This window comes from Antennarius striatus, chromosome 5 (genome assembly GCF_040054535.1).
Source record: "Antennarius striatus isolate MH-2024 chromosome 5, ASM4005453v1, whole genome shotgun sequence".
Taxonomy (NCBI): Eukaryota; Metazoa; Chordata; class Actinopteri; order Lophiiformes; family Antennariidae; genus Antennarius; species Antennarius striatus.
Genome location: NC_090780.1, coordinates 1,504,067 through 1,748,214, shown reverse-complemented (window position 1 = coordinate 1,748,214; position 244,148 = coordinate 1,504,067). Strand labels below are relative to the sequence as shown.

The 244,148-nt window shown below is 41.5% G+C and overlaps 7 protein-coding genes and 2 long non-coding RNA genes across 17 annotated transcripts in view; 6 read left to right on the top strand and 3 right to left on the bottom strand.

Annotated features, from left to right (window-relative positions):
* Positions 1-4,349: 4,349 nt before the first annotated feature.
* Positions 4,350-27,017, top strand: ippk (inositol 1,3,4,5,6-pentakisphosphate 2-kinase). The gene is made up of 14 exons (XM_068314811.1): positions 4,350-4,575; positions 9,245-9,304; positions 15,616-15,711; positions 17,878-17,944; positions 18,273-18,391; positions 19,028-19,117; positions 19,863-19,921; positions 20,042-20,114; positions 21,962-22,114; positions 22,367-22,487; positions 23,444-23,579; positions 23,650-23,752; positions 24,419-24,510; positions 24,678-27,017. Exons 1-14 carry the CDS (start codon positions 4,495-4,497, stop codon positions 24,883-24,885), a joined length of 1,458 nt encoding a protein of 485 aa, XP_068170912.1. The 5' UTR covers positions 4,350-4,494; the 3' UTR covers positions 24,886-27,017.
* Positions 25,085-115,714, bottom strand: cenpp (centromere protein P). Of its 2 annotated transcripts, none has more exons than XM_068314813.1 (9): positions 115,637-115,714; positions 114,080-114,230; positions 113,796-113,950; positions 113,319-113,407; positions 110,874-110,962; positions 103,011-103,107; positions 27,871-27,950; positions 27,705-27,796; positions 25,085-27,180 (listed from the first exon to the last, which is right to left on the bottom strand). In XM_068314813.1, the coding sequence occupies exons 2-9, from the start codon at positions 114,211-114,213 to the stop codon at positions 27,050-27,052; spliced, it is 867 nt and encodes a 288-aa protein (XP_068170914.1). In that variant the 5' UTR covers positions 114,214-114,230; positions 115,637-115,714; the 3' UTR covers positions 25,085-27,049. The 2 variants fall into 2 exon arrangements, with proteins under 2 accessions (XP_068170914.1, XP_068170915.1); XM_068314814.1 differs by having other exon boundaries at positions 114,080-114,227; positions 115,637-115,657.
* ecm2 (extracellular matrix protein 2, female organ and adipocyte specific) lies at positions 30,303-51,621 on the top strand. 3 transcript variants are annotated; one of them, XM_068314805.1, is made up of 12 exons: positions 30,303-30,526; positions 33,086-33,220; positions 34,000-34,152; positions 41,119-41,307; positions 42,895-43,653; positions 44,926-45,041; positions 45,477-45,612; positions 45,758-45,915; positions 46,310-46,449; positions 46,909-47,021; positions 47,359-47,572; positions 51,196-51,621. In XM_068314805.1, exons 2-12 carry the CDS (start codon positions 33,088-33,090, stop codon positions 51,362-51,364), a joined length of 2,280 nt encoding a protein of 759 aa, XP_068170906.1. In that variant the 5' UTR covers positions 30,303-30,526; positions 33,086-33,087; the 3' UTR covers positions 51,365-51,621. The 3 variants fall into 3 exon arrangements, with proteins under 3 accessions (XP_068170906.1, XP_068170908.1, XP_068170909.1); XM_068314807.1 differs by having other exon boundaries at positions 30,303-30,531; XM_068314808.1 differs by lacking the exon at positions 41,119-41,307.
* aspn (asporin (LRR class 1)) lies at positions 59,976-70,621 on the top strand. The gene is made up of 8 exons (XM_068314812.1): positions 59,976-60,137; positions 63,571-63,834; positions 64,466-64,578; positions 65,658-65,871; positions 66,245-66,355; positions 66,508-66,601; positions 69,302-69,440; positions 69,627-70,621. The coding sequence occupies exons 2-8, from the start codon at positions 63,615-63,617 to the stop codon at positions 69,822-69,824; spliced, it is 1,089 nt and encodes a 362-aa protein (XP_068170913.1). The 5' UTR covers positions 59,976-60,137; positions 63,571-63,614; the 3' UTR covers positions 69,825-70,621.
* Positions 92,657-100,819, top strand: ogna (osteoglycin, paralog a). Its single transcript, XM_068314993.1, has 6 exons — positions 92,657-92,943; positions 94,457-94,520; positions 96,255-96,419; positions 97,917-98,119; positions 98,782-98,874; positions 99,029-100,819. The coding sequence occupies exons 1-6, from the start codon at positions 92,779-92,781 to the stop codon at positions 99,197-99,199; spliced, it is 861 nt and encodes a 286-aa protein (XP_068171094.1). The 5' UTR covers positions 92,657-92,778; the 3' UTR covers positions 99,200-100,819.
* A 348-nt stretch (positions 115,715-116,062) lies between the features above and the next one.
* nol8 (nucleolar protein 8) lies at positions 116,063-127,487 on the top strand. The gene is made up of 18 exons (XM_068315198.1): positions 116,063-116,263; positions 116,674-116,804; positions 117,006-117,068; positions 117,341-117,419; positions 117,708-117,864; positions 119,475-119,773; positions 120,421-120,635; positions 120,751-121,907; positions 122,363-122,536; positions 122,636-122,746; positions 123,382-123,490; positions 123,572-123,707; positions 123,781-123,861; positions 124,885-125,189; positions 125,264-125,402; positions 125,568-125,629; positions 125,834-125,916; positions 127,099-127,487. Exons 2-18 carry the CDS (start codon positions 116,684-116,686, stop codon positions 127,168-127,170), a joined length of 3,363 nt encoding a protein of 1,120 aa, XP_068171299.1. The 5' UTR covers positions 116,063-116,263; positions 116,674-116,683; the 3' UTR covers positions 127,171-127,487.
* Positions 127,488-183,050: 55,563 nt separating this feature from the next.
* Positions 183,051-244,148, top strand: part of LOC137595230 (plasma membrane calcium-transporting ATPase 1-like) — a 74,857-nt gene continuing 13,759 nt past the window's right edge. The window contains exons 1-17 of one of the 3 annotated variants that reach the window (XM_068315179.1): positions 183,051-184,013; positions 209,074-209,495; positions 218,645-218,842; positions 219,094-219,351; positions 221,703-221,828; positions 222,528-222,653; positions 224,650-224,685; positions 230,791-230,964; positions 233,028-233,242; positions 233,400-233,642; positions 234,169-234,410; positions 235,876-236,113; positions 239,069-239,248; positions 239,529-239,616; positions 239,713-239,819; positions 241,752-241,943; positions 244,084-244,148. The exon at positions 244,084-244,148 is cut by the window's right edge and continues 149 nt beyond it. In XM_068315179.1, the coding sequence (XP_068171280.1) occupies positions 209,300-209,495; positions 218,645-218,842; positions 219,094-219,351; positions 221,703-221,828; positions 222,528-222,653; positions 224,650-224,685; positions 230,791-230,964; positions 233,028-233,242; positions 233,400-233,642; positions 234,169-234,410; positions 235,876-236,113; positions 239,069-239,248; positions 239,529-239,616; positions 239,713-239,819; positions 241,752-241,943; positions 244,084-244,148 (2,684 nt within the window). In that variant the 5' untranslated portion in view covers positions 183,051-184,013; positions 209,074-209,299. The remainder of the gene's footprint in view (positions 184,014-209,073; positions 209,496-218,644; positions 218,843-219,093; positions 219,352-221,702; positions 221,829-222,527; positions 222,654-224,649; positions 224,686-230,790; positions 230,965-233,027; positions 233,243-233,399; positions 233,643-234,168; positions 234,411-235,875; positions 236,114-239,068; positions 239,249-239,528; positions 239,617-239,712; positions 239,820-241,751; positions 241,944-244,083) is intronic. The other 2 variants (XM_068315177.1, XM_068315178.1) reach the window with 2 other exon arrangements.
* On the bottom strand, positions 194,668-213,197 carry LOC137595232 (uncharacterized). Of its 4 annotated transcripts, none has more exons than XR_011035399.1 (9): positions 213,072-213,197; positions 207,911-208,088; positions 206,138-206,642; positions 205,490-205,672; positions 205,084-205,265; positions 204,613-204,744; positions 199,711-200,304; positions 199,178-199,628; positions 194,668-195,054 (listed from the first exon to the last, which is right to left on the bottom strand). It is a non-coding gene; the product is annotated as an uncharacterized lncRNA (long non-coding RNA). The 4 variants fall into 4 exon arrangements; XR_011035400.1 differs by lacking the exon at positions 213,072-213,197 and adding an exon at positions 210,118-211,330; XR_011035398.1 differs by lacking the exon at positions 213,072-213,197 and having other exon boundaries at positions 207,911-208,424.
* The window catches only part of LOC137595233 (uncharacterized), a 25,860-nt gene continuing 5,229 nt past the window's right edge, over positions 223,518-244,148 (bottom strand). Inside the window, exons 3-4 of the long non-coding RNA XR_011035404.1 lie at positions 230,774-230,961; positions 223,518-223,977 (exon numbers count right to left, since the gene is read on the bottom strand). This is a non-coding gene — a long non-coding RNA (uncharacterized lncRNA). The remainder of the gene's footprint in view (positions 223,978-230,773; positions 230,962-244,148) is intronic.

Genomic DNA, 244,148 nt, shown 5'->3' with positions numbered 1-244,148 from the left:
GCGCATAGAATAAAAACTACTGTAGTGTCTGGTTGTGTTATGCATTCACTAGATTGAGCTACGCTAAAGGGATTACATTCACGAGTCTGGCCTATTTCAAAACTTTTTCATATATAAGGCGCACTGGATTAGAAGGCACAACCTTTAATTAACCATCAAAAATAAGTAAAATATTTCACTGTTTAATGTATTTAAAAAAATTGACGATTCAATTTGCTTTTAGAATGGAGTTATTGAAACAACTTTTCCATCTCATTCTTTATTTTATAGAGATGCACCTGTAGAAATGTTTTCATATACGGTATTCAAGTGAACTTAAATTCGGGCTGTTTTGGGCAACATGAAAAAGCCATTTTGTTCTGCTGCCGTAGGTTTAGGCTTTAAGGACTCCCCTTACACACAAAGCACTCACTCTTTCTTTGCCGTCTCTCTCCCTCTTTTATTTGGCCATTGTTCTACAATGTAGTAGCAGTGACAAACTCCTCTGTCCACTCCTGAGCATCAGCAACCCTCTCAGGAAGTATGAAGTGCTGTTTTACTGCATCTTTTCTTCCTGCTGTCACTGCTTATATTAGCCAGCGATTAGCACAACGTCTGCATTTTTTACACGAGTTGCTTGAATTCTCCACTAATTATTCCAACATGAATGTCATCGTTTGTGCAGTAAACAAATTAAATCAAGAGCAACAAACATGAAATGTGAAAAGTGAGGTTACTTTTTGATTCTTGAATGAACCCGTTAGTACTTTTCCACAGGGTCAATACATTTATTAAATGCTTAATATTGTTGGGTCTACATATACTGTATGTAACACTGTGGCGCTTTGTTTACTTCCAACCTAGTTTTATTGACATGTTGGCAATTCGTTATCACCCATGTGTCTATTTATAACTTTTTATGTTTTTATTAATGAATAAAATAGGTACTTTGTTTTTAAACCCATGTGCTTGATATACATGTTACCTTCTCTAAAGTTTACCGAGTCAATTTTAAAATATGTCAGTTTTCAATAAAGTATAAAAACTATTAGGTTGTAGATTGTAAAAGGTGTTGCGGTAATGAGGAAAAAGGTCAAAATCAAATAGAAATGTGCCAGCTTTTTAGAAACATGTTGCATCAAATTCCAAATGAGCTAATATTTGCAGAAAATAACAAAGTTTACCAGTTTGAACATTAAGTATCTTGTCTTTGCCGTGTGTTCAACTGAATATAGGTTGAAAGGGATTTGCAAATCATTGTATTCTGTTTTTATTTACGATTTGCATATCGTTCCAACTTCACTGGTTTTAGGTTTTGTAAATTATTACCTCGAGATACGAACTGCTCAACATACGAGGTTTTTTTTTGCGATATGAACGATTGGGCTGTATATATTTTTGATCAATATATGAGCAAAATCTATTGTTACTTATTCATATTTTTCTTTAGATATATCTGTTGTATTTTTTTCTTCATTAAAGTGAAATTTTAGGAGCAGGGTTCAAGTTGTTCTATCATGGTGTAGATAGGAAGAGAAATGGAGTAGGAGGTATCTTGAAGGAGGAGTTTGTTAGGAATGTCCTGGAGGTAAAAAGAGTGTCAGATAGAGTGATGAGTCTGAAGCTAGAAATCAAAGGTGTGATGTTCAATGTTGTTAGCGGGTATGCTCCACAGGTAGGATGTGAGCTGGAGGAGAAGGAGAAATTCTGGTCGGACTTTGATGAAGTGATGCAGAGCATGCCTAGAAGTGAGAGAGTTGTCATTGGAGCAGACTTCAATGGACATGTTGGTGCAGGAAACAGAGGTGATGAGGAGGTGATGGGCAGGTTTGGTATCCGGGAGAGGAACGCAGAAGGAAAGATGGTAGTTGACTTTGCAAAAAGGATGGAAATGGCTGTAGTGAATACTTTCTTCCAGAAGAGGCAGGAACATAGGGTGACCTATAAGAGTGGCGGTAGGAGCACACAGGTAGACTACATCTTGTGTAGACGGTGTAACCTGAAGGAGATCAGTGACTGTAAAGTAGTGGTAGGCGACAGTGTAGCCAAACAGCATAGGATGGTGGTGTGTAGGATGACTCTGGTGGTGAGGAAGATGAAGAGGGCAAAGGCAGAGCAGAAGACGAAATGGTGGAAGCTAAAAAAGGAAGAGTGTTGCATGACTTTTAGGAAGGAGTTAAGACAGGCTCTGGGTGGTCAGGAGGTGCTTCCAGATGACTGGACAACTACAGCTAAAGTGATCAGGGAGACAGGTAGGAGAGAACTTGGTGTGTCATCTGGAAGGAGAGTAGATAAGGAGACTTGGTGGTGGAATGAGGAGGTACAGGAGTGCATACAGAGAAAGAGGTTAGCTAAGAAGAAGTGGGACACTGAGAGGACTGAGGAGAGTAGACAGGAGTACAGGGAGATGCAGCGTAAGGTGAAGGTAGAGGTAGCAAAGGCCAAACAAGAAGCTTATGATGACTTGTATGCTAGGTTGGACAGTAAGGACGGAGAGACTGATCTATACAGGTTAGCAAGACAGAGAGACAGAGATGGGAAGGATGTGCAGCAGGTTAGGGTGATTAAGGATAGGGATGGAAGTCTATTGACAGGTGCCAGTAGTGTGATGGGAAGATGGAAAGAGTACTTTGAAGAGTTGATGAACGTGGAAAATGAGAGAGAACAAAGACTAGAAGAGGTGACTGTTGTGGACCAGGATGTAGCAAAGATTAGTCAGGATGAAGTGAGGAGGGCATTGAAGAGGATGAAGAGTGGAAAGGCAGTCGGTCCTGATGATATACCTGTAGAGGTTTGGAAGTGTCTAGGAGAGGTGGCAGTAGAGTTTCTGACTGGGTTGTTCAACAGGATCGTAGATAGTGAGAAGATGACTGAGGAATGGAGGAGAAGTGTTCTGGTGCCCATTTTTAAGAACAAGGGAGATGTGCAGAGTTGTGGCAACTACAGAGGAATAAAGCTGATGAGCCATACAATGAAGTAATGGGAGAGAGTAGTGGAAGCTAGACTAAGGGCAGAAGTGAGCATTTGTGAGCAGCAGTATGGTTTCATGCCAAAAAAGAGTACTACAGATGCAGTATTTGCTCTGAGGATGTTGATAGAGAAGTACAGAGAAGGCCAGAGGGAGCTGCATTGTGTTTTTGTAGATCTGGAGAAAGCTGATGACAGGGTGTCCAGAGAGGAACTGTGGTATTGTATGAGGAAGTCTGGAGTGGCAGAGAAGTATGTTAGAGTGGTGCAGGATATGTATGAGGACTGTAAGACAGTGGTGAGGTGTGCTGTAGGTGTGACAGAGGAGTTCAAGGTGGAGGTGGGACTGCATCAGGAATCAGCTCTGAGCCCCTTCTTGTTGCTATGGTGATGGACAGGCTGACAGACGAGGTTAGACAGGAATCACCATGGACTATGATGTTTGCAGATGACATTGTGATCTGTAGTGAGAGCAGGGAACAGGTGGAGGAGAAGCTAGAGAGGTGGGGGTTTGTCCTGGAAAGGAGAGGAATGAAGGTTAGCCGCAGTAAGACAGAGTACATGTGTGTGAATGAGAGGGACCCAAGTGGAAGAGTGAGGTTACAGGGAGAAGAGATCAAGAAGGTGGAGGATTTGAAGTACTTAGGGTCAACAGTCCAGAGCAATGGAGAGTGTGGAAAAGAGGTGAAGAAGCGTGTCCAGGCAGGATGGAACGGGTGGAGGAAAGTGTTAGGTGTGATGTGTGATAGAAGAGTTTCAGCTAAAATGAAGGGAAAGGTGTACAAAACTGTGGTGAGACCAGCGATGTTGTTTGGTCTAGAGACAGTGTCACTGAGGAAAAGACAGGAGACAGAGCTGGAGGTAGCAGAGATGAAGATGCTGAGGTTCTCTCTGGGAGTGACCAGGATGGATAGGATCAGGAATGAGTACATCAGAGGGACAGCACATGTTAGAGGTTCTGGAGATAAAGTCAGAGAGGCCAGACTGAGATGGTTTGGACATGTCCAGAGGAGAGATAGTGAATATATTGGTAGAAGGATGCTGAGTTCTGAACTGCCAGGCAGGAGGCCTAGAGGAAGACCAAAGAGGAGGTTTATGGTTGTAGTGAAAGAGGACATGAAGGTAGTTGGTGTGAGAGAAGAGGATGCAGAAGACAGGGTTAGATGGAGGCAATTGATTCGCTTTGGCGACCCCTGAAGGGAAAAGCCCAAAGGAAAAGAAGAAGAAAGTAAGTAAAATTTTACACTCATTAAAATGTTTTTCAAAATGTCATTTTTCCGCAGCAGAGGTCAGGTTTTCCTTCAACTCACCGTGTTTGAACTGCGCATGTCTCATAAGACTTTTGTTGTGAAGGGTCACCGGAAGTAGTATTCTGCACGCTAACTTGACGGCCCTCCGCCGGCCAATAGCAGCCAGGTAGTCTCAATGGTTGATCCTGTTGCGCGTCTGAATTACAGCTAGCAGTCGGTCCCAGCGCCCCGCGTCTACGCTGGCGTGTCGCTGCGTGTAGCTTTCTGGACGGGGCTTCACGTCGTCCTCATCGGTGTGATGGAGCTGGATAAGATGGACGAGAACGAGTGGCAGTATCACGGAGAGGGCAACAAGAACCTGGTGGTCGCTCACGTACAGGTGACTGGACGAGGCTAACGCGGAGCTACAGTCGGGCTAATGTGGGGCTTGTTGTGAGGACGACACTTCATTCCGTTCCGTTTCTTCTCGTCACGTTTTTATTGATAGAATCTGTGGAAACGACCCGGAACCGGTTCGATTCGTGGGGAAACCACGTCTGTCACGAGTGTCCAGCCGCCGCGGGCTGCTCGGTACCCGGCTTGCAGCGCCTGACTTTATGCTAACCCAGCTGTCCCAACACGTCCCTTCTGGGGTTCGGTTTGTGACCTGGGTCGGGCTGTCGGGGGTCCGGCCGGACCGGCAGCTGGAGGACGCTCGTTCCTTTAAATCTGATCCAAACGCTGCTTGGAGGCTAATGTAGCTGTTAGCATCCTCCCGGTTCGTCCTCCAGCCGCTGGGCGGATCAGCCCTCCTGTCTGCCCCCTCCAGACAGCTGGTCTCTCCAGCAGAACTCCATGAAACGTTGTTCGTGTCGGCAGAACCGTGGACTGACCCACGCCGGGCCCTGTGTCCGCTGCCGGGCCCCGTGTCGCCCGTGGGGAAGTCACCCACGACACTCCTCTTGGAGTTATTGAGCAACTGGTGACTTTTCGTGACGCAGAACTTCACATTCCGCCATGTCTCCATCCACCAAGGAGCTCCGGAGTTTCTCTGGCTCTGCTGGGCTGCAGTGGAAGAGGGGCTGGGTTGTAGGGTGTGGGTTGTAGGGTGTGGGTTGTAGGGTGTGGGTTGTAGGGTGTGGGTTGTAGGGTGTGGGTTGTAGGGTGTGGGTTGTAGGGTGTGGGTTGTAGGGTCTGGGTTGTAGGGTCTGGGTTGTAGGGTCTGGGTTGTAGGGTCTGGGTTGTAGGGTCTGGGTTGTAGGGTGTGGGTTGTAGGGTGTGGGTTGTAGGGTCTGGGTTGTAGGGTCTGGGTTGTAGGGTCTGGGTTGTAGGGGCTGGGTTGTAGGGGCTGGGTTGTAGGGTCTGGGTTGTAGGGTGTGGGTTGTAGGGTCTGGGTTGTAGGGTGTGGGTTGTAGGGTGTGGGTTGTAGGGTCTGGGTTGTAGGGTCTGGGTTGTAGGGTCTGGGTTGTAGGGTCTGGGTTGTAGGGTGTGGGGTGTGGGTTGTAGGGTGTGGGTTGTAGGGTGTGGGTTGTAGGGTTCGGGTTGTAGGGTTCGGGTTGTAGTGTTGGCGTTGTAGGGTTTGGGTTGTAGGGTTTGGGTTGTAGGGTTGGGGTTGTCGGGTGTGGGTTGTAGGGTCTGGGTTGTAGGGTTGGGGTTGTCGGGTTGGGGTTGTAGGGTTCAGGTTGTAGGGTTTGGGTTGTAGTGTTGGCGTTGTAGGGTTTGGGTTGGGTTGTAGGGTTTGGGTTGTAGTGTTCAGGTTGTAGGGTTTGGGTTGTAGTGTTCAGGTTGTAGTGTTCAGGTTGTAGGGTTTGGGTTGGGTTGTAGTGTTCAGGTTGTAGTGTTCAGGTTGTAGTGTTTGGGTTGGGTTGTAGTGTTCAGGTTGTAGTGTTCAGGTTGTAGGGTTTGGGTTGTAGTGTTGGCGTTGTAGGGTTTAGGTTGTAGTGTTGGCGTTGTAGGGTTTGGGTTGGGTTGTAGGGTTTGGGTTGTAGCGTTCAGGTTGTAGGGTTTGGGTTGTAGGGTTTGGGTAGTGTTTGTGCTTCATGACTCCACAAGGATTTTTGATCAGTTTGGAGCTCCAGATGTTGATATCAGTGAAATAAAAATGAAAGTGAACGTAGGTTAACGCTGCTTCATTGATTCACTTTGTCTTTGGCCTCATACCAGATTGTTCTTTTGTCATGGCTCAACATTGACCATAAAACATGTCATCTAAACACATCATCCAAAGAAGTGTCAATGTCAGAATAATGAGTTATAATAGTAATAATAATAATAACAATAGATTCAGAATAATTTAATCATGGGACATGTGAGAAATGTCTGAGGGTGTGAAATGAAGAAAGGGGATCTACATATAATATTCATTTTGTTATCTTCCAAAGAACTAGGTTGGACTGTATTGGAGCTTTCCACTAAAGGAGGGGCAGTCGACGTTACTATTGATGGCTCAGTGCTGCTGCGTTTGAGCAGAACAACAGGAACTAGTCAGATGCCAACATTTTCTGTTATTGCCTAATCCTAACTCCTTGAATCTCATTCACATCCCTCAACAAGTGGGATTATGCAATCAGGGACTAGAACCTACTTGTTATACTGTAATAGTTTGTCTATTGTCATATATGTATCTATGTATTTGCAAACCTGTACTTTGGTTACTTGGAGCATTTGTATAGACGTCATAGTTCAAAAAATCCATGTGAACAAAATTTTTGTCTTTTGTAATGAAAGTGTCATGAATCTAAATTATGATTCCCTGACTTTATATGTTTTACTGCCAGCGTGTTTTAGCAAGAAAGGACAAATGCCTAAGGGAAGATATCGCATAATTATATGTGTGAATATGTCCTTATTCAGTGTCCTAAATTTGCAGTCTGACTAAGGCTGATGCTGCAATACCTGGACTAAAGGGTGGTTTCCATTTGGCTCTAGAGATAACGTATTCTTTAGTTGTAGTAACAGATGTGACATTTTTCTCAACCTTGTGTTAGAAAACATGTGTCATCCAATTTATAAATAAAGATGACCTAATTCAAATACAGTAATCCCTCGCTTACTCGTGTTTCATGATGCAGGGCTTCACTAAATCGAGGATTTTTAGTAGGTTGTCAGGTAGGACCTGATTTGTGTTGACTTCACAACCATATTACCACAGTTGGTGAATGATGACACGCGCTGCTAAAACTTCCTGTTGTCTGGTTGGTTTGTCAACATATTCTAAAGTGTGTGGATGCTTTTCATGTCTTCACAACAACATATTATCACTACTAGTCTGAGGTGTCTCGCGCCCACCAGCAGTCACAAGAATGGTGAGGCTTGTAATAAGTAATAATCAAATCTCTTCCTGTAGGGGAAATTATTTTTCCATTCTGGTTAGTACATCAGACTTGTATACATGTGGGGTACAGGCCCAAACACACACGCGTGCGGGAGATGGGGGGGCGTTCAAACGGGTAGCGTGGTGGGTGCCCCAATGAGCAGCTTGTAAGAGGATGGTACCTTGCTCAAAGGCTGCCAGTTCACACTTCAAACATTTTGGTCCACATGGGTCTTGAGCCGGCAACCCTCTGGTCCCCAGCCCAAGACCCAGTGGACTGAGCTGCTGCAACCAGAGAGTAGTCTTAATTGTAATCCAACCAATTTTGCCATGTGTCAAACTCAAGGCCTGGGGGTCAAGTGTGGCCCGCCACATCATTTAATGTGGCCCACGAGAGAAAAAAAAGTCAAGAGTTTCAAAAAATAAATAGGGCAACATGCGTGCTCTGACCAAAAACCACATTCCCCAAAATGCAGTAATTAGGACTATTTTAACTTTGACAAAAAAGAAAGCTAACATCCTAACTTGCGTTGTTATTTTTCTTTATTCGTTGATAGTTTGATCCTTGATTGATGGAGTTCTGTGGGTTTCATAACCTGACAAAAGAATTTATTCCAGAGAAACAAACATGCCTGTAATGTTTAACTTGAATAGTTAATAAATTCAGTGTTATTTAACATGAAGGATTAGTTAAATTTATGTTACATTACCTTGACTTACATTTAGAAGTTACATCTGGTCCTTTGAGGACAGCCATGATACTGATGTGGCCCTCAGTGAAAATAAGTTGGACATCCCTGCCTAGATAGACGGTAGACTACCTGTCAGAAAACTCTGTCATAACTTGCCCATTATTTTATATTTATTCAGGGGTTGTCCTCCTGTAGGAACTAAATGATGTAGGAACCAATGTTGTCCTCCTGTAGGAACTAAATGATGTAGGAACCAATGTTGTCCTCCTGTAGGAACTAAATGATGTAGGAACCAATGTTGTCCTCCTGTAGGAACTAAGTGATGTAGGAACCAATGTTGTCCTCCTGTAGGAACTAAATGATGTAGGAACCAATGTTGTCCTCCAGTAGGAACTAAATGATGTAGGAACCAATGTTGGCTGGTCAGGTTTCTGCTGGAAGCATTAACTGACGCTAACGCTGAACTCTGAATGTTTTACTAGTTGATGTTAACTGTTGGTGGATTAACTGAGAAACTTCATGAAATCAAACAGACAACAAACATAAAGGGGCGTGTCTGACTTTTGATGAGCAGGAAGTGACATCAGCGCGTCATTCACCTCAGTGAATTAAAGCTGGGCTTAGCCTCTACACCCCCCAGGAGAAAATACATTCAGCAGAAGTAGAGATGTTAAAGTTACATTACGGTGCTACAGGATTTTATTATTATGGGATGTTTTAATGTCCTGTTAGTGTTTCTGGTCATTCTTAGGGAATAGAACTTTAGTATTTACAGTAGTAATGACATTAGTATTTAGGGTAGTAATGGCATTACTTTAGTATTTAGGGTAGTAATGACATTTGACTGACTTTAGATGGAGATTATAGATTGAACTTTAATAAGTCATGACTTACAACAATTCATTTTACAAACAGCCTCCCAGAACCAGTTGTGTTCATATGTTGAGGACTACCTGTACTTTCTTTGGGGTTTGTCTTTGCTCAGTGGTTAAGCTGTGACTTCAGAGCTCTTCTGTGTTTAGAGTCCACTAACCCTGCCATCATTTCTCTTTTGTTATATGCAGCTTTCCAAAGTTCTGCGCCTCCTCAAGTATCCTGCAGAGGACTCTGAAAACCCACCACAGGTGAATATGTGTGTGAAAAAAAATGTCACTTAACAGAATACATCTACTTTGTTCCTTAAACTTATTACAGTTGGATAATATCTATTACACAATGCCATGGTGATAGAGAATCCAAAACTATCCATATTGATATTTATTTCTTGTAAGTGTTGCTTTCACATTGCTGTTAGAGCTTATTCACACTGGATTTCTTCACCAGGAATATTTAGGCTCTGATGAAGTGATGAACGTCTGTCATTGTGCACCAAAAACAGAAACAGGATTTACTTTTTTCTCTGCAGCTATTCCATAGGCGATGTGGAACATCAATCAACTTGATGTTCAACAGTTAAATAATAATGAAATCAAAGGTTTAGTTTCTAGCCACGAGGTGGAGGGTGGGGGATGGTAGAAGACAGATGAACAGCCGTGGGTTCGTCTCTTGACTCGTCACTGTTTAGAACTGATCGGTTCTTAGTTGATCTTCGGTGTGAGCGTCAATGACACGGCTGCTTGATGATCTGAGATAGGTATTGTGAGTTAATGAAATGTTAAGCAGCTCCTGGCCGTCCCAAGGGACCAGCCATGCACTCGTATAAGTAAGAAAACATGAGCTTTTTAGTAAACAAAGAGAAAACAACAAAAAGAAACACAACAATGATTCTTGTCAGAATTCAAGGCACTGAGCCACACAGTCCTGACATTGAAATAATGTGTGACAAAATAACTTTGACACCTCAGAACCAGACCTGCAACATTTTGATGGATATTATTACAAAGCACTGAAAGCAAGTGCAGACAGTCACAGGGGAGAAGCCGGTCACCACAGGACTGTCTTTCTCTTTAATCCCCTTCAGATACGCAGTCCTTATCCCGCATTCTAGTGACAATCCACAGCTCGCTGGTCTGCATCACTTCAAAGTGTTTTTGTCTGCCATTCATGCTTCTAGTCAGTGTACTTATGAAGCTACGTCCATTTAAACTTGAGTATGTCAACCAGCCCAATTAGATGAACTAAATGGTTCACACAGAAACTCTGATCTATAGGATTAGTGAACAGGAAACTGTCTCTGTTCACTAATCCTATCAAAATATCCTCGCTAGCAATCCAGTCAAAAAAAGACAAAACTTGGATTAAATCAAAGAGTACATTTAGCTGAAAACTACATGCTCATACCTGCTGTAGCTGATTGATGCACCCGCAGGCACAGATTGATGTTCAACTGGTTTTTACTTTGCATCCTAGCTGTGTATTTTTAATGGTGGCCAACAGGAGAGCAGTTAACCTGATTAGATTTGATGAATTCTACACATATCATTCAGAAATGGCTGCTTGTCCAAAGTCGGGCATTACACTGGGAAATGTCGGATTTAGTATTTTTGTTAATGAGAACATCAAAGACTGACTTTGACGGTCACATTTATCTGTATTGTCCTCTGATGCCACATAAACCCATGTGAAGTGTTTGGACTGAGGGAGATGAAGGACATGGACAGAACCCTCACAGGATGTGTTTCAGGGTAAACTGTGCTTGAGCATCACATCTGTTCGCCTGCTACGGCTAACAGATTGAGATTAGTTCCTTCACTACTGACGACATTCTACCCAGCCTTACATATCAGGTTTTATCGCAGCAGTCCACTGCATAATCACATCTCCTGTCATTGTGTTTTGAAAGGGTTTTCTAGTTCTCTGTACGTTGATCACATAATGTATCGTGTCAAATGTGAACAAATTTGCCTTTCAAAGGAGCCTTTGATTTAACTCCACTGCTAATCAGTGCAAATGTTTCGTACTCAAGCTATGTTTCATCAAACTAGTTGTCAGGGGTGGATTCTAATGGTGAATGCAGTGGAATGCACACTGAGTGAAGTCATTGATCGCGAAATGAAGGAAGTGACAGAGAGAGATTGCTCGTTGAGATAGTTTTCTGAAGAATGTACCCTCATTAAAGCTCTGCATAATGAGTAGTTACTGCAGGAATGAGAGTCGTTTTGGCTACGACGTCTGTAAGGTAGCATACTTGTTCATATATTTGAACAAGTGACAAAACCGGATGACACGGAAGTTCATGAAGCGTTTAACATTTTTGTTTTAGGGCGGTAGTGGCTCAGCGGTAGAGCGGGTCGTCCAATGTCCCCAAGATCGGCCGTTTGATTCCCTTTTTTAGCGCGTGTAGCCACGGTGGCGTTCTTATTTTTAGGGAAAAAAGGCTAAAACTTACAACTTTTTTGGACTCGCGAAAATCCCCCGAGCGATAACAAACTTTTTCTCTAGCTAGCGCCGGTATTTCCATCGGCATAGTACAGTTGTGCTTGATGCAGTACTGTTCATTCTGAACTTTGTCATTGTGATTTTTCTATTTAGTGAAAATTATCAGTTTTCTGTCTTTATTGATTTGTAGTGATCAATTTCTGAGATGCAGGAGTGAGGCGACAGTAATTTAGAAAAATTCAAATAAGGGAAGTCTCTAATTTGTTTAACTGCTCATCCTGCGTAGGGTTGTGGGGGCTGGGTTAAACCTACTCCAGCTGACTTTGCATGTGAGATGTTGTACATCCTGGATAGGTAGTGATGCCTGACCTGGGCCAGTCGTAAGCCTTTTCTTGTCCTCTGCACTCGATGCTTTGGACACACTGAGGATGCCTACCACCTCCGCAGCAGACTTTGTTCTTCAGGCTTTTGATGAGCAGCATTTTGGTCTCTGGTGGAGTCTTTGTTGTGTCATGAGTTCAGGTTGTGCTCAACACGGTTGTCTGGTCTGTTGGGATTATATTCTACAAAGTATTTGTCACAGGCGAAGCTCTTTTCTATGATTGAAATCATTGGAATCTTTTAAAGACACTTCAAGACTTTTGTCCTAATTAAATGATAAATCTCAATGAATGATTCAACACTATTTTGGTATAAGAAGCATAATCTAGAGGCTCATATAAACCATTTCTGATCCCAGTCAATCATACTGTAGGTGTGAAGTCATTTTTTGTTTCTACATTCTGAATGAGCAACAAGACCTTTGTCAGGGACTGTAGAAAAGGAAATTTAAAGTGTTTCCTCATAATGTTACTCAAGGGAATCACATCAAGTGTAAATCAAATAGGTCAGAGCACCAAACTCTACGGAATCCCATTTTTAAGATTTGTGTCCATAGATTTATTATGAAGTCGCACAAGTTCTAACTAAATGTGATGATCAATAGATGAACTCTGAATACTGACTGGAAAGCCTTAAATAAGTGCCTTGTAAAAATTCACACAGCTGACTGGCGCCGACATTATCTGCAATCTTGGACAGAAATGGAAGTTCAAAATTGGCTGATAGTTAGTTAACACTCCAGAAATCATTGTTATTGTTTTAGAAAAGGTTTAATAACTGTTTTAAAGGAAGAAAAGTACAAGAAGGCTGCCTTTCCTGATAATATTAGTACTGAATATATTTAGTAATGGGATATTAATTGATAGATATATATTAATCCCGGAGGAAATTGCACATATCCACTGCTCAGGCATTACAAATTGGGGAAAGTCTTCTTAAACTGGGTCAAGAGAATGTTTTAGACGAAGCAATCGATGAATGTAGTTGTTGCAGGTTGATGGGGGAGAAGCTATCCAGAATAACCGGAGCATCTACAGTTCCTTTTCTCAGGGATTAGTCAGTGTTTCTCGAGGACAGAAGGTGATGAATGTCATCTTTAATAGATTCAATTTTGTACATAAAGAAGCTCATGAAATCTTAACTTCTGAACCTCTGGAAAGATAAGGGTCAGCAGAGCTGGAACTCTGTGTTAGCCCAGCTACACTATCTAAAAGAGAAATCTTGAATTGTGCATGTTTTCCTCTATTAGTGATAAGTAATATGTAGCTCTGGTTCTGCAGAGGACTTCCTCTGTACTTTGAGACTTTCTTGCCAGACAAACAAGACTCCTCCTAGCCGTCTTCATTTACTCAGTCAGGTTGGGTAACGTACCCGATTGGCCCAATCCACTGTTAACCAAGTGAAATTATAGCAGGTGAATGGATGATGATGGGATACTGAAGGAACATCCTTTAAACATTCAGTTGTTCCCTCTTTATATAACATGATTGCACAAAGGATATTGCTACATGGGCTTACCAACACCACCCACAGCAGTAAGTAAAACACAGTTTCTGAGTGACTGCTTTCTGATTTTACTTGTTTTATATAGAGTCCCGGAGTTGTACCAAAGACAATTCTACATACAACTGAGTGCATTAAGAGCCTGAAGGCCTGCAGAGCTAAGCAAATTGTAATAACTGTTGTCATAGCCACACAAGGGAAGTATCTTTCTGCACCTGAAGGCACACAGAGGCGTCCAACTGGTTTTATGTTCATATCCACATCATGCTGGGATATGTTTGCATGATAAGAGGAGCTGACATTCCAACCAGACCCAGTCATTTTGAGAACTGTCATGTTGATTGATTTAAAACTGTGAGCAGAATGACAACCCCATTTGAACATGGTTGTCCTGGTCCATTGTACCCACCTGTGTGTGTGAAGGGGTGTAGTCTGTCCACACCGCCTCAGAAACCACCAGGCAGAATTCAGTGACATTTCACAGACAACTAAAGATGTGCATCTCATTTTGAACTTTTGAAGTTGGGCAATTTTCATGTTGACTTATTTAAATGATGTTGTTTGATAATTTGTGATACTTTGTCTTCTGTCCACATCAGCATATCCTGTAAAAGACGTGGATGTTTTTCGCTTTGCAGGTACATCATTACTGAAATAACATGTAGTCGTCTTTCATGTGTTGGTGTAAATAATGAAATCAGTTGAACTGGTGTATTCGAACAGCCATTAAGGAACTGAAAAGGCGGCACAGACAGGCGGATGCAATGACATGACTGCAAACTGAAGCATTCCTGAAGGGATCAAACAAGTGTGCCTGATGAAAGCTGGCATTTCATCCTGTTCTGACAAATACTCTAATGTACAAACCGACACGCTCCCAACAGTTTACAATGTCACAAAAAACAGATCTTTTACTAGTTTTTAACTATCGTAGAAATTTGATTTCAAACATGTGGCAATGTTATCATGTCTGAGCAATTTCTGCATTTGCGCTCCCTCACTGAATTCAGTTGGTAAGAACAGAGCTGAAAAACTCACTGTCAGGCTGAAACTCCTGAAAAGACCAGTTAACAATAGCTGTAATCAGTAATTACTTATTAAAAATTAGTTAGAGAAATAAGTGGGCTCTTGAACAGTGTTCCGACGTGGTCGCTTTTGAGATTTGGTCAATCACAAATGTCATGAAAAGTTCGAATCTGGCCACTGGTTGAAAGACGCGAAATGACCAAGTAAGCAGATTGTTCTATTGAATACTATTATACCCCAACGTACCCATTCAGACAAGGAAATCAGAAACTAAAAATAAGTCAGATCTGACACCTTTCCGATTGGCAGATGTACTGGTTAGCAACACATTCGTGTCCCATCTTGGGAACAGTTTTGCAGGGGTATTGACCACACAACCAGTCAACCAAGAGTCCAGAGATAGATCCCGTCTCAATTTTGGCTTGTCCTTACGCAGATTTGTGCTGACAACATTCTGGCACATTAAACATTACCGTACTCTTTTCACGATCTCATCATGCTCATTTAAGAAGGTGTCACAGAAAGCTAGAGCCAGCAGTCATACAAGACGTTGTAATTAAAGAGAAGAGGCAAAACCCAGACAAATGTGTGTAAATGAACTCCCGGTGTGTTTATATAACTAGGTTGGAAGTAGACACTGACAAAACAACAACACAACACAATTTTTTCTACTGGTTCTATGAAAATTTTGTCTCTATCTCTTATTTTGAAGAAGTTGAGTAGTCATCAAAAATCTCGTAATGATACACCAATAGCAATACTACATGTTCACAAACTGGCATACAGGCATCAGTTGAAGGCAATAGCAGATCAATAAGTCAAAGTTCAATGAAAAAGTAATAGAAGTAATCTGCCCATTTGTTAAATCATGTCTGGGCAAGATTTAACAAATGAGTTCAACTACAAGTAAATCAAAAGTATAACATATCAATTTGATGGTGCTTCAGGTCAAATGGGTTTAAAGCTGCCTTTGATTCACACCAGTGGAACAGGAGCTGGAGGGAACGTGGAGTTCAGTGTTATGCTGTAGGATACTTTGACATTGAGTGTGGGGGCTGGGGATTGAACTACTGGTGAGGATCAATAAGGTGAGGCTGGATATCCAGAATCACATTTGGGTGCTGAGTTTAGACCGAGCTAAGAGAGAACACACACCTGACTGGATTTAGAAGAACAGGATGTGACTGTGCGCCTGTGTCTTTTTCAGACGGTGGAACAAACCTTCAGGCAGCTCCAGAACTGCGTTGACTTCAGCTCCAACGTGATGACCAGCCTGCTGGGAGAGAAGTTCATCCACACCGGGGTGAGATGCTGTTTCCTGTTATTTAGGGCTTTTATTTGACAGTTTTTACATTTATTGATTTCACTTTGTATTTCCACCAGTATGACACTACACACATTTCACACTGCAGACAGGTCGTACAAAACTACTGTTCTGATTGGTGATAGAAGAGTACCGATTTTCTGAACCCCCAAGCCTCACTTTCTGACCGCTACTCCCATTCAGAAAGAGTTGAGTGTTTCAACTAGAAGTGTTTTAGGTCTGATGATGTGTGTGTGTGTGTGTGTGTGCGTGCATCATGTAAAAGACCTGCAGCAAAGCGATGACGAGGAGATGAATAATACATTTTGTGCAGATGTTCTTTGGTTCACTGAGGCTACTTTGAAAATGAGTTCAAAACTTTGTTAAAAAAAAAAAGGCAATTCTAAATAGAGTAAAAGCTTCAGTTGGTCAAAGTACACTATTAGAATAACAATGAAAAGAGAGAAATTAAAATAGACCACACTTATAAGTTATTAACGTGATTTTTCTTTTCTGTGGGGTGGGTCTTGGCCCAGAGAAGAAAACACTTGAATGTTGATGTAGATCCAGTTCATTGGGAGTTTTGACCAGCTTCTTTGTGACAGCTTTTCAACACATTCTTTACATTTCCCAGACAATAACTCATGGACCTCGTGCATTTAGGATTTGGTTTGTATGCCACACTTTTCTAAATGCTGTGAAAATCATGTACAACTGTATATATTGACCCCTTTATACCCACATCACATCCTCCTTTCACCCACATTTGACTGTAAATAAAATAACGTACGTCGATGATCAGTTGTTTTTTCTCCTGAATTTCGGCAACAGTCAAGAGTAAGATAAACTTTTTCTCATTAAAATTCTATCAACCAAAAATTTATAACAGCGATTTTTAGGTACGAAGTATCTCTGCCTGTATGGTGTGTAAACTTAGAAGGCTATTTTGCTGAATTGCAACATAAAAAACACTTGACACATGAATGAAGTGATGCATGGAGGAGAATGAGTGACTGATTAATTATAAGGAAGGCAGTGTGTGGTAATTTCTTTGGTAAATACCAGAGCTTTGAAATAGTTCGTGGAACAAAACCAAAACAAGACACTTTTGGTATTTTTCCAGGAAGGAAAATAAAACCAAAAACTAAAACTTTTTTTTTTTAATGTTCCGCAACAGAATCGGAACTGAAAGCAATTGTAACTGGTTAATACCTGACTGCACAGTTGTTATTCTTTCCGACATAAAAAAAAACTAAAATTGTACTTGGTTATAGAAAGAAACCAGTTGCTGTGTTCGCAGCCCTGCCGCATTGATTTGGATCAGGACAATCCATTGATTACCACACAGACTGTGTTGGAGAATGTGACTTTGAAATCGACCAGATTATATCATTGAACGCTGCTCATGGAATCGTTCTGACGTATTCCAGGTATGGACAGCCCCGTTGGTTAGAATGTTAATAACAGGGATCTGGGATTAATGTTTGACATGAAGTGAAATTACATGTCTGAAATGCATCAATCTAGCTTAAATTCACCGTGTCACTTCCTGCAAAGCCAGTTTCCCCTGTTTTAACCCGTGGGAACTGTTGGGGCCCAAAAGTGACATTTTTGTTGCTTTCTCCCAATAAATCAGTTAAAAGGCTAAATATGACATTTTGCCAGTAATTTTCTTTCATCTTTATTTTCTAAATTCCTTAATGCCTGTCATTGGAAGTGTATAGAAGGACAGATTTTCAATGTGTACACACAAAACCTAAAATGGTCAAAAATGGTCCAATTGACTCACATTAGTGAGTCAGAGACAATCTCGAGGTGCACGTGTTCTTCATTCAACTTTGATCGTAAAGATGGAATCCTGGCATTGAATTTAGACAACAGTAATAAATGAGATATAAGGACTGATGCTGTTTGTACATGTCTGAATATCAATCAAACATCTTTGACTAATAACTGTGAAGCCTTGGATGAAAGAGTGAAATCTGAAGGGTTTTTTGGCTGCCAAACATTTGGGAGTGTTGGTAAAAGAATGTGATGGTGAGAATGTTGCAATCAGAAGGAAATGATCAGGCTGAAAGCACACTGCACACGCTTTACAGAAAAGTACCAAAGACCACACTTTGTTCACCAACTGGACCAACGCCACTGTTTTCATTTTCTCCACAGGAAGTGGTCAAACTGCCGCTTGAGTTTGTGCGACAGCTTTCAATCAAAGTTCAGCATCAGAGACCAGGTAAACCTGGAAGTCAACCATTTCTGTTCTTTCTCCATCTTCCAGTCTAGAACTCTAACAATAATGGGACATCTTCATGCTTTTCCTCATACAACATCTGAGAACTCATACACAATGGAGTGAGAAGAGATTGTTAACTGCCACTCACCTCACAAACTAAATGAGTGAGGTACTTGTGTTCAAGTCCAATAAGTCAGGATAATTCCAAAACTTAAGATTTTAAGAAAAAAGCTGGAAGGTAGTCTACAAGATATTGTCAAAGCCATGAACGTATATTGGGTTTTAAAACGTGTGTGTGTGTGTGTTTGTGTGTGTGTGTGTGTGACAGCCTGGCGTTGTGACAAAGTGATGGACATCTACAGTGGCTGTGCTCTGTGTCTGCCCAACCTGACGTCTCCAAACATCTACCAGCCAACACACACTCCTACACTCTGCATTGAGATTAAGGTACACACACACACTGACGTCTTCAGCTGGTGGTGACCTTCAACATAGAGGTCGACCATGACCTCAATGCTGTTCTCAGTTTCCTTCAACTGTGTGTTGAGCACCAAAGGGAAAGCATCACAATCAAAAATGTAACGAGAGCGTTTTTCTCTTCCTGCTCTTTCACGTGTCACATCTAATCTGTTATTGATATCGGATGTTTAAATGAAGCTATTGGATTGATTCTGTATAACTGATCCTGTAATTGGTTCTCAAAGGCTTATTTATAGATTGTGGCCATCATACTTGCCATTTTTACTTTTGTGTTGTGATGAAAAACACAATTGCTGTCTATAGACGTCAATGGCAGCCGGTGAGTTAGAAGGTAGTTGACTAATTTAAACTGAACTGCATGTCTTTATAAATTAAATAAAACTTAACAATGTGTAGTTTCATTCTTTCATTTGTTGCAGTAATGGCATTTATGGATAACATCTTAAAAGGTTTTACATTTGTACTTATAAATGTGACTAATATGCCTACAGTTAGTGTGAGACAACCTGTAGTTTTTTATTTAGTTTTTTAAAGAAATGTATCCGGTGTTTCATCGTGGAGCCATTTCTGTAATCGGGTGTGGTTTTTTTCTGCTGTTTTCAGCCTAAATGGGGTTTCCTGCCATCCTCCAAACATGTCAGCAAAGACATTAAGACCAGAGTGTGTCGCTTCTGCATGTACCAACACTACAAGGTAACTTCAGCTGCTGACACTGAAGGCGTTTCACCTTTAGGATGTCAACTCTTTGCCAGTTTTTGTTTGATGACTTGTTTTTCGGAGGTAGAAACATTTAGAGTGTGTTGATCTGGATCATCATCTGGATCCAGAATGAAGCTAAAGGATCAGTTCCTGTTTCTGTCAGGATTTAGGTGCCTCTGTTCTGGATCGGTAAAATAAAGAGTTGAAGTCTTCACCAGCAGTGATCCACATTCATCACACATGCTCCACATCTGATAACTGTGGTTCAGTTATCATGTGCTTCACATCTGATAAGGGCTTCTCATCTGTGGTGCCCTTATCAGAAATATTAGTTTAAGATTCTCAGAAAAGTTTAATCTTCAAGCATTTCTTAGTTTTATTCAGGACATTTTTGCAATTTTTTTGAACATTTATATTTCTTGACTTTCTGAAAAGTATAATATTCAATGACTTTAAAAAAAATACTTTTCTTGCTTTTAAATAGAATGCAAAGTGTCCCTAATACAGTTGTGTGCTTTCAAATAAAAATTATTGGAAGAATTTTGAGGTTCACTCACATGTTTAGACACACTGCTATTATTATGAACATAACTGCATTATGTGCTCTGGTTTTTCTCTGTAACTCTGTCATGATGGATTCCAAATTCTAAGGGAATCTGAGGGTAAGGGTGTAAAAACTCTAGTATCTTGAGGTTTTCTGACCAGATGTCTGTTGCTCTGTGATGTTCGTATCTTCCAGGTTGCCATTGGCAGGTGGAAAAGACGCAGTCTGTACTGTCCTCTAGATCTGTTCTCAGGGTGAGATCACGCTGCTGCTGTTCCGTGCGACATTTCCTGTCTCCGGTACCTCTAGTGAACAGCAGGTGAAGCTGCTCTTCTGTATCGTAACACATCGTCTCTGACTTCTCTTGTGTTCAGGAACAGACAAAGAATGCACTTTGCCATCAGACAGCTGATAGAAGAACCTCAGAACAACTTCAAAATCTTTGAGGTGAGACACGACCACACCCGTTCCCCCTGCGTTTGGGCACCTCTGACAATTTCAGTGATTTCCATTTATAAATCGATATATTCAGTATTTTCCGCACTATAAGGCGCACCTAAAAGCCGATAATTTTCTCATAATCCCGTAGTGCGCTTTATAATCCGATGCGCCTTGTATATGGATTAATATTAATATTAGTATTGGTTAAAAACAAGATCGCTGAAATAACCCACTTTAAAGTTAATTGGTCTAAAAAATGCTATTTGAGTGTCAGTACTGGAATCTAGTGACGGTCCATTCTATTAGTCTGTGGAAACACACGGAGAAACTGGACTAAAGGTGAATAAAGACCCTCAAAAATGAACTTACAGCCTTTTCTGAAATTTCACGAGCAGAGTCAGTGCTAGACAAAGGTGTCAGGTGTGCTGCATTGATTTACAAATGTAGCTGATAGCTCTGGGGGGGCGGAGGGGCGCATTCAGGCTTGTGTATTCTGTCTGCAGCGACGTGCTGTGAGATTCACGGCGGTGAGACACCGACGTTAAAGTCAGTTCTAGGAGTAAAACAGCGTCACGTTTGACAGTAAATTATCAGCCTGACATTAAAAACTAGTTAAAAAATTGTTTAGGACACACAGCAGCAAATAGCTGCACCTCACCTCCGACCGGACTACCCATCGATCGAAACGATATTTAATAAACGAAGACGAACCTCGATGTTTCAAAGTTCAGATCATGAAATAATCCGCTCTGTTCGCACTGACTGCACTCGTAATGAATTTAACCAGTTATTAATGTCAGGTTTTTTAATATGCGTGTTGACTTCTTTCTAAGATGGCAAAGTGATCAAGTGATCAGGTTTCCTTGATGAGGCTCAGAATGGCTTCATTGACTTAACAATAGCCTTTCACAGCTGACTAAAGGTACTCACAGCCATGAATGCTCAATCTAGTGGACGGATGGCGCAACTACAGCCACGAGTTTTTTAAATCTATTATTTTTTTATTATATGCGCCTTATAATCCGGTGCGCCTTACATATGAAATAAATTATAAACAATTCATTAAAGCTGTGCCTTATAATCCAGTGCGCCTTATAGTACAGAAAATACTGTAGTTGGATCAGTCACTTCATTTTGATCTATCAAAAAACTGAAGTCAAACTGGATTAACTGGATTAACAGAAGATGTGAAATATGCATCAAAACAAAATTAGACAGGTGCAAATATTTGGACACCTTTGTCACTGTGTCGATTTGAATTCCTGTAACTTCTTAGCTCTGGTTTATTGGAACACAATTAATCCTCAAACACAGGTCTATCCAACCATGAGAAAAGCTACCCATAGTCAAATTTGGTGGAGGATCCATCATGCTGTGGGAATCCTGTTCAAGATGAGGGTCACACCGATTCCACTCAATATCAGCAGATTCTTCAGAATAATGTTCAACAATCAGTCTCAAGGTTGAAGTTACACCGGGGCTAAATATTTCAACAAGACAATGACCCAAAACACTGCTCAAAATCTGTGTTCTACATACAATGTTCTGTCCCCAGACTGATCCACAAACTCATTGGAAGTTATTGGATGCATCTAGAACCTGTTATTTTTACAAAACAAGGCTCTACTAAATGTTAGTCCAATAAACCTACTTTGATTGCTGACATATTACCGTGTTCATCAGTTTTCTGATCAATCACAATGATTTATAAATGAAATTAATGGAACTTCTCAGGGGCGCCCAAACCTTTTCATACCGCTGTTTGTTGTCCAGACATTTATACTACCAGGAGGTAATATGTACCAAATGTGTGAAAATGACTTAACGTGTGTGTGTGTGTGTGTGTGTGTCAGGGTGGTCGCTGCATCTACAGCAGTGCGGAGGGCAACAAGGACTCGTCGGACCTGAGCTCTCTCCTGCATCATCTTAGAACTTACTTCCAGTATGGAAACAATCACATCAACGGTCACATGACCAACAAAGCTGTCCTGAACGACTTCATTCAGGTAACCGACAACACACACCAACACACACCAACACACACCAACACACACCAACACACACCAACACACACCAACACACACTGCAGGTGTTGCTGAAACAAGATTCCTGTTATGGAATGGGAAGACGTAAAGTGTGTTGTAAGAAAAAATTAAACTGCTTTAGTATCGGCAGCCGCTATTGGCCGGAGTTGGTCATGTGACGTTTGTTTTGAACACGACTGGTGATTTAAGTGTGAACTGGCGGTCTGTCTGCAGCTGCTGGTGAACGCCCTCCTGAGTGGGGAGGCGGGGGACAGAGAGATGGTGACTGAGAGACGACAAGAGGGGCGGAGCTTCTGTGAAGCCAGTCTGTTCAACAAGGAGCGGATTCGCCACGGTCAGAAACGTCACGTGTTTCCTGTCTGTCCTTCTATGTCCCACCAGGTTCCCATGATGCACTGCAGAGATCTGACTACGTGAACGTCGTTCGTCATCCTGATCGGAGCTGAAACCATTTTTCATCGTCGTAGTTAAATTAATCTGCAGCTAAAATACAATTTGAATTATTATTGTGTTAATATATTAAAGAAAAAAAAAACATTGTAAACTCTTTCTGTGACATTATCTGATTGTTTTCTTTAAAAATGTGTGTTTTTAATAAATTTTTTAACTTTAATGGACATTTTTTAAATTGTGCAAATAATTGAGAAAGTAACAGGTTCATCAAAACTAAAACTGATTTTTACTGTTTACATTCTTTTATTACAAACTATGGACACCCCCATCACGCCAAACATAGAGAACTGGTCTATTGTGGTCTTACTGGTTCATCGCAGCACTGTTGCTTGTGACCACTAGGGGGTGCTGTGAAGCTGCTGAGTCGCTGCATACACACATTTTCCACCTGCATGTTACCTCAGAAAATATCTTCGTCACAAATTTCCAGTTTGTCTAGTCTGTAAACAAGTCTCAAGGGGAAGGGACTAAACTTATCCAGTTAGAACTGGATGGGCTCAAACTAACTCTTCCTTTTTCACAATAAAAGTCTGCAGCGAACACAAACCTGGTATTTTTTTCAGGTGATTGGGCGTCGGCTGCGTGGAAACCTTCAGGGTTTCCACGAGACACAAGTTCAAAACATGTCGTCTTTGCTGTTTTGTCGTTTTATAAACCGATGATGATGTAACTGTTGTCCTGATGGATCATGATGCTTCTAAACAATCACTTACAAAAAGTCAGATTTGATGTAACAATCTGCTTTGATCCCGTTTGAAATCTTTTGTGTCTGCAGTATACTCTGAGCTGAGATGGTTGTTGGTTTGAAGCCCGTCTGTTCTCTCTGTTTGTGTGAAGGCTCTCTGGGTTTACCAAGTGACTGTGCATTGTTCAGGATTCTTCAGACTCAGTTGTTGGACACGCTGGACATCGAGGGACTGTACCCGCTCTATCGCAGAGTGGAGCAGCACCTGCAGACCTTCCCCAAGCAGAGGTACGTCTCCTAGCTAACCGTCATTCATCAGTCGTTTCCCTGAGGCTCTGAACCTTGTCCCTTCTGTCAGAGCTCATCTCCAGGTTGACGGTCCGTACAACAAGGCCTTTCTGGAGAAGCTGAAGAAATGTCCCAACGAGGACGACGGCTCTGTGGAGTACGCCGTCACGAAGGTCAGTGGGTACTCAGTACGGACGTGAAGATCTGACATCAGCGCCTAGTGATGTTCTGTCTGCTTTCAGCAGCTTGAAAAGAGAGCAGAATCTAGATTCCCTTATGGCACATGTGTCAAACTCAAGGCCCGGGGGCCAAATGTGGCCCGCCACATAAAATGATGTGGCGGGCGAGACCAAAAAAGGTCAGCATGTCTAAAACTAAATAGGTCAAAAGTGTGCTTTGAACAAAAACTACATTTCCCACAAGGCAGTAATTTAACCCATTTCAACTTCGATAAAAAACATTTTGAACAAAGTTAATGTCCTAACTTGTGTCCGATGTTATTTTTCTTTATTCATTGATAGTTTGATCCTTGATTGATGGAGTTCTGTGGGTTTGATAACCTGAGAAATTAAAGGATTTATCTTAGAACAGAGAAACATATTTTTTCTGTCTAATCATAATGTTTAACTTGAATAACTACTCCTTATATAACAGTAAGGAGTTGTTACATTTAGTTACATTACATTGAGTTACATTGAGTTACATTTATTAGTTACATCTGGCCCTTTGAGGACAGCCGTGATGCTGATGATGTGACTCTCGGTGAAAATGAGTTTGACCCCCCTGCCTTCCTGGAACAGGAATAAACCCGGGCCAGTCTAACCTCTGTGTGTTTGCAGATCCATCAGCACCGCGTTGCCATGACGGTCAAGGACTGCTCAATCATGATCACCCTGGTGCCCAGCAGTGAGGAAGAGGGGGATGAAGACGGGTAAGGTTTCATTTTTGGAAGTCATGTTGACACGTTTACGGAGTCTTTGGCCTTTAAAACAGAACCGTGAGTCATGGTAAAGACTCTCTGGTTGTTTGACATGTTGTATTTTTTGTTGGGGTTCAGGGTCTGCTCACATTAACCTCACGCTCCTCTTCCTCCCCCAGTCCAAGGTGGCGCAACGACTTCCTGGTCTCAATCTTGGATCTGGACCCCAAGCCGTTTGATAACATCCCCTTCCAGCTGCGCCTGGACCAAGAGATCGTTTCCTGCTACCTGAGGACTGCCTTGCCCAAAGATTCTCTGCCTCCGCTTCCTGACATCTTCACAGCTGCGGAGCGAGACGACTGCACGCTGCTCTTTCACCCCATGTGACGGCCGTCACGTCCGGATCTCGAGCCGAGGAGGAAGTCGCCACTCAGCCGGAAGACTTTTCAGAGACGTTGCGGTTACTGATGTCGTTTATTTTCTTTCTTTTAGAGCCTGAATGCTGTGGTGGGTTTCTCTTTGTGGTGCGTTTGTATTGAAAACCTTCAGAATTGTGACAGTGAGTGATGATTTGCCTTGTTTCCTGTTTTTATTTTTTTTTAAACTCTTAAGTTGGTGTCAGGATATTAATACTTTGTCTCATATTTGTGCCAAAATTTTGGCGGTTCGGAGTCGTCATGAGGTCAGTCCCCCCCAACCAGAAGACAGTTTTCTTCTCCCTCCAGTTTGGATTAAGCATTTTTTACCTGTGATTTTTGACATCTGTGTGACGTGGCCTCTAATTAGTGAAGGTTTTAATCCCAACAGCTAATTAAAAACAGTTTAGCAGCGAAGGGAGTCAATGTTTGGATAATGAACTGGAAAAACGACTCGGATAAGGAAAATTAAGATTCCACTCCCAAAATTATGTCAAGATTTTAAATCCTGACAAACCAAACTCCTTTAATCCCTGATATAACAGAGTTGTACAAGTTACAAAAACAAAACGCTGTTAGAAATGATCAAGTTTGTATTTACGGTATTTTCCACACTATAAGGCGCAACTATAAGCCTTTAATTTTCTCAAAAACCAACAGTGCGCCTTATAATCTGGTGCGCCTTAGATATGAAAAACGTTTTAAAATAGGTCATTCAAGGAGCGCCTTATAATCACGTGTGCCTTATAATGCGGAAATTACTGTATATTAAGTCATATTAAGTAACAAGAAAAAGTTGTATTTTCTTTAGCAGTAACATGTAAAACAATGTGAAAATAATCAAACTTCCTGTAGCCAAACCCACTGCACCTGATTCTAAAGCACCGTTAGGACCGGGAGAGGATTTGTAGTCCATTAGCCACTCCCCTCAGCTCTGATTGGTAGTTTAGATTCAGGTATGGAGCACTGGGGTCTGATTTACTCACATATTACCCGTTTGTTATACGAAATAGAGCGAAGGTTATTTTATAAAAATAACTAATGAACAGATGGTTCTAATGAGGGAAACACTCCAGAATTCAAGATGTGTGTCTGATTACATACTTATATACATGTACTGAATGAGTACTTCATTGCATAGTACCTTAAATCTGACAGTGTGTTTATAGTGTGGACACTGCAGCAGGATTGACAACCTTTAACCTCTGGTGTGGGACGTGACACACGGGCACAAACCGTGTGGGTGGCGTTGGATTTATTACAGGCTCTTGCTTTTCACCTGGGCCTCACTTGTGTTGGTAAAAACTTTAAACGTTAACTAACTCAAACTGTCGTAAGTCAAGATTCATTCTGTTTGTCGAACGGAAACGGACCTGGTGTCTGAGTTTGTCGGGTCCTGTCTGACCCACTGGAGCAAGGGCTGCTGGGTAACCTCCGGCAGTCCACTTCAGATAGGCTTCATGTTGCTGCTCCACGAGCTCGTGTGCCATAAGTGGCCTGTAGTGTGTTTGTTGTGTGTTTTGGTTCAGATGTGTAAATGTGTGTTATGTTACCGGCTGTTCACAGCAGACCTGATCCAGACTGGAGTCCAGTTGTCTTATCAGCTTATCAGTCAAGCTTTGTTAAAAGGAGGCAGGAAAGGATTTTATGTTCTAATTTGATTCATTTTGAAACAACAAATTACATTTTTAGAGAAAAGTCGTGGTTCACAATCGTAGTTGTGTTGCGTGGAACCGATGATGCAAGGACAAACACGATGTGTCCTTGCAGAACAAAACATCTTTTTCAAATCCCTGAAGACACAAAACCAGCTGGAAGGACGAGACATTAAAATAAAATAGACGTGAGCAGGGCTGTGATTGGTCAGTTGCCTCTGCCTCATGCGTCAAATCATCACAACACTGTGATACAGACTTGTAATGTGTGTGTGTGTGTGTGTGTGTGTGTGAATAGCTGAAAGAAGAGAACTATTTGAAAATACAAAAGCGAAACTGCTGTCTTGCATTTTGTATTTAAATTATTTATTTTTGTAGATTTTGACCAATGAGCTCTGCTGTCACAGTCGTGCTCTTTCTATCGAATAAAGATTTCTATGAGTGTAAACCGTTGTTTGTCGGCTGACGTGATTTAGAGATTTACACATCCTGAGTCGGGCTGATGGCTCTGATCACGGCCTCTAAGGTACCTTCAGGTCCCAGAATCCTCAGCAAGCTCTGAAAGGCCTCGGCAGCGCCACCCACAGCCAGAGAGGGGAACAGCTGTAGCGCTGCAACGACAGGAACACACCTGAGTACCTACAAGTCTAATCCCAGCTAATCCCACCGAAATGTCAGGAGTGTTAGATTACGAAACGATTATTTTATTTATTATGTGTAGTTTTTATTTCCCATAATTGTTTCTGGTCAGTCTGACGGAATAGAGCTTTAGTATTTAGAGCAGTAATGATATTTAAATGAACTCAAATGGAGATTATAGACGACGACTTTCAAACAATTCAGCTACGATTAACCACTTGGAACCATTTGTGTTCTTATGTTGAGGACTACCTGTATTTGATTGTTGTTGGTTAAGACAAATTTTTAAAAATTACAATATTTTTATGGTATTTACACAAAATAATAATATAGCTGACTGACTAATTATTACTATATATTTTTATTTTGTAAATTTTTCACACATGAAAGTAAAAAAGAAAAATTTTGAGTCAGATATATTCTGTTTTTTATCTGATCATCCTTAATGCGTTGTTGCTATAAAGTGTGTAGGTCCACTATTGGTTGGACTGCTCACCTTCCAAAGGGATCTTTGTCAGCAGGTTGATGTTTGGCGTGACTTCCCCCCCTCTGGAGACCTGAACTGACCACTGAATGGACAGAACACATCTACAAACCAAAGACAGGCAGAAGCTGACGGGGATGAACCACAAACTGTTGTTGGTTTGTTTGTGCATATTTACCCAGGAAGCTCAGGATGATTCAGGGTCATGACCTCTGACCTGCAGCCTCCAGGAAGAGACACAACAGATGGATACTTGTTCTGCAGAAAGAAGACAACAATGACCAGATTTATTGGTGATTTTCCAATAAACTAGGAATTGGAGGAATATGTTATGATGTTCTGTACGTACTTGAAAAACTGTGAACAAATAAAGCTAAAAAGCTATAGGTTTCAATGACGATCCTTGGAATGTGAATAGTACTGACCACACCCCACAGGGTTAATAAGCTGGGACAAGACCAGCCACCTTCTGAACTGAAGAACTCTCTTGGATGAGAGACGAAACATCTTCAAGAACTTTCTCAAAGTCCAGTGGATTGACTTAAACAGCTCTGGATATCGAATTTACATTTAAAAAAAAAATCTCAAACAGGACTTCTGAAAAGATTGTCTGTACATTTTTAACTTGAGCCAATCTTTCAGGTTAGTATTTGTTATTTAATTACGTACATAAAACCACTCAATTCTAGGACCGCTGTTTTCAGCCATTTCCAAAGCTACCTCCATCGACCTACAGGGGGCGCTACAACATCAGTTAACCTGAACATGAGCTACAAACCTACAGGTACATCTGTCCATGAAGACAGCACAAGGCTAAGGCAAGAGGCAACAGAAGAAGACAAATGTATTTCATCCTCACTGAACACACACACACACACACACACACACACACACACACACACACACACACACACACACACACACACACACACACACACACACACACACACACACACACACACACACACACACACATTTTGAGGAAACAGATCGTTAGGGTTGTGTCCAAAAGGAGAGGATGTTTCCAAGTCATTCACCTGAGACATTGGCAACATTGAGTCGATAGATGTTACTGTGGTGGTCTAGGTAATTAGTAATCTGGAGGTGTAGTCTACAGTAATCTGGAGTTGTAGGCCACATTATTCTGGAAGTATAGACTACAGTAATCTGGAATTGTAGGCCACAGTAATCTGGAGGTGTAGGCTACAGTAATCTGGGGGTGTGGGTAACAGTAATCCGGGGGTGCAGGCTATAGTAATCTGGAGGTGTAGGCCACAATAATCTGGAGGTATAGGCTACAGTAATCTGGAGGTGTAGGCTACAGAAGTGAAGTTGGACGTCTACATGATGTTATTAATATGGAGGTCTACACACAAAGGAAGAAAAAAAAGTGTAATTACATTAATAACTTTTTTTAAGTGCACAGACATTCAAAATCAATATGTGCGTCTGATTTGTTCATCCGTTCTCCACCTGAGATAACAAAATTACGAATAAAATACAAGACTATCAAAGTATTTAATATGATTAACCTTTTTTAAATGATTTATACGGAGACGTTTGTTGACGTATAAACAGGCGTATGAACAGGTTGAGTGAGGTCATAGCTTTAATCCAGGTAAAACATGACATCAGCCATATCAGATGAACGTGAGGGGTCATGTTCTACTGTTTTCTTTCCTCAGGGGAGGTTCTGCCTACTTAGCAGGTACAGGAAGTCACGTCTTTGACCGTGTGCAGGTCACGGGCCTCCTGAAGCCTCTCCCAGCTGGCTACAGATGAGAGGTGGGGTACACTCTGGATGAGACACCAGCTCATCGTGGGGTCACAGGAAGGACAAACAATCACGCATAACTATGGTCAATTTTGAATGACCAATTCATGTAAACTGCATGTTTCTGGAAGTGGGAAGACGTGGGACAAACCAGAGAGAACCCACGGAGACAGAACATGCTAACTCCACACGGGAGTGTCGCTCCAGTAATTAATAAATAAACAATTGTTAACTATACTTTTAATAACAGTAAAAGTATAGTTAACACACCACTGTCCTAAACAGGACAGTGGTCAAAATAACTACATGATCAACAGAAAACTATTTTTGATATTTAGAAATTCTATAATTTTTTCAACTTCATACAAAATGGACAGTAAAGATAAACAGTTTTCAAATAAGAATCTTTCAAGTCATTTCAACGTCACTCGACGGTTTGTGTTGAAGGATATAGACGATATCACAAGTTCAAATGCGATTAAAATGTGATGTTTAATAAAATTATCACATGCACAATTTAAGAGTATGTTTAAAATTTCACTGAAATCTGTTTTTTTGAGATGTGGACAGAATTGACTTGTATCAAATGTATGGAAGCTCATGTTTGGACATTTGGTCTTGTGTGACCTCTGCCCTTTAATGTAAACTTCGGCTTTCTGACCACAAAGCAGAATTGTTTGTTTTAAATATTGTTTCAATAAACCTCCTGATTTTGTCTTTTTTATAATCCAACATTGAGATTTCAGGTCTTTGTGTTGACTTTGCTGTCTTCGTCCTGCGGTATGTTGTGTCATACAGGAAGTCAGAAGTTGGACCTGTCTCCCTCTCTCGCTTCATTTCTGTCTCGGCTGCAGAACAAATCCTGACTTTCCTCACAGCTCTATTAGCCGACTCAGCTGTAGTTGACGGCATCTCGCTCTGAAAAACTCTGAGAACAACACACACACATTTCAAGTTCCATCACAGCGACACACAAACCTGTGTGGGGGTTCCTGTGTTACCAGGAGAGGAAAAGAGGGGGTGACGAGTTCAGCCTCAAGTCCTGCAACCACCTTCAAAGGTCTGGTAAAGTAGAGTTCTTGTCTGTCTGTCTGTCCTCAGCTCCACCCCTCTCTGTCATGTGATTTCTATGCAAATGTTTGAGTTCCTGCAGCTAAGCTTTAATAGAAGCTCTCACAAGAAACTAAAAAGTTTCTTATGAGTTCATTGAAATCATCTCACTGGTACTGCTCTGATCTGAAAACTTCAACAAGTTGTTCGGCATTTGAGGAGTTTAAGGAAGTCCACTAAATCAGGTCAACCATCATTTATCTGGTTGGGATCTTTTGCAGAAAGGATAACATTCCTGACAGTTCAGAGGGCTCTCTGATTGGAGTAGAAAAAGTCTCCAAACATACAGAAGTGAGGAGTTTCCCCAAGGGATTCATGAAGTTGTCTCTATCAAGAAGTTAGACTTCCTGCTAGTCAGATCAGGTCTGGGAAATTGGAACAAGCACCTTTTTCTCACATTATAAAATAAGAAATGAATAAAAAAAAAAAGAAAAGTTAATGAATGACAAAAAACGGTACTTAAAGTATCAGACTACTATTTTAGATTTAAATAAGATTTATCTGACTTAAACGTACAGCGTTAAGGGGCATCGAGGACTTGTTGCTTCAGATTGGAACCAACTTCCTGTCCCCTACGCAGTCTGTTAAGAACGTGGAAGGTCCTTTTTGCTTTCTTTCATGTTTCTACGGTAGCCCAAATCAAACAAAACAAACGTTTTATGTCATCTAGTTCACTTAATAGTATTTAATACAGTAGCAATCAGAGATAAACAGCAATGGAAGAGAATTCAGCATAGATCCTGTCCTGGTTTCATGAGACGACAAACAAATTCCGCCTTGGGGTTATTTTTATCCCCTGTTGTTCTCCATCTGAGCCTGCTCATCCAGAAACTGAACTGCTGAATATTTTCCATTTCTCTCCCCTCCCTCTCCTTTCTTTCTTTCCTCTGTTTCAGCTCTGCCTCCATCTGACTTCTGGTCAGCATTAATTTCTGGTTTCCTATTTGCTGGTGCTGAGTTCAGGTGGGAGGGTCTCAGAGCTCGTAGACTGTGTTCAGACACCCAGTTTGTTTCTTCTCATCCACTTCAAGTAAATGAATGATCAACTCATTTAAAATGCTACAGAAATAAGGAGACCCACCTACTCGTCCAAATAGGTCCAACACTACAGCCCAAAACGAACAGCAGCTCGTTTTTTAAACAAACTGAATCCTTTTTTCAATATTGTTAAAAGTCATGAACGATTATAACACACACACACACACACACACACACTGAGTTTTCTTTGTTGTATAGTGCTGAGAACTCTTGACAGCTTGTTAGTCTAATTATCTAACTCCCCTGTGGGGGGCAAGGAAGCAACCCCAGCTATAAAAACATCCTCTTATCAGTTTTCTGTTGGCAGTGTTCGTTGGGATCTAACAGACTGGAGAACAATATTTGTAACACTGATCACACATAACAGTTTAATAGTAATGTTCCTGCTGGTCTGATAATCGGGTCTCATGTTTACAACTTGATCTCTTGTCTTAGTTACAGTCGAATCGAATCAGCTGAGGTGACGCCTTGCAAACGAATCACAGTCAACTATCACACAGACCAGCCATGAATCTCAAAATAATAAAACACCGACTCTTAAAACAGTTAAAGTCCATAAAGTTGACACCCTGGGTAGTCGTCTATACTGTATATCTTTTTTGCACATCTGCTTTCTTAAATATCCACCACATCCTATGGGCGTGTCTTCAGTGTCCTTCTGATGACAGAAGATCCATTATTCACTGTTTCTGTCTGCTCCTAAATGTTTCAGTATGTTGACGACTAAAACCAACAACTGAAAATACCCCAGTGGAATTGTAGTGTGTGAGAATTATCTTTGAGTGTCAAAATAAGCACGTCTACAGTAGATGAACAGTGAATGATGAACATGATCTGGACACCGTGATTTATTCAGGCACGCCCTGACAAATCAGAATCTCCAGTGATTCGTTCCGACCACAACTCCAGTTAGAACACAGAACAAACTCCATGTAGTCCATCAGGGGGAAGACCAGACACAAGGCAAAGTATCAGGTGTGTGAAGGTGTGTGTGTCAGCCTCAGATCATTGGTATAATAATGACAGGACCGTTGTGCATAGACCAGTCATTACAAACACACTCACACACACACACACACACACACACACACAGGGAACCAGCCATTAGGACCCCAGAAGAAACCTATATAAAGTCTAGTCGCAGCAGTAGGAGCTCTTTTGGTCTTTATGGCTGCTGCAGGTAAAAAACATCTCTCTTTAAATTGTGTATATTTCTGAGTATGGAACTATTTGTTCAAATCATTTTCGCTGTTAGATCGCACAATTTATTGTGATTTAAATGTCAAAAAAATGCAAATAATGAGACAAGATAATACTGAGAACAGGAAATGCAAAGAGTTGACAGGAAATGAGGAAATAGAGAAGAGATTGACAGTATATAAAAGTCAGAGTCAGTCAACTAGTGTTTCAGAATATCTGATTTTGAAGCTTGTATACATGGCACCCGAAACTAGTCTGATCTGTTCTGCAGGGATGAGGTGGTGTCTGGTGGTGGCCAGTCTGTGGCTGCTGATGGCCCTAACAGTCCCAGATGCCCAGGCCAGGAACAGACCTCACCAGCAGGACACTGGGATCCGCCGAGGCAAGAGACGGAGGGATGGACATGGTAAAAAATTTGCTTCATAAAAGAAATGTTGACACTATAAGTTACTGTGATATTCAATAGTACGGCATTTGTCTCGGTATTCAATACAGATAGATCCACATGTCTCGTCAGTAGTAGTACATAGACTGAGGGAAGACAGAGTGATGGCCTCACTTCATCCAAACAGAATTAAAAACAATGGTTGTCAGCTCTTACATTTTGTTGGAACAGTATATTGAATAACTATGGAGTGTTGTGTCTTCATGAAGCCTCACGTCAACAATCTTGAACTCATAATGGGGTTGCCAGGTTTGAGGTCTGCCTTGATATCATTTTAAGGTGGTCTGGTTATTATAATTAGTTATGCAAAAACACAACAGCACACACCATGTTAATAAATTACATGCTGCTTCCATTATACTGTATATGATCATGGGTTTGTGTAGAAAATGTATTATACGAGACTCTGTTTTGAATAAAGCTTGAAGAGGTTTTTCCTCTCATCCAAGAGGCTTCTACAGATTGGGACACGTCTCTTCAGATGTGACAAAGCCTCTTGGATGAGAGGGAAAACCTCCTCAAGCTTTTTCTACGAGTCAACATGGGATGTTCCAACAGTTTGTCAGACTGTAAATCTCCACTGATGAAGTTTTTAATGTTTTTGTGTTTTCGATCAAAGCCTCAAAGAAAAGTCAGTAAGTGTACAACAGCCTTACTGCACTTTTATGAACGTGGATAATGCCTTTAAATGTTTCTGGACGGAGTCTGATTCAAACTGAAAAAACCCTGCATGGTTGCAGGGCATACCAGAGTGGGGCGTACTAAACCTCTGAAGGCCAGGCTGGTTCCTGGTCCCAGCATCCCAGTGGAACCTCAAGGACAAGGACAAACACTATTTCTGGAGTCCTACAGGCACCTGCAAGAAGAGCACTCAAGCTACAACGTAATCCCAGGTCAGTCACTAGAAATCCAGCTGTAAAGTGCTAAACTGCAGTAAAATCTTGTTTAGGTCACTGAGATCAACTCCACTCTCTGTCCAGCAAGGTTAGTCAAGGTCAGAGAGTCTAGAAACCCAGTTCTAAGGACCCTAGGAGACTGACGCCAGCAACTCAGTCTGAATCTAGACCACATGTGACCAGAAACTTAGCCTTGTGACACCAATGTTTGAACCTCATGAGAATAGTAACTAAGTTTTGTGCAACATAGTCGCTGATCATTGTGAGACCGATAACCCAGGTTTAAAAAAGGTTAGCAAAGTTTCCGTGAAAGTGAGAGACAGTCCAAAACCTTCTTTTGCCATTTCCCAGTGAAGGATTTGAGTAGTTCGAGTCACCAGTTGATCTTTAACTCACTGGCTGCCAATGATGTATATAAATGTCAATTACATTTTTTCAATGGGGAGGTCAAGTGTAGCGGAACTTGTCAATGCAAATCAGGTTTCTAATCATGGAATTTAGTGTCATGACAACTGATCCAGTTAACGACCCGAGGATGGCGAATCAGAGGAAGACGGAGGAGTTGCAGCAGCCTACGAGGCAGCAAGGCTTATGTCAGTGCGCACCCGCATAGACACGTGTCTATGTATTTGTTTAAGGGTGGGATAGTGTATTTCTAGACCATAAACTCAATACACCTGAATTGAATACCTGAAAACCAAAACAGGACATTTATTCGGCATACAATGTAAGACGACATTGAGGAGACAGCTAAGCCTTCGGGCTTCATCTTATTCTCATAATGAAGCTAGCTGCCTGATGACAAAGCATCTCATTTCCATATCAGCAGATGGGAAAGCCATCTGTTAGATATTAAATCCAAAAAAAAGAGAAGAGGAAAGAGACTCCAGATGACCTTCAAAGCCACATGGATGCCGTCAGGTCTAAGCAACACAATAAACATTAAGTAATTAGAAGGTAAGAGGGACTTGGTGAGACACAGTGGATTCTAATTTCATGTAGTTTAATAGTTTGGCTGTTTTTTCTGCTGTTTGATATGTGAGGAAATGACCCTAACTGAGTGTCATGTAAAAACCAAAAAAAAGTAGACAGTTTACAGGAATTTCAATTTCCAGCTATTGATCGCACTCAACCAATCATTTTCCAATGGTCAAAAAGGACATACTGATTATGTATGTTTCAGACATCTTATGGATACACCTTACAATTTGATTAGATCACATCCAGCATGCAATCTTCTAGATATTGTCTGCATCTGGTAAATACAAACTGACCAATACCAAGGAGTGTATAAATGTTTGCACATATTTTTGCAAAATTTCCACACAATTTGAAAGGTGATTGCATATCAGTCGCCATGCACATCAAATCAGTCCAATCAATCTGAGTTTCTATCGGGGCAGTTCCAGTTCCAGATCTTTGGTGCAACTCAGGCTCCAGAGGGTGGACAGATATTTGTGTATGTTGCCGTGACTGAAATGTAGGCTAAAAACAGAAAAGTGGAGAAATACCAACGACATTCCAGCACATAAAACATTACTCATTTCACCACTTCATCATACTCATCCTTTGCGTAGCACTGTAGACATGATAGAGAGCCAGGACCAACTCCTGGACTGTACCAGCAATTATAACCAAACAAACGAGGCAAAGAACACACAGACTGACATGAACTGCTGGTGTGTCCGTATGGCTAGATTGAAAGTCGACACAGACAAAACAACGCAATATGACAAAATGTAGACACAGCTATATTTAACACGAGAAATCTATGGACCCTGTGTTTGGGTCAATCCTAGTTAATCCAATTTGTATCTTCCGCTTATCCGTAGTTGGGTCGCTGGGGCAGCAGCTTCAACAGGGAGCCCCACACTTCTGTTTCCCCGGCCACATCCACCAACTATGACTGGGGGATCCCAAGGCCTTCTCAGGCCAGTGTTGAGATATATTCCCACCCACCTGGTCCTGGGTCTGCCCCAAGGTCTCCTCCCAGCTGGACGTGCCAGGAACACCTCCCTAGGGAGGCGCCCTGGACGCGTCCGCACCAGATGCCCAAACCACCTCAGCTGACTCCTCTCCACATTAAGGAGCAGCGGCTCTACTCTGAGCCCCTTGCGAATATCAGTGTTTCTCACCCTATCTCTAAGGGAGACACCAGCTATCCGCCTGAGGAAACCCATTTCCGCTGACTGTATCCACGATCTCGTTCTTTCGGTCATGACCCATCGCTCATGACCATAGGTGAGGGTAGGAACGAAGATTGAACGATAGATGGAGAGGTTTTTTTCTCAGCTTAGGTCCCTCTTTGTGGCAACAGTTCGGTAAAGCGACTGCAATACCGCTCCTGCTGCCCCAATTCTCTGTCCAATCTCACACTCTATTGTTACCTTCACTCTTGAACAGGACCCCAAGATACTTAAACTCGTTCACTTGAGGAAGGACCTCCTTTTCCACTCGGAGATGGCAATCCACTGGTTTCCTGCTAAGAACCATGGCCTCGAAACAAGTCTGACTTACTGCCGAGAACTCGAACACAACTCTCACTTTGGGCGTACAGGGATTGGATGGACTTGAGGAGAGGCCCCCTCCCCCCATACTCCTGCAGTACCTCCCACAGTATATCCCTGGGGACCTGATCGTACGCCTTTTACAAGTTCACAAAACACATTGTATACTGGATGGAGATGAAAGTCCCCCGTTACTTGTGGTTAATGAGTTTCAGGACCACTTTTGAAAAACAAAATTCTGCGATATAGCGACCAAGTATTTATCATTTATGGTAATTTAAATGTTTATGAACCCTCCCCACACTGATATTAAACCACCTTCTATCTTTATTACCTTTTCCCACACTCTTATAGACTTGTAACAACCCTGGCGCTTGTGATGGTGGGCAAGGATGAAGCACATGATATTCCTTGTACGGTCTTTATTTGGTGTCCAGCCTTAACAAGGAACTAACTAACAATCTCCCACTCGCACTCTCACTCTCACGCACCCTCCTCAGTCTCGCCAACACATTCAGAACACACACACGTAGGTCAACTCAGGGAAACACACACACAACAGAACAACAGGGGTTATCACAGACTGCTTAAAACACTTTTGTGTCAAAGAATAGTTGCAGGAGGAACTGTTAGTCTCAGAACGCAGTGTACAAATGGATGCTGTCAGCCAATAGCATGTGCGTATGCTATCACGTGACTACCGACAAAAAATCCGCGATGTAGTGAAGCCGAGCATCTTGAAGCGTGAATAAGTGAAGGGTTACTGTACTCCCAAGTCCCCCCAGAATCCCTGCAAGAGTAAAGAGCTGGTCCGTTGTTGCATGACCAGAATGTGATCTACATTGTTCCTCCTCAATCTAAAGTTTGACAATTGGCCAGACCTTCCTTTCAGCACTTTGGAGTAAACTTTCCCAGGGGAGGCTGAGGAGTGCGATGCCTCTGTTGTTGGCACACCCTCTGTTCCTTTTTTTGGTGCCTAAGGCAAACTATTCTTAATATTAACTTATTTAAATATTCTGACAATAAACATGACTATAACCCAAATGATCATTTACTGGAATCACTGTTATTTTTTCATTTTTATTTTTTTAAAAAGCCCTCAATTTTGACAAAATCCTTAGACTAACTTGAAAAGAAAAATGATTGTTATTTTTTATTTGATAATCAACTAGAACCGAGTAGAATACATAATTCCACCATGGCTGAGCAACAATACATGTACTGTATGTTTAGTTTGCCTGTTGTAAACCTAATTCCTCTGTTGCGATGACTTCAAGAGTTTCTTTTGAAATTGGGTACAATTATGACCATTTGTGTTTTTCATTATAATAATACAAGTTAAAAAGAAATTCGGGGATCTGTCATGAATTATTTTTCAATGTTCAATGATCCAAATTTCCACCAAGTTGAGTGGAAATCATTCAATAGCTAATGCGTTATCCTGCTGACTAAACAAACAGGTGTAGATATTATCTTGTTTGAAATAATAGCGGAACAATTACCAAATCATTGTTTCTGAGTAAATGAATCATCCATTTCAATACAAATAAAAACATCAGCCTTGATGCTGCAACACAGTTTGCAGGATATTGTGTTATACAATGAAATCATCCAATTTATGAGACCACAGGGAAAAGAAAAGCTCTAAATGTGCTCCAGCAGCGATGACAGGGTGACAGCCTGACTGCTCACAGTAGAACGATAGCAGACGGTATTTAAGAGAAATATTCTGAGCCTCTTAAATACCCGTGTTTCTATGAATGTAACAAAGAGCATACCATTAGAAAGGATAGATGACAGGCAGGGAGACATACAATAGACACACAGTGCCTCTTCCTGGGTTATCATAGTGGTTTACGACGTTTTCTGCTGACTAACAGCCAGTCACAGTCTAGTCCTGTTTGAGGTCTGATCTTGAAAGGTAATGAGGGAGGAGTGGAAACAATACAAACCTCTACTTTGTCTGGTTCTGATGCAAAAGTACAGTGTTTATATTTGACTCTCTGCACACAGTAATTACTGCACCAGGGTCTGTTGTTGGTAGTACTAAGAACAATGAAAAGGGTCAGCATTTCATGCAAAACATTGCTGCTTTGAATGTGTTAAGCTCTAGACTCACAGACCTTGATTGTCTAAATGGCAAAATATGCTTTAATTTTTAGTTTTACCTCTGCTAAGGAGATTGCGGTTTTGCTAACATTGATTTGTTAACAAGATGCATCTAAGAATGGCTGTTGATGTGGGATAGGGCCCAAAGGACAATTTCTCAAATCAAGTGGTGATTCAGATGTAAACTCACTGCAGTAGGGCTATGAGCTGCCCTTGCAGCCCTACCAGGACACAGTGCCCTGATCCTGAGGAGGGGAGCACCATCATACATGTGGGAGACTGAAGTTTTATGCTGAAGGATGTCTCAATGTTGAATGGCTTATCTTTTTTTTGCCATTATTTGAAATGTAGCCCATCCATTTGTCCCCATAGTTTGACATGCATTTATTGTTATTCTGTCTGTAATTTTCCATAAATGTGAATACACAGCTTTAGAACTGAGACAGGGCAGTGTCATCACCAGTTTCAGAGGAATTGTGTCTTACTTACTGTGTTTACAGGAGAATGGTAATGCTGGCATTTTCAAGTGAATATACTTAAGAACCTGCTTCAAACCATTATATTTTAAAGTGTAAATGAATGGCCAAATCACAACAAAGCCACTTTTTGGTAGACCCACTAATATGAAAATGATGACCAGAATTCAGCAGTTATTTGCCTGTCTAACCACAATTGCAGTAGAGATATGATGACATGAAGACCTACTACAAGAGGGCTTTCACCAGTACAAGTAAACCACGGCTTGCATCATTTCCAGTTACGTCATTTTCGATTATACGTCAATTTAAAACAACAAAAACAAAAAAACAAAACGCAAAAATAACCAGTGACATAAAAATCAAGTTTATGTTATTTTACTCTACGCTTGTCCACCACAAATATTGGAATTTTTTAAAATCACTATTAAGCCCTTAAAAGCACATAATAATCTTGTCACTGTAGAATAAATCAGAATAAAACAAATGTCATTTATTAGCCTGTAGAAACCCCCGTGACCAATAATGAGGAAGAAGGCAGCTAAAGACGAGATGGCAAAGTTTCTTCTGTAGTATATTGAAAAATAAGATTTGTTTGTAAGTTTAAAATATATTTGTATTCACCAAATATTATTGAAATGCGTTCATCAATTAAGTTTAGTACAGAACTGGAAATTGTTATTTTCAGTTTAGCCTGGAGACGAGTTCTTTTAACTTACATCGTTTTTTGACTGACGTCGAGTCTCCTGGAACCAGTTAAAGACGAAAAGCGAGGTTTACCTGTGTGAAATTTGTTTCTACTTTTGGTGTTAATAAATTTGATCAATTAAATCACAATAATCATTTGGGATTGCTCATAATTAATTAATTACACATACTTTTTAGGGGAGTGTGGTGTTGAAATAAAGAATTTCCCGCAACCCCTGAAATAATGATTGTTCTATGGATAACAACAGCTTTTGCTTGATGACATCTCTGCCAAATTTCGTAAAGTTCATAATGAGACCCAGAACTGGAGTATTATCACATGGTGACAACGTTATGTATTGAAATTTGGTTTTAAGTGAAGTCTATATTGGAGTTGATAATAAAACCTTTAAAGTTACGGCGAATCCCAGGTAGGCAATATATACATTTATGCCATTAAAGAATGCAGAGCAGATTGGTGTTATCACTGAGGCAATTGTCTTTCGTGTGGGTCTGACCCACTCTGTGAAAGGTTGACAGTGTTCGGTGTCCAGTCAGAAACTAGATGGTTGTTTCAATTTGTGTTCTTCCTTGTTCCATCCTGAGGATGATACCTTTGGCATGATGGATACATATTCTGGTTTTATATAATGATAATTGTGACATTCCTCTGCACATTTCCAGGGGACAGGATGGTTCGGAAAGTTTGTTACCGTGGCAGTAAACAGGAATAGGAATGGAATGGGAGCAAACAGAGTGTGTTTGTCATTCTGGGGAATCTGGTTTCTCCCACAGCTGTGAGCTCTATTGAAGGCGACACTTCAAACCCCAGTCTGTAGAAAGTCAGATCATTACTTCTACACATGCACACAACACACACTTTCCATAAACGTCCAGCCGGAGGCTTTAAAAGTGAAAACTGCCTGTCACAACATGGATGCTTCATTCCGTTCATTTTTAGGGCATAGTTAATTTCAGATAGAATTATGGGATTAAACTGATGTTGTCGAGGTGGTGGTTTGATTAATCTGAACACCACACTACACACATTAAAGTGCACATGTTACAATAGATAAATGAAGTGAAACAGATTCACATTTAAACTGATAACTGCACGGATAACTGTTAACCCTTCCCACAGATCTTGAATGACCAGACTGACTGAAATATGTCTATTATTTCAGGTAAGCAGGGCCAATGCCGTTACCAGGGCCTGACCATGTTCGACCAGGCCGTCTGGTCTCCTACGCCGTGTTTGACTTGTCTGTGTACCGGAGGGCGGGTGGTTTGTGACGAGATCGTCTGTCCCACACTGCACTGTCATGTCCCCTCCACCCCACCGGGGGAGTGCTGCCCCGTCTGCATGGAGTCAGGTAGAAACACATTGTGTGGCCTTGCCATGTCGCAACACCATGGGACAACAGAGACGAGCAACGTCTTTAGAGGGTTTCATTCAACACATAAAAAGTGATCTTTCAGTTGCTGACTTCAGGTAAAAGCTCTCAGCTTTCCATTGGTACAAACAGGATATTCTGTTAATATATTCTGTATATAAGTTTGCAATAGATCTCAGTCATTCCTGGTTGTCATTTGTTTGGTTGTGCTCAATTAATTTAACTTATTTGCTCTTTAGAACTCAATCCTACATCTGTTTGTAGGGAGATTAGATAGCTGAGAGTTAGCCTTCAGTTCATACTGACAATGTCTTTGTGCTGCTGTCAACCTCCACTTACTTAGTCTGTACATCAGATCAATGACCAAAATAAAGCAGAGAGGAGCGTTGGCACAAGAAGCTTTGTAGAGAAAATATTAAATTTAAGTAGGCAACACTGAGTTATGTCAATATTGCATTAAATGTATTGAATTTGTTTCTTTATTTTTACCCAAGAATGACTGGGAGGTGATGAGGATGACTCCTGAGTGTCCTACAATAAACCTTGAATTTAAATAACTCAATGAACACATATCTGCACTTTTGGTCAAGAAAAACAAAGCTCAGGAACAGATTGCAGGAAGAGCACTTGAGGGCCTGATGATGATGATGGTGATTTCTATATGGTACTGCTGTGGCAATATTTAACCCTACTAGGGTGCCTTGTGAATTTGTTGTCAAATCAATACTAATGTGTAGTGAAACAGTGACCAATGCACATGGGTAGGTACCCCCCCGGACCTGAACAAGAGTCTTGGGGAAACACTGTTTTTTGTATTTGTAAAATGTGAACTGTTCATATGGTGTGCTGTCTGATATATGCATGGAGTTAACCCAAACTTAACACTAAAAGCTGTTCTATAATCACAAGAGATGTGTTTAACACTGAGGCTCTGGGAGACAAAGTGTCAGGAGAAACCTTGAACGTTTATGCTGCTTTACCAGCTGGAACCACGCACAAATAAAGTGAGACAGCTCATTGAAAAAATTAAGCATTCCATGATATCTGCTCACAAATGTCACTCCAACAGGACACAACCAGTGGTTTTCACTGGTTATGTCACTACCAGATAGATATCTCACTTCAGACATGCTCTTATGGCTATAATACAGCTTTGCATTCTAGAGGGGCTAAAGCTGGTCTATGAGAATCACGTGTAAATTACTAACAGGTGTGAACAGAAAAAGACCACATCTACCAGAGCGTGTCGATGCACACTGGCAGATATGAAGACAAGACCAATGCTTGTCCATAACAGTACTCTACTCTTTTTGTTTGGATGTGTCTGGGTTTCAGTTGGTCTAGAAACTAACATAGTTTGTCTTTGTCTGTCCACCTCCTCTCTTTCTGTCCTCAACAATTTTCATCTCCATCTCCTCTAGCTTTCTTTTTTCTATCCTTTCCTCCTTCTGTCCCTTGCTTCTGTCTCTCTTCTCTATTCTTTCTTGCTTTTATTTCAATTCCTTTCTGTCACTTTGCTCCTCTCTCTTCATCTCTCGCTGTGGCACCATCTTACACGCACCTCAGATCCTGATCTAAGCATTGAACTTTCTGGTGACTCCCCAGCTCCCAATGAGCACAACGAGCATGTGGCTCCACTAACCAACGAGGAGATCCAGCAAATCCTCTGGCAAGAGGAAGAGGAGCGTCGCAGACAGGAGCGCCTGAGGAAGAAGGATGAAGCAAGGAAAAAGAGGAGGAAACAGAGGAAGGAGCAGGCAGAAAGACAGAGGAAAATTGTGGAGGAGAGGAGGAGGGAAGAAGAAGAGGCACTAAGAATGCAGATGGAGAAAGAGGAGGAAGAGTGGAGGACGCAGATGGAGGAGATGGCAAGAAAGAGACAGGAGGAGGAAGACCGAAGGCAGAAGAAGGAAGCAGAGAGAGAAGAGAGGGAGAATGAGAGGAAGCTAGAAAAGGAAAGGAGGCAGGAGAGACTGAGAGAAGAATTATTGGCTTTGGTAGAGGAGGAGGAGCGGGAACGGGAGGAAGAAGTGTGGCTGAGGGGAGATGTGTTTCAGATGCCAGACCCTGACGAACCTGAGGAACCAGAGACACCAACACTCTTCCCTATTCCAATCCCTACACCTCCCACTGCAGAAGAGGATGAGCTGAAGGAGACAGAAGCAGTGGAAGAGGAGGAAGAAGAGGAGGACATAGCGCGGGTGAACAGAAGAGGCCTCCCTTTAGGATGCAACATCTCTGATGTAACTGTAACGTGTGACAATGCAAAACTAATCTACTTTCCTCCGCTGGCCATACCTGAACTCAAATCTCTGAGTCTGGAGGGTAAGTCCATGCCACGATGAGGAGAGGGCGGAGCCAGTAAAGCATTAGACACCGCCACACATCACACACACACACACACACACACACCATGTATGTAACCATTAGTCTCTGGGGTTTAATCCAAGGTCAAAACTGACAAAAAGTCAAAGTTCAGATGAAATCTGCGCTTATGATTGTTATTACATGTTAGACAAATTTTACTTAAATGAAGGGAAATGACAGCATTTTTATCAACAACCCTTAAAAAGATCAACACCTGTTGGAAAGCAAGTCTACATACAGACCACTAAAGTAAAACAACCCATTCTCGCTAGTGTATACTCAAGCAATGCACCCCTTCTGAATCAGAACACGACTGATCCTTATATCGATGTTAAGATGAGTGAAAATTGAGCACAAATCTAAATCAAATCAATTAATTCTTCCATTGCAAAGGATATTTTGAAATGGAACAGATGGCATTCTTTAGTAACTACTGTGGAGAAGACGAGTTTGCTTTATTTGGGAGGTGACGGTAAATGATTAGGTCATGTTCAGTCTACCAAAAATCTCCATAAAAATTTGTTTTTTCTCAACAAAAACTTCATTGAGTTTAATTAACCTTTGAATTGTTGATTGGTTTGACCTTTTGCACTTCAGTCATCATTTTAAAGTTCCTGTGGGGAAGACTTGTGGTCTCATTTATCCCCTATATCACCGATCTCCTTCATAGAATTTAGCACTCGTGCATCTTTTTTTGCACCATTATTCTTTATTTAGCACTGTTTTCACTTTTAACACTTATTTTCAATTTGGTACATGCTCCTCTCGTGGGATAAAACAGTATAAAGTGAAGTGAAAGTGGTTAGAAATGTTGCCTTTGTATGCAGTGGTCTATATTACTACTGTAAATTACAACAGAGAACCTGTTGAACTGGTTCAGAGTGAAGATGACTTGATCTATTAGATCATGATGATCCCAACAGGTAATCATTAGTTTATTCAATAAATACTGGCTATAATTAAAAACTATAGAGGATCTTTCTTCAGTGTACAATCTACAAGAACGTTCAAAGCAAAATAAAATAAAAATTAAACAACGTAGGCTTTCAACATTTATTTGGAATCTTCAAAAAACTGGACCCCAATCCTGTAGGACAAATGAAGAAAAAATAAATGAAACAAATGGACTGCACAAATGAAAAAAACACTGACTCCAATTTGTGACCAAGTTTATTTTTAAATATGGAAACTTAGCCAAACGTAATTGGCCTCAGCTTTTCTGCTATACAGGTAATAACATCAGCAGAATCCCAGCTGAAGCCTTCAACGGCATTCCCAACCTGGAATGGATCAACCTGAAGAAAAACAAACTCACCTCTGCTGGGATTGATGCTAATGCCTTCCAAGTAAGACATTAAGGACAATTTTTCTCCATTAAAATAATTATTATTTTAGTGAGGTATGTAAAATGGACATATTTCTCATTTAATGTAATCAAACAGAAAGACAGGACATATGGGAATCTATTTCACATGTGTCTATGTGACCTAGAAATTTCACACAGGCTAATAAAAGTAAAAAATAAAATCTACAGGAATTAGCATCATATTTTTTTAATACGTTTGAAGATTATTGTTTTACCTAAAAATTGTATTTTAACATAACGTACATATGGACGCATAAATCTGGAATCAACTGCTATGTAATGAAAGTGGTCCAACAATGTTGCGCCTATCACCATTACATACTTCTCAATATCACTCGTAGTTGTGTGTGTGTGTGTGTGTGTGTGTGTGTGTGTGTGTGTGTGTGTGTGTGTGTGTGTGTGCGTGCGTGGTCAGGGGCTGAAGATGCTAAGGCGTCTTTATTTGGACGGGAACCTTCTGGAGGTTGTACCCTCTGAACTTCCTCCGACTCTGCAGGAGCTGAAGATAAGTGAGAACAGGCTGGAAAGAATCGATAAAAACAGCTTCCGAGGTACCACTGTAGTGTCACATGAACCTCTCGCTGATAGAATATACACTGCTATCCGCCAGTCATTTGCATTCAACAATGAATATCTGTCCTGACTGTTCTCGTCACTTTTAGTAGCAGCTATGCTCATCTATTTTATATCTCAAAGATCTGAGTAACCTGGTGATTCTGGAGTTGGAGGGAAATCTGCTGAGTGAAGGGAATGTAGACCCTATGGCCTTTGCACCCCTCATCCAGCTCTCCTATCTCCGTTTGGGGAGAAACCACTTCCGCATCATACCACAAGGCCTTCCCAAATCACTGCTGGTATGAAGTAACATTACGTCTCTGGCTCTTACCTCATCCTCAAATGAGACTGAGGTAAGAGTGTCTAAACCTCCGTCTATCTGTTTGTCCCAGTTGGAATTATACCTCCTGGTTGACCAAAAAGACTTGCGATGACTGCACACTCTTTTCAAGTGTGAAACATCTGACGTTAACATGTTACTAGTCCTGATATTCATTCTGCCTCCAATCTAAAAAGTCTGGGACTTGTTAACACAACCGTTTATTGACAATCTTGTGACACAAATCATTACAATTTTTGGGTTCTACTATGAATCAGACACTAAATTCCTGTGATAGCCCACCAATTAAACATATTTCCTTCTGACTCAGATAATGTCCAAGGCTTGACTTTATTTCTGCTTTTCCTGTTCAGGAGCTGTACTTGGAGAACAACCTGATTGAGGAAATTTCAGAGATAGTTTTCAATCAGACTCAAAGTCTGAATGTGGTTTCTTTGAGACACAACAGATTGGATGAGACCAGGATCGCACCTATGGCCTGGATCGACCACAGGTATAGGAAGAAAACTGGCAACTAACAAACCTTGATTTACCAGCATTGGATCACAGTAATTTATTGACAATAAATTAACGTGATCCAATGCTGGAAAATGCTTGCAGCTGTTTTAGAGATCCACTCTGAAAATAAACTTCTGCTTGACATACTGGACATCTGCTGCCAAACCACACAGATGTATCAACGTGGCTGTTGTTAGAATCCTCTCCGTGATAGCATGTCCTTCATGATCAGGAATGGGTCTTCATCACTGGTGTTTTCCGTGTTTTGACACTAAGATGTCCTTAAGGGGACTTTGTGATCTGTGACTGTTCAAAATTCTTTGATGACAAAAATTATTAGTTAAACATAAACTATTTTTCCCTGTTTCTTCAAAAAAAGACTTCATGTTTTGGAAAGCCAGACAGTTATGTCATCTCAGTTATTTGACAAATTCTTTTCTCTGCTGCTCTCCAGAAATCTAGAGTCCATCGATCTTTCATATAATCACCTTCACCTGGTTCCGTCATACCTTCCAAGGTCTCTGGTCCATTTAGTGCTCGTTGGAAACCGCATCGAAAGGATACCTGGTCAGTGGAAAGTTTTCAAATCTCACAGATGGGGTGGGGATGGAGGGGGTTACAGGAACTTATGGCACAGTGAACGAACACCATAGACATTCTTGTGAGAAATTCACGAGCCTTTGTCAGTCTACCAGGATACTCTGTTCCATGTAAATGTAAAATTTAATATCAACTGTGTCATTCTTGTCTCCACGATCACTTGTTCAACTACCATCAAATGGCAAAACAACCTATATTTTCTATAGATAACAATGATAAAATAATCAAAATAATCTCCATGTGTAGCCCTAATGCATGTACCGTATAAAAATTCACCTATGCTTTCCTCCAAACAACTCTGCAGGATTTGTTTTTGCCCACATGTACCCTGGTTTAGAATACCTCTACCTCTCCTACAACAAACTGGATGGAGAAGGAATCGAGTCGGAATCATTTTTTGGCGTTCATAACTCCATGGTGGAACTATGTCTGGACCACAACCAGCTGATAACTGTACCATCTGGCATCAATGAGATGACCAGCTTACACTTCCTCAGACTCAACAATAACAAGATCAGGTATGAAGAGATCACCCACAAATATCCATCGATTAGGGGGAAGGTTTCTTAAAATGATTGCAACCTGATTCCTCTTTGCAAAAATTCCTACGATCTCTTTTTCTCATAAGTAACAACTATGACAGGATTGCAGGAGTCCCAACGCCGCGCTGTCATGAGAGTCGTGAGCTCAACATAGCACATTCAATTTCAAACATAAGGAAATGTTACCATGACTCCGCTCAAATATATCTTGTAAACATTGAGCTGAAAAGCTCATCGTTGTCAAGATGAAACATTTCTGATAAACCAGATTAGCTAAAACAGAATACAGTAATCCCTTGCTTATTTGCGCTTCAAAATGCTCGGCTTTACTACATTGCGGATTTTTAGTAGGTACAGTAGTCACATGATACCATACGCGCATGCTATTGGCTGACAGCATCCAGAAGTGCGCTGCCTTCCGAGACTCACGGAATACAGATAAAGGTAATACGGATAGAAGGTGGTTTAATATCAGTAAACAATAAAATAAACAGTTTGTCGCTATATCGCAAAATTTCGTTTTTCATGGGTGGTCCTGGAACTCATTAACTGCGAGTAACGAGGCATTATTGTCCCTTATTACGGGGCGGCACTGACTCAGTGGTAGAGCGGGTCGTCCTATGTTCCGAAGATCGGCGGTTCGATTCCCGGTCCCACCCAGCAACCCGGAGTGTGAGCCGACAGTGGGAGGTGTCACACAGGGTTCTGTACACACTAACATGTATGCATGCGTTTGATTTGAGGATTTACTAACTAGATTGTGCTCTCTTAATTTCCTTTCAGGGATTAGACTAGCATACAAAAAATAAATAAAAATTAGCTAACATCATTAGCTAATAAGAAATAATTCATCATGCTCCAACACGTTTATGAAGTGTATCTTAGAGGGGTTGTCACAAATGTCAATAACAACACAAGTCCCAACATTGATTGAAAGACTTGGAAGGAACAGATATGTAGATGGTTCTCAAAAATACTATTATCTACAACATTAACATTCAGAATTTTTAAAAGACAAACTAAAATATGTCAGATCTGACACCTTATCACTACATAAAGTAAAACAGCAGAATATTTCATTTCAAACATAAGAGTGTTTTTGTGTAGCATCCTCTTGGCCAGGGGTTGGGAACTTTTTTGGCTGAGAGAACCAGAAAAACCACATATTTTTAAATGTAATTCTGTGAGAGCCATACAAAATGTGTAGTAGTGGATAAAAAAGGGGCGCATTTTATGTTATACCAACACTTTTAAAATATAACAAATCTCTGAATTCCATTTAATAACATTTTTATGCTGTTCCTAATCAATAATGAGTGTTTTTTTTTACCATTAATGCGACTTCTGTATGGTTTGCTGATGGCTTTTTTGACTGGTTGATAGGTGGTGAGGTTAAGCTTCATGCAGGCGTTGAGACTTCCATCCGTTAAACGTGATCATAATGTTCTTTAGATGTGAGAGAGACTTATCACATGCATACATAGAGCTAAACATCAGTACAGCAATACTCCCACGTTGCAGTGTGTGTTATGCGACAGGAAGCGCGTTCCAAGTTTTAACAATCAGCTGGTCTGCAGGGTGAAGTTTTTTCATTTCTCCCCATTTGTGTTTGCTCGCCAACTCTGTTTGCTGTTGTGCAAGTCTCTCATCTTCATTCAGTGACTTCAACTTATTCACCCATATGTCTGAGGCCTCCAGGTCGCAAGCTTGTAGCTCAAAATCTCTGACCGAGACATTGGAGATGTAACTTGAGTCAGCATTGTCCACTGCACACTGGTGTGGATGGGTGATGAACTTAGAAGACAAGTGCACTTGCGAAATTCTCCAAAGCATGCTTTGAATGACAGTAGGACATTAGATGTGAAGCCTGCTGGCTGCTGAAGATCAAGATGTTGAGCAGGTCCACTTGCATGCATCTTTAAACTCTCCCAGTTTTTCAAAGTGTATTTAACGACTTGTTTCAATGTCAGCGATGAAGAGTTTTAGCTTGTTTTCAAATGCAAACACTACTTGTTGGAGGGATAAGATTGTATTTCCAACGCCTTGCATTTTCACATTGAGCTGGTTTAGATGTTCAGTCATGTCTGCGAGATAGTAGAACTTCAGCAGCCAATCAGTGTTAGCTAACTAAAGACATTTCTCAATTCAAGGAAAGTCCGGATTTCACTCAGACAAGCCACAAAACAGCTGAGCACAGTCCCTCTTGACAACCATAATTGATAACCTCTTAGCAAACCCAATGACGGACCTGAATAAATCCTCCCCTCTTGTTGTCCCTTTCATAGGCAAGACTTTCCTCATGTAGAGTGTCACCGACAACATACCTTGCAATCACGCTGAACTGGGATAAATTGCTTACATCTGTCTACTCATCCAAAGCAAGAAAAAAAAACAGTGCCGCTTTTATGTCGTTCACTTGCGTTGCCTCAATTTGATTTGACATCATGATGGTACGATCGGAAACAGCTCTTGCCGACAGAAGCATGTCTTTTATCCGTTTAATTATCTTGCTGTTATCTGGAAAGTATAGTCAAAAAGTTCATTGGCAGCACCAAGCATGATGTTTTGGCATAGTCGTAATCTGTGAATGCCTTTCTGATTCTCACAATTGCTAAAGCGCCAGAAAAGCTAGCGGAATTATAGTCACCTTGTTGGGTCCAAACACGGAGCTGCTGCTGTCTAACTTGCACTCTTGATAGTAACTCTTGACATGCTTTCTTCCTGCTGTCCCCCGCAGGATATCTCCATGCAAATGTAGAATGGTGTAAGTGCCGCTCTATATTTGACCGTTTCATAGATGCAATTTTATCATTACATATTAGACATACTGCAGATCCTGCTCTCTCAACAAAGGCAAATTCCTCTGTCCATCCCTGTTCAAAACTACGATACTCCTCGTCTTTTTTTCTGTTAGCCATCTTCTTAAAAGGGTTTCTCAAATTAGCTCAATGTCAACGTGATTAAAACGAGGGAATTTCCTGATTTTACGATAAGCTGTTTTGCAGACCCTTTTGCGCATGCGCACATCGGTTGCCACTTTCGACAGCAAAATACGGCACCAGTTAAGCATGGTTTGAGTTCTTGAACAAAAATAGACCTGACATCAATTGGTATTTGTCCCATTTCCGAGTGAGCCATATGTAAACCAGACTTCTCCTTTTTCCTGCCTCATAGGGAACTGGCTTTGTAGTAGAAGAGTTTTGTTTGGTTTTGTTTGTTGCTTTAGTAGAAACTTGACTAGACAGAATACCCAATCTAAAAACATCTAGACAATCGTGACATATAATACATTGAATGATTACGGTAATTACTGGAGAAAAAAATACTGCATGAGATAACTAAGAGCATATATAAATGCTTTTTAATGTGGGGAGTTAGAGCAGTGTCCACTCACCAGAGTTGGTCCCACTTCACACAGTTGACTTACAGATGTAACCTTGAGCAAGATATGAAACCCATTTTGCTCCCTGGGCACCACAAGAGTTGCACATTGCTCCTCAGGGATTGGTCAAAGTAGAGAAGAGATTTCTATTTCTAATCTATACAATTTATACATATATGTGACAATTAAGCGCCTTCTTTTAATAACTGTCTTCTAGGAGCATCGATGACGAAAGTATCTGTGACTTGAACCGAAGTGGAGAACCCACTCTGGAGACACTGAGGCTCGAAAACAACTACATCGACCCACAGAAGATATCACCAACGGCCTTTTCCTGTGCTCGTTCCTCTTCAAGTGTGATTTTAAGACCTCAAAATACCAAGTGACCCGATTTTACTCTAAATAAACAATAAAAGACACTTGTTTAAACCATTAGAAACACAAGAGCAAAGGATTGTTTTCTAATGGAAAAACCACAGACACATTTTTCCTTAGTGACATGCTGTATTGAAATATCCTTTCATTTGCTTGACATACATTAAAAAAATAAGACAAGATAAAATACAGAAAAAAAGTGAATGTACTAGCCTGGACTGAACCCTTCAAAGCCTCATAAAAAAATTCTTTTTCTGTTGCTGCACCACATTGTGTTAAGTCTTTTAAGTTGTTTTGTAAATTAATTACGAAAAACTGTTAAGATGGAAAAATGGATTCAAACCAACATGTCTTATTTAGGAAACTGTTCTACAAAGAAAACAAGGCAGTCAGAGACTATCACATGACTTATCTTAACCTACTATCAGAGTAGGTCAGGGTACCCTGAAAGTAGTATCTGACAAGTGCATAGCTTTAAACTTTCAGGGTAGGTCAAAGCTATGCACTAGCTTTGACCATAGATCAATGCTAGAGCATACGTAGATCAAAGCACTAGCTTTGATCTATGGTCTTACACTGGCCTTCTCCCTCAGATTTCTATCTTATCCGCTTCCTGAGTGTACAAAAGTTGAAATATAGCCTTGACCTAGTTTTCTCAAGGTCAAGGTCATTATCTAATTTTAATCCCCTTTGCTGCCCGAGTAATTTGCTTTTTGTTTCATCTTTCTATCTGCAATGGTTACGAAGATATTTGGTGCATATACTAACTGACGAATGAACGGACAAACACACCAACATTGACAATTACATCACCTCTTTGAAGCGGGAAGTAATAATTCCAACGACATCCACAGTAAACAATTCTAATATAGAAATGGAAGGAATTCTATTAAGTGAGACCACAAGCCAAATGCCTTATTTTTTAACAACCTCAAAGCCATCTTTTTCCACTTCTCAGTTCAGTGTTCCAATTCCCGCTTTTGCTCTCAGAAGGGAAGCACTTCTAGAGTGTTGAAGGTTTAGACCAAAGTAATGGATTAGGATAAGGCCCGTTCCAGTTTAGGGTTAATCTCCTGAAAATACAAAGGAAAATATAATCTCTTGTGCCCATACTTCCATCTTTCCCATTCTTTCCTTGCACTTAACCAGACAAAAACCAGACAGCAAATGCCTCTTGTACAGTTAAACTAGATTAAGTCTTGACCGAAAAAATGACTTTCACCATTTTAGAATTTTATTTATATAGCAGTGTCAGATTTTACCTGATCACAGTCTTGAAACACTAAAAACAACTATTAGGTAAAAATAATGTTAACACTTCAGAAACAACTTCTGTGAGAAACTTCCACGAGCATGAACGACCTCAGATTTTCCTAAACCTCAGATGAGAGGAACGACTGGATCCGGAAGTATTTTCCTTATTTCATTTTCCCGTCACAAAGTTGTCTTTTTTTTTTACATGCTCAATATTCCCCAATGTTGAAAATATGACATGCCTGTCCTATAAATGTAGGATTATGTATCGGTGAGTGAACATCAGCTACGATCGTGAGTGAAAAAAAGATTTCTGCAGCTTGAGACAATACAACTTGAAAGTGCACTTACAGTATGACGCTCTTACAACTTTACATATAATGAAGTAGAAGTACAGCTTTCCCCCACAAATTGATTTTCCTGTTTTTTCACTACTTTTTTTTAAGAGAAAACACATTTGAACCAAAATACTTCTGACTTTGCTCTTGTCTGGCCAACGTGTCAAATAAGTGTTCGCTTGATTTGTCAACAATTACATATCCAAATAAACTGCTGTATTTCTGGCTAATTAATGAATGATGTGGTGGGCAGAAGGGTCTGGGGAAAAACCTTTGCACGTTTGATTAAATCAAAGTAGCAACAGGGTCATAAATAATCATCTAATTCAATATGGAGCAATATTTTAAAAATAAAATTCTCCAAAATCATCAAACTTTTTCTTCTGTGTTGTATATTTCTCTTCCTCCTGGAGCTGTTGAATATCTTTCTTTACAGTGAAACAGCAGAGCCCTCGCGATTGGCCGCCTTTTAAAAGTGTCATGTTTTGACCATCCTCCTACCTCCTGAGTACCAATGTCAGTAAAAAGACAACAAAGTGCCAACGAGCCACATCTACACAACAGTGTGAAGAGTACGTATGCGATTCAACTATTGCAATTCGGTTATGTAATGCTCAACATTAACCCATTTTGAATAAAGAGGCTAACTGTTTAGCAGCAAGCTGCGTCATTCCTCTCCTCTGTGCGAGTGTTTTGGGTTGTTTGTGTGTTTTTATATCTTGTACCTTTCGAAAAACTCTTATTAAGGATAGCACCAAACTAATGTATCCAAAACTGTTTAAATCAACACAATGGACTTTAAGAAAGTTTCTTGAAGACGTTTTGCCTCTCATCCAAGGGGCTTCTTCAGTTCTGGTGGTGGTTGGTCTTGTCCCAGCTTATTAATAGTGCCATTCATATTCCAACGACCATAGTCGAAACCCGTCTGGCTCCTCAAAAATGGTTGATGGGGGTGCCAGGGAGTGTCAGAGGAAGTCGTTGAAATGCAAATTTCACCGAGTCTTTGTTTGCTAATGGTTGTCATTAGCATGAGACACATCACCTAGGGTAATTTGCTGAATCGTTCGAAAGGACATGATTGTAGACTAATGTACTCCATGAAGGATTTACTGTCCATGAGGGTCAGAGGAGAATAAGGAATACGTGACCCTATCCCCGTCGAGATAGTGTGGCTGTTGAATGGAACGTGTTGAAAAGTGAGACAGCAGACTGGACGGGTCGTCTAACTGGGACAGTGGCAGAGTAGGATGTACTTCCTCTAGAGACTGGCTTCCTGCAACCTCTGCTCTGAACTCCTACGCATGTTCTATCAGTCCATCTTGTCCAGTGTGCTGTCCTTCGCCATTGTCTGTTGGGGTGGTGGGACCAGGAAGAGGGACATGGAACACTTCAACAGACTCATCTGCATGGTTGGTTCTACGGTCGTTCAGAAGCAGTTCTGGAGAGGAAGACCATGTCTACACCACCCACCCCTACACACTGCCTTCTCACATCAGTGGCAGACTGCTGGTCCACTTGGGTGTCCCGTGCCATCAGGGGGTAAAATGAATCTCTCAGGAGGAGGGGGTGGGTGGTGGTGGTGGTGGTGGTGGTGGGGGGGGGGGGGGGTCAGCAGCAAATGGATGAATGGAAGAGAGATGATGACGTGTGCTGCACTGTGGTGGAACCAGGGTGTTATTGAGGCAACTGGGATGATGACGTGTCTTACAGAGTAAGACGATGTGTTTTGCCCACCATGTGGTTGAGTCGGTCTAGTTGCTTCGTATCTTCTCTCGTGTCAATGTTTTTCTCTTTGTACGTTCATTTATGCTGCAATTTTTTTGTTTGCATTTATATCTGATGTGCTGTCGTGTGGAATATGTGAATTTGAAAGTGTTTATTAATGAAAACAAGCAGTGGTTATGCACAATTTCATCTGGCATTAATAAAATGTGTGTGTGTGTGTGTGTGTGTGTGTGTGTGTGTGTGTGTGTGTGTGTGTGTGTGTGTGTGTGTGTGTGTTTGTGTCTTTCTGTATTAAACATTTAGGCTATAATCCATTAGATCCTTTTTATTGTCAACGCAATCAATATCCTGAAGAGTACTGTATGTCAAGTCATTTTAAGGTATTAAATTAACAGCTCAGGCCTTTTCGTTGAGGTGGAACCATAATAAGAGTAACAGAAACACTCATGATAGAATTAATTCATCATCTTTGCAACACAAACTTTTTGCTCATAGGCAATAAACTTTCAGTGAAAGACTGTACTTATGAGAAGTGGAAGCTTTCGTCATATTTTCCTCTGAAAGCCTGTGGTTAAGCATAATTTACTTCTGTCTCAGAGAGATATAACGGACAACTGGAACAGAAAAACTAAAATGTGAAAACATGAGTTTCATTTGGGGAAAAAACCCCAAAATAATTTAAAAGTAAAAAATCTATTAAAAACAACACAATCAAGAATGTCTGTTAAGTTTCAGGATGCTAGCAGTCTCATCCTCATCTTGGAAAATATTATTTCAATGAGGCCAAACTCGAACAGATCAAAGTTTTCCTGTACAAAGGAGAGCTCCTCTCATCTGCCAGCTTACACAGCTGCTGTATTCATCAGGTTCACAAATCAAACACCGAAGGTACAACAGTCACATTACCTCCTGCATTTGACATGCACCTCACAAAATCTGCTAAATTATATACTCAGCATCAAGTACAGTCAATTAGTTGGACATTAATTCAGCCTCATGACCGAATTCATTATTGACCATATCACATGAAAAAACCTAGTCTCAATTTTCAAACTTTAAATGTACTTATACAACATTCATTGCCCCTATATATAGCATCAGAGTACCAGAAGGCCAGATCAGAGCAAACTATGAATCTGCTGTTCGTCCAATATCTTGGAATTAAGAGAATGGGGCACCTGAATACACACTGACCACCTAACTCTAACCAAAGTAAAACATAGTTTAACTACATTAGAAGGTATCTCACTGGGAAATCATGTTCACAATGGTCGCTAATATAGTACGCAATGATGGACTGACTAACAAAACAAATTATAGATGTGGAAGTATGGCTTATTCTCTGCAAAGGCTCTGTGATGTTGGGAACTTCAAATGTTAAAACCTGAAATTTCTCCATGTACAGTAAATATGGGAGATGAAGAAAGGCTGTAGCTTAATTCTTATGGAAACACGACTAATGCATCCATGCTGGATGAAGTCATTACTATGGAAGGTCCAACAACATCCTAGTTGAATATGAGCAGCTCTGTCATTGGTAAATTTGATGCATGAGTGTTTTTATTTACATGTACAGATAACAACTGGTACAGTAATGGATACATTATCTCAAGTCAATCCTCTTCTGATATAGAAGTTCTGACTGTGAATGTGGGTTTTTTCAGTGACCAAGGAATACACTGTTATCATCACAGTGATAAACACTGTCCAATGTAGAGGAGCCCTGAATATTATCTACCGCTTCATCAATGAACTGCAATCTGCTTATCCAGAGGGAGTTTTCATGAAGAACAGCAAGGAGAATGTTAGTGTGATCAAATACATCTCCACACAGGCCAATAAGAAACCCTGGAGGATCAATAAGGACATGCAGAGAACATGGAATAACACTTTTAAATCTTGAAATATGAGGATACAGAACAGCTAGAGCCAACCTGACGAGTGATCATGGTCAGACAGTGCAAAAGGTCTTCAATGACCCCACAAGCATCAGATGGATGTGGTAAGGTATTCAAGTCATCACAGAAGATAATGTTACTCCTCCTGTAGTAGGCATCATGTGGACTTTACCAATTAATTAAATCCCTTTTGGATGTTTGAGATCTCAACACCACTGCTGCAACGTAATCTACCACTCAGTCTGGCCAGAGCTGATCTTGGAAGAACCATGAGGTGGGAGAACACCTCAGAAATTAGGTTGCCCCAACGAAATACCAGGACAGGGACTCAAAGAATGTGCTGACCAGCTGGCTGGGTTCTCACTGACATCTTCAACACCTTCTTAAACCAGACTATAGTACCCTCATGTTTGGCATTAACAATACCACATTGTCTCCAGACTTCACCCACATTCGATCCTTGCCAGTTTGATACTGCCTTAACTTCTCCACAGAGAATGCCAAATCCTCTGCACTCCACCTGAGTTTGAGTGAATCTGGCTGCTTGATTACCTCACAGGCAGATCTCCGTCTGTGCAGGTGGGAAAAAACATCTCCTTTATCATCCACCTGAGCACTGGCTCACTTCAGGGTCGCGTCCCGAGTCCACTGCTGTTCACTCCGATGGACTGCTCCATACCAAGGAGCCCAAGTAAAATACATCTGTTGAATATATTATGTGTTGACTTTTATTTATTTATTTTTATGTGTATTTGTAGTAGTAACTTTAGGTACAACACTTGCTGTTTCTCAATATCTGAAGTGTTTTGTAGCTAATGCATTCTAAAGTCCACTGTATAGTGTGATTCTGAATGAAAATTTAAGTCCAATTAAGTTAACACTTAACATGTAACTATGTTTATAGAGAAGAGTCACATTTTTGCATGATCAAGTGATAAGTATAATATAGTTATTATGATGACCTCAAGCCAATTAATGTCAAGAGTGTCAGCAAGTCTTTTTGGTTTGCATTGTCTCCTTTTATATGTACTGAAAACTAAATGTAGCAAATGCATTGCATCGCAAATCTATCACAAAATTCAGTTTGGAGGTCAAATTTTTTGTTATTACACACGCGCACACACACGCGCGCGCGCACACATGCACATTTGCTATAGAAATTAAAGACACTCCACGAACTCCTCGGAGCAGAGTTTAACAGCTCTTAATGTATGCGACCCATCTACAGTGGCTAAACAAGGTCCATACAGTCAAAATCGTGAGGAACACTCAGAGGAGACCCATCTGATCTACAACTACTTTAGAAACACATCTAGCTATTGACTTTGTTATGCTCTGAGCAGCAGAAACCATGTTACAGCGCTACTACATTGTTTCCTAAAGAAGAAGTTCTCAAAATGTTCAACAATGTCCTGAACTGAGCCTGTGTCTTCTCATAGCGCAGACAGTTGAAAACGCTCAAGCAAGTTCACTTAAGGGTCTAATCAGATCCCAGATGCTTTAATCTCAAAATCAGTCAGGAAGAATGTTATTTGAGCAGAGCTGTAATTATGAGGCAGTGGAAACTGAGCCTGAGGTTTTCATGGGATAGCCATGAATGTAGACGAGGAAATCAGTAATAGATTTTCAGATAACACTGGACTTGGAGTTTTACTCAGGTTAGCATTGAAACTCACACAGTGAAGTGCTTGGCCATTGGAGAAATGTTTGACAACACAGGTAAAAAATAGCAGGACCAACAGACTGAAGAACTCCTTCATCCCCCCGAGCTATCACACTGCTCAACTCTTCACTGGGGGAGATGAGGTACTACATAAGAGCTGAGGGATGACTGTCTGGCACGTACAATACAATTGCAATACATGCCTCTATAAACATTTTAAACCACCTTGTATTGCATATCCATGTATGCTTATTTATGCCTTTTTATTTTTATAATTTATGGAGTGTCTACTTTTTATCTTCAAAAGTGTTGGGTAATTCTTTTTGTGTGCTTACTGTGCTGTGTGTAACCGAGGTGACAATATCCCTGTCAGAACGTCCTTAAGGGATTAATAAACCTACCTACCTACCTACCTACCTACCTAACTACCTACCTAACTACTTACCTACCTACTTAATCATTTTCTGTAGTTTCAGACAAGGAGGTCTGATTCTACAGAAGACCATCGTTGGTGAAGCATCGATGGTCTTTTTTAAATTCACTTGCGTGACATGCAAGCTTTAACAGTTTCTTTCAAACTGTAGAACAGAGAGTCAAACAGGATGCTTGTTAAAGAGATGATCATTCATTCATCCGATCTCTGATTGGAAAATATGACTCTCACTTTGACATGATGCACTGAAACCATAATACAGACATGCTCCCATTTCACTTGCCAAACCAGAGCATATTTGTAGGATCTGGCTCTGCAATAAGTCCTACCTCAGAATGCCATTCTAGCTAAACTCAGCAGAAAATACCAGTATTGAATGGAAAAAAAAAAAATCAATAGCATGACATGTGAACCCCTGAGGGAGCAAACTGCTGTTAGTTTTTCCCTTCTTGGGAGGTACATTTAATTTCTGGCTCATGTGTAAAGCATTCAACATTCCTGCCTTGCCTTATTAAGTTTCACATCATGCAGAGCACCATATAAAAGGAATAATGTTAACTGACTATTGCAAAGCATCATTCTGAGTTATCTTTTTCTTATCCTGGATCTGCTTTGAATTCTGAAGGTCATAAATAACAAAAGAGGGAGAAGTACCAGCTCTCAGGGACTTATGGTAACTTTTACATTACATGCCAGTTTTTGTTGAAAATAGAGCCAATCTTTCAAAAATAAGAACTTTTTGAGCTATAATTTGAAGTGGAAATGAAACCCTAAAGGTGAGACCAGGCTAAGCTGCTTGAAGTTTTTGTGAAAGTGAGAGTTTTGACGCAATTCCTATACATATTCCATCTAAAGCCTTTGTTAGGGGACACCAATTATGGCGCCAGTGAAAACAATTTACAAGGGAAAAAAAAAATCTTCCAAACTTTCTTTTGCTGGGTCTGCTCATCTCCAACAAAATGTGAGATGTTTCATTGAGAAAACCAAAACAACCACAGCAGCTGACAGGCCTCAGGGTGGGATCTATCGATGTTAATGTAAAGTTTAAAATATGACAGCCGGGTGTGAATAGAGTGGAGGTGACAAAACCTAAGACTTGAGAATTCAGGAGTCTGAACCCAACTATCCTGGCATCACTTGAAAGCTCCTGACGAAAAGTCTTGACGATGCATTCCCAAGCCACTTCCCAGAGATGGAGAAATGATGTGATTACAGAAAGAGTCAAGAGCTCTCAACTGAAACTGAACCTCTCACCCAAATAGGAGAGGTTTTCCATCGTCTGGGTTATTCTGAGGGGTGTTTCTTTCTTTTCTTTTTTTTGCGGAGAGAGAGGGTGATGCTGTTCTCCATTCACTGAAATGTATTGACAGAGGATTACAACTCTCAGCCCTCCAGTTGGACCCTTCTGCTGCTCTGCTTGCTCACTGAACAGGGTTTAAACCAGGACATAAACTTATACACCTGACGGCTGAGGTAGGACACACCTCAGACCTATTAACAAAACAACTCCCTCAGCTATTTGCATTTTTAACTAATTGAGGTGGCATGACTTATTTTCAGAGACTTGGGCATCTCTTGCATGCTTAGTTCAGTTTACAAGACATATGCTGAATATTTTAAAGGAGATAGAGGAATTTCCGGGGATCAAAACACAAATTTAGCCTGAAAATCAAATCTTAATGTCACTACATGATCCAGGTTATTGTTGGCAAAGCTGTTAAATTTTAGGGGAGACTATTTAAATTGTAATTATTACTGAGAGGGTTCAATTTTCATGTGAAACTAATTTTCTGCAATCTTCATAAGACTGTCATGTTTTAAGTAAACTACATAAAGGGAAATATCTGAAGATGATGCTCAGTGGCTGTTGTTTATACTGTATTAATCATTGTGGTTGATTAAAGTTGTAATCATTTGACAAAAAGGCTGGGTAATTTCTATTGAGTACAGCCAACTAATTGCATTAATTCAAACAAATATAAGAAATATACAAAGCAGACAGATCTAACTTATAGATCATGAAAAAGTCAAAGAATAACTGTTAAATAACCTTGATTCAAAAATGTTTCCAAAACAAAAAGTTTTCAACATCTCAAACATTCTCTGTTCACAATTTTTAGGAGGATTTGTTTTTGTATTTGTCTGAATATCTTTGGTATTTGGACTGACAGCACAATTTTATCCTATGTTTAAAATGGTTTCATTTTCATGTTTCTGACAACCCAATATCATAAAAATATCAAAAACAATAACAAAACAATAATGATCATGAAATAACCACTAAGGTCATGGTGGTCAAAGTTTGGGTTGTTTATGAAATGCAAACCTCTAAAGAACTGAATTTACTATATTTACACATATTTGGGTGTACTGGACGCTCAATTTTAGGGCTCATAGTCTGTCAATATTACTAAAAGCATGCAAGCAGACGATCTTTGTTGGCTGTGTGAACTTATTATAGAGGAAGATATAAATCATTTCGTGAATCACCCCAAAGGCTGAATAGGTGAGAGCTGGAGAAACATTTATATTGGCTGCAAAAATTCCTTTCCAGTAGATGTTTTCAGAGTCTCATGGAAACACTAATAGAAAAAAGAGAAGCACAAGAGAAACACTGAAACCAGTCACTCGGGAACTTTGCATGCCTTTTTGCCAGACACAATTGTAGCCATTAATTCCTAAATTAACTTAATTCTGGGCTGTGAAACTGCAACTCATCTGCTAAGCGACAAAAAAGATTTTGATTCTGGAGTAAAATGGTTTCATACAGGGTAATTTCATCATCGGAACTGTGGTTATTACTAAGTGAACAGAAATCATTTCAATTGAATCACATTGCATTACACATAGTCTTTTTTCTGTCACAGAAGTGCTAAGAGGACGATGGGGACTGCTTGGATTCAGTGCTTATGTAGTATGAAAAAACAATTTGCATCAATTTGGACTGGGATTTCATGAGTGGCTAATCTACCCAAGCTGTGTTAAACTCTTCCAATGAAGAGTTCATATCAGTTCAATATCTCATGTTTGTGACTGAAATCAATTACTGCCTGATACTTCAGCCATCTGTTCTTAAGTTGAACTGAAATCATACTTTTGCTTCACGTTGCATCAGTTGAAGATAATAATAATCATCATCATCATCATCATCATCATCATCAATCCTTTAATGATCTCCCTCAGGGAAATGCCTTTGTTTACCCTACTTTTTATTTATTACTTCTTACTCTAAATATTCACAAACGTACACTGTATGTATAACACATCCATCCACACCCACACACACACACACACACACACACACACACACACACACACACACACGAGGGCTGTAGGCATACTGATAATGGGAGGTAGTGCGGAGGGCAGCTCTCACTTGGGGTGCACCATCAGCAACTTGTAACGGGACGGTGCCTTGCTCAAGGGCACCTCATCAGTACTAAAGGGTTGAATTGGTAACAGTGTCAGTTCACAATCCAAATATTTTGGCCTACATGGGTCTTGAACCAGACATCTAAGGCTCTTTATATGTACATAGATTTATTCTTCTTAAATATCTTTAAATCCATGGTGATGAGGTGACCCATCTACCAACTACAAAACACAGACATACCTACAGACAGAAAGAGTGAGCGAGTGAGAGTGAGTGAGAGAGGGAGAGAGAGAAAACAGAGACATTGAGTTTTCCTGGTGGGTGAGATGGATTGGCCAGACTTACTGTGGATTACCCATGTGTTCCTGGGATATAAAAATAATAATAATAATCACCAAAAGATATTAAATGTTTTTTAATTAAGGGTACATAAGGTTGAATCGTAAACAAAAGACTCGTCTTCTTAACTATGACGGACCTGTTGAACTTTCATTTCTGCAGTATTTGCTGGACTGTGTTTGAAATGTATGAATAGTTTATGGAGTATAGCTGAAGAACCAACAAAGCTGCTGCCATGGAGAGTCCCTTTGATTACCTTTTGTATCATGTTAGCCAGACAGCATTTGCTTTGATGGTATTAGACTCATAGCTTCAGCATTCATGTTCTGACCTTTACTAAAGATATTACATCTGATCTTGGGCTCTACCTTCCATCTGGAAGACTAAAAGAAGGGCAAATGTGCTATCAGACATTCCAGGGGATGCCTCCTCAATGCCCTAATCTACGCTTATATGCCCTGATGAAAAACATCACTGGAATTATGGAACAACTTGTGTTGAACTGGCATCTATTCTGAATGTTGTTTATAATACTGTTGTGGAGTTGCTGGTATTGTGTGTGAATCTTATTTTGCGTCGGCCCTCTCCCTGCGCTCAGGGCACCCAGCCCATTTCTTGCTCAATGGTGTCACAAAATGCCTTCACCCTTGCCAACCAAAAACAGTTTCCCCAAATGTCCTCAAAAGCACTGAAGTCTGCAAATGACCCGCAGACTGGCTCTGTGTTGTCCCGTTGCCTTAGTTAGACAACTCAAGTTTGCCAACACTCTGACTCCAAACACCAAGTGGCTTAAAGTTTGGCTTAGCCTTTACACGTCCCGAGGATAAAATTCATTCAGCAGAGGTAGAGATGTAAAAGTTATATTACAGTATTATAGCTTTTTTTGGTTGTTTTTATGTCCTGTAATTGTTTCTGTTAAGTCTGAGGGAATACTTCTTTGGTATTTAGAGTAGTAACGACATTTAAATGACCTCAAGTAACGATTATAGATTGAAATTTAATAAGTAACGACTTACAAACAATTCAACAGGCTAAAGCCTCTTGCAACCAATTATGTTTGTATGTCGAGGACTACGAGTATTATAATAATAAATGTTTATCTAATGTGTATGCAACTTTATTAGCAGTGGAACCCTTATAATAAAGTTGCAGGAAATCTGTATAAAGCAAGTGAATGTCTGTCTCATCCTACAGGTCGCTCTGGTTGTTGCCTTTGAGGACATTCTCCTGAAAATATCATGAGGCTTTTCCTCCTGCTTTGCCTGCTGACGCTTGGCGCCGCCAAATCCTACCAGCGAATCAATGTGATGGAATTAATGAAAAACTACGACCTGATGATGGCTGATGAAGACAACAGTGATGAAGATGACAGCAAGGAGGAAGAAGATTATGAAGAAAATGAGAGCTGTCCAGCTGGTTGCCATTGCTCACCCAGAGTGGTGCAGTGCTCTGACCAGGGTTAGAAACAATGCAGTACCAACATTTTTTGATCCATATCTTAATGTTGAATGACCTGATGAGCTATCTGTTGATGCTAATAATGGTTCTTTGGTACTTTGACAACTTCTCCACCACACGATAAAATGAAAATTAATGAAAATTTTCTGATCTGATTCTGATTTTTCTCACCAGAATATTTCTGAGAAACAGAGTTATTCCAGGTGACTGTACAAGCTGTATGAATATGCACTGCCACATCTGTTGTGAAAATGGTGGTAAATGAACAAAATACTGCCATGTCAGTACAACATGTCCAACAATTTCATTCCATTTGCCTATTCCTTTCAACAACAAAACACTGTACTTGTGTTTGTTGAACTTAAAGTAAAACAAGGCTCCTTTCACTGACTACTTAAGATCTCATGAAACTCTTAAGATAAAAAGTAGCCATTAATTCAATGAAGGGGTAAAACAAAACAAACAAACAGAAAACTCCCCCCAAAATCCCACATTCGTAGAGTGAATACAATCACTCCCAAATTTTGATAGAAGAGTATTTTGAATAAAGGTTATCTCTTCATTGATGGATATATTCATCACTTTTGGTCCATTTCTGGTCTTTAAGTACCTCTTTTCATTCTGCAAACAGGTCTGATCTCTGTTCCTGAGAAGATTCCTGAAGACATTTTGATGTTAGACCTCCAAAACAATGACATTACTGAGATCAAGGAGAACGACTTTAAAGACCTCAACAAGCTTTATGTAAGAAATCTGGTACTCTACACATAAGAATGAACACCACAAGCTCTGGTAATATTAAACAGACATAAACAATAGGATGTAAAGGTAAACATGTAAATAAAATTAACTCATATGCTAAAAACAAATCTAAAGGACCAATATCTAGGAGTTGATGCAATTGAATAAAAGCTTCAGCTTGAGCACGGTGGTTACATTTTGAAATTCATTTGGGCGCTAACAAGATTATGAGTTTATAGTGAGTCTACTTAGCTTGAATATCAGCACCTTGCAGTTCTACGACAGTCTAACAATAATAATAACAACATTACGTAATGTTTAAATGCTTCAGCATAGTAACTAGAGAAGTCTTTGTAGTTTAATTTTCTACTCAGGCTTTACAGAATTTGATTTGCAGCCTCCATGAAATTATGTACTTATCTCTGTTCACCCCCATTGCTCTGTAGGACATTATATCTAAAACTTAACACAGCACTTATTGAGGTGTATGCTACATAATTCAATACATACTGTAATATTATTAGATATTACACATGATATTCATACTAAGTTTTGTTTAGTCCTGGCTGCATGGTTTGTTGTTCCAAAATTTGTGTTGAAAAAAACTTGCCAAAGCCTATTAATTGGTTGCCAATATCTGAAGATCAACCTCTTTTGAGCACTTTGTGGTAAGGTTGTAATGACCACTGAACATGTGGAAGGCACTCCTCATAAGAGTCTTTGCTATCGTTCTTCAGGTACTGTAGAAATATGATAGTAAAATACAATGGAAAACAGCATTACAATATTGTTACTTTGTGTCTGGCTGAAACTGTGACAGTTTCTGCAAATGCCTTGAGAATTTCCTGAAAAATAAAAAAAAGTTGACCTGGAGATGGATTAGATAAGATGCTGTAATGTTCTTATACAGTATTTGACTGTGTCAAGGCAAACAGTAAGAATTGCAACCACACTAACATTTTGCCATGTTAAATGATTTAACCTACAAATTCTTACTTATACTATTTAGAAATGCACAAACCTGTTTGAAACTCAATGTGCTTCATTTGTTTTAGTCTTGTTCTTTTCCTTTCCTAAAACAGGGTCTGTTTCTGATCAACAATAAGATCTCTAAGATTCACCCCAAGGCTTTCAGAAACATGGATAAGCTCAGAATCTTGTACCTCTCCTACAACCTGCTGACTGAGATCCCTGAAAACCTCCCTCCCAATGTCCTTGAGCTCCGATTTCATGAAAACAAGATCAGCAGAATCCAGAAGGATGCATTCAAAGGCCTGAATAGACTCCATGTGCTGGGTAAGCAAAGATTCAGAAGATTTTATCGATTACTGCGGACAATCTAATTGATCAAATATTGCTTTAATCAGAGTGAGGTAATGAATAAACCATACTGTATTTAGATAAAAGGGTAAACTGCAGATTTGGCCAGGGCATCTCCTCTGGTCTACGGGAGGAAGTTGAAATATATTGAAATGTTTTATGTTTTTGAAACTTTCATCTGAAGCATTGCTCACAGAATAATGAAGCCTTAGTTGGGATTCATGAACCATTCAAATGATTATGAATTATTATTTTCGTCAAAAAGGTTCCTTACTTTCTATGCTCTCCGCATGTCAGAGGACATAATTAAACCACAATTAAACCAGACAATCCATGTCTGTCCAAACAGAACTGGGTGCGAATCCATTGGCCAACAGTGGGATTGAGTTGGGGGCTTTCAATGGTCTGTCAACCTTCTATGTCGGAATGGCAGAAGCCAAACTAACAGCCGTTCCAAAAGGTAATATTTCACTCATTAAGTGTTATGTTGATTTAAATACATAATTTTATGGTGAACCTGTACTTTACAGCTACTGCACAACTGCATGAAGAACACATATAACTCACATCTGTTAATATGATGCTCTGACACAATATTTTTGTATCTCTCAGATCTGCCGTCCTCAATCACAGAGCTGAGTCTGGACTACAACAAAATCTTGAAGGTGGAAGTGGAGGACTTTATCAGATATAAAAATCTGCTGAGGTGAACACCAGCAACATTCCATTCTGCTTTCTAGACCAGGGGTGTGCAAACGTTTTGACTGGTGGGCCAGCTGAGGAGCAGATGGAGTTGATCTAATGCAAATGACATGTAAAAAACTGCTTTATAAAACGTTTTGGCCTTTAATGGACAGCAAAGCATACATATGCAAAGATTAGAGTAAATATTATTTTACAACTGCATTTATTTAATAAAATTAATTACATAGTTTAAACAAGTTTGGCGGGCAAGAATACAAAGCCAAAGGGGTTCTACATGGTTTGCCCATGCCAGTTCTAGCATGTGTATGCGTGGTCAATAGTTAACTTAACCTGACTGACCCTTCAAAACCCATATTCAAAATTAGCTGAATAAACTTGTGACTAATGACCACCATTATTCCAAGAAGCCATCCCACTGTATGTATTTTTATGTTCTAACAAAGACTTGATAGTCTGAGGGCCAACAGTCCCCATGACAACATTTAAACCAATCATCCATGCACATATTGTTATTTAATAGCATCATTTATATGTAACAAACAATGAAGTTTCCAAAATTCAGATGCACACAACAAAGCACAAAAGTTAAATGAATTTCCAGCAGAAACAAACAAATGCTGTGAAATACAACTATGGGTAACAACAGACATGTTGGTAACAACAGTGAGCTCTGGATCTTAGTACGTATTACAGGTCTGCTTGGACAGCAAAAAGGTCCAACCAGACCTGTTGGACCTTTGTGATATTTTAGGCACGTGGTAGGCTAGTAGACATGCCTAAAATATCACATTGGTGGGAAAATTGCTTTTTTTCAGCTGAGTGAGAAAGAGAGAGAACGAGATTTGATTTTTGATTTTTAACATCACGATTTTTCATAAAAGTCAAATTACAAAATAATCACGTTGACACAAAATTCAAGAGATTCACATAAAGAGGATTTTAAATAGTACTGTGCGTTTTCTGAACAAAAAACCATCTAACCTTTCAACATTTATCAAGCTAAAAAAAACCCAGAAAAATTAAGAAAAACCCCCCCCCACTATTATCAGTTCTCCACAATCATCTATTCTACAATCGTGTCTTTTACTTTTTTCATTAGTTTTTTCAATCTATAAAACTCTTGGTATGTAAAAACTGGTTCACCACTTGTTTTACTTTTCATATAAAAGCTGACGCTATCCACAAACATGTTAGAGAGACAGAGAGCTACATGTGTTGAGTCTACATCAGTGGTGTCCAAACATTTTCCACGGAGGGCCACATACAAAAAATGTATAAATAGCTGGTCCACTGTTAGAGGTAACATGAACCCAAACAGTCAAATGTAGGTCAATTATTCCTGATAATTCAATATTCTGAAATAAAAGAAACAGCCGATATCACAACTTCCGCTGCGTTCAATGAGTCTTGGAATGTAGCGCATTTCCGGATGCTGTCAGCCAATAGTATGTGGCTACGGTATCATGTGACTACCTATTAAAAATCTGTGATGCAGTGAAGTAGGGCATCTTGAGGCGCGAATAAGTGAGGGATTACTGTATTCTCAAATAGCAGCCTCCGATTGGTTGTTACAGCTCTGCATTAAAGGGAATAAAAGTGGACAAGACGGTTTATTATGTTATGTAATTAACTTATTGGTATTATTAAAACATCAACTAACTTTTGTTAGAAAATCAACTCAGATTAAATCAATATGTCAACACTGCAGGTATGAGTGAGAGTTTGTGTGTGTCCTTCTGTGTTGCCCTGTGATGAACTGGCGACTCCTCCCGGGTGTAGCCCCGTCATGGCCCTGACGAGGATAAGAAAATGAATGACTTAATGAATTTGGAGGGAGGAGCTGCTGAATTCATGAGTCTTTAATGAGTACACGTGGTTCCACTAGTGGTGAAACTAAGAATAACAACTCAGTCAAATGAAAGTTTCATGTGTGGATCATATTGCATTATATTTTTATGATAATTTGAGGAACGATTAAAAATGGCCTTTATGTCTCAGGGTGTCTCCTGGTAGAAACGTTTAACCCACCAGGTAACAATAAGCCTAACAGCACAGTTCATATATTTTAATACCCTACAAAGACTTGTTTTTATCTACATAGAGAGGAATAAACAATATCTTAGCTCAGGCTTGGGAAAACTACAGCCATATGCAGCCCACAGCTTTGTAATTAGGCGTTGAAATCTGGCCCTCCAAACTTGTTTAAGCTATATAATTAAATATAATTACTAAAAAATAACATTCATTTTCTCCATCCATCTGCTCCTCAGCTGGCCTGTCAAATTTTAGTACTCTGTGTGGCCCACTAGTTAAGAAGTTTGTCCACTCCTGTCCTAGCCCATACTTGGAAGGGGAGGGTAAGGGGATAGCATTCACTTAGTTATCACAAGAACTACTTTTTTTTTACATGCATGTTTTTCCAAAACAGATGAAAAGAAGTGCTTCTGAAAAAAGTTGGCCTTGCTTTCCTGACATTTTTCCCAGGATTTTTTCTTACATTTTCCAAACAGTTGACACTTTTGAAAAAACTCATTGAGGGGAGTCAGAACACTAAATAAATACAGTACTATTATCTACAATGAACAATTACAGAATTGATAAATGACAAATTAAAAATATGTCACCATAGTTTTGTTGTCCTGTAGAAAAGTTTGCAATTGCAACATTACTATAATCTTACTATCTTTCACTATGTATGCAGACTCAGACTAGGTTTCAACCAGATCAAGTCCGTAGAGAATGGCAGCTTTGTCAGTACGCCCAACATCCGTGAGATCCATCTGGACAACAACCAACTGAAAAAGGTCCCACCAGGCCTCAGCTCCCTACGCTACCTCCAGGTGAGATTAAAGACAGGGCTCAAAGCCGGCACACCCCCTGATGAGGACACGGTTTGTGAAGAGCTAAGAGTTCGACAAGAACTATCGTTAGACTAAACATGACCTGGATTCATCTTTGTACTGGATGAATTTACATCAGTTTGGATTTCCTGCTCATTCTACTTTCAAACGTCTCTCTCTGCTTAGGTGATTTACCTCCATGGAAACAAAATCAACAGTGTGGGAGTCAACGATTTCTGTCCCGTCAGCCCTGGCATCAAGAAGAATCTGTATACAGGCATTAGCCTGTTTGCCAATCCTGTAAAATACTGGGATGTCCAGCCAGCCACCTTTCGCTGTGTGATCGGACGGAGGGGAGTTCAGCTCGGAAACTTCAGGAAGTAGTAAAAATAAAGCGATCCAGACAGACAGAAATTAGAAGAATGTCAATCTGCTTCTTAAAACATGAGGACATACATTAAAATACTGCATTTCTAAAGGGCGAGATGTACAGGAAAGAGAAAACGTCAATACATTGATATAATAAACAAGCTGCAAAGAATATAGAAATTATCTGGCAAGAGAAAACAACAAAAACAGTCTGATGCTGAAAATAAATGTTAACTTATAAGCTACACTTGATATTTGTAGTCAGACATGAACAAGCCCTGTCTTACCCATGTGAACATTCAATAATGTGATTCTTTACTGCTCTCTGTAAACCTTTCCATTTATAAAAACCTCCTTCTGGCAACTTTTCAGTAAACATCCAGACTTGTAGAATCACAGGCATTTAACTTTTTTTAAAAATAATACAACTTTTAAGGAAATACAATAAAACAAAATATTCAGGTTTCAGCAGCCTTTGTAACACTTCAGAAACATATTTACTGCTTTTTAAGTTGATGCAAGGTCCACACAGTCAGTGGATGAAGGTGTCATTAACTATTTTGATTATTTAAAATCTTAAAACTACACGTTAGACTGGAATAAATATACCTGTAGTCTTTGGTGCAAACCTAAAAATGATGTAATGACCAATGGAACTTATTTTTCATTATAACATCTGAACAACATGTAATTCTCAGCTCAGAACGACGAGGGCATCTCAATTACAAACATGTTCATTTTCCTCCAGTGATCTCTCTTCCAGTGGTGCTATATTTATTGGGTATGACTTTAAATAAAACCTGAAAAACCTCCATGTTTGTCTTTAATTTTGATCAAAATTATATAATTTGACCCACTGTTGACATTTCATCTGGGGTTTCAAGAAAAACTTTTGACATTTTTGATCACATTGACATTTCTATAGAAGACCCAGCTCTAAAATGGTCCCTAGAATAACCCTTTTCATTCTTTCCTTTGAAAGATAATATAATAAATAATCAATTTAGACCTATATAATATACTATATATGACTGAGTCCAGTGCTGTCCTGTTGGCTGACAAAGGTCAGTTGAGCTATTGCCTTATTCACCAGTAGATGTCACTGCACATTAACAAGTCACAGGTGTTTCCCTTGGCATCACTAGATGTCAGAGCCAGCAGAACAAAGACAACCACAAGCTGATTGGTTCACATTCACAGTCAATAGTGTTGATAAGCTCATTTATCTATTTCTGATGGTTTGATCCATAATCACCAACAAATGTAACAAGAAAGTCCAAATTGGAAATCTTGATGGTGATTAAACTCGAGGTCTCGCCAATCACACCTTTTCAAATGTCATTTTTTGGGCCAAATAACACACAGTAGTTGCTCTGACTGCCAATGAAATCCATTTATACAACTTTATCATAGCGGGATGAATGTTCTTTTATTCTAATCCAACGGTCAGAGTAACTTAAAGGGAAGGACTCTGAACATCAGTGTTAAGAGTCACACTTCCCACCAGAATACAATAAATCTGACATTTTTTGGTTGAGACATGTGGCTGCAAAGGACAGCTGACATTTTTCTAGGTTGTAGTAGCAAACATTAACATGACATAAGGGTCAAAAATGTTTCGGCCACATTTGATTTTCATAATTTGCCATATACGTTTATGGTGAAAAATGTTATAGTTTGTTTAATGATAATATATCAACTCTGAAAAACACTGCTAATTTTTTCTTACAAATTTCAAATGGAAGGATTTTTCACTGCACTGGAGTCGTGTTTGGAGTGTCCCCTGCCTAACAACTGCAAGTCAGCTGGAATAGGCTTCAGCAATCCCTGTGACTTGCAATAAGCGGAAAAAGTGGTAGAAGATGAATGAATGAATTAATTAATGAAATTTGATTATGCAATTCAGACGTAGTCCACTTTAGCACGTGTGAACCACAAAAGTTGCTTGATATGACTTTACAGTAAAGACAATTACAATGTCTATTAACAAAGTTCCAGGTGAGAGCCATAAGAAAGCTGAGAGCATTAATTATTTGACATGGTTGACAGTGGGAGGATGTCAGCTCACCTCCTGAGTACTGCCGAGGTGCCTTTGAGCAAGGCGCCATCCCCCTTTTCAAGCTGCTCATTTGGGGGCGCACTTGGTTGGAGCTGCCCGCCACTCTACCTCCCACTGAATTTTAAAATTGCATGCTTACAGCCCCCCTTATGTATGGTTTTGTCTGTTTTAGGTGCCTGCACACAAAATATATAGGCGTGTTTATAATCAGTACATGAGTGGAAAAAATAATTGCTCCAAAACGAGATTAATAAAGTACATTTTTTTCTTCTTCAAATCATATGACGAAATGAGGAAAAAACCTTCTAAGTCAACATAATGGGATGTTTGTTAAAAAGAGACAAGATTATTGATTGAATTCTCATTTTAAACTAAATTGCCGTTCCCATTCTTTGGATCATTTTCGAAGAGGATTCTAAACATAATTCGGGAACCTTTAAACGTTATATTCCATTCCTTCATATTCGTCCAGCTAACAAAAACAGGTCAAACTACGACACAAACTGACGAGACTGAGGAACGTGATGAAGTGCAGCACGAGAAAATGACAGTACGTTTGTTTTCTTTGCCTTCCCTGCGTGTCTGGGAGGCCACCGTCAAACATCAGACAGTTTCTCGCACACCCCCAGAAATCCAACACCTGCAAGCTGCTTCTACTAGATCCATCTATACTCGAAACTAACATGTAAAACCCACAGAACACTGCACCCAGTGCAGCACAGTACAGAAACTCGTTCTATGGTTTTCACATGAAGACTAGCTCTACTGTCAGTAGACTGGTGGGGTGAGCTCTCCTACTCCAGGAAACATATGGAACAGATCTGCCGGTTGGCCAGGTCTCATTCTGCCACGTTTCACAGCCACACACACAAATACACAAAGACAGAATAGTTCTTCAACTGTGTTCAGCCTCTGCATCGACTCCCCCGACTGCTCTCATCTGGCTCTGGACTCATCTTCTAATTAACTCTTGTCATTTCCTTTCCCGTCTTTGACTTAACCCTCTATTCATCACTACTCTCTACCAGTTTCCTAGACTGTACTATATTTTCTGTTCTGATGACTCTTTCTGGTTTTTGAGAAAAATGAGATGCTTTGCAGATGACTGGAAAAGCTGTTGAACAAAGTGTGAGCAAAAAGGATGGGTTAACATTATTCCCATTCGTAGAGCTGAAAGAAAACAGCTCACAAAGGTTGCTCAACATAATTCAGTGTAACAATTAGAAAGTGAAGGTCAATATGTATCAATTCTTGTCAATTTAAATCTTGAATGTGTCAGATGACTAATTCTCAAGGGATTTCCTCATCAACTTTTATAATTGAGGCTTCATGTGGGAGCTTCCTTAACAGAATTAATTACATTCAAAAAAAATTTTTTTGTATTATTCCCTCAAAATACTACACAAATTACCCCCATAATAACAATGTGAAAAAAAACTCTTTTTGCAAAACTATTAAAAACACATCAATGTATAGTTGAGTACTTTGTTGATTCACCTTTGGCAGTAATTACAGCCTCATGTCTTTTTAAACCTGACGCCACAAGATTTGCACTCCTCTTTGCTGCACTTCTCAAGCTCCATCAGGCTGGATGGGAGGTTTGGTGCACAGCCATGTTCAGATTGCTCCAGCGACGTTTGATGGGTTTCATGTCTGGGCTCTGGCTGGGCCACTCAAGGACATTTAGAGTTGTGCTGAAGCCATTGCTTTGGTATCTTGACTGTTTGCTTAGGGTTGTTGTCCTGCTGGAAGACAAATTATTGCCCCAGCCTGAGGTCAAATACGATCTGCAGCAGATTTTCATTCAGGATGTCACCGTACATTACTGCATTAATCTTTTCCCCAATCCTGACTTGCATCCCAGTTCATGCTGCTAAACAAGATCCTCACAGCATGATGTTGCCACCACCATGCTCCACTTTGTTTCATCAAACCACTGTCAGCTCAACCTCTGAGGATTGCTGGGTGGGAGCGGGAATCGAACCGCCAATCTCTGATAATAGGATGCCCGGTCTACCACTGAGGCACTGGCATATAGAGAATGCACAGAATCCTTTGGAACCTTAACCAGTTCCTAGGTGGACTGACAACCACCCCAGTCGTTAGCAGAGTTTATAGGAGGAAAATAAACTCGGGAATGTTGATGACACATGAAGAAACTAAAATAAAAATAATTTGTTCTGTATGTGCAAATGCAGTTGCAATGTTGTAAGCTTGAGTGGTAAAGTCCAAGAAATTTTAGTTTCAAGCCTCGTTACATTCATACATACCAAGTGATGCTTTCAAGAAAAGAGGAAATATTGTATCTTGTTACGATGGTTGTAACAAGACACAATGTTTGTGTCGACCCAGCTGAGGGCGCTGTGACGTAGTTGGATGAATGGTGGGTATTGTAAGAAGAAAAGTGAAATAAAGAATAAGTATGTCTTTCTGCTACCTCATTTACTTACAGTGGTATAGAATACTATAAGTTAGCACCCTGGAGAGAGTGTATGCCCCATGTATCAAGACTGTAGTCCTCTGGGGATCAGAACAAGTTAGAATCCACCTTTGATTTCAGTTGACAATCAATAAACTATCAGTTATTGTTGAATTGGTGGAATAAAAATTTGCAGTCAATCACTCTGTCCACATTCCCATGAGAGGTGCACTTCTCAGTTATATTAATGGTGTGTGTGTGTGTGTGTGTGTGTGTGTGTGTGTGTGTGTGTGTGTGTGTGTGTGTGTGTGTGTGTGTGTGTCTGTGTATAAATATATATTCTGAGGCCTGCCACAAAATAGTCATTTCACTATTTATTAATCTGACAATAGTTTTATGATTACTCATTTTCAATCAATAAAACATAAATCGCAAAAAAATGTTAATAGAGCCCAATGTGATGTCTTCAGATCGCTTATTTAGTACAATCGAAAACCCAAAGACATTTATTATTAAAAGTGTTACAAAGAAAAACATCAAATCATTCATTTAAAAGCTGGAACCAGCCAATGCGACTGATTATCACATTAATGGCCAGCATATTTTCTTAAGATCAATCAGCAAATAGCAGCAACACACTTGTACGTAAAATCAGAAACACAAAATTGAAAAGAACTTTTACAGACTGATTTACTTTAAATGTAATCTTTGGGTCTTTAGAGCTGAATAAAGAATGATCTGGCTTCTTGTACTAAATTTATATAGAAACCAACGAGTGATGGGCTGGCGATTGTGATTGTCAGGTCTTCAAGAAGATTAATTTTTTTAAAAACCTACAACAGACCACACTGAGAGTGAAGCAGAGGTAGACAGATCTACAGACAATTTATGTTTCCAGTAGCAATTCTAAGGCAAGACTTTTCGGAACAGCAATCAAATAAAAGGAGACTTCATCCAGATGGCGTCTACAGCTGAGAACAATCGTCCTCCCCTGATCACAATTAGCACAGAAGGAAACATCACTGTCTTGTTAAACAGACATAATTATATTAGAGTAAAAACTTCCCAGAATCCCCCAGCCTTTACAAACACATGGAAACATACTAACTCCAACAACAGACAGTAAAATATACAGATGAGTAACTGCAATGCTGACCTTAAACAACAGTTGGCATAAAACCTTCCAGGTCAGGTAACGATTAAAACGAGAATGCACTGAAAACACTTTGTTAGTTACTGTACATACTGCAGAAAATAACTGACTTGAGTCAACTAGACAATAAAGGCCTTCAATCAACTCTTCGTTATTGTTCCTATCAATAAAACACAATGTGGTGCCTTCCAGGAGGTTTGCTGTTAGTGCTTCAGAATGTAATGAGCTGGGAATCAGTAAGGAAATTTGTTACTTCCCTCTGATTGGCTCCATCACCCTCTCTTTCTGTCGCTGCCTCTGATTGGCTCTGACCCTGGCACATTTGGTTCACAACAATCATCAACCAATCAGAGACAGAAGGAATACCACTCATTAATGACGGGCTACTGCTAAAAGACTAACTTTTTTAAATTTTTGAGTAGTATGTGGTGGTGTCTGAATGGAGTGGAGGGACCTAAAAAAACGAAAAAGAAGTGACAAAAAAGAAGCCGGTGGAGGTGGCACCTTCAAGGAGGAAGTTTTGCGAGTCGTGGAGGTTTATTGTGGGGAATTAAACCATTAAATTGGAAAACAACCTTGAGCACGAGAGCACATCTGTGGAAAATTGCCATCTGTGAACACACTGATTTTGAAAAACAACAAATTAACGTATACACTCCGTTGTAAGCAGAACTAATTGTCAAAGTACTAATTAAACCTGAATATAAAATGAATGGCCTACTTAAAAACTTTTGTCAAATATAAGGCGCACTGGACTATAAGGCGCACTGTCGGTCTTAGGTGCGTCTTATAGTGCTGAAAATACTGTAAGTGTTTTATAAATAACAGTTGATTGACTGTTTGATTTAACATAACGGTACGACCTTTTCATTATATTTTACCAAAAAGTAGTTTCATGCAGTTGTAAATGTTCATTTTTTTTAAAAGGAGAGTGCAAGTTACCAGTAGCTCATTTCATATTCTTTATTGCATATTCTTCATATTTACATATTAACATGAAGACAATTTTAATTGTGCTAAATTTTTCTTTCTGACCCACTTAATTTGCTCTTATTCCACTGTAAATCTGGAGGGAACAAACCAGGGAATGTGTGAATAACATATTCAGCAGTATCAGTTTCAGAGAACAGCCCCAAACTACCAGTCCACACTGGAGCCCACTCAGTAAATAACACCCTCCAGATGCCCCACTACAATATGTCAATACACTTGCATAGATGACAGACCTTTAGTCCCATCTTGACATCCACAACTCTCAGTTAGTAATGGGGTTCATTAAGCTGATGAAAACTTGGCTGCACCCAAAATTTTAAAGACAGACATGAATTTCATGGGTTCACATTTGATATGAAAAATGTTTTCAGTCAACGGACAGTAAAAATGACAGTAACAAGTGCAAACGTGGTTTGGCTGATGACAGAATGTGGCAAAAATCACAAATCAAAACTGCCACAAGCACAAAATTGATCAACAAAGTTGCATGATATATTATTAAGGATTTTTGGCTCTACAGGATCATTGACACTATTGATATTTTTTTGTATTTACTTACTTGTGTCTCATTAAACTGCAAGTTATCAATGTTTTTTTTTTCCTTTTTAAAACGTATTCTTGACAAGTAAATCATAAAGCATGAGGTGCTTCCTCCATTTTCTGTGCATGTCATGTTAAAACAGGAATTTTCATAATATATTGAAATATGTATCACAATATACCACAAATTTAGAATATGCTGTAATATGAAAACTTATTGCAACACCAAACACTCATTTTTATGTTTCTGAGTGGGCATAGTGTTAAACCATATTGTTTTCATATCAACAATTTGATTAATTCATTCATCACTTTTCTGATTCACTCTTACCTACAGGCTGAATCATCACACATTTCAGTTACCCAGCAATATTAATATCTAACACGTCATTTGCTCTACAGATGTTGACAGTTTTTGGCCAGGATGCACATTCTACTGTTGTCATCCTCTCTGTATGTCCAGATGCCAGATCTTTTTCCATTATGGTACGTCACTCTTTGAGTGAGTAAAGAATCTGAGAATCATAAAGAATAATGCTGCTATTTTTTCAGCAGTAACTCAAGCACCCTCTTTTTGGTAGCTCTCAGCAAGACCCAATTCTCCTAAACCAGGACTCACATTGTAGATGTAAGTAGCTTTTATATTGAAGAACAATTGTAAGACTAAACACTAAGCTGGGGAGTGTAACTTCAAAATAAATTAATCACTGTGTCAAGACTTCAGATGAAGTCACTAGACTAACAAATCATGTGATTGTGACGTATATTATATTTCAAAAGATTCAAATGAACCGTTTTGGACCAACTATTATAGTGACTCATGCATGGAAGAAGGAAAATGCCAAGAATACCAGCATAACAAATCCAGCAGTGATTAAAGAATATAGAACCACGCAAAACCACTGCACACTGGAACCCAGTCAACCAGTAATACACTCCATGTGTCTCATAATGGTTTAGTCCAAATGGTCATGTCTCAGTTGACAGTCTAATCAGGGGCGATCTTTTGTCCAATACCAACAGACAGAGACCATCATCAAGACACTGACACTGCCAACAAAGCACAATGTCAAGCCAGTAAAAAAAAAAAAAAACCTCATCAGAAGAAACAAAAACACTTGTTTTGTTCAACATAGAGGCTGTGAAAATCTTTGTCTCATGCAAGCTTCTGATGTAAAAAATAAATAAATAAAATAAATGAGAATCAGTTAACGATGAGTGATGGGCTGGCGTCCATGTAATTAATTATGTCGGTGTATAATTAATTACATATAAGTTACGTAAACAATGATAAAGAATGAAAAGAAACACAAAAGTCAAGCCGTGAGCTACATCTTTACTCCAGGAATGACAACGAGATCCGGTCTCACTGATGTTGTATCCATCCACCAACATGCGGTAAAGAATGAGATCCAGTCTCAGCTGATGTTATATCCATTCGTCAACCCATTTTTCATCATAGTGAGTGAGAAGGATTAGACAAGGCGGCAGCAGTAGCTCAGTACACTGGGTCTTGGGCTGGGGACCTATTTCAAGGGATGTAGGGATTTCATCATCTACGGTCTGTAATATCAACAAAAGGTTCAGATAATCTGCAGAAATTACTGCAGGTAAATACCTCAGGCGGTACCGCCTGAGGTATCAAAACCCGTCATCACCGTGTAAAGGATATCACCACACAGGTTCATGAACACTTGAGAAAACCAGTAACTTTGCCACTACATCTGTAAGTGCAAGTTAAAACTCAACTCTGCAAAGTGAAAGCCATTTATCAACAACACACAGAAACGCCGCCGGCTTCGCTGGGCCAAAGCTCATCTAAGATGAACTGATGTAAGTGGGAAAGTGTTCTGTGGTCTGACGAGTCCATATTCCAAATTGTTTTTGGAAAGTGTGGTGTTCTTGTCCTCCGGACCAAAGAGAAGTACCATCCGGACTGTTATAGATGAAAAGTTCAAGAGCTAGCATCTGTGATGGTATGGGGGTGTATTAGTGCCCAAAGCATGGCAACTTATACACCTCTGAAGGCACCATTAATGCTGAAAGGTACATGCAGATTTTGGAGAAACAAATGTTGTCATCCAAACAGTGTCTTTATTATGGACGAACCTGCTTACTTTAGCAAGACAAAGCTAAGCCACATTCTGCACGTGTTACAAGAGCCTGGACTGTTGAACAACTTAAACTGTACATCAAGCAAGAATGGGAAATAAAGGGCACAAGCAGGTGTCAACTGGAGGCTGATCCCAAGCCCGAACAAATGCAGAGGGTAGTGGCAGGAGGGGCATCTTCTTCTTTTCCTTTCGGATCTTCCCTTCAGGTCAGGGGTCACCACAGCAAATTAAATGCCTCCATCTAACCCTGTCTTCTGCATCCTCTTCTCTCACACCAACTACCTTCATGTCCTCTTTCACTACATCCATAAACCTCCTCTTTGGTCTCCCTCTAGGCCTCCTGCCTGGCAGTTCAAAACTCAGCATCCTTCTACCAATATATTCACTATCTCTCCTCTGGACATGTCCAAACCATCTCAGTCTGGCCTCTCTGACTTTATCTCCAGAACCTCTAACATGTGCTGTCCCTCTGATGTACTCATTCCTGATCCTATCCATCCTGGTCACTCCCAGAGAGAACCTCAGCATCTTCATCTCTGCTACCTCCAGCTCTGTCTCCTGTCTTTTCCTCAGTGACACTGTCTCTAGACCAAACAACATCGCTGGTCTCACCACAGTTTTGTACACCTTTCCTTTCATTTTAGCTGAAACTCTTCTATCACACATCACACCTGACACTTTCCTCCACCCGTTCCATCCTGCCTGGACACACTTCTTCACCTCTTTTCCACACTCTCCATTGCTCTGGACTGTTGACCCTAAATACTTAAAATCCTCCACCTTCTTGATCTCTTCTCCCTGTAACCTCACTCTTCCACTTCCTCATATAATACCACAGTTCCTCTCTGGACACCCTGTCATCAGCTTTCTCCAGATCTACAAAAACACAATGCAGCTCCGTTTGGCCTTCTCTGTACTTCTCTATCAACATCCTCAAAGCAAATACTGCATCTGTAGTACTCTTGCAGGAAGGGCACGTGGTGTAAAAAAAAATCTTTGTTTGGCAAAGGTTTTGTTTTTGTTTTGTTTTTTACAAGAAGGGCATCTGGTGTTTAAAAAAAAAAACCTTTGCCAAACAAATATGAGCGTTTTCATTTATTTAGTATATAAGTCCTGTTAGTGCTGCATGTGTCTGTTTGTGTAGTGTATGTCTTGTGGTATGTCCTGTGATGTCAGTGTTTCTTTTTCTCCTGGTGTTTATCCAGTATTATGTAATGCCTGAGCAGTGGATATATACAATTTCCTCCGGGATGAATAAAGTATCTATCTATCTACCTATCTATCATCTTAAAATGGAAAATGACAAGCTGTGATGACGTCTAACAGGATAAGCCAAACATTAGTTTATTTTAGTGATATGGCATGTCTGTCTAAGTTGTACATTCGTTACTTTTCTACCTTTAGTGCAGAGGTGGAGGTTAATAACTGATAACTGCTTGCAGAACATAGCCTAAGACAGAAGAACGACAAGAACAATGATTCTAAATTTACAAGAAAAATGAGAGAGACAATTTGGCCATTGCACCATTTGAACAAAACAAATGGCAAGAAATTCGCTTGGAACACTTTTATAGAATCGCATTTAACCAACAACCCATGATTTATACTTTCAAAGATGACTTCCACATTTTAAAACATCAAATAAATTCAAGAATCTCTTGGTCCATGAGCCTGGAAGCTCTTTCTGTGCTTGCATTTAATAGCAATTCAAAAAGCAAGGACCTAGCCACTTATCCTACTTATCCTTGGTATCCACATTTTAAAACATCAAATACATTCAAGAATCTCTTGGTCCATGAGCCTGGAAGCTCTTTTTGTGCTTGCATTTAATAGCAATTCCAAAAGCAGGGACCTAGCCACTTATCCTACTTATCCTTGGTATCTTTGTGGTGTTTTGTGAGCAACAGTAAACCTCATACATCTTACAGACTTACAAAAGCACGAAAGGCTCCTTCATTTAACCAAAACAGAAAAAAATAATACAGTTCAGAATTCCTATATTTTCAAATGAATATCATGAGCTAAACATGTAACATAACAGCAAAAGGTAAAAATTCAACTCAGCGTATGGTTTCTCATCAACAACACTGGCATGGAATTACTGTCATGAGGAACCTATTAGGAAATCATTGAAAACATGTCTACGTCCAAGTCTGGCATCAATTTCGGATCCTATGCTAGTTTCAACATCAAAATTCACAATTAACAGATGTCTTTCAGAAGGCTAATGCTTCAGACCAGATTTGTACGGCTCCCCATGCTACTGCTCTTCATGTGACCCTATCCACTTGAACCACAAACAGTAACTTGTGCTGTAATCTTCAATATATTTTTGATAAACACATTTTTAGACTGAATCAAAACTGCATATGGTGACAATTATCTGCTCTTAAAATTTTTGTTTTTTGCCCAAATCCTGCAATAAAAGTATCACTATACAGGGTTTGTAATTCAATAGACAGGTATACCTCGGCTTACATCATTTCGAGTTATGTCACTCTTGATCATATATCGGATTTCACTCATGAATTCTAAAAGTACATACTATTGTATTACTGTACAATAAATAAGAATAACAACATATATCTTCTCATAAACCCATAGCAACCCCCGTGACCAACAATGTGGAAGAAGTGGTCGAAGAGACGTATGAGGTGTCAACGTTTTTTCTGTACTATATTAAAAAATAAAGTGTAATCTTTTGTAAGCTTAAAATAGATTTGTAATGACCATATATTATTGAAAATCTATTCATAAATAAAGTACAGTACTGAACTGACAGTAGTTATTTTTAGTTTAGCCTGGAGATTAGTTGATTTGACTTATGTCAAAGCAATGAACCAATTGGAACCAATTAACCACATAAACCGGGGAATACCTGTACTGTGACATGCAGCAATCGAGTAAGCAAAGCATTAGACTGAAAATCCCTAACATTCTAATCACCTGTCTGATGTTGTGTCAATGTTATTTTGTACCAAGATGTTAGCAGATAATTAAGCCTTGCAAGTTGTGAAGCAAGGACTCCCTGGCTAACATATACTTGTCAAGCATATCCTACCAATGTTTGATTGGGATGATCTGGGGATGTTGGAGGCTAAAGCAAACACTAAACGACATTGTATTCTTGAACCAATTTTTGCAGCGTGGCAGGATGTATTACCCTTCTAAATTTCAATTAGTGAGTTCAATTAGCATTAAGGGATTAACTTAATTTGCAACAATTATGTAGGTGGTATGTGTCCAAGTAACATCTACACAGGCTGCACAGTAAAACGCATATGCCAAACTCAATGAACTGACTGACGTGTCAATGCATATGCAGCACGCATTGGCACATCAATCAATTTATCATGGGCCCACAAGCACGAGACCCTCATCACTTATTCATCAACAGCCCATCAAATGGAGCTGCTTTGGAATAAAAAGTTTTTGAATGAAGTGGCATTTCCGTGTGACATCACGAGCCTCTTAATGTGCTCATCCTGAAGCTTCAGGGGCCATGTCATCACAGACCGACGCGCTACAGTCAGGGCTTTTAAAACCAAGATGCTCCTCTGGGAGACACAGCTGCTGCAAGAAACCTTGGACCATTTTTCCATGCTGCCACACTAAGAAGATGCAGGTCTCGACTGCCGTTTTCCAAAGTACACAGTTTGCTGAAAAACAACATAGTTGGTGCTGACCTCACATTGCAATTTGCTGATATTGAAGCCCAAAAAAAGCAGGTTTGAACTGCTCAGTATTCTATTTACAGCTGACATGTAAAGCACACCATTAGAACTTCCAAATGGAGCTGATTGAGCTCCAATGTAGTTGCACACTGTAGACAAAATATGAGTCTGTGGGCGCTACAGAGTTTACACATTTCATCCCCAACAGAATGCCCCAGACACACACCCAAGCTGTTCAAATGCTCTATCTGTTTGATCAAGAGCAGCCAAACATTACACAGTACCCAGCTCACTGATGAACACCTCCACTTAGTCCTGAGCACTTCCTCAGCTCAATATCTAACCCCAAACACTGATGAACTTGGACCCGAGGGGACACCTAGTTTTCCCTATTTTTTGTAAACTTTGCTTATCAGGTTTTGGTCAAGAAATTGCACGAACATACAAGTGGCCAAAAACATAGAAAATAAAATACATTGTACAATCCCATAAAAAAAGAGAAGGAAAAAACACAAAAACAATCCCCCCACAAACAGCCTCCAGCCACTCAAGTGACAACTTATCCAAATATAAAAAAATAAATAACATCAAAATAAGGTACACTCTATGCGATGCCCCTGTACAACATACGAGAACAGAAATAAATAAACAAAAAATAAACAAGTACATAAAAAGATATAACAAAACTAGTCTGGGGCACAAGGAAAATTAGTGTTATCTGCTAATTACAACAACGGCCTCCATATTTGTAAAAACTTATCAGAGGACGTGCCGTAGTGACATCGTTATTTTCTCAAGTTTGAGACAGTAAAGAGTATCCCAGTCAGTGTGTATGGAAAGGTGGCTGTAGTGATTTCCACTTAAGAAAGATGACCCTCCTGACCAGAGTAGTCCTAAAGGCTAAAGAATCTGAAAAGAGGACAAATAAGATTTTGAGTTCAGGTCAATCTCCCTACCAGTCACAACAAGAACACATGCATAAGATCAGCAGGTGACTGATTGCACCTGTCACAAGCTGGAGAAACAGAGCTGTAAATTATAGAGAGGCAAACCTTGGTGTAATAGACAGAATGAACAAGCTTACACTGTATAAGAGAATGCCTTGTACATATGGAAGACTTATACACCCGTGTTAAGATTTGTGACCACAGCCTTTCAGATATAGCTTCCCCTTATCTCTCCTTCCCAGAAAGTCCTTATTGAGCTTAATAGTTTCAGGTACAAGGAAAAGTAGGAGAGTTATTTTGAACAAAGCTACGGACTTTGATGTTGCCAAGGAAGAGCAAATTTGACTAAGTTGCTGATAAGTGGCTAAGACAAATCTTTAAAATTCTGGATACCAAATTTAAACCAGGCTGCAAAGGTATTTTCTGAGAGAGAAGGAAAGACATGGTTTGCTGCTAGGGGAGCGTGATAGGGAAAAAACAGGAAACCAAAAGAGCGTCTGAGTTGAGTCCAAATCACGCAATTTTCCCTTTTTACCCAGTTTCATTTTATGCGTTTTTTTCTCGTTCTATCACAGGGCATTTAATTTTTCTTGTACAGAAATTATATTTGGCTGTTTTCCAGTAGAAAAATATTTTCACTTGAAAATGCTCTGGTGTAAGGCAGATAGAAATACTATTTCAATTATTTAATTCTAAAAGTTTTTTGTTGTAAGGCTATATTTTTAAAATTGTGGTCACAGTGTATTTAATTTTGACACCCCTGCAGTTGAACATGGCCCAAAATATCACACTGCCCTTGAAATCTTGCCTTCTTCCTGTAGTGACATCTACAGGAAGTCGCTGCCTATCACTCTACCTCCCACTGTGTGCTAATTGCATGCTTACAGGCCCCCGGTGCTTGCATGTGTCTTTGTTTCAGGGGGCTGTACAAACATGTACAGTAAATGCATGTTCAATCAGTAAGAGTGTAAAGATAATTTCCCCAAGAGGGACAATAAAGTATGTTTTTTTCTCTTTCTGTTCTTTCTATTTAGTTTTGCAAAAAATATATCCTCATACTCAAGCATTTGGATGGCTACTTACATACCTAGTAATCATAGAGTTCTGTTTACAATTCTAGGAAAATCCTAGTATTGGACCATCTCAATGTGAGTTAGTGCTCCACAAGAAATAAAATATCACTAGTTTTTAATGAGCTGGGATCCAAAAAAATTAAACAAACTGTATTTGATTTAACTTTTCCAAAACACTCCCCAACAGAAAGTCCAAAAAGCGCAGAAAACAAACAAAAAAAAGGTAATAATGTGGAGGATGCCTTTTCAGCTTGCAAAGATACAATAGAGCCTTTGTCTGGATGAGTTCTGGAAAAAAAATGTAGAACTTAAAAACTAACCTTTCTTTCTAAAACCAAAGCAGCGGTATCCCTTCCAGCCGACAGTAACTGTTTTAATCATTAAGACATCCTCAAGTCTGCTGGGACTGAATTCCAAGGCTAAATGCCAGTACTTAAACCAAAGCACATGAGGAAAAGCATTCATTTCTGCAGCAGATAGGAAGAGAGAAGCCTCTTTGACAGGGGTGTAATTTCAACTTACAGAAAAGATTTATTAGGTTTACACTGGTAAAGACCTGTTAATAATTGCATATGGCTACACAACTCAAATGATAAAACAAATTTACTTGAAAGTTTATAATTGAAATCAAAAAGAATACTGAAAATACTGAGAATACTGAAAAGACCAAATTCAATTCTTCCTTTGACTACATGATTCAAATCATTGGTTGTTTATCTATCCTTGTGTTTCTTTTATCCAAATCTTGAGTAGTAATAGGCTGGTGCAGTACTAGAATGACAGGATGAGTTCCCTTTACCTCCCACTCTGTCTATCTTTTTACTCCTTGTCTTTCAGCTATACCCTCCAAAGAACTACTGGCGCAGGCTAGGGCTCTCCGACTTCGATTTTTCTACTCTTCCAGCCATGGGCAAATGGCTTCTGTACAGTCTCACCCAGGATTCAGTGACACCACTTCTCTCTTCAACTTCAAAAAATCCTAAGGTGATAGGTAAGTGGCGAAGGTGGCAGGTGCAAGACAGCCACTAACCACAGATCTACACGCAGTCAGAGCTGGATGGTCGTTCTATACTCAGCTGAGGCAAGAGTATGGTTTGGCAGCAGCCCTGGGGGAAATCACTGAGACTACAGCTGGGTTTACTTTCTTCTGGTCAAGAGAAGAAACAGAAGAGTAAAAAGATCAGAGTTGGCTCTGCCATTTGCTTCTCACTTGTCAAAACAAAACACTGCATCCCAAAAGTCATTGATGGCCATTTAATAGTGTTGAATCTGAAAGGGAAGACACATGAACTAAAAGACTAGAAAGTGCTTTTCCACCAGAAACCTACCTGGAAGATCTCCAAATCAATCATAAAACCTACAAATACCACTGATGATGACACTCCTGTAGTCAGCACTTAACTGTAGGGGGATGTGAATTATCATGTCTGCAGGCGGGATAAGGGAGGAAAAGGTTAACTGAATTTGTCCTAATCTGGTTATAAACATGGGCAGAACATTGGCACAGTAGGTGGGACTGTCGTTTCACAGCAAGAAAGTTTCATTTCTGTCTGTGCGGGGTTTGTATTCTCCCTGTACCTGGCCTTTCTCCCACCTTTAAAAATATAGAATTTAAGTGAATTGAAAACTTTTGTTCATAGTTGTGACTGTGTGACAGTGGTTGTTCATTTTTCATGTGGCCTCATGATGCACTAGTAACACATCCAAGGTGTACCCTGCCTCTTTCTGATAGCCAGCTGGGATAGGCACCAGCAACACCCATGACCCGCAAAAACCAAAAACGCAGCTGAAAACGAAACGATTATCGTTGTCTCATTTTAAAAACATGGATGGATGAATGGTTTTCAAACTGGTTTTAGTTTCAAAATTTCGCAACACATCAACAGTTATGGAAGGCCCCCCAAGTTTGGTCAGTTCTTCCAGCGTGTTATACATTGTCAATTGTCTGTAATCCTTAGCTGGATACTAGTATCATATTACTAATTTATAATTCATGGCCAATTTTTGTAGCACCATAATGATCAGAAGAAGCAGTGGTCCCACAGATCGCTATTTTCCAGACTTTCAAATTCCGAGTCGGAGTGGCATTTTGGTCCTAAAACCAAACAGAAAGGTGGGTCTCAGATGATGAGATGACAAAGCTTATCCAGCTGAAATCATAAAATGAGACCTTCTTGCTCCAATATCCAATCTTCAATAATTAATCTGACTTAAACTTCATGTTTGAGTGTTGCCCTGATGACATTTCCATGTCAGTATTATGCTATAGTCAAAGTGACACCTAGTGTAAAAGAGAAAATATTTTTCTCAGTTATCAAATTTGAGACAGAAAAACCATGATCTCTTGATAAAGCCTAAAAGGGAAAATTCAAAGTTATTGTTGAACAGTATAGTCGTGGCAGCGCAGCAAATGCCAGTGTTTTACTGTGAAAGAGGAACTTGAAACACTATTTCTGTCTGTAGTCCAATCTTCACTGAGCGATTACTTTGTTCTCAAACCACAGACTAGACAAAGGAATAACGCTGCATCTACTTGCAGATATTTGGTAGTGACCTTGTTTAATATCTTTCCTGCTTCAATCAATTCTGCCAATCAGAGCTGGGGGAGGTTATGTGTTCAGTAATGTGTAATGTGCCCTTAAGTCTACTAGGATAGGCTCCAGCAACCCCGTAAAGGTGGAGGAAACAGTATGAAAAAATGAATGAATTAATAAAAGAGCACAGTATTGACATAATGGAATTCAAAATATGCACTCTAGCAGTTAAATGTTCTGCACTGAAAAGGGCCAACCAGCACAAACCAGCACCCCACCTCCACCATGCTGGTGTCAGAACTAAAGTGGAGCTCTGTGCCCATTGCTGATCCAGCCACGGGGCCATCCAACTGATCCATCAAGAGTCAATCCCATCTCATCAGTCCATAACTGTTGAAAAATCTGTCTTCAGATATTTGTTGGCCCAGTCTTGATGTGTGTTTTGTTTAATAGTGGCCATGCCTCTGAGCACTGAACACCTTGCACTTCTGGGTATAGTTAGATTTCAGTTTTGGAATATGATATCACTAGAAGATAATGGATACTTAGTAGGTTCACGTTTGGTTCTTCACAAATCCTTGCTGTTAATTTGCAAAATTGTTGTTGAAATTTTTCTCTATACTGTGTTGACTATTTGCAACAAAACATTGGATGGTTCAGTGAACATGCGCTCATATCTTAGCAGTTCTGAGAGAGCTACACCCCCCTGAAAGAAGCTCTTTTTTTTGTTTTGTCTGTGTCTAGTGTCACATTAAAAAAACAAACTGAAAATGGCAGTTTCGTGTCAACCTTTTAATTTTAAAAACATTAACACCCTTCACATAATTAAACTCTGAGCTGAAAATTTTTTTTTCACTGTCAGGTCTACAACTGCTGGCGACAGCCTAAAGCTAATGGGTGTCTATGTCAGAATACAAAAACACAGAGCTCTCAGTGGTGGGTTAAAACATCATGTCACTTGTCAGCCAGACCCATGCAGTCCAAGGCTGTTTAATGTCCTGCCAGGTGGACCACGGTGCTGAAAGCTACTCTGCAGTGAAACAGGCATCTACTGTATGTGTGGAGTAAATTAACTGACACACATGGTTGTGTCTTGCTTGCTTCAGTATGATGTTAAATATTACCTAAACCTGTCACCTTAAAGTCCAGCTCATCACCACATTGGCTGTAACTGTCAGAAGAACTGACCCAGGTTTACCCAGGTGTTTGCAAGGGCGAGAAAGTGGTGTGGAGCATCCACCGTGTTATTTATCTAAGAAGTTCTTCACTGTGTTCTAACGAAGAACATAGTGAATAATAATCCTCAACCATTTACGATACTACTTCTACTATCGCCACAATTGGTCCAGCCCTGTGCCTTCACCTTCCACTTGAACTTTCATAAGAGCAGAGAGAGTTCACACTAGGACACATCTCTCTTGATTATCAGCTATTAAAAGCAGGACCTAAAACGTTATTGGCACGATGGACATTTCCTCCTGGAGGAGCTGGACTACCTGTGCATCTTGACTGGGTGACACATTCCATGTTCTGCTACTACTAGTGACAACGACAATCGGAAAACGAAAAAGTATAGACCATTCAGTCATGAGGGATAAGAGCAACACTTCTCATGATAAGGAAATCAGAGACAGAGAGCAATTCTGATTATAGTACAAGATAGAAGTTCTCTTTTTTAAATCTGCAATGTTTCATTCTTCCTCATTGATCCCTCTGCAAAATGTTTGAAGTTTAAATGACATGGCGGAATTTGTTGAAACTATATAGTCATTTCTATTTAGTTACCACAAAACAAGGTCTTTCATATGGCAAGCCTTCAGAAAGGGGCTACTCATGTTCACAAACAGAGTGGGCGTAAACATGACAGGAATAATGTGTTTAGTGTGTTGTGGGTGGAAGCAGTTCCAAATTGAGTAGCTTTATTGCACAGTGGAATACCAGTGAAACCACCCGGACAGCCTTTACTCTTGTACAAAAAAATTAGTGACAGTAAAAACATTCTCCAGTTACTGGCCCTCTTCCCAGAGTCGTAAAAGTTTTAAGGTGTTCATAATTGCTAACACACCTGTAAAAGTCTAGGCTCATGTTCCTTGGATGTTTATATCTGGGCCCCTTTCATTTTCCTCTCCTCTTGCATGCTGAAATAGTCACATGTTTTCTATTTGACTGTTTTCCTGAAAAACTTCACCGTAACTACTCTCTTGCTCTGTTTGTTTATAGAGAAATGTCCTGTCCGGCTCTTTGGACAAAATCTTTAATTTCACCAAAAAACAACAACAACCCAATACCAAACTGATATTTCCACGTCAAATGCTGTGTCACTGAAATGGAAACTGAAAAAGAGGAGGGAGAAATGGGGATCACACACCACATGGCAATCAAGATGTTAAGGGCAACAAAACTTACATGAATCATTTAAACCATGTGATGTCACGGGTCAGCTGCATTAAAAGGAGATTCGCACAATTTCTTGTTCCAGAATTCAATGATACTGGTACACATAGTCAAATATTTTAACAAGTAAAATTAATCATGGTGCAGGAAACAGTTTGGTCATCTGGATAAATACTGTCTCTTGTGAAGTCTCTGTCATTGTTTGTATGCTGACCCCTCATCAACTAACTTGGTTATAATGGCAGTTTCGCGTCAATGACATTTTATTTGTATTTTGCAAACCATCTGATTAGTCCTTGTGACAGTTGTACCTTTGGTTCTTCAGCATGCCCAGCAAATGGTCCGTGCTGATGAGAATCCCATCTCTACATGCAAGATGTGATGGTAACAACACAATTGTATGGCATTCTTAATCAGCTGTGTTCTTTCCATTATATGATTGCTGTGTTCATCTGAGAAGATGATTACAAGTTCTCCTCCAACAGAAGGGAGATCATAGCAAAGCAACATGATGCTGTAGAAACAGCAAGTAGGACATGATCTAAAATAAGACAAAAATTAAAAACATTGCTGTGAAGAGATCTGGTAGACCTGGAGGAAGCTTTGCCTGAGAAAATGCTGCTTACCACAGCCGTCAATTCCTCCATCAAGAGTTCTACCTGGAGATATCCTTTGGCAGGCTTTGAAGGAGTGACATAGAACTCTATAGTACACCTTATTCCCACAGGATCAGAACTCAACTTCCTTCAAAAAGACTGAGGCAGACCATCTGCCTCCTCTGAGTTTTAGATCTTACCACATTAAAAAAGAAATGTGTAGGAGTCTCCACATCTTTCGATATGGTGACTCTGGAACAGACCACATTCATTCAACAGTTGAAGGAGCCCAATGCCTCCCCTAAACTTGACCACTGACCAATATGCTTTCCAACTGGCCCAAAAGCTTCACAAAAAATTAAAACATTTAAAATTTTGACATTAAAATAAACCAAAAAAACTACCATGTCATAATATCTGTTAAAACTACATGATGGTCTGTGAAAGCTAAGAAACTGAGAGGAAGCAAAACATGACAGAGAGGCAGATATATACAACCTGTCCAGTCTGGCTAGACTAGTCTTCCCATCTACAACCTTGACCCAAGTATCCTAGACAGCAGTACTTGAGTACAGTACATACTGGATATTTATTCCACCACAATTTTCTTAAATGAACATCTTCCACCAGTTGCAAAAAAACCCCCCAAACAGCTGAGGGTAGAACTGCCATTGGCTGACCCCTGTCCTGTCTAACTTGACATCAGGACAACAGCTCCAGTTCCCTCCCATCACTGTGCATTCCTGCTGGGAAATACCATGACCAACGTCCTTCATTTTATTTAGAAGGGATAATGCTTCAGGCCCGTCATCAAAAGAAAGGACATTAATACAGCAGACAACAGTGCTGTGTTCTTCTGCTTTTACGAACAGAGCTCATTGTTTTTCTGTTTCTAGGCTGGATAACATGTTGCTCTTCACGGAAGGCAAGAACAGAACAACCACGCCAGCACTTAAGTTTGTGCTGACTAAGGACATGCTGTACAATCCACCACTGACTCCAATCCCACTCATTTTGACCATGATTTGTCTTTCCTTTGTTTCCTGCAAAAAAGACAACACCCTAGGCCTTCTGCTTGATGACCCCTGTGACTAGAGCCCTTTTATGTCTGCCTCTGCCTCCATTAACATTTAAAGCCAAGCCTAACCTATCCCATAACCCTGGAGGGTAGTTGGGGCACCACAGACAACCTGCAGTTGTCATCATATGGTGTCTCTTGGGCAATAGAACCTAACGGCGTACATCCCTCTCCAGGTTGGATGCAGTTTAACGTAATACCCATATCATATCTTCTCCATCCGAAAAGAGAATGGACAGAACAAGATGTATATATAATACCCACACACACACACACTGCAATGTCAATGTTTCCATATATGGGTCCTCACCCAACAAAGGATTCAACGACTGGGCTTTCAATGTCCCACTGAAAAAGCCTCCCTTCTCAAAATTCAGATGTATCTTGAATTCCAAAGGCTTTATATTGATCAATGTTAAACATTTAAAAATACAAATTTGATCACTTGAATTACACCTGTTCTGTACTGCAGTTTTACCTGTACACAAAAATACATACATATTTTTTTATGAAATGACAAAACAGTAGATTTCCATAATCCAGTTAACCCTCCCTTATTCACGCTTCAATGTGCACAGCTTCAATGTGTACGTTTCGACACAGTGCTTTAAACAGTCTATAAGAGTGTGGGAAAAGGTTAATACAAATAGAAGGTGGTTTAATACCAGTATGGGGAGGGTTCATAAATGTTTAAATTATCATAAATAATAAAATAGTTTGTCGCTATATTGCGGAATTTTGTTTTTCATGGGTAGTCCTGGAATGCATTAACAACGAGTAACGAGGGATTACTGTATCAATAATGAACTGAAACCTTACTGTGAGAATATGACCAAAGCAGATTTAACTGTTGGTCAGTCTAATGCAATAATATAGATTCTAGCTCATAATCACTGTCTGTGCAGCAGCTGTTAAATGTGTTGTCTGACCAATGGACAAGTGAAAAAAAGCATCTGTCCAGTCTAATGAAAGATAGGTTGCTTACAATAAGTCATTACTGAGCAATGGGGCTGAGACCACAGACATTCCTCCTGACAAAAAAAAGAAAGTCATGCTGTCATTGCCAGTTTTTCTGCTTTCTCTGCAGTTTTTGCTACGTGTACTGATTTTTGTACACATTACCAAAAAGCCTGACACTTGATTCATTTTTTGTCCTTCACCATATGTGCCTCTTTGTGTGTGTCTACCTCTCCCATGTCTTACTCTGTCATTGGTGCGTGGTTAGGGAAGGGTTAAGTGCTCTGCTCTATAAACTCCCTTAAATAGTCTGCAGGAAGCTCCTGGTTCAAGCCTTGAAAGACAGTCATTTGAGACTTTGCAACAGGGGCTCACAGAAGAGAGCAACTGCAGACCAAAACTCTTAAGGTGTGTCTGTTGTGTCAGCGCTGCACTGCTATGGACAACATGAAGGTTCTCTTATGCACCTGTCTGCTGGTGCCATGGCTCGTGGCCGCCTTGACCAAGAAGTCTGACCAGAACTCACAGCTGATACCGGGAACTCTACCAGACACTGGGCTTCACAGACACTTCAGTGACCATTTGACATCAAGGAGGGTTAGGGTAGGAACTTAATTATCACAGAATCTTTGCACATAAAATTGTAATTTATAATGCTGACAAATATTTGCATAAAATCCTTTTTCAATATTAAATGCACAAATCTGTCCAAGACTTAACAAATATTTGCAGTTCATTGGAGACATTTAATCTGTATTTATTATCTGTATTTTTCCTTTTTCTTAGAGCACTTCTTCCAGAGATTATCCTTAGAGTTTTATATCATTGTTACATAATACAGTAATTCAGTTAAGCATTTACTAAAACCAAAAATCAATTCGATCAAAATTTAAAATTGATGATCAAATGGTATTGATTTCCAATATTTTATTGTTTTTTTCCAATTTGTACAATCCCATCTCGATGGGGAATGAATTAACCAACCGTGAAACCAGTGAGGTAGTAAGATCCCACCTTAAATGATTCTTTATTGGTTGTGTGTGTGTGTGTGTGTGTGTGTGTGTGTGTGTGTGTGTGTGTGTGTGTGTGTGTGTGTGTGTGTGTGTGTGTGTGTCTCTCTCTCTCTCTCTCTCTCTCTCTCTCTCTCTCTCTCTCTCTCTCTCTCTCTCTCTCTCTCTCTCTCTCTCTCTCTCTCTCTCTCTCTCAAAGTAGTCTAACGGCTACTGGGATCAAGTGCTGACAATGAAAAACCTTAAAACTCTCCTGATTCTCATTACATATAAAATGGCATCACTTATCAAGGTTTACTAGACAAAATCTAGCCATGCCTTGTAGTATACAATGCACTTCTGAAATAATCTATTGAATCTGCATGTTTACTTACAGAGGGGGGAAGATGCAAAGAACAAGACTAAGCTAAGCTAAGAACTAAGACTAAGACTAAGCTAAGTTTGTGCCACAGCAACCAGGAGAAAATGTACTTAAATGTTCTGTTACATTTACAATTTGAGTATATTTTAGAACCTATAATTTTTCACTTGAGTGAAGAAAATGAACCAATGTGGGATTTCTGAAGTAATTACATTATAAAAAAAATGAAATCACATAACATGAAGATATTTTGTCTTTAAAAAAAACAACAAAATTTTTTCCTTATCATCATCAGTGATCGGTCGTAGTGCAAGACATCCACCAGAGGGTGGCGATAATACATCTTCATACTATTGAAAATGAGTGAGACCTGTGTAGATTCTCATTCATCCACGTCATGGTGAATTTTGTAGATGGAATCACAAGTTAGAACATTTTTATTTCTTGTCCCATTAATTTCTTTAGTTCTCACTAACCAAACAACAGCTGACGGTATATTACTTATTAAAGATGGCATCTAGACATGTTTCCCATTAGCTTTGTTGAAGTTGACAAACTTAGAACTTTGATGAGTCAGCTACTGTGTCAATATCATTATTATGATCAGTGAATGAAGTGCACAAATTGACATGTCTGTTGGTGTTAGACTGTCTCAAATGTGTAGTGTCATATTGTCCAGTTCATGTGACACTTTTTTCATTTCCAAAACTGACCTCCTAATTCTGTCGTTATCAATGTATTACAGAAGATGCTTCCCCTTGCTGATGAACCTGATTCCGGTCTAATCACAGAGGGAGGAAACGTCACTGGTAAGCAAAAGACTGGTCGACATCTTGCTCAACTGATTCCAGAGTTAATTTTACCTCAAGAAAGTAGTGCATCCCTAGGATGCGCTTCACATAAAAATTGTGCATCCCAACATGACGTTTATGCATCCCAAAAGTAATAACAGAATATAGGAAAGAATCTTTTAAGGGAAAGCTAACATGCCAGTTTTGATTGCAGATTTTTAAATGTAGGTGTTTATTTTACGCACGTTATTTGTATTTGTTAAAGTTATTCAAATGCTAAAATTTGCAAACAATCTGAAATACACTCACAAAGGTTAAGAACAATAACAGACTCAAAATCTTGAACAGGAAATGGAAAATCAGGAAACATTGAGTTTGAGGGTCTGAGGTGGTTCATTTAGTCCTTTTAAGACCAACAAACAAGAGCATTCTCTCATCAATTTTTTTGTCCCTACAGATGTCATTGCTCTTATATAAAACTCCTGCAATTATATTCTTTCCTTCTGAGAACATATACTCCCAAATAGTCAGGGTTCCCCATTCTACTGGGCCATGACAAGGCCAACTGGCCCACAGAATCTCCTGAAATTTTGTCTCACAGCAGTTAATCCTGGAGATAGACAGCTACATAGACAAATTAATTGTAGTAATTACTCATCCTCTTTGATGGTGATAGAAAATAAAGATAATTCTATCTGACAGGTATCCTGACCACAGTGGACAGGCTAAAAAAGAGGAGCTATGGTCTCATGTGATGGTGATAGTTAGATGATAATTCGGTGCATTGTAAATAAACTGCAGGGGAACAGAAATGAACAACTCCTACATAAACTTACTGTAATGAAGATGTGACATATGTAAGACTGTGATATTTATTAAAACAATTCATTATTCTACAAAATAATTTCAAAGTAATTTCAAAGAAATTATGAATTTGACAGATGTTCAGTTGTCATATGAAACAAAACTGATCAAAGAATAAGAGTCAAATAATTAATGTGTGTTTTAACATTTTTATCAATTTCATAGTGTAAAATATAATACTATATACCAGTTTCAAGCTATGTACTACTCTAGTCTTGAGTTGTATACTTGCTCCCTCTGACATTTCCAACAAAACATACATATCTGTATGTGTCTTTAAGAAAAAGATGTTTCATTTGGTCACTGTAACCTTCAGAGAAATTTTAGCGTGATGAAAGACGTCTGCATAGATAGATAGATAGATAGATAGATAGATAGATAGATAGATAGATAGATAGATAGATAGATAGATAGATAGATAGAGATAGATAGATAGATGGATAGATAGATGTTAGCTATTGCTAATATATTAGATATTAGCTACTGCGCCATGATCATTTTTGCCTGAGTCAAGTGAGACCGAGTTTCACTGTGTATGGAGGGTTTTTTTGGTGCTTTTTAGACAGGCAGAAAAGAACTGCAATGATGTCATCTTTGTATTTGTTAGGTTAGGTTAATAAACCGAGAGAAGTAGAAAATGCATGCTGCGTCATTTATCAAAGAAAACAATGTCCATGATCTCAAATGGGAGAGTCTTCTGCTTCCGCTGTCTAATTTGATGGGCAATAGGTTTTTTGCCATCTCATTAGACAAAGCAATGAACTGGTTCAATGGTTAGTTGTTAAAATCTAAGTGTTGTAACTACATCTAAGCTTGTGAAAGCTTTTGTACCTACCAGCAAGATGTCGCCATTAATAAAAGTGAAAAGTGTTTTCCTTTATGTTGCAGACCTGCCCACCTGCCTGCTGTGTGTATGTCTCACTGGTTCAGTGTACTGTGAAGAGGTTAGTCCCGACATGACCGCTGTTCCTGCCCTGCCTAAAGAGACGGCCTACCTGTATGCCCGTTTCAACAAGATCGAAAAGATCCGTGCAAAAGACTTTGCAGAAATTGGTAAGTCTGGACAGTAGCCCCCCTTGATGGCCCTTGAGGCACATCAAGTGCATAGTTCATATTAAAATGTACTGCATTTGCCTAGTAAAACCCCAACGATATGTGTATCAGCTGCACTGTAAGTTCACTGTAAACTGTTGAAAAGAAACTTAAGGCTGGTTATTTCTACATAAACAAGGACCAAGACAGTCAGAGAAGGCAACCTCCCGTGACTTACCACTTCCAGGGTAGGTCAGGGTACCCTGAAAGTAGTACAGTCAACCCTCGGTTTTCGAACATAATCCGTTCCAGAAGGCTGTTCGAAAAGCGAGTTGTTCGAAATCTGAAACTATTTTTCCCATTATAATTAATGTAAATAATTTTAATCTGTTCCAAGTCTAAAAAACAACTTTTTCTAAGTTATTTTTTAACTATTTTACACCATAAACTGCACTGTATACTGTTTACCATAAATAAAAAAGGGTAGAAATAGACACTGTGTTTTATTTTAATAAAAGATATCCTATCGAACTTTTAACACAAATGCGCTACGGAGGAAGTATCCTGGGCATTCGAGTTCGCTCGGCTCCCAAGTGAGTCGTGTTCAGGTACGCTCGGCTTCTTTCGGTTTACACCATAAACTGCACTGTATACTGTCTACCATAAATGAAAAAAGGGTCGAAATAGACACTATGTTTTATTTTAATACAAGATATACTATCGACCTTTGAACACGAATGCGCTACAGAGGAAGCATCCTGGGCAGTTCCCTCGGCTCCCAAGTGAGTCTCGTTCTCAGCTTCTTTCGGTTTGGTCGAGAGCCGAATTTTGGTCGAGTTCAGAGACGTAACATTCTCAGATTTTCTGGTCTAAAACCGATTTGGTCCAGAACAGAAGCGTTCGAAAACCGAGGTTAGACTGTACCTAACTAGCTTTGACCATAGATCAAGGCTAGTGCATAGGTAGATCAAAGCATAGGTAGATCAAAGACCATAGATCAAAGCACGGTCTTACTCAAACTGGCCTTCTCCCTCATCTTTCTAACTTATCCGGTTCCTGAGAGTACAAAAGTTGAAATTTGGCCTTGGCCTACTTTTCTCAAGGTCAAAGTCATCCCCTTTGTCACCCGAGTAATGTGCTTTTAGTTTCATATTTCTATCTGCAATGGTTGTGAAGATATTTGGTGGATTAACTAACAGACGGACGGACGAACGAACGAACGTATGAACGAATGGACGAACACACGAACACTGACAATCACAATACATCACCGCTTGGAAGCAAGATGTAAAAATAAGTCTAGGACTGGCCCTCTTATTGTTTGAACAATGTAGATGGTTTAGCCAAGTCTTAGTTACATATAAATTATATAATCTAAATCTAAAACATGTTTGCATTGGATTGTACAAATTTATTAGTTGTTTGAACATAATTTGACTTGAGAAATATATTTTTCTACAACTAGTGAGACGTCCAAAACATCTACAACTGTGGTAATACATTTCTATCCTTTGACAGTGACTCTCAGGAGGATTGACTTGACGGGGAACCTAATCTCAGAGATTGAAGATGGAGCATTCTCCAAACTAATCCGGTTGGAGCAGTTGTCTCTGGCCGAAAACAGATTGGTGAAACTTCCAATGCTCCCTGCCCAACTCACATCTTTTAATGCCAACAACAACCTCCTCAAAACCAAGGGTGTCAAAGCTAATGCTTTCAAGGTACATATCTTCACATCGGAAATTACAGTTATCCAATCCTGTTCTAATGCAGGATATGTATAAAGGCATCTAAAAATCATTTAATGTTCTCAGTCTCTACAACTTCCTGTCTGAAACACCTTATGTCAGAACACTTTTGGTTCCTTACTATACAGTTTATTGTAGAAAATTAGGGGACACTTGAATGGAGCTTCTAAACACCTACCCTACATAACTTAATTCTACGTTTTGAGAAATAATTTCAAGAGTGAGACAAGCCAAATAGAGAAACACTCACTTGGATGGGCAACCATCCAGGGATAACTCCAACTACATATGATAAAAGTTTTCAAATTAAGTTGGTGAGCATTGATTTTGATTTTGGTCTCTGTACATGCAGAAGGTTTCAAAGAACAGCTACATTTACATTTAATCAGTAAGTGTTTAGGTTAATGTCAAACAAAGAGCTTGACTCCAGCTCCACTAAAGAAAACCTACAAAAAACCAGCATATTTTTCAAAATGTCCCCTACTGTAGCCATAGAGTGTACCTCTGACATTCATCTTCTGGGTTGCTTTATAGCCAGGTATTTAACATAAACTTACAAGAAGACTCCCACCTTTCACAAGCACAAGTATAACTGTTAACTGAAATGACTATGGTGTCAATTTGCCTCCCGACAGAAAATGACCAAGTTGCTCAACTTGTTCCTTGCGGACAACAAGCTGGAAGCTGTTCCATTCATTCCTGACAGTGTTCGGTCCTTACACCTACAGGTTTGTATCTTTTAAAATACTGCTAAAATGTAGATACATTCATAGAGTACACACAGATCCTAATAAGCCAAGGCCTTAAGTGAATTTAAAAATGCAGTCGATGTAATACCCTGAAGACTGACTGATAAATTCAAAACTGTTTATATTTCCTCAGAACAACAACATCACTGAGGTCAACATAGACACCTTCTGCAAATCTAACAACACCTACTACCTCAGACCAAGCCTCACTGAGGTCCGTTTGGATGGCAACCCTGTGGTGTTGTCCAAGTACCCAGACAGCTTTACCTGTCTGCGAGTACTACCAGTCGGAAGGTACCGCTGAGGTGGCAGAAACTTTACCGTGTCCCTGATGATGGAACAGTTTTCCCACAACAGAGTCCTAAATGGGTGGGGTGGGGGGTCTATTTTTGAGGGCATGGGTTCCGTAATGCAAGGGTAAGGTTGTCAATGTTTTACAATAGCAAACCCACAAGCAAATTGTGACATTGTCAGGTCAAAATGAAACCTTTCACTGGATTGAATATATACAAATACAATAATTTCTCTTTTCTGGCCTGGAATCAAAAGTAGGTATTTAAAATGTGCATAAAGTGGCACATTTTATTCACTGTCACATAAATTGGTGCTAAGCATCTGAGAAGGGCTCTGAAGAATTTAGTGTGACATCTGAATTATCGGAATTATGTTGTAGTCTTGATGGGCTGAATTGTCCACACACCTTGTCAGTCACTGGGTGTAGGGGACAGCTTTGGATTTGGAAAACTGTTCAGGATATCTTTGATTTGTTTCCAGAAAAAATTTTTTCAATCCTATTAGTACATGAAACACATTGTTTGAAGCATACTCAAGCTGTGGCAAATGGATTATAAGTGACAAACAGGCTAATAGATTATGGTGTCCTGTTAAAAAGATAGTATACATTTTGAATGTCCACTCCACCTGTGATATAATGCCTGTAGAACAGAGGTAATTAAATCAGTTGTGAAGAATCAACACATCAATGAAAGGCCAAACTATTATTTCATGCTGACCTGATACTATACTCCTCAGATGAACAAAACTACTACAAGACTGTAAATGAGCCAACACACATGTAGCCACATTGCTTCCAACCCAGTGCTCTCCCTGCAGAATTAAATCAGGAAAAAATGGCAAAATATCCCCTGCAAATTCTAGATGTATTAGCTAACGCATCCAACAGTTGCTAACAGAGCTGTATGCCTTTTTCACCACACTTTTCATTGTGACTCAGCAGGAATTTCATTTGGGTAGACATCATTGCATGAATGCATGAATGAATGCATGACTTTGGAGTGCTTTTTTTGTGTTACATGTATTGTACTGTTGCATGCTTCATGTTAAACTTTCCAGACTAAACCTTTAGAGAAAATGTGTTAATGAAATATTGGCTATACAGGCAAGAATATTTCCAAAAAAAAATGTTTTTAAATACCATCACCAATAAATGAAAATGTTAAAGACAAAAACAACATCTTTTAAACAGTCTGACAAAAACACGTTGTAATCTAATGTTTTCCTTAAAAGTATGTATCAGTCTTGAATGTCAAATGACAAAGAGACTGGAACCAAACAAACACTCACAGGCATTTTACACCACCATTGTGTGATTTTATTTCAGTTGATAGGTTCCAATAAAAAAGAACACTAGATATGTATATTTGATCAAATGTATTTCGTAAGCATTTTGTGCCTTACCTTTTCTGTAATTTATAGTCCCAACTGAGGTGCACTGGGAAACAATGTAGCCTTGAAGTATGGTAACGTGAAAATGAGCTATTTTTATTTTCCTGCTTTTAAAAACTGTATTTTACTCTTCCGGATCATTTGAGAAATTAATACTGATGTGAACAAGCAGTATAAAGGGAGATATGTTTGTGACATGGCTATGTTTTATTTTAATAAAATATCATTTTTGAAGTGGTTTTATCGATTTTCGCATTGTGTCATTAATAATAAGGCATTATTAGCTTGCAGTGTGTTTACGTTTCCTCAATCATGAACTATAAAGGAGACACTATGGTTAGCAGGTTTTCAAATCTGTGGTAGATTCATGGTAGATTCACTCATTTTTATTTCATTTACATTTATAATATTGTCGCTATTAACATAAAAAAATTAAAGAAAGAAAATATAGCCCAGTTTGGCCAATGTACATGTCATCACCAGAACATGATGTGTTCTCCTTCCTACCTACCTTTGGTGCTGTTGGTGGTCTTACCTGCCATAGAAATCAGCAGATGTTGGACAACGCACCACTGTAAGCAATAAAGCTTTTCCCTTCTGACTGCAAGTACGAAGTGTCAGTTAAGCAGGACATCCCTATACCAGCCTACCTGTGGCGTCTCCAGCTCATTTTCATTTTACACCGAACATCTGACAGAAGACCACACTCTGTAGACAATAAACCTGTCTAATGATTTCACAAAGCCTGAACGATATAGACTACTTTCTTGTCACTGTGTTAGAAAGTCTATAAACTCATTGAACCTACACATTGCAAAGTGTTGTTTTTTTATTCCAAAGAAATGTTATAAACATGACAAATTCTTAAATATTTGGGCCTGCTTGTAAATTCTTGTATCCTCTACACATTTCTTTCATTCTTTGGACAAAATGCATCGTGCCCGTATATTTCATGGATGGATGGATAGATGGGTGGATGGATTCATATATAGAGTGAAGAACTGAGATGCAACAAAATGGAATCACTCCAGACATATAACCTGGATTTACATCCAGGTTACGCCTGGATGTCTGTGGTAGATTCATGGTAGACATAAATCCAGGCGTGACCTGTGTAGAGCTAAACAATTACAATCATATCACTCCTTGAGGGATCATAACACTATGGTTAAAGAGGTTCTAAAACACTAAGTACATTACAAGACTCCTCTTGGCTGCCTGTAAAGTCTATATATGCAAACAATTCTTTGGCACATACTTGTACATGTCTGTGGTCTATAGGTGCTGCATAGCCAATAATTATGTGAAGCCTTGCAGTGCTGTCGTGATGGGCTGGTTAATGTTGTGGTCGACCATCAACAAAAACAGTAAGATTTCCTGGCTACAGGTCTCGGTGAAATGTTTGTATTTTATACCTTTATTTGTTTTTTTTCCGCTGTGTCATTCAAACCACTGCCAACAGTATTGTACAACAGTTACAGAACTTACATTTTTCCACAAGAACACTTAAGAAAATGCAACTGAAGCAAAATAAGAGGTTGGAGCACACAGGTCAATGTGGAAAATGTGGGTTAATCCTTCTTCATTGCGGCCAACTTGGCAGAAAGGTAAATGCTCAGAGTAAACAAGAGAATATGTCCATAATGCTTCTGAAGCTTGATTTACCATTTTAAATTTTATTACAACCTCTAAAAAGTTTAGCACTGACATTTACCGTGACAAATGTAATTCACACCAACAGCATTAAGCTCCACTTCTTTCATCAGCTATAATTTAAACATTTTACACAAGGACTTGTATTTACCCTTTCCTCCCTGACAACCATCGCTCAACTAATACTAGCATTCTTTGAACCTTAAACAATAGTCCTGTGGGTGGAACAGTGGGAGGAAATGAGATGCCAGAGCAAACTAGTCCCTCTGAAACCCCGTCTAAAGGACTGACCTTTTAACCTCTAAGTTGGACAAGAAAGATCCTCCACAGACAGATGAGTGTGAATGCCAGCAAAGTTCAAGCATCGGTTAAACAAGAAGTCCAACCCTTAAGTCACATTCTGGGTTTATCTGTTCTCACACTGACCAATGGTCCATCTGGTCTCCCAACTGAAAGACTTCAGGACGGTCTGGTGCGTCTCATCCTTCTTACATGGGGCATGACTGTTCTTTAACAAAATAAGAATGTACCCTAAATTTTCAGACTCGTACAAACAATTAAATCCAAGATTGTGGCAATGCCAAATATTAGTTTGTTTGACAACAAACAAACAAACAAAAATGCAATGTTACACATAACGAGGCCAAAGAAAGGATTATCCTGATCCAAGTACAGCATTAGTCTGTCTTCACATGTAATCGTACCATGGATAGCAGGTGTGTGAGGTTAAACCTGCAGTTTGAATACCAGTTTGGTCCAAGTTTGTCTTCACTTACCTGGAAATGTCGAAAGGTTCTGCACCGGTCATTACATCTGTCTGAGAACGTCCTGAGTGTCCTGAAGAACAGCAGAAGATCCCTGTTCTCCTCCACCCTGAAATGATATTGCATACGTTATTAGAACGTTTAGGTTTGCTCCTTCAAAGGTGATCTGAATCATTATTATTATAACACATACTCATACACTGGTGGCGGGAGCTCCCTTGTGAGGCACCTCTTCATCATCAGGAACTTATACAGTACATACATATAATCACTCACAAGCCAAAGGAATAGCTCCTAAGCCAGCAGATACACTTTATATCAAGAATTTGTATCTCACTCAAAGTCAAAGATAGCTCTATCTATATACTGTATTATGAACTTATTGGTTGCAACTGGTCTCCGTCAGCGAACTTTCGCCAACGCTCCAGATATTTATCGGTGTTTTCTTTCTGTTCTTGACCAATTGCAAGATAGTCTTCCCAGAGCGACAGCGTGATCGCTCGCTGGTTAGCACTGACATACACAAACTTTGTCATGAGCTGCCCCAACTTTCTCTGATCCGCCATCCTCCATTCCATCACTGGATCAGTCATCATTACACTAAATTCCATGATTAGAAACCCGATTTTCACTGACGAGCGCCACCACACTATCCACCACCCCTTCTCATTGAAAAAAGGAATTAATACCAATGGCAGGCACTGAGTTAACGTCAATATTTGTGAGCTACTGTATTTCCAGAGACATTAGTGGATTTTTGTAGTAATAGTAAAAACAGTATGTTCTTGAGTAATAGATGAGTTATGACTCCAAAATGGTAGCAATGTCTTTTTGAATAGAACACATTCCAGAAGAAGCTGTTCAACATATTCACTGCAACCTTCTAATATTGCCAAGTGTAGAGACATAGATTTAGAAGCATGTCTCTTCACACAAAAAACACGAGAAGATCCAACCCTGAACAATCCAGCCAAAAACTGTAAAAGGTTGGTCCCAAATGATGCTGCCAACATTAAGTATGGTGCATGTCACAATGGCACCAAAAATCAATCAAAAACTCAGTTTTGTTGCGGTTCACTCTGAATCTAATCTAATCTTCTGTGAAAGCCTTTCCAGCGTTTTCCATGGGGGTTGGGGCCTAGACAGCAGCTGGGTGAAGTTTCCAGACAACAGATATTTCACAGAGCTGATAGAAAGACTGCAGCAATCTCCCCATTGAACGACTATTATCAAAAAGACATAGAAAGACTGATCACCATTTTGACATTGTTCTACTGAATTGACTTTATTGATTATGAAGGAGATTCTTCTTCTTCCTTTTCCTTTCGGCTTTTTCCTTCAGGGGTCATTACAGTGAATCAATTGCCTGATTTCAGTGACATCTGGGCTTGAAAAATTGTATTAGTTTCAGTTCATAATGAAAATAAGTTTCCTGGAAAAAATATTTTTTTCAGAAAACAGTTGAAAAAAGATCATTGACAAAGTATTGTGACTACAGTTTTGATGTATTTTGGTTTGTATGAAAAATTTTCAATATCCAGTCCTATAGACTGGATCATTCATCATTTAAAAAACAGCAGTTATAATATGTTTGTGAAGATTATCAGTCGTCAAGGTCATGGTCAGGTCTGTGTTGAATAAAGTCAAGGTGAATTTTTTGAAAAGCTAGAAGACATTTCACCTCTCATCCAAGAAAATTTTTTAAGTTCTGAACGGCTGTTGAGGAGTTTCAGATTTTCAACCTCATGGGAGTCTTTAAAGTTTTTAAGTTTTAATGAGGGTCTTTAAAACCTACTGATCTTATTTTCACATATGGATTGGAAGTCCCCACCCGAGGGAGGTCAGTGTCATCTGAAAGTCATTCTGATAATTGCTGAGCTGTTAACAGAATTTACTAAGATTAGGAATGAGAACCAACACTAATTCTTATGAAATAATCTCACACACAACTCATGTAGCCAACCCTGAAACTGCATTGTCAGTTTCCGTATAAATGGTTGCAGCTGGACTTCAGAGACCCTGATCACTAACAGACCTGTTCAATCAGATAATCACTTAGATTGACTATTGTCAGGAGCACAAAGTTGGCTAAAGGGTCGCAGCAGTTGCACACGATGCCAAAACTAAATGAGACTTAGAAGAGAAAAAGAAGACTTGCAGAAATACAGAGCGATTTCTATGGCACTGGTAGTTCACAGATCCACAGCGAGACCCGTGAATGGAGAAGTCATGGAACAATAATGAATCTGCCAAGTGACCAAACTTCTAAAATGTTTCCAAGAGCACAGTGATGGTTCACTTCCCTCGATGACCACTGGCTGTGGGGAGGGGGGTACCTGCCGGAAATCCAGCACTATCTCCTTTGTCTTGGACACGTTCAGCTGGAGCTCCTTCCATTGGCACTACTCCACAAAGTCCACCACCAATGTCATGTACTACTCCTCCTCACCCTCCATGATACATGCTATAATCGCATTGTCATCGCAGTTCTGTTGCATGTGGCATGAGAAGAGTTATCCTGGAAGTCCGTGGTGTAGAGAGTGAAGAGAAGGGGAAGGGAGAACTGTCTCCTGTGGCGCCCCCATGCTGCTGGTTAACACTGATGACTAGCAGTGCCCCATACAAACATATTGGGGTCAGTCTATCGGGTAGGTGGTGATCCAGCCCACGAGGTAGGTGTCTACATGTAAATGTAATTTCCCTAAGGGGCTAATAAACAGTATGTTCTTCTTACATCCATGGAAGCCAGCTTATCCTGCATTTGCAAGGGCTGCATGATGTTAATGGTGCTTGAGAAGTTCAAGAAGACCATTCTAACACAGCACCCGATGTCTAGATAGGAGGGTGAACTGTGGAGTATACAGTATACAGCTTGCTTGTCTTGCAAAGAAAGCTCTTCAGCAAGACTGGAGGAAACTTGTCCACGTGTCTGCTAGCAGTAACAACCAGGACAACAGAGACCAACATGATTGAAGAAAGATTATTAGTCAACTTGGACTGTAAAACGATCTCTGTAAAACATTCTCACACACAGGCTCAGAGAGAAGAGAAGCGTTGGGTCAGAATCACTACATCCAGCATTTTTCCTTCACTTGTTTGCCAGATTATGCAACTTGGTTGATATAATCCAGATGTGGTTTGGCCTCACAAATGGAGCAAGTCAGACTTATAATTTTTAGTGCCCCCACCAACAGAGCACCTTCTGGCAGAGTGTGGCTACTGTATCGGGTCAAACAGTGCACCTGAGCATGAAAACAACATCCGGAACATCCATCCAGGCATTTTCTTGAAGACGAGATGACCATAATTGGCTCGTCTTTTGCCGCTTTTCTGCCTCACAGGCGTTGCTGGAGCCTATCCCAGGGCGGCAGTGGCTCAGGTGGTAGAGCGCGTTGTCCAATGATCACAAGATTGACGGTTCGATTCCCACTCCCGCCCAGTTACTTCAGAGTGTGAGCTGACAGTGGGTGGTGTCGCTCAAACTCTGAAGCGAGCACTGCCGAGGCGCCCTTGAGCGAGGCGCCGCCCCCTTTGTATAATTTCTCTACGGAGATAAACAAACTGAAACCTGAGTATTTCGTAATCTTATCCCAGCTGGAAATATCAGTTCATGGTGTTGAGGTGACGCTGGAGGTTACCACAGGCTTAAAAGGCTTTGTCCTAGTATACTTAAACAGGTACATTAAGAATACCCTTGTTTGTTTGTAGCACAGCTTATTAAAACAATGTAAGGACCGACACAAAAGACAGAGCTGAAACCAAGACGATGAAACATCGATTCTTCAATGCAGAGAAGTTCTTAAGATTTGGCATTCAGGTTTGAATTTCCTGAATTTTCTTTAGTATTTACAGTATGGTATCTTTTTTTGAAAACATAGAAAAACAGTACATAGTGAAAGACTGTGAGGGTTTTACTCTGGACAAAAACCCTCTTCGGTTCTTTAAGCTTGGTTTATGGTTGATGGCAAACTGTCAATTTCTGAACATGTCTCAGCTGTTACAGAAAGTGACAACTGCCAGGATTTAGCAAAAAATTACAAATTGTTATAACCTCGTTGTTAAAAAAAATACAGACAACATTAAGTCACTGGCTGACTTTGACGACTGCAGACATCAATCCCGTTTTTCAACGGGGATGGCTGGAAGATGGTCTGATGGAGCTTGTCAGACTTCTAATCATGGTATTAAGTGTACTCACGACTGATCTAGTTACGGAACAGAGGGTTGAATCAGACAAAGACAGAGAAATTTTGGCAGCTTACGATGCAAAACAGTTTATGTATGTCAGAGCTCACCCACGAGTGAACACGGTGTCGCTCTGAGCAAGCATCTTGCAATCGATTACGAACAAAAAGAAAACAATGATAATTCTCTGAACCATCAGAGAAAGTCCGCCAAAGGTGATCAAAGTGCTAACAGCCAATGAGTTAAGGACATTGGATTGTAGGGATATTATTTATACCCATGCTGCTCCCTTGAGTCTAAACTGCTTTGACACAGTGTACCACAGCGCATTTCATCACCCACTCACATTAAGGATCCATCAGTGTGTTGTCTGCTCTCTGATCTCCTGGCCCTCTTGCGACCAAGACAACACCACTGGACTAATCAAAGAGTGAAAAAAAACAAAGTCTACTGGACCAGCTTAAAGTTAGTTGAAGATGTTTCCCCTCTCATCCAAGAGGCTTCTTCACATCTACCTGACTTATCACTCTCTACCAGTGAGTTCAGTTCAGACAAGACTGAGTTACATTTACTGACTGGGTGTACTGGCAGAATTGAGGTCTCAGAGGTGGACTCGTCCATCACCCAAACTGAAGTCACCGAGGTGGTTGCTAAACTTCTTGGTGGCAAATCACCGGGGGTGGATAGGATTCACCCTGAGTACCTGAAGTCACTGGATGAGCAGGGTCTGTCACGTTTGACATTTCTCTATAACATTGCATGGCAGTCGGAGACCGTACCTCTGGATTGGCAGACCAGGGCAGTGGTCCCTCTTGTCAGAAAGGGGGACCGGAGGGTATGTTCCAACTATAGAGGGATCACACTCCTCAGCCTCCAGGGGAAAGTCTATTCCAGGGTACTGGAGAGGACGATTAGACCTACAGTTGAACCACGGATTCAGGAGGAACAATTTTCGTCTTGGTCGCGGAACACTGGACCAGCTCTACACTCGCCATCAAGTGCTCAAGGGTTCATGGGAGTTTGCCCAACCAGTCCACATGTGTTTGTGGATCTGGAGAAGGCATTCAATCGTGTCCCTCGTGGTATCTTGTGGGGAGCGCTTCTGGAGTATGAGGTTTGGGGCCCTTTGCTGAACTGTCAGGTTCCTGTATGACCAAAGCCAGAGCTTGGTTCGCATTGCCGAAAGTAAGTCAGACCTGTTCAAGGTACATGTTGGACTTCAGCAGGGCTGCCCTCTATCACTGGTTCTGTTCATAATCTATATGGACAGAATTTCTAGGCGCAGCCAGGATACGGAGGAAGTCTGGTTTGGAGACCAAAAGATTTCATCTCTGCTTTTTGCAGACAATGTTGTCCTGTTGGCCCCATCAACGTGAACTGGGATGGTTTGCAGCTGAGTGTAATGCAAGTGGGATTAGTATCTTTAAATCAGAGGCCATGGTTCTCGACCAGAAAAGGGTGGTGTGTCCTCTTCAGGTCGGTGGAGTCTTTTCCCAAGTAGAGGAGTTTAAGTATCTTGGGGTCTTGTTCAAGAGGGAGGGAAGGGTGAAATGTGAGATTGACAGATGAATCGGTGCAGCTTCTGCAGTGATGCAGTCGTTGTATAGGTCCGTCGTGGTGAAGAAGGAACTGAGTTATAAGACGAGGCTCTCGATTTACCGGTCAATCCACGTTCCTAATCTCACCTATGGTCATGAGCTTTGGGTCATGACCGAAAGGACAAGATCCTGGATACAAGCTGCTAAAATGAGTTTCCTCCATAGAGTGGCTGGAAGCACCCTTAGAGATAGGGGGAGGAGCTCAGTGATCAGGGAGGAGCTCAGAGTAGAGCCGCTGCTCCTCCGCCTTGAGCGGAGCCAGCTGAGGTGGCTCAGGCATCTGTTCCAGATACCTCCTGGACGCCTCCTGGGGAGGTGTTCCGGGCATGTCCTACCAGGAAGAGACCACGGGGAAGACCTGGGACACACTGGAGGGACTACGTCCCTCGGCTGGCCTTGGATTGCCTCGGGATCTCCCCGGAGGAGCTGAAGGAGGTGTCTGTGGAGAGGGAAGTATGGGCATCCCTCCTGAAACTGTTGCCCCCTGGACCCGAATAAGCCCTACAAGTTAAAATGTGGGAAAATCTTTGTGTTTGTGAATAAAGAGCTGAGGACAGTTGATTTGAGAAGAAGACATCTTTCTCTTCTTTAATGAGGAGTATAGCAAAGTAAGAAATAAATGCAGTTTATTGATCCCGTAGGAAGTTATCTTTTTCACACATGGTGTCATTTCATTTCTATATTGAGACATGCATATATGTGTGTGTACAGGCCCCTGAAACAACCACACACACACACGGGGCCTGTAGGCATGCAATATATACAATGGGAGGCAGAATGACAGGCAGCTACTTCCTGGTGCGTCCCAAATGAGCAACTTGTAAAGGGGTACAGCGCCTTGCTCAAGGGTACCTCGACAATGCTCAGAAGGTGAGCTGACACCTCCCACTATCACCTCACACTCCAAATGTTTTGGCCCACTGCGGTCTTAAAACTGGCTACTTCTGATCCCCAATCCAAGACCTAATGGACTGAGTTACTGCCACCCTAACTTAACAGACAGCTTCAACCTGACAGGAAAAAGATCCACTATTAAATACATCTACTATTATGCAATTTCCTCCGGGATTAATAAAGTATCTATCTATCTATCTATCTATCTATCTATCTATCTATCTATCTATCTATCTATCTATCTATCTATCTATCTATCTATCTATCTACTATAATATTACACTGAGCAGACAGACTACAAAAACATGCGAACCTGACCGGCCGTGTGGATTCAGTCCAACCACACTGAGCATCACTCACTAAGTCTCAAGTCATTGTGAGAGCAAATTTATGTTCACACTCACATGACCTTACTGTACAAGTTTATGTTAACAGAGAATTCCTCTGCTTCTGAGGCCTGTAAAACAGTCATAACGGCCAGTAGAGAACATTATGATCAAGTGATAGATAGATAGATAGATAGATAGATAGATAGATAGATAGATAGATAGATAGATAGATAGATAGATAGATAGATAGATAGATAGATAGATAGATAGATAGATAGATAGATAGATAGATAGATAGATAGATAGATAGATAGATAGGCTATAGGTGGAATAGTGTGATATCTTGAGGTTTCAGCACTTTACTCTTGGTTGAGCCTTCCAACCAGACCTGGATCCACGAGGATTACGGATTAGCTCCTAGTCCGTGTGAAGAGCTGTATTCCTGAGGTTCAACACTATTGGTAGGTGGTGAAACCAAACTGTGTGACTTTCTTCAATATGGCTTTGTATGATATTTATGTTATATTGAATCAGAAAATCGCTCATTCACAAACTTTTGCGACTTTTGCCTTACATCCAGTCTGTCTGCCGAAGCTTCACATTTCCTCTTTAGCAAATATCCAGTATAAAAGACCAAAATTTACTTCACTGTACATGGACATGCATGTCCACATGCTTTAGCCATCAGCCCTCAAACCATAGAACTGTCCCAATGAGCGGTCTTATTTGCACCAGTCTTGACATCATCCAGATGTTGGTCACTCTGGAAATTTCTTACTTGTAGACAGAAGGATGAGTGGAGATGATGGAGATAGTTCATTTGTTTTTTAGATCAGCATCACATCAGTGTGTGGTCTTAATGTCCTTACCCTGACAGGAAACTGCTGAAGCGCTGTAAGTCACTGGCGTCCATCACTACCTGTAGATCACTGACCCTCCTCTTCGATGTCTGACCATCCTGCAGAACAAACTCACCATTACTATGACAAAGAAAAAAGACTGACAATAATAACAAGGACTCTGCTTGACTTATTGAGAACAAGACATTTTAGAAAAATAGATCTTAGAAAGGGTGGGGGGATGGAGGGGGACAGCAAGTGGAAAGAGATTAACAGAGAGAAAGAGCGAGACAGATAAACAGACGAACAAAGTGATCAATAGACAGAAATTGAGTGAGAGCAATGAGTTAATGTACAATGAACAGGAAGAGAGACACAACAGTTGTTTATTCATGTAGATAAATGGAGAGAAAAGACAAATAACAGTTCAATATCAAATTACATATTGAGACATGATTCCATAAAAACACTGTCCTGTGTTCAGGAGGGAGGTGTTCCATAAATCCAATCTGAATTATTTTAAAAGGATTACAAAACTAACAATACACTTACAGGTCAATGGCAGTTCTACATCATGTTGTGATGTAAAATGTATTAATCAAATTAAAACAAAAGGATAAAGCCAGTGTTTACAAAACGGACTGGTTCCAAATTACAGAGCCAAAAAATGAAGATCTTTATCAAAACAAGTTGAAACTTCATCATCTTAGTGAGACTTTGTGAGCCAGGCAGCGGTGACTCACTGAAACCAGCTGTCCTGAAGGTAGTCCAGATCCACAAAGAGCCAGGAAACCCACATGAAGCAGGTTTACAACATCGCACAACCTCCCACTATCAAACTGAAGTCATTCTGGACGTTACTCTGTCCAAAGGGGCATTCATCAGTAGATTAAAAATGATCATCAAACTCTAGCAAGTACTGAAAGCTGAAAGTTGCATCACACATCGCTCTTTTTTTGCTGGATAATTGTTTACTCAAATCAGATATTACCAGTTATTGAAGATTGGTTGTGTTAAAACAATACTTAACATAAAATGGCTTCATACTAACATGTGTTTAGATTTCTCAAAGGACGTTTTTGGACAACAGGGTTGTTTTTAGTGTGGTTTACTGAAAACGGGGCATCGTATCAGCACTGGAACTGAAAGACTCACAGTCTACAAAGTATTAACATTAAAAGGCACGTTAATGCTGTTTAACGTGAGTCGTCTGTTTATTAGCTTCATGTCGTGATGGAATCTTCAACAATGTGGAGGCCAAGAAGAGCTGTTTCTACCTTGCTGTTGCTAACAGGGATCCAACTGAACAACTGTGCAAAGAAACTTTGGATGTATTTATTGTCATCGACAGGTGAGTTTTTATGTTGTGTGACGTGACTGTGCCCAGTGCTGACGCCGTTGCTGCCTCTGAGACTGTTTGTCCAGATTTCTTATTGGGTGCAGACTGATTTGTCCTCATTCTTCTGCATGCTGCATGTCTGTAAACAGCTGCTGAGACCTGAGGTGCTGCTAAAACGGACTGCACATGGCCCTCTGGTGCTCTCTACTGGCTCCATGCTAGAAGTGACATGGATGATCCCCTGGACTTAGATTCTTTACCATCATTGAACATGGACAGTTAAAAGATTTTAGTTTTCACCTTTATGCATAATGCCTATGATGACTGGACAAAACTACACATTGACATCAATATGACATACACAGATCATCACTGTCTGATCTTGATCCTTCGACTTTTCATCAATAGGTCACCTAGAATGTTAAAATGTATAAGGAATAGAAAATGTATAAACTGGAAAATTCTCAAACTTGAGATAAAGACCAGATTGTACTTGAAAATGTGCTGATGTAGCTTGGTCTGAAATCTAGTGTCATCAAAAGTCCAGAAGGAAAGCACCAGGAGCAAAATATTGTTTTCTAGAATAGCTGATGAATATTAACACAAAGGGGATTCCTAGGTCCATGGGCAGATGTTCAAGGCTTAGGAGTCACAGTCTAAGAGTTAAAGTAACATGTGACTACGGTAATCGCTAATTCGTGCTTCAAGACGCATAGCTTCACTTTATTGCCGATTTTAGTTGGTAGTCACGTGATACCATATGTGCATTCTGTTGGCTGACTGCATCCATGTTTGCGCTTGTTTCAATACTCACGAAATGCAGCGCACTTCCGTGTATTACAGAAACACTTTTCGGTACTATAATAGTGCTTTAAACGGTCTATCAGAGTGTGGGAAAGGTAATACAGATAGAAGGTGGTTTAATATCAGTATGGGGGGGTTCATAAACATTTAAATTACTGTAAATAATAAAATAAATAGTATGTCTCTGCGTCACAGATTTTTGTTTTTCACGGATGGTACTGAAACACATTAACCGTGAGTAACGAGGGATTACTGTACTGGTTGAAAGGTCAGTGTAGTGACAGGAAACGCGAGATGCCTTGTGGAGCTGTCTCAAAGATGAAATGACTCACCTTGATCTCAGAGAGCTGGAACTCCACCTGAAAAGCCAAAGCAGAGCAGTGACCTGTGATACAGAACTGGTGGACCATCTCATCACCACCTGGTACAAACACAACATCAGAAAAGACCACTTTAAAAAACGATCTGTGAGTTTTCTTATAGCAAAACCATTTTAATCAGAAAATGTTTTTGTCCTCAGAATTATCTACAAAAAATTTACATCTCATAAATTGTACTGAAGTCTTCTATGAACCAGGATAATAATGTGAAGTTTTTTGCATTATAAATAGCTTAAAAATAGAAAAAAATATGAGTGGCCAAAATAAGAAGCCTGGAAATATAGTTTTAAAATAACTAACGTGAATAATAAAACTGTACTTACTGAAAGTTATGAGCAATGAATCTGCCTTTTTTTCCCTGGATTCATAGAGAGATCATTTCTTCCTTATAACATCACAAAACTAATCTCCACTTTGCTGTTTTCTTACTGCTCTGCAGAGTACTTCTAGTGCATCTGTCCAGACTGATGGCATTCATCTGCGTCTGCCACTTCAGGTCCTCCTCCAGTTCTCCCAGCACCTCCTCCAGCCTGGACATCAGCTTCTCCTTCTCCTCCTCTTGTTTCTGTCCACACAGATACAGCCTGCGAGTAGAGACAACATACTGTTCATTTACAATCATAATACTTCAGTGACTTTACATTTAAGAGAAAAAGTATTCTACATTTGCCTAGAGAGAGAGGGTGTAACAGGGACTTTACGGTGATACTCACATGGCATCCCGTGCTTCTCCCGTGAGGTGGAAGCCGAGGTCCTTGCAACTGTCCTGCAGCGCTGCAACTTCAGCCTGAAGACGCCTGATGTGAGCCTCCAGCACCATCACCTCTTCCATGTTCTCTTCACTCATTTTATCATCACACACTGCTGGATTGAGTTTAAAGAAAAACATTCGGGAGTTTCGGTGAATGAAGAAGTGGAATAGATAAAGGTTCTGTGGATCCTTTGTTCCAGGTTCCTGCCTGTGATCAGATTAAAATATTAACTGAGACCTGACCCTCTCCTCAACTTAGAGTTGCTCATCAAAGGAATCACTCAAGTCGAACACAAACAAAGAGAATCCTGTAACGAGACAACTGTCACATTAATAGACAAGATATTAGTCTGGTAACTGAACTCTGTACTTAGTACTTAGACTTCATTCAAGTGTCTGAAGCAATATTAACCCTAAGTGACCTATTAAAATGGCTACACAGATTACCTAATTGGGTCACAAAAGGGCCGTCTCATAAAAGTGTAAAAAGAAAAAAAAAATGTAATACAGAAATATTTTTTTCTTTCAATCAGATCTTTTCCCTTACCTCAGACCTACCCATAGATATAAAGTTTATTTTATATATATATATATATATATATATATATTATTACATGTTTATATGAAATTTGCCATTAGAACCCTGTGTTTCTTGAAAAACACAAAATATGGAATATTTCCAAAAGTTAGTGCACGGTTTAATACTTCTGATAAACATAATACAAATATTGGATGAATGGAAAAACATGGTTTTGCAGGTGTGTAAACAGACAGAGGGTCTGTGTCTGGGCTGTGGGGTGACTGTGGGGTGACTGTGGGGTGACTGTGGGGTGACTGTGGGGTGACTGTGGGGTGACTGTGGGGTGACTGTGGGGTGACTGTGGGGTGACTGTGGGGTGACTGTGGGGTGACTGTGGGGTGACTGTGGGGGCAGTGTCCTGCTGCAGACAATGAAGATAATCCTTTAAGAGTCTCACAGTGGGGAAATTTGTAATCATGTTTGATCATGTTTCATTATAACATGTCAGCATTATTGTGTATATAGTAATATATATCATATATACAGTAAATGCTTATAGTGTATGAAAAATATCTGGTTATAATGGGAGTCAATTGGACCATTTTAGGTACTGTGTGTACAGTGAAATATGCTATTCTATACACTTCAAATGAGAGGCATTAAGGCATGTAGAAAATAAAGATGAAAGAAAATTACTGTCAAAATGTCATATATTTAGCCTTTTCACTGATTTATTGCGAGAGAAAAACACAGAAAAGTGACAAAAATGTCACTTTGGAGCCCAAACAGTTCCCACGGGTTAAAGGAATCGGGTTCGAACTGGGTTGAGCTAACCGGGCTGAATCGATCCACCTGGCTAGCTACGGTTTGCTGGCTGTGAGGAAAGACTCCACTAAGTTGACGTGAGATAAACTGTCACGTTTTATTAATTTACCGGTTTCACAATGCCAACTTATTTGAATACATTCATATATATTAATAGTAAATATTTCATATTACCCGCTTGAAGCCGAAGGGGAGGTTTTCTGGTTTATACCTTCTGATAGTCCAAATAGTTGGGAGACTGGCGCCCTTCAGACCGTACCAACTCACCAACTATGTGGGGGGTTTAGGAATATTTCTTCCGAATATTTGGTGAGAATGTTTGAGTATCTATGGCCACCAATAACGGGACTGTTTAGATATATCTGTTTTAAGGCAGATTTTAGTTGTTTGTTGTTGGTCATACGAAGAAACAAAAAAAAAACCACGTGGATGAATTTCTGAATGTCCCCTCACTGTGTTGGACATCCAGCCTTACTCATACGTCACTGGGACGCTGCAGAAAAAAACAACACGCTCTCTTCATCTATGAAACAACATGATTAAATAGTTTCCTAGATAATCGTTCTGATAGAACGTGTTATATCCGTGTCTGTGATGCTGCTGTTAAACCTATATCCTGCTGTCTGCAGTCGTGGAATAAAAACACCATTAAAAATTAAAAACACCAGGTCGGAACGTTCGGGTGTACGGAAACAGCCGCGGAAGGGAAAATCGACGGATCTCAGCCCGGACCGAATTAACGGTAACACACGCTGGATACATGTGAGATGGTCATTTCGTGTTGTAGCAGTGGATTTATTGGTGAGTCTGCTTATCGATGCCAGTTTATTTGAGCTCAACAAGTTGAAGACATTATTCTCCGGTTACTCAAGTTTGTTTTTATGGTCAGCAATGTTGTGATCACGTAAATCTGATCATATCGAGTCAGTTTACCTACAGCTAATGAAACCCTGCGTTAATGCACTCTGCATTGGTTAGAGAAGACAGTCTGTTTTTGTTACATACACAGCTCAAATCACTGTACACTGTGGAATATGCAAAAAACTAATAAAGCTGAAGAAAAGTACCATTAAAATGTAATTTGGCAGTAAGCCTTTTATTAAAATGATCATCTAGTATGTTTTTAAGTCAACAGTTGATTTTGATTTACTATGGAATAGGGATAGACAGCTGGTTGGTGAACTGTGCCTGGTGTTTTGGTGTCCTTGTAGTAGCAGAGCGATGCAGCGACTGTACGTGGGGGGGTTGAGCCACTCCATCACTCAGAAGGACCTCAGGGATCGGTTCAATAAGTTTGGAGTGGTGGAAGACGTGGAGCTGCGAACCAGACGAGATGAGGATGGTGAGCAATCTATCATGCTGTCGACAGCCATATACTAATAACAGCTACAGTGTGTTTGTGTGTTATAAATTCTATTTAATCATGTGCATTAATGCTGTAATGTTAGTTTTTTGACATTCTAAGATAAATAGATATACTTTATTTATCCTAAACTGGGAAATTTAAAAAGATCTGGTTGTGACTGTTGCTGTTTTCCCACAGGGAACCCTTACAAAACCTTCAGTTACATCAACATCAATATTTCAGATGCAGACTTGCAGAGATGTAAGTGACCAATCACCACTGCCCAGCTCGCTGCACATTTTAATACCAATATTATGGCGATTAATGATGTCTTAGATATTGTGTTGGCTGAGCAACAAAGAAGCAGAAGGACAAATGCATAATGATCAGAATTATGAAATAACTCAAGAGATCTGAATCTGGCATGATGTGAAATATTGTTCAAACACAATTATTTGCTTTTTGTGTTTATCAGATTGTTTACCATGAGAAACCGGTGTTGGAGAAATCATAAGAGATCAATGTTTTTACAGGTTTGAGGGTGCTGAACAACTCGAAATGGAAAGGAGGAACTCTGCATATTGAAACAGCCAAGGAAAGCTTCTTGCACAGGTGCGATCGTGTTCTTCACCTATGAAGTGGAATGTGTTGATCATACATAGGATCAGGTGTTACAATCAGTAGGCAGTGTGTCAGCGGGAGCCTTCTCTCATCGATGTTTCATTAAGTCAGTCCCTCAACACGTCCTGGGATAACCTCCCTCCCTGCCCGTTATGTGTTCCAGTTTCCTTGGGATTAATTCTTCAGATGTTTTGTGTTAGTCAAACCTTTTTCCTGGAACCGCTCACTGGTCCTCCGTAATGACAGATCCTTCCTGACTCTGTGCTGCTCGTCTCTCAGGCTGGCGAAGGAGCGGCAGACGTTAGCGGAGCAGCGTCTCCAGCAGCACGAAGCGGAAGACAAGAGACAGAAAATGTTGGACTCCATGAGCAGATCGGGCGTGGACAACTTCATCATGAAAGCTGCGGTGCCAGGGACTGTGGTTCCGGGACACGAGGTTTGACTTTTCATGAAGTTGTGTGTTTGTTTGTTTGTTTGTTTGTTTGTTTGTTTGTTTGTTTAGGTGTCAGTGCTCATAGTGTATGTACACATTACACACATACCCTGTAGTATTGTGCTGAAAAGTTAAAGGATAGTTGTGTGAAGTAAAATATTATTACATAGGAAACGTGCGTCTGAGTGATAAAATGAGGATAGTACAAGTAAACCTGGGCTCATGTCGCTGAGTTCCGTTGTTTTGGATCATATGTCGTTTTTAAAAACAAAAAACATAAAAATAGAAATCAAGTTCACATAATTTTCCTCCACTTTACATCTGTCCGCCACAAATATTGGAATCATAAAATCATAAGTTAACTGTTAAAAGCATATAAAAGGTTACTATAAAATAAATTAGAATAACAGTGTTCTCGTTAGCGTGCGTCCTTGTGTCTTCGACAAACATTCTTTGACAGGGACGCACGATTGGCAGACAACGTGTGTCCCTGGGACGCCAACTGTAAATACTTAAAATAAAATAAAAAATTTTTGCTACATTTTTCCGCAATATAATATTAATTTCCATTATTTTCCATTTAACAAAAATATTCACAATTTATCAATTTTTCCACTTAAATTTTTGATTCTGCCTTTGTTGTGAAGAGCAGGTTTGGAGGAGGAGCTGAGGGATCATGAAGTGGGAGGAGCTAGAGGCTGGACAATTGATAAATTGGTTAGGGGCCAGGTGTGAGTCCTCTCCATTTACCATGCAGCAGTTTCCGACCACACCTGACAGAGAAGGTTTGTCAGCCTACATTCTGTCAGCCCATTGATTCCTCTGCTGCTCCTCAAAGTCATAATAAATTACAAAAGCATAGACGTCTGCTCGTTTTGCACGCTGCAGTGAGAGAGGAGGTGGTTAGACTCTGGAGAGTTCTGTTGGGTTCCACTGCCTGTTTGAAATGTCTGATGATGCAATTACCTGTAAGTGCCATTCAAATAAAGATTGATTGATTATCACCATGCCTGCAAAAAAGATGCAAAAGTTGGAGAAAAACCAAGTGACAATGAGTGCTTTCTTGCATAAAAAACAATCAAAAGCTAATGCAGAAAAAGAGACAGATATTACTACATATATTACTACAGATCCACGGTCCAGTTTCCACAGGAGAATATACGTATATCAATTAAAGGCAAAGAAAAATATTGAGTGAAAAGCAAAAGTGGGGAAAAAAACTATTACATCTTTCTTTATTTCTAAAACCGTTTTTTAATGACTACCAGGCTTTAACTAATATATAATTTAACTTTTTTTTAAACTCAGTTATGTTATTAATAAAATCATTCAAATTAACAGTTTAGTTTTTATATTGTACTATTGGCAAAACTAAATCCTTGTGTACTCTTCTACCATATATTCTGTTATTACTTTGGGATGCATAAACGTCATGTTGGGATGTACAAATTTTTTTGAAGCACATCCCAGGGATGCACTACTTTCTGGAGGTAACATGAACTCTGAACATATTATTTTGGGAATAAAAGCCTGTTTCTTTGTCAGATGGACACTAAATACTTGTGAATTTATTGTGTGATGTACTGTAATTGTAATGTGTCGTTTCATTTCAGGACTGGGTGGTGGGCAAATTCGGACTCGTCCTGCCGGTCCTGCAGCTTTCTTGTAGAAAAGGCAAAAGAGTTGGAACAATGAAGTACGACCCCTCCAAATACAGCCACAACATCCGCAGGCTGGACCGGTCCTCTACGGACCAACACACACCTGTCACTCAGCTCACCTGGGAGGTGCAAGGCGGGGATGACGACATCAGCAAGAAGAGACGCGGAGAATTTCCTTCATACGAGACTCCAAGACCCAAGAAGATTCGGACGGAAGCGGTCAGATCTGATACAACAGAGGGTGGAACTAGGTAGAAATCAGACCCAACATTTCCACTTGTTTCTGAGACTCTAGCTGGGTCCTCGTGGTTATAATATTATATATATATATATATATATATATATATATATATATATATATTAAACTTTTGACTATTTTTTTATGTTGCTTTCCTTGATTTAAACAAAAAAAAATATATATATATATACAGGTATTTTAAAAAAAAAAATATTATAAATAATATAAGTATTTTTATTTTATATTATATATATATCATATTATATACTTTGTTTTTTCTAAGGAATTTCTGTTGGACATTTGAATTCTCTGAAGTGATGATGTCATCATTCCTGATGGTTTACGTTAGCTTCCTGCTCGGATTCTAAGATTTCCTAAACTTTGTACTTATTTCTGATTGAGATTCTCAGAAGTCTTAGTTCTAGATCAAAGATGATGGAGGGTTCCTAAATAGATTTCCAAATGTTTCTCAAGATCTTTATGAAAGTTGCGCATGTTGGTGGGTGTCATGGTCATTTTCAGAAATTCCAAATATGTTTTCCACGCTGATATTTCCAAGTTTTCCTGACAGCCTTTGGAGGTCTTACTATATTTCCCAGAACATATTTATAGTTTCTGATTCCCACGATACAGTGAAGTATTTTCCATCCCTCATCACAGGTTTAAGCCGACGCCCGACCCCATCCCTCACACCGACACCCACCAGCTCAGAGGACGAGCGGCGACTGACGGCAACGTTGATTCAGACGAAGACGTCTGCAGGACGGCGGACGCTCAGGAACGCGCCTGTGTTTCTGTGGAGCAGGAAGTGGAGCAGGATGAACTGGAAGTGGTGGGACTGGACTACTTACTGAAATCTCATCGGCAGATTAAAGGTGAGGTCTAGTTTCTTGAATCATTTGTTGCCACCTTTACATTCAGGGACCAGATAAAACATCTATTCTTGGATCATTTATCATATTGTCACCATTTTTTCTTTTGGGAGTTCAGGACGTCCAGATGATGAAGATGAGAACGACTACGACTCAGCAGACACAGATGAACTCTTGACCTCCAGGAAACCTCCTCCTGCTCTCCTGCAGGAGAGACCGTCTCCGCCCGCGTCCGAATGCGTCTCCACAAACAGGAAGAGGAAGACGAAAGGTAACGCCAGAGAAGAGGAGAAGGAGACATCTAGTGTCGAAGACGACCTCACCTCCAGGAAACCCGTCACCACCAAGCGGAGGGGTCCAACGATGGCTGCCCCCCCGTTGTCAGAATCGGATGAGGAGGAATCGGGATCAGATTCTGATTACGAGGCCATGTTTTCTAACGTCACGCACCTGGAGATCAGTCTGGCCGATCTGCAGAGGCTGGCGGGAGAATCCCCTCCGACCACCCCCATGCAAACGTCCAGCGTCTCCTCCGGTCCCGCTGGACGACCGAAGAAAGGCACCACGCCTGAGGAGATCCTCGCCGCCCTCATGAGGGACGACAGCAGCGAGGACGAACGACACTACAAGAGGAAGAGGAAAGTTGTCGCGTCGACGCCACTTCCTGTGTTCCAGGGAACGAGAGCGTTAAACGAGGAAACAGAAACGAAGGAGCATCAGAGGGATCACAAAGGAGAAGAAGAGGAGCAGAAGCTAAACTGTGATTCCCCAGTGAAACAGACAGCAGAGAGCAGTGAGGAAGAGGAGCAGGATGAGGAAGAGGATGACAATGAAGAAAAAGTGGAGGAAGAGGAGGACGTGGCTCCTCAAACGGTTCCAACCCAAGATGCAAGAAAAACAGAGGAAATGGAGACTAAGAGGGAGGAGGGGATGAAGATGAAGATCAATCAAAGCATTCTTCATCCTGACGACACAGCAGCAGCTTCACCTTCATCGTCCCATGTCTCCACTGAGGAAGACAATGATGAACTAGAGCAGGTTTCTTCTAAAGACGCTGTGAACGCAGCACAAACTCCTGCTCACGGCAATGAATCCTCCCCCAGTGAGGAAGAGGAGGAGGAGGAAGAGCTGGCTCCTCTGCGGGTGTCTTTGGGACGTGAGGAGGAAGAGGAGCGGCAGAGGAAGGCCAACGTGAGGAGGCTGGCTGCCGTCCAGCAGAGACAGAAAGAGGCGGCGGAACACAAGAAGCTGATCCAGGGAGCTCTGACCAGACTGGTAGGTCGTGTTCGGATCAGGAACCAATGGGAGAACACCTCAACCTCCACTGGGTTGTCATAGTAACGCAATGAATGCATACAGTATTTTCTGCACTATAAGACGCACCCAAAAGCCTTTTGTTTTCTCAAAAACTGACAGTGCGCCTCATAATCCAGTGTGCCTCATAATCCAGTGCGCCTCATAATCCAGTGTGCCTCATAATCCAGTGTGCCTCATAATCCAGTGCGCCTCATAATCCAGTGTGCCTCATAATCCAGTGTGCCTCATAATCCAGTGTGCCTCATAATCCAGTGCGCCTCATAATCCAGTGCGCCTTATACAAGAAAAGCACCATTTAGAATAGGTCATTTGTTGAAGGTACACCTTAAAGTGCAGAAAATACTGAAAAGAATTATTTCCAGAATTAAACTAGTTTGTGTTAAAAAAACAAACAGAATGTTCCGTCTTCTCAGGACGCTCCACCAGTCAGAGCAGGAAAACACATCAAGTTTGGTGATGATGATGATGATGATGATGATGACAAGCTGCAGACAAACTCAAAGATCACAACTTCAAGGGGGGCGTTGTGTGAGGGCAGCCAATCAGAGGACACCCCAGCCGCGAGTAAGAAGAAAGGCAAAGAGAAGGTGTGTGAGGAGAGACAGCTTCATGTGTTCATCCATAAGTGTGTGTGTATGTGTGACGAGCGTGTGTGTGTGTGTGTGTGTGTGTGTGTGGTTCTGCAGTCAGCTCCTCAGTTGTTCAATGGCAGTGAGGATGAAGAGGACAGTGATGAAGAGGAGGATGGCAGTCGCTTTGACATCAGGCCTCAGTTTGAAGGTCCAGCAGGACAGAAGGTGAGGAGGAACTTCACTCAAGGTAGTAGTATACAGAAGTACAGTAGTAGTACTGGTAGTAATATACAGAAGTACAGTAGTAGTACTGGTAGTAATATACAGAAGTACACTGGTAGTAATACTGGTAGTAATATACAGAAGTACAGTAGTAGTAATACTGGTAGTAATATACAGAAGTACAGTAGTAGTAATACTGGTAGTAATATACAGAAGTACAGTAGTAGTAATACTGGTAGTAATATACAGCAGTACTGTAGCAGTAATTTCCACATTTAGAATATTATTTTAATTTGTTCCACCCTTGGAAAAAAAAGCCCCTTAACCCTTAAATTATGGGAAAAAAACATTTTTATCAACCAATAGACACACAGACTGTGTATAATTAATTATATTTAAGTTACTTAAACGATGTTAAAGTATGAGAAGAAACACAAAGGTCAGAACACACAAGCTACGTCGTTACTCCACCAACGAGAACGAGATTCGGTCTCACTGATGTCGTATCCATCCACCAACACGTGGTAAAGAACTAGATCCACTGCGTGTGGTTTCTTGTTGCCGTTGCGGTAGATTCTGGTGATTCGTCAGGGGTCCTCAGGGTTTATCTGATGCCTGTTTTCGATGTTTTTTTCCAGCTGATTGAGCTTCAGTCTCGTTTCGGAGCAGACGAGCGTTTCCGGATGGACGCTCGCTTCCTGGATGAGCAGGAGGACAAGGAGGAGTCGGGGGAGGCTGTCGGAGGAGGTTCATAGTCTGGCCATAGTCTGTTTCCTGTGTTTTATCCTGTTGATAAAATCCTGAATCTCTTTCCTGGTTGTGGTTCAGAGAGAACTGGTGCAACAGAGGAATGTGAGGCTTTGGAGGACGAGAGGAAGAAGAACTTGTCCATCCTGCAGAGCGTCCTCAACAGCGCCCCACGAACAGGCAGCAGCAAGCCGGCAAGCAAAGCCAAGACTTTCAGGTCAGCCGTGGGCTGAGTGTGGACACCTGTCTGTCTGAAACACTGACTCATCTAAATCCAACTGTGTTTGCAGAGACGTGTCGGCGCTGCATTATGACCCCAGCAGAGAAGAACACGCTGCATTTGAGACCAAAACCACTGAACCCAAGAAAAGGTGCGAAAATGGACACTATGGAGAAAACTATTAGTGGTATTTGACCAGTCCACTTTAAAACTATGACAGTATTCTTTCATTTTCTATTGTCCAGAACACACTATGTGATGTCCATTCTAATCATTAAAGCCTTGTTTTTATGAATTGGTTCCAAGAGGTTGTTCTTAAGATGAATTGTTTGTAAGTTATTATTTTTAAATTTCGATCTATAATCTCCATTTAATGTCATTTAAATGTCATTACTACTCTAACTACTAAAGTACTTTTCCCTCAGAATAGAAGTTGTTGTAGGTCAGAGTCAGAGTTGTCATCACCTCCACTGTCTTCACTAGCCTTTGCTTCATCATCCGTGATAAACAGGGTTTGTGGCAGTAAGCGGAACTACAGGACAATAGTTGGATATGGTGCCGGGTTTTTTTTCGTATCTCCAAATGTTCTTAAGTCAAAACGTTCGTAAGTTGAGGACTACCTGATTTAGGAGGAAAAAAAGTTTCCATGCTAGTCGTATCCAAGGTAAGAAGCCTGACGCTCTGAGATGCTAAAAGAGACAAAAACAAAAAATGGCGTGTGTTTGTTCGTATCTCCAAATGTTCATAAGTCGAATGTTCATAAGTTGAGGACTACCTGTATTAAGGGGAAAAAAACATTTTTATGCTAGTCCTATCCAAGGTAGGAAGCCTGACGCTCTGAGATGCTAAAAAAAGACAAAAACAACAAGAGGGGGAGACAAGTGTTGAAGCTGCATGAACGCAGCGGTGCTGCCCCCTCAGGGGTTGTGGCAGAAAGGGGAACTGCAGGACAAGTCGTCTTTGGCTGGCGGCGCGCATTTGTTAGTATCTTCAAATGTTCATAAGTCAGATGTTTGTTTGTTTGTTTGTTGAGGCCTTTCTGTTCTGTAGTAAAGACACTCCCTAATGGGGATGTATAGTTGCAATAAATCATATTGGAATCACCTGGTTATCAACCAATCAGACTCTAACGAAGCTGCCCTGGTACCCATCACCTTCTCTTTTATGTCCACAGAAGGTCGACCAGGAGGGAGGAGGCCCAGAAGGTCCCAGAGGTTTCGAAGGAGATTTACTACCACGTGTCTGGAGACCTGAAGGCTGTGTTCGGTCAGGCCAAGGAGGACGGCGCCGGAGGAGAGGACAGGACGAGCTGGGACAAAGAGGATGAGGAGGAAGGAGGGCAGGAAGGCGTGGCAAACGAACCATCGACTCAGATCGCGTCTCTCCTCTCAGACGATCTCGACACACTTAAGGAAAAGTCGTGTGGATTTAAGTTCTCCTTCTTTGGTGAAGACGCAGAAACAGGAAGCAAGGAGGCAGGTGGGTGTGTCCAACGTCACTGATCTCAGACCATCACAAGGAAATTTGTTTTAAATCCGTCTGTCTGCCAGCAGATTACGAGGCTGAGAGCATCCAGATGCCAAAGGTTTCATGGCAACAAGACCCACGTTTCCATGACAGCAGCTCAGATGAGGATGATGAAGAGCAGGAGGAAGATAAGAAGCAAAGCATTCTCATGACTACAACCAGAGAGTAAGAAATAAAAAACCCTACTGTTAGTTTGTCTGTTTCTAAGGCTTCTGATATTCTCCTTAATGCTGGACTGGAAAAAAAAAACTGATTGAAAATTCAAAAATGACATAAAAAAACAGTTTCAGATTCTAAAAACTCTGATTATGTGAATGTGTGTGTGTTCAGAGAGACGTCTTCAGTGACTGATAGATTCTTCTTCCTCTACCCAGACGACCACAGGTTGACAGGTATTATTAAAGTCCCCTCTCTGTCTATTAATCTATCATTAGATTACATAAGCAAACCATAAAGAGTCTGGTGGCTTTTTTGACCAAGTAGCAAATTAAATCTTTAAATTGTCTTGTTTTTATTTTTTAACAGTGGCTGAATTAAAACACTGTTTCCTTAAACTTGTAGATGTTTTAATATGAGCCTGTTTTTTCCTCCGTCAGACGGTCCTCGGTTGTTCTGTCGTTCCTCCCATCTGGAGGAGCAGAGGGAGCAGTGGGAGGAGAGGAGGAGTCTTCTCAGACAGGTACTGGAGATATGATGGAGTGTCGGTTATAAAAATATGTGTCCGGTCCCACGGTTCTCTGAATTTTGAAGAGAAAAGGTTTTGGATTTTGACATCAAGCCAATCAGAACCCATCAGGTCCAGACTAGTGAGCTAGCTAGCGAGGTCGCTCTTTTTCCACAGCCACGTTGACACATTCTTCCTCGTCTGACATTTAAATATAAACGTGTTGTGAGAACAGGTTTCTCAAATTTGGAATATAATCCCAGTAAAACATTCATGCACTTGGATTTAGCTGTAGGTGGCTGACGAGCAGGAATCCCAGGATAGAAAACTATGGAGTAAAAAGCAAAAGTGAAGGGGGAAAAAAGGCATTACATCTTTATTTCTAAAACTGTTTTCTTTTTAAATGACGCCCAGGCTTTAACATTTTGATAAAACTATAATTTTACTTCTTCTTTTTAAAAAAAAATTTAAACAGTTATGATGTTATTAATAAAACCATTGAAATTAACAACTTGTTTAGTTTTATATTGTACTATTGGCAAAACTCGTTACTTTTGGGATACATAAGCGTCATGTTGGGATGCACAAATTTTTGTTGAAACGCATCCCAGGGATGCACTACTTTCTGGAGATAAAATGAACTCTGTATATATTTAAAAACACATATATATAAACACACATATACATATAATAATATATATGAACAAATTGAAAGAGAAAATATTTAAAGTAATTTAAAAAAGAGTTCTAAAAAGGCAGAACCAAGACGTTCTGCTCTTCGCGCTGCAGAGCCTCCTGTCCATCTCATATGGAAAGATGCTAATGATGCTAAAATAAAAAAAGACTCCAGCTCCCAAAATTAAGTCATACTTGACAAAAAAAATCGACACAAACAGGACGCTGCATGTAAATTAAACTACCAACATGGGATTAAGTAACATAAAGATGGTGTTACTGGGTGACCAGCACAGCAGTGATGTCACAGACAGTAAATAAAGTAGTCCCAAACCACCGTATGACAAAATGGACCCACGTGGTTTTCAGGTTCAGGTTTTTGTGAGTGATGAAGGAAATCAGCAAAATAAACCAACGTAAACATTCTATATGTTCTGGTTTAGAAAAGGTTCACACCTCAGACGAAGTGGAGGATCACCTGATGACCGATATTTTTAACTTCCTGTTTGTCTCCGTCCACAGGAGTGCCGAAAGAAACACAAAGATGCCAGGAGGAAGTTAAAGTCCTCCCACAAGGAGGATTATGGGAAGTGAAGTCTGCGTTTTGGTCTAATTGTAAGGAAGTAATGTCTAAGTTGTGTAATAAAATATGACACATTCCTTGTGTTGTGTGTATTTTGAGGTTTGTTGCTGGGACTGATCTCAAGAACGCTTTTCTACTTGATGCTATTATATATGACATTCTGGGAATTTGATTTTTCTTTTTTGATTATTTCCTTAAAGTTTTTTCAATGAATAAATGAGTAACTATTTTCTCACAATCAAACACTGAACTTGTTATTTACAATATTTTTTCCTTCTTATTTATTTCAATTTTCTGTATTGAATTAAATGTGTTGAGTGTGACTAAACTACTGACATGACAAATGTATGTATTATAATTGATAATAAAGCCAACTATTATTGAGAACACAACCGATGTAGAGCATGGAGGGCAAAGGGAAAATATTTTATTAGCTGAGCTATTAATGTTGAGCCGATGATGGGGTGTCACCCCCCCCAAAGTTTTTCAGTAATTTATAACTGATTTAGTGTGAAATTATTAAGAAATTGTAATTTTAATACACAAGAATACACAGACTTAAAATAAGTTTAACTTTTTTCACAGTTTTTCTTCAATGCTTTGCAAATAATTAAATTTTCCCGTTTTTGAGGAAAAAACTGCTAAATTGTGTCGAACTACTGCATTGTGGGAAATGTAGTTTTGGTCAAAGCCCACTTTTGGCCTATGTATTTTTAGACACTCTGACCTTTTATTCTCTCGCGGGCCACATAAAATGATGTGGAGGGCCACATTTGGCCCCTGGGCCTAGAGTTTGACACGTGATCTAGAGAAGCGGAGGAAAGACATTTCTACACAACCGATCACATTTTACATCTATATGTGCTTTTGTCATATTGATCCATGCAGCTTTCCAATAGCTGGACAAGATTCTGATGTCATATTGACGACATTTGATCCAGTTGCTTCTGCTTTCGTGCTCTGATCTGTTCACTAAAGAACTTCTCCTGACAGTCCTGTATCTTTAAACCGGCGGTGCCTTTAATTGATGACTGACTGAAATGAATTCTGTCAGATCGTCATGAAATAACACTGACCAAAAAATATAAACGCAACACTCTTCATTTTGGTCCCACTTTTCATGAGCTAAACATTTTCTCAAACAATTTCTCTCAGATGTTTAAAAATCGGACTAAATCTGTCTAAATTTGCTGAGACGATCCATCCCACTTCGCAGGTGTGGCTGATCAACGTGCTGATTGGACGGCTTGAGTATCGCCCAGGTGTGTCTCAGGCTGGCCCCGATAAAGAGCCACTCCAAACTGGGATGTTCCACCAAACACCACGATGTCTCCTGATTTGAGGGCTTGGAGTGCTGCTGTCTGCTGGTGAGCAGAACGTTCATGTCTTCAACTCAAGAAGAGGAAAAAGGGATGAACTGGACTTGTAGGCTGGCTTGATGTTGATGGAAGACGTTTCTCCTCTCATCCATGAGGTTTCACAGTTCTGACAGGTGGAGTCCAGGAGACGACCAGTGACCAAAACCACCAAGATATGGAGTAGAGTTAGGAGTCGTTCCTATTCTTCCTAACTAGACCCATTATCTTGGGGGTTTCAGGTCTCACTCACTGATGTAGACAGATTTATGAACGGTATTTGAGAGAAAAGATCTTTTTGTCTATCTATAAATGTTTTGTTGAGCTCATGATAAATGGCCGATTGATCTCCTTCCGTGGGCTTAACAGAATGTTCTTGTTACGCCGCTCACATGCTAACGCTAACACCAAACCTGGACACACATGAAGCATTTACCTGTTCATTTCTGTTACTAGGAGTTCGTACCGACTTCCTGTTGCTCGGGACACCTGAAGGCCCCGCAGATATCGGTAACCCCTGATTGTCACGTTACAACTTCCTCCTCCAAGTTTACCTTGATGTCTTCTGGTTTACATTTGATCAACAGGCTTTGGAGGAAACGGCTAACGGTCACATCCTGTCCATTTCAGATGACATGTCAGGTGTTTCTGTGCTTTCAGGCCTCGTTGTGCTGATGTCCACGCTCTCCTCGGAGTCACTTCATACTTTGACTTTTCTCTCCCTCAGCAGGATGAGCAGCACAGTCTTAACGGCAGGCGTTACCAGGACAACAGATGACTGCTGATCAGCAACCAGTCAATAAATCGGGCTCTGGTCACGTCCAGAGACCTTCTGTTTGTTATTGAGAGCTTTAAAAAGTAGATAATCATTATTAAATATGATTCATTAAGTGTAGAGGCTGATCTTTGTGTGTTAAAGAACATGCCAATCAATGTCGGTGAGCCCACCCACCTATTTCTCTCTAGCTCTTTCCCTCTATTCAGTAACATGAGTACGTTTCAGTTTTTTTCTATATCTAAAAGTTGAAACTTATCGGATCAACAAATTCTATTTCATTAGAAGAATCTTTTATCAGCTACTGAAGTACAGTATCAGTAAATGTGGGGCGCGTTCATGTGACCATAATGTGACTTAATATTAAGTTTATTATTAAGACTTTCTATGTATCAACGCTGCCAACACAGCCCAGTCATAACTACAAATTATTGTCAAATTATTTCAGTCTGTTCTGAAAGGTTTTGGGTTCGAGTCCCTTGTGTGGAGTTTGAATGTTCTGTTCGTCTGGGTTCTCTGGACTCCTGCAACCTTCAGAACCATGCAGCTGAGGTGAATTGGTCCCATCAAAATGTCTGATTATGAATGGTTGTCTTTGAGAAAACATTGGAAAATGTTGACACCTTTAACATTTTGTCTTTGTTTGACCACATGGGGTCAGTAATGAGTCATGTCATTAAAGCTGAGTGTCACCCACAGTCACAACCAGCCAGGAACTCTGGGATTGTCAGTCATGTAGTTCATTGAGGGTTTATGTTGGAAAATGGGTAAAAGACTGATTTTCATAGCAGACAATGACACTTTAAGTGTTGCCTAGAATCAACATTAAAATTTGATTACTCCTGAAACATTAAAACAGATTTATTTATGGCCTGTTGGCCAGGTCGTTAATGTAAATAAGAATTTATTCTGAATTTTCTTACCTGGTTAAAGGTCTTTGTAGTGAATTAGAGTATATGTTAACTAATATGTATGATTGCATTTTGCTCGTGCAAGACTGGAAAGACAATGGAAAACTAGTGCAGTCCTGCAATTAATCCTGCCTTAAAGACATTAAAATGTCCACTGAAGTTTAATTCAGGTCATTGTAGATTTCTATTTTGAATAAGATATCGTAAAAGTTTGTAGATGTACCGACTCTCACAAGAGTTACATTCTGTAAAAGCCTCATGGATGAAAGGCAAAACAATTTAGTCCAGTTGACTTCATTCAACACAGAGATGATGTTCAGTAAACTGTGTTGATCCCATTTTAAAGATCAACCTTTATATAGCGCTTAATCACATCAGACATTTTAACTGTTATACTGTTTATTCACGGTCATTTAGAAGCTAAGATTTAGATTAAGCTCAAATACTTGTGACACTTCCAAGATCTCCAATAAAACTTGAGTTTTATTGGACGGCGTCCACACAGGGTGTTTCCATCAGCAGTCCTGAACACTGACGTGTCTGTAGGCTGTTTGGAGAGGAAGCAACTCCACATCCATATTTAGACTTCTAACATGCCCAACAGCCGTGTGTGTGTGTGTGTGTGTGTGTGTGTGTGTGTGTGTGTGTGTGTGTGTGTGTGTGCGCTTTTCAAGGTTGAGGGTTTCTTAAGGGGTGGAGTTGGTTCCTTTTGTGAAAAATCTTTATATCAGGGCATCTTTCTAAAGTGTTATTTTCTAGAGTGAAGACATCTTTTCTAAACTAAGGACATCTTTCAAAAGCGGAGACATTTTTATAAAATCACATCTTTCTCAGTTTAACGCACCTTCAAAAATGAGAGCAATATTGAAGTGAATGAAAGTATAAGGAATCAATAAACGGTGTTCTTGTTAGCATGCATCCTTGTTGTGCAAGTGTTTGCTCAATGAGTGCAAACATGCATGATAACCCTGAAGTGTTACTACTGTATATTATATTCCACTAGGACAAAGGATAGTAAATGTAGTTGATAACTAACTGTAGGCTGGATTACAAGGAAATGGGACAAACCCACAGTCTCTGTTGCTTCCTCCATAAACATTGATTGGTTGTGTTGTTACTGATTGACCCTTAAACCGCTGTTAAAGTGTCATTTAACATAATCTGACACTTTGCTCCTGTGTTAATCTTCATCTCAATGGGTTTGTCATGTATGTGCATAGTGATACATGCTTTGTCTGCCTGATATCTGATGGTGTCCACACACACACACACACACACACACACACACACACACACACACACACACACACACGTCCCACTGTCGTCCACATAGAACGTGTCACTGGTGCTCCTCTTCTAGCTGTGACTGCTTCACAGGTTTTTTTGAATTATACTTTTTACTTTCTTTTTAGGATTTTGTGTGTTGCTCCTGCATCATTTCTTGTAATGATTCATTTCTGTCACTACCGGCTGAAAGCTTCCGTTTGTGCAACATGAGGTGCGCTATTTGCTACTGAAAGCAGTCATACCATTACAGTAAAATGTTATCGCACATTACCAAGAATACGTGTGTGTGTGTGTGTGTGTGTGTGTGTGTGTGGAGGATAACTGTTGATTTTCTTATTTTTGATTTGCTGGAATCAAACTGAGCAGCTGCTGTGAATCAGTGTCCAATCCTCCACGCAGCAGCGATGCCAGCTGTCTGTCTGTCTGTCTGTCTGTCTCTGTCTGTCTGTCTGTCTGTCTGTCTGTCCTCCCTTCACTCTGTCTGTCTCCCCACCTTTCTGTTTGAAGCCAGGCTCTATTTAATTCCCAGTTTCCCTCCCCCTCATGGACTCAACACTCCATCCCATCCTGTCCTTCCCTTTGTTTCTGCCTCTTCCTCCCACACCTTCTCCCCCTCTTTTCATTCCGTCTCTAATCATCCGCCGCCTTCAGCTAATCAGCCTCCCAGCAGAGCAGGATGAATAGAATTCAGATCATTTCTGCTTTACTGTCTCCGTCCGTTCTCCACCTGCTCTCTGCATATCTGTGTCTACTTCTGAACTCTCTCCAGTTCATATTGATTATCGCTGTGACCTCACGCCCACCACACACAGCCTCCTATGCATTAACTCTTTCCTTTTATTCTGGCCTGTCTGAACCTCGGTGGTCAGGGATTGGATGTTACAAGAGAAGGCAAACATTCACGACTGAATGTGGTGATAAAGCTTTAATAATGATAACTGTGGTGACTCTTGTCAGTTCTTCTGACAACAACTCAAAACTGAACTGAATGAATAGTTTTTTGGGGGAGAAATGCATTTTGTATGATATAAATATGCCTAGAATTATCTAAAACTGACCTTCAGTAAGTATTTCGTTAAATTGTGTAGTTACATCATCAATTTAATCAGTAAGTTTAATTATTTTTATAAATATGTGCCATTATAAATTAACCTGTTGCTTATAATAATAACCAGGTGAGTCAGAGGCAATGTTCCCTCCAATGTTTCATGTGAAGCTGGTGCGTTTGTCCAGACACATGAAACATTGGAGGGAACATTAACATTTTTAGGCTGACCCCTTCTGGAGGAACATTAACTCACGTCACCCCTGACACTGAAAACAGGACATTCACAAAGAGCAGGAGCAGACTCTACCCAGGTTTAATGGGTTATACAACTCCCTGCTTTGCTCTTACACTATATTTTATGAAATATGTATGTGTGAAAAAACACAAATAATACATCATTAAAAACAAACTTTAAAGTTAAGTTCAAGTGATTTTCAAGCGAACCCAATGTTTTGGGTCAAGGTGGCTCGATGGTTCAATTATTTTGCTAATTCTTGGAAGTACAGACCATGTGATGGAGAGAAAATACATGTGAGAGCGTATCTCTGCGAACAATAAGGTTCCTTCATCTTTTACATCATTTCAGGCCCAATCCAACACCACATTTACAATTTACGAAGCTCAGATGTTCCAACGACCAATTTCCTTGGTGAGCTTTCAGTTGTGACCACCTTCTAGCGGAGCGTTTGGGTGAGTGACCTGTCCTCTACTGTCTGAATAAACTTCAATGTCAGGCTGCCGTAGACACCTTGACCATTCCCCCACACACACTGACTTCCAGAACTCTAACACAAACATCTCACCCACAGCTCCTGGATTTAGAGGAGCAGCCACCAGTAAATCAGTGTCACAGCTTGTGCACCATGACTGCAGAATGGAGCTGGTTATATAATGTATGACTGTGGGATTCCCAGCAGCTTTGCCTCCCCCACTTAGAAGTCTGAAGAGAGGAGGGATGCTGCATAATGGATGGTGGTAGAGGTGGGAGGGTATTCAGATTGTGATCATGAGTGTGAAAAGATCAGGCTAAACACCAGGTCCTCTACTTTTTGCACCAGCAAGCATCTTAACAAGTGATCCCCCCGCTGCAGCTCGACTGAATGGAAGTCGGTCATACCGTGCTACCTGGTTTTATTGAAGCAAAGAAAAAAATGATTGAAATGTCACATGTTTCTTCAGTAAAAAGCACTGAAAACTCAACTGAACTCAGGGAGAAAAGAACGTGTTTTAAAACAGGGAACAGGGAAGATACAGACATGGGTTGTTGAGGCTATGTCATCTGTAGCACCAAGAAAAACCATTGCAGAAACACGAAACCATTGATACTGGTGATTCAGGTAGACATAGTTCGGTTAATACAGTTCCTGAATGATTAATGGAGAGTTCTGTCCCCGAACAGTACAGACACCAAATGACACCGGTACAGTGACATTTCCATTCTTGACACCTGTTGCTAATGCTGACAGCTAACTTCCTGCTTGTTTCTATGGGCCAGCATTGTCTATGTAAGCCAACCCCTTCACCTCATGAGCGTTAGAGCGCTCCCAGTACTTGTTGTTGGTCTTGGTGGCATTGATATTTTTGGCTTTTACCCTGTTATCTGCTGCTTTTTGTTTTCATGCAAAATGGCATACATGTCTGGGAACCTGGCATTGTGAGCAGTTACACTTATTTTTCTGATTGTAATTCATTTTGTGATGTTCTTACTTGAATATATACACGTAACCTGCTAGACTGCCCATTTAATGTTGACTATCATTGTTAAATGGTTGGTAAATGTGACTGCACGAGGCACAACATACAGTATGTGTTCAATTTGTTCCAGTTCCTTGGTGATTAAAGGAAGTGTTTGGTCTTATTTATAATAAATATAAGAATTAGTTATATTAATTAATAATCCACATTTTTTTAGACCTGTAATTTCTAATAAGTTATTGATTTAATTATTGCTTGATGATTCATGCAGTGAACTTGATTTCTGAAACTTAAGTTATTGAGCTATGGTGTACTGGAAGTCCAGTGTTACCAGTGAGTATTAATGCTAAAGGTGACATTTTCATTCTCCTTTAGCGTAATTGTTGTACTTCAATTACACCATAACTCACTAGCTGCCACTGACGTCTGCAAATGCCAATTACGTTTTTAAATGGGGAGGTGCTGTGGACAGTCTGACAGGGTTAGTAAGTTAAAGTCAGGCTTCTAATCATAGAATTTAGCGTCATGTTGACTGATCCAGGTACAGAACAGAGATGGTGAACTAACACGGTGTCGCTCTGAGTGAAACATCTTGGGATCAGCCAAGGACAGAAAGAAAGTACCGATTGATTTCCAAGGCATTGGAGAACGTCCATCGAAGGAGATCAATTGATAAAAGTGCTGGCAGCCAATGAGCTGAAGTCCTGTTTACCAAATAGAACAGGTCAGACCCATTTAGAGACCCCAGTATTCTGTTGGAACCCTCAGTTGTCCTCCAGAGTGATCAGCGTTTTGGGGAAGGTCCACCTAAGATGTAGCGGCACCCATTCAACAAACCAAAGTGTGTGTTGAAGTTTGTAGCTATATGTGGGTATATCTGTGTACACACAGGCCTGAGTAAATATGTGAGGAGGACAAATGAAGGTAGGTGGGACAAGAAAGGGATTGTGTCACTCGAGAGGCAGGTTTAAAATGACTGCGAGGTTTTCACACAGGAAAATGCCTCACTGTGCCCTATAAACCAAATAGTGTGTATGTATGAGTAAGCACCTGTGTAGTAATAGTAATAACACCTACAACTCACAGTAATAAATGCTATCTTTAGTGTTAACACAGCTCAATAATCAATTCTACAGGTATACAATGATCTACTTTGCCAAGAAAAAAGACCTTTACTTCCTTGGAGGTATCTGGTGAGAGTTCTCTTTTCTGTTGGTCCTCTAAGTTGCTGGCATTGACAAGCTGCGAGGGTGGCAGTGCTTCTAATTTGGCTTTAGTGGGACATGACTTATCCAGGTCTATTCATGCTATGGCACCAGCTGCCTCTGCTTTCCACTAAAGCCCTCATTTACTATAACCTGCTCCCCAACATGCACTCTCTGCCAAATTGTTTACCATCTCGACTACTCACCCTGTTCCCATCCTGGATATCTAGACCTCTGTCCCCGACCACTAGCTTCGACTGTTTCTCACACCATCCTGACTGCCTAGCTCCTGATTAGTTTTGCTGAGTCTCATGTGAGAAAGAATGAAGGTCATTAATGATTTAGCTGCCGGTATGTGTGGGTCCTAAAGATGCCCCATTATAATACTTTACAGATAGAATCAGGTCACTGTAAATGTTGTACATGTAGTCGTGATTATTTAAGTACAAACATCTGTGTGTAGAAACACAGAACATACTGAATGTTGAGTGCTGGATGCTCCCTTACTGTCTACTAAAACAGCAGGTTTGGTCAAATATGCATAGCCATAAGAGCAAACCCTTATATGTTTCATATATTATTCACACAGTGGCATCAGTCCCTCAGAACCTCAGGACTTAAAGGATGCCCTCCTTCCCCCACACGCTGGAGCATCCTCACACTCAGATGAAGCAGTTTTTACCAACAACTTTTCTTGCTAACTCATCAATAATTCCTCAGTATAATAATAAAAGTTAAGAAACAAATTTTTAGGCACCTTCTATATTTTAACTTCTAGGTAACTAACGTTTTAACTCAAAAATGCTAAACCGAATCAAACCTTAATATTTTCACATTTACCATGTGATCATTGACCAGCATGCCTGTTAAAGCATTGTCATCGACATAGTGAGTAATTTAGGTATGAGGCTGTGTTAATAAGTTGAATCTAAAACATTACTATATACGTACAGTACAATCAAGCTTAATTCCCCTCCACTACAACCAAAAAACCAACATGAGTATTTGCACACTTTTACTTGTACAGTCGTGTTTCGAGATAAGAGCAGCTTAACATACACGCTATTTGAGATACGTGAACAATACATAGAGACGACAGAGTGCTCCAATCGCTGTCTGCAGGTCCCAGTGTAGCTGGTAACATTTCTAACATGCCTGTTAAACAGTTTATCAGTCGGTGTTGCATTGATCCTACATAAGAAGCATCCTATTTACTGCATGTAGAATATATGTGGATTTGTTGGTTAATTTTGGCAGCATTCTGATAAAAAGAGAAAAATCATCATCATCTGATAAACTCCCGATGATAATAATATGGGTCCAAATTCTGAGTATGGAGTTCAGATCCATCATCAAATGATATCATTCTGCCGTTTGTTTTGATCCTTATTTTAGAGTTCATTCTTTTATTTTAGTTGAATTTCTTAATAATCTTTGTTAGCCTTGATTGTGGGTTCAGAATTACTTCTACGGCAGCATTCCAACACTTTTCCATGCGGTTGTGTACCAGCAGCCCGTTTCTCATCAGAATGGCCTTATTTCCAGGCAGGTGATGCAGACCTTGTCAGCCTGAGTGATGTCTTAACTGGTATGGCCCCATCATTCATGTATTGGCTCTTGCCTGAGGCATACTGGTTTAGTGCTAGGGGTCTTGCCTGAGGGCCCAATATATGATGAATCGATATGGAATGGATGTTTCATGCAAATGTCGTGCATATATAACATTTATAGCCTGGAAACGGAAAACAGGATATTTTACTAATATATCTTCAAGTTTGAAAATGTCCTCAGACCTCGACTTCCAACTGGGTTTCAGCGATAGACACACAAACAGAGAGATTAAGATGAACCATAAGATGAGAGCCACACCAGCACCCCCCCCCCCCTTGTCCATCACATTGACCTCCTTTCCCCCTTTGATCCCATCTCTCCTGTCCTCCCCCGTCTCCCTGGTGTCCTCCCCCACTGACCGGCTGACTCAGAGTGTTTTACCGGTCTGTGGACAGACAATAAACTGTGGATTTACAGTCACATCCCCACCCCCCACCTGCCTCTCTCTCTCACACACACACACACACACACACACACACACACACACACACACACACACACACACACACACACACACACACACACACACATACACACATCTTGCTGCTTCTCTGTCAATTTGTGGTCGGACCAGGATTTTTACAGACATTTCCATCCATCCATCCGTCCATCCATCCGTTCATCCGTCCATCCATCCGTTCATCCATCCGTTCATCCGTCCATCCACTTCCACAATCCAACACATGCCTTCGTCTCCATTGATGTTGTTGTATCCATGGTGAACATTTTGGTAAACAAAGACGAAGCTGTCCGACGGACAGTGTTTCCCTCCTGGGAGCGTTTCCCTCGCTCTAAACCCTAAATCAATGAGGATTATGGGAACTGAGCTCTGACACATGGAGCAGCATGCAGCGCTGATCACATGACACGTATGCTCTAACAAGCCAGTTGTTTTTGTTGGTTTGTGTGTGTGTGTGTGTGTGTGTGTGTGTCTAGGGGTGGGGTGGGGGGTACATAAGTGAATGCAGCACTTTCCTGAAGCTAGATGCTGCAATGAGCACATGAATAAGTACTGCACCATTTTCATTAGAGCTCACACACACACAGACACACACGCACCCACACACACGCACACACACACACACACACACACACACACACACACACACACACACACACACACACACACACACACACACACACACTGTAGCTCTGCAGTCTGTGTGATGTTAAAATAAATCACAGCTTCAACAGCAGGCAAAATACTTAAAATACTTCAACGCTCTGGCAGAAAAGCTCCAGTCTTCAATCGCAGTAACAGATCAATTAATTCAACCAGTCTTTTATTGTTTGGCATGATTTTTTTTCATAATTAAAAACGGGTTTAGAAAGAAAAGTTAAGATATTGTTCATTTATTTAACTATGGCCCCCTAATAATAAAATAATAAGATGAGACTGTGAGTCCATGCGGTGTGGTTCTTTGTCTGGTAGAATCAATCAATCAACTTTTATTTATATTGCACTTAACCCTCTCTGTCCCAGAGAGCCGAGGAGGCGGGGTTGAGGCACACACCACCACACACCACCACCACTGCACTATCTAGCTAACTATCCAAATAGAAGATATTGTCCTCATTTAGGATTTCTCTAAATGAGGAAAGACTGTGCCCTGAAGACAAAAAATAATGAAATAAAAATAAACAAAATTATATGCATGTTAAATCTGAGTAAAAATATTCTTTAATAAAACATGATTCTGGTCAGATGACTGTTGCAGGAGATACCTGTGAGCGGCACCAGGCCGTGGATCAGAGCTGGATCGTGCGGTTGAGAAAACTGGTAATCAGTTTGCGAAAAAGTCGTAGTTGCAAGATCGGTGGGAAGGTCGGTTCCTACAGAACAGGCATCACGGACCCTTTGACTGTGTTGCTGCAGAAGCAGATGAACATTATTGATCCCTTAAGAAGGTTCGGTCAGGGGAATTGACTTCTCCATCGCACTACACACAGCACAGTGAGCACTCAAAAGCACTTGAGCCTCGTAAATCAGAAGGAAAAAAACAAACAAAAAAACGCAATCAATTAAAGACATGAACATCTATTGCCCACAGACAACGTAAAGAGGCACAAATTAATTTTTCTGTCCGACTCTTCTCTGAGTCTGTCCGACTCTTCTCTGAGTCTGTCCGACTCTTCTCTGAGTCTGTCCGACTCTTCTCTGAGTCTGTCCGACTCTTCTCAGAATTTATTTGACTCTCCTCCTTTTCAGGCCCTTTACTTGTCCTCCCTCATGCTTCTCCTCCCTCTTCTCTGAGTTTGTCTGACCCTCCCCTTCTCTGAGCGTCATCTCCGTGGTAAGGCATGTGTGCCCGAGGCGACTGCCGGGTGCTTTGCTTCTCTCTCTTCTTTGTTTCCATACAATATAAACTATCGTTTGGACTGTAGAGTCGTTGTACATGACATCGTGACAGAATGCTACTTGTCTGTCATCAACACAACTACGTCTTGTGTCTGAGAAAGGACATTGGACATGTGAACATTAAAATGGATTCTTTGTGTCAGGTTCTTTACACAAAAAGTTCAATGTATTGTATTTTATTCAAAAGTTGTAGTAACTGAGTTTCAAACCAATGTACTGCCAGCTGGTGGGAGACCATCGCGATGGAAATTTCCCTCCAAGAGGAACGGTGTGAATTTCTGCACGTCCCGGTCCTCCCTCCTGTCATTGTCAGAGTTGTTACGTAGTTGTTGTGTTGAACACACTTATGTGGTCACGTGTGGACGCAATTTTTTTTTCTAAGCAGAGGAGAAAAACATTTGTTTTTAAAGATACCCGGCTACATGTGGACATGGCCTCAGTCTGTGGTGGCCAGTGTGCTCCTCTGCTGTGGTCTACTGGGGCAATAGTCTGAAGGTGGGGAACGCCAATAGACTGGACAGACTGATCCACAGGGCTGGTGACATTGTTGAAGTTACACTCACTTCCTGTAGAGAGGAGGGGATTGTCTAATCTAAGGACCATCTTGGACAATGAGTTCCACCCACTGTACAGAACGCTGATGGGACTAAGGAGAACCTTCAGTTGTAAGGTGACCCTTCCTAAATAAACTCCTGAACGCCAGTGGAAATCTTTTTATCATCTCACTCTGACAGTCAGAAGGTGAAGAGGAACGGACGATAAAATCTGTGTATATTCTTATATAGTCTTTTATAATTCTCTTATTTAATCATATCTTCCTTTGCTCTTTATTCTTACTTTTGCTTTGTCATTACATTCTGAAACAAAGCAACGAAAAACAATTTCCCCTAGGTATCCTGATAATATGGATGTGAGCCCTTAGGCAGTTGGCGTCTGTAGTCCTCTCGGTATGTTACAAAAGGACTACAGCTGAAGTTTGGACGTGAGCCGGGCGCTATGTACAGCCTATACAGGGTAAAGGAGCCCCAAAACCACTTAAACCACAAAAGTTTGGCGGTGGCAGTCTCTCAGTGGTCTTGGGGGCTCCACTTGTTCAACTACCCTGAAATGACATTTACTGGCAGGCTGATGTTTGTTTCCAGAGGAAACCATGTGGGTGACTGATAAAGATCCCTGGAGACCACATTGGACCGTCATATTGGATGGACATTTCTAGGTGAGGAACTGTGTCCTCCTCAACAACACAGTGGTGCAACATATTTTACGAGGAACAGTTTCTCTCATCTTGTCATCCCGTGCTTTAGAATTCAGCTGACAGGGTGTTATGGACAACCAGATCCTCTCTATTTTCTGGCAGATGGTGCAAGACAGGATCATCTCCAAGGTCAAAGGGATTCACTTTGGGGTTTAGGAGGACCAGTGGTACTCATCTTAAGAGTAGATTTTCTAAGCATGGATATCCTTTCTGCATGGGCAAGTTTGGGATCTTCTACTGCACATGAGTAATAGCATCCTGCTTCAAAGCGGTGATGTATTGTAATTGTTAGTGTTTGTGTGTTCGTTTGTTTGTTAGTCCACCAAATATCATTGGAACCTTTGCAGATAGAAGGATGAAACAAAAAGCACATTACTCAGGCAGCAAAGGGGATGAAAATGGGATGATGACCTTCACCTTGAGAAAACTAGATCAAGGTCAAATCTCAACTTTTGTACACTCAGGAACCGGATAAGATAGACAAAGGAGGCCAGTGTAAGACCATACATCAAAGGTATTGCTTTGATCTACCCATGCACTAGCTTTGATTTATGGTCAAAGCTATGCAATAACTATGCTATGCAATACCCTACCCCTGAAAGGTCAAAGCTACTGTATGCACTTGTCAGGTACTACTTTCAGGGTACCCTGACCTACCCTTCGCGGGATGTTGTAGTCTCAGATTGCCTTGTTTGTGCTTGTTAGTATGCATTTCAACCCTGTAATGTGAAAGATGGAAAACATTTGCCCCATCAGGCTCAGGACTCAGTCAACAGTTCTCTTGATTTTTTTTCACTGTTACTGACGTTGAATGTGTTAAAACTCTCCATATGTTCCATAGAGGGGTGGAGGAGGAGGGTAGCGATCACCTCTCGCGCATCTGTGCCGTTTGACCTCTGAACAGCTTTAGCTCCAGCTGTGTCAGTTGCCTTTGGCAGCATCAACTTCTGTAGTCTAGCGCAGTGGCTGAAAAAACACCAAGTTATTGTCGGGAAGGTTCTGGAATATTCACAATCTATACAAATGATTGGTTTTGACCTGTTACTTACGAGCTAATGCTAATTAATTTTCACTAATTCGGTAATATTCAGATACAATACAGATACAGGCGGCATCTCTGAGGACCAGCTCTGCCAGTGGAAGAGAACATAAGGATTGGTCCTCAGGCCTGAAAACGTTAATATCACAAAATTGTAAAAATCCCACTGACTAATAGACACACCGTAAATTCACAAAAATAACTGCATAAATGCTTAGTATGTACAATTACTCTTATCAGAGATTTAAGAATCCTAGAGAATTATTACCCTTATAATATTTCAATAAAATTATTCTACTATCAACTTATAATTAGCATAAATACTGCAGTAAAGCTGGTTTGTGAGCTTCACATGGGACACCAAAAATATTGGGTCTATTGAAGGCAATTGGTTGGTAAAATGTGATTAATGACTATTAATGAATTACAGATATGACAAATTTAGTGTCAATATCATTTGGAAACTATAATAACTCAATCGATACACAAACAGCATTATGTGTCTATGAGTAAGAATATAGACGGCCTTGAATTTAGGTTCTTTTAGATGACTAAAACAGGCTGTTTCCTTCCTCTATATGTTTATAAAAATGACCGTGAGCATCATTATATGCACATCAAGACACTACATCTCTCTGTTATTAATGAAGACTTTCTTTTTGCTCCTTTGCCACCTCACATGATGTTTGGAGCTCGACCTCTTCATCGTTCACACGTGTGCTAGCAGGCATCAGTCTTTGTAATTGTTCCCATGGAATTATGCTTTGTTTACTTTATTACTCCCTGGTTGCTTTTTACACTACCAACATCATCATGGCTACCAGAACAATACCATTTTAAACATTTTATGTGTGTTATAAATCTCCTCCCCTGGCAGATGTAAAGAAAATCCTCTGCTCATTTGTCTCGCTGCAGTCAAATTAGATTTAAGCATAATGACTTCTTCAGCTGCGGTCATCAGATTAAAGTTTTTTCTTTCATCCGAGTCTTAAAATCTTGACGTTCTTTTCTTTTCATTTGGATGGAAGAAGTAGTCTAAATCTTTATGATTTTGTCACTGCTCTGTATTTGTGTCATGTTGCCCTGCCTGGACCCGGATTTGAACCCGAGGATGTTTCTAATCATGAGCCTGAACCCAGATCTGTTCCAGACTCTGAACCTGAACCTGATCCTGTCCTCTCCTTTTTAGTTTTTGAACTGCTATGGCGTCAGATCTGAGATATTTCAGTTTTCTTTTAAGAATTCTGAATGCCTATATTGCAGATTTATGAGAAAAATCTGCCCATTTGCCCCTTCATTCAGTGGTCAGATTTGAAATTTTTGTCAGTGACTTTCCTGCTCCCTTTAATACACTACATTAATTAATATTGGAAGCAACCAAGTTGGAATTTCCCAATAGTTCAGTAGTTCCTTTCCCCTTGGTTAATTTTTGTTTGTCAGCTGAAATGAATCAGTCTTTTCAGCCTGACAATGATGAGACTTTCAGCTCTGTTTTAACAAAATATATTCAAGCTGTGGGGGAGGGCAAATGCAGAAATTGCTTCGACTCCTGCAGTCCTGTCATAATCATCCTCTTCTGGCACCATAAAGTGTTCAGTAAATGTCAGTTTGTACATTAGAGTATTTACCAAACCTGGACTAAATGACAGCTTTTCTCACAAGCATCAGTTTAACTACTGTCTCCCTTTGGATGGATGACTGACAGGAATTAAGTTAGCCAGTGGGAATACGCTTTGTGAAAGGGGATTCATTAGCACTCTCAAAGGAACACTCATTTATAATTAAATATTGTGCGTGTTCAATAATAGATAACCAGTGATGAGAGCAAGGCAAAATACACGAAAACCAAGGAAGAGGAAAGAGGAGCGTATAGATGTTTTAAGGAACAGGAAAAAATCCGACTGAAGCCTGGTTGAAAATAATTACGTATGATGGATTATGAAAATGATCAAATGTGATTTTAGATGACAGTAATCCCTCGTTACTCGTGGTTAATGCGTTCCAGGACCACCTGCAAAAAACGTAATTCCGAAATATTGCGACAAACTGAATTTTATCAGTGTGTGTAGGGTTTATGAACCCTCCCGATACTGATATTAAACCACCTTATCTGTTTCTTTAATACCCAGAAATGTGCTGCGTCCAGGCACTCTACAGAGGCCAGTGACCAGGATCTTGTCCTATGGGTCATGACCCAAAGCTCATGACCATAGGTGAGAGTTGGAACGTAGATTGACCGATAAATCGAGATCTTCGTCTTGTGACTCAGCTCCTTCTTCACCACTACAGACCTACAGCAACTGCATCACTGCAGAAACTGCAACGATCCGTCTGTCAATCTTACGTTCCATCCTTCCCTCACTCGTGAACAAGACCTCAAGATACTTAAACTCCTCCACTTGGGGTAAAGACTCTCCACCGACAGAGTTACCTCCCAGACAGGATAAAACATCAAGTCACAGTTTTCTCCGTATTTGGCCAGGACCTGTACCTGGGTTTAGGACTGTCTCCCCAAAAGATGCATGGAAGCTGGGGCCACATTCGTACAATGGCTGTCCTCAAAGGGCCAGATTGTAAATGAAACTACATCTAACATCTAGTTATATTTTTAAGTTATATCTTGTCAATGCTAAATAACTTTACTCCTTAAGTTATTTATTCGGAAATCACTAGCGCCTTGGAGTCAGGTCTAGGAAGGGGCAGACCGACAAGTTTCTGGTGGCCTGGCCTTTACCTATGGTGTTCAGTTGAAGTCAGCCTGAAACAGGGACATGGGTACATCGTCCCATAGGTCCACCAATCATTGGATGAGCCACAGGGGTTTGGCGAAGTGTGGATTTGGTAACAGTAAAAGGCAGGCAGGTGCCTTGACAGTCTAACCACCAGTTGCAGACGTTCACTACATGGACATGGGACGGCACCTCTCTGGTGTGTAAGGAGCCCAAACTTGTACAAGAGTCTGTGGAGATCTGACTACATTGTTGGCCTAACCTGTACACACTGCAGTGTTTCCAGAGCTAACCTTCTCAATGGGGGCTGGACCCTCTTGCTGAAGGTGCACTGGTGAGAGGCGTAGAACTGGTATGGGTTACTCATAGCTGCATGGCTCTTTGTTTATGTATTGGAGTTTACCGCAATAGATGAAAGAGTTTCTCTGCACCGTCAGGTCGGGGAATGGTTTCTGACTATTGTCTGTGCAGAGGCACCGAACAGCAGCTCAGAGTATCCACCCAGTCTGGAGTCCCCTGTAGGGGTACTTTCCAGCACCCCTACAGGGGACTCCATTCTTCTGCTGAGGGGATCAATGCTCATGTGGGCAATGACAGCGTAACCTGGAGGGGTGTGATTCAGAGGAACCCCAATCTGAACTAGAATGGTGTTCAGTCACTGGACTTCTGTGCAAGTCACAGTTTCTCTATAGCTAACTCTATGTCCGAGAGTAAGGGTGTCCACATGTACACTTGGCACCAGGACGCCGTAGGTCATTGATAAATGATCGACTTTGTAGTTGTATCAGCTGATCTACAGTCACATATTCTGAACACTTGGGTAAAGAGAGGAGCTGGTCTGATCCAACTCACCACCACCTGGTGTGTGCTGTCGCCACACAGCAAGGAGGTTCCGAGTTCGAGTCCCGCTCTGTACGGAGTGTGCATGTTCTCTCCTTGTCTGAGAGAGTAATACGAGTTTTTTCCAAAAACATATACTGTACTGTCTGGGGTGTGCTGTCTGAATGAGTAGCAGCTCTTTAAAAAAGTGGAATGCAGGTAAAAAAGTGGAATGCAGCCCCAGGACTGTCTAATCCTAGGACGTTAGAAGACAGTCATCCCTGGAGTCAAGATAGGAGGTAGACAAGTACGGTAGACCACAGGATTTCCTCGTGTCTTCATCTCTTTGGAGATCTACCTCTCCCTCTTCTTCCTCATCCTCATCCAAGTTACAAAGCATGGGGGGGCCTGCCATGGCAGGATTTCCCCCCTCTGCTCCCTCCTGGTTCTCAGATGAAGCCTCGCTGCTGGTAACACCCTCCTCAGTGACACCCTGTTCATTATCATTTCACATAACTGCAAACCTGCAGCCAGATCTGATTACTAATGTAGACAACTTATTTAGAATACGATGCTGTTCCTCTGCAAAGATCCCAACACTGTAGGAATCAACGACTGAAGGGAATAGATGGATCAGCTCCATGGAACAAGAACACATGGGACCGCGCACCAGCAATCAACTGCCCAGTTGAACCTGTTTATCACAACCACTGCAGTCAGGGCCAAATTAATTTATTCTTCCTGAAAGTTAAGAAGGTTAGGGTTTGTCTGTTTGTTCGTTTTTGCATACTAACAAATTATCTCTAACATTTCATTCAACATCCAGATATCCCTATTCAAATTTTACTGCTGCAATTATGTTTGATTTTTGAGATGAATTACATGAAATCACTGTGTTTGTATTGTTGCATTATTGTATATTGTAGACATTTATGTTATGTTATGTTTATGTAAAAACGATTTCGATGGAGGCAACTGATTCGCCGTGGCGACCCCTGAAGGGAAAAGCCAAAAGAAAAGAAGAAGAAGAAGAAGAAGTAGACATTTATGTTTATATAACAAGGTTAAGATGTTCTGGTTAGAGATAAATTAAACTCTTCTCCCAATGTAAACAACTATATCTTTCAAAAAATAACTTTGTTGGTAATGAACTAGAAAATTATTTTGGTGAGCGTGCCCAACACTCGATACCAACAATACAGCAACATCACTTCGGTTCACAGCTTCTTAACACGAGAAAATCATTTGTAGGTTAAACTTGTAACCTTTGAACTGAATAAACTCCAATTAATAAAGGTCTTGAATTGCAGAAGGCACCACAGCAGGATGTGTGTTGAAAGATCCACTAAGACGCCACCAGAAGACCAGAATAAAGACTTGAAACTTGACAGGCAGACGTACCCAGATCCCACACCTTCCTCCAAACTTTATGTTTGTGATGGTTGAATAAAACACACGGGTTAATGCTAATCCAAAGACACGTCTGAAACAATACAGAAATATCAGAGCTGCAGAAATGCTTTAGTGTCCCAAACACTCAATAGCTTATGGAATAAAGTCCATCCTACTAGTGTGTTCAGTGTGCTGGATGCATCGTTGACCACCATTGACAGTAGACCAGGTTTGTGTTAGTCAATGGTTCTATCACTCTGTGGCCTCCAGCCAGTGATGCTCCTGCCCATAACTCACTGAAACAGCAACGCTCCTCTGGACACACAACATCTGATCTTTAGGGCTGGAGAACATTTGTACCTGTGCTCATTAGGAGGCGTGTCCAAGGTGTGAAGCAGAGGCACCGTGAAAAGACATCGAGTGTGCAAACCTCACCAGAACTGTAACGAAACATAAAAATCTGCATCTCTCGCTCATATCTGGTCAAATCTAATCAAATTAGACCTGAAACGATATGAGATGATCAGAATTTGGGTGGGGTTTTTTTTTATTCCTACAGAAGTAAAGAACAATGTTAATGAGGTGGTGTGTGTGTGTGTGTTTGTACATGTGTGTGTGTTTGCGTCTGTTGGAGTGATGTGTTTCCAGTTCAGGGTGACGGGTTCCATCCGTTCTTCTCTCTTTACTTCCTCTTTTCATTCATATTATCTGCCAGTTCTGCTCTGCAGGACTCCTTATTCTTATTGTGTGATGTCCTGTCAGCCTGCTCTCCCTCCCTCGTCATTAATTCTCCCCTCTCTCTCACCCAGGCCTCCCCTCTCTCACCCAGGCCTCCCCTCTCTCACTCTGTCTCTGTCCGACATGTAATCAATGAGCAGCCATGGGGGAAGAGGCTTCAGCTGCATGGATTTCCAATAGGACCGTTAAACCGATGGGGGTGAGGAGCATGTGATAGAGTTCAGAATACACCAGTGTGTGCACACGTTCCCTCACACACACACACACACACACACACACACACACACACACACACACACACACACACACACACACACACACACACACACACACACACACCCAGTGTGTTAGCACCGCTGATGTTTGTCAGCCGTGACTGATGTTCTATCAACCACCTGCTCCTAAAACCAGTTCCTGAGCAGAAATGAGCTTTATTAAGGAGATATTTGGTGTTTTCCTCATGTTGACACTGACTTGCACCAATCTGGGGTAACATGTTTGGGGTATTAGTGTAGATAAAATGGGGCATTGGCAGGTTTTCTATACTGTGATGGAACATGTGAGTTCATGTCTGTTTGTATCCCAAAGTCGACCTGCTGCCACTTCTGATTCCATATTATATAAAATAATAAATAATGTTGGCTTTTTCAAATAGCTAATATCAGTAGAGCAGTCAGAGCTGTTTTATTAATTATTAAAATTGACGATTAAATGATGACTATCTCCAGTCCACAGCTGCTTCATAGTGAAGGTATTTCCACGCACAAACAAACTTTCAGGAAACGAAGCAACGCGTTGTCATGAGAAAGTTAAACACAACCACGTTCTCTTCTGACAGACTAGAAGCACTGACCACTATATATATACAACATGTAGAGACCTGAAGAAACAGGACCCCTTTAATGCAAATTATAGGAGAACAGGAGAATGCTGTGTGGTCTAACATTTGAAGATTACAGAGTAGTAACATGGTTAAACTAACTAGGGTGTGCCACTAATTTCCCTTCGGGGATTAAATAGTATATCTTTTTTTTTTTTTAAAACATGAAATGGAAAATGAAAATATGTAATATGGGTGTGTAAAATTGAATTTTGTATTGATTTTTGAATGAATGATTTTTATTCACTTTAGTGTCAACTATTCCATGGATCTAAGGTCTCTTGAGTGACCTTTGGTTTCTAGGTTTAGCTGTAATGGACTGGATCAAACCTTTCACATACCCACATCGAACTTGATACCAGCTTCTTTTTTTTTAGAAGCACTTGTTTCCCTTCTTCTCACAAAAATTTCCTCTACCTGGTTCTTTTTCTCTTGTTTATACCAGAGGCACCACGTTAAAACACCTTAGTCCTGTCCTTCACAACCTCAACTCAACGTCAATTCACAACCGGAACAACTTTATATTTGCTGGTATTGTTAGTCTTCAGTGTGTGAGACAAAACAGAACACTTTAAACTGAATAAAAACATTTTGGTCATTATCCTGTAGTCCCCGGCACTCGTCTTTTGTGTTTCCTGGATCTGAATATCAGTCAGCAGTAGTTATTGTCAGGTTGTTCCAAATCTTTCCTGCTGGACATGTAAACCGACAGAACGGCAGCAGCTGCAGGCAATTTGGACTCATTATTGAGCCGCTGTGTCGGAGGGTCCTTCTTCACCATTCAGCTCTAATTCCAACATACTCATCCTGTCAGTCGAGACTCCCTTCACACGTTCATGGATCTGTTGACAGACAATGACTCTAAATTGGAGGGGAAGTTTGTTTTATAATATTTACCATGCCATGAATTGCAGATGTGAACGTATCCAGTTAGCAAGATCTTCATCATCAGAAAAATCTAATTAATGGGTCAAATCCTGAGTATGGAAACCACCACCACTGTGACTGTTAGCAATAAAGTCACAAACAGGGTGATTTGTCAAAAAAAAACAGAGGGAGGGGGGCTAAGTCAAGACAACATGAGCAATTAACAGACGTGATTCTACTTCGGGGTAAAGGTTGGCCCTATGGGTCTAAGTTCTGACCAGTTTAACAGTCATAATTGATGCTAATGCTAACAGTCTGTAAAACATATCATCACATAACATAGATTCAGATTTCACGTGTCATGTTAACATGACTCAGCAGATCTCGGACTCAGTGAACAGTTTGCTCTGATGTCACTTCCTGTGGTCTTCTGGTCTTTTCTATTGACGTCATCTTCAGAGGTTCCTCCTCCTTCCACATCTCTGTGAACTTCTGAGCAGGAAACGAACCCACAATGCATTTCTGTTCATGGAGACGTTCACCAACATGGAGACTGAAGACAATTCAGGTTAAAGTTAGAGCAGCAAAGTAGACGATAGACTACCTGTCAGGTAACTGTCACCACCTGCTGTTAGTTCACATTCATTCATTACTGATGGGGTCGTCCTGTAGGAACTAAATGATGTAGGAACCAATGTTGTCCTCCTGTAGGAACTAAATGATGTAGGAACCAATGTTGTCCTGTAGGAACTAAATGATGTAGGAACCAATGTTGTCCTCCTGTAGGAACTAAATGATGTAGGAACCAATGTTGTCCTCCTGTAGGAACTAAATGATGTAGGAACCAATGTTGTCCTCCTGTAGGAACTAAATGATGTAGGAACCAATGTTGTCCTCCTGTAGGAACTAAATGATGTAGGAACCAATGTTGTCGTCCTGTAGGAACTAAATGATGTAGGAACCAATGTTGTCCTCCTGTAGGAACTAAATGATGTAGGAACCAATGTTGTCCTCCTGTAGGAACTAAATGATGTAGGAACCAATGTTGTCCTCCAGTAGGAACTAAATGATGTAGGAACCAATGTTGTCCTCCTGTAGGATCTAAATGATGTAGGAACCAATGTTGTCCTCCTGTAGGAACTAAATGATGTAGGAACCAATGTTGTCCTCCTGTAGGAACTAAATGATGTAGGAACCAATGTTGTCCTCCTGTAGGAACTAAATGATGTAGGAACCAATGTTGTCCTCCTGTAGGAACTAAATGATGTAGGAACCAATGTTGTCCTCCTGTACGAACTAAATGATGTAGGAACCAATGTTGTCCTCCAGTAGGAACTAAATGATGTAGGAACCAATGTTGTCCTCCTGTAGGAACTAAATGATGTAGGAACCAATGTTGTCCTCCTGTAGGAACTAAATGATGTAGGAACCAATGTTGTCCTCCTGTAGGAACTAAATGATGTAGGAACCAATGTTGTCCTCCTGTAGGAACTAAATGATGTAGGAACCAATGTTGTCCTCCTGTAGGAACTAAATGATGTAGGAACCAATGTTGTCCTCCAGTAGGAACTAAATGATGTAGGAACCAATGTTGTCCTCCTGTAGGAACTAAATGATGTAGGAACCAATGTTGTCCTCCAGTAGGAACTAAATGATGTAGGAACCAATGTTGTCCTCCTGTAGGAACTAAATGATGTAGGAACCAATGTTGTCCTCCTGTAGGAACTAAATGATGTAGGAACCAATGTTGTCCTCCTGTAGGAACTAAATGATGTAGGAACCAATGTTGTCCTCCTGTAGGATCTAAATGATGTAGGAACCAATGTTGTCCTCCTGTAGGAACTAAATGATGTAGGAACCAATGTTGTCCTCCTGTAGGAACTAAATGATGTAGGAACCAATGTTGTCCTCCAGTAGGAACGAAATGATGTAGGAACCAATGTTGTCCTCCTGTAGGAACTAAATGATGTAGGAACCAATGTTGTCCTCCTGTAGGAACTAAATGATGTAGGAACCAATGTTGTCCTCCAGTAGGAACTAAATGATGTAGGAACCAATGTTGTCCTCCTGTAGGAACTAAATGATGTAGGAACCAATGTTGTCGTCCTGTAGGAACTAAATGATGTAGGAACCAATGTTGTCCTCCTGTAGGAACTAAATGATGTAGGAACCAATGTTGTCCTCCTGTAGGAACTAAATGATGTAGGAACCAATGTTGTCCTCCTGTACGAACTAAATGATGTAGGAACCAATGTTGTCCTCCAGTAGGAACTAAATGATGTAGGAACCAATGTTGTCCTCCTGTAGGAACTAAATGATGTAGGAACCAATGTTGTCCTCCTGTAGGAACTAAATGATGTAGGAACCAATGTTGTCCTCCAGTAGGAACTAAATGATGTAGGAACCAATGTTGTCCTCCTGTAGGAACTAAATGATGTAGGAACCAATGTTGTCCTCCTGTAGGAACTAAATGATGTAGGAACCAATGTTGTCCTCCAGTAGGAACTAAATGATGTAGGAACCAATGTTGTCCTCCTGTAGGAACTAAATGATGTAGGAACCAATGTTGTCCTCCTGTAGGAACTAAATGATGTAGGAACCAATGTTGTCCTCCTGTAGGAACTAAATGATGTAGGAACCAATGTTGTCCTCCTGTAGGAACTAAATGATGTAGGAACTAATGTTGTCCTCCAGTAGGAACTAAATGATGTAGGAACCAATGTTGTCCTCCTGTAGGAACTAAATGATGTAGGAACCAATGTTGTCCTCCAGTAGGAACTAAATGATGTAGGAACCAATGTTGTCCTCCTGTAGGAACTAAATGATGTAGGAACCAATGTTGTCCTCCTGTAGGAACTAAATGATGTAGGAACCAATGTTGTCCTCCTGTAGGAACTAAATGATGTAGGAACCAATGTTGTCCTCCTGTAGGAACTAAATGATGTAGGAACCAATGTTGTCCTCCTGTAGGAACTAAATGATGTAGGAACCAATGTTGTCCTCCTGTAGGAACTAAATGATGTAGGAACCAATGTTGTCCTCCAGTAGGAACTAAATGATGTAGGAACCAATGTTGTCCTCCTGTAGGAACTAAATGATGTAGGAACCAATGTTGTCCTCCTGTAGGAACTAAATGATGTAGGAACCAATGTTGTCGTCCTGTAGGAACTAAATGATGTAGGAACCAATGTTGTCCTCCTGTAGGAACTAAATGATGTAGGAACCAATGTTGTCCTCCTGTAGGAACTAAATGATGTAGGAACCAATGTTGTCCTCCAGTAGGAACTAAATGATGTAGGAACCAATGTTGTCCTCCTGTAGGATCTAAATGATGTAGGAACCAATGTTGTCCTCCTGTAGGAACTAAATGATGTAGGAACCAATGTTGTCCTCCTGTAGGAACTAAATGATGTAGGAACCAATGTTGTCCTCCTGTAGGAACTAAATGATGTAGGAACCAATGTTGTCCTCCTGTAGGAACTAAATGATGTAGGAACCAATGTTGTCCTCCTGTACGAACTAAATGATGTAGGAACCAATGTTGTCCTCCAGTAGGAACTAAATGATGTAGGAACCAATGTTGTCCTCCTGTAGGAACTAAATGATGTAGGAACCAATGTTGTCCTCCTGTAGGAACTAAATGATGTAGGAACCAATGTTGTCCTCCTGTAGGAACTAAATGATGTAGGAACCAATGTTGTCCTCCTGTAGGAACTAAATGATGTAGGAACCAATGTTGTCCTCCTGTAGGAACTAAATGATGTAGGAACCAATGTTGTCCTCCAGTAGGAACTAAATGATGTAGGAACCAAGGTTGTCCTCCTGTAGGAACTAAATGATGTAGGAACCAATGTTGTCCTCCAGTAGGAACTAAATGATGTAGGAACCAATGTTGTCCTCCTGTAGGAACTAAATGATGTAGGAACCAATGTTGTCCTCCTGTAGGAACTAAATGATGTAGGAACCAATGTTGTCCTCCTGTAGGAACTAAATGATGTAGGAACCAATGTTGTCCTCCTGTAGGATCTAAATGATGTAGGAACCAATGTTGTCCTCCTGTAGGAACTAAATGATGTAGGAACCAATGTTGTCCTCCTGTAGGAACTAAATGATGTAGGAACCAATGTTGTCCTCCAGTAGGAACTAAATGATGTAGGAACCAATGTTGTCCTCCTGTAGGAACTAAATGATGTAGGAACCAATGTTGTCCTCCAGTAGGAACTAAATGATGTAGGAACCAATGTTGTCCTCCTGTAGGAACTAAATGATGTAGGAACCAATGTTGTCCTCCTGTAGGAACTAAATGATGTAGGAACCAATGTTGTCCTCCTGTAGGAACTAAATGATGTAGGAACCAATGTTGTCCTCCTGTAGGAACTAAATGATGTAGGAACCAATGTTGTCCTCCTGTAGGAACTAAATGATGTAGGAACCAATGTTGTCCTCCAGTAGGAACTAAATGATGTAGGAACCAATGTTGTCCTCCTGTAGGAACTAAATGATGTAGGAACCAATGTTGTCCTCCTGTAGGAACTAAATGATGTAGGAACCAATGTTGTCCTCCAGTAGGAACTAAATGATGTAGGAACCAATGTTGTCCTCCTGTAGGAACTAAATGATGTAGGAACCAATGTTGTCCTCCTGTAGGAACTAAATGATGTAGGAACCAATGTTGTCCTCCAGTAGGAACTAAATGATGTAGGAACCAATGTTGTCCTCCTGTAGGAACTAAATGATGTAGGAACCAATGTTGTCCTCCTGTAGGAACTAAATGATGTAGGAACCAATGTTGTCCTCCTGTAGGAACTAAATGATGTAGGAACCAATGTTGTCCTCCTGTAGGAACTAAATGATGTAGGAACCAATGTTGTCCTCCAGTAGGAACTAAATGATGTAGGAACCAATGTTGTCAACCTGTAGGAACTAAATGATGTAGGAACCAATGTTGTCCTCCAGTAGGAACTAAATGATGTAGGAACCAATGTTGTCCTCCTGTAGGAACTAAATGATGTAGGAACCAATGTTGTCCTCCTGTAGGAACTAAATGATGTAGGAACCAATGTTGTCCTCCTGTAGGAACTAAATGATGTAGGAACCAATGTTGTCCTCCTGTAGGAACTAAATGATGTAGGAACCAATGTTGTCCTCCTGTAGGAACTAAATGATGTAGGAACCAATGTTGTCCTCCTGTAGGATCTAAATGATGTAGGAACCAATGTTGTCCTCCTGTAGGAACTAAATGATGTAGGAACCAATGTTGTCCTCCTGTAGGAACTAAATGATGTAGGAACCAATGTTGTCCTCCCGTAGGAACTAAATGATGTAGGAACCAATGTTGTCCTCCTGTAGGAACTAAATGATGTAGGAACCAATGTTGTCCTCCTGTAGGAACTAAATGATGTAGGAACCAATGTTGTCCTCCAGTAGGAACTAAATGATGTAGGAACCAATGTTGTCCTCCTGTAGGAACTAAATGATGTAGGAACCAATGTTGTCCTCCTGTAGGAACTAAATGATGTAGGAACCAATGTTGTCCTCCTGTAGGACTAAATGATGTAGGAACCAATGTTGTCCTCCAGTAGGAACTAAATGATGTAGGAATCAATGTTGTCCTCCTGTAGGAACTAAATGATGTAGGAACCAATGTTGTCCTCCTGTAGGAACTAAATGATGTAGGAACCAATGTTGTCCTCCTGTAGGAACTAAATGATGTAGGAACCAATGTTGTCCTCCTGTAGGAACTAAATGATGTAGGAACCAATGTTGTCCTCCAGTAGGAACTAAATGATGTAGGAACCAATGTTGTCCTCCTGTAGGAACTAAATGATGTAGGAACCAATGTTGTCGTCCTGTAGGAACTAAATGATGTAGGAACCAATGTTGTCCTCCTGTAGGATCTAAATGATGTAGGAACCAATGTTGTCCTCCCGTAGGAACTAAACGATGTAGGAACCAATGTTGTCCTCCCGTAGGAACTAAATGATGTAGGAACCAATGTTGTCCTCCCGTAGGAACTAAATGATGTAGGAACCAATGTTGTCCTCCTGTAGGAACTAAATGATGTAGGAACCAATGTTGTCCTCCTGTAGGAACTAAATGATGTAGGAACCAATGTTGTCCTCCTGTAGGAACTAAATGATGTAGGAACCAATGTTGTCCTCCTGTAGGAACTAAATGATGTAGGAACCAATGTTGTCCTCCTGTAGGAACTAAATGATGTAGGAACCAATGTTGTCCTCCTGTAGGAACTAAATGATGTAGGAACCAATGTTGTCCTCCAGTAGGAACTAAATGATGTAGGAACCAATGTTGTCCTCCAGTAGGAACTAAATGATGTAGGAACCAATGTTGTCGTCCTGTAGGAACTAAATGATGTAGGAACCAATGTTGTCTTCCAGTAGGAACTAAATGATGTAGGAACCAATGTTGTCCTCCAGTAGGAACTAAATGATGTAGGAACCAATGTTGGCCTCCTGTAGGAACTAAATGATGTAGGAACCAATGTTGTCCTCCTGTAGGAACTAAATGATGTAGGAACCAATGTTGTCCTCCTGTAGGAACTAAATAATGTAGGAACCAATGTTGTCTTCCAGTAGGAACTAAATGATGTAGGAACCAATGTTGTCCTCCAGTAGGAACTAAATGATGTAGGAACCAATGTTGTCCTCCTGTAGGAACTAAATGATGTAGGAACCAATGTTGTCCTCCAGTAGGAACTAAATGATGTAGGAACCAATGTTGTCCTCCTGTAGGAACTAAATGATGTAGGAACCAGTGTTGTCTTCCAGTAGGAACTAAATGATGTAGGAACCAATGTTGTCCTCCAGTAGGAATTAAATGATGTAGGAACCAATGTTGTCCTCCAGTAGGAACTAAATGATGTAGGAACCAATGTTGTCCTCCTGTAGGAACTAAATGATGTTGGAACCAATGTTGTCCTCCTGTAGGAACTAAATGATGTAGGAACCAACGTTGTCCTCCTGTAGGAACTAATTAATGTAGGAACCAATGTTGTCCTCCTGTAGGAACTAAATGATGTAGGAACCAATGTTGTCCTCCTGTAGGAACTAAATGATGTAGGAACCAATGTTGTCCTCCTGTAGGATCTAAATGATGTAGGAACCAATGTTGTCCTCCTGTAGGAACTAAATGATGTAGGAACCAATGTTGTCCTCCTGTAGGAACTAAATGATGTAGGAACCAATGTTGTCCTCCAGTAGGAACTAAATGATGTAGGAACCAATGTTGTCCTCCTGTAGGAACTAAATGATGTAGGAACCAATGTTGTCCTCCTGTAGGAACTAAATGATGTAGGAACCAATGTTGTCCTCCAGTAGGAACTAAATGATGTAGGAACCAATGTTGTCCTCCTGTAGGAACTAAATGATGTAGGAACCAATGTTGTCGTCCTGTAGGAACTAAATGATGTAGGAACCAATGTTGTCCTCCTGTAGGAACTAAATGATGTAGGAACCAATGTTGTCCTCCTGTAGGAACTAAATGATGTAGGAACCAATGTTGTCCTCCTGTACGAACTAAATGATGTAGGAACCAATGTTGTCCTCCAGTAGGAACTAAATGATGTAGGAACCAATGTTGTCCTCCTGTAGGAACTAAATGATGTAGGAACCAATGTTGTCCTCCTGTAGGAACTAAATGATGTAGGAACCAATGTTGTCCTCCAGTAGGAACTAAATGATGTAGGAACCAATGTTGTCCTCCTGTAGGAACTAAATGATGTAGGAACCAATGTTGTCCTCCTGTAGGAACTAAATGATGTAGGAACCAATGTTGTCCTCCAGTAGGAACTAAATGATGTAGGAACCAATGTTGTCCTCCTGTAGGAACTAAATGATGTAGGAACCAATGTTGTCCTCCTGTAGGAACTAAATGATGTAGGAACCAATGTTGTCCTCCTGTAGGAACTAAATGATGTAGGAACCAATGTTGTCCTCCTGTAGGAACTAAATGATGTAGGAACTAATGTTGTCCTCCAGTAGGAACTAAATGATGTAGGAACCAATGTTGTCCTCCTGTAGGAACTAAATGATGTAGGAACCAATGTTGTCCTCCAGTAGGAACTAAATGATGTAGGAACCAATGTTGTCCTCCTGTAGGAACTAAATGATGTAGGAACCAATGTTGTCCTCCTGTAGGAACTAAATGATGTAGGAACCAATGTTGTCCTCCTGTAGGAACTAAATGATGTAGGAACCAATGTTGTCCTCCTGTAGGAACTAAATGATGTAGGAACCAATGTTGTCCTCCTGTAGGAACTAAATGATGTAGGAACCAATGTTGTCCTCCTGTAGGAACTAAATGATGTAGGAACCAATGTTGTCCTCCAGTAGGAACTAAATGATGTAGGAACCAATGTTGTCCTCCTGTAGGAACTAAATGATGTAGGAACCAATGTTGTCCTCCTGTAGGAACTAAATGATGTAGGAACCAATGTTGTCGTCCTGTAGGAACTAAATGATGTAGGAACCAATGTTGTCCTCCTGTAGGAACTAAATGATGTAGGAACCAATGTTGTCCTCCTGTAGGAACTAAATGATGTAGGAACCAATGTTGTCCTCCTGTAGGAACTAAATGATGTAGGAACCAATGTTGTCCTCCTGTAGGAACTAAATGATGTAGGAACTAATGTTGTCCTCCAGTAGGAACTAAATGATGTAGGAACCAATGTTGTCCTCCTGTAGGAACTAAATGATGTAGGAACCAATGTTGTCCTCCTGTAGGAACTAAATGATGTAGGAACCAATGTTGTCCTCCTGTAGGAACTAAATGATGTAGGAAGCAATGTTGTCCTCCAGTAGGAACTAAATGATGTAGGAACCAATGTTGTCCTCCAGTAGGAACTAAATGATGTAGGAACCAATGTTGTCCTCCTGTAGGAACTAAATGATGTAGGAACCAATGTTGTCCTCCAGTAGGAACTAAATGATGTAGGAACCAATGTTGTCCTCCTGTAGGAACTAAATGATGTAGGAACCAATGTTGTCCTCCTGTAGGAACTAAATGATGTAGGAACCAATGTTGTCCTCCTGTAGGAACTAAATGATGTAGGAACCAATGTTGTCCTCCTGTAGGAACTAAATGATGTAGGAACCAATGTTGTCCTCCTGTAGGAACTAAATGATGTAGGAACCAATGTTGTCCTCCAGTAGGAACTAAATGATGTAGGAACCAATGTTGTCCTCCTGTAGGAACTAAATGATGTAGGAACCAATGTTGTCCTCCAGTAGGAACTAAATGATGTAGGAACCAATGTTGTCCTCCTGTAGGAACTAAATGATGTAGGAACCAATGTTGTCCTCCTGTAGGAACTAAATGATGTAGGAACCAATGTTGTCCTCCTGTAGGAACTAAATGATGTAGGAACCAATGTTGTCCTCCTGTAGGATCTAAATGATGTAGGAACCAATGTTGTCCTCCTGTAGGAACTAAATGATGTAGGAACCAATGTTGTCCTCCTGTAGGAACTAAATGATGTAGGAACCAATGTTGTCCTCCAGTAGGAACTAAATGATGTAGGAACCAATGTTGTCCTCCTGTAGGAACTAAATGATGTAAGAACCAATGTTGTCCTCCTGTAGGAACTAAATGATGTAGGAACCAATGTTGTCCTCCAGTAGGAACTAAATGATGTAGGAACCAATGTTGTCCTCCTGTAGGAACTAAATGATGTAGGAACCAATGTTGTCCTCCTGTAGGAACTAAATGATGTAGGAACCAATGTTGTCCTCCTGTAGGAACTAAATGATGTAGGAACCAATGTTGTCCTCCTGTAGGAACTAAATGATGTAGGAACCAATGTTGTCCTCCTGTACGAACTAAATGATGTAGGAACCAATGTTGTCCTCCAGTAGGAACTAAATGATGTAGGAACCAATGTTGTCCTCCTGTAGGAACTAAATGATGTAGGAACCAATGTTGTCCTCCTGTAGGAACTAAATGATGTAGGAACCAATGTTGTCCTCCAGTAGGAACTAAATGATGTAGGAACCAATGTTGTCCTCCTGTAGGAACTAAATGATGTAGGAACCAATGTTGTCCTCCTGTAGGAACTAAATGATGTAGGAACCAATGTTGTCCTCCAGTAGGAACTAAATGATGTAGGAACCAATGTTGTCCTCCTGTAGGAACTAAATGATGTAGGAACCAATGTTGTCCTCCTGTAGGAACTAAATGATGTAGGAACCAATGTTGTCCTCCTGTAGGAACTAAATGATGTAGGAACCAATGTTGTCCTCCTGTAGGAACTAAATGATGTAGGAACCAATGTTGTCCTCCAGTAGGAACTAAATGATGTAGGAACCAATGTTGTCCTCCTGTAGGAACTAAATGATGTAGGAACCAATGTTGTCCTCCAGTAGGAACTAAATGATGTAGGAACCAATGTTGTCCTCCTGTAGGAACTAAATGATGTAGGAACCAATGTTGTCCTCCTGTAGGAACTAAATGATGTAGGAACCAATGTTGTCCTCCTGTAGGAACTAAATGATGTAGGAACCAATGTTGTCCTCCTGTAGGAACTAAATGATGTAGGAACCAATGTTGTCCTCCTGTAGGAACTAAATGATGTAGGAACCAATGTTGTCCTCCTGTAGGAACTAAATGATGTAGGAACCAATGTTGTCCTCCAGTAGGAACTAAATGATGTAGGAACCAATGTTGTCCTCCTGTAGGAACTAAATGATGTAGGAACCAATGTTGTCCTCCTGTAGGAACTAAATGATGTAGGAACCAATGTTGTCCTCCAGTAGGAACTAAATGATGTAGGAACCAATGTTGTCCTCCTGTAGGAACTAAATGATGTAGGAACCAATGTTGTCGTCCTGTAGGAACTAAATGATGTAGGAACCAATGTTGTCCTCCTGTAGGAACTAAATGATGTAGGAACCAATGTTGTCCTCCCGTAGGAACTAAATGATGTAGGAACCAATGTTGTCCTCCTGTAGGAACTAAATGATGTAGGAACCAATGTTGTCCTCCTGTAGGAACTAAATGATGTAGGAACCAATGTTGTCCTCCAGTAGGAACTAAATGATGTAGGAACCAATGTTGTCCTCCTGTAGGAACTAAATGATGTAGGAACCAATGTTGTCCTCCTGTAGGAACTAAATGATGTAGGAACCAATGTTGTCCTCCTGTAGGAACTAAATGATGTAGGAACCAATGTTGTCCTCCAGTAGGAACTAAATGATGTAGGAACCAATGTTGTCCTCCTGTAGGAACTAAATGATGTAGGAACCAATGTTGTCCTCCTGTAGGAACTAAATGATGTAGGAACCAATGTTGTCCTCCTGTAGGAACTAAATGATGTAGGAACCAATGTTGTCCTCCTGTAGGAACTAAATGATGTAGGAACCAATGTTGTCCTCCTGTAGGAACTAAATGATGTAGGAACCAATGTTGTCCTCCTGTAGGAACTAAATGATGTAGGAACCAATGTTGTCCTCCAGTAGGAACTAAATGATGTAGGAACCAATGTTGTCCTCCTGTAGGAACTAAATGATGTAGGAACCAATGTTGTCCTCCTGTAGGAACTAAATGATGTAGGAACCAATGTTGTCGTCCTGTAGGAACTAAATGATGTAGGCACCAATGTTGTCCTCCTGTAGGAACTAAATGATGTAGGAACCAATGTTGTCCTCCTGTAGGAACTAAATGATGTAGGAACCAATGTTGTCCTCCTGTAGGAACTAAATGATGTAGGAACCAATGTTGTCCTCCTGTAGGAACTAAATGATGTAGGAACCAATGTTGTCCTCCCGTAGGAACTAAATGATGTAGGAACCAATGTTGTCCTCCTGTAGGAACTAAATGATGTAGGAACCAATGTTGTCCTCCTGTAGGAACTAAATGATGTAGGAACCAATGTTGTCCTCCAGTAGGAACTAAATGATGTAGGAACCAATGTTGTCCTCCTGTAGGAACTAAATGATGTAGGAACCAATGTTGTCCTCCTGTAGGAACTAAATGATGTAGGAACCAATGTTGTCCTCCTGTAGGAACTAAATGATGTAGGAACCAATGTTGTCCTCCAGTAGGAACTAAATGATGTAGGAACCAATGTTGTCCTCCTGTAGGAACTAAATGATGTAGGAACCAATGTTGTCCTCCTGTAGGAACTAAATGATGTAGGAACCAATGTTGTCCTCCTGTAGGAACTAAATGATGTAGGAACCAATGTTGTCCTCCTGTAGGAACTAAATGATGTAGGAACCAATGTTGTCCTCCAGTAGGAACTAAATGATGTAGGAACCAATGTTGTCCTCCTGTAGGAACTAAATGATGTAGGAACCAATGTTGTCGTCCTGTAGGAACTAAATGATGTAGGAACCAATGTTGTCCTCCTGTAGGATCTAAATGATGTAGGAACCAATGTTGTCCTCCCGTAGGAACTAAACGATGTAGGAACCAATGTTGTCCTCCCGTAGGAACTAAATGATGTAGGAACCAATGTTGTCCTCCCGTAGGAACTAAATGATGTAGGAACCAATGTTGTCCTCCTGTAGGAACTAAATGATGTAGGAACCAATGTTGTCCTCCTGTAGGAACTAAATGATGTAGGAACCAATGTTGTCCTCCCGTAGGAACTAAATGATGTAGGAACCAATGTTGTCCTCCTGTAGGAACTAAATGATGTAGGAACCAATGTTGTCCTCCTGTAGGAACTAAATGATGTAGGAACCAATGTTGTCCTCCAGTAGGAACTAAATGATGTAGGAACCAATGTTGTCCTCCTGTAGGAACTAAATGATGTAGGAACCAATGTTGTCCTCCTGTAGGAACTAAATGATGTAGGAACCAATGTTGTCCTCCTGTAGGAACTAAATGATGTAGGAACCAATGTTGTCCTCCAGTAGGAACTAAATGATGTAGGAACCAATGTTGTCCTCCTGTAGGAACTAAATGATGTAGGAACCAATGTTGTCATCCTGTAGGAACTAAATGATGTAGGAACCAATGTTGTCCTCCTGTAGGAACTAAATGATGTAGGAACCAATGTTGTCCTCCTGTAGGAACTAAATGATGTAGGAACCAATGTTGTCCTCCTGTAGGAACTAAATGATGTAGGAACCAATGTTGTCCTCCTGTAGGAACTAAATGATGTAGGAACCAATGTTGTCCTCCAGTAGGAACTAAATGATGTAGGAACCAATGTTGTCCTCCTGTAGGAACTAAATGATGTAGGAACCAATGTTGTCCTCCTGTAGGAACTAAATGATGTAGGAACCAATGTTGTCCTCCTGTAGGAACTAAATGATGTAGGAACCAATGTTGTCCTCCAGTAGGAACTAAATGATGTAGGAACCAATGTTGTCCTCCTGTAGGAACTAAATGATGTAGGAACCAATGTTGTCGTCCTGTAGGAACTAAATGATGTAGGAACCAATGTTGTCCTCCTGTAGGAACTAAATGATGTAGGAACCAATGTTGTCCTCCCGTAGGAACTAAATGATGTAGGAACCAATGTTGTCCTCCTGTAGGAACTAAATGATGTAGGAACCAATGTTGTCCTCCTGTAGGAACTAAATGATGTAGGAACCAATGTTGTCCTCCAGTAGGAACTAAATGATGTAGGAACCAATGTTGTCCTCCTGTAGGAACTAAATGATGTAGGAACCAATGTTGTCCTCCTGTAGGAACTAAATGATGTAGGAACCAATGTTGTCCTCCTGTAGGAACTAAATGATGTAGGAACCAATGTTGTCCTCCAGTAGGAACTAAATGATGTAGGAACCAATGTTGTCCTCCTGTAGGAACTAAATGATGTAGGAACCAATGTTGTCCTCCTGTAGGAACTAAATGATGTAGGAACCAATGTTGTCCTCCTGTAGGAACTAAATGATGTAGGAACCAATGTTGTCCTCCTGTAGGAACTAAATGATGTAGGAACCAATGTTGTCCTCCAGTAGGAACTAAATGATGTAGGAACCAATGTTGTCCTCCTGTAGGAACTAAATGATGTAGGAACCAATGTTGTCGTCCTGTAGGAACTAAATGATGTAGGAACCAATGTTGTCCTCCTGTAGGATCTAAATGATGTAGGAACCAATGTTGTCCTCCCGTAGGAACTAAACGATGTAGGAACCAATGTTGTCCTCCCGTAGGAACTAAATGATGTAGGAACCAATGTTGTCCTCCCGTAGGAACTAAATGATGTAGGAACCAATGTTGTCCTCCTGTAGGAACTAAATGATGTAGGAACCAATGTTGTCCTCCTGTAGGAACTAAATGATGTAGGAACCAATGTTGTCCTCCTGTAGGAACTAAATGATGTAGGAACCAATGTTGTCCTCCTGTAGGAACTAAATGATGTAGGAGCCAATGTTGTCCTCCTGTAGGAACTAAATGATGTAGGAACCAATGTTGTCCTCCTGTAGGAACTAAATGATGTAGGAACCAATGTTGTCCTCCAGTAGGAACTAAATGATGTAGGAACCAATGTTGTCCTCCAGTAGGAACTAAATGATGTAGGAACCAATGTTGTCGTCCTGTAGGAACTAAATGATGTAGGAACCAATGTTGTCTTCCAGTAGGAACTAAATGATGTAGGAACCAATGTTGTCCTCCAGTAGGAACTAAATGATGTAGGAACCAATGTTGGCCTCCTGTAGGAACTAAATGATGTAGGAACCAATGTTGTCCTCCTGTAGGAACTAAATGATGTAGGAACCAATGTTGTCCTCCTGTAGGAACTAAATAATGTAGGAACCAATGTTGTCTTCCAGTAGGAACTAAATGATGTAGGAACCAATGTTGTCCTCCAGTAGGAACTAAATGATGTAGGAACCAATGTTGTCCTCCTGTAGGAACTAAATGATGTAGGAACCAATGTTGTCCTCCAGTAGGAACTAAATGATGTAGGAACCAATGTTGTCCTCCTGTAGGAACTAAATGATGTAGGAACCAGTGTTGTCTTCCAGTAGGAACTAAATGATGTAGGAACCAATGTTGTCCTCCAGTAGGAATTAAATGATGTAGGAACCAATGTTGTCCTCCAGTAGGAACTAAATGATGTAGGAACCAATGTTGTCCTCCTGTAGGAACTAAATGATGTTGGAACCAATGTTGTCCTCCTGTAGGAACTAAATGATGTAGGAACCAACGTTGTCCTCCTGTAGGAACTAATTAATGTAGGAACCAATGTTGTCCTCCTACAGATTAAATTGAATGATTACTATAGACTTTGTCCTGTCTGACATTTGATAATATATTTGATGATGAAGTGAAACTTTAACATATTGTGTGTTATAAACTGATAAAAGCTGAATGGATTGATTCGCAGGAGGAGAACAGGAACGCAGCTGAGAGTTGAAGGCAGTGATGAAATGATTTTGATTTGCTGACTCGTCGTGTTACCAGGCAGACGTGGCAGGATGGGGATCAGAGCAGGAATTCGTCCTTCACTGGATGGAAGTCGTCTTCATGATGCTGCTCCCATGTAGTCGTCACATATAAGATGTTGAATCAGTTCTTTCTTGCAATGAAAAGTGCTGCTTAGGACTCCAGAGCTAGATAGATAAAGGTTGAAGGCTGTTGATGTGTGTCAACACCTTCATCATATTAATGCATGATGAAAACGTTCACAGCTCTGCCCAGCAGCCTCCAGTCTTCTACAAGTCTGAGCCCAAACAGAAAAGTAGAAGAAATTGGCTGACAATTCATTCTGTAAAAGAACTGCAGCTACCGTGTCCTGATTTGTTAATGTAATGAGCCAGTTTACAGTTCACACTCATGTGTCTCCACAGTCACCTGGATATTATACTGTACATTGACTACATGAGACTACTTGTGCAGAGAAATGACTCTCATGGTACCTTGGCGATAACTCAATGAGTGATGATGAACCACCAGAAAAAAGGGGTGTCCCCTGGCTCCAGGGGTCTAAATCAATAAAAGTGGACTCAAAACACTGTTGGACTGGACGAGGCCTTTGCCTCCATGTCTTAGTGAGTAGTTTGTCATCGTGCAGTCATGCATGTGTTCTTCCATTTGGGACATTTTGTATTTTAATGTGTTTGCATTTTTGAGATGAAGACACATAAAAATAATCAAAAATCATAAATGTGCTTGCACACTGTAAAACAAATTAGTATAAAACCTGTTAGAACAGAGTACTTCATGTACTGGAAGTGATGGCAACTGTGAGATGCTGTCTTTCATATTACAGGTCAATAAAGATGACCGATAGACTGGAGTCTCTGATGCTAAGTCTCTGACAGCAAATGAAAACAGTCAGTTATTATAACGAAAACAATAAGGGACCAAGTATTGAACCCTGTGGCACGCAATTACTGAAGACACTGACAATTCAGCATCATCTGTCCCAGCAGTCTGACTTCTCTTTTTAACAATAAACAGTAGCTTGTTCAAGAAATTACTGATAATATCCATTACTAATCACCAGTTAGTTGCTCATATTCATATTATCATAGGGCAGTAATGAGCACTATGTCCTCTAGGGGGCACTAGACTGATGTAATTGTTGCCTTGAGAGGCTCACAGCCTCATGGTGCTTTTTTGAATGGGGCCATTGGAAAGTGGAAACTGAATGGTATTCAGGCACTGCCTGTGTGAGCGCTTACACACACACACACACAAACACACACACACACACAAACACACACACACACACACACACACACACACACACACACACACACACACGCTTGGGCTTTTGAAATGTTTTTCCCTAGCTGCTGTAGAGTGCAGAGCAGTTTACAGATATGTTTTTTTTTTTGTAGGTCTCCAGCCTGTAGATGGTTTGCGTAGGCGTTATTGATTGGAGGAGCATCATCACCCACACTCAACAACATGTTCACCAAAGGTCAAAAAGGTGACAGAGTGAGCTGTGAATTCTGGATACTTTCTCTTTTTTATTGATTTCCACTCCTTTCTCAGCACAATCCAGTTCACATTCAGATTAAGAAATTTTATGCAGAGCTCAGCATCATCGTCGCAACAGAGAGGAAACACTTCTCTCTGAATGAAGACCAACAAGTGAAAACATTCACACCATTGGAATCAGGCAATTACTATTATTATTCCCAACAACAATAATATTTCAACCTAGTATTCAAGACCTGGGTAAATCCAACACATAAACCTTGTTAATGTTAAATTATATTGTGGCTAACAACTCAAATATATTTATAGTGATTTTTATCTTTTAGTACAGCTTTGATAAATAATCCAGCAACTGTGAACTCTATTAGCTGCGGGGATGAAGAAGCAGTATTATCCGGATGCTTGCAGACCCCTGAGACTATGAGTACAGATTGACTGCAAGGCCTTCTGGGCAAAATAACAGCTTTCGTGGTCTGTACACACCAAGGCTTTCAAAATTTAAAATGTATAAAATCATCGTTAAATGATTTTTTTTTCTTGGAAGAAGGTGTTTAAAAAAAAAACAAGATTTCTCCAAATGTTCCAGTGGAGTTACAAAAGCCAAGTGCTTTCACAGAAAAATATACGTAAATTTGTCTAAAATTATTACCTCCAGGGCAGAACAATGACACAGCGGGTAGCACTGCTGCCTATCATCAGAAAGGCTCCAATCATCCCTGTCGCTGTGTGGATTCTCTCTGGGTTCTCCGTCTTCCTCCCACCTCCTAAAACATGTAACTGTGAATTGATCACATCAAGCTGAGATAGAAAAACTGTGACCCACTAGGCGAATGAGTGGCCGTAGACGAGACAAGATACTCCTCTCCCCCAACTACATCCACCAACTCATTGGGGGGGGGGGTCCCAAGGCATTCCCAGGCCACTCAAGAGATATAATCTCTCCAGTGAGTTCCGCCTCTGGGTCTCCATCCAGATAGACACACCTGGAACACCTCCCTAAGTCGGAAGGTATCCATGGGGCATCCTGGTGAGATGCCCAAACCACCTCTACCTTGAGCCATGCCCGGATGTCTGAGCTCTGTAAGACTGAGCCCAGCCACCCTATGTAGAAAACTAATTTCAGCCACCTTTACTTACGACCCAATCCTGTCAGTTGTTGCCCATGAGCTTAGGTTGTGGCCCAAAGCCCATCACCACTCCGAAGTGGCTGGACTGGAGCGGAAACCGAACCGCCAATCCTGCGATCATTGGACGACCAACTCTACCAACTGAGCCACTGCCGCCCAATGAAACAGGGACCATTCAGATTCCATGTCCCCTCCACCCCAGGATGTGTTCAAGGCTTTGCCGGAGGTGGGAGTTTTAGAACAACTTGACTGGGTCCTCAGCCAGACGTTCCCCCACTATCCGCTTTGGTCTCCCAGGTCTGATCGGCTTATTCCCCCACCACCACCATCATTGCTGTTCAATAAACATGACACTAAGCTCTTGTGGGTGGTGGTGGGCCCACAGGAGGGTATACCCATGTCTTTGTTTTGGGTTGAGCCCAACAGGACCACATGGGTGAAGGCCCGGCCACTTCACGCTCATTGGTTGGCCCAAACTTCTTGCCCGGGATGCAAGGCAGGGCCACAGTATCCGTCTGGGCTGGTTATACTCATTAATCTGAGTATTTGTCATCAGGAATCCTTTTTAACTGCACTTTGACCCCTCACCCAGAACCCTTTTTTTTCACGGGAGACCTTATCGGGGGAAAATTGCAGCTTGTAGGAACATTCGGGTATTCAAACCGCTCCACCAAGGTGCAGCAAGCTGGCAGCTGACAGCATCATCATTTTCCATGTCTGAAAATGATGACTTAAACCAGCTCAATGTCATTCATTAATGCCAACAAAACTGTACAATCTTTCTATTAGGATCTGATGGTAGACAGTATCAAAGGCTGTGCTGACATGTAATGGAGTATATACGGATAGAAGTTCCTCATGTGGTGCAGACCCTGTGCTATTAGGATTTTGAAAACCCGACTGGAAAATTTTGAGGTAATTATCCTGTAAAAAATGTTTTCCAGGATTTTCGATATAAAGAGCAGTTTAGATATCGGCGTATAGTTTTACAAAACCTCAGGGTCAAGTGTTGGCTTTTTAAGAAGTGCATTAATTACAGCTGCTTTGAAGGTCTAGTGCGATACGATTTTATCGGAGAAAATTTATCAGATCGAAGAGGAAAGTTCTAATTATACTAATTATACTAAATATACTAACACAGTGATCTCTCGTTAGTGCGTTCCGGGATCACCTGCGAAAAATGAAAATCCGCAATGCAGCGACTAAATATTTATTTTATTATTTACGTATAATTTAAACGTTTATGAACCCTCCCCATAATGACATTAAACCAACAGCATGCTGGGGAGCCATTGCAATGGTTTCACAAAGATAAACTTTCACTTCACAAGGAAAAAGTAAACCTGCAGGAGGAACCGTGAGTCTCAGAATGCAGTGTGTACACAGACCCTGTCAGCCAATAGCATGCGGGTACGGTATCACGTGAATACAGCTCATGTCTGTATAGAAACACTTGTGGATCCTCAGATGCATGTGCTTGGTCTCTCGGAAGCTTTGGGAACATCATCATGGGTATGTTGTATGCCCCATTTGTTCCGTCGGCTTCACAGCCAGCAGTCAAACAGAGCGTCTACGGAGGAACAGAAGTCTTGGGAGAAGCAGTCAGACTTAGAGTCTGTAGGCATCCGTGAAACAGCAGACAGGTCAGGATGCAGTGGTCCCCACCCCCTTCTATTTTACATCCCCTACCTTCTGCATTTTACAAGGTGCATGTGTGGGTGTCACCTCTTGTGGAGGAAGAGTCTCCTGAGGTGGATGATGCAGGTGTGGAAACAGCATACGACGGATGCAGAGTCCAGAGTCTTTTCATTTTCTCCTTCTCATCAGAAATACTTTCTTCCTTCATGTCTTGGTTTAACAACAAGCAAACAGGATTTTATTTCATTATGTGTTGTTTTAATGTCCTGTAATTGTTTCTGGTCAGTCTAAGGAAACAGTACTTCCTTATTTAGAGCATTAAAGGCATTTAAATGACCTGAACTGGTGGCATAGATTGAATTTAACAAATAACAACTCATGAACAATTCATGTTATGAACAACCTCTCGGAACCATCAGCTGCGTAAACTGTAGACTTTTGAACAATCACATTACATACCTGCTTGTTTATACTGGGTTTACACATGCTACTATTTTGTATTAACTTTAGAAAATATATTTCTGTTTGTGTTTGTACGTATCAGCGACTCAAAGTCAGTCAGAGTTCCACAAGGATCCGTGTTTGGGCCAGTTCTTTTGGTTCTTCCACTCAGTAACTTTATCAGAACATTTTTTCCCTGCTTTGCTGATAACACTCAGCTATACGTATCATTCAATTAGAACAACAACATCAGATTCAATCAACATCAGTCCTGGTGTAACAATGACCTGATGCTCAAATTTACAAAACAGAAACCACTGTCTTTGGCCCTACAAATATTGTATGCATAGTAAGTCTAGTTGGAATCATTCTAAACTGTAGTAATACTCTAATAAACCTAGGAGTAATTTGTGATCAGGATCTGTTCTTTGACTCCCCCATAAAGCAAATCTCAAGATCAGCCTTTCTTCATTTATGTAGTACAGTAATCCCTCGTTACTCGCGGTTAATGCGTTACAGGACCACCTGCAAAAAATGAAATTCTGCAATATAGTGACAAACTATTTCATTATTTACGGTAACTTAAACGTTCATGAACCCTCCCCATACTGATATTAAATCACCTTACCCACACTCATAGATTGTTTAAAGCGCTTTTAAGGGTTTCCTTTAAGTGTGATGACTGGAACAAGAAAGAGACTTCACTGGTCTGGCTTCCAGTGAAAATCAGAACACAGATTAATATTCTCCTAATCACATAGAGAGCACTAAATGGCCAGGCACCTTCATATTTTAATGTCTTATCATCGCACTAAAAAGGCATCACCCACAAAAAAACTGGTTGAACCCAAGATTTCTAAATGAAACCTGGGACAAGGTAAACATGAGTACTTCTGGACTTTTACAGCTGGACACATATAAAACTCTGTGTCTGGCCCCACTAGATGGGTAAGATGTCGAGGGTGTGAATATCTTCGCCTCATTGACAACTGGGATCACAGCACTGGGGTTTGGACTTTTCATGCTGTACCACAAGCTGAGAAAAATGGCGATACAACAGACCAGAGAAAAAGTGGATTGCACCAATGCTGTGGAAGCAACGGCCAGAATGTAAGCCGCAACCAAAGCGGCTCTGATGGTGAGTGATGCCATGGCCAGGATGAGGGACCGGCTGGAAAATGCCACTGCTCAGACGAAGGAAGATGTCAGTCAAAAGCTGGGGAGACTGGGAAACCGTATGGAGGCTGTGGCCAGGAACCGCGACGCTAACACCAGTGACTAAAAGAGACGGCGGGCACGGACTCCAACATCATCTCAGCCACACAGAGCAAGAAATTCAGTCAGAACCGACACCATAAATACTTCCAGAAAATCGTAAAGCATGGACTATTAAAAGGTCATTAACAAAACTGAACTCACTCCAAAAACTGATGAAGATTTCTGTGTATTGGGACTGAATGAACGGTTCAAAACAGCAATGTACCAAAAAAAGATCTCAATGCAACAATTAATGTATGAATTCGGTTGATTCTGCGTTGTCATGAGAGAGATGTTGTTGATTCTGGAGACGGGAATTTTACAACCCAGTTGGCTGCTACCCGTCAACCCTTTTTTTTTTCTTTATCGGATGTTTTTGATGCAACGAAAGTGATGAAGGTGAAGTCTGCAGCAATAACAAGAAATAAACGGAATAAATAAAGCAAACACAAATAGGTCAAAGTAGACACAAGTAGGACAAGGTAAACACAGTTGTTATCTACATGGAGATGCACCGAGGATTTGTTCTTGTTGGTCATGTCCATCACTGCAGCGAGGAGTTCTGTTTTTGAGGAGGTGGAGGTGAGCAATGCAGAAGGTTGTAGCTACAGGACATTGTTGCTATGCTACAACTCCTGATGCACCACACACACACACACACACACACACACACACACACACACACACACACACACACACACACACACACACACACACACACACACACACACACACACACACACACACACAGCACAGCAGTGTGAAGCTAGATTAAAACTAGAGACTAACAAAGTGAAGCAACAAGAAAAACATCTGATAGGGTTCCACAGATGGCTGGTGTGTGTGTGTGTGTGTGTGTGTGTGTGTGTGTGTGTGTGTGTGTGTGTGTGTGTGTGTGTGTGTGTGTGCGTGTGTGTGTGTGAAATGAATCCGTCTTATTGACATGTACAAATGCCTTTTTCTTTTACCGTTATGATATATGAACTGTACTATATGGGCATGATAGTGTGGTACCGTGTTACTGTATGTGTGTGTGTGTGTGTGTGTGTGTGTGTGTGTGTGTGTGTGTGTGTGTGTGTGTGTGTGTGTGTGTGTGTATGTGTGTGGAGGGGGGGTTGGTTAGGGTTAGGGTTGGGGGGGCCGCTGCGCTGCTGTTTGAAGTGAGCAATGGGATGCAGCGCCGCAGCTGCGGCTTGCATGCTAATGCTGAAGCAGAGATGAGGATGTGGGAGAGGAGGGGAAAAGGCCAGAGCCCGCCCACACACACACACACACACACACACACACACACACACACACACACACACACACACACACACACACACACACACACACACACACACACACACAATTTAATACCAACCGGCCATTTCACACTTGTAGTGGAGAATCAGAGCGGACAGATATGTTGTTCTTTGTTGCTTCCTGATTTCAGAGAGTAACAGACAAACATAACAGACAAACATCACCATCAACCCCACATCTGTGAGGAAGAGCTCGATGCATTATAACAATTACAGTCACAACAACAATAACAACAAGTTTCAGAGTTCTATGAATTACAAAAGTCCTTCAGAGGTTACGGTGGATGATATTATTACTCTGATAGCTGAACAACTGTAGTCTTGGTCTCCTAATGTTAAAGTAATAGCCCTGATTTTTAAGTACTATTTAAAGGTCAATGTCCAAAAGTGATGATGTCACTTGTGACTGTGACCTATACCCATTCCAAGCCAAAGGGCTGGACCACCTGTTCAGGGTGCTGAGGGGGGTTATAATGCAGTGTGATCTATAGAGATACAGTAGTACCTCTACTTATGAATGTCTCCACACCGTCATGCCATTATTATGAAGTATTTTCATAACAGTATTATGAACCAAAACTAGCGACCTTCGCTAAGAACAACCAAATGAAACGAGGAAGCATTGGGCCTCCTTGGCCTTATTGAAGGCCAAGGAGGAGAACATTCATTTTAGGGGAGTTGAGTCAATTACCAGCCCAGACCAGACCTAGAGAAGATTAGTGGTATGCATGGGGAGAAGATTGGATGCAGTTGGGGAGGAGATGATGTATGGGAAGAAAGATGGGAAGGCAAACAGCATCCCAGAAATAGATAGAAACCCCCCCCATCCATCAGTCGATCAATAAAACAAATGGGTTTCCTTGACTAGCCTCTTAAACCGGCACAGGAAAATATTTAATAGCGTTTTTAAATTATGATTTAAAGATCTGGGTGGTGGAGGACACTGCTGACAACATTTCATTTGAAAGCCACAGCTGCTGATGAAAAGTTAATGGTGTCAGCGGGGGGGGGGGGCAGTAATGACAAGGTTGGCTTCCACGTTGGGGGGGGACCACCAGCAGGGCTTCAGCCCAGGAGAGACGCCTCGCCCTGCCGCCCAGAGCAGGAAGTCTTCAGCTGTCAGCTGGGTGCAGGAGCCGCAGCGCCGAGGATGATGGGAAACTCCCCGAGCAGGTGACAGGAATTAATCTTCCATCTGGAGCAACGTTACCTCATATGGATCGTCTCCTGACCTTTAACCTTAGCTGTCGATGGCCCTATTTCTTCTTTGTGGAGGCTGGAACCTGCTGACAGTGTAATTGACCTGCATATATTTTGTTTTTATGGTGATTTAACATTATGTCGGGGCGTGGGGGGGGGGTGTTTAATTAGGAGGCGTTTTGAAGGCAAAATTTTATACACATTTCTATGTCAGAATTCAAACCCTCCAATAAAATGTATAGTATTTAACTACATGTGGTAGTTTTTAATATTTTTTTTTACTTCTTTAGCGTCACTGACAGTGTGGATGGAAACTTAATACATATTTGTGTCTTCAGCAAATGGATCTCTGGGAGGTTCTTGAGTCCCACTTTAAAACGAACTGATTTATATCCCTGAATGCCGTAACTAAAAACAACACTCACTGATGGAGTATTAGACCCAGATGGTGTCATCAGGACAGAAGGTGGTGGCCTGATGGGGATACTCCCCAACAACCATCAACAGATGTCAGGTTTCTACCTGATAGTCTGCTCGCAGTGTTTTCAGTCCTTTTGTGTGTATGCTTCGTGTTCATCCTCAGTATTTGTCCATTTGTATATGTGTCTCATGTTACCTGTGATTGGATTATTATTTGTCACTGCATTAGAAAAAAAATTTTTTTTTTCTACTTCAAATTGTGGAGGATAATCTTTAGAATATTTAGAAGAAAACATGTGGTATTGGTTCCATACAGGAGACTAATTTAATATTTTCTTGTGTAAATAGATCTCAAGGTCAAACTTAGAGCTTCTTCTTCAGCTTCAAATAAGATTGAAGTTCTTTGCTCAAGGTTAGAAGGAGATTCAACGTTATTTTAAGAACTGTGGGCTTTAACAACTAAAGGAGATTCTGTCATGACGTCATCCCATTAAATGACTCTAAGTACTATTTAATACCTTTTTTTTTTAGCCTCCAGCTGTCTTTAAATCATCAAAACTCTGACCCATCAGCTAATTCATTTTAAGTTCATTCACAAATACCAATCATTGATTTGTTAAATATTTTTTGCATGTGGTATATAGATACATAAAAACATGTAGAATAGACCCAGGGCAATGGGAGTTGTATTTTTTTTTCTATTAAAAATAGAATCAAAGGTACCAAAAGTGCGGATTTTAACTGAAGTTAACAGAAAACTGCTCCAATCTTGAGAGAGTAGATCATCTTCATGTGTTCTGGAATTGACAATTGATTATGTCCCTGTGGGGATAAATTAATAACACGGTCAGTGACATAATTGGTAAATCTATTCCGACCTGTTATCTATTTACTCCCCTTTAGCTCCACAGGGAAGCAGATTTTCACGCCGACCTCAGCGGCACAAAGAAAACCATCATTAAAAACTGGTTTGAACCCGCCGCCTCCTTCTGGAGACATTGCCTTCATTATTTTCCTCGATGTGTTTACTGGAAAGATCCACTGCCAGAAACATATATTCTACTGTATGGTTCTATTTTTGGTATTCTCAGATCTATTTCGCAGTTTTAGACAATGTGGATTATTATACAATGTGCACTTTTGTACTCCTAACTTGTGTGTCTTTCTCTAAAATAAAAAAGGACAAGGAATTAAAGATGTGCATTAAGAAATTATGTTTAATCTATCTGCTGGAAGACAAAAGTCTCGAAACACTCAAGAATCTATTTTTAAAAGGTTTCCCATGGCTACCAAACACCGTGTTGTCAATAAACCCAATACTTTCCTACTTTAAAGTTGTGTTTTCTACTTTAAAGGTGACGAGCAGAGCCCAGTTTTGAATATTTGAAGTAGAAGGAATGTCCCATGGAAGAAGGATGTAGATGGACCAGCTCTACATCCGCCTATCTCCATCTCTTATGATTACATCCTCTGACTGACTGCATCCGTTGGTATCCTGTCACTGATTTTACACCAGTTAACGCACACGGACTCGTTTGTTCCATTCTGCTCTTGATCAACACGCTGTCATTAAGCCTGATTAATTTTGGTTCCTTCACATATACACCAAATCTGTGTATAGCATGTTAGTTGGGAGGGAAAAAGCCTTTGTGATAAAAATAATTCAGATTACGTGAGAAGGTAGTCATGGATACAACATCCAGTCACCCTTGTCAGTGCATATATGGAGAGATTTATGTGTTTCCACCTCAAGTAGTTGTCGAAATGCTGTGTGTTGTCAGATAGCTGCAGTGTGGGTGGATCCTGACCCCGAGAAGTCACAGCGTTACATAACCATGATGTATTTGAATCACAGCCTCCGTTTCACAATTAACATTTATTCTAAAAAGTTTTCTCCAGAAAGCTACAATTCAAATTCAAGCAGGATTGGTAATCAATGTTGTCATGATGAACCACTGGTTTAGATTGACTCCTGCTCACTTTTAATCTCTCTAAGTGGCCAGTAAAGTCAAATTTAATCACTGTATTTCATTGAGTACAAAAATGGAATTTTTGACGCCAACAATTTGGTGTTCTCTCGATGGATTCTCTCTCTACACTCTCCATCCAGTACTTGAGGGCTCATGGGAGTTTGCCCAACCAGTCCACATGTGTTTTGTGGACCTGGAGAAGGCGTTCGATCGTGTCCCTCTTGGTATCTTGTGGGGAGTGCTTCAGGAGTCTGGGGTCCGGGGCTCTTTGCTGAGGGCTGTCCGGTCCAAAACAGAGTCCACAAACCAGGGCATAAATCGGACCAGTTATACAAGTCCGACAAGTGGTAGGATGAAGATAGGAGACAGGAAACAGGCAAAACATTCAAGCACGACAGATAAATACAGAATAGCTGAATTCTACAGAATGTCAGGTCTGAGTTGGTCTAATAAGGTGTTTTTGTGCTAAAGAAAATTCAAGTTCAGCACAAACTGTCAGCGGTGCTACTTGAAGAGTTCCAGAAAATCTTGGACCCAGCACACCTGAGCCAGATTTTCTTACAACCCATCCTGTTATTGAGCAGTTTCAGTCTGCACCTTGTGTTCACAGCCACACAGTTAAAAATGAAGAAGACAATCTGTATGTACTCCTTGATATTCAGCCAAAGCTGCTCAGTGCTGCTGTAACCTTGAGCTGCAGGTGGAATCAGTCTCTCTTGTCTGTGGAACTGCAGGGCAGAAGCACCAATAACACATCACACAGTGATATATGATGCTATTACGCAGCAGACAGCGTGCTGTCAGCAGCTTTTCTACCCTCTGCACTGCACTGAGCCTTTTCTCCCTTTTTAACAAATAACATGAGGAGTTTCTTTTAATGGAATCAGTCATACATGTCTAATATTCTACTGGCTGTAGTGATGGCGTTGAAGGATGAGTTCACGCATACATGAACGAGCTGATTTAGAAGCAGAAACCCCCCAAATCCATTAGGCAGGACCTATTTGAGCAGACACGACTTGAAGAAGAACATGAGGTTAAACTGATCTGCATTTTCTGGACACCTCAGCCCCACTTTATAACATGAGACTCTTAAATGTTGTGTGACTGTGACGGCTATCAAACCGTCAGTTCGGTAAATGCTTAAGCATGTGTGTGGTTCTGGTGTCCTGCCTTAGGGATCACGTACGAATGGGAAGCTGTCCTTGTTTTGCCCTGAGCTGAATTTCTCTTCACGCTTTCCATGCAGGGCCTGGAATGCCTGTTGGAACTAAATTAATGCTCACGATAGTGATGTAGAGTCTCAGAATGTCAGTCAGGTAAAACCACGTCATTTCCAATGGGAGTAGCTGAATAATCATGCCTACTATCACTGTTGATCATTATAATTTCTGCTTTTTAGGAACAGAGAAACATCAAGTGATTCTCAGCAGCTCATAACTCTGACTTACAGAAAGTAAATGCCTGCATTAGCTGTGGTAGCTAACTGCAAATGGAATTCTCCAGGGATAATTTTTCCTGTAAGAAGGATTCAGTACATTATCATCATCATACATGAATACTGAACACAATAAACGCTCGTTATTCCCTACAACTGCACAACACAACAGAACAACAGACACCCAGTTAACTGTTACAATGGTGTGTCTGGAAGTGTAAGTAGAAGTCAACTGTGGGAAACCTGATCAATGACTATTTTTTGTTATAGATTAATCAACAACTGACACTGGAAGTTTACAGTATAGATGGACATTAGGCTGCTTTTCTGGGTTAAAATGGAATATTTGATATTTATAAGAAGTCATATTTCTCCAGCAATGGACTCTGTATAATCCAGAAGGAAATGTAATATCATTCTCCCCACATAAAAAGCACCAACACACTTTGAAGAGTTTGTTATAGCTAGCTACCCTTCTGGAACAATACTCTCCCTGAATTAGGCTCACATCTGATCCCCAGAGTCTCCAAAAACTGAATGACAGCCAGAGCCTCTAGATATCAGGCTTCTTGGTCCGGAAGGCAGACCCTCTGCTGCAGTGATTGTCAGCTCCAGCTAATCTCTCCATTATAATAGTTGCTATTGTTACAGCGGCTGCACATGTTTGTGTTCATGTTTGTTACTCCCTCCTCCTCCAGTCTCTCCATGAAGAGCCATGTCCAGAGGTGCTGAGCGGAATTTAGAGGAGCAATGACATTCAAATGACCTCAAAGAGACATTCAAATGACCTCAAAGAGTGATTATAGATTGAAATTTAATAAATAATGACTTACAAACAATTTACGAACAACCTCTCATAACCAACTAAGAGGTAGTCTTCGTATGTTGAGGACTACCTCTTAGTTGGACTTCTGACAGCTGTGTGAAATTGATGTTGAAGGTCACATCATGGTCAGAAAAAGCTATTAAATACAGTAGTTCAGAATACAGAGAATTGGAGATTCAATAGAGCAAGAGTCAAAGCAGACGTCTAGGGTGGTGCCAATACAGTTCCTCCCTATCTTCAGAGACCAATGCATCTCTTTAGACAGACACAAGTCTGCCATTAAGATGAATGTTGTCAACATGACAACTTAAACTGCTCCTTGGTTAGTAAAGGTCCACAGACTAGGTTAGTCTTTGCGTCTTTTTCCAGTGTTAAAAAGACATTTTGGTGGAGGTGTAGATAACGGGTGTGAATAATGAATCAATGAGTCGAAAAAACAACAGCAATGGAGACCCCTACAGGGGAAGGACCCCATTTAGAGACCCCAAGAAGGCCAAAGACCCCCGCCCCCCACACTAGGGCACATGGTGCATTGGTGCTATGTGGAACATATCAAGACCGAAAACCTGATTCACTCCTCCTCCTCCTCACACGTACTGAACTTGGTAATCAGTACCCTAACCCTAAAACTAACCCTTTGAATGTTTGCCTCGTGTCAGACCGGTCCTACCTGTTCTGCCTTGGACAGGTGCAGAGTGTATTGACAACACATACAGAGGTGTGTTGTGGCAACAGCATGTTGAGAGGGAGAGAAGGGCCACAGGAAGGGTAAGCAGGTGGGGCAGTTTCCCTCAACTCAAGTCATCTCAGGGGTCTGAAGAAGATGGTGCAAAAATAGTGTTACTTTGCTTGTTTACAGGATTACGTATTATGCAAAAAATATTTGTGGTATGGGCTGGAAATAATCCATTAAGCCATAATATTTTACTTTCACAATTTCTGTTTCATTATTTGTAGTTGGGAACTTCTTGTCACAAACCTTCACGGAGAAGTCGACCCATTGGACATCTGGTAGAAGAAGTTTCTGATTGGTGGAAGGGGGAACATGGAGCACGACACCGTTCAGACGCAGATGGTTCCTCAGTTCAGTGGATTTATGAATCGGTGACCCTGAACATGTTCACCATTTCAGTTTCACATGTTTGACTCCTTGTTAAATCTTTGATCACACCTTTTTTTATAATGTCACCAAGAGTCAATGGATTTCTATCAAATTGAAATCCATAGATTGTCAGGTTAGCTTATTAAGACCAGACTATGACATTGAGCAATGTGTAACGTGTTTTTGTTTCTCTTGAAAACTATTACTGTATTATGGAACGCATAAAAATCACTTATGTGATTTTTTTTTTTTAATATCTCAAAATTCATCGTTTCGCTTCAACTTTTGGGAACGAAAAGGAAAACAACACCTGAGAAAAAGGTGAACAGACAAACCAAACCAAACATATCAGTCAAAAATTAGATCCCCTTTTCGTTTTTATCTTTTATTGTACAATAACAGGGTTTTGTTTTCCAGAGGGAACGGATTCTGATGTTGGATGCTGGACAAAAAGAAAGGGGACATGTGAATTTGGCCAGTATAAATAAATCAAACTGAACTGCAGCGGTAAACATTTGTGCTGCTTGGACACAACACCATGAACCAGCACACGACGAGGATGAGAAGGGGATCGATGACGACCGTCATTAGAACCGTATCTCTGTGCGTCTGCAGTGGGTTTCCAGTCAAACTAAAGCAGCTTAGTGCGCCGTTAAACGGCAGCTCCAACCACCTCCCTGCCTCTCCGTCATTAGCATAGCGTGGGAGACACGGCTAATTGAGTGGCCAGTTGGCAGTCAGAGAAATGGATTTTTTTGTTTCTTTGCTCGTATGTTCACCGTACATGAGCTCAGTTGGTGCTCAGCGGCTCGTGTTTATGATGGTATGGTGGGTTTTGGGAACAGAGCCTCACCCACTAACTGAAAAGTCGTGGTTTGAGATTCCAAATCATTGTAAATTGTTTACTGTATGTAATTCTATGTATAGAGATATGTGACATTAAAGCTTCTAGACTATAAACATATCATCACTTACACTTTGTTGCATTTGAGTATTTTGTGATAACTTCTACAATAAGATAGTGAAAGGCAGAAAGTAGCAAAGGATTGTGGGAAAAATACTTGATCATAGTATTATTCATCACTGTAAAATGCATTTACAGCTGACATGTAACACTATCTCAAGAAGTAGCTCCAATAGATCAAATGGTTACGCTTCATGTCTGGTAAGGCAATGACATCAAAGTCACTTTTAATAATTTACCAGCCAAGCAGAATGGCGTCAAATCAGCAGCCTGACATTAAAGACTGGTTAAAATCATGTTGAGCGTTCAACTGGGTTTGGAAAGAACGGGTTATTTTCTGATCAGATGTTTAAAAAGAAGAATTTTAGACTCTGACTTTTGTTATTTTCATGAATTAAATCTTGTTTCTATTGGTAGTCCAACCTGAGGTGAGGCTCAGGTGCTTGCTTCTGCATTTTGATTCTGCATTCAGCCCATGTATTTGAACTGACTCAGAAATTTTAACATTAAAATCACAGGCATGATTGGGTTCAAAGAGGAAATCTATTTAAAGCACAGACCCGACAGCGAAATGATTTTATTTCATTCACAGCAAAGCTCCTTGCTGCCACATTTGTAGCTGTGCCATCTCAGAGCTGGACTACTGGTCCATCCTGCAGGACTGCAGCTACATGCTACATGCTACTGGGGGGGGGGGCTGAAGACCCACATGGACAAAAACCTTTGCAGTGTGAGCTGGGCTCCATCCCTCAACCAGTTAATCACTGGGGCGCCCCACGAGGGAGCTGCCCACCACTCCACCCCTCATCATTATCTGCACCCCTACAGGGCCCGTGTATGCATGTGTGCGTGTGTGCGTGTGTGTGCGTGCGTGTGTGCGTGTGTGCGAGTGTGTGTGAGTGTGTGTGTTTCAAGCATGTACCCATAAATATACACTTCAGATAATTATTAATAACTAGAGTGGAAAAATAGTTTCCCCTACAGGGGATTAATAAAGGTTATTATTATCATTATTATTATTATTATTATCATTATTATTATCATTATCATCATCATTATTATTATTATTATTATTATTATTATTATCACTATTATTATTATTATTATTATTATTATTATTTTCACTATAATTGTTGTTATTGCTATTTTTATTTTTTAAACGGGGCATCCTCCCAGAAATGAATGCTGTCAGTCTGGAGTAGAGATCACTGAACGGTGAAGGGATTCATTCAGACATCGTCACAACCAGCCTAACATCAACCAGCGATTGATTGACCTGGAGAAACAGAAACCAGTGGCATGTAGATGATAGTTAGGGCTGGCTCTGGTCACGGTAACTGGTTACAGACTAGAATGCTGGGGGCCCTCCGTTACACGCTGGGGCCCTCTACTCCTCTATCACTTCTACTGCTCTCTCATACTTTGTCATGACCCAGTTCTTGTGTCCATATCTTCATCCCCATCTCCTCATTGGAGCCTCCCAGTGTCCTGGTGTTGAGGACACTATGAACCTGCTATCCAGAGGAGATATCCAGAGTTTTTCCTGACCGGTTTGAGGGTCTAAGGGTAGAGGGTAATACTTTCTACTAATTTATACTAACAAATAAATATATAAATTTATTATTATTTTTTTCTTTCCAATTTTTCACGATTTAAAGTAAAATACTGTATGTTAGACTGTTTATTTATTATTTCATCAAATTTTCTCCTCAAACTTTATCCCCATGTCAGTGAGTATTTGCCCATGCTAGAGATAATCCATCTTATTGACGGGTGTAGCTAACCAGATGTTGATTGTACAACATGACAAGTGTGTGTTGAGATGATCACAACAATAGGCCAGTATAAAAGATGCAGTTCTGTCAGCAACACTATGACACGTGTCACTTTGAGCTATCTTTAATGCCATTCCATGAATTTCCCGGGGCAGTACATTTAAGTTCCTTGAAAACCGATTCGATTGCATCACGTCCACCCAGGACCAACACATTTAGCTTCCCCACCTGAAACACGCCTGAGAGTCTCCACCCACAATGCTGAGGCAACAACATTTTTCTGTAACAGAAGAACCTCAGTGCAAACTGTCAGGAAGCGTCCAGCGAGTGGCCCAGGGGGGTGTGGGAGTTATGGTGTGGACATGTGAAAGTTACGAAGAGCACTGGTGCATTTTGCTGCTGGCATTTTGAAAGCACAGAGGTACTGTGATGAGATTGTGAGGCCCATTATCATTCCATTCTCCCAGCATCCGTCACCTCATGTGGCTGCATGATAATGAATGGCCCCGTGTTGGAGGGACACGATTCCTGGAAGCTGGAACGGAGCCAACGCTTGTTGGACCTGAATCTTCACCCAACATGTCGCCCATTGTTCGTCCGTTGGATTGCCAGTTCGACGGCGTGACCCTCATCACCTCATATAGACGAGTCCAGTCGGAACAGGCTAATGCCTGGAACAGGCGAATGATGGTCACACCATGAAAACACAGTACAATGATCCCTCGTTACTCATGGTTAGTACGTTCCAGGAATTACCTGCAAAAATGACATTCCGATATATAGCGTTGAACTATTTCTCTTTTTATTTACGGTAATTTAAACGTTTATGAACCCTCCCCGTACTGATATTAATCCACTTTCTACCTGTATTACTTTTTCCCACACTCTTATAGACTGTTTACGTCTGTATCTGCCCTCGTCAGGGGATTTTTCAATCTCTGTTAGTTTTAACAGTTGATTATATGAAATCGACTTTTAAAATATACCAGTTTATATGTTAGATATCATTACTTCTTAGGCTTTTTACATCTTTTTAAGATTAGCATTATAAAAAAATGTCATGAAATGTCTGTAATCAAGGCCAGAGTCTATCCCAGTCACCACTACGTCACAATACTACACAGAAACACAAGCATTCACACCTGCGTTCACACTAACAATCCATGTAGAGCCCATTCAGACATGTATAAACACAAGAACACCCCCGGTGGAAAGCTGGGAGCGAACAGCGCTACCCACTAAACCTCTGCATCACAACAATATTGTTGTCATTCCTTCATTCATTTTCTTTAAGACAAGATAATCCCTAATGGTCTTGTTTTTAGCCGCTTATCTGAATCGGGGTCATGGGTTTACGCTGGAGGACATCCCAGTGGACGTGGGGAGGGACGCCCCGGACAGGTCGCCACTTCCTCCCAGGGGCAAAGGAGAACATGCAAACAGAACGGCCCCATGTGGAACTGAACCCACAACCTTTTAGCTGTGACAGCTACCCACTGTACCTGTGTGTGTGTGTGTGTGTGTGTCTATATTGTTTATATATATATATATATATATATATATATATAAAATGGAGTAAAATGACGTAAACTCGATTTTTATTTCCCGTGTATATTTTTTGTTTGAAAAAAATGACTTATAATCCAACTCTAAACTTGTACCTGTTGTAAATCCATGAGTTAATCATGTATTATGTGGAAATAAAATGTGTTGAACCCTTAAAAGTCAACTGATATTTGAATTCATTTCCTCTGCTTGTTTGTGACGTGTATAATAAAAGTTGATCAAGCGACAGAAAATCAATGGTTTCATTTTTACTTCAAAGTTGTGACGAAATAACCTGATGTTTTAATATGATGACGGTGTTTCTATCTTTAACGTGACGTCACTGTTGGCCACACACTTTGCTTCTTTGCTGATGACGTGTTTCTCTACATCTGGTCTCCTTCCAGCCAACACATTCCAGATTGTTTGAATCCGAACTGACACCGGTTCTGTTCTGGGGGTGTCCACATGGATCCACCTTAAATCCCGGGTTATCCCCGACCTGCCCCCTCCCCTCCTCTATCTGCTCCTCCGCTGGGGGGCGGACTCAGATCCGGACGCTGGTCCCATTCGAACGTGAAGGACCTCCCCCCTCCTCCCTCCACGCAGTTCCACCCACTGCTCCACACACACACTCACACACACACACACACACTCACACACACACACACACACACACACACTCACACACACACACACGTCGTGGATCTATCTGCTCGCTGCTGTTCGAGCTCTTTTATTCCTTCTTGATTTCGGATTAATTCGGAATCCGGCGCGTCCCGCTTTTCTTTCCTGGGGCGGCCGAACCGGGACCGGAACGCGGGAGAGTCCACGGAAGGTTGCAACTCCCGGAGAAACGGGCTTGTTTTCCCCGGAACACGGAACACGGGACGTGGACGGCTTCCCTCCACCGCGGTCCTCAAGTTGGAGCCCTGCTGGGGGAATGGAGCACCCCCGCTGAAGTGGAGCCGCTGGTCCCCCCCCCACCACGACACCACCGCAAGGATCCCCGGGTGGAGGTAACGTCGGTTCCGTTTCTACCGCAACCGGTTGAGCCCCGCCGGCGGGCGGGGAGGCGCGTTTGTGGGGGTGTAGCGGAGGGAGCGCGTCGTGCCCCTGGTGGTCCGCAGTCCGCTCCGCATCCGGGGACCGTCCGTCTCCAGCTTGACAGCCGCTCATCAGCGCCGATCGGCGGCGCGTCGGGTCCAGGTGTTCCCGGTCACCTCCGCGGAGGTTGGTGACGTGGATGTTCCGCGTTGGTTCCTCCACACCGCGGGGGAAGCTCCTGCGGCGCGTCCGTTCCCTCCCCCGGTGTCGCGTCTCCTCCTCTGCAGTCAACACGGTGTCCTCCGGTTAACGCGGAGTCTCACCGTCAAACAACGCGTCTCGTTTTCCACGCATCGCTGTGGGGATTTAGACCCGCAGCTGGAATAAATCAAACCCCCCCACGCGTGGAACGCATCAACTTTTATTATCAGTGCGCAGCGCGTCACGGAGCTCCGAACGCATGAAGTTGGAATTCAAGTAAAAGTACACGTTTGTGTTGTTGATGCGTTAATAAAATAAAATCTGTCCCGTCTTTATCTGTTTGACCGAACGGGTCCGGTTCCGAACGGGTCCGGTTCCGAACGGGCCCCTGGTGCCCCCCCCCCCCCCCCCCAAGGGCCGCACATTGCGAAGGTTGGGCGCAGGACCCCGACCGCCCCCAGCTCCCCCAGTGCGGGATGTTTGTTTTCCACCCGTGTCTCCTGGTAACCGTGGGGACGCCTGGTCCTCGGCTCCCGTCAGCGGCGTTCGGCTCGCAGCCCCGCCGCTCGGGTCGGGCTGTAGTCGGGCTGAGGACACCGGGACGGACCGGTCGCGTTCCCGGCAGGACGCGTGGATCCTGACTCAGGTGAACGCGGCCGGGACCCGTTCGGCTTGTCGGAGTGGTTGGTTCACATTCACACCGTCAGCAGCACCGGCTGTTCCGGCCGTCCCGCTGCCGCGGGGCCCGGGGGGGCTGAGCCCAGCCGACCGCTGAGAACCACCGGCTGCGCCTCCCTCCGGTAACGGACGTTCATTCCGCTGTGTTCCACCAGTGGCGGTGCTGCTCCTCTTCCTCCTCCTCCTCCTCCTCCTCTTCCTCTTCCTCCTCCTCCTCCTCCTCTTCCTCCTCTTCCTCCTCCTCCTCCTCCTCCTCCTCCTCCTCCTCCTCTCTGGGTGTGTCCTGCCCGATTGCGTTAGGAAGGAGGGGGATCCCGAATCTCTGCCCACGGAGACTCCTCCTCAGCGGATGACCTCCAAACGAGGGCATCGCTCCTCCTGTTCCACTGCAGAGGAGCTGATGGTGTCATAGAGGAGCAGACAGGAGAAGATGTCAGCAGATAGGAGCCAATAACAGCAAAGAGGAGCAGAAAGGAGTGCAGAAGAGTTGATTATGTCATTTAGGAGCAGAGAGGAGCAGGTGGGAGCAGCAGCGAAACCGAATGAATGTCTCTGAATCAGAACTTGGTTCTTTCTGCTCCGTCACTCGTTTTTCCACTGCGTCCCACAGTGGAGTGAAAACACGCGTGTGTTCTCCACCGCTACATTTTTACATCTACGTTTGTCATTTGGTAACAAAACGTGTTTGTTTTCAAAAGCTGACGATGTGTGGTCCTGGTCTGAGGTACCCCAGCTCCAACACATGAGGGAACATCAGGTGTCTCCACAGGAGATCTCCTCTTGTGTCCATGAAGTTTATCACGATGGACGCTGCGTCAGAGGATCGATCTTCTCTGGCGTGCTACACATGAGTCATGTTGCTCGTGAATTTTCTGGCCTACTAGTAGCCAGAGGCAGAAGGGTTGTTGGTTCTAACATCCTGTCTCCTTGCTGTTCGCCGTTTGGTGTAGCAGCATGAAAACATGCTAATTTTCACTTTATTTACCTTAAGACATGCAAATTCTGTCATGTTTGGCTCAGAACATACACAGGTGTGGATGAAACACACGTGGACCGTCTGCGTGTACGGCCCGACGTTAACATGCGAGTGTCTCCAGTTACTCTTAGTAAGTTAGGAGTTAACAGACTGGTTGGATCTAGACAGGTGTGGCATCAGGTTTCACTTCTTAATGTTGGAGTTATTAATCTGGTTTGTCAGTTCAAGCTGGTGAAATCACTCGTCATGGAAGCGTCTGCTGGTGCAGATACTGTAAACGTGTTTGGAGGTGTGTGCACGGGGCTCACAAGGTCGTTCTGAATGAATGCAGCTCCATCATGTGCATCATATTGTAGCTTTAATGGAGACTCAACGCTCGTAAAAGTTGCTCTGTGTTTCTGCCGATCTCCAAAAGGTTGTTTGACGGTCAGAGGAGACAGAACAGACGAGATGGTGACTGTTGAAATATCCGAGCTCATCTTGTTCCATGGCGTAATAGTCGCTGTTCATCATAGTTGACTGTTTCGAGATGTGCAGCTGCAGGAAACTGTGGTGAACTGGTGGTTGTCCTGGAAGGAGCCATTGTTTCCTCTTCATTGATAGATTCCTCCATTCGTCCATTTTCTCTACAACTGCTTCATCTTTGCAAATTGGATTTTTTTAATGTGTCAGATTCATGATTCAAAATGGTGACTTAGTAACATCTCGTCTCATCCTAAATGCACCGTCCTGAAGTCATTGAATAACGTACAGACTAAGGAACTGTGGGATCTGGTGGTGTGTTTTCTATAACGGTAGAGGTAAACCTCACCTTACGTCGTAAATTGGTTCCAGGACACTCGACGTAAGTCAAAAAAACAACAAAAGTCGTATTAACTTGTCTCCAGACTAAACTGTAGATAATCATTCCCAGTTCTGTCCTGAAATTTATTAATGAATGTATTTTTGATAATATTTGTTTAATACAAATCGATTCTAAGCTGACATTTAAATTTTATTTCTGAATGTAGTGCAGAAAAAAATGTTGCCATCTTGTTTTTCATCTCTTCTTTCTCATTGTGGGTCACGGGGGTTGCTGCAGGTTAATACAAGTAATATGAGGGATATGTTTTCAATATGTTAATGATTTTACTCTTATATTGTACGGTAATGTGCTTTTAGCAGTTTAGATAGATAGATAGATAGATAGATAGATAGATAGATAGATAGATAGATACTTTATTAATCCCGGAGGAAATTGTATAAATTGTTTACTAAGGATTTTATGATTCCAGTATTTGTGGCAGACAGGTGTAAAGTGGAGTAAAAGGATGCAAACTTGATTTGTATTTTTTTGTGTATTTCTTTGAAAACCAACGTATAATGGGGAACAACGTAAGCCGAGGTTTACTTGTACTTTGCCACGTTGTGTAAAAAAATCCAGTAATTCTGTCCTCTCAGCAAAACCACACCTGTGCGCTATCAGTGGTGGTGTTTTACACCCCAGCATGTCATTAAGGGTATAAACCCACTACCTTGGGTTTTTGGTACCCCCCAGGTTCCGTGCCCCTGGTGGCCCAGTCTTCGCTCCCCTGGTAGTCCGGCGGACTTTTTCTGTCCTGGCTGGTCCCTGTTGACCCGAGGGGGCCATTTTTACATTGACCCCTTTGTGGCCACGCCCCCCACCCGTTTCAGGTTAATTTAACCCTTTCCTGTCCAGATTTTTGTCTTTTTTTAATCAAAAATTCGTGTTTTTATGGTGAAAATGTATTGTGCCTGTATCAGTTTGGCTCCTCTGTGCTTTGTGAGTTGAAATAATGAAAATAATGTACAGTAAAAAATAGTATTGGAGTTGTGTGAACCCAAACAGCTGTGTGCGGTGTCTCTACATTAGCATAGTATCCAGAGCTTGTTGGTTTTACCTCGCATCAACCCTCTACAATAGTATCCAGAGCTTGTTGGTTTTACCTCGCATCAACCCTCTACAACGACAACCAAGCTGGAAACAAGTGTGTTGGTGTTGTGTGAGACTCAGGCCTTCAGACCCAGGTGGAGTCCCGGCCACATGGGACCGGGTTTAGATCCCAGAACAATCGGCTCCTGACTGCTGCGGTCCGCTGGTGCCTTTTGGCAGGAAAGTCTTCCCTCTTTAAACCCCTTGAACGTTTTTATGAAGCAAAGCTCAACAGTAATCCGTTCCTACACACCTTCAGTACAGTAGCAAACATAATGATTAAGTATGAGATGAGTAACATGTAATGTCTGGGCAATATTTCTTCAAATTAATATCACAATGATTATAGATCTGCCGCAAATTCCAGCATATAAAGTACTTTTTTTACTCGTTTTGAACCCTGCAGTTTAAATAACGATGCAGCTAATCTCTAGATTTTTACGGGCTAACAGCCTCCAGGGGGCGCTCTAGCAGGAAGTACAAAATCGAGACAGACCGGTTGAAGAGATAATGTGACACCGAAGTTTGAGAAGAAGAATTATACCCAAATAAGGACGTATTGACAGGCTGCCTGACCAATGAAACGCTCCCACTGGTGTTTCACTAGTATTATTAAAGACCATAGCATGAATATAGCATGCTGCATTAGTGCCTGTTCATTATTCATGAGGGATGGGGGGGCGGTGCAAATACATTCCTGTATTCATTGTGGTGTGGGGTATGACAATTTTAAAGTGCACGGTGACACCGGGACGTTCCGTAGTCACGACAACGGAGAAGTGATCACGAATATGGATACGAGCCTCTGCCTACCTGTCCAAGAAGGGCGTGACCCCGACTGTGTGATGCATTTAAACCAACAATTACCCAACCTACGAAGCTCACTGGATGTCGTGGAAACCCCTTTGCAGACAAATTCCTGCGTGTGAACCAGATCCAGCGGTACACACTGTTATATAAGTCCACATCAAATATTAATGGCTCAGTCTTATATAGAAGATATGGAAGCTTTTTGCTCAGCCAGAGAGGATGTAATAGAGCTGGTGGCTTTTTCGCAGCAAACATTTCACCTCACCAATAAAATTTTTTTTTAAAAAAGTCGGAACACGATTGTGTGATGTCACAACTCGTGTGTGACACTAACCTGTGATAAAGCTATGGCGTTAGCACATCGTATCCCCCCCAGCAGCAGCTTCAGGCCTGATTTCTGCACGTTGATCCAAGCGGCGGCTTCAGTATTTTTTGTGAACGACACCAAACATGCTAACGCTTTGGTCTCTGGTCGCTTCACAGGAAGCTGGTGCAACAGATTGAAAACCGAGGCCATCAGTGCTGTTAACGCCTCAGTGACTCATGTCTGGTGACACAACGACAACCGCGTCACGTTTATCAGTGACAGACATTGAATTCACATTGAATCAGCAGCTGAACGAAAGCGGGTGACATTCTGACCTGATGTTTGGTGTTCCGTTATGAATGAAATTCAATTTAGATTGGCTTTGAAAAATTTTAAGGTTAAATATTATTTAACCTTAAAATTCATATTTTTAAGGTCCCTTCAGATTGAATGTCTATAGCTGCCTGCTCTATTTTGAAATTTCTTCCACTTCTTTGTGTGGAGGAACGGCGTTAATGTGAATCTTTGGGCTCTTTTGCACCCCCTTTGGTGAGACGGAGTACTGCCTGTCTCCCCTCGCGCTTTTTTTAGCTGCAGTTTAATATGATCATCAAAACTAAACACAAATATTAAATACAATAATCTGATGATGGAGAATCAGAAATCAGATTAAATGTGTGTGAAAACGTTTGGTCGGAAACGTGAAGCAGACATTGGTCATCTCTAAGCCCCGCCCCCGTTAGCGGCGGGTTCTTCACCTTAGGTGAGGTGAGGCTGCTGGACGCCGCGCTTCACGTCTCGTCCTTTTGAATATGAAATCATGGACGTGACGAAGGGGAGGCCCTGCTTCACCTTCCTCCCCCGACTGCACCACGCTTTAATGTATACTACATAACAGGTAACCATAGCAACAGCACTGATGCTTCAGGTAAAACTGACCCAGTATGGGTTTTCGGGGACTGGTGGTTCATGCCTCCTCGCTGACACGGCGGTCCAACATGAGACCTCGTCGGCGTGGGGAGGGGGTGGCTTCACCTGCCCCCCCACAAATAACCACACAGATGGTTTGGAGGCATCAGAACCACTGATGGCTGCAGCCGGACCGCATGAGAACGTCCTCCTGACACGTGCATGCTGGGTGGGAGGGATGGTTGGCAGGTGTTTGGTGGGTAGACCTGTGGGATGTGTGTGTGTGTGTGTGTGTGTGTGTGTGTGTGTGTGTGTGTGTGTGTGTGTGTCCATGTGCATTAGATTCTGGCAGTGTCCTTGGCGTCAGATAAAGAGAGGGATGCTGGGAGAGAGCCGAGCCGTCCACTGAGACGTGAGGTGTGGAGCTCTGTGGGTTCACCGGTTAGAAACATCGACCATCATTTCAGGAGGTGATTAAAGCTTTCCAATGAAAAACTAAGAAGTTGAACTTTTACCCATGATTCCGTGTTCCGTTTGGCTCTTGTCCGTCCAAACAGCTGCGAAAGTCGTCAATAACAACCGTCTTGGAAAAAATGAAGGATGTTGTTTAAAAAAGAAACGGTGACTTCACCCGTTTGGAGAAAATGCACATCAGTTTCAGTTCTGGTTTCATGTGGAAACCCTGCTGACAGTCAGACCAGGTTCCTGTCGACACACACACACACACACACACACACACACACACACACACACACACACACACTCACGGTGCTGGTCCTGGGTTGTGGTGTGTGTGTGTGAGAAGTGGACTGGGTGGAATGCAGTGTTTGTGTTGGAGGGCTGGGCGTGGCTCCATGGTGACTGAGCACAATCAGCATGCAGCCATTCATCACAGCCTGTACGCTCTCAAACACACGGCTCGGACCTGAACACACACTCGGCTGTCACACCAAGACACCCGAAACTGGGACGCGATGAAATCCGACATAAAAGCATGAAAAAACATCAAAGGAGCGACGCCTCAGCAAAGGCTGCGTTTATCTGCAGCGGCTCCACCTGAGCTCCTTCCAGCAGAACTCAGTGACATCATAACCAATTAGGTCTGAGGGCGTCGTCATGTGACCTGTGTGCAGTCACAAAGCCGCTGGCGTCGGGTCGGGACAGTCATGTGGTCAACGCCCTCTTCAAGTTCACCCGGAACAAATGATCAGGGAGGCCCGTGACTAGTGTGTGTGTGTGTGTGTGTGTGTGTGTGTGTGTGTGTGTGTGTGTGTGTGTGTCCACAGCACATTTCATGGTTTTCATGTGACTTGGAGTGTGTCACGGCGTTGATGTTAGTTCCACATTCTCTGAAGGAGTGGCTGCGTGTGCGTTAGTCAACAGGTCATCAGTTGGGTGGAGACTCCTCACCCCGGGGCCCCAGGTTGTTCCTGATTGTCGAAGCCGCAGAGGAAGCTGTAGCGTTAAGTGTTAATTAGAATATAAAACCAGATCCAAATAGCACCGAACAGAAGAGTACGAATATAAAAGCGTTGAGGCTTCCCTGGAACATCTCCGTTTATTCCCACTGAACTCAGTTCAGCGTTCTGGAGCGTGATTGGAACGGCTCACCGCTGCTCCGTGGCGTTGGTCACAGCTGCTGTGGAATCTAGTGTGACGACAGTGTTTGGTAAAGAATTCATTCATGTGACCAAAAACCCAGGTTTACCTTTGTTTGTCCTCTGTCGGATGGTTTTGAGCTCCCCAAAGTCGCGCCAGTTTCTTCCTCTGTGATATAAAAGCCAAGCGCCACTCGCGTCCCGTTGGAGTCAGGTTCGCATCGTGACGTTTCAGCTCTGCCACTGTTAGCTAAGGTTAGCCTAGCCACATTGTTAGTGTTGGGTTCTTTTGGTAGACCTCTGTCAGCAAATCTCCAAGTAGAGACAAATGTCGTCATGGTGATTTCTCAGCTTTTGTTCTGAGGTCATTTATACACATAATGGTGAACATCTGACAAAAGGGTCCTGAATGGCGTTCTGAATTTCAATTTGAATTTTGTATTACTTATTGATTTTAATTTTAGTTTTTAAATCAAATGGTGCCGTAAATTGTTAAAAAAATATTTACAGTTTAAACGAGATTTTTTTCAAAAACAATTTCTGGCATCATTGAGGCTGATCAGACGGAGAAAATAAAGTACTGTCAAAGTGAATGAGAATATTTTAAAATGGTCTGATTACAAAAGGTGCAGAAAAAAGACTAAATCTACCAGATACTACAACAAAGACATTTTATATCTGTTTTTATGATGACATCAAATTCATTTTTACCAGTTAATCAATGTAATGGTATTAACTCACTGGCTGCCATTGACATCTAAAGACGTCAGTTCTGTGGACTGGGGGACAGACTGGTGGAGTTTGTTAATGAAAATCAAGCTTCTAATCAAGGACTTTATCGTCATGACGACTGATCCAGTTAACCAACACAGGATGGAGAATCAGAGGTAGACGGAGAAGTTGTGACCGCCGATGATGCGACAAAGTTTGTGTATGTCAGAGGTCACCCACGAGCGAAGACGGTGTCGCTCTGAGTGAAGACTGTGGCGATCTTTAGAGAACATAATGAAGGATGGAGGTTCTCTCAAAACGTCTGGCACTGCAGGAGTTAATAATCTGTGTAACGCTGCTATCAGTGAATGCCTGGCGTGACCTTGAAGCGCCGACTCGCGGACACACCCCTCTCAGCGCCGACATGAATGGCAGCCTCTGTTTCAGACTCCGTCAGCCGAGCCGCCGCTCGTCATGGAAACCAAACGGCCCAGTTGTTGTTGCTGGTTTCCAGATCTGTGCTTCCATTCTGCTCCCAGTCACCTGATTGTCTCCTAGCTGCCGTGTGAGGCTGAATAATGTGCTGCGTCGCCGCTGAGGGGTTGGGAAGGGCTGGTGGGTGCCTGGGTGAACGTGATCCTGAGACTCCAGAAACACCAGCATCAGGACCGGTGAAATGCTCCGCTGGCGCTGCTGATGCTCAGGAGGCGCTGACCTTGAACTCCGGCGTCGCCGTTTGAGTCCAGCGTGCGTTCTGTGCTGCATGCAGATCAGCATCACGTCTGTTCAGGGGCTTCACTGAGTCATCATCAAGCTGGGCTAAATGGAGACGGCAAGTGTCATTGGGGAAGATCTTTCCGTAGGGGGGAGGGTGGGGGGGTGCTACTTGTAGACAACAAAGCTGCCATTGAATGTCCCTGCTGTGTGAACGGCTGACGGACTCGTCTCATCAGACGTTCAGTATCGAATGTCTGTCAAGGGAACAGAGGCGTTTCATTGGCTGAATTCATTGATTGTAGTTCCTGGTCACCTGTAGCTCCACGTGTCGCAGTCGGCTCACCAGTCTGAACTGAAAGACTCGATCAGTCATGTATTGATAAGGCAATCGGCAGTTTGATCAGCCTGATCATATTATTGGAATTCAAGGAAAATCCAGCTAATCCATCACACTGGATTAGGATTGGAACACATGACCTGTGTTTGAATTCCAGACTCCTGTCCACCATTTTTACACAAAGTCTCCTCATTTCATCAGTGCAGAAGTAATCAGACAAGTTCAGATTCCCATAAATAAAATGTTAGATTTTAATAGTTTGCTGAAAATCCTTTGCTAGGCGATGGAGTCCTGAAGTCTGGAGCTGTGGACCATCAGATCATGGGTTTCCTTTTGTTTCAATGCCTTTCCAGGATTTTACTGCAGCATCTCCAGGTGTTGTTGTTTGCCTTCAGTTTCCTCTTCAGCAGGTGAAATACACGCTCGATCGGGTCAAGTTCTGGTGCAGAATATCCCACTTCTTTTCCTACATATTAAAGGGATGTCATTCTTAACCTGCTCCTCGACTCTTGATGTGAAGACCCTGAGTCTTCACAGTCGGAGTCTGTGTCTGAATGTATGTGGACCTACCTGTACATACCTGTATGTTCTTCATACAGTTCACTTCCTTCACGCTGAATGTGTTCAGAACTGCACCATGTAGTTTCTGTTGGGTCTTTTTATCTGTTTGACTGCTGTGTTTCTGAGTGTTGTGCTTTTCTGTGAGGCTGGTGATTTTGTGTTGTTAGCTCGTCTTTTTGTCAGCCTCCCGTTTGGGTACGGTGACCGTGTGTACCTACTTACGCTGCGCTCAGGACTTGGTATACAATGAAGAAATGCAAGCTGCCACTTTGAAAACAGTTTTTTTGCTTGGAAATGAGAAAGTATTTTACTGTTGGATGTGTTGTCTTTGTTCTTATGAGATGAAGCTGCTAGCATTACTGTTTAAGTTCAGACATCTGTATTAACTTGTTAACCTACTCTACTCCAGCTTTATTGATGAGAATGTGATTGGCTGTGTTAAATTCCAAAAGATGATTTTGTTATTTACAGTGGTTGCATGAACGCCTCAGAGAATTTTCTTAAATTAGATTTTTTTAAGCTCAATATAAATTTACATTTTTACCACAGTACTGCCTTCATCTCAAGGGTCTGAAATCTAATCTGTTTATACTGGTGTTTGACTGACAGCTGGAACTTTCTCCTCCTAAACCAGAATGTAAATCTATATACATGTTGGAATATGTTTTACGTCCTACATGTTGAACAAACCATTACCAATTATTTTACAAACAACTTTCATGGCTTCCATCCATCCATTTCATCCATCCATTTTCTTGGAGACGAGGCAACCGCAATATGGTCTGCTGGCTGCAGGCAAAAGATGGGGTACACCCCGGATGAGACACCACTTTTGTGACTTAACAGACCTTAAAATAAAGTAGTCTTAGTTTATTTCATTATGTTTCAGTCAACTTGTCTTCACACTCATCATGATGTTCTACAGAGGAAGAAAACCCTCCACTTATTTGGTTCCAGTGATGTCACCTGTGAAATATCCCCTGGTTAATGGTTATTTTAATGGGATACGTTTCCACCCAGAGATGGGGCACTTCCTCTCTGATGACCTTGAATGACGAGCTAACCTCGCCAACAAAGACTGGCAGGCAGCAGTATGAACACGCTCTGGTCTGAAGCGGGTATCTGTCTAACAGCAGCAGACTGCTGATGAAACATTCATGTCCATCAAGTTGAGGAAAAAGCGGCGTCCATCGTGGGTTTGGCTCTGCTGCAGTCAGCCTGCTTGTCTAATTTAATAGCTGCTGGTTGGTGATGATGCTGGACTTGGTGGAGACTCTGGAAAAAATGACATGATGAGAAGGAAAGAAGCAGAATGCAGAGATTAGTCCGAAACATTCATTTGATTTTCACTGCAAGTCATTACTCGAGGTCTTTGCACTAGCTGAGAAGTGACATAGATCATTTATAAGACAAAGTAAGACAGTCGTGTTGTATTTGTCTATTGAGATATTGTCTGACATTAAACCGGTTCATGGTTCATGAAGTTGAGAACAAACAGTCGTTCAGTGAGGTGTGTGACGTTTCTGATTGTATAAGCTGGGTACAGGTTTGTTGTAACGTTCCACTTAGTAAATATTAGTTGATCGGAGTGACACCTTGAGGAAAGACACTGTCCTCGTGTCCTGAGGTTCAAACGTCCCCCTCCCCGGCCACCTGCCCTAGGTCTTTGAGGGGGCAGATGACGTGATCTCATCTCAGAGATATCACGCCTCCAGTGGGACATGCCCAGAATTGCTCTGTCAATCTGTTGCTCCATTCTGGAAGAAGGACAGGACTCACTTTAGCTCAGTCCGAACGAGGACGGGGGCTCTGCAGGGGGCTCTGCACTGGAAAGAGTCTTGCTGTCAAACCTCTGGTGGTAGGGCTTCCATCAGTGGGGCCCGACCCGGCAAAGACCAGGATATGGACCCGACCCATGGTGGGCAAAACTGGCTGAGGGGTCATGGAATAAAAAAAAACCCAATGGACATAGTGGTTTAGGGCTGTCCAGAGGTTGATGGGTCAACGCTGTCGTGGTGAAACAAACAAAGCTGATTGGCAAAAGACTTCTGGTGATAAGAACGACCTTAGTGTTGCTTTACAGATGCAGGACGTCTGACACGTTGATGCAAATCCTTCGCATTACTGTATTTTCTTACTTTTCCTACATGATTGTGTGTCTTTTGGTGTGAATACTGTTCAACATTATGCCAATGCCACTGTTATCAAAATGTAAGAGACTCTCTCCATGTCAGCACGCACAGAACTTTGTGATGTTCTTAACGTGGACATTTTAGTTATTATTATTGTGACATGAAGTCATTTATATTTTGTTCCCATGCTTTGATCCAATGAAAAGTCCGTTTGTATTTTCATGTGAATCTAAAATCAATATTTAAGACGCAGTTCTAATTTGGTTCTTTTATTTCCTCTTTCAGCTCTTTGCTGGAAAATCTGAAAAATGATAGCTAACCTAATGTTCAAATTATGTGCACATGTAGCTTATTATATATTATATATCTGTTTGGAACATCACATTTTGATTGCTTTCATTGAATCTGGTGGGGTTGCAGATCCATAAAAGTTTGTTTTATAGTGGCTCTTTGAATTTGACTGCAGTCGATTCGACAAATTACCACCTCTAAGATGTGCTGCTCTTTTTAATGTGACTTAAACCCTGTAATGATGGTTTAAGTCGCTTCGCTTTACTATAAAACGATGCACAACACTCACTTAATTTATCAAAACGTTCAAAACGTTGAACACCTCAGTCAATAACAGAATTCATGTCATTATGTCATTATCATGACCTACATTCAGTGTTGGTTAACAACATGGAACAGTGATGGTGCAACATGTATTCATTTTATACCTCGACCAGTCTTTTGTTGCTTTGTGTTCCTCTTGTTTGAAACACGATGTGGGCATCAAATAGCATTTATTTACTAAATCAGTGAAGCCGTCCACAATGCTTCTGAAGGTGTTTGATAAGGTCGCCGTCATTGTCATAACATTTATGGTAATACAACTTCCTGTGAAGCATGACATGACACGTACGTGTTGAAGAACAACAGGTAACCATTACATCTCATAACTCCAGATGTGATGGTAACAATATAAATTAAGCAGGTGAATTAATATCACTGAGCAGCAGGGAGAGTTCCTAGTTTGCTCAAATAAAAGAACCGTTTGAAAATCAATGACATTGATCCGTCAATTTGTGCCAACTTGAAGCTCTTTTCTCAAAACTTTCTTCAACATACAACAAAAGTTTACTTTTTCATGTAGTACAGGAAAAACATCTTCCTCTGCCTCTTCCTCATTGTGGGTCACGGGGGTTGCTACAGGATAAAACTATATCACATGTTTTTGTTCTGGTTCATTGTACAGCAACAAGATGTCATGTGCTTTTAATGGTTTGCTAGTGATTTTACAATTATTTGTGGTGAATATTTATGGCGGAAAGACGTAAAATGGAGTCAAATGACATTAACATGATTTTTATTTTTCAGTGTATTCAGGTATTATTTTTTTTTAGATGTATCTGTATCTCGTTTCGTTCTCTAGGTTTGTAGGTTTGTGATCTGTTTTTGGAATCACAGAAAAAAACATCTGCAAGATTCCACAAAGTAACCAAATGATATATTGAAGTGCACCAACTTGGTGATGGTCTGGTTTGTCCCGGCAGCTGTGGGGGAGGGCTTTTGGTCTGGTCATGCAGCTGTTCCCATGGAGCCCAAGGGGGTGTAGTTTGCTTCCCCCTCGGCTGCGGGAGCGTTCACCTGCGCCGTATCAAAGCTGGAACGCCCCTCCTTCCCTTCACGGCGCTGTGGAGCTTGTTAGCTCGCACAGCTAATTGGGGGTAGCTTTCACCGCACAGATGCCGATAGACTTCAGAGGAGTTCTCCTTGAAGGTCAGAGCCAGAGAGGTGCGTGGATGGATTCCTGTGGAGTGTTTGTTTCAGAAATCCTTTATAGAAACATGTGGAGGTGAGAACCAGCCTCACTGCTCAGACTGTTCTTCAGAAAAGCATTTCCCTTGACCAAATTCCTCAAGTCCAACTCAGACCTTCGTCACAGGCAACACAACAAACACTGCGGGTCAGTCTACATCCCTGTTGGAAATCCCAGTTTAATTTGAGAATGTGGCTCCATTCATCCACAGGAGAATTAATAAAGGCCTGGTTTTGGAGAAAGAGTTCTGGCTGACGAGATGAGGTTGAGGTTAGGGCTTTTTAGGGTCTAGTCATTTCTAAAGAAGTCAAACCAGGTCAGATGGACACTATTGACACCAAGTTGTCTCGTATTGTGTTTTGCTAGTGGTATGAAATAACACACTCTTTCTGTCTCCTCAGTCATGTGGTTGTGTATCATCGTATTAAACAGAGGGATCTGACTGGAATGCTCCAGCACTAGCAGTGAGAAATTAAATAGAAGGCCTGTCACCAGGGGTGGCCATGTTGGATCTACCACATCATATCTTTTGCTAGACAAATGGCGACGGCTTTGATGACATCTCTCCGGTGTTTACTTCTGTTGTCAAAGACGTGGCGATGTCGTTTGGAACCATCATGTGTTGTGCTGTGGCTAACATTAGCTGCTGAGCTCAGGTTTTGACACACGCTTCATGCTGGATCTGGTGGTTCTGTTTCTGCGTGCCGCCGTACACTCATCCATGCAGCTGTAACTGTGCCTTGACTTTAACAACTACATGATGGGGAACATGTATGAAGACAACAAGCAGTTTAGCAGGTGCAACACAATTCTAACAAGAACCAATCCAGTCAGAGACTGCAACATCCCGCAACACCCCTGAATTCAAAATTTCAATAAAACCTGCTCTCGACCAGGTTAGCTCCAGAGAGTCTGTTACTATGGTAGCAAACCCAGAGGTTCTGTTTACCTAGCTTCGTGAAACAGGCTAGGTTGACACCTCTGCCTATGGGTTAAGTTACCTCCCTTTGTGAAACCGAAAATCCTGGTTTTCCCTGATTTCAGGGTTAACTTGCCCGGAGTTTAACTAAACCTGTTTTGTGAAACAGATCCTAGATCTCATTCGATACGATATGAGCTCAGACCGGACCACTTTTTTTTGGTAAAAAGACATAGTGTGTTTTTTTTCCTACTTTATTATTGTTAACATAACTTATATAGAGTATAATTAATTATGCACAAGTAAAGTCTGCGTGTCTATTGGTTGATTTTATTTTTAATGTACGGTGTTTGGGTCCTTTTTACAATGGATCAAAATGATTTTAGATTTTTTAAATAGGGACACATTTGATTTATGAGTTCAGTCAGAGTTCTGTTTAAGTATCACATCAGCAGAGATTAACAGAAGTGACTCATTTTCATTAAGAAGGTTTTTGTTTTTACTTCAGGAGATTTCTGACCTTTATTTAATTTATTTTAAACTCACATGACTGATCAGCTGTTTCCAGTCCAAGAAGAAGAAGCATCTTTGTCCACTGTGGGCTGTGCCTGTTGTCCTAGAAAAATTCCTTTCCGTGACAATTAAACCGAAACACAATTCTTGTCAGCCAGAGTGTGGGAAAGACCCGTTTCCCTCATTGTCCCTGGTGGTGGCAGCTAAATATGTGAAAAAACATGATTCAGCTCTGATGTGTCCACTTTTGTTTGTCTTCTTTGGTTTGTCCTTCTTGGTTTGTTTCTTTTGGTCTGTCCTCTTTGGTTTATACTCTTTGGTTTGTCTTCGTAGGTTTGTCCTCGTCAGTTTGTCCTCATTGGTTTGTCTTCTTTGGTTTTATCTTCTTTAGTTTGTCCTCATTGGTTTGTCTTCTTTGGTTTGTCCTCTTTGGTTTTATCTTCTTTGGTTTGTCCTCAGTAGGAACGGTGCAGCATGGGAACCACTGTGGATGTAAAGATCAATGAAACAGAAGAATTTATAGCTTTAGCTGAATAAATGAAGACTTGACTCTGAATGTTACGTACATGCTGGTGGGGCAGGACAGTGGAGCTCTGTTGTTCCGCTGCAAGAACATCCTGGGTTCATTTCCCTTCTGCGTGGAGTTCGTATGATCTCAGTGTTAGCGTGGTTGTTTGCTGTCATCCGTGTGCGGCTGTTGGCGAGTCCTGTTTGTGTTTATTAGTTTCATTTCCATCCACAGTCTATTGGGTTTTATTAGTAGCAATAATAAGCTGATATGCAGAACGCGCTGCACTCTTAATTTTAATTAGAGAAATTATTAAAGCATTACTGTTGCGACAAACTCAAAGTAATCAAATTCTTTAATTTTTATATTACCCGGTGGTGAAGCAGTGGTGAATTAAATGGCGTTATATCTGTGATTGGTTCAAGTCCCTACATGTGTGTTTAAACCCCCTCCTGCCGGCTGTACAGGCTGCTGCAGATCTGTTCCAACGAGGTGAAGTTCACGGCCCTCCCTCGTGACACCTTCTACCATGACGGATGTGATGTCCATGCTGCCGTCTCCCATGTCCCACTTCAGATGTGATCTGTCGTGTCTCCTCCTCCTCCTCCTCCTCCTCTTCCTCGCCTTCCTGTCCACTCGTGCCATCTGAGAGCTGGGAATGTTAACAGGCACATGAGAGAGTCTTCATCAGTTGTTGGAAGAGATGATAAGAGACACTTCTCAAGTGTGGGCTTCATGCTCCATTTACACCTCAAGTATGAGCGGCCCGTTGGATTTCCCATAATTCATTCTGTGTGATGTAGGGGGGTTTGGAAAGTGGTGTTTAGTTTAGTTCACATTCACAGGATTAATTGTGTTCTCATGCTTTTGGGGTCAGATCAGACCGAGACAACCGAGTCATGAAACTGTTAGCTGTTAGCTGCTAGTTAGCACCTTCCGGCCCTCACTAAACTCACAACCCTCCAGACTGTTGGCCGTGTGGAGGGCTCAGCCGGGAACGCCCACGATCATCTCAATCTGTACGTAGCTTTAAATGCTAACTGCAGCTTATCTTCCATTTTAATGCAGGTTGATTTTACTTTGAGTCTTTTTACGTACCGCCCTGTGTGGCCCCACAACATCAGACCATACCACTGGAACAGCAGACAGCACCGCTCTGTTTGCCTTATTGGTAACATATGGTGTTTATCAGCTGTTGACATTAACAACACTCAACGTACCGTTAAAATAAGCAACAGTTCTTCCAGAAGTAGAGGAGAGACTGGTGCGTTCACTGACTGCTGCAGTCAGACGCTCACATTCACATCCACACAACGTGAACCCAGACCGCCTGGGGCCCGGATCGACTTGATGTTTGGACCCGATGCGGAACAGAACCCACAGGTTTCAGTGTTGTTGTTGGGTAACCAGTGTGTGTGTGTGTGTGTGTGTGTGTTGTAGTGGTTTGTGATCGGTTTCCTGGTGGGGAGCTTCAGCTTCAGCCCAGCTGCTCTCAGACGGCACCGGACCAGGTCTTCACCAACACAGCAGCGTTCAGACAGAGAGAGGAAGGAGAGTGTGTGCGTGTGTGTGTGTGTGTGTGTGTGTGTGTGTGTGTGTGTGTGTGTGTGTGTGTGTGTGTGTGTGTGTGTGTGTGTGTGTGTGAGCAGTCTGACTCTGCCTCATCTCTCTCTTGCGTGGGGATTTCCTTTTTCCAGTTTGGTCACATGACTGCAGACATGGGTGTGGTCTCCTGCATTCTTGGCCTCTTTGTTTCCCTCACTGTCTTGCTACTCTAGTGTGCTGCAACACACACACACTTTCTCTCTCTCTCTCTCTCTCTCACACACACACACACACACACACACACACACACACTTTCTCTCACACACACGTAGGCTCTGCATTGGTTGTATTTTGTTCAGCCGTGTGTGTGTGTGTGTGTGTGTGTGTGTGTGTGTGTGTGTGTGTGTGTGTGTGTGTGTGGGAGGGTGGTGCAGGCTTCTGGTTTAGTATTCAGAACAGGTGTGTCTGCAGAGGCAAAGAAGAGGAAGGAGGATAAATGCAGCTGTGTGTGTGTGTGTGTGTGTGTGTGTGTGTGTGTGTGTGTGTGTGTGTGTGTGTGTGTGTGTGTGTGTGTGTGTGTGTGTGTGTGTGTCTGAGTGGGGAGAGGAGATTATGTCTCGTAACACAAACGGGTCAGTGTGTTTTGTGTAAGACTCAGGTTGTGTGTGTGAACGATGAAGATGATGTCCAGCGTCCTGCCCAACATGTTGCTCAAGGGCACCTCAGGAGGTGAACTGGCACCTCTGCAACTAGCAGTTCACACTCCCAATCACGGCTGGGTTTTGAACCTGAAACCCTCCGGTCCCCAGGTGATTGGATGTTGAGGTTAAGAAATGACCAATGACGGCGAGGCGTTTGATCAGAATCAGATTGACCATTCTGATGATCGCTAGCTGTGTGCTAGCTGTGTGCTAGCTGTGTGCTAGCTGTGTGCTAGCTGTGTGCTAGCTGTGGGCTGGCTTATTAAAAGAATCAACTTACAGCAGCAATTTTCACTAGATTAGTTCAATGAAAGTTATTTTTCCCACTTGAAATGAAAAAGACAACAGTCTAGTTCTCCATGAGACGTGTAGCGTGTTATACGTGAGGGTCCTGCTTTGGCCATGAGGAGAGTTCTGGGTCTGTAAAACATCTAATTACTCTTTTTTTATTAGCATTTCTACTAACCATAAATTATTGAGTAGTAATAGCATTTAATAATTAATATCCCTAAATAATAACCATTCCATCTTAAAAGAATTGCATTCCTACCACTTCTACCAATAGTATTGGTCTAATTAATTAGATTAAGATAATATTAGATATTATTTAATACGTTGTATCTAATTTTATTTTGTGCGCTACATATATTTTCTTGTGCACTGAGACTGTAGGAGCAGTGTGCACGAGCGCAGCTCAGACGGAACACTGGGTGGGGCACAAACAATCGTGGCGCTGACGCGGTGAGTATTTGATCAGCTGGTGCCTGACATTATTAATAAAGCTCAAACACAAAACCTTCACGAAGAAAAAAGTCAATCCATCGTGTCTAGACTGAGTGCTGAGGTCATTCCACCTTAAATTAATTCACTGCATTTTCTTTAGATCCACGGGGAGGAGGAGGTTCCTGCAGGTAGTCCTCAAAATAAGAACATCCCACTTGTGAACAACCGTGAACAACTGTTGTAGTTCTCCTTTCTGCCACAACTTCCATCGAGCAGTTTAACATCATAGACTCAGATTTCAAGTCATGTTAACATGACTCATCAGATCTCAGACTCAGTGAACAGTTTGCTCTGATGTCACTTCCTGTGGTCTTTTGGTCTTTCCTGGGTCATCTGCAGCGTTTCGTCCTTCTTTTCTCCAAATCGCTGTAAACGTCTGAGCTGGAAACGAACCCACAATGCATTTCTGCACTGTAGGAACTAAATGATGTAGGAACCAATGTTGTCCTCCAGTAGGAACTAAATGATGTAGGAACCAATGTTGTCCTCCTGTAGGAACTAAATGATGTAGGAACCAATGTTGTCCTCCAGTAGGAACTAAATGATGTAGGAACCAATGTTGTCCTCCTGTAGGAACTAAATGATGTAGGAACCAATGTTGTCCTCCTGTAGGAACTAAATGATGTAGGAACCAATGTTGTCCTCCTGTAGGAACTAAATGATGTAGGAACCAATGTTGTCCTCCAGTAGGAACTAAATGATGTAGGAACCAGTGTTGTCCTCCAGTAGGAACTAAATGATGTAGGAACCAATGTTGTCCTCCTGTAGGAACTAAATGATGTAGGAACCAATGTTGTCCTCCTGTAGGAACTAAATGATGTAGGAACCAATGTTGTCCTCCAGTAGGAACTAAATGATGTAGGAACCAATGTTGTCCTCCTGTAGGAACTAAATGACGTAGGAACCAATGTTGTCCTCCTGTAGGAACTAAATGACGTAGGAACCAATGTTGTCCTCCTGTAGGAACTAAATGATGTAGGAACCAATGTTGTCCTCCTGTAGGAACTAAATGATGTAGGAACCAATGTTGTCCTCCTGTAGGAACTAAATGATGTAGGAACCAATGTTGTCCTCCTGTAGGAACTAAATGATGTAGGAACCAATGTTGTCCTCCTGTAGGAACTAAATGATGTAGGAACCAATGTTGTCCTCCTGTAGGAACTAAATGATGTAGGAACCAATGTTGTCCTCCAGTAGGAACTAAATGATGTAGGAACCAATGTTGTCCTCCTGTAGGAACTAAATGATGTAGGAACCAATGTTGTCCTCCTGTAGGAACTAAATGATGTAGGAACCAATGTTGGCTGGTCAGGTTTCTGCTGGAAGCATTAACTGAGGCTAACGCTGAATTCTGAATGTTTTACTAGTTGATGTTAACTGTTGGTGGATTAACTGAGAAACTTCATGAAATCAAACAGACATCAAACATAAAGGGGCGTGTCTGACTTTTGATGAGCAGGAAGTGACATCAGCACGTCATTCACCTCAGTGGATTAAAGCTGGGTTTAGCCTCTAGACCCCCCAGGAGAAAATACATTCAGCAGAGGTAGAGATGTTAAAGTTACATTACAGTACTACAGGATTTTATTATTATGGGATGTTTTAATGTCCTGTTAGTGTTTCTGGTCAGTCTGAGGGAATAGAACTTTAGTATTTAGAGTAGTAATGACATTATTTTAGTATTCAGGGTAGTAATGACATTACTTTAGTATTTACAGTAGTAATGATATTATTTTAGTATATACAATAGTAACGACATTACTTTAGTATTTACAGTAGTAATGATATTACTTTATTATTTACAGTAGTAATGACATTTAAATGACCTCAGATGGTGATTATAGATTGAAATGTAATGAAAAACGATTCACAAACAATTCATCTTACGAATAGCCTTTCCAAACCAATCATGTTCATAAGTTGAGGACTACCTGTGCTGTCCTGTCAGCGGCTGATTGGTATCTTTATTCCTTTCTGTCTTCAGTCTTGGAATCACCCCTCATGATTACAGAGTTCACCTTGTCCCACCCAGGCGACAGACGGGCCTCTGAGGACGTAGAATCCTTCAAATTAAAACAGCAAGACATGATGATCAGTTTTCATAACATTTGTGTCGGTACATATTTTTTCCTCCCCCATCTCTCAAGCTCACATCATTTGTTATTCCCACCTCTGAATAAATATCTAATGCGGTGTTACTGGCCAACTTCCAGGTAACTTTGGCAGCGCCAGCGAGGTGTGAGTGTGTTTTCAGCGTTTCGTGCACACATTAGTCCATGTTACTCAGACGCTGACTTGTAGAAGTAACGGCAGTCTCATGTTCAGTCAACAGCAGGCAAAGAAAAGGTGTGTTGATATCTGTATCAGCGAGGGCCGTAAACGTCTGAAGATGGAATGTTCACCTTTGTGCTGCAGCAGGAATGGAGGTGTAATTAATGAAGTATGAAGGGTCACATTTGTAAAGTCGGTGCGTCCAGCTGTTGGTCTGGTTCTGTAGGGAGGGGTGTATCGCACATTCAGGCTGCAAACGGAGGATAAGATAATCCCTTATTGGACTGCCAGAGAGGAAATGAATCTGCCACAGCTGCACAAGGACAGAAGAAGAAAAAATAAGATGTTATTGGTGCCTGAAGTCTCCCCGTGAAGTCTCAGTGTTACACAACCCCTGTTACCCCCCCCCCCCCCCAGAACATATGAAACCAGGACAGGTGAACCTTTGATTAGATTACAAATTAAGGGAGTTTCAACATGCTTTAAATACAGAAATTAGAGTTGGACATTTGTTTCATGTCAAAGACTTGAACTGACTTGAACTGATTCATTCAGACTCAGTTTGTTTGTGGATTGAATTCCGTCTGGCCCAGTCCGCCCATTACGAGGCCAACACCCACGGCTAAAGGCCGTTAGAGAACCAACGTTGTCGTGATCTGATGGTTCCTCTTCGATCACATTCTGAAGCACAGGAAGTCGTTGCCACACCAGTGCCCGCCCCTACAGGAAGGTGTGACATTGTTGGATTGGGTGTGAATTCTGATGATGTGTTAAACACACAATCCCACCTACACCTCTTTGCTATAGATCCAGTCTCACACAGTCTGTAGTGTTAACGGTTTCCTCAACACGGTGATACAGCAGTTATTGTATGACAAGAATACACACAAACACCTCCAGAGGCGATACGTGATGCCTGAGATGTTTCATCTACACACATCTATGCAGCCAGGTTTGATATGATGGTAACAATACCTCTAAATGTTGGCCCCACACCGGGCCATCGTTTGGCCCACACGTGAAAACAGACTTGTGGGGCAATTTCAGGAACCCGCCTTGTTTTTATCGAACAGAATTATCTGTTTCAGGTCCTGTTTGTCGGCCCGTAGCCGTTTGATTGCCGCTCTACCGCGGCGCCCCCGTTCCCTCCTCATTGTGAGACCCTGTTTTTTGTACTTTGCTTACGTAAATTGCAGCGTGTCATCTCCTGGGTGGCTCCGGTTGAAGGAGGCGTGGACGACATGGCGTTCCAGCATTATTTGGCTCGCTGGTTGGTGTCTGCTTTCTTCCATCCACCAATCCAACTATCTTGATATGGTTTAGCAGTCTTATATGTGCTGCTCCAGGCATTTAGAGAGTCAAATACAGGTCTAACACTGATAACGCAAACTCACGTTAGTTTAACTTCCTGTTTAGACCCGGTAGGCATCGGGTTCCTGATCCATTCCTGTCTTTATCATTGGTTTGAGGAACTGTAGTGAACAGGTTCTTGGGGTTTTACTATCTTTTATTTTACTGGTTATTCTTGGTTAACTATTAGCTCCACTTGAGTCCTCATTTGGTTCTGTTTCTTTTGTTTGTGTTGGTCAGCACGCATCCGTCCTGTTCCATTTATGTTGTGTTCCCCTTTCCACCACGAGCCAAGGGTTAACATCTCTCCAGTCATCTGAATAATTTGTTCCACTGCTTTCTGCATACAAAGAGAAACCAGCACATTTAATATATTAATAGGACTCTCTAAAAGAAGACAAACATCATAAATTATATCTGTATAATTCTATTTAAAGACAGTATTGTTTGCCTTTATGGCTCAGGATACAGATGATACTCTTGGAGCAGAAGGAATACATCTATGCTAATTCAAATCATGACAAGAAAACTTTTGCTTAGACAGAACTGTCCAAGGTTATCACACAGACTGATAAGAAAGTGTGTCTTTTAGTGAACATTTGTCTTTTCAGTCACCTCTATGTAAACATGGAACTTTGTAAGCCACAGCTGTGTTTTCATTTCCACTTTTATGTCTCAGGAAATGGCAGTAAATGGAGAACAACATGGTTTCTCCTGTGGTGTTCTGTCAGTGTTCTAAAGCTCTGTCAGTCAGGCCAGGAGGACCATGACAGGAGAACATATAGAAGTTAGCTTTCAGTACGTTCTTTATTCAATATGTTCTTCATTCAGTGCATTCTTCCAGAAGAGGAATGTTTTCAAAGTGTCATTTTGATATTCCCCTAAAGTTCAGGAATTTTGTTGTTTAAATCTAATAATGTAGATTCATTACCTTAAGTTAATCGAATAACGTTCGGGCCGAACTCTAGATCTAAGTAATTAACCTAAGTAGTAGGTTAGGTTAGAGTTAACCTAACCTAAGTAGTAGGTTAGGTTAGAGATAACCTAACCTAAGTAGTAGGTTAGGTTAGAGTTAACCTAACCTAAGTAGTAGGTTAGGTTAGAGATAACCTAACCTAAGTAGTAGGTTAGGTTAGAGTTAACCTAACCTAAGTAGTAGGTTAGGTTAGACTTAACCTAACCTAAGTAGCAGGTTAGGTTAGAGTTAACCTAACCTAAGTAGTAGGTTAGGTTAGAGTTAACCTAACCTAAGCAGTAGGTTAGGTTAGAGTTAACCTAACCTAAGCAGTAGGTTAGGTTAGAGTTAACTTAACCTTAGTAGTAGATTAGGTTAGAGTTAACTTAACCTTAGTAGTAGGTTAGGTTAGAGTTAACCTAACCTAAGTAGTAGGTTAGGTTAGAGTTAACCTAAGCTAAGTAGTCTTTATCTAACGTAAATTGGTGCCTATGACTCAAACCAAGTAGTTTTGGACATAACTCGATGTCTATGACTCTGACAAGGCTTTCATAGAACGGACTCTGAGAAAGCTAAAGCTAAAGCTAACCTCTTCCATGACAGCTTCACAATGGCTCTAATGAACATCCATGTGTGACTTTATGTACAATTACCTCCTGTTTCATACACTTGATGAGTTGTACAGATGTGTTTCACAAAGATGCCCCTGAATGCCCCACAAAGAGAAGAAACGTCTCTCCAAGGAGCCAAAGTGTTCCTCTGGTGTCGGGGCAGTGTAGCCACGCCCTCAGTGGACCAACGCCACTCAAATGAAACGACTTCCTGTTATGCCTGAATGAAGAAAAACCCATTGAAATTAAAGTCATTAAGGCCATTAGTTTCAGCCATGTGTTACATATTAATTATAGAAATGGAACGCTCCCCGGTTTGACAACCGCTGACGTTTGTTGGCTCGTCACTCGTTCTTCAACCACCACTCAGGAGAATACTGACTCCACTAATACCAGTACTACTAAGAAGTGTGTGTGTGTGTGTGTGTGTGTGTGTGTGTGTGTGTGTGTGTGTGTGTGTGTGTGTGTGTGTGTGTGTGTGTGTGTGCGTGCGTGCGTGCGCATATGCGTGTATGTCCATGACTGAAGACGAAATTGTGAAATGGAGGGCAGCCTTTGATGTGCACTTACATAATCTGTGTTGATGGGTTGGAATGCCACACTTTGGCCACACACACACACACACACACACACACACACACACACACACACACATTGTAACCCAGTGGAGTTGTCCATTTCATTTGTGTATCTTGTGTCGACTGGTTCTTGGAGCTGCAGAGTGTTCATTGTTTTCTGGCTTTATTTGTGACATTTTAATATATTTTCTGATTTACAATCAATATAACTTCTGCATTCCAGTCATCTCAGTTTCATTTTCTACCAATAATGAATTTGTTCCTGTCTTGTACCTGAATTGTAAATGTGTTTTATCTCCTTTCTCCAGTGGTGATAACAGAATTCTGTGTCGGCGCCTCTCAGGAGGGTTGATCCTGATTTCTGGACATGTACTCTAGTTGACGTGTTTCAAGAGGAGCACAAATAATTAGTTTACATGTCAGGGACTGAGCCACCTCCTCTCTGTGATCTGAGTTAAGACGTCCTGCTGGATTTGGCCCAATTAGCTTCTGTGCTATTAATTTAAAATCAAACCGTCCTAAATCGCTCTGTCTGCTGCTAATGTGTTTAACTGCTGTGCGTTCTCACGGCTTCCTGTCTGGATCTGACTTCTAATTTCTGTTTTCCTGTTTTTGCTTCCTCTGCAGCAACAAGAGCATGTTTACTCCTCTGTTTCCATGGTAACCCGAGAGGAGCATGCACAGCCAGGCCAGGACTTAACCTTTGAATTCATCTCCTTCACTTGCATCCTGTGAGCTGCGCTACCCACCGTCTCCGCGAAGACCAGACCAGTCTGACATTTAGAAGAGATTAAAGGACCCGCAGAGCAACGACAACGACCGCCGCATCGACACCGCCCTGAGGAACGCCAACATGGCCAACAACACGGCTGACCACCCTCAGGGGAATTCGGTTGCGGAGGGCAACCACGATGGGGACTTTGGGGTCACCCTGGTGGAGCTGAGGGGCCTGATGGAACTGCGCAGCGCAGAGGCCGTCAACAAGATCCAGGACCTGTATGGAGACGTGCAAGGCCTCTGCCGACGCCTCAAGACGTCCCCGATAGAAGGTGAAACACACACCGCAAGACATCAGGAGTAGAAACACCACATGGCATCCATGACGTCTCAGAATACAGAACAGTTTGTCACTTTGCCTCAGGTTTATCAGGTCTGGATGGTTTATTCTAAGGCCTGGTGTGTCGACAACTACAGCAGTTTCCGCACAATAAGGCTGCACCTTCAATGAATGGCATGCTCCAAAACTTTTTTATATACAGGCAAACCTCGTTCGAGAAGTGATTTGTTCGAATTCCAAATACATTTTTCCCATTACAAATAATGTAAATGGTCTTAATCCGTTCCAAGATGCTAGAAAACTACCTTTTTTCAACATAATATGTTATTTCATAATGTCATTCATATATCAAATTGTATAGTAATGAAACATATCAAAGAAATGTAAAAGAATGAAGAAGAAAAAAAGAGAAAGAAAGAAGGAAAGAAAAGACATGGACGTATTCAGGTTAGCCTAAGGTACGAGTTACCGTCGTCCTCTGGACAGAAGTTTACCGTAACTCGTACCAGAGGCAACGGAACGCAAATTAAGTGAAAAATGATTGAATACAGTAAACCAAAATAAAAAGCACATCACAGTTAAAGCAGAAGAACAATAACGATAAGAATTTTTACCTTTGTGGTGGTGAGCCGTTGGCATACGTGAATGTTGGAGAGGAGGAGGAGGAGGAGGGATGTTACTGCGTTCGTTTTGCGTTCGACTTCCAAATTTTGTTCGACTTCTAAGACAAAAAAATTCCAAATTTTTTGGTCAACTTCCGATTTGTTCAATGTCCAAATCGTTCGAAAACCAAGGTTTGCTTGAATAAGGTGTACTGGATTATAAAACCATTCAGTGAATGGCCTATTTTAAAACTGTGTTCACTAGAATAGGGAGCACTGGATTATAAGGTGAAAAAGTTTTGCGAATCATTTCATTGGTCTTGTTGTCAGGGATGAGAACACACAACATGAATGGCCTCAAATATCACAGATCCAGATCAGTGAAGCTCTGCTGTGGTGCTGCACAGAGAAACACACACAATCAGAAGGTGTGTGTGAGCCAGGAAGTCATGAAAATTCATGCAAACAGAGTTTCTGGTTAAACACACACTCTGTCGTGGTCGGAGCGTCGCGGGGAGCCAGAAAATGGCCGACATGTTTGCTGTTTCTCACTCTCTCATCTTTTGATCCTGTGTGTGTGAGTGTGTGTGTGTGTGTGTGTGTGTGTCCAGTGGTCCATTTCATGATTGAAATTAGTTCCAGCCCGTTCCCCTAATGGGTCCATAGATCATCGCTCTGTTCCATTTAGTAATCAGGGGGCTGTAGTCGTGTCCTCTACACAAGAAATTACTCACTTTAATGAAGAAACTGTAATTTTATTTCCACTGCAAACAAAGGGGGAGAGGGGCAAAAAGCCCTGAAACCTGCAGATTGAGGGCAAACATTGATCGTCGGTTATAGATTACCAGCGTGATCCTGCTAGCTGTCTGTGGTTTTGTTTTGAGTCAAACTGCGACCTTCATCACCATCATCCTCTCTGTTTTGGGTTCTGCTCCAAACCTGCTGGCTCCTATATTTCCCATGATTCACCGGGACACTGGGTGACTTTCATTCTGTGATTTTACAGTAGAATAAATTGTAATTGCAATTCTTCAATACCACTTATTTTATTAGTTATTTTTAATGTGAGTGAGCAGCAGCGTCTCCATGAATGTTGATGATCTGACAGGTTTTTCTCATTATTTTCCAGCAGATGCAACTAAACCTGACAATTGATCATGCAGGAATTTGTATAATTGATTGGAGCCTACCCCCACCCCCCCGCAGCAGGAGGGCGACGCTGGTTGAATGTGTGTCGGCTGATAACGCTGTGTCAGCGCCAGCCGTTCATTTACTGTGTGCAGAGTGTGTGACTGTAATAGCAGTGGATGGTATCAATAAAACCCTGTAGCTGCTGTAATGCACACCAACCCACAGTTTCCCTCTAGAACGGCTCCACAGGCTGGGAGCCGGTGAGCCCCCACCAGAGCAAAAAGAGTGTGCGCCTTGTAATCCAGTGCGCCTTATATATGAAAACAGTTTTAAGATCGGCCATTCATTGAAGGTGCGCTTTATAATCAGATGTGTCTTATAAACAGATGCACTTTATAATCCAGTGCGCCTTGTATGTAATTTTTTAAATATTTTTTATTCTTTTATTATTATTTTTAATTTAATTTAATTATTATTTTTTAATTTATTTATTTTTTAGAATAGGCCATTCATTGACAGTTTGCCTTATAATCAGATGTGTCTTATAGTGCAGCAAATACTGTATTTTCATTCTTTACAACTCAATCCTGGTGGCTAACCGCTGGCTAATGTTAGCGGCAAAGAAACACCATCCGTTCCTATGGGGAACAGAAAGCTAGCAGTTAGCATTCAGTTGATGATGGTATTTACTTTTAATAACACACTTTTTGCTTCCATCCATGTCCACTGATTCCTGTATATCAGATGAGTTACAAAAAAATATGGCAGGACATGTGAGGCAGAGACAACTGAAGGTTTGCCTCTGCAAAGGATGAAAACATTTTCCAATAACTCACAAGATCCTGAATTTGGAGAAAATGACCCATAATGATGCTTAAATTTACAAATTTACTGGTTAACAAAACCAGGTAGAGGAGAGAGTAGAAAAGAACTTTACTGATCCCTTAAGGAGGTTCCGTCAGGCACTACACACAGCGCAGTGAGTACACAAAAACACAGAAAATGCACGTACAAAGTAGTACCAAGACCAAATAGAAAGAGTAATAAATAACCCATCAAGAATATATAAATAGAAAGGCATAAATGGGCATTGGAATAAAAAGGCATAAATAAACAGACCTAGGTAGGCATGGGTAGATCCATGGGTAGGTTGTTGGTAGAGTGCTGTAGGGCCTTCATCATCATCATCTCTATCAGGAGGTAAACTTTGGCGGCGTTTCCCTACCAGGATGCCCTACACTGTGTGTAGGTAGTCCTCGTGGGGTGCACACACTGACAGGTCACAGTGGTGTGTACAACACACCTCCAGCAACTGCTTTGTCAAAGCCTGGACTCAAACTCTTCTCTACCCCAGCGGTCCCTCACCCTTTTACCTCCAGGGGCCGGTTTAATGTCAGACATTATTCTCACCGAACGACCTTTAATACAACAAAATGAAACCGGCATAAAAGCTGGTATTTTGCAGGTTTCTTTTTCTTTGAAGGTTCTTTGTAGGTTCATCTACCGTCTCTTTCTTGTGAAGACACTTCCCAAAGTCGTCTGTTTCTCGTTGGTTCTGCTAGCTTGGGAGTTTCAGTTTTAGCGGTAATGTATTCTGCGTTAGCGGCCGGAGCGGCGTTAGAGGACTTCAAACAACAAACTGACAGTAAAATGTGAATAACACCCTTAAAACAGCGACTAGAGATCACTAAGAAACGTCAGTGACGACCATCTCCAGCCCCTGGTAGTCTGCTGGCCCTGGACTGGGGACGGTCTGTCTGCCTCAGAGATCACATGACATGAACAGAGTGTTAATACATTAAGCCATGCTATCCTAATAAAGCATCAAAGATTACCTGATTTCATCGTCAGCCTTCAGCTCGATCTGAGATGAATCCAGTTTCCCAAAATACACCAGAAGGCTCAAAGCGTGCTGAACGTTTGCGGTTCTGATTAGCTGCGTAACATTAGCAGCGTGTCAGCAGTTAGCCACCTCTCACAGTTATATTTAACTTTTTATCAGCTGACAGTGATAATGAAATGGGTCTTTTTTTAGGCGCTTCTACTTCCTGTCTGTAAAATGAGCTCCTTGTTGGACCCTGAGCTGTTGGCGTCCCACTGGTTAATGTGTATTGATGAACCAGTCTGCATCTCTTTGGAGGATATTGATCGCCCTCATCATTTTACATGGATTTCATGTTGCGATGTCTGAGCCGGAGACGCAGTCAGATCTGAAGCCGAGTTGTAAAGCGCTTCACAAAGAGACGAGCAGACCTAAAAATAAAGCGGTATTTTAGGAGGATGCTAATGAGCCGTGTGTTCTGTCACTGCTCAGGTGAGAAGAGAGGAGATGATCTCTTTTTGGTGTCATTTTTATGTTTTCATGTAAAAGAGTTTGTCTCCCCAGACGTATGTCTGAGCAGATGAAACGGAGTTCGACTCCCTGCCTGTCTGATGATCATCAGATGTTAGCTTTATGCTAATTTATTCCACAGTGCACTAATTCTCACGCACAGAGTAGAGCTACACTCTGACTCAGTGAAACTGAATGGACAGATATATGACATGGTTTTTGCACACAGTGTGACCGGTTTAACTTGTCACCTAATGATAAGTCTGTCCACATGTTCAACAATCATCAAAATAGCTAAAAGTCCAGAATTAATGAATTCAGACATTCGATTGGTTTATCCACTTACCTTTGATGGTTGCAGAGAGTTTAGAGCAGAACAACACGGGTTCACTCTGGATGAGCAATAACAAAGAAAGGTAATAATCAATCATTATTACCTTTGAAAAAGGTAACAATCAATCCTTTAATGATCCCCGCAGGGAAATTACTTTTTTTCCACTCTAAATATTCACACACGTGTATATATATATATATATATATAAATATATATATATATATATATAATTATACACACACACACACAGGCTTGTGGGCTTACAGATAATAGGAAGTAGAGCGGCAGTCAGCTCTCACTTAGGCGCACAATGAGCAGCTTGTAAGGGAACGGTGCCTTGCTCAAGGGCACCCCGGCAATGCTCAGGGGGTGAACTGGCTCCTCCCACTGCCAGTTCATAACCCAGATATTTTGGCCCACGCGGGTCTTGAACCGGCGACCCTCCGGTCCTCAGCCCAAGCAACCTGAGCTGCTGCCGTCGGGGTCCTGGTAGTCTATGAGGCGTCCATAAGCCAACATCAGTTACTAACTTCCTGTTAGTGAAACCAGAGCGCAGTGTGGTGACACGTCACTGATGAGGACTTTGATAACCATCATGTGTGTGTGTTCTCTCCGTGTTCTGTCCACCGCTGCTGCACAGCAGACGTGTTTCTGTCTGATGGCTTTTAAAGTTGCATCACTCGTGAGGAACTCGAGTGATCCCGTGATAGCTGCACTCATTCCTTCCATTTCCTGCTGTCATCAGTGGAAATCATGAAAACATGTCTTTGTATGGATGTCACTAACAACACACTCATTTCATTGGTTTTCACCTCATTCTGTCCTCACTGCTGCTTTATTCACCATAGTGTACGAGAGAACACCTCATCCTAATTCAGTTGATCTCATCTCAGGTCTCATAACTGTTTTAGGGTCACATGACCAAAGAGGAAGACAACAGAAATCAGCTGATCATTTTGTTTTGTATTTAATCACCTTGCATTGTCTCAGTCAGTCAATTTAGTGCATGTTTGAATATTTTTTATGTTGGTATTTTCACATTTTTTTCCAATTCAGTTCAGTTCAATTAATGTTTATCACATTTAGACATTTTCTATTCTATTTTTAGTGGATTAAAAAGTCTGTCCATTTCAGACAAATTTTATTCCAAGAAAACTAGAAGTGTTTTAGTCAAAGTGTTGAGGTGTCCATCTTTTTTTGTCTATCTTATATTTATTATTTAGGATTATGTCTACCTCCTGTATCATCATCTGAAGCGTCACTTATCTTCACGCTACCAGCTCGTATTTATTCCATGTCACCAAATGAGGTCGTTATTGAAACAAATGGAGACAAAGCCGGCCGTGCAGGTCCCGACAAAGCACTCTGTTGTCATTCAAATCACGTTCCACTGCACGTCTCCCTGAACCAGCAGCAGACCACAGCGGCCATGTTGCTGCCCACGCAGGCTCGTAGAGGAAGTCACAGGCTGGACAGAAAAGCACCCGGTTTCATCAAGGCAGCCAGACGAGGGACAATAGTTCTCATTTTGACCTGCTGCTGTGCACACAATGTGCCCAAACACACAGATTACTGAAGGTAGAGGTAATGAAGTCCTGCGGCCATGAGAAAATCCTCAATCATGAGAAAATGAAGATGAAGAGAGCAGCTGAATCCCTCACATTGCAGCGCCGTCAAATGCTCTCATAGCTGTAAGAATGCACAGAATTCTAAGACTTTAAAGGTAATCAAAAAACAGATTGTTAGAGAAATTTTACATCAAATATTTGCAAAATTCAAGGCCTAAATTTCATCATCAGAGAATCACAGCGGCCTCAAGCAACTGAAGACGAGATGACTGCATTCGTCTAATCTTCTAGAAGATGAATTAATAAACAGTTGCTCTTTACATTTTTTGTATAATTGAGTTTTCTATGGAAAGATGTTTTATTCTGATGGATTTGTTAAATGACATTTCCAGTGATGTCATTTCCAGATAGTTGCGTGTTCTTCTAATCCATTTCCAATGCATTACATGGATTGCAGCATATTATGTACAGTATTACATTATTTCAACATGTCAAGAGTTTTTGTACTGTAAAATAACATGTTTTGGAACCAAAAAATGAACTTTTAAATAATTAATGAAATAACAAATAATTTCTTAGCAGTTTTGTATATTTGAGACCACTGCCAGCAGGGAATACCACTTCCATGAAAGCGTACGCAGGTGTGTGGGGGTGTGTGGTGTTGGTGGCGCTCTGACCCAGTAGTCTAGTAGAGCGGTTCCCTGATGTAAAGACATCACGAGCATCATTCGCTTCACCTGTCAGCGGCTCTAATGTGACGACTGAGTGTTTCATTTTAATCTGTTTCTCTTGTTTGTGGTTGGTTCTGAGTGGAGACGTCCACAGTTTTATTATCAGTGTTAGAACTAATCTGTGTGGAGGAAGACGGACTTGGTGGAGTTGGCAGGTGGTGTTTTGGCTCAGGTGTAGCAGCAGATTGTGTGCAGCAGGGTGGGTGGTGGTCAGCTCAGACTGAAGACACTGACCAGATGTTTACAGCCGGGGGGGGGTTGGAATGCTCATGGGGGTGTCAGGGTTGACCTGAAGGAAAGGACTATTTAAATGTAACAGTCCAGACTGTTTTAATACTCCCCATACATGATAGAAGGAATGAAAATTGCAAAACTTTTCTATTGTTCATAGGAATGTATAAAATATTTGTGTTTATGCCAATTCCGTGCTCATGGTGTGTAGGTGTAAAGCTAAGCAACAGGCTAGTCACACTGTCAGTAACAGTGTCAGGCAGGAGTTAACATTCAAGTTTTCACTGGAAGCGAAAAATAAAAAATACTTTTACACATGAGAAGAATGGAGAAGATAGAGTCAGGCTACAGGAAGAACACGCCCAAAGGATAGATGTGTACGACCACGGATATTTAAAATAGTACCTAATCAATACAGAGTCAGTTATGATTCTACACAAATTGCCAGCTCCAGATGTCTAGCAGGTTAGACCGTGTGATGATCTTGGAAAAGATAAATTCTCCATTCACAAAACAGCTGTGAGAACCAACAGCGGAATTTTAGTAGTCAATAAAATGTGCCTGCCAGCATTTGTTGTGTCACCGCTCTAATGAAACGGTTGATGTAACAATGTCAATTAAGAAGCACTCGGAGACTCGGTGACTGCTGCTAGTTGTATTGAACTAGAGCTAATTGCTGGTGCCTGGTGAAAATCAGACTGTCAAGGTTTTGGTCCAGAAGAAAGAATCCTCATTCAGATCCGTGTTCACACTGTAATTTCTCCGATAACAAAAAGTACATGAATGAAATAATGTCTGAAGGAAATTCTGTGTAATAGATTGTGTTAAGTTAATGAAAAATACTCCAGCTAATTAGTAGGTGAGGTCTTAATCTCTTGTTGTCTATTCTGCACGAATACTCATTTGAACCTGTAATTCATGACAGCCAAAGGCATGTCACATTAGAGCTGCTGTTGCTACGCGTTGATACTCTCATTTGTATCTTGGGACATAGAACAAGTGATTTTGTGGCCTCTATTAGTAGAAGTTATTGTGGATTTCATTAGGTGAGAAGATTGAGAGTGAAATTGACCCATTTTGGATTGCCACCATTACATTTACATGTTGTCATTCAGCCGACGCTATTGTCCAAAACAAATTACAAATAAAAGACACGATCAAGTTACACTGCTGTTGAGACCTATGGAGTAAAAAAATGAATGAAGAAAGAAAAGAAGACAGAAATTCCCCCTAGGAGAGCAGGTCTCAGGGCTGGGTCCCCCCTGCTCTGACAATGCGTGGGAAGTCATTCTAATTTTTGGGAGCAAGGTTTGAGAAAGTTCTGGATTGCCATAAAGTTGGGTTTGTCAGACGACGCTCATGTAAAGAAAGCAGTACGTAGACGAGGACTAACATGGCTCTGTAGGTCAGGGAGCCAGTGGAGCTCAATGACGAGATGGAAGGAGACCATTGGTCAGGAAGCAAGGAACTGATCGGTGACTGTCACATTGAACTGAAGTTGGTCTGAGAGATACCGAGGGGCAACTGAGGTGCCTGTGGGGAAGCAAGAGTAAAATGAGATCAAGCTCTTTGCCAGTGCTGTGAGTTGGGGGAGTAGAGATCTATCATCAGTCGAAGGACCTCATCAGTTACAGGGAGTCGGCCGAGCTGTGGTTGTCTGAGTGGGTGTTCAAATCCCCCAGGACAAGAAAGGGAGAGACTCTTCAATCCCTGAAGCAAACTGGCCCTGTTGTCCTGGTGGTTGGTAGATAACAACCCCCTAAACCTCCAACGCTGGGGTCACCAAAACGATACCCAAAAGGCAAAGAGCTATACTTTTGTAAGGGAGCCCTGTTGGGAATGTCCATGTTCTTGAGATTAACAGACCAATCCCACGACCACAACCAGAAGGTCACAAATGGTGACTGCTTCTGACTGCTGGTGATGTCTTTGCCACACTTGCTTTTTTCTCATATGGAGAACATCTTTTGAACCAATATATTTAGTTGTGGTTGTGGCTAACATTAGCTGCTGAGCACTCCTCAAGCTTTGTATGCATATATTTGATGTATTTCTCCATTTATACGGCCCACCTCACGCTAGAGTTAGCTCTAACCGTCAATGGACAGTTCCATAGACCAACAGCGAATGCAGATAGTGTGAGAGATTTGCTTATTTAAAGCACCTTTTTTTCCTTTTAATGCAATATTCATGTCTTATTTTTTGTTTTCAGGACTTTCTGGTAACCCTGTTGATTTGGAGAAACGTCACTCGTCATTTGGCCAGAACTTTATTCCCCCCAAGAAGGCCAAAACATTCCTCCAACTGGTATGGGAGGCTCTGCAGGACGTCACCCTAATAATCCTGGAAATAGCTGCCATCATCTCACTGGGCCTGTCCTTTTATCATCCACCAGGGGGCGATGCAGAAGGTAGATATTCTCGATGACACGGGGAATACCCCCATTTTTATTTTATCTATAGGGTTTCGTAACTTAGAGACTTAGCTGGTTAGAATATATTTAGACCATCTTTTCAGTGTAATTAAACAGAAGCATTGTTAGGCTAGCAGCTTAATACAATAAAAAACTCATGTATTACCCTACTATTATCATCCCTGCAAGAATATCCTCACTGTTTGGTGAAAGTGATTTTAATTCGGCATGTTCTCATCTTCTTGCAGCATGTGGCCAGGTAGGAGGTGGGGTGGAGGATGAAGGCGAGGCCCAAGCTGGCTGGATCGAAGGAGCCGCCATACTGTTTTCAGTCATCATTGTGGTGCTGGTGACAGCCTTCAATGATTGGTCCAAGGAGAAGCAGTTCCGAGGGCTTCAGAGTCGCATTGAGCAGGAACAAAAGTTCACCGTCATCCGTAAAGGCCAGGTCATTCAGATCCCTGTGGCAGAGATCGTGGTTGGAGACATCGCTCAGATCAAATATGGTATGAAAACACGACAACCAAACTCCAATGTTAACATTTTCCCGACAACTTTAATTGTCATGGCGTGGGATCCAAATTCAACACTCTCAGAAAGGTAAGTCCAAAATGATCTTTATTCCGGTACTACCAGAACTCATTGGGAAGTCCCTGTTGGCTTTCATCTACAGCAAATGAAACATCTTCCATGTCCTTATCATAGTTATCAAATGGTGGCTCAGAACACCTTTGACAAGGACATCCCAGTCCCGGTGGCAGCAATGGAAATCCCTGGTGAGATTATTATGAACGATGTGTCGAACAGGGACCTATGACTATTCTTCAGGGTCATATCCTTCTAGTTTACAAAGTATGGGAGACTCCCTTCCTCAACAACGAGATTTCAGGAGCCAGTGGATGGTGTTGATGGGACCGCCATCGACCATCAGCAGACCCTCTGAGAGTTTTGGTCTTGTTTAAATGGAAGATGTGATTGCATGGTGTCACTTTAACTGAGGCTTCAACCTAACCACCACAGTGTTGATGATGTGTTCTGGATGTCAAATGGACTGATGGATCATGGTCTTGATTTTGGGATTCCACCCAAAGCTGATAAGTCCCAGGTGGAGACTGGACTCCTCAGCCCACTCAGAGGTATGGGGCTTTAGTATGGTGGTAATTTACAGCAGCTGATTGGCGGTCACCTGACTGCAGGAGGGAGGCTCTGGTTTGTGCCCAAGCTCTCTGGCAGCAACAGTTGAAGTTTTGAACAAGAAGCTTGCCTTTTGAGGGTGGGAAACGGAGGACACTGGAGGAGACTGGAGGAGACTGGAAACTGGAGCCACACTAGAAAGAGTATTCTGACCAAGCTGATTAGGGTGTTCTAAGTGTATTTACCCATAGGACCTGTGGGGACCATGATGAAGGGTGTTTGGAGGCCATGCAGCAGAGAGACATCTTCATCTGCTGGTTTGTCCCCCTGTTTTATGCTGTTGGATTAGGCTGAAAACCAGAGAATAGACTGGTAGCTCTAACCGCTCTGCAGAGCAATCTCCATAAACTGGATGAAAACTGGGGTCCCCGGCTGGGAGCCCATGCAACCAAAAACAAGCATGAGAAAGGACAAGCTTAGGTAGAGGGACAAAGAGGGCCAGCTTGCTTATTGTTGGTCCAGACCAGGAATGGCTGAGTGGTGAATTCCATCAAAGTGGCACCACTCCTCCAGGACTAGCTTGCCCACCAGTAAATCATGTTTACCAAGGTCATAGTTCATCTCAGCGGGGGAGAGACGCTAAGAGAAGATGGTGCTGGGATGGAGTTTCTGTTTGCTGGCTACCAGCTGGGAGATTCCCGCCCCCTGGGTGTGTTGGGGTATCAGTGAGTGACCTTTATCCACAGGACCATTGTGGTGTCTGTAAGGGAATTGTGCTAGCTCAGCTCTTTGATATACAATTGGGGTGCTCCAAGGAGCTCAGCGGGTTGCTATTTGCCCATATCTGAGGTGGACTGGTACCGGTGAGTGCCTGGACAAGTTGGGGTTTGTTTCAAGTAGTCCGTCTCTAGTTAACACTCCTGCCACAGCCCCACCTCACACAGAACCTGTTTGGCTTGGTTGGACCTGTCAAGGCTGGAAGCCCCACAAACATGGCCCCAGTGCTCCTAAGGGCCCACCCACACCATTTAAGAGGGAAACCTGGCTGTGAAATCAATTGTTTTCTATTTCCTTGTGGTCCATGTAAGCCAAAAAGACATGTGAGATCGTTAACCTTTGGTGGAGATATTCTTCTTCTTTTAGGCAGTAGCATTTCTGTCTGAATACTTTGTATTGTGTTTAAAATGTCAGATTGCTTTCTTTGTCTTTCGTCTGCGTTTACAACTTGCTGTTAATCATGCACAGACAATTCACAAAGCATTTCTTTAGGAACGGTGACATTCTTATTGTACCCTGGATGTTACTCGACAAAATGTTCATGGATCCTGAAAGAATGTTCAAATAGACCAAAAGTAAACAACATTCTTCCATGATTGATGGGAATTCTTTGCATATGCAAAGCATGATGAATCTTTCATGCATGTTTAAAAGGACAAAGAAACCTGAATCCACACTATAAAAAGTTACCCTTACACAGTGACATTTACTATACATGTGTTCCCTCCACATTAGGGTAAATTGTGATATGAATTGGGTGTTGAAGAGGCTGTAGATGTATAAAATTTGTTTTGGATATGGGTTTTTTTAAATTTACTTTAAAACGTTGACATTGGATGTTTGTACTCCAGCGAACATCCAATAGTAAGACTCTGTTCAAGAAAAGACACGTGTTTACAGTGAATAAAATGATAGTGAACGCACCATCTGACACGTGTGTCTGCAGGAGACTTGCTGCCTGCTGATGGGATCCTCATCCAGGGCAACGACCTAAAGATCGACGAGAGCTCTCTGACTGGAGAGTCAGACCAGGTCCGCAAGTCTCTGGAGAAGGACCCAATGCTTCTTTCTGGTAAGAGTCTGTTCAAGAAAAGAACATGGATCAACAGAGAGTCTTTTTCTGTTTGTCGCTACTCTGACATGCATCATATCAGACCGTCTTATTATTAAAGTCAGTCACTTTTCATTCAGGATATGTCTATACTGAATTGTCTGAAAAATGAATGTTAAATGATAGTAGGATGTAAAAAATACTTCAGACTACAGGTTTGATAAGTAAATAAGGTAAGGTACGGTAACATAAGATAAGATGGACCTTTATTAGTCCCAAAGTGGGGAAATTTGTGTGATTGTGTCAATATATGAACATAAATATGCGCTATACCCCTTTTCCAACAAATTAGCTCTTACTCATTGAACTTATGTTCAGCATTTTGAAACCTTGGTGCCATCTAGCCGTTAAAGGTGCAGAAGACTGTTGTGTATCATTTGTAATTGGTAATTCTAACCAGTAGTATGTGACACACCAATCATTGTCACGGTTTATACTTTGGGGGGGGCGGGGGAATCTTGTATATTTTGGTTCCAGTTGCGACCTCAGTAGCTCTGAAGGGTTCTGTAAGTAACACCAAATATTTGATGTTACTTTGTCCAAGTCTGGTCTTTTTTATGACATTAAATATTCAGTGATGGATTTAAAGAGAAGATTTGACAGAAAAATGTGATTAACAGGTCTCCATTGTGAATTTGAACTGTTTGAATCCTCGTGCAGGGACCCATGTAATGGAGGGCTCAGGCAGGATGGTGGTGTCGGCCGTTGGGCTCAACTCTCAAACCGGAATCATCTTCACTCTGCTGGGCGCCAGCGAGAACGACGAAGAGAAGAAGGTCAAGAAAAGTAAGACGCCAGACAAGAGTCTGTCACACACGCCAAACACACGCCTCACGTTGAGTGTTGAAGGTCATGTGAGGAGACCACGTGTGTGAAGTGTTGGGAAGAAAAAGCGTGACGTGTCAGCGTGTCTGAACAGAGTGGACATCTACTTACGTTTGCATTAGCTGGTGTTGATTTGACGTTTGTCCTGTTGCATTAGCTGACTGTCAGCAGGAAGAGTTCATCCAGTCTGAGCTGAGAGCAGCAGAGCTGCTTCACAGGTCGAGCGTTAACACGTCAACACTATGGAGTTTCACTCTGATCACAGAAGTCATCAGTGAATAAGTGAGACCACGCTCTAGTCCTCGTACACGCTGAATACCAATCCGACACAACAGGGAACAGAGTTCACTATTTAACTGAATACATATTCACTTGTTTCAAATTCTGCCCCTAAACAGGGATTGTCCAATCACAGCCTGGCAAGCAAAATTAGGTTCTTCAAGCGATATGCATATGTGAAATATACAGTCAATTCCAACTCTGCATAAGATGGTAACATTAGCATGCTTGGCTAATTAGCTCAGCACCTACAGGTTGTTCAGATCACTCTGATTTTGTTGCTTGTAGCTCAAATCAAAGACCAAAGATGCAGGCTGTGGAGTCGTTATTGATCTGTGATCCGTTTGGGTAACTACACTGTGGTCTCATTTATTCACGGTTTTTATGGCCTTTTTATTGACCTCAATGTATTTGAATGTTGATCAGAACAGTCAAACATAGCATCCGCTGCTTCTGTTTTAGTTGCTTTTTGAAGGGAAACCCTTCACAAGCTGAAGGCCAGACGACCCTGGTTCTGTCTCCGAGCAGTTTGACGTAAACCAACAGGCTTCTGCAGTCGGTCTCTATTGCTTTTGATTTGCTTTGTGATCACGCTAACCCCCTTTTACTCATGTCCCTTCTTTGGTTGGTTTTTGTCTGATCATTTGTGTTATTGGCTGAAGTTTGAGTTTCTCCAGGCATTCATGTGAACCGGCTGAATGTACTCGCTCAGTAGAGAGAGACGCTCAGGTTTGGCTTCTATTCACTGAGTTTAAACACCAAACTTTAATGTACATAATGAGTTTCCAAAAAGGAGAAGGACAAAAAAAAAATTCCCCATGATTTAATTAAAATGCAACTGAAAATGAGCAGAGAAAGAGAACATTAGCATCTTGTTCGTTTGTCTGTTTCTGTTCTTGTGGGGGCCCTCATTTGCATAATAGGTTCCTTGGCACCAACTGTAGACTTAATTCCTGTTTATTGGAACCACAGCATTCAAATCAGCCTCGAGCTCAGGACTGCAAACCTGTGAGACAGGATGAGACGCCAGGTCACACACCTTCAAGACATATCCACACTTCAGCTGCAGTCTTAACATTAGTTTCCATGTAAGGTCTAAATAAGGTTAAACGTTGTCCAAAAAAATTCAAGCTGTAAATTGAAAATAACTTGAATATAAATATTAATTTGTAATTGAATATAAATAAATATTAATTATATATATATATATATATATATATATATATATATATATATATATATATATATATATAGTAATAAATAAATTAAATACAATTTTTAAAAAATTTTAAGTTTATAAATTGTAATTTAAATTTAAATCTTATATTAAATATAAATATTAATTTATAATTAATAATTAAAGAAGGAACAGAACTCCTAACAAGTGTCGATAAATTCTGACGATGAATTCAATCTGATGGAATTCAGATAAATAATCCTTTGTTTTCACTTATTGATCATTGATTAGTTTCTATTGGCTGTTGGTTCTCTGCTCCAGGACTTTGTGCATCTCTCTCCTCTGATTGGTCCATTCCTGCCCACAACACACACGATACGCAGACGACACTGTGGTTTTTCTATCAGTTTGAACTTTGTGTTCTCCCTCAGTTTGTTTTTGATCTTATTTTTCCTTTTAGCCATCTTATCAGCATTCCGCCCTCTCTCTCTGTCCGAACAGGTAAAAAACAAGGACCCCCCGAAAATCGCAACAAAGGTAACCCCTCCATTCATCCATCTGTCCCTCTCTGTCCTCCATCCTCCCTGTTCATCATCTTCTCCTCACCCTCCACCCAGCAGCAGGAGGGAAGTGTCTGTCCATCTCTCTCCCTCCCCCTTCCTGTCTCTGCTGTACACGGGGAGATGTTCTCCTTCCATGCTTAACCTGTAAAAGGGTGCAACTCTCAACCTTCTTTGACAGCCAATCACAGCATCACCGTTCCCATGGCAACTCCAACAGGGTGACTGGGATTAGGTCAATTCCTTAATTCTGACATCTTCTTTGGGCATTTTGAGTTCAAGAAAAGTGTTTGTTTTCAACATCATGATTATGTTTTGTGGAGAAATGATCACTCAGAATTATTCTGATTTGAGAACATGTGTTTAACGCACAAATAATCGTGATTTACGATTTTGTCATTAATATATACTGTATAGCTAACTTGACAATTTGTGATGTAAAAAAAATTGGTCCAGGAAATTGCTTTGTATTAGATATTATTGGACAACTTTTGTTATCATGGATATAACTGTCATGTTTTCAAGTAACATGGAAAGATTTATATTCCTTGTCAAATATGAATATGACTGAGATTTTAGATTTTTTTGAAATGGTGCAAAAACAGTAATGTGTAGTTTTCATGCAAATATTGCATTAGGTGTGTAAAAACAGTCATTATCAGAGTTTAATGAGCTTGCCTGTTAAATATTAGTCCTGATTCAGGAGTAGCTGTGGCTCAGGTCTCAAAAATGTCACAAAGACTTATTTTATGTTTCACTTCTCTATTCAGTTTTACCACTTCTGTTTTGGACATGTTTCAGTGATCCACAGCTCAGCTATCAGCTTCCTGCTATGTTAACCTGGACATTATAATCATACAACATCACTAATGTTAAACTCTGCATGTTCCTGATGTAATAACAGTCACTCCATTCTAACACACACCCCCATTGCAATCCAGCCCCCCTCATCCGATCATGGCTTCATGATTGTGGACATGACGCTCGGCCATCTTTACTAATATAATCAAACACAAATTATATATATTTTTCATAAAATATACTTTATATGCTATTCTTTAAAACGTCCCATAATGCTTTGAGAATTGGAAACCAAATGCATCAGTTGAGTTACGCTGATGATGACAATGTGACCTCTGCTAGAAACCCGGGTGGCTGAGAACCTCCACAGAATGATGACGTCATCTCTGCAGTATCCACTAGCCAACACTCCTCTGGGTCCCATGTGATCCAACATATGTCCAACTTCCTCTACAAGCTGTCATAACACACACACACACACACACACACACACACACACACACACACACACACACACACACACACACACACACACACACACACACACACACACACACACACACACACCTCCTCCTCCCAACTTCCCATGGATTGATCATCTGCTGCAGGAACAATGCTTTTCCTCAGAGAGACACAGGCGCTTCTCTCTTAGACGTTCGTCACACTTTTTCACAGAAATAATCACAATGATCCTCAGGGCTTCAGTAGCACTTCACCTCTGAAAACATAGACTCTCTAGCAACACCTCCAGTCACATGGTCACCATGGTAACCCATGTGACTCACCTACTCAGTGGTGAGATTGTGCTCGTTGGTCTGTTCAGTTCTCAGACTTGGTTTCACACAGAGGATCCTCCTGAGCCACGTTTCTGCTGCAGGAAGCACGAGTCCAGAGGGATGAGCATGGATGCTGAATGTGGAGATGGACACCTGTGAGGTCCTCTGTCTCAGTTTAGCTGATGGACCTTCAAGTCAAAGTTAATTCATTTATTAAAAACACAAGTTCTAGAGTTTTTTCAACTCAACCAACAAATTGCACAAGCAGTGAATTCACTGCCAGAGTATTTGTTTGGGGAACACCATCAGTGTGATCTCATCAGAAGCTCCTACCAGCCACGATTGGCTGAACTAAGGACATCAGTGTCTGTGGAGGTGGAGACCCTCCCCCTCGACCACATTACCCATCATTCAAAAGCATTTTCTTACTACTCCAGGTATTGCTATCTGGTAGATAATACTCACCCAAGCTAGGACTAGCCTCATCCAGCTAACCCACAACAGGTGCCTCAACACTCTCACCCTATAACCCGTCTGAAAGCCACGTTTCCAATCATCCTCTGTTCCTTAACCACTCCACATTAGCATCAGCACAGCTAAATAAACCCTGCCAGTAGCCATGGCTAACGCTAATACTCCCACTGAAGCAGAGGTGAACACTCTGATGTGTCCTAGCCTGAAACACACCCAAGTCTACACATGGAGAAGCGCCCTGTGGCAGACTGCTCCACGCTTGGCTGTGGGGCCAAGCAAACTCCTTTTACCTTCAAAAGCCCCAGGCTGCCTAAACCTCAAACATCTCAGGCTCTGCCAAGACCACGGCTCCCCCAACAGACCCGTGGCAGAAAGGGCCTGCCCAGGAAGGGCTACGGTCCAACCAACACCCCTCTTGTTTAGTATACAGTAATCCGTCACTTGTTCACGCTTCAAGATGCCCGGCTTCACCTCATTGCAGATTTTTAGTAAATAGTCACGTGATACCATAAATGCATGCTATTGGCTGACAGCATCCAGCAGTTTTCTGCGTTCTGGGACTCACTGAACGCAGCGGTACTTCTGTGAAGTTCAAAAGTGCTTCAAACAGTCTATCAGAGTGTTTTAAAGGTAACACAGATAGAAGGTGGTTTAATATCAGAATTGGGTTCGTAAACCTTTAAATTACCATAAATAATAAAATAAATATTTTGTCGCCCTATCGCACAATTTCGTTTATCAGGGGTGGTCCTGGAACCCATTAACCGTGAGTTACGAGGGATCACTGTACTACCAACACAGAAAAATATCTCAGATGTGCTTTACAAATATGTAATCCCTCCTTCTGGTCTTTGGCTAAACCCAAGAGTGTTTAAGAAGCACTGAGGGGGCTGTGGGATCGCTCAGGAGGCCGGGTGTCTGAGAGCACTTTGTGAAAGTAGGTTTCAAAATATATGTCAGTAGAAGTGTTGTGAACCCGTCAGAGAGTCTCCTCTACCTTCCTGAGGTTAGACTCAGGCTGACAGGATCGATTGGAGGCACTCAGGGACTATTTGCCCCTTTTCACAGGGGCACATTCGTGTCTCTCAGGCTTTGCCAGAGGTTGTTAGCGCTGATGACCTTAACCCCAGTGGTGCTTCCTGTATTGGGTGGCTTCACACAGGCTTGATCTATTCCTTTATGGTTCTCACAGGGCAGGCCAATAAAGAGCAGTGTCAGTCTCCACCCTCATCTCATTCCAGCCAATCCTGGCCGGCAAAATGTAATAACAGCTACTGATGAGGTCACACTGGGGGCGTTCCCAATGTCAGTAACCTCCACTATTGCACACATCACACAACTAAGCCTCTGCTTCTAGAGCTATTGACAGGTGGACCGGCAGCTGATCTGATGAGTGTTGTTACCCGCTACCGTTCACCCAATCACAAAACCAAAACCAACCCGAACAAATCTGTCATTGGATTCATTCACCAGAGATCATCTTTAGTTCCTGATCCCAGGCTGGACGCGTTGACTTATTCTCCATAATGAAAGTCTGGCTTTTGAGTGACTTAGTCTGCGTTTTCCTAAATGAAGCATGGGTCAGATATTTTTACTCAACAACCACATAAAAAAAACTGTGAAGCAACAGTGAATAAAACCTGTACGAATGCTACAAAATGAGGGGATGTTTAGTTTGCATCACAGATGCAGTTGTGGATCAGAGGAAGGGAACAACAAGACTCCTTTCATTCACTCCAGCCTTTCCAGTTATGATTTTGTTGGTTTCCTTTTTGTGTTTTTGGCTTTACCATTAAGTTCTACCCCAAACCTTCTGAAGGCTACGCTATCCCATCCCACATTCCCACCCACGTACTCTACTGTGATGAATGAGTGAACACCTGATCCCAGCAGTGTGGCGCTGTCCTCTGTGTGGGAGTTGCACCCTTGCAGTATTAGTGGGCTGTGGGCTGTCATCTGTTCTTTTTGTGTCTCTGCTTTTCTTTTGGCCTTTGGTTCCTCTCATTTCTCTCACTATGGCCTCCTTGCAGGGTGTTGCTCAAGACTTCATGTTGCTTTGTAATCTCTGTTTGACTCTCTCCCTTGTGTCTGTTGTTTTTCTGTTCTGCTGAAGTCTCCTGCAGCCTCCACAGCTCTGCAGCCTCCTCTTCCTCCTCCTGTCGTCTCTGTCGTGGTTCTGCATTACTGTGGGTTTTATTTTATGTTTGTATTCTGGGGTTTATTTGCTTTCTTTTTTTTGATTGTCAGACACCCCCTTTCCTCTGCCCGCCATGCGTTCTCTCATGGTTAAGTCCTGCGCCTGTTTCTGGTTCTGTGATTGGTCAGTGGGTCTCAGTCCTGTTTCTGTGCAGCTGTGTCAGTTAGTTCTATGTTGTGACTTGTCTTCAGAGTGGACCATGTGCATAAAAGGCCACAGCTTCCTGGTTTGACACAGACTCATCCATGTCACGAGGTGACTTTCCTCTCACTAAGTTCTCAGTATGACCCTGATGAGACCATCAGGTGTAGACAAGTGTCCAAAAAACACATCCGCACACCTTTAAGGTACATTCCCAACTTTTTCATTTCCCTTACACCAATTAAAAGTAGCCCAGACAACATATTACTGAAGCTTTTTGACCATTTGTATTCTAGTGTTGTTGAGCTAGTGAACAAACGTGCTCCCGATGAGCCCCTCGCTTCATTCCCTGTGAGTTTTTGTCATCATTGTAATCAATGTTTTGCAAATTTTTTTCACATCTAGCAAAGACTTTGTGATGCGGAAATCAAGTTTGGCAGTACCAAACATCAATAATTCATCAATATAAAGTAATCTGATTCTGATCAGGTTTTGCAGTCTAGCAAATATGAATCTAAATTAATCAATCAGGTCATTATTCTAATATTAGAAGCATCTTCAAATATGACATCCCAGTTAAACACCACCTCATATGATCATCTTTTTTTTATTTCTATGACACCGTAAATAAAGAAACTAAGTTTTTTTTATTTAGATTATAACTAGGATTAGGATTATAACTGATTTAGTGAAAGTTTTTCTGCAGAAACTAAACGTGTTAAAGACATGGGCTCACCAGTTGCATATTGGCCTCAGTAATACTATAAAAAAATGAGTCGAACTTGTCAAAAATAGTGTTTCTATGTTCAGATTTTTTTTTGGTTTGATTTTCACAATTTCGGGCCTCAAAGTTCTGCTTTGATTTCTAAACGTTCTATTGGTCATCCAGGAGTCGAAGCTGCTTTATGCTCATGATCTGTTGGTATTGTTGGTTCCAGAAGTGATGATGACAATGTTACCAGCAGTGATTCTGCAGTTGGGTTTAAGAAAGGTAAAATTTTATTGAATACCGACGAATCAATTTAACTCACCGAATCAGAACAAGTACGGTTTAAGACGTTTAAACCCCCCCCTTTTGATTTAAAATCTTCCCCAGCCCCAGTCAGTGTTGTCAGTTCAGATTTCTTTGGCCTCGGAAATACGACAAACAGACAAAGATCAAAACAGGATCCCAGCTGCTGAACTGAAATGCAAATACCGTGTGTGTGTGTGTGTGTGTGTGTGTGTGTGTGTGTGTGTGTGTGTGATGAGGTTCAGCCCCTCTCCGTCGTATCTCTGTTCTGTCTGCTGCTCTTCATTTGGACCTGCTGCTCCAACCTGTGTGTGATTCTCTCTGAAAGCTCCTCAGACCTGCTGCTGAATGTTTCTGGGGTCACAGATGAATGAGGCGCCGCAGCCAGAGGTCACCGTGTTAACGGGAATGAAAACCCAGATCTGCTCTGGTCTCTGAGAAGACTTATCTGGTGGTTTCTCCTCTGATTGGATCTGTAACCTCTCCTCTGCCTCTCTGCCCTTCTTCATCCACAAACCTCTCCTGAACCTGCATCCCTCCATTTTTCTTGTGTTGTGTGATTTTATCCTGATCCATTCATTTATTCATCATCATTCATCAACTGGTCCTGCCTTCCTTCCCTCATCTCTATCCACCCCCCCACCCCATCATGCACCCACCTTACCTGTTCCCCCCTTCCAGCCAAAACTCAGGACGGCATCGCCCTTGAGATTCAGCCGCTGAAGAGCGAGGAGGCCGCCGAGTCCGAGGAGAAAGAGGAGGTCAAACCGGTGAAGAAGGTCAACGTCACCAAGAAGGAGAAGTCGGTGCTGCAGGGAAAACTGACCCGACTGGCTGTGCAGATCGGGAAGGCTGGTAAGGAGCGCACACACACACACACACACACACACACACACACACACACACACGGTTCACGTCACACATCCTTCTTCCCTTTTAAAAAAAAAAAAGTAAACAAAAAATAAAAATCTAATTCTTGTCCTTTTACTCCACGTCAGTCTGCCACAAATATTGAATCATTACATGACTAGTAAACCATTAAAATAAAATATAATATATAATATAATATCAGATATAATATAATATCATGTTCCTGTACAATAAATAAGAGTAAAACACATAATATAATATTATTAAGCCACAATGAGGAAGAAGAGATGAAGACGAAACGGAGACGATTTTTCTGTTCTCTTTTAAAAAAATAAAATGCAATAGTTTTGTTGTATATTTGCATTGGTAGAAACCAAACATTATTGAAAATGAATTCATGAATAAATTTCCGTAGAGAACTGGGAATGATTATCTTTAGTTTAGTCCGGAGACTGATTCATTTAACGTACGTTGTTTTTTCGATTTTGCGTCTCCTGCAACCGATTAAAGACATAAATCGAAGTTAACGTGTATATATTTCAACTCTGTGTCTGAAAAAAGTCTAATATTTATATTAGTTTAACGTGAATCAAGAAAAAAAATCCACCTTTTTCTGCAGAGGTGCAACCGATCAGGAGCCGTGTGGTGGGTTTCCTCTGGGGGAGCGTCCCCCCCCACGGACTGCTCCTTTAATACCACACGCAGTAATCAGGCAGTGAGGCCACGGACGGGCTGCACTCAGTTTTATTGGAAGGATGTTTTATGGGATCAGGATTCATTCCAAATTTTAAAGTGTTTTCTGTGCCATTGAATTGACCTTAATACACAGAGGAGCTTCCAGGACAGAGCCCAGCCCCCAGCCCCCAGCCACAGGCCAACTTCACTAATTAACTGCCCCTCACTAACGACATTAATAAGATTTAGGACCAAAGTTTTCGACATGACAGGAGTGGAGAAGTGATGCAGAAAAAAAACAAGCACTTTAGTACATGACTGTGTTTAATGTGTCGGCGGATGGATACGACATCGGTGAGACCGGATCTCGTTCTTTACCACGTGTCGGCGGATGGATACGACATCAGTGGGACCGCATCTCGTTCTTTACCGCATGTCGGCAGATGGATACGACATCAGTGAGACCGCATCTCGTTCTTTACCACGTGTCAGCAGATGGATACGACATCAGTGAGGCCGCATCTCGTTCTTTACCCCGTATCTTCGGATGGATACATCAGTGAGACCGCATCTCGTTCTTTACCACGTGTCGTCGGATGGATACATCAGTGAGATTGGATCTCGTTCTTTACCACGTGTCGGCGGATGGATACGACATCAGTGAGACCGCATCTCGTTCTTTACCCCGTATCTTCGGATGGATACATCAGTGAGACCGGATCTCGTTCTTTACCACGTGTCGGCGGATGGATACGACATCAGTGAGACCAGATCTCGTTCTTTACCACGTATCGGCGGATGGATACATCAGTGAGATTGGATCTCGTTCTTTACCACGTGTTGGCGGATGGATACATCAGTGAGACCGGATCTCGTTCTTTACCACATGTCGGCGGATGGATACGACATCAGTGAGACCGGATCTCGTTCTTTACCACGTGTTAGCGGATGGATACATCAGTGAGACCGGATCTCGTTCTTTACCACGTATCGGCGGATGGATACATCAGTGAGACCGGATCTCGTTCTCGTTGGTGGAGTGAAGACGTAGCTCGTGTGTTCTGGTGACTTTTGTGTTTCTTTTCATTCTTTAACATCGTTTAACTTGACTGTAACTTATAAATGATTAATTACACACAGGTAAAGTCTGCGTGTCTATTGGTTGATAAAAATTTTTTTAAATAATTTCGGGAGTTTGAGGCCTTTTTACGAGGCTGGAACGGATTAAAATGATTAGTTATTTTAAAGGATTAAATGTTTGACTCAGTCATGTGTGAGAGTCGACGATGTCAACGTAACGTGGTTTCTACAGCTGACTTGGACACGATGTTTCCCTCTATTTGATTTCTCTCCTTTCTGCTTGTTCAACCCAGGTCTGATCATGTCGGCTGTGACCGTCATCATCCTCATCCTCTACTTTGTGATCGACACCTTTGGGATCCAGGGCCGGTCCTGGACGGCTGAGTGCACCCCCATCTACATACAGTACTTCGTCAAGTTCTTCATCATCGGCGTGACTGTGCTGGTGGTGGCTGTTCCCGAGGGACTGCCCCTGGCCGTCACCATCTCTCTGGCCTACTCCGTTAAGGTGTGCAGGACGAAGAGCAAAGAGGATGACAGGAAATAGAAGATCGATGGATGTCTAACTCCCAACATTTATCATAATGCTTGAACTTTAAGGTCAGGTCAGTTAAGAATTAAAAACTACACCTCAGACTAAAGTTCTGTTCTGGTCCGTGTTGTAGAAAATGATGAAGGACAACAACCTGGTGCGTCACCTGGACGCGTGTGAAACGATGGGCAACGCCACGGCCATCTGCTCCGACAAGACGGGCACGCTGACCATGAACCGCATGACGGTGGTGCAGGCGTACATCGGCGACACGCACTACAAAACCGTCCCCGAGCCCAGCGTCATCAAACCAGACACTCTGGAGAAGATGGTCAACAGCATCTCCATCAACTCGGCTTACACCACCAAGATCCTGGTGAGACCTTCATCACAACCGTTGTACATACAGTAGATAGATGAAACATAAAGCACATTATTCAGGCAGCAAAGGGGATGAAAATGAAATCATGACCTTGAGAAAACTAGATCAAGGTCAAATTTCAACTTTTGTATATTTTTTGCACACATCTCAGGAACCGGATGAGTTAGAAAGACGAAACAAAAGGTGTTATATTCAGGGAGGAAAGGGGATGAAAATTAGATCACAACCTTGACCTTGAAAACTAGGTCAAGGTCAAATTTTCACTTTTATACCTTTTTAGGCACACAGTAGGTCAGGGTAAAGTGGTTACTGTTAAATCGTCGACAATATCAGATTCAAGATCACATTGAGAAAACAAATTTTTTTAAAAACAGGTCTAACTAAAAAAAATCATAATATTATTAGAAGGAGAAACATAAAATGAGTCATAATTTGTTCAGTTATTGACATAAATTTACCTTTAATGGAGCTTTTCTAGCAACTGATCACCTCACATCTCAACCTTTGACCTTTTCTCCAGCCTCCAGAGAAAGAGGGCGGCCTTCCGCGCCACGTGGGCAACAAAACGGAGTGTGCTCTGCTCGGCCTGGTGCTGGACCTGAAGAGAGACTACCAGCCAATCAGAGATGAGGTCCCTGAGGAGAAACTCTACAAGGTTTACACGTTCAACTCCTCCCGCAAGTCCATGAGCACCGTGCTGAAGAATGCCGACGGCGGCTTCCGAATGTACAGCAAAGGCGCCTCAGAGATCATCCTGAGGAAGTAAGAACCCGTGTTCATCTGCTGCTAGGGAGGGGGGGTGAAAGGATGCTGGCTAAGCTAACTGTATTACGTCAAAATGTTTCCTCAGTGTAAACTGAGAAACTTTCATTGTCATGAAATTAAACTTACCAGCACTGACTTCCACTCACATACAGGCAAACCTTGTTTTCCGACCACAATTTGTTCCTGAAGGCTGTTTGAATGGCGATTTGTTGGAATTCAAACACATTTTTCCCATTACAAATAATGCAAATGGTCTTAATCCGTTCCAAGACACTAGAAAACTACCTTTTTTCAACATAATGTTATTTCCTAATGTCATCTATAAATCAAATTGTATAGTAATGAAACATATCAAAGAAATGTAAAAATAAAGAAGCAAACACGAGAAAGAAAGAAAAAAAAACATCAACGTAATCAGGTTAGCCTAAGGTACGAGTTACCGTCATCCTCTGGACAGAAGTTTACGGTACCGTAACTCGTACCAGAGGCAACGGAACGCAAATTAAGTGAAAAATTATTGAGTACAGTAAACTAAAATAAAAAAGCACATTACAGTTAAAGCATGAGGACAAGATAAGAATTTTTATCTTTGTGGTGGTGAGCAGTTGTGTTAAGTACGATCCTGTGACGCTCATATTTTAGGACTTCCTGTTGTACCCAGAAGTGGTTACATGTAAATATAATACGCTTGTTCTATTGAGTGCGACATGCGTAACGTGTGAGTGTTCAATTGTGTGTTCTGGTGATCGAGCGTGAGCGTTGGAGAGGAAGAAGAGGAGGATGAGGGATGTCGCTGTGTTCGTTTCGCGTTCGACTTCCAAATTTTGTTTGACTTCTAAGACAAAAAATTCAGAATTTTTTTGGTCGAATTCCGATTTGTTCAATGTCCAAAGCGTTCGAAAACCAAGGTTTGCTTGTACATGTGAATACGGAAAATTACCCATGTATCCAGCCATTTCCGTGTACACAACAAGATAGTGGTTGTTTAATCATTAGGGGGTGTGGCCAGAGGATGTCCATCAATCGGGGGTTTGACCACACTGATGGACATGCTCTGGCCACACCCCCTGCTCACCTGACTTTCTCTCCATGCTGATGACACTCTGCTCTCCCTGAACGTTGCTGAAGCCTTAAACAGGAAGTCGTGTTGATCCACTGCTAACTGCCGTGTCTCATGCTGTCACAATGTGAGCGGAGTGATGAGGAGAACTGTTTAAATACCAGTTCTGATTGATCCATTCAAATTTCAAACACCTGTTATGAATGTTTTCAGTAGCTTCTTGTTAGACAACAGCAAGGTGTGTAAAAGGTACTGAAACAGAAACGCTGTAGAGTCATTGAACGTTGTCTTCAAAGTTGAACATCCCTAACCTTTTGTGAGTCACGTATGTTAGGACACACATTTCTCTCATGGCGTTTGATTTTTGATTGAGATGTCCTCCCCTGTCCTCTTCCCTCCCAGATGTTCTCGTATTTTGGACGCCCAGGGCGATCCTCGTATCTTTAAGCCCAAGGACCGTGACGAGATGGTGCGCAAGGTGATCGAGCCGATGGCCTGTGACGGGCTGAGAACCATCTGCGTTGCGTTCAGGGACTTCCCCGCTGAGGCTGGAGAGCCGGACTGGGACTTGGAGAACGAGATCTTGAGTGACCTCACCTGCATCATGGTGGTGGGAATCGAGGACCCCGTCAGACCCGAGGTACGGAACGCACCTATTCCTGTAATAACCACCCCACGCAGGCGGAGGTTTAATGTTTCCAGAAGGGGTGGGGGTTTGTTCAGTGGTTCTGCAGAGGTGCATGCTGGGAGGTGGGTGTACACAGGTAGCTGTTAGACCTCATCAGGGATTCGTCCTTGAGGACGTTCTCTTCTGACAACAGCTCCATCATTCAGTCGCTCTCACTGCCGCTCTTCCATTGTCATCAACGAGATGCATTTTAATTCTATGTAGACATCATCTGCATTCAGTCACATTTGAACAGTGATTACAGTATTGTGTTGAATGGAAACTGTTTTAGGAGGGACTTGAACATAATTTCCTCTTTGCCTGAAGATTCACGATCCCCAGAACAATGCAAAGAAAACACAATCGGATGCATTGAGAGAAACTATTTTAGGTTCAGTTCATTTGTTCAAAGAGCTCGACTAAAAAAATATCGCAGAAACACACATGAATAAATTATAACAAAATACATTGGCTGATTCCATTATGTACGCACCACCTCCTAACTTCCTGTTGGCCTCGGCGACGGGCTGGTTACGTCTTGTTGACCGAGCTCGTGAAGGTTACATCATCAGACGGCCTGGGGGGAAGTTCTTAAGTCAGCTCAAGAATTCAGCTGTCAACAATATTTGTGACCTCACAAAACAGGTTTTAACAAATAGTTTAATATTTAAAAAAAATAATCCAGGGCTGACACTTTGTGTTCAAAAGGCCAAAGGTCACCGTCAACCTCAAGAAGAAATTCCACCAAAAACATTTTTCTGTCTGTTATTCAGATCAGGTAGGGGATGTGACCCTATGACCCTTAAACTGTAAGCAGCTTCAGGTGAGAGCGGTTCAACCGCTCCAGGAAGCTGTTCCCAAAGACGTTTGTTTCTTGTTGGTTCTGCTAGCTCGGGAGCTTCAGTTCATTGGTAATGTATTCTGTGTTCGCGGCCGGAGCCGCCCCTTTAAGAAGGTAGTCATGTGACCGAGGCAAGCATCTCCACAAGCATCAAGAGTGACTCAAAGACAGATGTGGAGGAGAGAGTCCACTCATTTAAAACGAGGTAGTCAGAGACTGCAACATCCCGTGACACCCCTGAATTCAAAATTTTACCCTGACCTAAAAGCGATAAAAGGGAAAATTTGACCTTGACTTAATTTTTCAAGGTCAAGGTTGTGACCTAATTTTCATCCCCTTGCGTCTCTGAATATAACGCCTTTTGTTTCATCTTTCTCTCTTATCCAGTTCCTGAGATGTGTACAAAAAATGTTCGAAATGTGACCTTGACTTAGTTTTCTCAAGGTCAAGGTCATCATCTCATTTTCATCCCCTTTGCTGACCGAGTGATGTGCTTTTTGTTTCAAGTCGCTCAGCGAAGAAGACTGCCTTTGTGTTGCCACTGGCAAATACTGATTAGCCAAAATCAGCCACTCGTATCTGCTGGGAGCCTGGTGTCCCTGGGGGGGGGGGGCACAACCAGTAGCCACACCCCTGTTAGCGACTGTTGCTAAGCCTTTTCATCCAGTTGTACCACATATTCATTGATGAATGTGATAAATTTTGGCTCAGACCCACGTGGATCACGACGGGTGCCAGAGAGCTGAGGAGCTGTGACTGAGTACAAACGACTGTTTGCTGCGGCTGATGAAAAACTTTCCAGCTGACTCGTTCCACAACTAAAAGTCTCCACCAGTATATTAAATATGCATTAGGTGTGTTCATACCATAGTCACACAGAATGAGTGTGTTCTCACTGCGTCATGCTTTCACAATGAAACATTCAGAGACACAACACAGGTTGTCCTCAACCTACAAACACAGTTGGTTCCGAGAGGTTGTTTGTAAGCTGAATTGTTCAAAAGTCTTTTTTTTTTTTAAATTCCAATCTATAACTGCACCATTAGGGTTGGGGTTGGGTTTGGGGTTAGAGTTAGGCATTATGATTTGGGTTAGGGTTAGCATTAGGGTTTGGATTAGGGTTAGGTTAAGGTTTGGGTTAACGTTAGCGTTGGGGTTTGGGTTAGGATAAGGGTTTGGGCTAGTGTTAGTATTACGTTCTGGGTTTGGGTTGTGGTTCGGGTTGGGGCGCAGGGGGTAGCACTGACAGAAAGAAGGTTCTGGGTTCTCCACGTGTCTGTGTGGGTTCACTCCGGGTTCTCAGGCTTCCTGCCACCTCCAGAAACCTTTAGGTGGAATGGTCATGACTAAACTACCAGAATGCGTGAGTGGTTGTGATGTAGAAAGCCACTCTGACACGTAGCTACAGTTTTGTCTTTTAAACTCCAAGTGTTCTTATGAAAAAAATTATAATAACTAGTGCTGTAAGGCAATTAAAAATATAATATAATTTATTACAGGATTTGTAATTAATTAATCTAATTATCGCATTTTAATCTCATACCTGCTAAAGGCCCCCAAATAAAGAATTTGAATTCTAGGACATTACAAAATTGTAGTGCATGACTAATCAATAGAATGCACCAGGAAGAAATGATTTTTCACGCTCCGATGGACGTCGTGGCGGGAGTGGGACTCGAGGCACCGATGGCTCAGCGATCCGTCTTCAAGACGATTGTTCTACCGCCGAGCTGCTGCCGCCCAACAGTCCGTCTTTGTTCTTTTTAGAAATAAACTTTCCTCCCAAAGGTCCAGTGGTCTTGCGTCGCTCTCCTGTGTCGCGTCCCTCTCTGTTGTCAGTCTCCCTGCTTTTGACGAGTGGCGCAGGTAGGAAGTGACGTCACTGCAGCCTACGGGTCCCTCAATGGGGCAAATTCAAAATGCTTGCGCATTGACTTGCCACTCAAGATTAATTGCGTTAATTTTTATAGCATGTTAATTTGTCAGCTGATGACCGCCCAAGAATGTATCTTTGAACTAATCGATCAAGAAGGGAGGCTTCTCTGACGTCCGTGTTGAGGAGGCTGACCTTTCCTACGTCCTTCCAGGTACCTGAAGCCATCACCAAGTGTCAGCGTGCAGGCATCACTGTACGCATGGTCACTGGAGACAACATCAACACCGCCCGCGCCATCGCCACCAAATGTGGCATCATTCAGCCTGGGGAGGATTTCCTGTGCCTGGAGGGCAAAGAGTTCAACCAGCAGATCAGAAACGACCAGGGAGAGGTGAGAGGAGCACAGGAACGCTAACCAGACTCTGGACACACTTAACAAGGTTGACCAAAAGCTGCTAGAGTGTCTCCAGAGTTCCTAATAATGAATTGGGATGTAAGTTGTAGCTAAAAACCTCAGTATCCCAGTCGGATCACAGAATGCACTGGAACTAGAACTAACTGAGGTCTGACTAACGCAAACTTTGTAGCATTGACGTCTTGAGACGCGATTGGCAGCCCGACGATTTAATAAACAAATTTCAGATGATCATATTGAATATTTTCATTCTTAGGTGGAACAAGAGCGTTTGGACAAAGTCTGGCCTAAACTTCGTGTTCTGGCTCGTTCCTCGCCGACAGACAAACACACTCTGGTCAAAGGTGGGTTCATTCAGAACGTGTTCTGGGTTTTGTTTTTGACTCGTGAGTTCCTACTTTGACTTAAACGATGGTTTTTTTGTCCACGCCGTTGATCAGGTATCATCGACAGCACGGTGGGTGAAACCCGACAGGTGGTGGCAGTGACAGGAGACGGCACCAACGACGGCCCCGCCCTCAAGAAAGCTGATGTTGGCTTTGCCATGGTAACCATTTCCTCTTGTTTTTTTCTCACACTTTTTCGTTCATCTCCGTCTTTGGTTCTGTGTTGTTATCAAAATGAAAACGGGAGATCGGATTAAAAGTCTCATCCTGCCATGTAATGAGGATTTTCTCTAAGCGTCAGTCACAATTTTGCTTGAAAGTATTCTGCTCTTGTTTTGTACATTCCAGACATCTATTTATTTCTACTCCATCACCAAATCTAATTTTCCTCTTCCTGTAAGAAGTCAGTGTCATGATGGGGATAAAAATAAAGTCTTTTTCTAGAGTAATTTAATTTGATGAACCAATGGATGCATAAAATGACAAAAATACATCTGACTGTTGGAACCATACAGAAGGTTTGCTCGTCATCTCTTTACTTCTACAGTTATGAGATGGTTTATCCCTTAAAGGCCGACTCAAAGGCTAATCTTTATAATTCATTTTGATTCGTGTGAAGTTGGAACAGGCAAAAACTGTCCGTTATATCACTGACTCCACTTCACCTTTCTGGTGTCGGTGCCTTTATTTGTGCTGTTATGACTGGTTTGTAGTTATAAGTGAACTAACTTTAAACCCTAACTCCCCATCCATAACCCTTAACCTGCAATCCCCAGCCTAACCCTAACCCGACCCCTCATCCCAACACCTAACCCCAACTCCCAACCAAAAATCCCCAACCCCTACCCACAACCCCTTACCCCTTTCCTAACTCCAACCCCAAGCCCTCTTCCCAACCTCCTAACCCTAAACCCCAACCCCTAACTCCAGCTCTAACCCTTAAACCCTACCCCCAAACCTAATCCTAACCCCAACCCTAAATCCCAATTCCCAACCCCTAATCCTAAACCCTAATCCAAACCCCAATACCCTAACCCCAACTCCGAACCCGTAAGCTTAACTCCCAATTCCCAACCCCTATCCCCTAACCTTTAACCCCAACCCTAACCACAGACTCATAACCATAACTCCTAACCTTAACCAACTCTTAACCATAACCCCTAACCCTAACCCCTAACCCCTAACTCATAACCCCAACCCTAACCTTACCTCCTAATCCTAACCCCTAACACCTGTGCCATCAGGATGCCGCTGTAGGGAAGTGAAACAGAAAGATGTCTCCATCGATCTGATCAGATAGAATTCATCGTTGTTCCCAGTGGAATTCAAAGGGTAACACTTCACACTGATCGATTGACCAACTATAGCTGATACTATTGATCAGCTGAGACCAGTCCAGGGCCTCTGGATGAATTCAGTGACAGCTGCTGACCACTGGTTAGCGCTCCTGAGCACAGAGGCAGTCTGAAGGTTACATTAGTCACCTGCTTGTTTCACTTTGTACCAAGTGTTTAATTATCACCTCTATGAGTGAGAGTCTGCAGAGACACTACGACACATCGCAGCTGTAGTGGTTACTCCTGTTTTACTTCTAGCACCGAGGGAATTAAGTTCTCATTTAAAGCCTTTACCCCCGTTACGGTTCAAATTAAACTATATTCACGATGACCTGAGCAGCTGCTGAAGCTGTAGTCATGAACACCGAGACAGGAAGTCAGATAAGACAAAACTAATCAGCTGTCAATAGATGACACTCCAGACCCTGAGAAGTGGACCAACTGGTGTCAGTCAGAGATGGTGTTGACCAGCTGGAGAACTGGTTCCAGCAGAGATCTCCATCCTGCTCAGGTTCAATCAGACTCTGGTAAACCGCTCACACAGAGTCAACTGAAGTTGACACATGGAGTAAAAATACATTTTATGATCAGATCTTGGTAGCTTTGCGAGAAAAGTATTTATAGGTATAATATCAAAGAGACTAAAAAATAAAAGCTGATTCTGTGAGTAAGTAGTGGAACCACAAACAGTCTCTGCTGCTGCCTGGTCGGAAACCATAGAAGAAGATCTGAGCCCTCCCGTCTGCTGCTTCTCAGGGAATCGCTGGCACAGATGTGGCCAAGGAGGCGTCTGACATCATCCTGACCGACGACAACTTCACCAGCATCGTCAAGGCCGTCATGTGGGGGAGGAACGTCTACGACAGCATCTCCAAGTTCTTACAGTTCCAGCTGACCGTCAACGTGGTGGCCGTGATCGTGGCCTTCACCGGCGCCTGCATCACACAGGCAGGTGTTCACACGCCGCCGTTCACACGCCGCCGTTCACACGCCGCCGTTCACACACCGCCGCTCACACGCCGCCGTTCACACGCCGGTCGTCACTGAGGCCGACTGGGGAATCCTGGGTTTGACTTGGATTCATGGTGATCAAACAACAACCAGCGCTGTCGTCTCACCACAAGAAGGTTCTTGGTTTGATTCTGTGGACGTTCTCATTGGGTCTGAGCGGGTTCACCTCCCCCCAGCTCCAGAACCACACCGAGTAGGTGATGATGGATGGATGATGATGATGGATGGATGATGATGATGATGGATGATGGATGGATGATGATGATGGATGATGATGATGATGGATGGAGGATGGATTATGGATGGATTGATAATGGATGGATGGTGGGATGGATGGATGGCTGGATGGACGAATGGATAATGATGATGGATGGATGGATTAAAGATGGATGATGGATGGCTGGATTGATGGATGATGGATGAATGGACGATGGATGGATGGACGGATGGACGAAAAAGGAATGGCTGGACGAAGGATGGATGTATGGATGGTTTGACAACGGATGGATAGATGATGTATTGACGGAGGGATGGTTGGATGGATGATGGATGGATTCTGAAGGCTGGTACTATCAGAGGAGGAGTCGGTTCACTGACATGAACACACTCAGTCCTACGGTCAATGAAGCTCATGTTCCTGGAGGGGGGGGGCAGTGGGTGGCCACAGCGCCACCCACTGGCCGTTGTGTCTGACCCGCCCCTGGCGGTCGTGTGTCTCGTCTGTTTATTCACTGTTTACCTGTTTGTTTACCGTCGCCTTGAGTTTTTGTGTTTTTCTGCTCCTTCGATAAAAACCAAAACAGAAGAGGACTTTATTAACTCGACCCCGGAGGGCAGAGAACAGATCTGGTTTCAATTATCCTCCCTCCCCCATCGGCTCCCACACTGAATGGACCAATCAGAGTCTCCGCATTTAAAGACGTTCAGGTCAACAAATCAATGAAAACAACAAGACCAGAGATCAAAATGAGGGTTTCCTCGTTTTCTTGTGCCTCAGCTTCCGCTGTTGTTCCAAACGCGCTCACAGGTTCATGACACTCTGGTGACGCACACACCTTCAGCCAGGAGGTTCCACACGACGGACAGGCATGCAGGGGGGCTGGCATCCCGTTTGTCGGGGTCTCATTCCACTCTGTAAAAGGATCTGACCCAGTCACAATGTAAATATTTGTCCTGGCGCCGTCCTGAGGACCGTAGTTCTGGAACGAGGGATATGGTTCTGGTTTATGTGAGGTGTCACTTCTAACACACCTCTCTGGACCTCCAGAGGAGACTTTGGTTCAGTAGAACCTCCAGAGACAAGTTCAGTCTCTTCTGACTGAGGTTTGAGTCAAACCTTTAATCACTTAAGATAACCACAATCATTTTAATCTGTTCCAGGCTTGTGTGAAACCCCCAAACCTCTAACTTATGAACAAACGACATATTTTAATCAACCAGTAGAACCATTAATTATATATGTTACTTAAATAATGATAAACAGTGAAAATAAATACAAAAGTCACGAGAACACGCGAGCTACATCTTTACTCCACCAACGAGAACGAGATCCGGTCTCACTGATGTCGTATCCATCCGCCAACACGTGGTAAAGAGCGAGATCCGGTCTCACTGACGTATCCATCCACCAACTGGCGGTAGTGTCCTAAATCACGACCTGTACAGCAAATAACTCGTATCCTGAGGTTCTACTTGACCTCCATGAGGGACACAAAGTGGATGGAGTCAGCAGTGAAACAAATCAGCGAACACGAGGTCGTCCAGTTTAGTTTTAATAGATATGGAACATGAGGGAAATGAAGGTAATCATGCAGAACCTCTGTGACCCTCATTATGTTGTTTCATGTTTTGACCAAAGTTTTACAAAGATGTTATAATGAGGAATCTCCTAGCTTCCATCTGCAGACTAGAGAAATGCATTCAACTGTAAATATATAGAAACAATACAGTATATAATATAATAATATGGAAAGAGTCGGAGGTGTTTTTTCTCCATAAAGTCTCGTCGGACTCGTGTGACTCGTCTGCCTGTTGTCTGGCTGACTTGGGTTCCTCTCGGCTTCTCCCCGTCCTGCAGGACTCCCCCCTGAAGGCCGTCCAGATGCTCTGGGTCAACCTCATCATGGACACCCTGGCGTCTCT

Coding starts and splice junctions, on each gene's coding strand:
- aspn (XM_068314812.1), top strand. CDS start 63,615: ATGAGGCTTTTCCTCCTGCTTTGCCTGCTGACGCTTGGCGCCGCCAAA. Junction 63,835..64,465: donor GGTGCAGTGCTCTGACCAGG/GTTAGAAACAAT, acceptor TTCTGCAAACAG/GTCTGATCTCTGTTCCTGAG. Junction 64,579..65,657: donor AAGACCTCAACAAGCTTTAT/GTAAGAAATCTG, acceptor TTCCTAAAACAG/GGTCTGTTTCTGATCAACAA.
- nol8 (XM_068315198.1), top strand. CDS start 116,684: ATGCAGCGACTGTACGTGGGGGGGTTGAGCCACTCCATCACTCAGAAG. Junction 121,908..122,362: donor AGGGAGCTCTGACCAGACTG/GTAGGTCGTGTT, acceptor CCGTCTTCTCAG/GACGCTCCACCAGTCAGAGC. Junction 125,917..127,098: donor GGAGGAGTCTTCTCAGACAG/GTACTGGAGATA, acceptor CTCCGTCCACAG/GAGTGCCGAAAGAAACACAA.
- ogna (XM_068314993.1), top strand. CDS start 92,779: ATGGACAACATGAAGGTTCTCTTATGCACCTGTCTGCTGGTGCCATGG. Junction 96,420..97,916: donor AAAAGACTTTGCAGAAATTG/GTAAGTCTGGAC, acceptor ATCCTTTGACAG/TGACTCTCAGGAGGATTGAC. Junction 98,120..98,781: donor TCAAAGCTAATGCTTTCAAG/GTACATATCTTC, acceptor GCCTCCCGACAG/AAAATGACCAAGTTGCTCAA.
- ippk (XM_068314811.1), top strand. CDS start 4,495: ATGGAGCTGGATAAGATGGACGAGAACGAGTGGCAGTATCACGGAGAG. Junction 18,392..19,027: donor CACTCTGCATTGAGATTAAG/GTACACACACAC, acceptor TGCTGTTTTCAG/CCTAAATGGGGTTTCCTGCC. Junction 20,115..21,961: donor ACAACTTCAAAATCTTTGAG/GTGAGACACGAC, acceptor TGTGTGTGTCAG/GGTGGTCGCTGCATCTACAG.
- ecm2 (XM_068314805.1), top strand. CDS start 33,088: ATGAGGTGGTGTCTGGTGGTGGCCAGTCTGTGGCTGCTGATGGCCCTA. Junction 33,221..33,999: donor GAGACGGAGGGATGGACATG/GTAAAAAATTTG, acceptor GCATGGTTGCAG/GGCATACCAGAGTGGGGCGT. Junction 43,654..44,925: donor CAAATCTCTGAGTCTGGAGG/GTAAGTCCATGC, acceptor TCTGCTATACAG/GTAATAACATCAGCAGAATC.
- cenpp (XM_068314813.1), bottom strand. CDS start 114,213: ATGAGTGAAGAGAACATGGAAGAGGTGATGGTGCTGGAGGCTCACATC. Junction 113,408..113,795: donor TAGAAGTACTCTGCAGAGCA/GTAAGAAAACAG, acceptor TGTTTGTACCAG/GTGGTGATGAGATGGTCCAC. Junction 27,181..27,704: donor GACAAAGATCCCTTTGGAAG/GTGAGCAGTCCA, acceptor CTGTCGTTGCAG/CGCTACAGCTGTTCCCCTCT.